The sequence below is a fragment of the Urocitellus parryii genome, chromosome 4, assembly GCF_045843805.1.
Source record: "Urocitellus parryii isolate mUroPar1 chromosome 4, mUroPar1.hap1, whole genome shotgun sequence".
Taxonomy (NCBI): Eukaryota; Metazoa; Chordata; class Mammalia; order Rodentia; family Sciuridae; genus Urocitellus; species Urocitellus parryii.
The window spans coordinates 189,480,157-189,749,609 of NC_135534.1; the positions used below are offsets into that span (position 1 = coordinate 189,480,157).

Genomic DNA, 269,453 nt, shown 5'->3' on the forward strand with positions numbered 1-269,453 from the left:
TCATGCTTTCTCTGTTGAATATATTCCCCTCTCTTAATAATACATGAAAAGGATCCCTTAGGTGAGCCCCTGCACAAGTGACAACTGTAATTAGTATTGGTTGAGATGGAACCTAATCCAAATGAAGTAATGCAGAGTTTACCAATAATTAGCTTTATGATTACACATAATATATAAATGCTTTTATATTTACATACATTTATTTGTTATTCACAGAAACGTTATGAAACATAGTTGTAACTACTATCTTAGCTAAGAGCTGCTGGGGAAATATCTGCCCAGGTTCCCACCTGGGTCCTCTTCTGACATCAGAGTCATTTCCAATCTATTTTTTTGTTTGTTTGTTTTTTGTGCTGTTCTGGTTCATATACCAATCTGAAACACTTGGTTCATGTCAGTTTTCTCAGTTCTTTGTAGCAAAACAGACAGATGATGGCAGAGGTGTCCAGCCCCTGAATCCCCACATTCACTCTCCAGGTAAAGATTTCAGCTGTTTCTACAGCTCTGGCTATCCCCATTTATATCTGGCACCAAACATAATAAATTTCAAAGTGAATTCTACTCCAACATAAAATTCAACTCCAATCTAATAAAACCCTAGTACAAAATTCAACTTCATGATACTGAAATTGCTAGGGAATGATTGTGGCAGTTGGATTGGGAAGATCAGGGTATCTAAAGAGAAAATAGTTACTTTAAGGATAAATGCTTCCTTGTCAGCTCTCTTATTATTCCAAAACTATCATTCAGGGCTTATTTCCATCCCCTACTATCAAACATCTGTTGAGAACAACATCTGGCATTAAATTTGTCCCCTTACTCCATCTCCAGAATTTTGCTGTGATTATTTCAACTCTCTTTCCATGTGGGCTATGCCTCTGTGAACACACAACAGAAGTTTTAGAGCTAAGGGAATGGACACAGGGTTAAACAATCCAAAACTCAACATCCAATACTAAAGCTTAAGCCTTTCATATTTTGAAATTTATCAAGTTGTACGTTTCTCCATTCAAAACCTTCCTCCCTTCTCTGCTCTACAGTGGGTGGCAGGCAACTGAGAAAGCACAATGGAGGTAGAAAGAATGAAAGCAAGAGTAAAACAAGAAAGGATAAAGAGAGAACAAATTCTATTTATTTATTTATTTATTTATTTACTTATTTATTTATTTATTTATTTATGGAATGAGAGCTTTTTGCCAGAAACAAAGTAGGTCATCTCATAACCATTATCAGAATTTCTTGGGGCTCTATTATAACTGCAGATTATTGGGGAACCATCCTAGAGCTACTAAATCAGAATATCTGGCACTAGGGCTCCAAATCTGCATTTTAAACAAGCAATATTTTTATACAAATGAAAGATTTAAAACAGTTAATTTAAATATTATCTTGGTGATATTTTATATTTATAAAGCAAATATATCTCACTTCCCTGGTTTATTTTTCTCATAATTTTCACAGTAGTTCTTGCTTCTCATTAAAGTGATTATTTTAAGCTAACAAATGTATTAATTTACCAAACGACTGCTATAAATACAAAAGGTACAAAATTCCAGGAATCCTTGTCCTGTGAAGTCAATTATTCTATGAAGAAAAAATACAAACATGAATGAAAAAGACCTGATTCATATATGAGAGGAATAGTGTTATAGAAACACATACAGTTTGCACAAATATGCTTAGAAAAAGATGAACAGCAGCCAGGAGTGGAGGCACACACCTGTAATCCCAGCAGCTCAGGAGACTGAAGCAAGAGGATCACGAGTTCAAAGCCAGCCTCAGAAACTTAATGAGGCACTAAGCAACTCAGTGAGACCCTGTCTCTAAATAAAATACAAAAAAGGGCCGGGGATATGGCTTAGTGGTTGAGTGCTCCTGGGTTCAATCCCCAGAACCAAAAAAAAATCAAGAAAAAGGTGAACAGAAGGCATCAATGACTGCCTTGCTCAGGAAGATAGGGAGTTTTAATCAGGAGTTTTGAATAACAAAGGTAGTTAGGGAGCTACTACCATGTAGATCTGATCAAGAAGTCAGAAGGATATTGTCCTCTCAGTGCTGCAGCTGTGTGATGCTAAGCCTTTTAATTTTTCTTTGATGTTTTTCTCACTTTCATAATCAACACCAATCTTTATTGTTCATTCTTTTGAAAGGATTCAAGCATCGAAAATATACAAGTTTCTTCAGCACTAACATTCACTGGCTCCACATTTATCCAAGTTTCTTTCCAGAGCAAACATTTGATAGCTCAAACTTCACAGCCATGAAATACCAGATAGGAAATATTCATAAATGCAAATTGGAACCTCCTCTAGTCCGTTAGCAATTCCTTTGTGTACATATACTCCGCAGGAAATCATAAAGCTAAGGTTCAAGGCAGAGCTCTAAGTAATTGTATGTGTCTAGAATTTCTCCAGTGAATTCTGCCAGGGGCATATCCTTGGTAAAACAAAGGCATCCAATCCAAAAAGTTCATGTTTGATGTGATAATATCTTGCCCAGCAATTTTTTCATAGCATCTTTTACTTCCTTGTTTCTTAAGCTATAAATTATGGGGTTTAACATAGGAGTAAGCACTCCATAAAGCAATGAGATGATTTTGTCTATTTCTTGTGAGTTTGATGAAGAAGGTCTTAGGTACATGGATAGGGCAGCCCCATAATATAAGATCACCACAGTCAAATGTGCACCACAAGTAGAAAACGTTTTGTGTCTCCCCTCTGCTGAGCTGATTCTCAGAATAGTAGAGAGGATGAAGACATACGAGATGCAAATTAAGAGCATTGGAATGGGCAGGAGGAGAATGCTGACCACCAGCATGATCATGTCCATGAGCAGTGAACTTGTGCAAGCTAACTTGAGCACTGCCAGGATTTCACAAGTGAAGTGGTCAATAAGATTCCCACAGAGGGGTGTCTGCAGGGCAAAAGTGGTTTCCAACAGGGCAGTCAGACAGCCCGTCCCCCAGGAAATGGTGGCCAACTGCACACAGACCTGCCTGTTCATGATGATGGGGTATCTCAGCGGGTTGCAAATGGCCACATAACGGTCATAAGCCATCACAACCAGAAGCACACACTCTGTGGAGCCCATGGCAAGGGACAGATACATTTGTACAGCACACCCTGAAAAGATAATGGTTTTTCGGGATGACAGCAAGTTCACCAGCAACATAGGAATAGATGCAGATGTGTAACAAATATCCATGAAAGAGAGATTTCCAAGGAACAAGTACATAGGGGTTTGAAGCTGTGAATCCAGGATAGTGATTAAAATAAGAATGCTATTACCCACGAGGGTAATCAGATACATTACAAGGCTGAAGATGAAGAGAACAATCTCTAACCTTGGGTATTGGGAAAATCCTTCCAGGAAAAAAAAGCTCCAAATGGTGAAATTTTCTCCTTGCATTTCCTTTCTTTCACCTGTAGTTATTCTAGTATAATTCTCTTCCTTTCATCTGAGGACATAAAGAAATTAATAAAGTATAATGTTTATTTATGAAAGCACTCTCAAACTTATTTTCACTATTTCAAACACAATGTTCACAAGAAGTCACAGAATAGCATATGTATTAATCAAGGGGGGAAGCAGGTTTGATATACATAAAAGTTGATTTTTCCACAATAAAACTTAGAAAACAATGAATCTGAAAACAAGAATAAATTTAATATTTTAATTTCAGCTCATAATCCTATCCTTAGCACAGTAGGCTTTCAATAAAGACTTAAAAGTGATGAGAAAAAATATAAATGGACATTGAATAAATTATTGAGTACAAGTTAGAAAAGTAAGCCAGATAAGTGAAGGAAAGAAAGCTCATAATGTACAATAAAAACCAATAATGACCTTCCCTGGAATAAGAAAATGAATGTTAAAATAAATAAATTACTGGATTTTAAACCAACACCTACATAGTTCTGGGTCTAAACGAATTCTGTCCAGCTGAGAACTTGGGAGATCTGTATACTGTTTCAGAAAGGATGATGCTGCTTAATACATTGTGATTATATCTAAGAGACAGTTTATAAATCACATTAAAATAGCCCACCTCGGGCTGGGGTTGTGGCTCAGAGATAAGAGCACTCGCCTACTATGCGTGAGGCACTGGGCTTGATCCTCAGCACCACATAAAAATAAAATAAAGATATTGTATCCATCTATAACTAAAAAATCAATATTAAAAAAATAGCCCACCCATTTAAACACTAATATCCATATATAGTTTATTCATTATTGACACCATATCCTCGTAATTGTGTAAAATCAATAATGCATTTCTTTCAAAATTATTGACTGCCACCATCACTAAAAATATCAAAGAAATTATCTAGAAATTATACCCAGGTAATACCCTTATTATTCACCAAGACCCATGAATATCCAGCAAATGCAGAAAACATACTCCCTTAGAAAAATTAGCATTCTTGGAAAATAGGATTTAAGCTCCCATAGTTTAATTAAGACACTTCAGGGGTTTGTGGGTTTTTTTACGTGTCATTTTACAAACAAAAAATTATTAAAAACTTACCTTGCTTTGCACATATATTGCTTGTTATCAACATCATACTGTTTCCTTCTCTGCTGATTCTCTCCATTCTATTTTCAAATACATGTTCTTAAAAACAACCTCCATGGTCACAATAGCCAAGCCCACTGCCATCCTCTTTTTGCTCTTTCATAGATGAGTCAGTCCCTCAATCATATGGTTTATGTTACAATATTTCAATCTTCACTTTATCACCACTGGCATTCTTTCCTTATTTCTCAATTTCATTCTTCTCCCAGTTCTCCATGTTTAAAATGTTGGCATAAATACAAACATTGTGACAATCTTATTTTACTACTTCACTTAAAATACTGCTTTGATATACTTTATAAAGTTAGCTGTGTACAAGGAAGAATGAATGCATCCATGTTAAAAAATGTTATTGTGTAAAATCAGTAATGCATTTCTTTCAAAATTATTGACTATCACCATCACTAAAAATATCAAAGGGTAGCAACTGAAATACTACATAAATTTAAATCATTTGTTTTTGGGGAATACACGTTGTCCCTGAACAATTTAAAGTTCAGCAGCTGTAATATATAGAGATTTGAAGCTTCAGATCCTTCAGGGATAATGTCTTAAAAATCCAATTATATAAAACTTTTAGAGAGTCAGACAAAAAGCAAACCACACTTCTACCTAAATATGTGCAAGAAACTCCTAAAAAGCAGGTTTTCTGGGCTAGGGGTGTGGCTCAGAAGTAGAGCACTCGCCTAGCATGCATGAGGCACCGGGTTTGATCCTCAGCACCACATGAAGTAAAATAAAGACATTGTATCCACCCATAACTAAAAAATAAATATTAAAAAAGAGCAGGTTTTCTATTCTCCCTTTCCCCCAATCACTAGTTATATCAAGATTTTTTTTTTAATGATTACAGTATAGAATACCTAACTGAAATACAGGGGGAAATGTCCCTGTAATTCTAAGATATAAGATTTTCCATTTATGAAATTACTTCTTAGTTTTCAGAAATTAAAAATGTTTATTCTTTTAAGCTACAAATAAATCACTTAATGTCTCAACAAGTGATCAAAAATTTTATTCAAAAGACCCAACAATGTACTGCCTTCAAGAGACTCATCTTATAGGAAAAGACGTCCACAGACTGAAGCTGAAAGGTTGGGAAAATACATACCACTCACACGAAATGTGGAAACAAGCAGGGGTTTCCATCCTCATATCAGATAAAGTAGACTTCAAGCCAAAGTTAATCAAAAGGGATAAAGAAAGACATTTCATACTGCTTAAGGGAACCATACATCAACAAGACATAACAATTATAAATATATATGCCCCAAACAATGGAACATCTACGTTCATCAAACTCTTCTCAAGTTCAAGAGTCAAATAGATCACGACACAATAATTCTGGGTGACTTTAACACACCTCTTTCACCACTGGATAGATCTTCCAAACAAAAGCTAAACAAAGAAACTATAGAACTCAATAATACAATCAGTAACTTAGACTTAACAGACATCCTTACATCCATCAATGAGTGAATACACTTTCTTCTCAGGAGCACACGGATCCTTCTCTAAAATAGACCATTTATGCCCTTCAATAGATGAATGGATAAAAAAAAATGTGGCATTTATACATAATGGAGTACTACTCAGCACTAAAAAATGACAAAATCATGGCATTTGCAGGGAAATGGATGGCACTAGAGCAGATTATGCTAAGTGAAGTTAGCCAATCCCTAAAAAACAAATGCCAAATGTCATCTTTGATATAAGGAGAGCAACTAAGAACAGAGCAGGGAAGAAGAGCATGAGAAGAAGATCACCATTAAACAGGAATGAGAGGGGGGAGGGAAAGGGAGAGAGAAGGGAAATTGCATGGTAAAGGAAGGAGACCCTCATTGTTATACAAAATTACATATAAGAGGAAGTGAGGGGAAAAGGGAAAAAAAAAACAAGAGAGAGAAGTGAATTACAGTAGATGGGGTAGAGAGAGAAGATGGGAGGGGAAGGGAGAGGAGGGGAGGGGGGATAGTAGAGGATAGGAAAGGCAGCAGAATACAACATACACTAGTAAGGCAGTATGTAAAAAAGTGGATGTATAACCAATGTGAATCTGCAATATGTATACAGGGTAAAAATGGAAGTTCATAATCCGCGTGAATCAAATGTATGAAATATGATACGTCAAGAGCTTTGTAATGTTTTGAACAACTAATAATAAAAAATTTTTTAATAAATAAATAAAATAGACCATTTATTATTCCACGAAGCAACTCTTAGCAAATACATAAAAGTAAATATACCACCCTGCATTCTATCAAATCATAATGGAATGAAATTAGAAATCAATGATGAAATAAAAAATAAAAGCTACTCCAACACCTGGAGACTAAATAGTACGCTATTGAGTGAACAATGGGTTGCAAAAGACATCAAAGAGGAGATTAAAAAATTCTTAGAGGTAAATGAAAACACTGATACAACATCAAAATCTCTGGGACACTATGAAGGCAGTATTAAGAGGAAAGTTCATTACATGGAGTTCATTCCTCAAAAGAAGAAAAAGTCAACAAATAAATGACCTAACATTACATCTCAACACCCCAGAAAAAGAAGAACAAATCAACACCAAAAGAAGTAGAACACAGGAAATAATTAAAATCAGAACTGAAACCAATTAAATTGAAATAAAAGGAACAATTTTTAAAAATGACAAAACAAAAAGTTGGTTCTCTGAAAAAATAAGTAAAATTGATAAACCCTTAGCTATGCTAACAAAGAGAGGGAGAACAAAAACTCAAATTACTAACATCCATGATGAAAAAGGAAATATCACGATGGACACTACAGAAATACAGAAGATAATTAGAAATTATTTTGAAAATCTGTACTCCAATAAAATAGAAAATACCAAAGGCATCAACAAATTTCTAGAGACATGATTTGCCCAAACTGAATCAATGATATACACAAGTTAAACAGATCAATTTCAAGCAATGAAATAGAAGATACCATCAGAAGCCTATCAATCAAGAAAAGCCCAGGATTGGATGGACACACAGCTGAGTTCTAAAAGAACTTCAAAGAAGAACTAATACTAATACTCCTCAAATTATTTCATGAAATAGAAAAATGAGGGGACACTCCTAAACTCATTCTATGAAGCCAATATCACCCTGATTCCAAAACCAGACAAAGACACATCAAAGAAAGAAAACTTCAGAGCAATATCTCTAATGACCATAGATGTAAAAATTATCAATAAAATTCTGGCAAATCAAATTAAAAAACATATCTAAAAGATAGTGCACCCCACCATCAAGTGGGGTTCATCCCAGGGATGCAAGGTTGGTTCAACATATGGAAATCAATAAATGTAATTTATCACATCAATAGACTTAAAGATAACAATCATATGATCATCTCAATAGATGCAGGAAAAAGCACTGACAGAATACAGAACCATTTCATGTTCAAAACACTAGAAAAATTAAACAGGAACATATCTCAACATTGTAAAAGCTATCTATGCTAAGCCCCAGGCCAATGTCATTTTAAAGGGAGAAGAATTGAAAGCATTCCCTCTAAAAACTAGAACAAGACAGGGATGCCCTCTTTCACAACTTCTACTTAACATAGTCCTTGAAACTCCAGCCAGAAGAATTAGACAGATGAAAGAAATTAAAGGGATATAGATAGGAAAAGAAGGACTTAAACGATCACAATTTGCTGATGACATGATTCTCTACCTAGAGGATCCAAAAAATTCCACGAGAAAACTTCTAGAACTAATAAATTAAACCAGCAAAGTAACAAGATATAAAATCATCACCCATAATTCAAAGGCATTTTGGTACATCAGTGACAAATTCTCTGAAAGATAAACTAGGAAAACTAACCCATTTACAATAGACTCAGGAAAAAATAAATACTTGGGAACCAACCTAACAAAAGAAGTGAAAGACTTCTACAATGAAAACTACAGAACAATCAAGAAAGAAATTAGACCTTAGAAGATGGAAAGATCTCCCTTGTTCTTGGATAGGCAGAATTAATATTGTCAAAATGGCCTTAATACCAAAAGTACTATACAGATTTAATGCAATTCCAACCAAAATCCCAATGACATTCCTCATAGAAATAGAAAAAGCAATCATGAAATTCATTTGGAAAAATAAGAGACCTAGAATAGCCAAAGCAATCCTTAGCAAGAAGACTGAAGCAGGTGGCATCACTACACCAGAACTTAAACTGTACTGCAGAGCTATAGTAACAAAAACAGCATGGTACTAACACCAAAACAGACTTATAGATCAATGGTGTAGAATAGAGGACATAGAGACAAACCCACATAAATACAATTATCTTGTATTAGACAAAGGCGCCAAAAACATATTGGAGAAAAGATAGCCTCTTAAACAAATGGTGCTGGGAAAACTGGAAATCGCTATGCAGCAAAATAAAATTAAGCCCCTATCTCTCACCATACACAAAACTCAACTCAAAGTGGATCAAGGATCTGGGAATTAAACCAGAGACCCCGCACCTAATAGAAGAATAAGTAGGCCTTAATCTCCATCATGTCGGATTAGACCCCAACTTTCTTAATAAGATTCCTAAAGTGCAAGAAATAAAATCAGGAATCAATAAATGGGATGGATTCAAACTAAAAAGCTTCTTTCAGCAATTGAAACAATCAGTAAGGTCAATAGAGAGCCTACTAATTGGGAACAAATTCTTACCACATACATGTCAGAGCACTAATCTCTAGGATATATAAAGCACTCAAAAACCTTAACACCAAAAAATAAATAAATAAATAAACTAATCAATAAATGGGCCAAGGAACTGAACAAACACTTCTCAGAAGAGGATATACAATCAATTAAAAAACATGAAAAAAATGTTCAACATCTCTAGCAATTAGAGAAATGCAAATCAAAACTACTCTAAGATTCCATCTCATTCCAGTCAGAATGGCAGCTATTAAGAATACAAACAACAAAAAGTGTTGGTGAGGATGTGGGGGAAAAGGCACTCTCGTACATTGCTGGTGGGACTGCAAATCGGTTCAGCCAATCTGGAAATCAGTATGAAGATTCCTTGGAAAACTTGAAATGGAACCACCATTTGACCCAGTTATCCCACTCAATTTATACCCACAGGACTTAAAAACAGCATACTACATTGGTGCAGCCACATCAATATTTATAGCAGCTCAATTCACAATAGCTAAATTATGGAACCAACCTAGATGCCCATCAGTAGAATGGATAAAGAAAATGTGGTATATCTACACAATGGAATATTACTCAGCATTAAAAGAGAATAAAATCATGGCATTTGCAGGTAAATGGATGGAGTTGGAGAATATAATGTTAAGTGAAGTAAGCCAATCCCAAAAACCCAAATGTGGAATGTTTTTCTTTGATATGAGGATGCTGATCTATAATGGGGATGTTGGGGAGAGCATGGGAGGAATGGAGGAACTTTAGCTAGGGCAAAGGGGAGGGAGTGGAAGGGTGGGGACATGGAGGTAGGGAAAACGTTGGAATGAGATGTACATCATTACCCTAAGTAAATGTACGAAACGGTGTGAAAATACTTTGTGTACAATGATAAATGAAAATTGTGCTCTATATATGTACTATGAAGTGAAATGCATTCTGCCGTCACATATAACAAATTATAATAAATAATTTTTTAAAAAATTTATTCAATATACAGATATTGAGAGGACTATAAGGCAATGAAACCTCAGAGGCAATGGGTACATGTAAAACCCAGATCTCAGTTTCTCAATACTATTCCCAACTAGAAGGAATTATATTTCCTCAGAAAAATAGCTGATACAAGAACTGGAGCAGGACAAGATTAACTTAGAGCATTTTATCCTACTGGAAAGCAAGAGGTATGCAAAAACTGACAGGAATATATAAAAAAGTCACAGATGCCCCCGCGATAACGCTTCCATTGCCAAATCTGGAGCAGATTATTTTGAGCATCAAAATAAAAATAAAACAATGGCTTATATTTCACAAATATAGAGTTCAATGTGATATAAAAATGAATAAGAATGGACAGCTGTTAGCCACAGGATACCAAAAATACACAAGAACGTTAATCAGAAAATAATCACAATTAAAGGTTATTATAGCAATAGATTATCATAGGTAAACAGTTGTAGATATCATAGTCATTTTAAGTCAAAGTTAGATGAAGAACAGAATATTTACAAAAATTATCTAATAATTTCAAAGATAAAATGATGACTTTACAGTGTACAGTGGGGAGACCTGGAAGATAATCACTTTAACATCTCCAGTATTGGTACAAGTTGATTCCATGTGCCTTCTGTCATGATATGCACTTCATTTCTATGGTATTCCTATCAAAAATAAATCACCTGACTACTCATGAGTGAAAACAAGATAAACCTAAGTTTAGGGATATTCTGTAAAATAACCCAACTATACTTTTCAAAAAATAACAAGATGGGAGGAAAAATTTAAAAGACCAAGGAGAAGTTCCAGAGTAAATGACATTAGAGAGACATGACAACTAAAGCCAATGAATGACCCAGCATCAACCAGATTGGTAGACCAGAGAAAATGAACTAAGGAGAAAATAATTAGCTATTAGTGGGATAATAGACAAAATTTAAATATGGTCATCAGATTACATATTGATACTGCATCAGTGTTGTATTTCTTGATCTTGATAACTGGACGGTGGGTTTGTAAAGGAATATCCTTGTGCATAGAAAATATATATTGAAGTATTTAGTGTTAGTATTACTTCCCCCATCTTAACCCTCAGATAATTCATTAAAAATGTTTTAAGTTCACTCTAGTTATGGTTAGGGAGGTGTACTTATTACCTACCACATTCTTTTTGCAAGTCATTCAGTTCCCATATTTTCTGTGTCCTTATGACAGTTCATTTACTGGATTACTGAGGGTACATGGATGCTCCATATAGAGGACCACTGGGAAAACATGGTTATAACACATGAAGCAGCATTTTTTTTCCTTCATAAGAGAAAAAGTAACAACCACCAGATTAAATGATATAGGAATTTAAAAGTTTTAAACTAAGCGGTGGAATGATATTTTAGGGATAATGGACCACAGTGGCCCACAAGATGACCTTGAAATAGATTTGATTGTAAAACACAGGAAACCTCAGAGTTAATGGTTCCATATTTTAATAATATCAATCTTTATTTTCCTAAAGCTTTGTGGTCACATCTCATTCACCACTAGACAACAAGGCTATCAGAATTTAACAAGAACTAACAATAAGACAAAAATTTGAAAGAATCAACAAAAAATTCCTGGAACTTCAGGATGCAAGGTTAATACACAGTCAATTGCTCTCCTATATATCAGCAATTGAAGTGTAATTTGAAATTAAAAACAATACCATTTACATTAACATCCCCCAAATAAAATATTTAGGCATAAATGTAACAATATATTTCACACACACACACACACACACACACACACATATATACAAATTATATGAGGAAAAACTACAAAATCTGATGAACAAAATCAAATAAATGAATAAATGGTGACCTATTCCATGTTCTTAGATGATGGGAAAACAGTCTGTCAAGTTATCAGTTCCCAACTTGATCTGTAGATTTGAAACAATCTCAATTAAAGGCCCAGGAAAAAGGGGCTGGGGTTGTGGCTCAGCAGTAGAACACTCGCCCAGCACATGTGAGGTGCTGGGTTCAATCCTTAGCACCACCTAAAAAATAAATATAATAAAGGCATTGTGTCCAACTACAACTAAAAAAAAAAAAACACACACTTTAAAAAAAAAGGTCCAGGAAGTTATTTTGTGAATAGCAACAAACATTCTGAAATTCATTCGCAGAACACCATAGCCATTTTGGAAGATAGTTTGGCAGTTTTTTTACAAAACTAAATATACTAAAAAATTAAAAAACAAAAAAAGCTAAATATATTCTTACCATACAATCTTTTCATGGCTCTGTAGCTTGTCTCTTTTCTGAGCACTGAATAATGTTCCATTGTATTGCTGTAGTACTCTCTATCATTTACCTACCAAAGAACATCTTGGTTGTTTTTAAGTTTGGGCAATTACTAAAAAAGTTGCCATAAACATCTATGTGCAGATTTTATATGTACATTAATTTTCAATTCATTTGGGTAAATACCTATAAGTGTGCTCACTCATATGGTAAGGACGTGTTAGTTTTACATGTTTTTGTAACCAAATATTCCCAAATTCTACTTCCTATATAGTGGAATAACTTCCCAGGAGACCAATCTATGTATAACAATTATAAACACTCAAAAAAAAAATTCTCTTAAGGCTCTGGAGAGTCCACAAAGCCAAACAATTCTGTAGAGTCAACATGGAAGGGGCCAGCATAGGGTGTTTCCTGGTGCTAGGGCTTTCTACTAAGAATGAGACACACAGGCAAAGCAAGGCACAGAACAGCAGAAGTTCCCATGGAGAACCACCATCCTTTGGGCCTGAGGAAGGCAGAGCAAAGGACAAAGTGGGAGGAAAATTCTGGAAAGAAAAGAGGCTGAGAAGTGTTTGTGTGTGGAAAATGTACAAGTCTCTGGCTGAATTCTGAAACACCATGTTCAGATGGCAAACAGCTCAGCTAAGAAAAAGCACCTAAATGGAGATCTGAGCTATCATCCAAAAGTGTGACAGTTTTTAGTTCAAGTTTAACCATATTTATTGTCTGCTAAAAGAAAAGTAACTTGGCCAGGCACAGTGGCCCACACCTGTAATTTCAGGGACTCTGAAGACTGAAGCAAGAGGTCAAAAGTTCAAGGTCAGCCTCAGCAAGTTAGTGAGGCCCTCAGCAACTTAGCAAGAACCTGTCTCAAAAATAAAAAGGGTTGTGGATGTGGCTCTGTGGCTAATTACCCCTGGGTTCTATCCCCAGCCCCAAAAAGAGAAAAGAAAATTAACTCTTTGGAGGAATAGAGTCCAGAGTCCCCACAACATAACATTCTAAATGTCTAGGATTCAATCCCCAAATATTAGATATCTAAAGGAACAGTGTGGCTGGGGAGAGGCAGAGTCAATCAAAAAAGATCAAACCCAAGATGACCCAGATAAGTAAATATCAGACAAGAACTTACATTGTTTTTTTTTTAAATAAGCCTAGAAATTATATATATATATATATATATATATATATATATATATATATATATGACTAAATAGAAATTTTAAAACTGAAAAATAACAATATCTGCAATTTTTGTTAAATGACTGAGATTTGCAGAATAACAAGTGATCTAACCATCCTAATTGGAGTTTCATAAAGATAGGAGGGAAGAGAAAGGGACAGAAAAGAATATTTGAGTAGAAATGCACCAAAAAAAAAAAATCCAAAACCTGGTAAAATGCATAACTAAAAACAAACAAAAAAACAACAATAACAAAAAGCTAAGCAAAACTTAAAATAGAACAAGTACAACTCGGCCCATCATATGATCAAAGTGATGAAATTCAAAACTAGAAGAAATCATGAAAGCAAACAGGAAAATTACATACTGCATTCAGGGAAGCAATCTGAATGGCCACCAATACCACCCTGGAAACCCTGAGCGCTAAAAAGTGGGCTCTTTGCAGTACTGAAATAAAACACAATTTTAAGAAAAATATTGTTTCAATTAATATTCAGAAAATATTTTGTACTTTAAGATTGCTCTGAAATCAAAAGTAGCATAATAAAATTACATATCTAAACATAAATAAGCAAAATTGGTTTTAAATTGCTCTTTTCAGAGAAATATCCAAACAAAAATGGTGATCTTATTGCTTTTTCACTGCCCTTCACATTTTTTAATGAAGGCTCAATCAATGTGCAAGAGACGTGATTTTAAAAGGTAGAAAAACTTTCCATTCTATATTTGTTTGAAAGGCTTGGTAATCTACAAGCTTTGTAAAATGACTTCCCACATTAAAAACTATATTATAAGAAATCAACTTGGAGCCTGCTTAAAAGAAATAAGAAAAGCATGAGGGAACAGTTTTCACTATAGGATGTGCCTGTCCTCCTGACATTTTATGTCCATAGTCATGTATATTCACTTTGGTCAAAAGAAGAACTGCCTGTCATTTCTATATGTTCATGAAATTTTTATCCGAAAATCAATTCTTCTAATGACAAATTTCCTTCCAAGTACCTGACAGTAGTTGTTGAGGGTGTCTTGGTTGTTTTTGCTTTGCCTTGGAGCCCCCAGACACTTCAGTCAGCAATTTCTACTTTCTAGAGTTAGCTCAGAATGTGGCAGGCAATAAAGCCTTAAAAAAAAAAAAAAAAAAAAAAAGTATAGCTAGTCAATGCCTTGACAGATAAACTATTTTCCTAGAGAAATGGTAAAAAATTAATGCAGTACTTCAAAAGAACAAGCTATGCAGCTTTTATTTACCATTTAATGTCTTCTTAGCATGGGACAGATTTTCCTTTCAAAGAAGGCTTATTACATGCTTTGCTAGCCAAGTACATATTGCGGAGGATTCTGTGAAGACGTCGCATACAAAATACAAAAATCTGTCACATATACATCCATTTAACAACAGCTTATACATTACAGTGAGTGCCAATATCAAAATAATTCCCTGGACTTAACAAGCAGCATGAATATATTGTGGCACTAGAACCAAGATACATCCCACAAAGGACCCGTGTTCAGAAGTGCAACTGTTAGTAGAGCAGACAACTGAGACCGTATCTTTGTTTCTTTTTTCTTTTTCATAATACATAAGTGAAAAAAGGGCAACATAACAGGAATTTGGTGGAAGTCTTGTGCACGGAGATTTGTCACAGGAAGACCCTCTGGGAACTATAAATTGAATATAAACATTCAAATTGCTCTTTATCACCCAAAATACAACTGTATACCACTTTCATGGTTATTTCCAGTTGCCACAGTTCAGGAATCTCCCCTCTCACATATCAATAAATTTGTGAAGCTATAGATAATGCACTAATGTCAGGAATAAGGAATTCAGTAAGAGAGCCTACAAACTGGTTGTTTGTATGACAAGAAGCTCTGAGCTTATAGGGAGAAAAATAATCAAAATCCATTCCAGATAGCTTTAAATAATGAAGACTGATGAAAGAGGTGTGCATGGGAACTTTAGCTATTTGTTCATCATCATCAACATTCTGCACTTACAGACTCTCAGTTATTGACCTGTTTAAATAAATGTGTGTACACCAAACATAAGCTGCACTGTGAGAAAATAATTTATCATGAGTAGATGTGTAAATGGTTTGGCTGGTCAAGATGAAGGCATTAAGTATATAAATTAGAAATGTGCTTAGAAAGCTAAAAGAAATGTAACTCAAAAGCACTGAGTTTTGGCAGACAGAGTGGGGGTGAGGTGATATCAGCACCATTCTCAGCACCAAGGGAAATTCCCAATATTAAATAACCAAAAAGCTTTAAAAGCACAAAATTTGATGAGGTTTCAACACCTGCCCATTTGCACAGATCTTGCCCTTTTTATATTATTACTTTCTGAACATCCCTGACCTGCACTACCCTCTTGACAAGGAAGCATATCCTCCATACTGTAAATGAAAGTCAGAGGGCATTTAGTGGAGGGGAAATGCTGATCTGGAAAATACCAAGTCCTGTGAGTCACAGCTTTCTGAAGAACATCCAAGCAAGTTATTCTCAAATGGAAGTCTACAAGAGGTTCTGTAAAATTCACAACTACATTTCAGTATCAGCAAAGAGTAATAAACACTGAAAATTTTTATTTGTAAATCCTTTTCCTAATCAGAAGTAATCCCAAACATAACACATTCAGATAAATTTAGGTACTATCCATGGCAGTGTTTTTCAAACTATGAGTAGTAACCCAGTTGAGTAAGGAAATGAATTTAGTGGGTCTGAAGAATTTACAACAGAGAGAGAGAAATCAAAGTGTGTCACACATAGTGACTATGTATTATTTCACAAAAGATTTATTTCAGTTAAAGATTTTATATTCAGACATAGTTACACACACACACACACACACTCACACACACACACACTCTGTTCTGGATCATGAAGTAGAAGTTATTTTTATTATGAGTCACAACCAAAACAGTATGAAATGCACAGTGGTCAATGGAGACAACCAATACTAATAAATATAGAGTTTCCACCAAAAATAATAAACATGGAGATTCCTGGTGTTGATGCAATAAGAGAACAGTATTGCATGTAAATCAATCTTGTGCCGTGGAATCCAAGGCAAGCTAAAGGGTCCTTAGCTAACCATAAACATGTAGGTTAAAATTACCCTATACTCTTAAGCAAGGGTGTGAGCAGCAGAAGGAAAGAAATTCTGTCTACAATTATCTACTTGGAGTGATATGCTATTTTAAGAAAATGCATTAAAAAGAGGTAATTTCATGATGGTTAATTAATAGGCTCTCCTTCTACCCTACAAAGTCAGACTATTAGCATAAAAATGAGTAAAAAATTTTAAGTTGTCATTACAATTTTGAGATTACAAATGGTCTAAATCAAGGCAGTCTGCGATTTTTTGTTTTGGGTTTTGCAAAATACGCAACCACAGATACAGACAGAGGAACAATCTTGTCTTCTACTTTAATCTGCCTGTAAAAGGACTTTGATTAGAATCACATGGAGCCCAAACTTGTGCTCTCAACCTGTAAAGATGCTAACCAATCACTTTCTAAAAATTTAACTGTTGAACACATGAAATGTTGAGCTTTTGACTTTGAAGAACCCAATGATAAAGAGTCAATCAAGGACTGTTGTCAGCCACCCTCAATGTACTTCATCTTTGGAATTTCTGGGGTAGGCCATGGTTAGCAATGATTTTGGCGTCCGGCTGTAAAAGAGTGTAGTGGGCAGGATGTTTAACACCTGATCTGCCCTTGGCACAGGGCTCAGAAAGTAATTTATATCACCTCCAATCCTATTTCCTCAGGTATAAAAGAAGAGGTTAAAGTGATTTATAGGAAACCATCCTGAAATAACTTTAGCTTGGATAGCTAAGATTTTTGTCCAGCTTGCTCTGCAACTCTCTATAATTCCTTTTATAATAGCTTTAATTCTTTTAACAACTATTTCTGCCCATCTCATTTACAATCAATCACCTCGCAAACACCCAAGGTTCCTTTAAGCTCAGCCCACGTTAAAAAAAAAAAAAAAAAAAAAGAGTCAAGTTAAAATAAAGCTAATAAGGAACAAAATTTAAGGCTTTTTTTTTTTTTTTATTTCAGCCAAGGAATGATGCATGCTACAGATTAATCTTTACTCTTCCCCACTTGGTTTTTTAAAGAATACCACCATTTCAACCCCCAATAAACATGGCACTTGTTTCTTCCCCTTCTCATTTATTCCAGATTTTCAAGTGTTTTCTTAAGTAATGATGCTTTCTCCTGCAGTTCAGGTCTGCTATCTGTCTCCATAGTGGCTAAAGACTCAATCAGGAGCACTCTGCATTCAGATGTCAAACTTTCCCACTGTTTAGATTCTGTATGGAAAAAGAAAAAAGAGAAAGAAACCAAAGAACTCTTACAGAACAAGCAAGAAAAAAAAAAAAAAACTGAAACTCTTTTCTTCCACATATCCTATACCCAAAATAAATAGAAAGCAAGCCCTTGAAGTACATAATAATCATAGGTTCAATGGGTAGCTCAAAACCCAAGTACTGAGAGTAGCCTGACAGCTACTCAGAGTGTCTCACCCCTCTTTCCCAGTAGCATTGAAGCAAAGTGAAAGGAACTATACCACAACAAAGTGGGAAGAAGGAAGCACTGAGGAAGGCAGAGTGTCAAGATACACTCAGTGGAAAAAAATCCCTAATTGCAAAGTTGGCTTAAGCAGAAACTTTATGACTCATTTCTTTAAAGAAAGTTAACAGAACTATATACATTCTGAAATTGTAGAAAATAAGAAAGTATACCAAGTCTTAAATTGTATTTTTAAGGTTCTGCCACTTTCTAGCAATGTGGCATCAAGCAAGTTATTAATAACCATTTAGCCTCACTTTCCTCATCTAGAATATATTAGCACCTTTCTGGCAAACTGAGAATTCAGTAATCTAAGTGTCTAGCTCTTTTATTTCAACAAGGAAAAAAGGGACTTTGTGATGTTTACCATTAACTGCTAAGCAAAGATAGAAAAACAAACAGCAAATCCACAAGGCTGTGGAGAAAACTGTTCCATCTTCTGCATTCTTAACCATGGGGTAAAAACAATAAAAAATAGAAGAAAAACAAAACAGGCTTCCTTTTGAAATCAGCAACAAAAACAAAACTGGAGAAAATGCTGGTCATTTTTTTTTCCTACCACTGATGCAATAGACCATTAGAAGAAACTTGCTTCTGAATAAAGTTTTTTAAAAAGAAAGAAAATGAGGAAAAAGAAATATGACTTTTAAAAAAGTGCTATTATCAAATCTGATGACTCAAGTGGGTAAGTGTAAAATGTTTTCAATCTTCTTTCCAGTGGTGTCACTCTGCTTATTTATATGTATTCACTGAAGTCTACTATGCCATTGTCAAACACTTCTGTAATTAACCAAGATTAAATCAGAATTAATGATGGAAACAGAAACTTTATTACTCTGGGATAAATACAACTTAATAATACATGAGAAGTATATAGAAGTATCAAACCCTTAAATTTAATAATTTTAGCTTTGTATATTCTACTTGATATGCACATATATTAATTTGTATTTTAGAGTATAAGCAAAAACAAAACAAAACATTTCTAAATTATATGCCATAAAGGGTCTTGGTTTCCTGGTCCTCCAACCAGAACTATCAAAAACTCACCTTCAAGTTTTTTAAGCAGTAATTCTATCACAGATAAAGCTTCTGTTCTCACAGATGAGTAGGTCTTATTTTCTAAGAAGAAAATCACACAGTTCATATGTATGCCTTAAAGACAGAACTTCTAAGATTATAGTCACTGAAAGATGTTCAGAACTTGTAACCCCATAGAAAGCTACAACTTTTGTTGTTATTGTTTGCTTTTTTTTTTTCTAAGTGAGCTTCCCCTTGCTAATTACTATCAAATACTTGAAATGTGCTACATATCCACATTCCTCACTTTGGGGAACAGAGGGGACTATCAGCCAAATATACCAATCACTACAACATGGGAATAAAGAACTCATTTTAGAAGTGGGAAATCAAAAGACACTATCTCAAATATAGCATCTTCACATCATAGCTAAGAAAGGTCTTCAGGTTTCCACGATCCTCCTCCTTTTACCAAGGAACATTATACAACCCTATGTTTAGACCAACTCAGGGACACCTGAAACCCTACAAAGACAAAGTAAAGTTGTTAGCTGTCAATTCATTAACCATAATAGCATGCTAACTCCAAGAGGTGCAACTAAATTATGCCTTGTTGGTATCTACTCTTAGATATGGCATCTAGTTCACAGTGAAATTATATACCAAAAAATTAATACAAAACCAAGCCCAAGGTAGGGAAAGAAGTGCTACAAAAAATGATGGTGGGGCTGGGGATGTGGCTCAAGTGGTAGCGTGCTCGCCTAGCATGCGTAGGGCACTGGGTTCGATTCTCAGCACCACATAAAAACAAAATAAAAATGTTGTGTCCACCTGAAACTAAAAAATAAATATTTAAAAAAAAAAAAGATGGTGACTTGCCAAGAGGATGTAAGAGGTCAGCTTGAAGGGGCTTCCATTGGAGAAATGGGACAATTTAAGTAATAAATTACTTAAGAAAAATAATTAACTCTAACTCATTGGGAGGTGGGGGGATTGAAGGAATCCATAAATCAATACCAGTCAATAAACAGACAGATAGGGAGAAGAAAAAATTTTCTTACAAAAGAATACTGGCTACCAAATGGCAAATGTGGAAAGTGCTCGAGTTGAAAAATCATAAAAAATTGGTTCAAGGAAGAATTATGAATTCATGCCATATAGAGAAGACATTTTGAAGAGGAGAAATTTGCACAGTCTTAATAATGTCTTCTCAAAGACTGCTTGCTAGATGCAGTTTTAAAGGAGATAATTTAAATGGTCTTAAAAGTTATGTTCCCACAGGCTGCTAATTAGACAGAAGAGAAAAAAATAGAAAGTATACAGTACCGAGAATCACTAATACCTTGGCAAGGTAATCAAAATCAGTGTCACAAATGGATGTAAACACACTGTGTGCCTCTTGATGTGAGGAAAAACAGTATGACCTATGTAATATCCCAACTGGAAATTCATAAGCCAGATCTAATCATGAGGAAACATCAAAGAACAAATTACAAACATTCCATTTTTCAAAAAGAGGAGTGAGAACCAGGTGTGGTGGGACACAACTACCTTCAGCAGCTTGGGAGGCTGAGGCAGGAGAATCCCTAGTTCAAAGCCAGCCTCAGAAATTTTGAAGACCCTGTCTCAAAATAAAACATAAAAATGGGCTGGGGGTTGCAGCTTAGTGGTTAAGTGCCCCTTGGTTCAATCCCTGGTAACAGAATGGGGGTGCGTATGTGGTTATTCTTCAAAACTGTCAAAGGCTGAAGAAGTATTCCAGATTAAAAGAGACTAAAAATGTATAACAACTAAAGCAGTAAATTATCCTTGACTGAATTCTTTAATGAAAACAATTCTGAGGAAATCCTATAAATAAAATTACTGAAAAAAAGACAGAATATGAATGGTAAAAATTTGATAACACTACATCTGTGTCATTATCTAAGTTTAATAACTATACTATTGTTACATAAAAGAATGCACAGTGAAAATGTAAAAATAAAGAGATGTGATATAAGCAATAATATACCTTCAAATGTTTCAGAAAAAGGACCAAATATGTACAAAGCCAAAAGATAAAGGCAATAGGACAAAATGAGCAAAAGTGGACACCGTAAGTGAACTACTTGTTGCAATTGTTCTGTAAGTTTAAAATCATTTCCAAGTTTAAAAAAAAATTAAATACTTGCCACAAAGGTCTAATCTAGGTGCTAAAATTCTACTATAATTCTAGATTAAAATATCCAGTTTAGGGGGATATATGGAGTATAATAAGTAGGACAGTTCGGCCGTTGTTCCAGAAATTTAGTTCCCACAACAAGATAGGGAATATTGAAAGATCAGTTCCTTAGCTTTAAAATCAGCATTTCTTATCAATTTTGGGTTACTACACTCACCTAAAGAATAAGTGATAGATTTACAAGTTTCCTGGAGAATTTCAGCCAAAGCTGCAGGATCTGCATGTTCTTTTTCCAAAAGCATTAACCTACACAAATCAGAAAGCAAGACACAAATGCTACTAAGAAACATTTTCAAACCTTCCTGGCACAACAATTTCTACCTGCATGTTATAATTTGTACTACATCACTTCAGCTACTAGTTTGAAAATTTGTAACAATTCTATTGATTATATACAGAATGCTAGTGGGGGGAGGGATATAAAGCAAATTACCCCTGAAAAAAAGCATTCATTGACTGAAGAACTCCCAGCTGCACTTTCCATGTGCTGAGTTTTAGCCGTTCACACATCATTTTGCACAGCTCCTGACGATAACAACCTGAGAAAAATAAAATGTAGGACAGAGCAGAAGAAAGTGTGAAGGAGTGACAGAACAAATGAGGAACAGACAGAAAGAGAAGGGGACAGTGAAAGAGGGTAGAGAGACAAGAAGAATAAAGCAGAGGAGGGAAACAATAAATGCCTTTAATTAAAGTCATGAAATCACCACCACCACCCAAAAAACAAAACCTTCAGCATGACTTTGTGTTCAATTTTCAAACAATTTCCTTAATCAAGACCTCTCTTCTCCCAACAAAATTATATCTATTTCCATAAATGTTTGCTTTCAAGGCATATCATCCTCTACAGAACTAAGGCAGCATTTTAACCATATTTCCTTTCCCTTTAAACTCCCTAAATAACACTAATAAAGAAAGCTAAGTTCTGGAGCCCTCCACACTCTTATAAGCTTCTGCAACCTATATGTTTACCAAGAATCAAGTGCTTGGTCACAAACCTGCTGTCCCAATTGCTACTGTTGTTGTAATTACATAATTAATGTTACACTACCTGATGAATCAGGGGTATAACACTCAGCAAAGGAGTCATTTTTTTAAATGCTATAGGATTTAGTAGGACTCAAAGAAATGTAAAAATAAGGGAGGGTGGTAAAAATCTAGAATTCTGCACTACGTTTGCTTCTTAATTGTAATTTTCTTCTCTATTTTTAAAGAAACAAAAGGTAGGCTGGGGATGTGGCTCAGTGGTAGAGTGCTCGCCTCACACATGCGAAACCCTGGGTGTGATCCTCAGCACCACATACAAAAAAATAAAAATAAACAAGTGAAATAAAGGTGTTGTGACCCACTACAACTAAAAAGTAAATATCTTTTTTAAAAAAAGAAATTACAGGCAGAAATTACAGGTGACACATTCTGAGTAAGATATGTGAAACTTCAATGTGTAACAGTTAAACTCTATAGGAATGGCCTTGGCTCTCTGGTCAAACAAATGTACATTTCTACTTCTAAGTTAAAATGAACTGTTTTGTTTTTATGTCATCTTTTTTATGTAATTCCCTACTTTTTTAGCTTCAGGCAAAAGTTAATAGTCCGAATGGTGAAAAATAAGTGGACTTCCACTAAAATCCATACACTGCACCAAGAGATAATACCACTCACAAATCTGTACAGTGTCTTTTGGGAAATTCTTCTGATACATCACAAGTATATTTTATACAAAATATACAAATAGAAGTCCACACAAAGCACAAAACCCTTAAGTCTGATTTTAGATAAACAAATCATGAATAATCCACAATACATTTCATAATACTCAAGAATATTGAGATATCCAGAGGGACACAGTATGGAACCCAGAACAAGCAAACTTAAAAGAGTGGCATCAGCCCACATTGAAGGACCTGTCAAAGGACTTAAAACTAACTGCACTCTGATTCAACAATCCTTTAAAAGTACCTGTCCAATTATGAAAAATCTCTCAGTCATGAGTTTCTCAGTGAAACATTTGTCACTTGCTTAGTGAAGATATGGCAGCAAGGCCATTAATTTTGAGACAAAGAGATACTAATAAATTTTTCTGGATTCCTCAGAATAGAGATCATCAAATAACAGAATAATTCCTATAATCAAGCCAACCACATAAAAATCATCATGGTTGTTATGAACTGTGTCCACCAAAATTCTTATGTTGATGCCCTAACTACCTCCAGCCTTAGAACACAACTGAATCAGCAAACAGTTTTTAAAAGGGTCATACTAGTGGGCCCTATTCCAATATGGCTTGAGAGAACAAGAGGAGATTAGGATACAGTGTACAGAGGGAAGTCCACATGAAGACCCAGGAAGAAGACATCCTGATACAAGCCAAAAAGAAAGGCCTCAAAAGAAATCATCCCTGCTGACACCTTGATTTTAAATTTTTACCCTCCAGTTTTGTGAGAAAATAAATTTCTACTGTTTCAGCTCTCTAGCTTGTGAAACTTTCTTACAGTAGCTCTAATAAAGCAATATAATCATCATGAGGTTATTTGATGATAATGTAATAAAATTTATATTAGATAATTCTCACTATTATCTAATTATTCAATCAGGCTCTATAATAATTATTAATTTGCCATACAGAAAATCTATGCTCTTGTAACCTCAGGTTATAGCACTTCTTCAAATGCAGGTTCTGGTGCTTACGTTGGGTCTCCTCATTCCGAGGCCAGGCTTTGCCCAGGCTCTCAAAGGCACCCAGCAAAGACTCCAGCTGCAGTTCTCTTTCCTTCTCATTCTCATCTTCTGTTTTGGTCATCCGGACCCCCATGCTTTCAAGTGAGTTCTAGGATATATCAAAGAACAGAAAAGCAAAATTTATTATTTCATTTTTAAAGTTAGAGAAACACTATCAAAGCAATTAAATAAATTACCAAAGTAGAAGACACTGACCAAGAATTAAATGCTAAATTCTCTACCAATAGTTTACCTATTTATAATGAAAATTTTTAACAGAAATAATATTTCTCTAATCTGGGAAGTACTTTAAATAAAAAGTGGGGAAAACACAATATATGTTATGTTTTGCGTACAACCTTAAAAAGACCTGCATTAGAATTAGAATTAACAATGGAAGAAACTTGGTAATGATATAAGCCCAAATTCTTTCTTAATAAACCAGGAATAGACCAGAAGTAACTGGTACAGCTAACTGGTGATATAATCAATTGAAAACAAAAGTCTCCAAATCCATATACTACTGTTATATATGTAACGGAAATTATTTAAACAGTCTTATTACGGAAACAAAATGAATACAAATTGGCAAAATAAGAAACAAGAAAAGCTATTTAAAATATTTCATGCTTCAAATAAGTAAACTATATTCCTCTTTCTTTTTAGTATCCAACCTCTAAAAAAATGTACTTCATTTTCCAAATGAAACCAGTCTTTATTTTATTTATTTATTTATTTTATTTATTTATTTTTATGTGGTGCTGAGGACTGAATCGAGTGCCTCATACGTACTGGGTAAGTGTTCTACCACTGAGTACCACCCCATCCCCAAATCAGTCTTCTTTTACTAGAATTACCCAGTATATTGCAGAGGCATGACACATGGGCTTATATTTCACTCTAGTGAAATATAAAGAACCAGAATCCCTGAAGACTTCCTGCCTATCATATGAAAGACAAACTTTAATAAAACATGCAATCAGGAAACAGAAATATATTTTTTAGCTTTTTTTCTTTTAAGTACAGACCAGACCTAAGAGAACATAGGTAACTGTCATTACCTTCTTGATGAGAGGTATGACAATGTCAGAAAACTCCTGGAATCTGTCTTCTTTGGTGGCCTTCAAAACATCAGCTGCACAGCTGATTGCTACGATTTTGTATTTAAGATTTTCTCTGCAACACTCCTTCAGAACAGCTTGAAGAATTTCATTTGTGCTGGGTTGATTGGGCACAGATTTTTCCAACTCTGCACTATAGGATCCACAAAAAAGCATCAAAACAGTTAACAAAGGTTACAACTTTCAGGTTCAGTTTAAGAAATGACATCTTAATAGAACATTTACCTGCAAGCTGTCACCACACAGGCAATGGCTTTCAATAGTTCTTCCTAAGGAAATGCAAGATGAGGGAATAACTATTAAGCCCACAAATGTCACACTCTCTATACCATGATGACAATTACCTCAGGAATACTGGATAATTATGACAACAAAAATTAACAACATTCATCTTATCTTCAATGTGCTTTGTTGTTATAGGCACATACACCAAGTTTTACTCCAAACCATGAATGCAGGATAATGATCTTAATCTCCATTTCATAAAGGCCTGAGAACATATTTGCCCAAGATCACACAGCAAAAGTATCAACCACAGAATCACGATTACAACTGATACCCAGTATAATACTATTCCCACAATACTGCCTTGGCCACTACTGACCTTTATAAAATAAAGGAGACCATTACATATTGCCACAGTCTCATGTTCTCCACTGAATACTCACTGTATGTCCCTTGTGTAAAAAAGAACAAACAGTTTCTAATCACAGACCTCACATGAGCAACTACAGCCCCAGGATTAGAAGCAGCTTGCCTTGGTACTCAACTTTACACAAGCCCAATCCTGACTTGTTTATGGGATCAACAGTTACAAATTGATGACACTTGATTTAAGAGATAACTTGGATAATCAAATATGCAAGATCTATTAATCTCTGCATTCAAGGACATGAGGGTCACACTTTGAGATGAATAGCATATAGTTAAAACCAGGTGAAGTTTACCCAAAGCCTCCTACTAAGAAATCAGCTTCACAAAAACAATACACTTAAAGTCACACAAAACCAGACTCTTATTTTTATAGAAAATGAAATATTAAGTCATAGTTTTTTTAGGATACTTTAAATTTAACTAGGAATGTTTTCTTTACCTTTCCTGCCCATGTTCTTCCAGCCAGGCCTTGCAACAATGCACTCAGTATCATTCCCAGATATGGAGGTACTAGAGAGCTGGTCTGTTTTGCAATTGATGCCATGGCAATGGCACCCTGGGCTTTCATCTTCCAAGACTGAGACTGCAATGCCTTCTGGGTAATGGTAATCAATTCCTGCAGGTACAATCGGATGCCTCCAAAGGACCCTGGGTTTAAAATGCAGTTAAAATACTTCTTAAGTGACAGGAAATATTAACTAATTTCTCTTCTTTTTAAGTCTGAAGAAAGTCAGTGGCCATCAGTCTAAAGCAATGATTGTCAAACTGTTAAAGCACACCACTCTCAAAGGAAGGAACAGAGGGTGGTGTGGCTTATTTTTATAAGAGTAAGGACTACATGAACTTGGATATGTTTCCAGGAAGATGTAGTGCAATTGATCCATCATACATTAATATGTGTCAGAGTGAAAAAACACCTCTGAGAAACACTACTCCAAAATAATACTGAGCGACATAAAAATCACCCTTACACTTTATTTTATTTTATTTTTTTTTTAACTTTGGTACCAGGAATTGAATCTAGGGGCATTCGACCACTGAGCCATATCTCCAGCCCTTTTTTGTATTTTATTTAGAGACAGGGGCTCATTGAGTTGTTTAGGGTCTTGCTAAATTGCTGAGGCTGGCTTTGAACTCACAATCCTCCTTCCTCAGCTTCCTGAGCTGCTGAGATTACAGGCATGCACCAACCATTATACTCTTGACTAAAATAAGTAGAGCCCTACTTTGCTTGGGCAGTTTGTATTCTCACATGGGCAGCACAAGTCAAAGAGAAAAGCTCCAAATGCCAACGTTGTGTACTTAGAAATTTGGATTGACTAAAATTGAGATACATATTGTTAAAGTTCTAGGAAAGAAATTATAGAGGAGTTTATGAATAAACAATGTCAGTAAAGAGAATTCCAGTTATAGTTTATAGAAAGCAGGTTTAATTTAAAAGCAGTGTACTAACCAGGTACATTTTCCTGCCACACTTCAGTCCATAAATTACATTCTTCTTTTTCAGATTTCTCTTCATCAGCAATTTCATGCATGCCTAGAAATGCCAAGGGCAAAACTTCTTTGGCATGGTTCTTTAATACATCAGGGCTGTATCGTCCAATCGCATGAATAGTCAAAGCACAAGAAATCTTATAGATGGGTTCTGAAGAGAAGAAGAAACCAAAATTTTATAATACTTATTGGTTTTCAGGATAACTAATCTAAATATACTATTGCTCAATTTGTACCACAGCAAAACAAACAAGTAAAATGAATTAGAAATGTTTCTAACAAAATACATTATGTCAGAGAAAAATTCACTGTTACTTTACATGTATTACTTTATTATGTTACCGTCTAAATTAAAATTGACATGAAACAGAAGGTACCTTCTTTCTCCATGTACCAGCCACTGAGCTTTTGCAGCAGTTTTTCAGTGCTGCTATCTCGTGAGGTCTAAAAAAAGAAACCATTCTAGTCATTTCTCTATAATTATCAAAGAGTTTTATTTAACTAAATCAGAAATTCAACTCACCCGAACTAAATGGCCCATGGCAAATGCACAAGATTTCTGAATTACACTATTTCGATCTGTCAGGCCACTAAGCAAAGCACTCATAAGTTTACCTACCAGAAATAAAAGAAAAAATCTGATACTTGGTTAATCAAATGGTCTATTCTATTCCAAGACAAAAATAAATAAATAACCTTATAATTAATAGCTGGTTTACTCCATAATAGTTTAGATCTCTTGAATGTTATATTTGTACTGTTTTGCCTTCTGTCTCCTGATAGTAAATTAAAAGTTAACCAGTGTCTAGAATATTGTGGGGAAAGTTGCAAAAATGAGAGATGGAGACATAAAAGTTCATGAGATCCACATCTTACCTAGAAGCCAGTATAAGAAGAAAAATGCTGATATAAAATTAGTTCTGTATGATAAACAAGTCCTACAGAATGACAAGATACTCTTACCTCCTTATACCACTAAGAAACAACAATCAAACACTCCTAGGACAGTAAAAACTTGCTAAACACTGCAATCATGGAGACAAAGGGATTTGGTGAGTAGGAAAAGAGCACACAGCATATTAAACATGTCTAAATATTTTTCCATTTAAAACTTTGTCTCATAAGATATAAAACCGTGCAAAAATTTCCACAAACATGGTAAAACAAACTCACCTGAGTAAGGTGTTAGGTCCTGTGGACACTGAGTTGTTAAAGACACGATGACACTGGCACAGCCTCCCTTTAGGGTTACAAAAAAAGCAAAGGCCTAAGTGTGATGATCACATTGTTTAGTCTATCAAACAATATGGTTTTGGTACCAAAGATTTAAATATATGAAACACATGAAGCCTAATAGACCCTCCAGAATTCAGTCTAGAAAAAGGAAAACTTATTTTGAACTAGTAATGAAGAGATATTTGTTTTTTGAAGACCTCCAACAAGATCAGTGGCCTTGGGCACTGTGAATTAAAAAAAAAAAAATGATACAATCTTGTAGGAAAACAACACAAGCAATCACTTACCCACTCTTGTGCTAGCATTTCCTTTTCTAAAAATTTAACCAAAGGAAATAGTTTTCAATGTATCCAAAGATACTCATCACAGCGCTTTAGTATTTTTTTTAAAACCTAAAATCAATCAATGTTCCTCATTGGATTAAAATAAACAGTTTTATCTCCATACAATAGAGTATTATATGATCATTACTGAAGATACATGCACAGAAAATACTCGGTTTAAACAATTTTCTCTGTGCATTAAAATTATAAACAATTTTTTAAACTTTTTTCTGATTTATAAATGTTAAAAATTTTAAATAAATACCAATTTTGCCTTGAGAAAAAAACTGAGTCATTTGTTTCAAAAAGGAGGTGGGGATTTTGGTTGAAATAGTGAGACACTACAGGTTCATCATTTGTAATGGCATGCCTACCCCAACCCCTCCCACCCCGGTGCATATTATGGAATGGGAAAGACTATGCCAGCATGGAGCAGGGAATATATGGGAACCCTGTATGTTCTGCTTAATTTTATTGTGAAACTAAACTGCCCTATTTTTAAAAAGTAAAAGAAAAAGCCTACCAAAAAAGTAGGGGATTATCCTTGTATAATCTTGAAAAGAGGACATTTTTCCACCCAAAACCTGCAGACCCCTCTACGAAATATTCTTATACCCTAAAACAATCACTTCCTGACAAATGGATGTGCGTCACCATTAAGTGATAATAAAGGAGAACCAAGAGCATGTACCCAGGGAACACAAATGAATCCACCAAAAAGAAGACATTAGTTCTTACATCAGGCACATGTTATATTTCCAAATCAATTTGCTGAGGGCCACTGCCAAGTAGGAATGACGCATCGAAATTTCCTTGCTAGTGTACCCCATGTTGCTTAGAGGAAGGACTCGTGGAAATGGACTTGCCTTGGACATTCGCTGTGACATTGCATGTATGTTTGAGAAAGGTGACCCTGCTCAAGGACCAGGGTGGATCCAGGTTTAGGGTGTATCCTTCAGGTTTTAGGAAGTATCCCGCTCCTTGGGTTTAGGGCGTTCCAGGTTTAGGACAATTTGGGTTTAGGGTGTTCCCGGTTTAGGACAATCTGGGTTTAGGTCAGTTCCAGGTTTAAGGTTATTCCTGCTGGGAATAGGGCGTATCCTGCTGCCTGAGTTATCGTTGAGTTCTAGTGGGATTCAAAAAGTTTTTGGGATTCAAAGCCTGGTGGAGTACATGATTTTGGGGGCAGAACTTGGATTTCCCCAGAACCTGTGTGTAGAGGGCCGGTGTGAGTTCGGGAATAAAGAATTACTATTTGAATCTACAAGGTGTGAGTGGCTCGTGATCTTGTGCCCAGCCAGACTGCGGCACAATTACAAGTTTTAAGATATTCGTGTAACCATAGAAACAAAATGTTCAATGTATAATAATATTAGGTTATATAGAGATGTGAATTTCAAACATGATGGTTATTATATTTTTCTATATAAAAACTAATGAAGATGTATACTTCCTCTTGTGAAAAATACATTTACTTACCTTAGTTCCAAGACCTACACCACTTCTGATCAGTTCACATAATCTAGGAACTAGCTCACCCAGCACCGACACATCAAGATATTGCAGGCACTTTTGGAAAAGAATAAATATGAAGGCAAACCTTAGCAAATAATTAAAGTCAATACTACATCTTAAATTAAAAACTGCTCGGGTCAAATATGTACCCACTGGATTTGATATGAATTGGAAAAATCACTGGTTTGATTTTGCTCTGATTTCAATATTTAAACCACCATTGCACTACAAACAGAAAAAATATCTACCAGCAGTTCAACATTAAAAACAGAACAAAACAAAAACAATGAAAAACATCAATTTATTAAAGGAGAAAATAAAGATAACCCAGAACAAAAGACCTCTCTGGACCTACTTTCTCTTTATTAATTCATGTTTAATGTAAAAAGTCCTATGTTAAAACTGACCTCTTTGTGGGCATACCCTCCCATCCCTAGTAAGTCAGTTTCTTAGACAAATTCCTCTCTAGTTCAGTATACCATATTTTTTAAAATGCATCCACATATTCTATTATTAATGAACATACACATATGGTGCTTGCTAACTACTCCAATTTCTTGAAGCTTTACATTCCCTCAGTAAACCAACTAAGACATAATATCCTTAGACTAAATTTTGGTATTATTCCCCCTGTAGGCACTAAAAATTTCTATTCTCCTTGTCCAGCAGCTCTGTGATCTGCTTAGTAAACCAATTTCCAGTAGCTCACAAGCTCTTAGTTAAGCATTACAGGGAATTCTTGGGTAGAGATGACTCTATCGAAACTCAAGGAGCTTTAAAACTCAGAACCGCAAAATGCCAAGAAGCTCTGAGCCAAAAATTCCTTCCTATGACTTAAACAACATACATAACTGTTCAGTTCCCTTCAACTACCTTCTGTGCTGCCTACTTCATTAAATACCTATAAGCTGATAATTTCTTGGTCCTTCCCAAAGACAACTCTTGGGGTGGGATGGGGGGGGGTGGATTCTAAATCTTTTTAAAATAGGTAGATAGATCCAGATTATATTATCTCTTAATAGGTTATTCTCCCTTGTATCATAAATTTGGACTACTTAGTTCTAGTTTTAGGAAAACATTTACTTAATTTAGTAACAGAATAAGAAAATAAGAATATTTTTAAAACCCTCAAATGTATACATTTTTAATATATCATTCAAAATTTTAAAATATAAAATATTAAAAAAAAACTAGGACTGGGGTTATGGCTCAGTGGTAGAGCGCATGCCTAGCACGTGTGAGACCCTGGGTTCGATCCTCAGCACCATAAATAAATAAATAGATAGATAGATAGATAGACAGATAATAAATAAATGTGTTGTGTCCAATTACAACTAAAACATAAATTAAAAAAGAAAAAGAAACAACTAGAGACACAATAGCTAACTGATCTATCCCTTCAATTCATTTCATTTAATACAGGGTGAATACTTTGAAGAAATTACACTTGAAGAGAAGAAAACTAACTTTCTCATCATATTTAGACACTTACCATGTTGATTGTTTCCATCATGGGAGATGATTTGGCAGCACTGAGTCGAGCACTATCCATAGCAGCCTGAAGAACACAAATTTAAGTCCCTCAGGACATTCAATTAATTAGGAATAAGCCACACGGACACCAATAAAAGGGTTGTACTTCTGAACTAAAGAGCTTTTTAAAAATAATTGGTAATAAAGCCAAGCATAAGTCTAATTTCTATTGACCCTCACTCAACACTTTAGCTGTAACATCTCATTAAAGGTGAGAAACCCAGACAAGTAAGAAATTAACTGCAGTTAGAAATTAACACAAGCGGGCTGGGGATGTGGCTCAAGTGGTAACGCGCTTGCCTGGCATGCGCGGGGCGCTGGGTTCCATCCTCAGCACCACATAAAATAAAATAAAGATGTTGTGTCGCCGAAAACTGAAAAATAAATGTTAAAAGTTCTCTCTCTCTCTAAAAAAAAAAAAAAACACACAAGCCACCTAGCTTTTTGAGACTCAGGTTCTCCATTCACTAAATAAAGTAACAGACTAAATTTCTACTAAACGTTTTCAAAAGTTGTGTCTAAGTGATAAAAAATATATATATTATATTTACTTCTTTTAACATTATGATGAACTTCATAACTGCAATGGTATTTTGGTCTAAACTATGCTGCAAAAGAGGTTATTACTATTCAGACAAAAATAAATGAGAAATGCAAAGCAAAGAGAAGTGATTTGCCTAGGGTTGCAAAGTTTGAATCAGAATTTATACTCCTAATTTTCAAAACATTCTATGGGAATATAGAAAGGGTAAGTCTATTGCTAAAAGAAGCAAGAATGATGAATGGACAAGACAGAGCAGTAAAAGAGGCAAAGGGGAAAAAAATAAGTTGGTAGAACAGTTTAGAGAAATTAAAAGTCAAATGGTAAAATGAAAGAAAACTGACATTGCATATGACAGCACCATAATGGTACTAATAAACAAAGATTAAATGTAAAATAAACCAACCAAGTAGCTAAATAGGCATGGAATGGAAACACATCACAGAAGAAATGGTTAATACAAAATAGAAAGATAATGGGCAGCATTTGTTTTTGTTTTTGTTTTTGTTTTTAAAAAGTACAAAACAGTACAATGAGATTCTTGCTTATCAGACTGATGTTGTTCAATGTTGGCAAAGGCTCAGATAAAAAGTAACATGCATAACTTGTGATGGTGCAAAACCTCTCCCACAAAAATTCAAACTCACCTCACTGTAAAATACTATGCATGCATTAAAAGGAATGAAAAAAATCTATATATAGACATTATGTATTATTCTGTTTTTAAAAAATGAGTTGTAAAACAATATACATAGTCTGATTCTCTATTTTTAAAAATGATAATCTTTAAATTATCTGTGGTTTGGTTGCCCATGACAAAAAAGAATTTGAAAGAGATTGATCAAATTATATTATGGGGGCTGGGGCTCCGCGGTAGCACACTTGCCTGGCATGTGTGAGGGACTGGGTTCATTTCTCAGCACTGCATATAAATAAATTAAATTAAATAAATAAATAAAAGTATAGCAGCAACTAAAAAATATTTTAAAACAGTTATATTATGTGCATGTATGAATATGGCACAATGAATACCACTATATAACTATAATGCATAAATAAAAAACAAAAAGTTTTTAAATAAAATAAAGAATTTGAAAAAAGGCACAGGAAACACTTAATAGTGGAGACTCCTAGGGGATTACTTGCTAGGCTTATGTGTTGTTTTAATTTTGCTCCACAGAATATGTTTAATCTACAATTTTAACAAATGACTCTGATCAAAGGTAAGGCAATCCCAGCATATGTGAACAACAGAACAATCTTCAACTACAACAAAGTCTTTCTTCACTTGTAGCACAGGGGATGGTCCATAGAAGAACTCTGAAGGTAGAAACCCAACCCATAAAATAACAAGCATAAAAAAAAAAAAAAAAAACTGTATTAAATTTATATTAATGCATTTTTTAAGATGAAGGTGTCAGTTTTTATTAGATACATAATGTACATGAGCCAGACTCGCCATCCCCTCAAGAAAATAATAAAACACTGCATGTGCATATGGTCACAGGAACTGAGTGGTAATGTGATGAAAATATCATGAAGTCATGAAGTCTATCTAAAGACATTGGAAGTATTACTGAGACCCTCAGTACCTTAATAGGGCTTTTCCTTCATAATACTTACCAATAGACTTGTGCTACAAACTCACCTTTTCTTGGTCTGTAGCCCGAAGGCTCAAATAATTGAGAACTTGGGGCTCCAATACACTTAAGGATTCCAGCAGAGCAGGGATGAGTTTTGGTGCATGTGGTTTCAACATGGCTCCTGCACTTTTGCTGATCTTCACAAGGGTGTTAATGCTGTAAGACACACAGAATACAACTCTTGAGTAATTTTACCAAAAGTAATAACCCTACAGATCTAATCATGAGGATGTTCTGCAGTTCACTGCATTTAGGTATATACTTACATGGTTACAGAGCATGGTCCTGGCAATTATTTTTTTTATTTTGGCAGTGGGGAGGGTGCTGGGGATTGAACCCAGGACCTTCATCCCTTGGCACTTTCTTTTTAATTTCTTATTACAGAAACTTTCAAATACATATGAAAAGAAAGAGGATCATAAATGAAATTCCTTGTATTCCTCCCTTGTCCAACAGTTAGCAATAATTGGCCAATTCTGTTTCATTTATAACTCTTTCATATATTCGGGCACAATTTTTCTCCAGCCACTGTATTATTTCAAAGCATATCCTATAATTAAACTTCAGTATGTATCTCTAATAATCAAGACTTTTTACCATAATCATAATGCCATTTTCACACTTTCAAAATATTAATAACTAGGCTGGGGGTGTGGCTCAAGCGGTAGCGCACTCGCCTGGGTTCGATCCTCAGCACCACATACAAATAAAATACAGATTTGTGTCCACTGAAAACTAAAAAAAATAAATAAATATTAAAAAATATATATTAATAACTGGATGAGGATGTAGCTCAGTAGTAGATTGCTTGTCTAATATGTATGAGGCCCAGGGTCCAATCCCTAGTACCAGAAGAAGTGTGTGTGTGTAAACAACTTTTTCTTATCATCTCACATTCAAATTTCCCTGATTATTTCACAAATATATTTAAAAGTTGATTTATTGAAATAGGAATCCAGAATTCATCCATTATAATTGACTGCATTCCTTCAATCTTTTTGAAGAATTCCCTCCTTCCTCCTTTTCTTAATTTGTCCTCACTAATTATATTCCATTTGTATCATTTAACATGTTTCTCTGTACAGATCTACAGGTTAAATTGAGTTCAGGTTCAATTATTGGGGGGGGGGGACTATAGTAATCTTTCATAGGATGCATTATTAAGTGGCCTACCTATAAAATTTTGTGGGATGCACATAATGTCTTTTTATGGTTTTAACAGTGATCAGTGGATTCAGGTTTGATTAGCTTGAACCATCACAAAATTCCCTATTAGCTTTCCACCTAGTGGATACAGAAGCCACTAAAGATCACTGTAAAGATTATTTTACTGAGAACAGAAAAATAGTAGCATTACTAAGTGTTATAACCAACTGGCAAGCTCTTGAGGACCTGAATATTTAGAAAATGTGTACTGGCTGGGGCCAGCAACAACAAAATAACACAACTTAGAATGCAAGCCAAAAACAAGGTCCCCTGAGAATGTTACCCTGAAAATATTTGACTCACAATTTTTCTTAAATGTTTGAGTTACCTCAATAGATTCTTCTCAATCTATTTCTTTATATTTTCAAGACATTCACAGAAACAATTCCTACTGAATGGCTAGGAAATAAGTAAGGAATCAATTCATTCACTTATTCAATTGATCCATACCTCAGGGCTCGAACTTCTGTCACAGGACTCATCATTCCTTTGTCCAGAAGGCAAGGCAGAAGGACAGCAATGGTTCTCTGGCCAGCTGCTCCTTTGGCAGGGTCACACATTTTCACACAAACCTCACATACAAAGAGTACGGACATTAGTGAAACTGACCTCTAAGCCAATAAAGCATTCATATGACAAAATGATTTTCATTTCACTCTTAGTAAAAGAATAAATAAGTCTACACTCTCACATTATATGGAGAGACAGAGGAATGAGTACTGGTATTGAGTCTTAGGTCCACCAATAACTAAGTCAGAAAATTTAGCAAGCCATTTTACTCTCTAAATTTGTGAAATGGGGAACAAAAGAGTCGAAAATAAAATGAGAAAATGAATTTAAAAAACACTTCAAAGAAGGTTTAAAGTACCATCATCACCATGGAATTAATAATTTTCAGTGATAGGATAATATGCCAATAAGGAGCACAAATCTGAAATGTGAAACACCTGGATTTAAGATCCAGTTTTACCACTGCAAAGTTTATGCAATCTGATGTAAAAGTCCCTGATAAATCACAAAATCAATTTCAAGTGGCAGACTATTTAGTTTCAAAAAGCTTTCCAAAATCATAAATACGAAAGATGATAAAAGACAGATGTTGCTTGATCTAAGACAGCAATGTGTTCTTCAGGGTGCAAGTCACACCTTATGTAAAGGCCTACAGATGCTCACCATTTAGAGATCAAAGGGATGTTGTTTAAGATATTAGTACTCTTATGTACTGCTTTCTCATCCATTATAAAAACAGTGAACTAAAAAGTGAAGCCAATTACCCAGTAACTAAATGAGATCTCATGTGACAAAAAATAAAGTATTGTCAAAGTCATACAAAACCCTGCCCTATTCCATCCCCACAGGGATATGAGAGTTCTCACCTTGCTCAGAGTTTTCAGAGCTAATTCAGCTGCTTTTCGTACAGACTCCTAAAAAAAGGAAAAGTTGGCATCAGACAACTTAGAGAATTCATTCTTAAGTACCCTACAATACACAATTAACTGCCTCAAACCCTACAGAGATTAGTAAAAAGTCTCTACTTTCAATATCATTAAAATATACATACATCTCACAAACACACACACACACACACACGATTCTACTACACTCAACAAGGAACATATGCCATATTACTATTTTTAAAAATTGGGTACGACCTATTTTGACCTTACAAAAAAATTAGTCATTAAGTCTAATAATTCAGAAATTAAATGTATCATAAAAATAAATACATAAAGATCTTTGTGAGGATTCTAAAAGATTAAAAAATTTCTAATGAATAAGGCAAAAAGACAAGCCTGAAGTGCCTAAATATATCAAAGTATCCAAAATTTAGATTAGCCCAATGCTATAGTCTGGATACTGAGTGATCCCCAAAGGTCTATTTATCAAAGACATGGTCCCTAGGATGGTACTATTAGGAGGTGGTAAAACCTTGGAGAGGTGGGGCCTAATCAGAGGTCCTTTGGTCATAGGGGGTATGCCCTTGAAGGAGACTGTAAGACTTTGGTCTCTTGATCCTTCTCTTTGCTTCCTTGCTACGAAGTGAATAGTTTTACTTTACCACATGCTACTGTTCCTATGTGCTGCCTCAGCACAGACCCAAAACAATGGGGTTCATCAATCACAAATTGGAATCTCCAAAACTGTGAGCTACAATAAACCTCTTCTACTTGTAAATTATCTTGGGCATTTGTTATAGTGATATGAAGGTGACTAAGATGCCCAAGAAAAATTCAGAGAAACTTTTCATTAATCACTTTATTTGGGAATGACTAACCCAATTTACGAAACTGACCGAAGTAGAATTATTATGAATTATTTCAAAACAATTATTTGTCCCTAATCTAAAAGCATGAGTGATCTCTATTGAAAAAGTTAGTCACCATTTTTCTTTTTGTAAGTCAATTCAATTTAGATCTAAAGATATCACCCTTACAACTTCAGAGACAAATGAAGGCTAAAATTATGATAAGAAACTGTGGGGTTTTTTTAAAAACTGAATATGGAATTTCAAAATATATAACATTTTTACAATTCCATATTAAGCTATTCAACAAATAAATGCAGATTTATTTCTATAATACCTTGATATCATCTTGTACTCTAAAAAGTGTTTCCCAAATTTCTGGAAGTTTATCAATGATGTCATCTAGGGGTCTTCCTCTCAATAAATCATTCAAAGCTAAACAGCTGAAAACAAGAACAAAAACAAAAAATTGATTGCAAATTTGATCAAAAGGGCTGGTGTTTGGGCTCAGTGGTAGAGTGCTTGCCTCACATGTGTGAGGCACTGTGTTCGATTCTCAGCACCACATATAAATAAAGGAATAAAACAAAGGTCCACCAACAACTAAAACAAAAAATTAATTTGATCAAGAAAACTCAATATGTTACTATGAAACATTCATATAGATTCCAGATCATGACTATCCTTTCTTAGTACCTCAAATATATCACATATATTTGGCCTTTACAATCATCAAACATTTGTTTCCCATAACTATTAAGACACTGCCTTTGATACAATATGCCATGTTTTACTCACCAGTGTGCCCTCAGCGCCTAATACGTTGTCAAGCACATAGCAAATACTGAATGAATATAAAATGCATAGATAAATACATGCTACCATACAAAGTCATCAAAGTATATCAGATTACCTTCTTTAATTTCTTCTTTTTCCCCCCCAGGGCCAAGGACCAAACACAAGGTCTTGTGCATGCTAGGCAAGCACACTGCCATTGAGCTAAATCCCCAATCCCTTCTTTAATTTAATATTTATATAAACTAACATAGGAAAACTATTGATAAGAATTTAAAATAAACTAAAGAAAAATAACTACATAAGCAAACCAGAAATAAGCTTTCAAGTAGTTTTATTTTATTCCTTCTTCACAAAGTAAAAAACTTGGAAATTAAAAGGAAAAAATTTCATTTGTATTTGACTATTCTTATATTTCAAAAATGATACCTGGATTCTCGAACTCGCCACATATTGCTAGTAAGATTCTTAACCAAATCTTGAAGAATTTCCTTCAAATACTTATCCACCTAATGAATGCAAAAAGATAATGTTAAAAATATAAAATCCATCAACAATCAAATTATTCACTTCTCAACCATACTGGCACATTTTCTATATTAAACAGCCTACATGTCTCCCCAGGCATCTCGGCCTACACATCTCTCCCCACTTTGGTTGCTGTAAGCTATCAGAGTGATCATTCTGAAATGCAAAGCTGAAAGTCCAATCACCTGGGCATGCATACAAAGCTTCTGTGACTCATTTAGCTTCAAAAGTATCTGTTCTCTCTTATCTCCATTCCTTGGCACATACTTCCTTTACCTATAAACTCCTATTCATCCCTCAAACTCCAATTAGCCACCAGTCAGAAAAGACTGTCCTAAGGACTCTCCTCTGTGAACCCATGGCAACTTCTTAAAATGCATCATATCAGACCATCCAGTAAATGCACTACTCCACTACACTGAGGACCTCAAGAGCAGGGATGACATCTCATCTCTGTATCTCCAGTACCTTGCATAGCATCTGTTTCATGAAGAAGTACTGTGATCGTTCATGATGAAAGATGAATTTCATCTTTTAAGCCTCTGTTCTGATATACATTTAACAACTTTGTAATAATGACAAATTGACAGTAGAGTCGGGGTTTATGCCAATAAATCCAAAGACTCCTATAACTTGTAGCTTTTCCACTTTTAATCTTGTAGGTAGAAGAGTTATGTTATGCTCACTTATACATCAGAAAACAAGAGAGAGAGATAAATAACTCATTAACATTGAACAAATGATAGCTTCCTCTATCTAACATAGGTAATCTCATCACAATTGAAGCTTCACTTTTCACCCACTCAAAAATGATGATCACATCTCAAGATCCTAGGCCTATGGCCTGAATTCAGACCTACAAGGCCCCTGGCCTATTAGGTTTTGGCTGACCCAGAGGTACCACATACTCTCTTAGAGCAAATGAAACTCACTGAGCCTTCAAAGCTGCACCCTCAAGTACCTTCCGCTATGAACAGGAATACATTCGACCTAGTATCAGATGGAAGAGGAAAGGGCCACATCATGTGCAGGCACTTACATAAAGCATTGTAGGGATCATGGTATTTATACAAAGTGAATTGCAAAGCCATGATGCAATCTGCCTTTTTTTAAAAAAAATCACCTGCTACTAAGCTGATCATTAAAAAAGGAAGGTAAAGAAAAAGAGGAGGATAATGGTGACCTAGTCATCAGGATAGAATTAGGGAAAGAAGATGAGTGGAGTCAAGGAAGACTTTGAAAGCATCATCAACAGAAATTGCTACTGAATTCATTTGGGAAATAGGGGTAAGATACAGACAAAAATCAAGAATGATACCAAGTTTCCTGGTTTGGATAAGTATATAAACAGTGAGGAGAATATAAGAAGGTGGTTATATTTTTTTTTTCAGTCCTGTTCTGAATAAGTTAATGATACTGAAACAAGAGCCAAGTGAAGGTCTCAAGCAGGCAATCAGAAACACATATCTGGAGCACAGGCCACATCTGGGCCAGTACAGGACTGGAAACCATCACAATAAAGATAACTTTGATAAGCCATGGAATGGTATAGAGAAAGCTGAGAAAATAAGAGGTGGTACTCAGGCATATCCTGAAAAATTCTAATATCTAATTGTACAAACAACCAGTTGATAAAAAATCATGAGAGAAAAACAATACATGGTAATTGCTTGTTTCCCTGTCTGTCTCCCCAGGAAAGGGAACTCCTTGAAGGTCACACTATAACTCATTCTCCACAGCATCAACATACAATATTCCATTTTTTTGAATACACTACCATTTCCTTAACCATCCTCCAGCAGACACTTAGGTTTCTTCTATTTTTGAGATTTTAATAACTGCTGTTGTAAGCACCTTTGATATTGTGAAAGAAGGAAGAAAGCAATAATTGAAAGAAAGCTTATTTATTAAAACAAATAAGTAGTTAGGTAGAAAGTAGAAAGAAATATGGGTACTTTGGGACCTCAGACAAGCTTCAGCATTTTCCTAACACATGAGAGTTCACAAATACTTGCCATTGATTTATCAGTGACCAATGCATTCCAAATACTTGTCATGGCCTGTCGAATGCCAAGGTTGGGATCAAACTGATAACGATAAAGACGAGGAACTAGTTGAGGCAGAAAAGGAGCCAGCTGTTCTCCGGCTCTTGTAGCAATTACATTAAAACCAAAAGCAGCACCCTAAAAGTAATAAGACAAAGTGGCTCAGACATACCTATTGCAGTTAAAATATTAGCATTAAATATATGGGAATAATAAAATCTCCCTCCCAAACTTAATCCTAAAGAGAGCCTGATTTATTGGGTCTTCCTTACCAATCAGTAATAGTAGCCATGTGGTAGTAAGGCTCTCAGACACAGATTTTACAAAGTCAATCAACTGCTACTGACTGCCAACATAACATGCTTGGTTTTAGAAGTAAAAAAGAAAAACTGCCCAGTGATAGCAACTTACCTTCCGTGAGTTCCACATTGCATGATGGTTGGCCAGATTCATAAATTTATACACCAGATCTGGCTGACTAAGATCACTTGCCAGAGAACAAAGCTCCTTGTAAGTAGAAAGGCCCTGGCTTAGAAACAAACAAACCAAAGGAAGTATTCGATAATACATTTCTCTACCTCTGGTCTAATATAAACTACATCAATATTACTAGGCTACATTAAAATTACACTTCCACTCAATTTCTCATACTGAATTATCTCATCACCATGGAAAAAAAAAGTTGGTTGAGAATACAAAAAGTCACCTACTTCAATTATCAACAATTCCTAAGCCCCTCTATATTGCTGCTGGTAAATAACCTAAATGTACCCACAACTCCCAGGTGGAGCTCTAACCGTCTTAGGGGGCAACTCAATAACTCCTCATTATATGGTACATAAATCTCTCTTATAATCATACATCATTTAAAGACATTTGTTTCCCATAAGTCTTTTTAAAGTTAGACCACTCTAATCCTGATTCTTTGTGGAGTCTTTCCTCTAAACCAATAATATTTGCTCAAATAGCTGATCATATTGTGTTATCTTGTGAAAAGTGAGCAATTTTTTAAAAAACTCAGAAGAGGTCTATCTGGAGAGCAAGTAGAATAAGAACAACTTTGGGAGCTCAGGACATAGCTCAGTGGTAGAGCACTTGCCTAGCAATTGCAAGGCCCTGCGTTCAATCTTTAGCACTATAAAAATCACAATTTTTGACGTGAAAACGGTGAGCTACAGGAGAACATAGGACAGAATTAACAGCCTGCAGCTTTTGCCTGTCAAAGAGACCACAGCAAGGCAAACTGACAAGCTACACCCATTTACTCAACAATTCTTAGAGCAAAAGTAAAAATATAATCACAGTGGAACAGTGATAAAATAAAGAAGGTAAAGCTCAAGGAATTAATTGAAATGCTAAACTGATGAACTCTAAAATATCAGGTTGCCCCACTAAAGGTGTACTAGAAGCCAAGCTATGCTGCCATGTCCTCACTCAGGACTGAACTACCTGAGAGCTGAAAGCACTTGGTTTAGTCAGTCTCCCAAACTGCCCTCAGAGCCCCAGGTCAAGGTCTCCCACTGAGCAACCCACCACCAATAGCTAGTCACTGAAGAGGTATAAAGGCCTAAAGAGGGAACATAAGGGTGTAGGCTTTGTGTCTCAAAGCAGGAAAAATGAAGGGCCATCCCATTCCAGCAGAAAGCTCCTCTGACTTTCAGTATCCACTGCAGTAATGAAAGCAATTCAGACCTTTCCACTGCTGTTGGCCTTATCCTGCTTGCTTGTTCCCACTAAGGAACTCCCCAATGAACCTCCAGCATACAAATCTCCATCTCAGAGTCTATTGCCAGCAAATCTAATATAAAAGAGTAGGCTTTCCCTTACAAATTTTCTTTTTTCCACCAACAAACAACATTTCTGTAAGAGGATAGAAACTTCCTCACTGCTAGGTTTACCAAACTGGAAAGAAAGGGATGGAAGGGAAGAAAGGGAAGGGAAAAAAGGGAAGGAAAGGGAAGGGAGGGAGGAGGGAAGAAGGAAAAAAATTAATTCTACACTAAATCATCAATGGATATGGCATACTTACCCATCCGGTGTTTTGCCAAGGGTTCCCCCTTGAAACACAACCGTCTCTCCAGAAACTTCATGTTTAGCTCTACACCAAAATAAGAATTTAAATCAGTCTCAAACTTTCCATACCAGCATTCAACTAAAGACATGTTTCATTTGCAAACTGGCAAAATTGAACTTCCTATCAAGTGCCTACTATACGCAAGATGCAAAAGTCAACTACTCTTTTCCATTAAGCTGAGGATGTTGTAAAACCAAATTTAAAATGAACAAATTAACATATGTAAGTGACAGCCCATACAAAGTTACACTGAATTAAACGTGGTCACACATTTAAAAGCAACTTTGCCACAAGAAAAGCAACATAAAGGACAAACAATAGTAAGACTGACTTCCTCCTATATACCTCACAGATCAGACTACAAATGATGTACACACTTCTTCACATCTTAATTTTCATTTAGCCATCAGTAATTACAATATTTTTCTAATCCAATGCTTTAATTGTGCTGGGACCATTCAAACTTCAAAGTCTGACTAACTGGCATATTTCTAAAGTAAACAGTGTATAATGAGATAATTTTTATTTCATAGCATATTCTCTCTGTAAGTACACACACTTGCTATGTTCAAATGTGAAATGTTCAAGCTCACCATACCTTTTGCCAGTCATAAGTGTTTCAACAAGCAGAGACACCAATTCCTGTTGATCTTGTTCACTGCCTAGTTCATAAACCAACCCAAGGCCTTTGGAGGCAACATCTTGGCTAAGTTCTACCAAAAAAAAAAAAAAAAAAAGGATAAAATTATAATATTCTTAAAAATTCTGACTACTTGAATTTAAAATAGAATACTATTCAGCATTAAAAGAGAATAAAATATGGCATTTGCAGGTAAACAGATGAAGTTGGAGAATATCACGATAAATGAAGTAAGCCAATCCCCCAAAAACCAAAAGCCAAATGTTCTCTCTGATAAGTGAATGTTGATCCAAAATGTGGCGAGGGGGCATGGGAAGAATGAAGGAACTTTGGATTGGGCAAAGGGAGGGAGTGGAGGGCAGCGGGCATGTGGGTAGGAAAGATGGTGGAATGAGAAGGACATCAATACCCTAGGTACATGTATGATTGCACAAATGGTGTGACTCTATATAGTGTACAACTCAAGAGTTGAAAAGTTGTGTTCCATCTATGTACAATGAAACAAAATGCATTCTGCTGTCATGTGGAACAAATAAAAAGTTTTTTAAAAAAGTTGCCCTTTTGAAGTAAAGCATCTAATAAGAAGAGAATAAAATGCTTCCAATTTTTAAAAAAAAATGGTATCGAGCACAAATGCCAGTAATCCTAGCTATTCGGGAGGCTAATGCAGGAGGATGGCAAGTTTGAGACCAGCATAGGCAACTAAGAAAGACTCCATCTGAAAATGAAAAACAAAAAAGAACTGGGGATGTGCTGGAGTGCTCAGCAGTAGAGGACCTCCCTAGCATGTGCAGGGCCCTGGGTTTGGTCCTCAGCACCACATAAAGGTATTGTGTCTAACTATAAATAAATAGAACTGGAGATGTAGTTCAGTGGTAAAATACCTCTAGGTTCAATCCCCAGAACAAAAACTTAAAAATCCAAAAATAAAGATAAGATAGAAAGGGCCTGAGGAGGGCTGGGGATGTGGCTCAAGGGGTACCGCGCTCGCCTGGCATGCGAGCGGCCCAGGTTCGATCCTCAGCACCACATACAAACAAAGATGTTGTGTTCACCGAAAATTTAAAAAAAAATAAATATTAAAAAAAAATTTTTTAAAAAAGGGCCTGAGGATATAGTTCAGTGAGAGAACACCACAAAAAAAAAAAAAAAAAAAAAAATGGCAGGGGAGTGGGTCAAAGTGTTTAATTAAAAAAAAAAATAAACACAGAATCAATCAGCCCATTTTGCTGAAAATCTCAGTGGACATGGCACATGAGTCACTGTAATGAGAATTACATCACAGAAAATCCAACTCACAAATCAAGACAGTATAGATAGACCTATTACCACAGGGTACATAGTAACAAAATATCATTGTAAGTTGTACACAAAAGAGATTTTAAAAAGCCTCACAGAACACCTACATTCAATTTTTAAACTGAAAGGTCAATACAAGATTGTATGGATTGTATGATTTTAAAAGTTATAAAACAAATCAACTATTATTTACATAATGCATTACCTCTCCTAGCCTCAATCAGAGAGGAAAGATAATAAGAAATAGAAGAAAATACTTAGTACAGGTACTAATATTAAAGAAAGCCACAGCTCCATTTTTAAGTACAAAGCTGAAGAACATGTTCTAAAAACATGTTTAAAAGTTGCGTTATCTTGAATTCAAAACAGAATATTACTCAGCATTAAAAGAGAATAAAATTATGGCATTTGCAGGTAAATAGATGAAGCTGGAGAAAATTATGCTAAGTGAAGTAAGTGATTTTTAAAAATGAAATAAGGATTTTAATTTCCTGTACCCTAATCAGAAATTCAGGGTTTTTTTCTTAGCCATTAATATAATTATTACCCTTAAAACTAAGAATTTAATTTTATTTTGTTTTTGAGCTATGTAAAATAGTTCAAAAAGTTCTTTTATGTTCATTAATCCAAACTTTTTGAAATATAAAGTACAAGTTTAATGAAGTTTAAAAATAAAATATTTACTGACAACCTACCATCATTTTCTGACAGAACTGAAACAAATGCACTCTGAATTTCTTTAAGATGAGACTGAAAGAAGAAAAAAGGCATTAGAACACTGTAACTCTACCTCTTTGGGAGAGTTAAAAACTTGGTCTTAAGAATACAAGAACCCTGACGATCAAGGTAGTCACAAACCCTGCTGCACCCTCATCTTCATAGATGTACAAATTACCCAAAGTTGTGCCACTCACAGGTAGTCTAATACTGAGCCTCTCCCATCTTTAATACTTCTGACCTTATACCTTCAAGTATCATCTTCCAATCAGTATCTACCAACCACCATCCTTCCTTAATGCACAGCTTATTTTTAAAAATCCCTGCTATTACCCTCACCTTCATACACTTTCCTTCTGACCTTTCCTTCTTAAATACTGTGGTTTCCAACAGAGCTGGGAGCAAGGCTTACCTTCACTTCCTTATGGGTACTAAGCTTCCTCACAAGGGAAAGGAGCCAGATACAGGCTGCTTGCCTCACATGTGGGTTGGGGCTGATGATGTGTTTATTTAAAATCACATCCAACACCCAGGGGACTACATCATTCACTTTGGCGCCTAAGAAAAAACAAAGGAAGTTAATGATTAAAAAAACTAAATATAGTTTCCTGAGAAAATTCAATTGAAACCAATAATTACTCAATATAATGACTTCATAATCAATTAAAATTCAAATGACCGAAAGTGTAATTTCTGAAGAAATCAATAATTATTCACTTTAAAACCTAAGATAATCTTAAATAACCTTTCAAAGAAATTCAGATAACTTTAATTCCCTAGAATGAAAAATTATCCCACCCTCTCCAGTCTCAGAAATTTTACTTTTTCTACTAGATCTTTCTTAACTTCCATTTAAAAACAAATAAGCGAAACTCTTTTGACTTCACTTTACTTCTCCAGCTACCATGCATTTATCTCTTTTCCTTCACTTCTTCTGGGCTTCTCAACATCAACACTGCTAACATTTCTGGCTGGGTAATTCTTTGTTGTGGCGATCTGTCCTGTGCACTGTAGGATACCTTGCCTCTACCCATTAGAGATTAGTAGCACCCATCTTCCCCAGTACCCAGACATTACCAAAATCTCACTCCTCTTGTTAAGAAATCACTGCTTTACATCAAACCATTCTACATCACCCCAGATACATGCATGACCGCATATATGGTGTAACTCTACATCACATACTACCAGAGAAATGAAAAGCTGTGCTCCGTTTGTGTACAATAAACCAAAATACATTCCATTATCACATATAACCAATTAGAACAAATTTTTAAAAAGAAAAAACACATTCAAAACAGTTCCATACTCATGATCAAACTTTTCCTTCCTCTTAATTATTATTAAACCTACTCCAAATCAGCCATTTACCTTTTCTTTGCCAAAGAAATTACTCATAAAAGTCACAAATTATCTTCCTGCTGCTTGCTAAGTCCAATAATCACTTTTCAATTTTCATCTTTTCTTTTTCCATTTTCATCTTAATTAACCTATCAGCAGTATAGAGACAACTGATTCCCTTACTAACCTGCAACTTCTCACCCCATTTCACCGTCTCTCACTGACCACATTAAACTAGTTCTGAGAGTCGTATGAAATCCCTTCTTTTACTTTCCCATAACTACAATGTAGCCAGCTACTATAGTTCTATCTGGGCACTACAATCACCAAGTAAGCAGCCCGTACTAGAGTCCCACAGCATGCCAAGGACTAGGCCCTAACTTGCTTCTCAAATGCTCTTCTTTCCATTCACAGCAAGATTACTGACTGTAACAAAAAATACAGATATTGGGGCAAGTAGCATTTGGCTGAGAATAACAGAATATTCATGACCAAATTTCAGGGTAACATATTCATAGGCACCACTTCTCCACAATATGTTATATTTTCCTTTCCCTGAAAACATAAAGACAAGGGAACTAAATGTTGATTTAGTGAACAATTTGAGATTCTTCTGCATGAATAGAAAGCCAAGCAGGATCCAATCTTCCAAAAAGTTTGAGACAACATATGGAAGTTCAAAAGTATAAAAATCAACATAGAAACCTCTCTATTATTCTTTTCCTTAAGTCACTATGTGAAAATCCATGGACTTACAAAATATGCCTCTTACGGCAAAGCCACTGTTCAGTATGAACCCTCAGTTCTGTCAGACCTCTGATATCACCTCTCACATGCAACCTAGGAATTTCCACTTCACATTTGATTACCTCCTTGTTAACAATGGTCGCTTCCTTGAGTAACTTCTTTCTCTTTTACAAATTTCTCATTGCTTTATCTCATGTGCATTCAAAGATAAACCTCAGAGAAGTGCCTTTAATTCAGCTTCTGTCAATCCACAGTTGTCCTAACTATAATGCAAGTTAAAAGTGTTTTTCTATTTCCCTTAAATTTCTTTATGGTAGCTAATACAATAATAGGTAACAAAGTAATGCAGTGTGTTAAGTGCAATACCTAAATTAATGTCTCATAACAATATTAATTCACAACAGAATAATTACCATGAGAACATTATATTTTAATTTCCAACTAAGAAAATAAAATCTAAACACTTTGTTTTAAGTATTAAAATAGAAATTCTGGTTCAAATATTGAAATAGATTTTCAATTTCAAATTCAAGACAAACCACAGATATTTTAAATCTTAAATCTATAATATATAGTCAGAAACCATACAATGCCCCCCACCCCTAATGTGCAATCACTAAGAGTCAGTGCACCTTTAGGGCTAGCAAGACACTGAAGCTTTATTATGTAACAAAGAATTTAAGGGATACATCACTTGGAAACTGCTACATCTCAAACTCTGAAACTGGCTAAATACACTAATCCTAACGAAAATAGCAGAAGTTTGAAGGAATTCACTGATAACTCCCTGTCCTGTTTGCCAAAGGCCTTTTAGAAGTTCTCACTGATTTCATGTTTACTTTTCTTCTATCAACTATTTTCCTTAATTGAACATTAGTACAGCATGTATAAGTACAAGAAACTGAGTTCATAATTTATTTGGTTCCAGTGTGATATAGAAAACATAAATCAATTAGTTGAATATTTGGTACCAGAAGGAGGAATATATTCTTCTTCAGTCACTAGCCAGGCATCTCGGGCAGCCACAGAACTAGTTCCTATTGCAGCACTGGTAATGGCTTCACCAATAGTGAACTGAAGTTCTATCTGCTTGGCCTGCAAAGAGGGAAGCAAAAGCCATGAATGAAAGAGAATATGTGCATCTATTGTTATAAAAAAAGCTGCTTAATCCTTTGTTTCTCTGCATGCTTTGTTTTCACTCTTTTGCCAGGCTTAACTCAGTGATTATAAAGCAAGGTAGAATGAGGGGTGGAGAATGACTTGAAGACCTTTTTCCAGGTCCATGCTACACTCCTCACCTTCAGCAAAAAATGACTAAGCAGTGATTTTTTAATCTTTGTATGCAGGATATAGTTCACATAGGAGGACAAGGTGTCCTGTCCACTGGCTTTGAAGCCACACTGACTTCAATACAACTTATAGTTATCTCACCAGCTACATACCCTTTATCTAAACTTTCCTGAGCTTCAACATAATACTATTACTTACCTCATCAGGCCATAAGGACTATATGAGGTTACTGTACATAAAGTTTCTATTATACAGTATGCCTGACTACAGTAATTATACAATAAATAGTAGCTATTATAATTAACAAGTAATTATTTAAACTTATTAACTCTTCATACTCTTAATATCAAATAATTCAAAAAAAATGATGAAACCAAGTGTAAAATGTTCAAATTTAGCAAATCTAGATAAAAGATACAGAAGTCCTTCACACTATTCTTATAACTTCAGTGTTAAGTCTGAAATTGCTTCAAATGTAAAGCATTAAAAATTCTCCTAGTATGTATTCCATTGTTTAAAAATCTGATTTAGAAATTTTAACATGCTTCACAAGTATGAGTCACTGATACAACATGGAGTTGGACCTGTCTTGGTTCCCTCTGGCACTGTTCTGTTTACTGTGACTTGGAAGAAGTCTAAGAAAAAGAGAAATAAGAAGGGAAAGAAGAACAGACAGCCTATGAGGGGCATGAGCATAGTGATTCCACAAAGAATACAAACAACATCCCTAGGCTAGCCATTCCTAGGCTTCATCAACAAAAAGCTCTAGTAGTGATGAGACATCAAGTGTTACACACCACAAGCTTCCTAGTTGAAGGGAAATGAATTTAAAGGCTTTTGCCCTGCAGCTTTGCTGGCCAAAAGCTTCTCTTGGCAACTTCAAACTAAGAAAAGGTATTTCAACACAGGATCTTTACTAGGGATTTATTTTATGTGCTATTGTTACATATTTTCAATTGTGAATGATACAGTTGGCATCGAAAACAAAAAGTCCCATAACTACATTTATGAATGATACAAGATCCTGCCTTTAGTTTGAACATTCCAGAAATAAAGAGAGGGTTAATAGATTAAAATAAAGCAAGCATGTGGGAGTTTACTATATAATGATATTACTTTTGTTTAAAATCTTCCACAATGAAAAGTTAAAATACACAAAAAAAATTTCAAACTTTATCCTGGTTGATTATCAAGATATTCTGCCTCTGATTTATGCTTTTTCGTTCATTCTTTAATTTCCCCACGCTTCTAGTTTTTCATATATTTTGTATTTCTAAACTCTTAAAATAATGGCATCAAATGAAAGACATCCAAAGAAGCTTTCATTTGTTCAAACAAAACTAGAACAGATTTTATAGGGGAAAAGATGAAAAATCAGACATCATCAGTTTCTCTCCAAGTGGCTACAATGTCTCTGGCATCCAGAAAGAACCTGATACAGATAAAATTCACTTTAAAAATACTGTATGGGCCAGGCACAGCAGTAGTCTGTAACCCCAGCTACTCCGGAGGCTGACGCAAGAGGATCCCAAATTCAAGTCCAGATGGGGTAGATTATTGAGATCCTGTCTCAAAATAAAAACTATTAAAAAGGCTGGGGGTGTGCCTCAGAGATACCCTAGGTTCAATCCCCAGTGCAGGAAACAAAACAACCCAAAAGCCTGAATTTTAATACTGGCTTTCACATTCAGCTGCCTTAGTCCCTAAACTCAAGCCTGCTCTCTCCTGCCTCAAATTCTCCAAGGGCCAGGAGCAAGCCCCCTTCCAAAAAGCCTCCCCAATCCTCCTGACAAAATTATACTCTCCTTTGTGATTCACATAATTACTTGTTTTACCACTATTTATGAGGTTCTACCAATATTATCACATGGCTAGGTCCTTGTGTTATAACAAAGTACAAAACAGACTCTTCCTTCAGTCTAGTATGCAATTAGAAGCTGTGATAAATGAATGCTATGAAGAAAAAGAATGGGAGTCATGATCACACAAATAACTAAAGAATCTACTCTAGCTTGAAGGGTCAGGAAAGGCTTTTCAAGGAGCATAACAATAACTTGAGAAGGAAAATGAATACAGCACTTTCAAAAATTAGAGCAAAGAGGGCCAAAGAGGCCAGTATACAAAAATGTGAATGAATGTCAAGAACCAGTGCTAGATTACACAGAGGCCAGATCAGACAATGTTCAAATACTTACCACAATGTATTAGTATTCACTATTTAAAGATTCCACTACCCTGGGCATCTAATGGACAGAAACTAAATCACCACACTTGAAAGAAACTGGAATTACGAGCACCCACTTCCCACAGCTAGCTGGCTGACTGAGTAGGTTCCCCCTTCTACCTTTAATGCTCTCTTCTTCACTCAGAAATTATAAGGAAAGGCCTTTCCCATGTAAATGATTTAGTTAGAACTATACCTGCAAAGTGATGAGCCTAAAGCTAGCAGCCAAAAGTCAGTGTGAGGTAAATAAATGAATAAAGTTTAATTAAAAGTCACACGCACACACACAGACAAAATCTCATAGCATGCAAAATTTCAACTAAAATATGCCTTTTGTTTGACTAATAATCAGAGAGTAATATAAATACCTCCACGGAATCCATCAGACCTTGCAAGAGGAGTTTCTGATGAGGAAAATCCCCATCCCCAACTGGAAAATAGCCCAATGTTTGAATTGCTCGTTCTTTCATCTGGAAGAAAACAGAATTTTTCTTTTAGACAAAGTATACAACAGCTTTATCCCAGAACAGTGTTTCCAAGATGAAATGACAGGAAGAGCAGTCTGTCAAACTAACATACCCATGCCTACATTTTTCTAAAAGCATACAATTTTACAGTTATCTCTGTAAGACAGTAAAGGCAGAAAGACATAAAACTGAGTCCATAGTAGATCCATAGCTCTGTTAGAGGAAGAAAGCCTTTAAACCATCAGGGTTAGAAATATGGGTTCTGGGACACAGACGAAATCACATCTCAACCATTTCTTTCAGTAGCCTTTATAGGTAGGTATGTGACCTCTCTGTGGGTCTCATTCATATTATCTCATGAACTACTATGCCTACTGCACTGAACTTTTTGGAGGATTCAGTTTTAATGCATGGTAAGTGTGTCGCACATTCCCTGGCACATCACAGGGCTCAAAAATAGCTGGTAATGATTGGTTAATAATAGCTAATAAAAACTATATTGTATTATCTCAGAAAGTTTTAAACAGAAGCTAGACCAGAAGTAAGATTATCATTGTTAAACCTGGGGTAAACTAACTTTTCTCCTCATAAAATCATCTTTAAAACTGATATATTTTGATCACAAATAAGTCTATGAAAATTCTACCCAAATCTAAAAACCTACAAATGTCCTCTTTCTTCAGATTATTCACACTGCTTACTAATGACCAGGCTTCTTTTTATTTTAATATTTTTATTAGTTATTGATGGGCATTTATTTATTTGTTTGTTTATATGTGGTGCTGAGAATCAAACTCAGGGCCTCACACATGCTAGGCAAGTGCTCGGCCACTGAGCCACAACCCCAGCCCCAAGACCAGGCTTCTTAAAACCAAATTATAGAAGGTAAAGACTTAGATCTGTTATAAAAGTACAAAATCATAAAATTAACAACATTTTATTATCTACCTCATACATAGCCAAAGATTTCCATATGAATTTAATATTTTATTGAATTTTAACAGTTAAGGGCCTAAAATGGACTAACAGGGAGGGTCAAGTGATGCACATACTACATTCGTACACAAACCACCTCTAACTTACAAGCATATTAACTTCATTAACTTTATCATTCTTTGAGCAAATCCTTCCCTCAGCTACAATGTCATGTATCTCAGTATAATTTAATTTTATTCACTTAGCTATCTTTAAATGGAAGAATTCCAGAAGGGAAGGAAAATAGAAAGAGACTTGCCTTATTTGTTTCTTTACTGGAAGGAATTCTATTTAGTAAACTTTCTATAAGATGTAATTTGGTAAAGCCAGATCCCTCGTTGCGGATTGGGAGTGGACCATTTCTGCCAATTTCACCCAAAGCTGTACAGGCAGCAATAGACAGGAGGGGTGATGTACTATCCAAAAACGAGCCTGTAAGCACATTTGAAAAAACAGAAAACAGAATAGTACTTATCTTTGTGATCCAAAACAATCAGCAATGTATTAAAGATTTTTTTTGAAAGATAGCAAAATCCACAATATCTTCTAATTGATCATTTGTAAACATTTACTTGGTAATGGTAAGTGGGTATACCAAATTTTTTGAATGTTTAAATTTTTTCCCATAAAAGAACCACCCCTGTCATATGTAGGGAAGCTGTGCCTTTAAATTATAATACTATACAAAGAAATTAAAAAGCTTTATTAAAATTTAACTTAATTCAAAAATAGCAACAGTCAAGTCAGCACAGACGTTAATGACCTATTGTTTCTGTAGCGCTCTGAATGAGCTCCTCTTGCTCAGGCAGCAAATCCTCATTTGTCTCCAGGTCTTGCTGCTCTGCCATTCTCATCTTCTTTTTAGCCAAGTATCTTCCCACTGTGAATCCCAAGGCAAGCAAGGATCCATGCTGTATCTCAGGGCTCTACATTTAACAACACAATAGCATATGTCTGTCTCTTTCTCACACATGAAAGAATATACTAAAATAACTGTATTTATTACAATCATGTCTCTGATAGAACTACTGTTTATGACCAAAAAGTAAAATGATCACTTGGATCCACTAGTTATCAATGAATCAAACTAAGGAACAAGAGAAACCTTGAGTTTCTAACAGAGAATGCTGAGAAGTTAAACTGAGTGTTGATTCACTTCAAGTTTTAGATAACACTAATTTCACACACACTCCAACTCTGGGTACAGTGACGGCCTTAACATGCTTCTATAGTATTCATGCTTTCTTCTGGCTTCCACCACTTGTGTAGTTGCAATATCATAATTTTCAAGAATAACTTCTCCCTATTACCAACAAAACACAATAAGCAGATCTTATTTCTAATTGTTAAAACCTCTAAGCATAAGGTAGTAAAGAAACTTTTTGAAAGCAATTTGGTTTTTCATAAGCACAGTGGTAAGTGACAGGAAAAGTAGAAGAAAAAGGAGCTAACATTTCTGAGTACCAGGGAGCACTAAGGATTCTCATGTATTTAGCCACCGTCTTCATGACAACTGAAACCATGCTTTTCAGACATAGCACTCAAATCTATTTACTGAACTGACTGTATCAATATATTATCTATCTCACTTAACGTTTACAATCATAAAAACAAGGAATTTTTAAGTTTATTTTACAGATGGGAACATAGAAACTAAAAGAAGGTTAGATACTTTAATAAAATCCTACCACCTGCCATAAAAAAATGAAGACAAAACTGAAAACATACATGATTGTCTTTTGTAGTCTTTATAAGTTGTTCTATCATTGATTTCAACTCATTTCCCGATACAGTTGATACAACCACAGAATAAAACAATGCTGCCAATTCACGCATTTCTTCTTTACTGCTATTCATCAAACTCTGAGAAGTATAGAAAAATAGGTACATGATATATAATCATCTTCCTCCTGACAACATCAGACATTTAAACTAAAAAGAATAAATGATATATTTTAATGTTCAATCTCACGGTATCCAGGAAAATAATAATAAGCTATTATTTTAAAACAAAATGAAAATTAAACATATACCAAAACCTTAGGCACATTTTCATCAAAGATACAAAAGTTCAAAACATGGGCTAGTATTGTGGCTCAGTGGTAAAGTGCTCGCCTATTGCATGCGGGACCCTGGGTCGATCCTCAGTACCACATAAAAATAAAATGGAGATATTGTGTCCAATTACAACTAGAAAATAAATATTTTTTTTAAAAAAGTTCAAAACAGGTAAATAAACACACAGATGATCTAAAACAGAAGTCATCAAATGTTTTCTGTAAAGGACTAAATGGGCTTTGTGGGTCACATGGTCACTGTTGCAAATACTCCATTCTGTCACTGCAATGCAAAAGCTGCCACAGAAAACAAATAAATAGGAACATTATGGACAACACAGTTCACTCATAATGAAATGTTATTTGTCCTTTGACTTTTTTTCAAACTTTAAAGTATAAAAATCATTCTTAGCTTGCAGATCTTTAAAAAACACAGGAGACAGGCCATAATCACCCATGGACCATAGTTCAATGATCCCTTATCTAAAAGATCAAAATTCAAAAACTACAGGGTCATTTTTGAAACCAGAAAATCTTCACAAAGAATAAAAAACCTTTTTAAATTATAATCAGTCTCATGAGACCAAATTTTCCAGAGAAATGCAAATTTCACATTTCTTGGTACACTACATTCATATTTTCACACTTAAAAGATATAATCTATATATTTCTACCAAATTCAAGCTATATTTTTCAAAATGCATTTCATAACACATAAGGTATATTAAACTAGATGAAGCATACTTGTACTTTTTAAAAAACTTATCATTATTTGCCTGAAATTTAAATTTAACTGAGCATTCTTACACTTTTAATTGCTAAACCTGGTAATCCTTTTGTTGATATGATTATAGGATAAGAACACTCTAATATATGGCTGGAAGGAGCTAAATTGCTATCACCCACATTAAGGGTGTGGCATTACCTATTAAAATTACAAAAACATGTGTCCTCTGACCCAGCAAATCTACCTCTGGAGAATCCAAAAAACATACTTCTTTATATGCAAAATGGTATAAAGGCAGCAGAATGAAGGACTCTAAATCATCATCAGTAAGGATTCAGAATAAATCATACAATTAAAAATGATGAGGCTATTAAAATAAAGAGATGCTCTCTCCAGTTATAGAGGAACAGCTCCAAGTTTTACTATTAAGGGAACACATAAAACCATTTGAGTAATATACCACCTTTTGTGTAAAATAAAGGGAAAAAAAATAAAAATACATTTTGGGTATGTAAATGCATAAGTAAATTATGTATACAAAAATAAGTGATGTCCCATGTCTGACTACCAGAGGCAAGAGAGGAAATGGGGCGGAGGGCTGTTAAGCAGGCTGTTATATATTTTTAATTTAAACTACACAAATTCATTCCTTATTTAAAAAGACAAAAAAAAAAAAAACCTTTCAAAAAGAAAAAGAATTATTTTTTAACTGATATGACTCTCAAATTCATTTCCCATCCTCACTCAGATTGGTTGATGAGATATACTTACTACATGATTTCTATTAATTGATTCATAACGGGTAATTTTCAAAATGAACTAAAAGCAGAAAAGGTCAGAATAACACTAGTAGAAAGAAGAAGAAATCATGAGATAAAAGTCTAAAATATCCAGACTCAAAGAGAAGTATATATGCACAGGACATACCTTTATCCATTCTGTTTTGTCTACAAACTTGGTAGCCAATTTTTCTGGATACACTGACACAGCTTCCAACAGACAGTACATGACCGGCAAACCTATAGAAGAATTCAGAACCCTTTTAACTTTTGAGAAAAGAAATGAATATGGAGGGATCACCATATGTCTCTGAAGTGTGAGGTTATTGCTCAAATATAAATTCCCTCAGTCTATAAAAACAAAAAAAAAATGTATAACCTAAATGTAGTACATTATTCAATGCAGCAAATTTACAGGTTAGCTATTTATCAAAAAGGGATGCCCTGCTCTTCACATAAACTCCCATAACTCTACTGTTAGCATTTCTTTCTGAAAAGAAAACTGTATCAAAGATAAATCAGGTAAGTTTAGAATAAAAGCACAGACAAATGCCTTGTTACGTAAGTGAAGAGGGAGAATAATTTTGCTATAAATTCTTAACTGAGTTTAAAATTGGATTTTTGCTTAAGTGCTTTAACATCTTTCTTTGGCATAACCACTGCCTACCTCCAACACCTGCTAACAGCTGCTGAAGCAGGCCAATGTAGATCTGAACGGGGTTGGTTTCTCCACTTTTATTAGATGATGATGAGGCTGTCACCTGGCTGCTTGACATTAAAGTCCGTATGTAGCGTCCAATGGCTGGAGCATGATCTTGCATATCAGCCAAACTCTGAGAGGTAGGCACCACCCCTGCACTGTGAGCCAAACACATGCGCAAGTACAGGACTATCTAAAACCAGAAAGAGAGGAATCCAGATAAACTGGATGTGACAGAGTATTCTTCAGAGTGACAATTTCCAGTTTTGAATCCTCTACCCTGTTTCATAAAGCTTTCTCAACCCTTATAGAAGCCAAAAACATAAATGATATTTACTAAATTACTATAATAGAATAAAATTTATATATCAAGCTTTTACAAATTCAAGAGGTATTTCTTTAATGGAATTAAAATGAAAGCCGAGCTCAGTAATGCATGCCTGTAATCCCAGCATCTCCGAAGGATGAGGCAAGAGGATCATGAGTTCAAAGCCAGCCTCAGCAAAAGTAAGGTGCTATTATGCAACTCAGTGAGATCCTGTCTCTAAATAAAATACAAAAATGTGGCTGGGGATGTAGATGTTGCTCAGTGTTCAAGTGCCACTAAATTCAATCCCAGGAAGCCATGGGGGGCAGGGAGTAAACTCAATTTTTTTGTTGGGGGGGGGGTGCTGGGGATTGAACCCAGGGCTTTGGATATGCTAAAATATATGCTCTACCTCTGAGCTACACTCCCACCCCTCTTTTCACTAGACTCTAAACAAGATTACTTTTTATAATTTAATTAGTACAAATCAATAATCTGAAACACAGAATTTCCCTTAATAGATATTATAAATTAATCCTCTTCACCCTTTAAACCTAGAAAACCCTAACAATCTCAACAATATCTCAGCTTTAAAACTCAAAATTTTACTTGCCACACAGCCCAATAGTAAGCAATGCAGAACATCCAGTTCTTTCACAGAAATAATCTCCCGATGGGCTAGAGACATGGCTTTGTAGTAGAGCACCTGCCTGACGTGTTCGAGGCCCAGGCTTCAATCCCCAGCATCAAAGAAAACAAAAGTAAATAAAATAAACCTGAGATAACCATAAATTAAAACAATACCAATTACCTAATAATGTTTTTTCAGAATTATTGTTTTGTTTTGTTTTAAATAAATTTCCTGATAAAGAACAATAATGCTACAATATCACAGATACCATTTTGGGAGTGAAGCTACCTTTTAGAATCTATAAAGGAAGCCAAACAGAAGTATATCAAAGTCCTACCTCTCCAAATGCTGCTGGATTAAATGGAAGGACAGTAGTCCCGGTCATGTATTTGACTGGAGTTTTCATTCGATGGGAAGCCTAATAAAAATAAACACAAAACAAACAATTATGGAAGAATGGAGCACATGTGACTTTCCTCAATTCAAAATAACATTTCTAGCCACCTTACTGTCCAAAGTTTGCAACTTTTCAGAGTCAAAACCTTTCCTATTAATCCAGCTGACTGTGTATGTACCTCACATCCCTAAATGGCAGATATGATGCCTTTTCCCCATACATTTTACTGGCATATTTAAAAATAAACCTACTTCAGATATCTACTGACACAGTCACCCAAAGTCAATGAATGCCAGTTATATTCATTAAGATGGATGTAGGAGAAAAACAGAAGCATAGGGCATCTTCAGGATACAAATATGACTGTTAAGAAAAACAGAATAATACTGATCTCCAATTCCCTCAAGGTGCCCACCTAGCAAAAAGTGAGGACCACCAGTTGAGGTAAAAAACAGTTAGGTATCCTCCAACATACTCAAAGAAACACTGATATAAAAAGTGGGATAGTCAGGGGTATGGATTCTTACTGGCAATATTCAGATCTACCAGCAGAAAACACCCTGCAAAAGCGGAGATTTGCATAATCAGATGGATAATCGTGGTGAGAAACACCTGAACTGCTTCCTGAGGATTCCTAAATAGTGCTATTAACAATAAAAAGGAGGGCTGGGGTTGTGGCTCAGTGGTAGAGTGCTTGCCTAGCACATTCAAGGCCCTGGGTTCAATCCTCAGCACCACATAAAAATAAATAAAAGAAAGGTATTGTGTCCAACAACAACTAAAAAATAAATATCAAAAATATTTTTAAAAATATATAAAAGAGTGCCAGGCACAGTGAGGAATGTCTATAATCACAGCTACGCAGGAGGCTAAAACAGGAGGAACAAAAGTTCAAGGCCAGTCTAGGCAACTTAGATATATCCTATCTCAAAATAAAAGGGCTGGGGATGTAGCTTAATTCCCAGCACCACTATCATTCAATCAATAAATGAAATTAAAAGGAGGGACTAGGGAGCTGGGGATGTGGCTTAAGTGCTAACGCGCTCGCCTGGCATGCACGGGGCGCTGGGTTCAATCCTCAGCACCACATAGAAATAAAATAAAGATGTTGTGTCCACCGAAAACTAAAAAATAAATATCAAAAAAATTCTTAAAAAAAAAAGAGGGGCTGGGGGTGCAGTTCAGTGATGGCGCACTTATCTAGCATGCACAAGCCTTTGGACTTATCCCCTGCACTGCAAAAAATAAAAGTAAAAAGGAAATATATTTTTAAGCATCAAGGGAAAAAAATGTAAACATAGTTAAAAATGTTGACAATCATGAAAGGAATTAAAAGTCATTTTCTTTAGGTAAAACAGATCAATTAAATTTAAGAATTATATTTTTCTCCTCACTTTGTATCTCCCTCCTACATTGTAAATATTAATACTGCTAAAAACTACTATAGTTGACCGTGGTGGTTACATTTTTCACTTAAAAAAATTTTTTTTTTAAATTTTCATCCATTACATGTCTCAAGCTAATTACCTGCAGCCTAGCACCATACCTTTTCTTGGATATAATATACCATTTCTGGGAAAGAAGGCATCTGCTTAGAAGCACCTTCTTTTTTGTTTCTACCAGGAAGACATCTTAATACTCGTTGTGCTTCTCCATGAACTTCTTCTCGTCTTTCAAAAAGACAAATAAGAATAAAAATAAATTGCATCAACCAGAAAGTAAACAGGAATTTTATCTGGCAGCTAGAATTCTGAGCAAATGTATTAAATATATTCTTGGCTATGTAAACAAAGAGACAATAAAATGTAAGAAGTTAAGTTTTTGGAAATTTCATGAAATTTGGAGAATCATCTGGTTTGTATCTTTGATTTTTAACTCACAGAAATAAATAAGATAGGTTTTGCAATCCATTATGTAAGCATCTATGTGTGTGCTTTATTCTTATTAGAGGTAAATCATAAACGACAACATGTTAAAATTCAGTGATTGTCCAATGTTCTTTATGCTCCCCTAAGTTTTACACTTCTGTGCAGTCCAGCTATAATTCTGTATAATGATAACTGATAAGTGACAATATTTAAAAATGTAAAACCCAACCAATTTCAGACCACCCTACTAGACTATGACCTCAGCAACAGTTTTATTCAGATAACACAGAAAGGTCATTTTAAGTCTATAACCAACTCTAAGTTGAGTGTAGTTTTCCTAACAATACCTTACAAAGGAAAAAAAAGAAAGACTTAATAAATAAAGCCTCAAGTTGCCAGAAGATTTTCATTTGACTGGAACAATTTTAACTAAAGAAAGAAAACTGTAGAATTACTTATGCTTTGGTTTTGTAAATAAAAGTTATTTTCAACCCTTATAGATAAGGTTAACATTGTATATAAATAGTGACTTTAACATGATTTACTTACTACCTCAGTTCCCAGGCCCTGGAACCCTCTGGCCTCTAGCTAAGAAACTATAGTAGAAAAGTGAGAAACAGTAGACCACCAGAACCAAGGTTAACAATCCTAAACCACTTTAGCCAAATTAAATGCAAATGAGTGAGAAACAGCCACCCAGAAATCAAAGTCAGAATCTGTCAATTCCTATAATAGGTAAGCTATCAAACAAAAAAAAAATCAGAGCAATTTATAGGGAAAGGGCATCAAGGACATACCAGATATTCTGTTCAGCCAACCAGAATAATCAAATAATGAAAACTGTTATCAAGGAATTTCCCATTTTTAAAAAATAGAACATAAATGTTTTATTGGAAAGGGTATTCAAATAATCAAAGGATGCAAAATTTTATTTAAAATCACTCATCAGCAAAAATGACTTTTCGTTACAAGAATCTCATTTAAGACACAAAAATTTTAAGTACTGCATGTAATAATAGTTTAGTATTATAAAATATATTGGGAGTGCTTCATGAATTTCAAAATGTCACAGACAATAAAAACATAATAGATTTGAAAAGAGTTGTTTTTTGGCTCAGGGGTCAAGTGCCCTGAGTTCAATTTCCGGTACCAAAAAAAAAAAAAAGAAAAAAGAGTTGTTTTAATACACACACACACACACACACACACACACACATACCCTATTTCATATGCATATGGTTTTTAAAGGCATGTCCCAATTTCAGAAACATTTAAACAAACGAAAAATATATCATATTCTCTAGAAATATAATCACTATAATTCATTAATACAAAACCCAGTATACATACCTCATTTTAAAACATTTAGGATATTAGATACAAAATACTTCATCAATATATCAAAATATGTATATCAAACTATCGCTGGCATTAACCCTTTTTTCTCTTTTTATAGAGCCTGATTTTAGACATATAATTATATTATATATAGTTTAATTTGCTTTATCTGAATCTGACAATTTTCATAAGTGTTTTCTATGTTATCTATCATTTATTACAGATATACATGTAATCTATATACAGTATACAGATATACATATAATCTATACGTGTAATTCTATTTACTGAATTATAGAATTCAATATTGTAAGTATATAGGTATATGACTACAGGTCATATCAATTACAGAATTTAATATCTATAAATACACAATATATAACTATAGGTCATATCAAGGGCCATACTTTTAACTGTTTAATAAACTGTTTCTAAATTTCATAGGCCAAAATATTAAACAACACAAATTTTGGTAATTTTCAAATACATTTAAAATGAACACAAATTCAAATTAACACCTTTTGAAACTTACGGATCTCCTGCAGCTAGTAGAAGCAAGTATCTGGAAGGTATATGATCTGAGGGAAACACTGTGCTGGCAAATTTCACAGCCACTTGTCGAACTTGAACTTCAGGCTATTGGACACATAAAAACACAGAGACACCCACCCACCAACCAAAAAAAACAAAAGAATTAAATTATCAGCATCTCATTCTAGTTATGATAAATCATGTTAATTATAAACAATTCAAAATTTAAATAGACATTTCAATAATTATGTGTCTAAATCAATAAAATCAAAACAAATTATTTGTTCAAGCTCTCTTTTTGGGGGTGAGGTCAGGGGTTGCCCAGAATGAAGCCAGAGCCTCACCCATACTAAGTACAACCTCTACCAACCCTGTTCAATATCTTTATGTTTTTTAAAAGTCTTTGGAACAGTAGCATTACCTAAAGAGTACTTTTAGGAGATAATGTCATCTGCCATGTAATGCAGAAGAGATCCACAAAAACAATAACTAGAGAATCTACTCTGTACTTGCACATATTCAGCCCAAATCTTGGAACCAGGGTCATTGTGACAGTTTCCAGGCAATATCTCTACCTCCCTAACTCAAATGAAATTCAGGTGTTTTGTAAAAAATATCAACAGAAATTACTGGGAATCCCTAAAAATTTGAAGCAAATACCTGAAACATTCCAAATTAGCTCTAAATTTAACACTGACACCAGAGCAAAGATTCAATTACATGAATATATTAACTTAGATTAATAATTTATGAATATAAAGTTCAACCAGAAAAGCAGTTTCAGCACCTGCTGATCCTAAAGCTTTACCCTCATCTATCGTCCCCTAAGATCTTTCTGTAGCCACGAAGGTAAGTGAGATAAAGTAGATATTAATCAACACATACTTCCCATCCATTCTGCTATTCTTGCTAGTTAAGTGATTCTTGAGCTAAACTTAAGAGCAATGATATTAAAGACTAGTCTAAATTGTATGATTTAGCCTAGAGTTTGGATGCTTTAAATGCAGCCTTTAGAAATTAACTTGAGCTTAGTAATACCACTACATGATTTGATCTGCATGAACCAAACCATCATCTACAAGCATGATACAAGTATACTTGTATACTTGTTTTGAGATTCTACTCCAATAAGTTTCCACATAAGCCTAAAAATCACTGTCTGTGATATATGACCATGAACCATGTGAATTGGACGCCAGAAGTATTTGACAGTGGTACTCTATATGGTAAGATTTCTGAACATACATAAGGGCAAAATTTAATCCTATCGTGTTTCAACAGAAAACAGATACCTTTGGAATCTTCAGAATTCCCTCATCAAGAATGTGTTAAATTATGTCAAACTCAATTCAGTAGGAAGCATTTTATATTAATCTCAGCAATAATTTTTGGCAATATTCCCTTTTCCAATGTCTCCTTTCTATTGGTACAAATGGAGGACAAAGAACTCACTAAAGCAGATATATAATATTTAATTTTATACTGTGTATTCACATTATACTTATGTGTATGTATAGCTATAGATACTCCAAATTTTCCTATGAACTCCCACTTTTGGTTGCAGGGGGAGGTGGGGTACCAGGGATTGAACTCAGGAGCATTCGGCCACTGAGCCACATCCCCAGCCCAATTTTGTATTTCATTTAGAGACAGGGTCTCACTGAGTTGCTTAGCACCTCACTTTTGCTGAGGCTGGCTTTGAACTCGCATCCTCTTGCCTCAGCTTCCCAAGCCACTGGGATTACAGGCGTGCAGCACTGTACCTGGTTTGAACACCCACTTTGGCCAGAAAAAAATAGGACTAGAAGGAAGAACATGGATGGTGGTACTGGATTACTTCCTGATGACTACTTTTGACATAAGCATCTTGTTTTTCTTTCCTTCTGCTTTTCTCTCAAATACAACATGATCTTGCTCATATGTGAAATCTAAAAAAGCTGATCTCATAGAAGTTGAAAGTAAAGTAGCAGTTACCAGACAGGCAAAGTAGAGGACATAGAGGATGGGGAAAGGTTGGTCTACAGGTGCTAAGTTACAGTTAGAAGAAATAAGCTCTGGTGTTCTATTGCATAGTAGGGTGATTATAGATCATGATAACTTACTATATATTTCAGAAAAGCTAGAAGAAAGGATTTTTAATTTTTTACCACAAAGAAAAGATAGATGTTTGAAAAGACAGAAATGCTTACCCTGATTCGAATATCACAATATATACATGTATTGAAACGTGACATATCCCATAAATAAATATGTATAATTTTTGTATCCACTTAAAAACAAGTTTTTTTAATGTAAAATGTGTATGCTACCAGCCACTGTCATTCACAAAGTTGGACCTACCTTTATTAAGTAAGAAGCCACAAGTGCCTCCATCAGAGTTCGCTGTGCTCCTTCCAAAGAACTATATGCCCCAACCATCATAGATAATGCTTCTTGTATGGCAAGCCGTGTCTCAGGCTCTTCCTGTAAGGATGATAAAAACAGTGTTTCCCTCCCTTTTGACTTCCAAGTGTGCATCTAAGCAGAAAGTATAAACTTACCATCTGTTTCCCTACCTTACATAGAGCTTCAAAAAGCTGCTGCACAAGAGCTATATCCTTAGTGAATAAATGGGGCATTCGACTGTAAGAAAATATAACGATATCATTATGATCATAATTTCATGAGATGAAAGAGAAAATGAAACTACACACAAATTTTCCTAAACTCATATTTTCATCTCTGAACACAGTGTCAGCATAATTAGATTATTTCCCCCAAGAACCCAATATTTTTACAAGTAAATATTTAATTCTTCAACTATCTAATCCAAGCAACCCTTGATTAATATGTATTTTTTTCTAGATAGTCCCTCTATAAATTCCATGCATTCAGTTAACATTTCTGATTTTAACATGAAAAAAAGAGGTAAGACAAAATTGTATTTTAAACTAAAGGTTAAGGTCGTGCCAACAGACAAGGGACAAGGTTTGTGAAAACCCTGTGCTGCATAAGTGGATCTGGGGTTGTTTTTGTCTGAACCCCAAAGCTCAATATCAATTCTACAGCAGCAGATATAGAGTCTATGCATGGAGCCAAACCATCATATGGTACCACGCAGGACACTTGATCTTTATGTCCTTCCTTTGAAATATAGGGAAGGAAAATAAAACCAGGAGGAATTGAATGAAGAATCATACAGAAAAGAAAATAAATCTATCTTTGAAAACAGGGCTATTTAGAATAACAATATAGGGCTGGGGATGTGGCTCAAGCAGTAGCCACTCGCCTGGCATCCTCAGCACCACATACAAATAAATATTAAAAATTCTCTCTCTCTTTGAAAAAAAAAAGAAGAAGAACAATATAAACACAAAAAAAAAGAATCACTAGACAAAAATGACCATAGGGATTTTAGAATTTAGTGGTTAGTAGCAATAAGAACACTTAAGGTCAATCAAAAGTCTGTAAGGGACAAAAATTCTAACCCATTATCATGCAATTCAGTTCAAAATCCCATTGGAAGAATACATTTTTATGGTAATACATCTTCAAATGTAAATTTAAATGTCTTACATTTTCTTTCTTCTACAAAAGGAAGAGTTTTCTAAACAACTAATGGCCATTAAAATACATTTCCTTTCAGAATCACAACAAATTTATTCAGCATTAATTATTAAATGCCAGTTTTTTCTCAGTTTACCAACAGGATATTTCCCACTGAAAAAGAGTTTACTCACCTGGAGAGTTTTCCAACAGCTGAATATGCCATTGACAGTAGTTTAGGGTCCTTAAAATTAAAAAAAAAAAAAAAAAAGAAAGAAAGAAAAGAAAGAAAGAAAGAAAGAAAAGGAAAAGAAAAAAGAAAAGAAAAAACAGACAAAACAAAGTAAACAGCAAAACCTTTTCGCTGCAATTACATGCATTATTTTACTTCTTGCTAAATCTAGATCTCACTCTAACTACATGATAATAGCATCTGAACAACAACAAAAAAGGTTCAAACCCAGCATCCATCACAGTATAAAAAGGAAAAACAAAAAAACAGCAACGAAAACAAACAAATGACAATTTGAAAAAAAGAAAAAAGAAAAGAAAACCCTTTCCTTCCCAACCTATTCCAAAAGGAAAATGCAGTGATCATCTATAGAAGGTTTCTCTTAGCTGGTGCTAAGTGCAGGATATTTTCAACACCATGCATCCTGCAAACACCAAAATCCATCTTCAACACACTAGGAAAACAGCTTAACTTATTAGAACATTCATCACTAATATCACTAATATAAGTAAGATCCTCCCTCTCTCACCAGATTGCAGTAAGCTATAGTGTGATTTTCTAAAAATCTGCACTACAATGAAGAGCTTCCTCTTATATCTTCTACCATAGAAAATTAAGAGGGTCAGAGTCATCAAGTAAATTGGTGAAGTTCCCTCCTGAAAATTCAGACACAATTTTATGAAAACCAGCAGTCTGACTGATTACTCTAAATAGTAACAAATTTCTGCAAGGTGAAATTTATACATTTAACCTAGGATTCACCCTTCCACATCTGAAGAGCCACTCAAGAATACATATGTCAAGAAGGCTTGCAGATGTCACCTGGAAGTAGGAGGACTAGACTCTCATGGTTTATCTGGACTCTCTAAACTATTTTGAAATATATAGTTCTCTCCGAAAGCCCCAAAGCATTTTTATTTCTACCAACCACTTCAAAGCATCCGATTATCTACCCATAAATTAATGTAAAGTTTCCTTAGGCCTTAAAAACCATACAGGGATTTTTCAGTAGGAGAAAAAGCTAGAAGTCAGGCACAGCTGCATGACAAGTGAACAGTTTTCCATCAATAATATTTGTTAATATTCCTTCACTGTGCTGAACAATTTATGTGTTGACTCATTTTATCTTTACAATAATTCAGTGGGGTAATACTATTATTTGAATTTTTCTCATAAAGGACAGTGGTCCTAAGAATTTAAGTAATTCACTAAAGAACAAAACTAAAATTCAATTCTAATTTTCAACAGCAAGATCTTGATCTCACTCTACTACTGCAAACATGCATTCATATTTAGGTAAGACTGAAGAAATACAGGCTAACTAGAGTTCTTGAAACCTTACCTTTTTTTTTTTTTAGCAAATTCTCCTGAAATAGTGGAGATGGTAAGAGAAACAGAGAAATATAGTAGGAAAAACAAGATTCAAAAATCTGTAATCCGAGGTATCCTCATCCCACTTAGCTTAAGGAATCAAAAATTTACTGAATGCATGTTTTGATAGAATTTCAAATCAATAAACTCTCAGCCCCTAAAAATTAACTCTTTCCTAGTAAAAGTAGAAAAGCCAAATACTTCCATATGGAAATAAATCATAAAATTAACTTAAACTAACCCTTTTCATTTTTGCATGGTACACAGAAGCAGCATAAAATGAATTTAATTTAAAAATATCTTATTTAAAGAAGTGGTATGAACCCTCAAGACTTGTATCAATTTTAGCACTTATTTCTTTAAAAAAATAAAAAGCAGAAAATGGCAATAGTTTCTGAAATTTCACTACTTCAAGTAAAAAAGAAACAATGAATAATAGATAGCAAATCTTAACTCTATAAACAAACTAGAAAGATTTACCATAGAAAATCCTTTATAATATAAAATGTAAAATTTCAAAGTTAAGGCACTTACTTCTTTATATTCATTGATTAGTTTAGTGAGGCCATTCAAAAGCATTGGACCTAACGGCTTAATCTTGATTTCTGGACAGCTTTTGAAAAAACACACATACACAAAGAGAGATATGAATTGCATATCTTTTCAGATGATTACTTAAAATAATTAGAGACAAGTGAAATAAATAAAATTATCTATTAAAATCTGAAAATTCTTAAACAAATTATTTCTTTCTAGTTAAGATGGGTTTTTTAAAAAAGTACACTTAAGTCATTTGATCATTCCAGCAGTTAAAAACTTTACAATTAAAATAGTTCAAGCCAGGCATAGCGACACATGCCTGTAATCCCAGCATCTCAGGAGTCTGAGGCAGGAAGATTGTGAGTTCAAAGCCAGCCCCAGCAACTTAGCAAGGCCCTAAGATTCTAAATAAAATTAAAAAGGGCTGGGGATGTGGCTCAGTCGTTAAGCGTCCCTGAGTTCAATCCCAGGTCCCAGATAGATAGATAGATAGATAGATAGATAGATAGATAGATAGATAGATTGATCAAAGAACTTACGTTATACAAATGTGATGTACAAATTGCAGGGATAATGTTCTTAATTTTGAATTTGTATTTGTACCAAAAAGTCCATCATATACCACCTATGTAAAAGGGACAAAGTCAAGGACATCAATTAAAAAAAATAAAAATTTACTATTTTCAAACAGTCAGGATGCACTATTAGACATTTTATATGTCTTGTTCTTCAATATTAATGCAGTTCTTAACTTAATATAAACACTATACTATTAGCTGACCAACTTAGCCAATTAGAAGTTCTTTTAATAGCTTGTGATGAAACAAAGAGAGACTTGAGGTTGATCTCAGAAGTCTGCAAAACATGTAGGCTACCATTAAGAAACAATTCTGAGTTCGCACTGCAGAAGTTACCACTCCCACCATTCCACACAACACAGGGAACACTAGCAGACAAGATCATTTGGGGAGAATTAGGTTTCTTAATTACATCTAGTCATTCAAAACAAATTATAATAAAACTTCACAGAAAACATTTCATAAGTGTTTGGTCAGGAAATAGGTGTCTAAAATGCCAAAGGAAAAAGAAACAAAGAGAGAAAGAGAAAAAGAAAGAAAGATAAATAGATAGATGAGTCCTGAGTGGCATCCAACAAGTTCCAATACTAAACACCAACACAAAAGATATGTAAACCCCTCAAATTCTGTTATGGTTTAGATATAAGGTATATCCAAAAGCTCATACTTGAGACAATTCAACAGGTTCAGAGAAATGATTGGGTTGCAAGAGTCTTAATCCAATCAGTGAATCAATCCCCTGATACCGATTAACTGAGTGATAATCGAAGGCAGGGAGGCTGTGGCTGGAGGAGGTAGGCAGTGGGGCGGTGTGGCTTTAGTTAAGTGGAGTCTCTCTCTCTCTCTCTCTATCATTCCTCTCTCTCTCTCTCTCTCTGCTTTCTTATCATCATGTGAGCTGCTTCTCTCTTCCACACTTCTGCCATGATTTTGTTCAGCCTCATCTTGAGCCCCAAGGAAAAGACTGCTCTCTATGGATTAAGACCTCCGAAACCCAAAATAAATTTTTGCTCCTCTACAATTGTTCTCATAGGGTCTTTTAGTTGCAAAAGCAAAAAAGCTGGCTAAAACAAATTCATACTTTTTGTAGGAAAGATTATTCTTACACATAAAATACCCCTGTTCCTAAAACTACCAATGCCCACCTTATTTAACAATAAGTGGGCTCCAGGGCTAGGATGTAGCTCAGTAGCAAAGTGACTGCCTTGCATTCGCAAAGCCCTGGGTTTGACCCCTACTTCCAAAATGATGATGATGATGATGATGGCGGCAGCGGCTACAGATCTGCACTGAGTATCTGGGTTTATAAATTACTAGGTACCTACAGTTTGGGTTTTTTTTTTTTTTTTTTTTTTAAGCAAGCACTGCTATCAAGGCACTCAGTCTTATTGAGGAGTTAAGACTACACCAAAAATGATACAGAGGGCTGGGGTTGTGGCTCAGTGGTAGAGCACTCACCTTGCACATGCGAGACCCTGGGTTCAATCCTCAGCATCACATATAAATAAGTGGAAAAAAAGGTATTGTGTCTAACTACAACTAAAAAATTACTATTTTTTTTAAATGATAAGAGATTTTGAACATTTTTTCATATATTTGTTGATCGAATGTATATCTTCTTCAGAAGTGTCTGTTCAGCTCCTTAGCCTGTTGAGAGCCACAGCCAAAGCGGGCCCCAGCCAACTTCCAGCTGATTGGCTCACGGCAGCCCCAGCAAACTTCCAGCTGCCAGCTGATAGGCTCCTCTGCGGTGATGCTCATTGGGCTGTTTCCCCGACCTTTCAGACCATGGAACTGCTCATTGGGGGACTCTTTTGGCTCCGCCTACACGACCCAGCCAATCGGCCTCGGGAGGAGTGGGGGGATTGAGAGGCTCACCAGAAGCCGGTGGTGGCAGTTGGGCTCTGAGTGTGGTGCAGTGTGGTGTGTTCTAAAAATAAAGTTCGTATCTACTTGACAAGTGGCTCGTGAACTGTGCCCAGCCAGACTGCTGCATTAGCCCGTTTATTGATTGGGTTAGTTTGTTACTTGGTATTAAGTTTTTTAAGTTCTTTATATATCCTGGAAATTAGTGCTCTGATGTGAGTGTGGCAAACATTTGCTCCCAAAATATAGGCTCTCTCTTCAACTCATTGTTTGTTTCTTTTGCTGAGAAGAAGCTTTTTAGTTTGAATCTATCCCATTTATTAATTCTTGATTTTATTTCTTGCACTTTAAGACTCTCGTTAAGCAAGTTGGGTCCTAATCCTATGTGATGAAGATTTGGGCTTACTTTTTTCTCTATTAGGCGCAGGCTCTCTGATCTAATTCCTAGGTCCATGATCCATTTTGAATTGAGTTTTGCACATGGTGAGAGATAGGAGTTTAGTTTCATTTTGTTGCATACAGATTTTATACATTCAATCAACAAATACATGAAAAAATGTTCAACATCTCTATTAGTTAGAGAAATGCAAATCAAAACCACTCTAAGATTTCATCTCACGCCAGTCAGAATGGCAGTTATCAAGAATACAGACAACAATAAATGTTAGCAAGGATGTGAAGAAAAAGGCACATTCACTGCTGGTGGGACTGCAAATTGGTGTAACGAATCTGGAAAGCAGTATGGAGATTCCTTAGAAAACTTGGAATGGAACCATCGTTTAACCCAGCTATCCCACTCCTTGGTCTATACCCAAAGGATTCAAAATCAGCATACTACAGTAACATAGCCACATCAATGTTTATAGCAGCTCAATTCACAACAGCTAAACTGTGGAAGCAACCTAGATGCCATTCAATAGATGAATGGATAAAGAAAATGTGGTATACATGCACAAAGGAATAAAATCATGGCATGTGGAGATAAATGAATGGTGGTGGAGAATATCATGCGAAGCAAAGTAAGCCAATCCCAAAAACCAAAGGCCAAATGTCTCTGATAAATGGATTTTGATCCATAATAAGGGAGTGTGTGGGGAAAATAAAGGAACTTTGATGGGGCAAAGGGGAGGAAGGGGTGGGGAAGGGGTACAGGGGTAAGAAAGATGGTGGAATGAGATGGACATCATTACCCTAGGTGCACATATGACTGCACACATAATGAGACACTACATAGAAATGTAAAGTTGTACAGCAATTGTGTACAATTAATCAAAATGCATTCTACCGTCATACATACCTAATTTAAAAAAAAAAAAAAAACTGGGACATTCCAGAAACTACTGCTCTATGTTTGAAATTTAGCACCAACTCTTATGAAATAAAGGTCTCTCTTTTATACACACACACAAAAAAAAAAAAAAAAAATGAAAGAAGACAAATATAACCAGAGATACAAAAATTTTTAAGAACAATCTGATAATGTCATGTTATATAGATAATAAAAGCAAAGGAGTTAATTAGAACATTAACGTTCTGCGGGGAAAAAATAAAATTTAAATTGCACACAAGTAAAGAATTGTGGTTGGTGCTGTCATGTGTTCAAAATCAACATGAGGTAACACATGCCTACTTAAAAGTGTATCAGGAAAGAGGAGATTCCTCTGAATGTCATCTTGGAGGATTCTCTGATTAGAAATGAAAATATAAGAAAATGGAGAACATTAATGAGCAGCAAACAATGATTTTTGTCTGTGGAATGCTTGATGTTAGCTATACTTATTTTCAAAACATATAAAAATAAGTAGAAATAAAGTATAAACTTATACAAAGATGATATTTTGTCCCAAAATCCTAGCAGCTTACACTGTAATATATTGTTACTGCAACCACATTTTCTGAACCAAAATTATCAAGGCACTGCCTGGGAAATAGTGCTTGGAAACTGCAATCTAAGAAGTTCTGTGGCAATTTTATGGTTATGAAGACACAGAAGAGTATATCTGAAATTAGCAAATATTAAAGTACCTTCTGCTAGGCATAAGTCTGTGCCCACTATGCATAGAAAGGATAGCTTGGAATTAAATGGAAGGAGAGGCAGACAGGAGGTGGCACACTTGAACAAACACTGAAATATGAGTAGATGTTTACCAGGCTAAAAGGGCAAAGGCAGCCTCTATGCCAGGCAGAGGAAGCATCCTGAGTGGAAACAGAGCCATGAAAACAGCAGATTTAAGGAGCTAGCATCTTTTATTAGAGCATAAGGTGCAAGGCAAAGGGTGGCAAGATATGAGACCAGAAGAGAAATAACTTCTAACCTTTCACCATTTACTGAGAACTTAATAACTGAATGAGTATTAGCCTCTGTGTTCTAAACTTTCTAGATATTATTCCATCAGTCCTCACAACACTGCTCTGAGGTAGGTATTATTACAAATTAAAATGTGTTGGGAAAACTGGATATCCACGTGCAAAAGAATGAAGCCAGACGCTTTCTTAACATCGCATACAAAAACCAAATGCATCAAAGATGTAACTGTAAGACCTAAAACTACAAAACTCAGAAGAAAATACAAAACTTCACAGCAATGATGTTCTGAATATGACATCAAAGGCAGGCAAGAACAACAAAAATAACAAACTGAACTTCACAAAAATTTAAACTTACATGCATCCAAAGAAAATACCAAAAGAAAAAAAAAGGGCAACTCACAGAATGGATAAAAATAATTCCAAATAATATATCAGATATGGGATTAATATCCAGAGTTATTAAAAGAACTCCAAAAGTGAACAACAACAACAAAAAAAAAACTTCAAAAATAGACTTGGGAGGCTGAGGTAGAAAAATAAGTTGAGCACAGGGATGAGGACAATTTTGGCAACATAACAAGACCTTGTCTCAAAATCAAAAGAAAAGGAAAAATGACAAAAGAAGAAAAGACAAGACACACACACACACACACACAGAGAACCAAAAAGTACATGAAAACTACAAAGAAATACCATCTCATACACATATGAAGGATACTATCCAAAAACTAGAATATAAGTGTTGAAGAGCATATGAAGAAATTGAAACCCTTGTGTACTGAAGGTGGAAATGTAAAATGGTACAGCCAATGTGGAAAATAGTATGGCAATTCCTCAAAAAATGAAAACTACCATATAATCCAGCAACACCATTTCTGGGTGTACAGGCAAAACAATTTGAAACAAGGTTACAAAGAGATATTTATACATTCATGTTCATGGCAGCATAATTCATGAAAGTTAAAATATGGAGGCAACCCAAGTGTCCATTGACAAGTAAATGGGATATTCAGCCTCAACAAGGAAGATTTTTTGTGTGTGTGGTACTGGGGACTGAACCCAGGGCCTGGGTCTTGTATATGCAAGGCAAGCACTCTACCAACTGAGCTATATCCCCAGCCCTACAAGAAAGGAATTCTTGATACATGTTACAATATGGATTAACCTTAAGGACATTATACTAGTAAAATAAGCTAATCACGAAAAGACAAATACTGTATGATTTCACTTAAAAAAGGTACCTAGAGCAATCAATTCATAGACACAAAAAGCGGAACGGTAGTTGCCAGAGGCTACAGGGCAATTGGAATGAGGGGTTACTATTTAATGAGCAGAGTTTCTGTATTGTAAGATGACGAATTATAGAGATGGGCAGTGATGATTATACAACATTACAAATGTATTTAATATCACTGAACTATATACTTAAAATGATCAAGATGGTAAAATTTGTGTGTATTTTATCACAATTAAAAAATTTTTTAAAAAAGCAAATAATTAGAATAGAAAAAATATAACACAAACTATCTCCAATGTTGAGTTGGTCATGATTTGAATAAAAGGCAAGGTCTTTTTTTTAATTATTTTTTTTTTTAAGAGAGAGTGAGAGAGGAGGGGGGGGGAGAATTTTCAATATTTATTTTTTAGTTTTTGGCAGACACAACTTCTTTGTTTGTGTGTGGTACTGAGGATCGAACCCGGGCCGCACGCATGCCAGGCGAGCGCGCTACCGCTTGAGCCACATCCCCAGCCCAAGGTCTTTTTTTTTTAATTTATTTTTTTAGTTATGGGTGGACACAATATCTTTATTTTATTTTTATGTGGTGCTGAGGATCGAACCTAGTGCCTCACGCATGGTAGGTGAGTGCTCCACCTCTGAGCCACAACCCCAGCCCCAAAGCAAGGTCTTTTGTAAATGAACCTGCAAACTTCACCAAAAAGGATTTCAAATTGCAAAGATAACTCTGGTGATAACAGAAAAAACTGACTGACTATGAACCAAACTAAAGTGAAGAGGATAGAAGAATTCTGCAATAACCAAAAAAAGAAGAGTCTGTATTCATTTTAGCATTAGGTATAGAGGAAAGATGAAAACATTAGGAAGACAAAATCAGGAGGAATTGGCCATTGCCTTCATGTAGGCTTCAGGTAAGGATGATAAAGTTCATTCACTTTACTGACTTGAATTTCTGATGGTACCATTTTTGGAGAAAACACACACACACACAGAGACACCCACACACACACTGTTTGAAGAGGAATGTCACCATACATTTAAGGTGAATGGAAACCATATGTAGAATATATACTTTGAAGTTTTTAAAAAATCATTTCTATAGCTAAGTTTAAGATAGGAAAAAAAGATAGAGTCTCATTAATCTTTTCTATATATCAACGTACCTCTTGAATATCCCTTAACAGAGTTCTTTCTCTAATTAAAAAGACCTGAGGACATTTTGCTCTGAAAGAAATAAATTACCTGAATGTTAGCTGGGAAAGTTTCAGCAGCTTGTCTAGAGCGAAGGAGATGAGGGACAATCTTTAACTTGACTCTAGTACTAACTGGGTCCCTTTTCAGCTCTGGCTTCAGAACTGCTCCCTGAAAGAAGTATGTATGATTATAAGTCAGCATTTCAAAATCATTTATCATCTTATACTCTTGAAAATTACTAACGACTCAAAAAAAACTGTTATTTCCATCAGTATAACCTGTCAGCATGGTATTATATATTAAAACTGAAAATTTTTTAAAATGTTTATTTACTCAGAAACATTAATGAACTCATTATATATTTTCTTAAAAAACTTTTTTATGAAAAATAGCTATTTTATCAAAAACACTACACCAAAGGAGTAGCACTGTTTACACTTTTTGCAAACATCTTCAACAGCCATTTTACTAGAAGAGAAATGGATTCTTATGTATTCTTCTGCACTTAGTCTGCTGTGATAGGTTATTTTAGTTGAAGTAATGTAATAAGATCCAGCTTGTATGAATATATAATGAGAAATGTGGGGATTATTTTAACCTCTTCAGGTAATTATGGATATTTTTTGACACTGTACCAAAACTTGATAAATAAAAGTTAGCTCTAGGGGTAGGATTGTGGCTCAGTGGTAGAGTGCTCACCTCGCACATGTGAGGCACTGGGTTTGATCCTCAGCACAACATAAAAATAAATAAATTAAATAAGGATTTTGTGTACATCTACAACTAAAATATATATATATTTTTTTAAGTTAGCTTTAATTTGGAGCTCAAGCCAAATCAGTGAGCTTTTACATATCAGAAATTACATGGTCTATCTTGCACTTTGAATAACTCCCTTACATCTGTATATTTTTCTAACAGCACTGGTTATCTGGAATATACTGGCTCACTGAGTTAAGCTAATGTTTCATCATATGACACACACTCTCAAAAAATCAGGTGTTCATATACCACCAATTTCATCAGGAAAAAGCCCCAAGTATTGATAAGCTAAGTCATTGTGGTGAGTTCAAGTTTCCCATAATTCTAATTTTTCCTTGAAAGCTCAATTTTTATCATTCCCCAAAAATCATTTGCCTTCCTTGAAGGGACTTCATTTTTTTTTCCTTTTAGAGGAAATATCTGCCAAATACCTATCTCAATAACTATAGAAGCAAAACAATTTCTACTGCTTCATCAGGATATTCTTAAGTAAAACTGAGTTTTATTCTCTCTCTCCTTTCCTTTTTTTTAACCATCAGTGTTTACCAATAAAGATCAGAATGGCTGCCAGTGTTGTTTGGTTACATGGTATTCCTTTGATTTGTGGGAGGATCCCAGCACATACATCCATCATTTGTATCATCACATACAAAAAAAATATAGCAAACGATCTCTTGTCTTTGAAAACCCCTAAAAGTCCCTGTGACCCCAAAAGTCCATGGTACACTCTGAGAACAAGTAATCTAATCTTCCTACATAAGGAACATGATGCCCAGAGAAGTTCTATGATGAGCTACTTTACCCAACATATCACATGCAGCCATTCAGGGCTGGAACTCAGGGGTCTCAATTCATAGTTCTGCTGCACCACATTCAATTTAATCTAAATAGAGCTAACATGATTTTTAAAACAACTAGCTATGGTTTAAAAAGCAAGAAAGTAAAACCGAGTGTGGTGGTGCACACCTGAATTCCCAGCAACTCGGAGTCTGAGGCAGGAGGATCGCGAATTCAAAGCCAGCCTCAGCAAAAGCAAGGTGCTAAGCAACTCAGTGAGACCCTGTCTCTAAATAAAATACAAAATAGGGCTGGGAATGTGGCTCAGTGGTCGAAGTAAGAAAGCAAACAAATCAACCTTGTATGTCTAGGTTTGGATTTGCAACACTTTTAAACGTGGTATAAACTTATGTCATTAAGCTAAAATCTTACCTTAAAACTGCAGAAGAACCCATCTTTTGTTCTAGATTCTAGGCCAGGGGTGAGCAAGCTACAGCACATAAGCCAAATCTGGCACATCATTTATTTTGATAATTGCCTATGACTCAAGAATCACTTTTATGTTTTAAATAGTTTTTTTAAAAAAGCATAAAGTTTTATAATACATGAATACTATATGATATTCAAATGTCAGTATCCAAGTGTTTTATTGGAACACAACCATGCTCATTCAGTTACATGTATCAGACTGCTTCTTTCATGTTACAAGAGGTAAGTAGCCTTATGTAAGGTCTGCAAAGTAACAGAAAAAGTTTGCTGATCCCTAAACTAGACAATGCATCACGATTATTGATGTGCCTACATTAAAAACACCAGATGGAGCTGGGGCTGGGGCTCAGTGGTAGAGTGTTCACCTAGCATGTGTGAGGCACTGGGTCCGATCCTCAGCACCACATAAAAATAAACAAACAAAATAAAAATAAAAAATAAACAAAATAAAGGTGTCCATCTACAACTAAAAAATATATATTTAAAAAAAAAAAAAACACCAGATCTTAAACTAAGTTACTAGGAGATTTCACCTAGACTAGGATGGCTTAAACTAGTATTTAATATAGATTTAGCTTAAACCAAAGTAACTAGAAGAAAACACACAAATATATACAGTTCATGTCAACAAAATGCTTTTTATGTTGATGGGAGAATAAATCAATCAACCTACCTCTTTTGTCTTCAGTGGTATATCTCCAAGGTATACCTTGTACATTTTATTAATGATGGCAGGATTATTCCAGTCAATTAAGCTATGGAAGGTTTTGATATAAGGTATTAAAATTATTTTTCTTCCCATTTCAATAATTTTTTAAAAACTATAACCCCAACACTTGTTACCAAAGGAAAATGTTACAAACATACAAATAAAATGACAATCAACACTGTAGAAGAGAGGAAATGGAGAGACTCTCTTATCAAAGATAGCTTAGAAGAAAATATAGATCACTTATCCCACCTTCATTCAACAGATTATTGCATTTAATAGCCCAATCTGGTACCAAACAAGAAGAGTAGACTGTATTCCTATAGATTACCTCTTAAAAGTCAATGTCATAGAGCAGCTCAACCTAGAAGGCTATGCACTACACTTGTTCAAAAAGCCCTGGGACAAGGAAAAAATTCTTTTCTGTTTAACTACAGAAAAGAATCAAAAAATCAAAAGTGAAAAAAAAAAATTTCCCATTGAAGTCACACCCTGGGAGGCTTGTAAGCCACCGTATTTCTCTAATATTGCATCATTTGATTCCCAGCACTCCTTTCTTCCTTACCTATCAGTACACATTTGCAGCTTCAGCACCTAACTCTACAGAGCAATCATGTTGCCATTTGTCATGAAGACTTATTCCTACCTGTGCTCCACAAAAACATGAATTATGATATATGAAGATTACCACCACCACCCCCATTCCACAGCAGACTTCACCCAATCATTTAAAAAAATCTAGCAATAGTGCAAATCTTCCTCTCACTTGCCTGGGTCAAGTTTTACCACACCATCTTCTCTCCACCTTCTCACATTGGTTTTGCTTTCAAGTATGCCTTATTTGTGCAAACACAATTTATTATGCTGCTTCAACTACTTTTCTGATCCACCTCTTATTTCACAATTTATCAATCTGCCTCTTCTCAGCTATTCACAATCTACTATTAGCAAAGATGTTCTACAATTCTAGCTTAGGCATGATTCACCTACATCTTTTCTCAGCTAACTGCAACTAATTAATCCTTGAGCCCCACCATTATTTCCCTTCTATAATATTTCAGATTTAAACATTTTTTTACAAAACAAAGAAACACTTGGTAATAGTTAACCAATGAGGATAATTTTCACAATTCCTTTTATTCTGTCTTGATTTTATTTCTTATACCAAAAATTTCCTACAAGTCTAGTTACTTTTTGTATCTGCTCCTGTGTAAATTAGGATCTATTCAGCAACTCTTTTCATGAACATTATTTTCAATGTATAGCCATAATATACATGTTCTTTATTAAAAATAACCAACTGTTAAACCAGAAAACAGAAAAAAAAAATCACTTCTTGCATCTACATATGTCTTAAAATTCCTTTTGATCTTAACCTAGCTAAAAGTCCTATTTCATGATGACATTCCTAACCTACTCCAGCTTAAACTGTCTCTCTAAACAGCTTTCTTTTTTGTCTTACTCAGAATTCTGCTCTTCAATAAACTTTACTTAGTAGTATACTTCATAATATCCTAAATTGAATACTGCATTCCTTAACATCTTAAAAGAACAAATATGTGTAAAATTTTTAGAAATTTGGTCCTTTCAGTTTTGAAAAGTTTAGTTACCTTTGCTTGCTTTTCAATTCGAGGTCTGCCGCTGTTGCCACACTGTGACGTGTGTCACTAGAAGCAACCACCAGGTGGAGAACAGCTTCGAGTTCAGGCACCTGTTCAGCTTCTATGAATTTCACAATGCCCAATTTGCACTGTAAATAAATGAAGGGAAGAAGAAATCGTGGTCAGGGAAACAAATTACACCTACTAAAAACAATGTTTAACTATCAGTGTGGTCACAAACCAAGGATTAATAGTAACAATAGTAGGAGCTCCTATTTAGGTTTATAATGTGCCAGGGACTGTACTAAATCATATATATTCATGATTTCATTTAACCCTCACAATCTGAGATAGATGCTACTCTATATACTTTTCAGGTAAGAAAACTGAGGCAAGACAAAAGAGATCAAGACACACAGTAATGAAAGCAAGATTCAAATCAAAGTCTATTTGACTACAAAACTATTATGATACACAGCTTCACTTGAGGTTTTGCAGCCTCCCTAGAAAGATGAAGCTTTAAAGTCCACTTCTGGGGCCTCCAGGTAAGAGGGTAGTACATTAAGAATAAAGTGCTCCATGAATTTTTATAATAGTTCAAAGAGTACTAAACAACTCACATTCTATAGAATTCCACTCTACTGTTAACATACAAATTTTGTCCTCTATATTTTTAGATACTAAAAACCCAGACAGTATTCAATCAAATTGAATGACTGAAATGAAACACAGACTAAAGAAAGGAACTGCTTAGAACAACATGCAATGTGAAGGAGCTATGAATTTCACTACAAAATAACTCCAGGATTAAAATGCATGAAAAGTAAAACTTCATCTTCATTTTTTTTTTTTAAGATGGACGGCATGCCTTTATTTTATTCATTTATCTTTATGTGGTGCTGAAGGTCGAATCCAGTGCCTCACATGCGCTAGGCAAGCACTCTGCCACTAAGCCATATCCCTTCATTTTTAAAAAAAAAAATTACATAATAGCTCGTATATAAATGATTGGGATTGGTAAATTTACACTTATTAAACAAGAAAAGCTACATTTAAAATGATGTAAAAAAAAATCATAAAATGGTGCCTTCACTCCTCTACTAAACACAACTTACTTATAACAAGAGCTAAAAAAGACTCATTTTACATAAGTCATTAAAAAAACAACTATGAAAGTTGAGTACACAAAAATATAAATAAAAACGTGTTTAAGAAAACTGAAAATGACACAGATGTACATGAATGGGAGACCAGTTAAAAAATATTACATGTAATTACATTCTACAGAAATATTCAAAAGGATGGACTTTTTTTAACCTGAACACCATAAAATGATAAAAGAAAACTATAAATATTATGTGAATGGTGAGTAAACATGTATTGTGTAAAACTATTTACATACAAACACAGAGAACAAGCTGTAGATGAATGACAAACTAGGGTGGCAAGATTTCAGATAATTTTTAACTTCCCTTTATACATTTTTTTTTCCTTTTTGCTATGGAAAAAGCAAATCCGGAGGATTAAAAAAAGGGAAGAAGGACCCAGAGTCCTATGCATGCTAGGTATTCCACCACTGAGCAACATCCCAAACCTATATGATTTTTTACTCATTAGACCTCTAACTTTAAAATTACAAAAATAATAGCTGGTAGGTTGCAGGAGGGGATTGTTTTGTTATGATACTTGGAATTGAACCCAGGGGCACTTTACCACTTAGCTACATCCATACCCCTTTTCAGTTTTTATTTTGAGACAGTGTCTTGCTAAATTGTTGAGGCTGGCCTTGAACTTGAGATCCTCCTGCCTCAACTTCCTGGGTCTCTGGGGTTATAGGCCCATGCCACTGCACCCAGCTTAAAAGCTGTTTTATTTAGGAAAAACAAAAGGTATTTAAAAATTAGAAGAAAATATTAAAACTATTTCAACAGTAGGATGTGATACTGACAAAATGCATTTACAAAAGCTCTTTTAATTCTTAATGACCAGCATTAAGATTACAAGTGAACATTAAAAACTACTCTCCAGAATTTGTAGTTGTAACGCCTAGACATAGATTCGAAGCCTAGTAACAGAAGTGAGACCTTAGTGAATCTCAAAAACTTATTGCCTTTTAGAATTGGAAATAATAATTTCTATAACTCATTGGGTTGCTGTGAGGATTAAATGAGATAATGTATTCAAAGTAGTATAGTGCCTGTCACAGATCATACTAGTAAAGTGTAGCTTCTGTTACTATTTACCTTACATCGGGGTTTAAGGATACAAAAAAAAAAAACAAAGAAAAAAAAAGAGAGATGTGTATAAAACATAAAGTAAATCTAATCAATTATAATCCTCACTGAATGAAACATTCTATGAATTTGCTAGTTTCAAGAACGCCCCACTTGCCTCTTTTTCCCTCTCCTGGGAACACTGTTTTGATAAATGGTCACTTACATTCCCAAAAAGAAAAGGATCAAATCATTGAGACTGCCATGGAGAAATAAAGGAAGGATTAGAAGACTAACCCATGTTGCTTGAATTCCAAAATAATTACATACTGATCTCATCTGTTCTTCCCTGAGGTGCCTGATGACACAGACACAGTGAGGCACCTTCTCTGTAGAGCACCAGTCATTTTTAAAAGCTGCTCAGAGAACATCTGTGTCCTGTTTAAATCCAGAATAAAATTCTTAATGCCAATTTTTAAATTCCCAGGAAGAAATATAAAAGGGAGTCATGCTTTTCCCCCACATTGTCACTTGTGAAGCACAGGAGTTCCTCACTTTACACAAAATGTACATCCTAAAAAACTGAATAAGATAAGATAAACTGCACTTTAACTGCACCAAAGGAGCTAGATAATTATTAAGCCTATAATTATAAACTAAAGTGACAGAAATTAAGTATACTCAATTTATAAATAGGCTGTGCTTGATTCTTGAAATATGTGAACAATGTAAGAAAAATTTAAAAGCATTTCCCACTCCTCCCTTTCCCAGGCTTTAACAAATAACTGACATGATGAAAAGAACACATTACACAATTGCTCCTTTCAAACATATTTCATTAGAGAGCCTGAATATCCTGGAATTATGTCACACATGCTTCCATGAACTTCATAGGGGCAAGTGTACAAGGTCAAGTCCCATGATGAGCAGTGTGTGATACCTGCTCCAACTGTTCAGGTGTCCATGGGTTATCACCAATAACTCGTTTAGCTGCATAAAAGCTCATTCCTGGGGGAGGCTGTGGAATTCCAGAACCTCCCCCACTGTTTGAAGAAGAACCCTGTGCTGAAGATGAATTTTGGCGACTCTGGGATTCATTTAACACATATCTGGAAAGGAAATAAAACTTTAATGCTCTATAAAAACACATGCATTTGTGTGTGTATATATATATATATACATCTATCCACATATATGACATTCAATCATATACTGTCCTCCCATGTTTCTAGAAGAATAAACATCTGAAATAAAAATTTATCATAATTTTATTGGTATCTAAGAAAAGGTATCTACATTTTCAGCAAATTAACAAGGAGTACTTCATTCAACCTGGTTATAAATTAACTACAGCAGTTATCAACTATAAAAATATTTTGCTCACTCTTAATCTATTATTGTTCTGTGAGTCACTATGGATTCAAGCCTTTTGAGATTTTAGTTGACAAATAGAGACACAGGTTTCTTGATGGTGGGCAGAGGCCAAATAGAGAATAATTTTACACACACATTTCTCATTTCTGCTAAGTTGTAAATTCACCTTTCAATTCTCCCTGAATGATTTATATACCTACAAAAAACTCCAAACCCCAACTATATAATCACCTAAGACCCCAAAAGCAAAAAAAAAAAAAAAAAAGAAAGCAGGTGGTTCAAGGAGGAAAAATCATAAAAAAATTATACTTGTCCATTATATGTTTAAAGCATTTTACATGTTAATATTAATTTATCATCCTATTTCTTTCTAGCTTATAAAGAGTAGAAATAAATTCTGATAAATTCATTTTGATCCAATTAAACGAGTATTCCTCAAGTACAACATAAAATTTTGGTATAAATATTAATTCAAGTCCTTCAACTCTAAATTACTTCACATTACTTATAGGACATATTCACTTCAATTCCTAAATTCATCTACTTTTTAAATCTACTAGGGAATCACTTTAGTATTTTATATATATGAGGCAAGTTCTCATCAGTAAGAAAATGTGAGGAATCACTAGCTTTGGTAAATCATGTTCCTAACTTATATTTGGATTTCAAGGTTTATATACCAAAGCCATCATCATCTGTCAATTCTGGATGCCTCCTTATTGAACAAATACAAAAGGAGGCTTTCGTTTATTTCTAGGTCCTAGCAAGACTTGTGGCATTAAGTAAATCAATCAGTAAGTACTGAACATATAACACTCTGCAAATCATCAAATTCTAAGCACAAGCCTGAGGAATAGAAAAAGGGACAAGACTGAGTCCCTGCCATATAGAACAAGACAAGACAATGACAACACAACATGTGGAAGAGCATTTATCATATATATCATCATTTATTTATCATATATATATATATATCATTTATCATATATATCATCAGACACAAAGAAACCACAGAGAAATGATATGACAGACATTGAGAGAATAAACATGGAGTGTTTGAAGACCCAGAAAAATCAAGCTAACAAAGTAAAGGAGCAAAAGAAGACAAAATTGAAGAGGAAAGGAATCAGACAGGCTGAACTCTCATCTCTGGATTGAGGGACCCATGATATGCAGCCATGCCAAGCTTACCACATATAATACTTGTGATGAGGTAAGAATCATGATAGCAATTAGGGGACTGCAAATCAAAACTACATGAAATTTCATCTAACTCCAGTCAAAGTGACAATTATCAAGACTACAAGTAATAATAAATCCTGGCAAGAAAGTGTAGAAAAAGATTCATTCGTGCACACTGGTGGGACTGCAAATTAGTGCAACCACTCAGGAAGGCAGTATGGAAAGTCCTCAAAAAACTCAGAACGGAAACTATGCGATTCAGTATACATACAAAGGATTTAAAATCATCATACTACATTGACATAGCCACATCAATGTTCACAGCAGCACAATTCACAACAGTCAAGCTATTAGAAACAATCTAGGTGCCTTTCAACAGATAAATGGAAAAAAAAAAGTGATACACACACACAAACACACACACACAGGGGAGTATTAACCATAAAGAAAATATGACATTTGCTAGGAAATGACCAGAACTGGAAGACTAGCATGCTAAGTGAAATAAGCCAGTCCCAAAAAGCCAAAGGTTGAATATTTTCTATGATATGTGTAAGGTATCAGAGAATAAGGGAGGGGGAGAGTGAGAGAATCTCTCATCAACAGAGGAAAAATCAGTAAATGAAGGCAACTGAGGAGGAAGAAAAAGAGAAGAACAGTAGAATGAATCTGACAAAAATTTCATATGTACATACATGAATACAGCACAATGAAACCAACATCAAGTATATCCAAGATACTAATTAAAAAAAAATGTGTGTGTTTGTGTGTGTGTGTGTGTGTGTGTGTGTATTAATAAATTGTGGAAAGATCAGTAGAGGGCGATGAGCAAGGGGGAAGGAGGGCAAGGGTAAAGGCTGGGGACTGAATTAGAGCAAATTTTATTCCATGCTTTTGTGATTATGTCAAAATGTATCCTAATGTAATATGTAACTAAAAAGAATCAATTTAAAAATTAATTTTAAAAGAATTCACAATTTCTACAAGCCAGAGAGGCAAGGAGCAATACTTAAAAATTGTTTCTGGCAGCAGAACAAAATAGACAAGCTAGCAACAGCCCACAACCTGACACCAGGTCAGGATCAAAAGTCAGGTTAAAAAAAAAAAAAAAAAAATCTTAAATACAAAAGAGCTTCCATTCTACTAAATACTAAAAATATAATAACAACACAAAGTGGTCATACAGGTAGGTAGTTACTGTTATGGGGAAACAAAACTAATGCACTTCTATCTGCTTCTATCTGCTTCTATCTTCTAACTTCTATCAGTGTAGAGAGGTTTTAAGAAGAGTGGCTGACAAGAAAGAAATTGTGACAAGAAATGAAAAAAGCCAAAACAAAATGATAGCAGTGAAAATGGTTCTACAATATTAAGGAGGAAGGAGGTATTATGGAACTAATACTGTAGCAAGAAGGAAAAGAAAAGATGAAGATGATTTATAATTCTATATTAAAATGGCTAGAAAAATCATCATAGCACCAAAGTAACATAAAAAGTAGAAAGATTTTTATGGGGAAAATGCAATTTTAGCTTGAAAAGATTGAATCTGAAATCACAACAGCAGCTCAACATTTATAAGGCCAATAACTAGTGGAGTTAGAGTTTATAAAAGGCTGGGACAAGAGCAAAAAAAAAGCTGATATGTATCAATTTACAAGTAAGATCTGGATCACTTAAAACAGCACTTAATTTCCACATGTTAAATGGAATCAAGAACGGGCTGCTTAGTTGCTTAGTTTCATTATTATTTTTTAACTCACCCATAAGGCATCAGAAGGACATCTAGCATGAAGTCCAAAAGCAGCTGCACAGTCTTTGGTTTCTCAGCAAGATTAAACGGAGAAGCTGATTTTGATGATTCAACAGGGTATTTCATGTGAAAAAGGGTTGGTATTAAAAGATGCATTAAGCTGAAAAAACAATTATATTTATTGCAACTACTTAAAAAATAAGGTTGTAATACAAGCAAATAACAGATGAAACAAAAATCACATGACAGAAATTGGTGGTTGCAGCTAGAGTCACTCATTTTCAACATACTAATGTATAAAGTCCTAATCTAGGAACTGGCCTTGATTTCTTTCTTACTGAAAACTCAGTACACTGAGTGGTAACTGGCATTTCGCCAATTTGGCTCAGCGCTAAAGCATGTGGAAAGAATGTACATAAAGTAATTGTAATGTTAATACATGAAATTAGGGGGCTGGGGATGTGGCTCAAGTGGTAGCGCGCTCGCCTTGTATGCGTGCGGCCCGGGTTCGATCCTCAGCACCACATACCAACAAAGATGTTGTGTCCGCCGAGAACTAAAAAATAAATATTAAAAATTCTCTCTCTCTCTCTCTCTCTCTCCTCTCTCTCTCTCTCCTCTCTCTCTAAAAAAAAAAAAATACATGAAAATATCAGAACAGAATTTACATTAAATCTTAGATAAAGCTTAATTACAACACATTCTTTCAATAAAGTTTTTATTGAAATATTGAATATGCTCATAAATTATTCCTGGGTTCAATTTCCAACACTGTAAAAAATATGACAACAAATAAATAAATGTGAACTGAAAATTGTTATTGTTGCAGTGGTGGGGACTGAATCCAGGACTCTGTGCATGCCAGGCAAGCACTCTACCACTGAGCCATGACTCCAGCCCCCTCCTTTCTTTTTTTGGTACCAGGAATTTAACCCAGTGGGGGCTTAACCATTGAGCCACAGACTTATTCCTTTTTATTTTTTATTTTGAGACAGGGTCTCGCTAAGTTGCATTAGGGCCCTGCTAAATTGCTGAGGCTGGCCTTGAACTTGTGATCCTCCTGCCTCAGCCTTCCAAGTCGCTAGGATTACAAGCATGCACCACTGTGCCTGGCAAGATAAAAATGTTTTGATGAGAAGGATTTTTAACTCTAATTTTTACCATCACATAAAATTTAACTGCTTAAAAACAACTGACAAAAATATATTAGTCCTGCACATTTTTTCAATGTTCACATTAAGAAATTTTATAATAGTAAAACAATAACTGTAAGGTACCACAGAGAATGCAACTATACGTCAGCTGAAAGAGCTCAAGCTTGCCATTTGCCAAGTGAAACCAAATACGAACCTATATTTAAAAAGCTGTTATTAATTCTTATAGGTGGGAAATAAGATAACTGAGGAAATCATACCTATCCTGCTGTGGCTGAGGCTTCCCCTCCATGGCAGTAAGAAGCGTAGGGGCCAATTCACATTGCTTTTCCACTGGTAGGCGAGGATAGCCCATCTTCACATAAATTATAGTAAAATTCTAATGCAAGAAGAGAAAAGCAAGTGAGAGTGAAGACAATATGATTTCAACAAAAACACATGCTGAAAGAGAGTTATGGGTTTTACCAAAAAAAAAAAAAAAAACCCCACAAACTTTAATCATCCTTTCTTCACATTTATTAAAGCTTGACCAACTACTATACCTGAGGAGAAATTTCAGTCCAATGTATTCAAACTGCTCACCTTAAGGTGGGCTTCATGTGAGGAAGATGACTTAATCTAAGCCACTCATGCATGTAATTACTTATCACTAAGAAGAAAAACTACAATCATTTAACCTAACTAAACCTACATACACACATTAGCATCAGATCTCCCAGTTTGTTGCATCAATTCTTATAAGCTAGGAGAACATGTGTTAACAAATCCCAGGCTATAATTCCCAAATGGTCAATTTCTACAATGTTAGGATACTACAGCACTCCATGGTTCCTCACTCCAATAACTCCACAATGGATGATCAACCAGGGGAAGAGGAGGGCAGTAGGCATGTTTTTATCTCTACAATCCATGCAAAAGCCATATTTGAAGCAAATTCCTAGATACATATCTATATTTACACATAAAGATTTGCTTTTATAAAGGTTCTTCATTAAAATGAACAAGCTTTAAATACCTTCTTATTTGACAGGTTTATTGACACAGTGTTTCCATTTGCTTAAAGAAAGGGACATATGTAATGGAATGATATGTCCACAACAGGCACAGGCAAGATGTCTAGACCATTAAGTGGCTCCGAAAGTTTTGCAACTCCTGATGTCAGATTAAGATTCAATAGATTCTGCCTCAAAGCTAGGAACTAAGAGGACCAGGAAAAGAGAACCATTGTCTTCATGTAGCATCAACATTTTTTATATTTCATTTTCATGAAGACAACAGTTTAATAGGAATATTTCTCACTAGCCTCAGATTTATTCCAATTTTGAAAAGCATACCTTTCTGAATTACACATAAAAGAAACACTGATTTTTTTTTTATTCAAATCTTTATGTCTTCTTGCCATTTCACTCTTTTCTCTTCTTCTATTATCATGTCTATACTACATAACCCTTCTCTCTATTCAGACTTGTCTCATATAGCCTCTTAAGAATCAAATCACAGGCTGGGATTGTACCTCAGTAGTAGAGAGCTTGCCTAGCAGGCGTGAGGCACTGGGTTCGATCCTCAGCACCACATAAGATAAATAAATAAAATAAATGTCTATCAACAATTAAAAAAATTTTTTAATCAAATCATTCATTTTTAATTTTTTAAACATTTTTAGTTATAAATGGACATAATACCTTTATTTTGTTTATTTCTTATGTGGTGCTGAGGATCAAATCCAGTGCCTCACACATGATAAGCAAGTGCTCTACTATAGAGCCACAACCCCAGCCCCACGTTTATTTTTAATTGATATACAAAAAGAAAAATTGCAGCTACGAATGGAGTACCATGATGTTTAAATAATGTATACACTGTATAATGTTTATGTCAGATTAAATATATCTATGTCCTCAAACATTTACTATTTCTTTATAGTGAAACCTTCAAAATCCTCTCTTCTACCCTTTTCAAATGCACAGTACATTACTGATGTCAACAGGCATGCTACGTGCAACAAGCACAACAGAACTTCTTCTGCTCCAACTGAAATTTTTTTTTAAAGCGAGAGAGAGAGAGAAGAGAGAGAAAATTTTTTAATATTTATTTTTTAGTTTTCGGCAGACACATCTTTTGTTTGTATGTGGTGCTGAGGATCGAACCCGGGCCACACGCATGCCAGGCGATCGTGCTACCGCATGAGCCACATCCCCAGCCCTCCAACTGAAATTTTGTACCCAGTGATCCATCACTTCCCCTTCCCTCTTCCCCACCTACTCTCCCAGCCTCTAGTAACCACTATTCTACCCTCAATAAAATCAACTTTTTTAGATTCTATATGTGAAATCATTCTTTTATGTATCAATATACCTGACAAGTCATTTCACCAACAATTCTTTGCCCCAAGCAAATGGTCATTACCTTGTTCCTGCCATTTCTTTTAAAGCAGTATTTCCTTTGGATCAGCACTCAGTGTGTCATTTAAAGAAAAATATCCCATATTTTACTTAGAAGTGGCCTACAGTAAAATTCTAAGCTTGCCAATATACTGGTGACATATGATAAATATTATGAAAGAAAACTCCAAACAGCACTCACTGTGACAAAGGAAACTGCAGCAGGGTCCTGGTATTGAACCAGTAGTGTCTCCACTGGGAGCTGTATTTTGGGGCGGCTTTTTATACGCTTATTCAGATGGACCAGCAGTTCCATTACCTAAAATAGAGACAGAGGAACTGAAGTTATTGATCATATCTTAAAAACAAATACATTTCTCAGATATTATTTTAGTAAACAGTAGCTACTTTGTTCTTTTAAGGGATATTAACTTGACATCCCAGAAAGGGAGTCAAGACAACAGTTTTGCAACATGCCTTGATATTACAAAAAGAGAAATTTAAGATCCATATTGTACTGGTCTGCCTGATCAAGGAGCACTTCAGGGAGGAAGTGATAGGAAAACTGAGTCCTAAAGATTAGAAGAATCCCAAGCAGACAATCAGTTACAAGAAGGTACAGAAGATGAAAAGAACATGGCACACCACATCTGACTGAGGCAAGAGTGGTAAGAATTCATAAGAGCAGGATCTGGATTACAGAGGGAGTCTGACAAAATACTAAAGCATTTTTACTATATTTTGATTATCAACTAACACAACATTTTAAGTAAGAAATAATAAGTTTCTTCTCTTTTACATGGAGAAGAGAGCAGAAATAAGATTTGACACATCAATAATTCCTGTGGGTGGAAAGAAAGGTATAGAGACACTGATGACAATTGGCCTTGGATCTCAGTTGAATGAAGGGATTATGTGCTAAGTGAGGTAAAACACTGGGCACTGAGAAATAATATATTTTTTTAAAGCCTCACCAAAGACTCAAGTTTAAGATAACTATTCTGGAAGGCCAGGTCCACACTATTCTCTATCATTTCTGAAATTTGTGCCCTATTCTCAAAGCAAGCATGAATGAAAACTGTAGGATGTTCACAAGTGACAACAAAAGTTCAAAGAAATCTAGAGCAATAATAAAGCAAGTAAATATATATAAAAATAAAAACAAATCTATAATCAATGCTTATTAAAAGAATGATAAAAATCATATTAGCTAACATTTATCAAGTTGTTTTTCTAATGCATTCTGCACTTGTGCATAGTACTATATAGTCCTTTAAGATCCATGATTCTCACAACAACCAATGAAGTGGTATTATCATTCCTATCTTAGAGATGAAGCTTCAGGGAAGTAAATTTACTTGTACAAGGATACTAAACCAGGGAGTGGCACAATCAAGATATGATTCCAGGGTCCAATTTTCAAACACTGATATTTGAGCACGAGTTAAGCTACAGTATAAGACATGATGATAACATACAGGAACTTTGAAACTTGATTGCTATTCACACTTCATCCAAACTTACCACCTGATTACAAGAGAAATCAGGAGGGATAAGGCTAAAGGAAAACTCCCTCTTCTAACCTTCTAATTTAGACTGATTCCTAAAAGGACTCTGTGGAAAATTATTACTGATGGTGACAATCATGTCCATAATTACACTTTCTTTTTTATGATAAACTTATTTGGAATTTTAAATAGATTAATTACTTAATTTTCTTCTAGCAATATTATCACTTTAAATATTGATGAATTTCCTAAATTTGCTTATACATTGTCTGGAATCATCTATAAAACTCAGAAAAATTGAGAAACCAGCTGAACTAATTCTTTACCTGTCCAAATAGAGAACAGTTAAACTCTGTCAGTAAACTTACATAATTGCTAGGTCTAGGGTATACAGTGTTTTGACCTTATTTAATCATTTTTCCTTATTATTCATTCAGTTTGATGGTTAATATAAACTTAATTGAATTATATACCTAAAATACAAAATAAACACATCTATATAAACACCAGCCCTGTAACTCTTTACTCCTCCAAGTCACTAGGTCCTCCTCCTTAAGGTATCACTTCCCTGAATTCTAAAATCACTTTCAATTTTGCAAAAATGGAATTTATTATGGTTTGGATATAAGATGTCTCCTCAAAAGCTCCTGTTAATGCAGGAATACTTAGAGGTGAAATGATCAGATTGTGAGAGCTATAACCTAATCAGTTCATGCTAATTTGAGTGGACTAACTAGGTGGTTAATGTAGGCTGGTGGATATGGCTAGAGGAGATGGGATACTGGGGCAAGTCCCGGAAAGGTTCATCTTCCCTAAGGCCCCTTCCCCACTCCCCTCTCTCTGCTTCCTGACTCCCTCATGAGCTGAGCAGCTTTCCTCTGCTGGGCCTTTCCACCATGATCAGCTGTTTCACCTTGGACCCAGAGGAAAGGAGACAACTATTTATGGACTGGCACTCCAAGTAAACCTCCCCTCCTTTAAGTTGTTCTTTTCAAGTATTTGTCACAGCAAAAGATGAGTGAAACAAAATCACTGTAAGATGAACTTCTTGTCTGGATTTTTTTTTCTCTTTACATTATATTTGGGAGTCATCCACGTTGTTGCTCATAATAGTTCACTTTCATTGCTCTAATATGAAAATACTACTATTTATAGTTTCCTCTATTGTAAAAATTCAATTATTTCCAGGTTTAGGCTATTGTGAATAATGCTGATATGAACATTCCCAGACGCATACTTTTGATGCATATATATACATATTTTTGTTGTATATAAACACAAAAAAACCTTTAGTCATGGAGTATGCACATGCTCAGCTTCAGTACACATTTCCAAAGTTTTCCAAAGTGAATTCACTATTTCATACTCCTACCAATAGTATATGAGAGTTCCAGTTGTTCCACATCCTTGCCAACAATGGGTATGATCAGGCTTTAATTTTTAGCTATTCTGATATGTGTGAATATACAAAGCTAACTGTACAGTAGAATTCTAAAATGTTTCTTTAATAGGAAATGTACACTAATACTATATTAATAGAAAGAGAAAACTTTTATTTCTATTTTACCCAATTTATCCACAAATTACCAGTTACCTTGCATAATATCCTGGTTAAGTCTAACATGCAAAATGAAATTAATACTATAGACCTAAAATTTCACAACTGAAAAGTCAATAAAGTACAGTAAAATTAATTCTACTTTCATCAATTAAAAGACATTATGTTCAGTATCTATATCCTTTGTTTATTAATAACGATATAATAATAAGCACACAGGCTGGGGTTGCAGCTCAGTGGTAAAGCACTTGCCTTACACGCATGAGGCATTGGGTTTGATCCTCAACACTACATAAAATAAATAAATAAAGATATTGGGTCCATCTACAACTAAAAAAATTTTTTCATAATAATAATAATAAGCACACCAAATATTACACTGGTTCTGTAATTTATAAGAGGTATTATTATCAGTACATGACTGCACATACTCTAAAAATCTGACCAAATAGTTACACTTGAAAATAAGAACAGGAGGGGCTGGGGATGTGGCTCAAGCAGTAGCGCGCTTGCCTGGCATGCGTGCGGCCCGGGTTCGATCCTCAGCACCACGTACAAACAGAGATGTTGTGTCCATCGAAAAAAAAAAGAAAAAACTAAAATAATAAATATTCTCTCTCTCTCTCTCTCTCTCTCTCTCTCTCTCTCTCTCTCTCTCCCCCCCTCCCTCCCTCCCCTCTCCCTCCCCCTCCCCCTCTCCTCTCTCTTTAAAAAAAAAAAAAAAGAAAAAAGAAAATAAAAAAAAAAAAGAAAATAAGAACAGGAAAATATGCATCAAGATACTACCATCAGGCTGGGGCTGTAGCCCAATTGTAAAGCATTTGCCTCCCATGTGTGAAGCACAGGGTTTGACCCTGACACCACATAAAAATAAAGATAGTGTATGTTCATCTACAACTAAAAGTATATTTTAAAAAAAAAGAGAGACTACCATCTACAATCAAAACAATGTGCAAGAATAATTATATTACTGCTTTTACAGTCATTCTTTTATCCTCTACTTACATCATTCATTGGCCTTTTATGTACTGAATTTTCATACATAAGCTAAAGAATAAACATGTTTAACCATTGCATAGAAGCATTATCTGGCAGAAACCAGTTTAATTCTGAAATTATCTCATATTTATAAAGTTCATTGTTAGTCATGTGCCAAGGCAAATTACTTATCCTCTCTAAGTCAGTTTTTTAATCTATAAAACAGGAATAATAAGAATGCCTAAACTATATAACTTATTTTGTTAAAACAAACTGAGATAATAGCTACATAAACATCCACAAGTTTAAGCTATAAATATTAATTTCAGGTTCATTTTTTCCCATTTGTAGAACTCCGGTGATAATATTTCACAGGCTATTGTGAAGATTAAAGGAAAATATGTCAGAGTCTAGCATCATGCATGAAATATAACAGGTACTTCAGCTATTAGATTGCACTTCCCTTATTCCAGAAGTTTTCTTTTTTTTTTTTTTTAAGTATTTTTTAGTTGTTGATGGACCTTTATTGATTTGTGTGTGGTGCTGAGGATTGAACCCAGTGCCTCACACATGCTAGGCAAGAGCTCTACCACTGAGCCACAACCCCAGCCCCAGAAGTTTTCAAACTTACTTAACAGCAAGCCCTTCTTCTAACAAAAAAAAAAAAAACCATACAATAGACTATAATTACTAATAAAGATGTTAAACTTTTGCATCAAAATTTATCAAGCCAATGGTGGAATGAGATGGACATCATTGCACTAGGTACATGTACGACTGCACATATGGTACAACTCTACATCGTGTACTGAGAAATGAACAGTTGTGTTCCATTTGTGTACAATGAATCAAAATGCATTCTGCTATCATGTATAACTAATTAAAACAAATTTTTTAAAATTCATCAAGCCAAAATTATCAAAACTAGGGGCTGGGGTTGTGGCTCAGTGGTAGAGCGCTTGCCTAGCATGTGTGAGGCACTGGGTTCGATTCTCAGCACCACATAAAAAAATAAATAAAGGGCCACCAACAACTAATTAAAAAAAATTATCAAAACTAAGAGGAAAATCAGAAAACCAGTTTAGCAGCAATAGGAAGTTATAATTCAGTAACTACTAATTTACAACCAGTCTCCAAGACAGGTTCTCAAGCATAAAAGCACAATGTTACTGATGAGAAGCCTTAGGACATTCTGAGCTCCATATTCCACAAACTGGAATATTCTTTTTGACTTATGAAGAATGCTTCTTATGAACATTAGAATACACTTCAAACTGGGAGCATAGCTCTGTGATGCAGCCCATGCTTAGCCTGTATTAAGGTCCTGGGTTTTATCCCCAGCACTTAGGTGAAAAACAAAAATTTAAAAGACCATAACTCGGGGCTAGGGATGTGACTCAAGCAGTAGTGCGCTTGCCTGGCATGCGTGCAGCCCGGGTTCGATCCTCAGCACCACATACAAACAAAGATGTTGTGTCCGCTGAAAACTAAAAAAGTAAAATAAAATAAAATATTTATAAAAAAATAAAAAAAAAATAAAAGACCGTAACTTTTTGCACACTAGGCTCCAGACCATACACTAAAAACTAAATTTTACATCCAATGTTTAAAAATTTAAAACAATGCTCTTGAGGGAAAGGAGAGGTACTAGGCAATGAAATTGACCAAATTATGTAATATGCATGTACAAATGAATCCCACTATTATGTATAATTACAGTGCACCAAATTTTTAACTTTAAAAAATAAAACAATGTTCTTATAAATTAATCATTAAGTCAAAACAAAATAACCAAATACTGCACATCAATATAATTACAGCGATCAAAGATAAATTCACAAGCTGAGGTAGTTGTTGGTTTTGAGTTTTTTAAAAAATATTTTATAATTCATGAAAAAAATATTTGGTGGCCAGCCTTACAGGTTACAGCCCCGGGTTCATATTCTGATTCAATCACTCATTATCTGACCTTAAGTGGTCTATTATCATTTCAAACCAGAGCTTCATCTGTAAAATGTATAAAATACCAACCTCACAAAGTCCTTAGCACTTTTCCTGACACATAATCATCACTATATTATTATATAATCTCATATGAGAAAACAAATAATTTGAATAAAAATTAAAAATATACTTAAAAAGGGAGAAAATCAACCTAAATGCTGCGTTTCTTTTTAAAAATAACCATAAGATTAAAACTTTGATAATATTAATCAATAAAATTGGAAATAAGAATGGAATTTCTCCACTTGGAAGAAAGTTAATAGGATAAACAGTACTATAGAAATGAATGATACACAATCTCAAACTTAAATAGATGCATTAGAGATGGATGATTTTCCATAAAAAGACACGATATAATAAAAAAAAATCCTAAGTAAATGATTTTAAAACTACTGAAAATACTTGGCCTGGACTAATGCAAAAGTTCCCTGCTTAGTAACTCTTCTGGACTCCACTCTTAGTCTCCGCTCCAAGTCTTCCTTCAACATCCAGGGTGACTGCATCACTACCATTAACACCCTTTCAAATCAGGGCTTCCTAGAATCCTGGTTCCCTCTATTGCTCTTCCTCACGTCCACCAGGGGCACCACTGTGGCCTTCCTTAATTCCATAAAGGTATCACACTAGTTTTGAACCCCTGCATGGGGCATATCTGTCTTTAATGGTCCTCCCATCTCTCAGCCTGGCTAATTTCTACACACCAAAAGGCCACCCCTCCATTCCACACTCATTCTAAATCATGTCCCCAAATACATTCTTTTATTAAATCCTTATTTTTCCATCTTAGCATGTATTACTAACTGATTTTTTTGCTAGTGGTCTCCCCAACTAGGGGTTTCTTTCACACACCAACATACCCCTTACACCTGACATGAAGACGACTGACACTCAGTAAAAGAGACTGAAAAAACTAAGTAAACAGACATCAAGTTGGGTCTTTAGACCTTGCTATCCTGAGGGTAGGAAAGTCATAGAAGGATTTTAAATAGGTAAGTGATATGACAAAATAAATACCCCTCTATCTCAGCGAAGAATATGATTAATAGAAGGCATGTCAAATATGTAACAAGAATATCCATTCTTTCCTGCAGACATAATAGACATTCTTAATGATACTCTTTCCCCACAGAACCTAAATCATGCCTCAGAATCCTCAGGAAAGAACTCCAAGAAGTCACTGCCAACCACTTAAAATGTCCTAAGGGATGAAACCTAATGATAATTCAAAGACTGGAAGGCCTATTATAAATATAGCAGAATAATCCTAATGAAATATTATATAAATCAAAAGGGGAAAATGTTCGTTATAGAAGTTGGTTTTAAAATATTGCTGTCAGTTATCTAGCTTTTTGAAATAGTATTTTCATAATCTTAAACTGGAACTACATAATAATTTTTGCTTTTAAAATTTTTTTATTTGCTTACCTTTAATTAAGGTTATATTCTCTGTCATCCAAATGATTAGAATATTTTTGTCCCCTTTCACACTAGAATTAAGGGCATGAATATCAGACCATGCCTCTTTACCGACCAGAAAAATTATCAATTAAATTACCTACCACAATTGTACAGCTGGTGCTAACCACAGTTGTGCTAAGCACACAAATTACTTTTGAATCATGAAAGCTGGTTCTAAACTTACTTTCCATTTTGAAAAGCCATTAGGATCACAAACCTGGATTTCAACAAAGGGCATGGAAAACTCACTTCATAATACATGATCATTTATTCACTATTTAATTCCCCCAACTGTTCCAACATGCTTACCTTTTTCCGTACTCCTTCTTGGGTACTGGACAATTTGAGCAAAACAGGAGGAAGAAATTTAGATATAATATTCTGTAATTGTTCATCTGTTTCAGCATGGCCAAGTCGTAAAAAGACCCGTTCAAGCTGATCTATAATATAAAAAGAAAAAAAAGAGAACTTGGCAAATCAAATACAACCAAGACTATTTTTATACTTTAATCCTTTTTTCTGTACTGTGGAACCTTTGGTCAGAAATTAATCAAAGCTTGGCTTGTATACAGATGATTATGACACAGCTACAAAACAACACTAAAAGGATCTATCAGCTAACTGTGCTCTTACAACTGTCCCGTTCATTTATCTCCAGAAAGGAGAAAAACAAAGCTAGGAATAACCAAATTCTCTTCTGCACACAGATATTCAGTCTTTCTAAAGGACCTGGATACTAGAAAGGATACAGGATTTTTGAAGGAATCTTCTAGACCTGGCTAGCCAAGCAAGGCAGGAAAACTTTAATCAGATGTCAGGGACAACAGATCTTTGGTAAAACCATCTTACTGATTAAATTTCTCCAAAGATAGAATTAGTGCCCATTACTGTGTTAGGGTTACTAAACTAGAAAGTGAGAAAAGGTTTTCCTCAAAAAAACCACTGTGAGAAACATGTCAGGTGAGACCATGGGGATGTGCTTAGTAAACCCCAGACTGTGATAAACTTCAGAGCAAGTAACCCTGTTTCTTCAAACCAGTGTACCACAGAGGTGGGGGGAAGATGGGGGTGAGTGGAACCTATATAAATGACTAGATATTTGACTGTAAGAAATAACAATAAAACTTATAGGTTTTCCTAACATGCTTGAGGGCCTAGGTTAATTCCTCAGCACTGAAAGCATGGAGGGGTGGGGATTAGGTACTATAATGGTATTGTGGTTATGTTAGTTTTTTTAAAAGCTTCTTATAAAAATCCTCAATAGTAATTGGGGTACCTTCTAGGGGGCTGGAAATGTTCTATATCTTGATCTGATATTTTTATAATTTAAAAATTATAATTATGAAAAGTGGTCAAGTTCTATGTTTACATATTTTCTACTGTATCTACTATAGACTATATTTAGCTGTACACAGTGGTGCACATCTATAGTTCCATATACAGAGACAGCCATCTCAAAAAAAAAAAAGAAGTGTGTAAAGAAATTCTATTTTCCAGAGATAAAAACAGATGAAATATTTACAGATGAACTAATACAGTGACTGGAATTTACTTCAAATAATGGCGGGGGTCGTCGATGGAGAGAGGTGTCATGTAAATAAAAGCAAAACTAACCACTCATTGATAATTGTTCAATTGTTCAAGATAGATTTTTCATAATTTTCTAAAGGAAAAGAGAGGAGGGGAAAAGAGAGAGAAGAAGAAAAGAGGAAGAAGAGGAAAGGAGGGAAAGAAGGGAGGGAGGAATGGAGGGAGGGAAGGAGGGAGGAATTGGGTACTGAAAAGGCAATCACCAATAACATCCCAGTAACAACAAGCAATTCCAGCATCACCTTGTTTTTAAACACCATTTTGCAATAAAAAGAACCAGAATTCTTAGGGGTAATGAATGATTCTAAGACTTGGGACAAGGAAAAAAAAAAAAAAAAAAGATGAGCCCAAAGTATCTTGTAGGGTCAGAAATGACATAAAACATGGACACAGGAACCAACTTCTAAAAGCTCCTAATGGCCAAAGTTGGATCAACAGGAGGAATAAAATAAGTAAAACAGTATTGGATTAAAAGCCAAAGTAGAAATTTGCATAGTTCCATACTGATATAAACAAGTGATTAAATATTAAATAAATTAGGGGAAAAAAATCTTATAGAAGAATTCAAAATAATTCATGTGGCTACTTCTCCCCATGGAAGGTAAAACTTAACTCTACCTCTTCTTTTCCCATGGAGAATACAATATTTAGTCACTACTTCTATAGAACAGAAATGGGAAAATGTTAACTTCACAGTGGAAAAACCTGAAAAATACTATCTGAACTGAGTGAAGAGGGTTAACACCATCAGTGACATCAGATGGACACCATATATACATAATATAATGTGTGACAAGAAAGGAACTTCATCTCTCCAGTATTCATTCTAAAAACCCATAATCCCAGTCTAATCTTGAGTAAAACAGAAAACTCCAAATTAGGAGACATTCTATAGGATACTCAGCCAGTATTCCTCCAGACTTTTAAGATCATGCAAAACAAGAAAAGACTAAGAAACTGTTCCAAGTCAGAGAAAACTGAAGACGTGATAACTGAATGGTGCCTAGAATAGGATCCTGGGGGGGAAAAAAAAAAAAAAGAGGACATTAATGGGAAAACCATTGAAATCCAAACAAAGTCTCAAGTTTAAGAAATTACAATAAAGGAATAAAAGCACAAGAAAGAAAAGGAAGAAAGGCAGGTAGACTCTGAGATTATCAAACCAAATAATTCTATTTGATAAATTGCAGATAAACAGTACCTGCCTTAGGGCTTTACAGTTCTTAGGCAGTGGAAACTGACAACAGATTTGAGCTACATGAATTACAGAATTGTTTTTTGGACAAAGACAGAATGCTAAATTCTTTATAACAAACTGACATACAGAATCTGTACCAAAGTTTAAAAAAAAAAATAGGAAGATCTAGTTCCCTTCATTTCTCATACAGTTGTTTTGGTACTTCCAATGTATCCCCAGTCCAGTACCTAACACTTGCTACTCTCCCTCACAAGAAAGTTAAATATAACATCCTAACTGCAATAAAATTATTTGTGATTGAGCTGTGACAATGGGAAGAAAGGACACCAAACATCAAGTGGAGGTCCTCCTGAAATAGGCTGAGTACACATGAGAAGAGTTAAAGCTTTCCACCACCTATGAGGAGGATCAATATAAGTTAGATCATCACTAGAGACACATCTGTACTTTAAATAAAATACTCAAGGGCCAAGGACACTGCTCAGTGGTATAGCGCTTGGCCTAGCATGCTCAGGCCCTGGGTTCAATTTCGAATATTGGAAGGAATAGGAGAAAACATAATCAATCATGTCCAAACATGAAAAGGAAGAAATCTCAAAATAGCAATCATACCCAACTATTAAATTTTCAATCTATCAAAGTTAGCAAAATGAAGAACATAGGCTTAGTGCTAGTATGGTCCCAGAATCCTGTTTCAGAGGCTTAAAAGGAACATGAATCCTGAACTCCTTTAGCTTCAGCTTTTAATATAGCCTCATGGGGGAGGGGGGGGGTCAGGGAGGGGGGATGTTAGGCCTATGGTTTTAATATATTCCCTAAAGTTTACATATTGGAAACTTGACACCCAATGCAATAGTGTTGGGAGATGAGGTCTCTAAAGAAGTAATTCAGTCTTGAGGACTCTGCCCTCAAGAAGAGATTAATGTTGTTATCTCACTAGTAGTAATTTATCCCAAGAACAAGTCATAAAAGCAGTCCCTCTCTCTTAACAATCTTGATCTCATGTGCTCTTCCCCTTTCATCCTTCCACTGTGGGATGATGCAGCACAAAGATCCTTACCAGCTACAGGACCCTCAACCTTGGACTTCCCAGCTTTCAGAACCGTAAGAAAATTTATTTTCATTATAAATTACCCAGTCTTAGGCATTCTGTTACATCAATAAAACAACAAAGACAGACCTCAAAAGGACTCTATTCAGAAACAAGAAAGGGATGGAACCAAAAGTTCTGAAGATACAAAGAAAATATAAAACTCACATCCATCTTCCTTAAGGGCTCAGTTTTTAGTTGTAGGAACAGATATTATCCAGTTCATTACAAAAGGAACTGAGATATGACAACACTTCAGAGACAGGAGAAAATTTCACCTTATCCACACTTCTGCTATTATTTATTTGTCTACTTAAACTTGTATTAATTTTTTTTTAATATTTATTTTTTAGTTTTAGGTTGACATAATATCTTTATTCTTTATTTATGTGGTGCTGAGGATCAAACCCAATGCCTTATGCATACTAGGTGAGCACTCTATCACTGAGCCACAACCCCAGCCCCAAACTCATATTAATTTTCACTTAGGAAAAAATTAGAGACATTACTATGTCCTCAAATAATGACTGTTAAATGTGGGAATATATGAACTATTATTTTTTCCTATTCCCATCCTAACATCATACTAACCTCAAAACTGGAATGTGACACATACTATTTCATAGTTTGCCTTTTTCTCTTTTAATTAAGAAAATCCTTTATCTGAGACCTTTAGAACAATATATCTCATAACATTTCAGATTTTTAGAAAGATATTTAGTACACATGATGTACATAATACATTTTATTCTATATACAATATAGTTCAAATCAACCTTTAGTCTAAGGAATGAGAAAAACTCAACTAGCCCTCTACTTGTGTTATTACAAACTTTACAGTACTACAAACAACACTCCAAAGAGCATCTTTATCCATATATTATCTGTCTGGTTATATGGGCTTCTACAAGCTAAAATCCTAGAAATGGAACTGCTGGATCAAAGAATAGGAGTGTCAAAAGGTTAACAGGTTATAGAAAAATGTCCTTCACAAAAGCTGAGATAATTATGTCACCAACAGTACACTTTCCCTATACCTTTACAAAGATTATAATTTATCAATCTTAGCTGAATATGACAGATGGTAAAAGATCACACTGGTTTTGCTTTTTTTTTTTTTTTTTTTTTTTACTAAGGTAAGGTATCTTTTCAAGTATTCAGAGTCACTTGAAATGACTTCTTTAACAAATTACTCATTATTCCTTTTAGTTGTTGATTTGTTTTTGTTTTGTAGTACTAGGGATCAAATCCAGAGAGCCTCAAGCATTCTATCTCTGAGTTACATATCCAGTCCTTTAGTTGTTGATTTATATAAGCCTTTAAATATTAGCAAAAACAAAAAACTCCCCCCTTTCTCCCACATGTTACAAGCGCTCTTTCATAGTTTCCGACTCTAAAGCACTTTTTTTTCTTTTCTATATCTAAGTTTTTTAAGTACAGTTAAATGTACCATTCCTTCACTCCATGGCTTCTGAGATCCTCATAGTGTTTAGAATAGTTTTTCCACTTCAAATTTATTTTTAAAAAAAATACACAATAAAGAAAAAAATTAACATAGCAGGCTTGAGATTGCTACCTACAAAAAGGCCTGCTTGCCAAAGCTAGCCTTTGGCTGACATCTGGAAAGTTGGATTTCAGGAGGGCTCTCAGCATTCTCAGAAGGTAAAAGTGGCTCGCCGTGCCTAAACTGTTTGTACAAACAACATGTTTTATGCTGAACAATAGTTTTTCTTCTGGAAGAAATTCTGGTATATTTTAGGCTAAAGGCACCAACATGACTCAATCCAAATACAAACCTTGGTATATTATATATATGTAGTATATATGATATAATTCAAATGAAACTTCTTTAATGAGTATTGCTGGTAGACAAATGGAGTCTTCCAAACTTCAATCTAAAAATCCTTGCCTAGAGGCTGAGGTTGTGGCTCAGAGGCAGACCATTCACTTAGCACTTGCACTAGGCCTTGGGTTCAATCCTCAGCACCAATAAATAAATAAATAAATAGATAGATAGATAAATAAATAAATAAATAAATGAATAAAGGTGTTGTGACCACTATAACTAAAAAATAAAATAAAATAAATAGATACATAGATTAGATAGATAGATAGATACATAGATAGATAGATGATAGATAGATAGATAGATAGATAGATAGATAGATAGATAGATGAGCCTTGCCTGCACCAAGCAAACGTCTACTATGACCCTGCTTTCCACAGAGCAGTTATACTAAGCATAATGCGCCTTGCACAGGGAGTTCTGTTTGTCTCATTCAGACAACCTTTATGAAAACATAGTAAAATATACAAATTCAAAGGTCAAAAAACAACATTAGAGAAAGCTCAATACTATGAATAAGGAGCCAACAAGACAAATAACCAAGTGCAATTCAAGCTTCCTCTTCCTCTTTGTCTCTGCTCATCTAAATTCTCTGTTCCTTCAAGGCCCAGCACTCTCCTTTCACTGTGAAGTGCTAACTGCCCTATCTAGGTCACTCTTTCATTCACTGAAGTATATACTGAAACCTTACTGTATGCCAGAGATTGGAGGTCAAGGGTATAAAGAGTGAAGAAGAAAGAAGTAATGATATTGTCCAGTTTAAAGCACATGTACATAGAAAGTGATAGAAGGCCTAGGACAGATTGCTCCAGAACAACAGCAGCATTTAAGAACAGAGGGAGAAGAGTCTGAACAGAGGAATGATGGATACCACTCCTCAGTACTTATCCAAAAGAACTACATATGGCATATTTTAAAGGTGTTTATCCGAAAGAATTATAGTCAGCATATTTTAAAGATAATGCATACCCACAATAATTGCAACACAATTCACAATAGTCTCACAACAGCCAAGTTACAAAATCAGACTAAGAATCTGTTAACAATGAAGAGATATAGAAATGTGGCATATATACACAATGAATAATTATTCAGCTATGAAGAACAATAAAATTATGTCATTTGCAGGAAAATAGATGAAACTTGAAATCATCACCTTAAGTGAAATAAGTCAGATGCAGAAGAACAATTATTTTCTCTCATATGTGGAAGTTAGAAAAAAAAAGATGATAAAATTAAATAATTTCTTTAAATTTTTTTTAAAAAGAGAGATCATCATAAATATAGAAGAGACACCACTGTTAGGAAGGAATCAAGGGAAAGTAAGGGGAAGTACTGAGGAGTGAAATTAATCATATTGTGTGTTATGGTTTAGATATGAGATGTCCCCCAAAAGCTGTTAATGCAGGAATATTGAAAGGCAAAATGATTGGATTATGAGTCCAATAATCTAATCAGCCCATCCTAGTTTGAGTGGACTGAGTGTAACCACAGAGAGGTGGGGCATGACTAAAGAATGCAGGTCCCTGGGGGATGCTCTTCCCTGTGACCATTCCCCTGCCTCCTTCTCCCTGCTTCCTGAACCCCACCATGAGCTGAGCAGCTTGTCAGCAGGACCCTTCCCCACTGATGCGCTGCCTCACCTTAGACCCAGAGCAATGGACTTAGTCATCTACGGACAGAGACCTTTGAAACCATGGCAGTTCCACTGAAGGGGTGGGAGCAAAAGTAGACTGTACAATGTGGAGGAATGGGTGGAAAATTTTAAAAAATGTGGGGGACATGGTGGCAAAATTTAACTTATGAAAAAATGAGGGAAGAAATGGTTATTCTTTATTGTATCAGAGATCTGAGCAAGTTTAAATGGCAACAGGGTAGGGGGGAAGCCACTGTAAAGAGGAAAACTGAAGAGGGGAGAAAATCACTAGACTGGGACCCTGAGAATAAGGAAAGAATTAGGATCAAGCACAAGGTTTGAAGAACTACCTTAGGTAGGAGGAAGACCATCTCACCATTATAATAGGAAGGAATAAGGAGAACCGTTGTTATTTAATAAACTCAGTGTTTAATTAACTGGTGTTATTCAATAAACTTATACATTTCATCGAAGTACCAGAAGAATTTCTTTCTGATGGCTTCTCCTGCTGCTGTAAACTAGAAGGCAATATCTTCTGCTGAGATTTGGAGGGCAGAGGGAAGTCAGAGGTGTGACAAAAGTAGAAGGGTTTGCAATAGGGTGAAGAAAAGAAAGCCAGGTATGGTGGTGCATGCCTATAATCCCAGCAGCTTTGCAGGCCATGGTAGGAGGATCGTGAGTTCAAAGCCAGCCTCAGGAACTTAAGTAGGCCCTGAGTAACTCAGCAAGACCCTGTCTCTAAATAAAATATAAAAAAGGTCTGGGGATGTAGCTCCATGGTTAAGCACCCCTAGGTTCAATCCCCAGTACAAAAAGAGAGAGAGAGAAGAGAAGAAAACCTCTGGCAAAATACAACTACCACATGAAGAAAGTGTGAAGGACACAATTGAGGTTAGTGAATATCAATTTACTGCAGCACTAGTCAACACAAACAAATCAGGAAAAGCCTACCCTTTCTTCCCCCTACCCACAACATTTAACACAAGTGTCTACTGAATTAAAAATTCAAACATTTAAAGGTTTTCCAAATAGTCATTTCAAATGTAACTTATGAAAATAACCTTTATTTCATATCAACCACTTAAAAAAAAACTTGTCAAAAAAGTATGTAGATTTTGTGCATACACATACATAATTAAAAACACATTAAAATTTTTTTTAATTTTTTTTTAATTTTGTGGGGTTTTTTTGTAGTTACAGATGGACAGAATGTCTTTATTTTATTCGTTTATTTTCATGTGGTGCTTAGGATCGAACCCAGGGCCTCACGCCTGCTAGGCAAGCACTCTACCGCTGAGCTACAGCCCCAGGCCACACATTAAAATTTTTTAAATGTCGCCTTTCCATATATTATGGAAGCAGTTTTAAATGGACAAGTATTTATAAACTATATAATTATTACTAATATAATATTGTGAAAGCCCAACTAATGACTCTGTCAGATACATTACTTATTGGTTTTATTAAACTAAACCTAAGATTAACTACCTCATCTACAAAGAATAACACAAGACTGTTTCACAAGGAGACTGTGAAGATGAATTATACATGCGAAACATTACATAATACTATGTATAACTATCATACTATATGTGTAATTTTTACATTATCATGTAATAAACAATCTGGGTGACTCTGTCCCTGAACCTGAAAGATAATGCTAAACTAACCCTGTACAATTTCCCCAGTGACTGGAATGCCTTTGTTACTCAACCATGGGACCCTCTACCCTACCTGATGACTGATGCTGAGATAACTCATGAGGTGGGAGGTGTCCAGATAATTTATACTAACATATAATTCAAAATGGGGTTTGATCTCCTGGATTACCCCAGAAAAACTAGCCATATGATTAGAGGATTGCAGCTTTATTAACTCAGGTGGTAGTGGGGGGCTGACGGTTGCTGGAAATTGCATCACATGACCAATGACTCAATCAATAATGTCTGGTCAATTAAAAACCCTGGACACCAAAAATCATGACCTTCCCTGATCAGCAATACTCTTGTTTGGGACAGGATAAAGATGTTCATATTGTCACACATTAATGTGCTGGGAAAGTTACATGGAACAAAAGCTTCCTATCTGGAATCCTCCCAGACCTTGCCCTACCTATCTCTCCTTTAGGCTGGCTTTAACTCATAATCTTTTACTTTAACAGTGTAATCATAGCCATAGGGCTTTCCTGAATTCTAGTCACTCTAGCAAATTAATGAACCTGAGGAAGTCCCTGGTGACCTCTAAGTTTATAGCCAGCTGGTCAGAAGTGAAGGTGGCCCTGGGATCACCTGAACTTGTAGGACGTATTTGCTGTGGGCATCTTGTGGAGGACTAAGATGCTTAATCTTGTCTTAATCTGCTACATGACTACTTTGAGTAGTTGTATATCAACAAAATGTTTTATATAATGTATACATATTATATGTGGTTATTATACACTATTCCTTGAATTTTACTTCTTTTTTAAGTAAAGCTAACTACTAGTACAAAACTTAAAACTTAGAAGTCTACCAAATATTTCAGAACACATTCTATCAGCTAGAAGCAAAACATGAATGATTAGTAGAATCTCACTGGCAATAGGAATACTATGCTGGGTATGTTAATATCCCCATTTGCTGCCCATAAAGGAAAAGTGAACCAGGCCAGACAGCTAAAATCCCATGTGACACAAGAGCTCATGGGATAGAAACATAACTTTGTACAAAGTCAAAATTACATGACTTATTGCTTCCAAAGACAGACAGCAATGATACAACTTGCAATTATAAACCTTGCCTTAAAAATCAGATGGGTCCGGGCTGGAGCTGGGGCTCAGAGGTAGAGCACTCCCCTAGCATGCGTGAGGTCCTGGGTTCGAGCCTGAGTACCACATAAAAATAAGTAAATAAAATAAGGGTGTCGTCAATGGAGTACTACGCAGCACTAAAAAAATGACAAAATCATGGAATTTGCAGGGAAATGGATGGCATTAAAGCAGATTATGCTAAGTGAAGCTAGCCAATCCCTAAAAAAACAAATGCCAAATGTCTTCTTTGATATAATGAGTGCAACCAAGAACAGAGCAGGGAGGAAGAGCAGGAGGAAAAGATTAACATTAAACAAAGACGAGTGGGGGGAGAGAAAGGGAGAGAGAAGGGAAAACATATGGAAATGGTAGGAGACTCTCAATGTTACACAAAATTACATAGAAGAGGATGTGAGGGGAAAAGGGGGGGAAACAAGGGAGAGAATTGAACAACAGCAGATGAGGTAGAGAGGGATGATGGGTGGGGAGGGGAGGGGGGGATAGTAGGGGATAGGAAAGGTAGCAGAATACAACAGTCACTTATATGCCATTAGGTAAAAATGTGAGTGTGTAACCGATGTGGTTCTGCAATCTTTGTAATGTTTTGAATAACCAATAAAAAAAAAGAGAGACAGAAAACGCAAATGTGCATGGGAATTCATATTTATTCTTGAAGTTTTTATAAGCCTAAAATCATGTCAAAATAAAAATATCTTAAATACATATAAAAAATAAGGGTGTTGTGTCCAACTACAGCTAAAAAATAAATATTAAAAAAAATCAGATGAGTCATTTTAAATTACCACAAATATTATATGCATTATCTAAAAATTTACCTAGAAAGAAAAATATCTGGACCTCATGAATTCACTGGTGAAAATTCCATTATTTAGTGTAGGGGGAATCACCTCCCTCTGTTGTTTTAAGAGGCCAGAATAACCCTAGCACCAAATAAGAGTATTCCAAGAAAGTAAATATATTACATTTCACATGAACATAGAGGTAAATAAAATATCATCGAAGTCAATAAATATATAAAGTAGTTAATCAAATACAGTGATATATAAAAAAGATAATATCATCCTGCCAAAAATGGGAATGACCCCAAGAATGCAAAGTTGGCTTAATGTGTAAAACCAATGTAATTAACCACATTAACAAAATGAAGATAAACCATCATGTAATTATCAACATATACAGTAAGGGCATTTACACTGAATACATGGGAATAAACTATTCGTGTTGAACAGGCTAGGAAGAAAAGAGAACGTCCTTAATCTGATAAAGAATTTTTACAAAAACTTATAGCAACCATACTTAGTGGCAAAGTAACAAACACCTTTCCCTTGAGTTTAAAAACAAGAATGAAACCATGGCTGTGCCAGTGAAGAGGTAGGGGCAAAAGTAGACTACAATGTGGAAGAATGGGTGGAAAATTAAAAAGGATGTGGGAGATTAAACCATTTACTTTCTATTAACTATTAACAATTCTATTCAGATTTGTCTTGAAAATTTTATTCAGAGCAGTACGAAAAATAAGATGTTATTAAGGTTGAAAAGGAAGAAATATATTCATTATTTGTAGATGATACATACATTAAAAATACATATGAATTACTAGACTAAAAATACACAAAATCAATTCCTTTTTCTCTATGCCAGCAACAAATCATTAAAAATAAAATTTGAAAACACCTATTTCAATGATATCAAAACAAATTAAATATCTAGAAATTAATCTAGGGAAAGATGTGCAAGCCTTTACACAGAAAACTACTAAAATACACAGCTGTGAGACATTAAGAAAAACTTTTTAAAAAGTTTATACCATATTCATGGATCAGAAACTCAGTATGAGTTAAGGACTCCTAAGATTTTTTACAAAAATCTGAAATCTGAAACACTATACAATCCAAAACTTTTTTTGAGCATTGACCTGATGTTACAAGCAGAAAATTCCACACTGGACCTAACATGACTAATCACAGCAAAACACAGGTGCACAAAACATTATATAAAATTACCCTCAGGCTATTGTATATATTATAGTTTGGACATGAGGTATCCCCCAAAAAACTAAGTATGTTAAGCGGGAATGTTAAGAGGTGAAATTATGGGCTGGGGATGTGGCTCTAGCGGTAAGGGTGCTGGGCGCTGGGTTCGATCACATAAAAATAATAAAAAAAATAAAGATGTTGTGTCCACCGAAAACTAAAAAATAAATATTAAAAAATTCTCTCTCTTCTCTCTCTTTTAAAAAAAAAAAAGAGGTGAAATTATTGGATTATGAGAACTGTAACCAAGTTGTCCATCCTAGTTTGAATGGACTGACTGGGTGGTAACTGTAGGCCAGTGGGGCATGGCTGGAGGAGGAGGTCACTGAGGACTGCCCTGAAAGGATTCATCTTCCCTATGGCCCGTTTTTCTCTTTCTTTCTCCCTTACTCTCTCTTCTTCCTGGTAGCCATAAAGTGAGCAGCTTTCCTCACCTGGACCCTTAGCCCATGATGCTCTACCTCACCTTGGGCCCACAGCAATAAATGCAATCATCTATGGATTGAGACCTCTAAAACAGTGAGTCCTAAATGAACTTTTCCTCCTCTAAGTTGTTCTGATTATATTTTGATTAGAGCAACAAAAAGCTAATACAAAACTGGTACTGAGAGTGAGGTCACTGCTGCAACTAGCCTGATCATGAGATTCACAAGCCTTTAGAGCTGGTATGGAAGAGGAATTTGAAAAAATTCAAATCTGGAGATTGCAGGCTAGAAAAGCCTTAAAAGTTTATAGCTTACTGGGCAATCTGGTAGGAGCTCAGAAGAACAGACTGCCAAAAGGAATGCAGACTGTGCTCAGGAGGTTTCAAAGTGAAATGAGGACTCTACTGGGAACTGGACTAGAGAGGCCACTTGTGTTATATTCTGGAAAAGAACTTGTCTACATTTTGCCCATGTCCTGAATCTGTGTGAGGCTACATTTAAAGGTGTAAGACTAATTAATCTGGCAGAGGAAATTCAAGGTAGCACAACAGTCAGTCAGTAGCATGGATATTGCTACCAGTTTTTAGCCAGGTTACTGAGAGTATCCAGAGCAAAAGCAGAGCTGAAGGATTTTAAAAACTTGCAGTTTGACCAGAAAAGTGCATGTAAACACATGACCAAGGAAGACCGATTGTGAATGAGATTATAGTCACTAAAGAGAATACTTTGCACAAGACAACAGGAAAAATGGTCTGAAGACATCCCAGGAATTTGCAAGACCACACCCATGCAGGCTCAAGGATATAAAAGGGGAAATTCCTTTGAGGAGAGATCATGGGGGTGTCCTGCTTCCACAGGGGGGCCTGAGAAAAAGTTTCACAAGGCTCAATCGCCCAGGCACCCAGAGACCTCTATAGCCATGACTCCAGGGAGCCCAACCAGTGCATAAGCTGACAGAAAACCCTGGCATCATCTACATAGTGCTGGCTCTGCAGAAACGCAGGATTCAAATTAAGGGATCGTGGAAGCTTCAAAGAAAGGCCTGCAAAACCAAATGAAGTGTAGCAGGGCCAAAATCCCTGTGGGCTGCCCCTGAATGTGTGATGTATGAAGCTGTAAAGGTAGAGCCAAAGCTGAAATGGAGACCCCATGAATTAAAAAAGATGCCAGTAACATGGACTGTCTGCCAAGAAAAATTAATGGCTACAGAGAGAGCCAGGTGAAAAGATAGTCCATCTAAACTGCAACCAGGAAAGCTAACAGGGTGAGTCCCTTGTATCACAGCCATGTGTTCTAGATGCTGTACCAGGAATTACAAGTGAAGTTGTAGAACCCGTTTGTCAGGTTGGATTTTGGTCTTGTTTTGGCACCATCCTTTCTTTCCTCTCCTTCAGCTTCCTGGCTGCCATGAAGTGAGCAGCTTTCCTCCTGAGCATCCTTCAGCAGCGATATTCTGCCTTATCTTGGGCCCAGAGCAACAGACTCACCCATCTACGACGCACTGAGACCTCTGAAATCATGAGTCCCAAATAAATTTTTCCTCCTCCAAGTTGTTCTGGTCAGGTATTTTGGTCACAGCAATGAAAAGCTGACATATATGAATGAAATGACATATATGAATGAAAAGCTATACAGTTATATGAGGTACACAAAAGACATAAATGAATTTTGTGGTTAAGACTTGGGTCCCATCCCCAATTTACCTCATTATATATGTGCAAATATTATAAAATAAGAAGCCCAAAATAATTCTGGTATCAACAATTTTCGATATAGGTTACTGAACTTGTGTTGGAAAGATGTCAGTTTTCCCCAAACTGACCTACGGACTATACAATAACAATCCAATAGACACTCTCAGGAATAAGGCAAAACTGATTCTACAATTTATGCAAATGGCCAAAATTTGCCATGATGATCTTAAAGGAAAAAAAAAGGTAAAAGAAAATGTGCCAAAATTTGCCAAGATGATCCTAAAAGGAAAAACAGTTTAGATGGCCAGATTTCAAGACTCACTAAAAGCTACAATAATTAAAAGTATGGCATAGTGCAATAGCAAACAAACAAGTTAAACAAAATAAAAATTCTTAAAAGATAAATACAGGTTGTCTGATTTATAAGAGAACTGCCATTGCAATGCAGTAAGTAAGTGATGGTCTTTTCAATAAGTGGTTGCAGATCAACTGTATTGCAAAATGGGGAAATAAAACTTAATCCCTGTCATCAGATGTAAAAGAAAATCAAATCCTGATGGATCATAAATCTAAATATGAGTGGCTAGGGGTGTAGGTCACTGGTAGAACATGTACTTAGCATGCACAGGCACTTTGTCCAATCCCCAGCAGCAAAAAATAAATAAATATCTAAATGTAAAAAGTGAAACAATGAAATCCCTAGAAGGGAAAAAAAGAAAAAAGAGAATATTATTATTACCATTGGAAAAGAGATCTAAAACCAAAAAGCTAGCTGGTAAATAAGTCTGGGGAATATAAATTACAAAACCCCAGTCTCTCACAGTACAGTTTATAAATGTGTATTTGGAACAGCCCTGAAGAAAACTACCATAATCTGATGAAGCATTTCTGTATAAAACCTATACCAAATATATGCATGCAAAACTGGAACAAAACAAAAATGTATACTACCAGCACTTCTAAGTAAACTGAACTAAAGGGTTCAAGAAAATAAAACATGAAAAAAAAAGGTCATATTAAAAACAATTTCATAGATTATAGGAGACGGGGAACAGAAAATAAAGTTATCATGTTCCATGTAAGATCAAAATACAGAAATCACAGACTGGGGCTGGGGCACAGTGGTAGAGCACTTGCCTGGCCCATGTGAGGCACTAGGTTCAATCCTCAGCACCATATTAAAATAAAATAAAGGTATTGTGTCCACCTACAATTAAAAAAAATACATATTTAAAGAAAAATACAGAAATCAACTGAGATTCATCAGAACAAAGGATCAGAAAGGAGTTTTTTAAATGAGTGATTTCACTATGTTCACATTAATACAAAACCAGTGTAACTCCATATCTCGTACAACCACAAAAATAGGAAGTTATACCCCCTGTATGTATATCAAAATACATCCCACTGTAATGTATAACTAAAAAGAACAAATTAAAAAAATGTTTAAATGAGTGATTTAAGCCAGGCATGGTGGTGCATGTATATAATCACAGCATCTCAGGAGACTGATGTAGAAGGACTGCAAGTTTGAAGCTAGCCTTGGCAATTTAGCAAAACCCTGTATCAAAATAAAAATTAAAAAGAATGTATAAAAATAAAAAAGAATGAAGCTCAGCAGTAAAACACCCCTGGATTCAATCATAGCACTACAAAATTAAATAAATTTAAATATTTAAAAATAAAATTTAGTAATTTAGCCAGATGTAATTCAAACTATAATCCCAGCTACTTGGAAGGTTGAGGCAGGAGGACAGCCAAAGGAATGTAGCTCAGAGACTGAGTGCTTGCCTAGCATGTGCAAGGCCCTGAGACCCATCACCAGTATTGCAAAAAAAAAAAAAAAAGGAGAAGGAGAAAAAGGAGGAGGAAGTGGAGGAGTATGGTGTTAATTTACAACAACAACACAACAATAAAAACTGTAGAGTATCTAGAAATAAATTAATAAAATATATCAAAGTCCTTTATAGAGAAAATTATAATCTAAACTGTAACTCATAAGAGAAGACCAGAATAAATAGAGAATAATAATATCCATGAATTTCTGTATCAGACAGAATAGGTTGGATCATTTTGTGATAATAATGCCAAAATCCACACGGCTTAAAGAAACAATATTAGTTGCTGACACTATTCATCAACCATAGGTAAAAGAACGGTTCTGCTAAGTAGTCAGCTGACAGAACCAATCCCATCTCCAACACTGCTGGCTGGTGCCATATTCCCAATCTCTCTGCCCAAATCACTGGTTAAACTAATCACATGCCCCAGCTCCATTCCAACCAAAAGGCCTCCAGGCACAAATTTTATTTTGCACCTAGAAGAGAAAACCAAAAATATCTGGTAAATAGCATTAATACTGACAAATAAAATCAATATTGCAAAGTGAGCAGCTCCCCCGCAAACACACTCTATAGACAACAGAGTTCATGAAACCTAAAGAACTGATTATAAAATTCATGTGGAATATGAATGGAACATGGGGCTATTAAAGAGCCAAGAATAACTGATAATTTTTAACAAAAGTAAATGGCCTGACTAGATTTCAAGACTTATTAAAACTATACTAATTAAGACTGTGCAACAAGACTCAGTAGTGCACACCTGTGATCCCAACTACTCAGAGACTGAGGCAAGAAGATCACAAGTTTGAGGCCAGCCTGGGCAACAGCAAGAACCTATCTTAAAAAAAAAAAAAAAGAAAAGAGAAGAAAAAAAAGCTGAAAGGGTTAGGGATGCTACACAGTGGTAGGACACTTGCCTAGCATGAATGAAGCCCTTAAATTTGCCCTGGGATACAATATTAAGACTGTGCTGATGAAAATACAGAAATGGACAAACCTATAGGCTAAAATAGAGAACATGGAAAGAGAACTAGAAATGCATGAAACTTGAGACTGGCAAAAATTACATGAAGAATCAGAGCAAAGGGGCTAGGGGGTGTAGCTCAGTGGTAGAGCACATACTTATTAGCATGCAGGAGGACTTAGGTTCAAACCCCAGCAACATCTAAAACAAACAAACAAAAATTAGAGAAAAAAGAGACCATTCAATGACATGGAAAAAAATACCAAATACCCAAAAAAATCACTTGCAAGTAAATTAAGGACATGGGTATAAAGACTTTAAAGCTTTTCCAAGAAAAGTGAAAAGGGAAAATTAAAACTCAACACACACACAAACTCAAGCACAAAGCATGAAACAGGAATATATTAAGATTAAAAATATAAAAGACTACACAAAGCAAAAGAATAAGCATTTTATCTACAATGTCTTTTTTTAATATTTATTTTTTAGCTGGACACAATATCTTTATTTTATTTATTTATTTTTATGTGGTGCTGAGGATCAAACCCAGGGCCTCACACAAGCACTCTGCCACTGAGCCACAACCCCAGACCTCTACAATGTCTTTTAACTAAGAAATTGAATATAGAGAACTACAACTGAAGAAAAATAATGCAATTTTCTAAGTGGACAAAAAAATACAAATAGGCAATTCAGAGAAGAGACCCAAATATCAAATAATATGCAAAAGGATGTTCCATGCCACTAGTCACATATACGCAATTTTTTTTGGGGGGGTGGTACAGGGATTGAACCCAGAGGCACTTAACCACTGAGCCACATCCCCAGCCCACTTTATTGTGTATGTTGGTATGTTGGAACAGGATCTCAGTGAGTTGCTTAGGGCCTTGTTAAGTTGCTGAGGCTGGCTTCAAACTTGCCATCCTCCTGTCTCTCAGCCTGTCTGGTCTCTGGAATTACAGGTGTGTACCACCATACCCAGCCTATGCACAATTAATACAATAGTGACCTACTATTTTGCATGCCTGACAACAAAAAAATAAAGTTTCCAAATTTAACAGTATCAACTGTTGATAAAGACTTGAAATAAACCAAGAGGAATTCTGGTTTTCCCAAAGGTAGGGGAATACATACTGATATGATCACTTCTCTAATAAAGTCATCTTCAGTAAAGTTGGAGAGACACATGCACTTCAACTTTGCAGGTCTACTAATCAATAGCCCATCTACAAACTATTGAGTAAAGAGTTCTTTAGTTCTTCTTCCTTCAGAAACTCTTACTATGATAAGAAATGTTAAATTTACAGTAATACTTATATTCTGATGAAAGTTCCTTAATCTCAAGAAATATTTCCTCAGACCATACTTTGTGTAGCACTGTTCTGGAAAATAATTTTTTCCTAAAAAGAGATAAAGTTAGGACACACGAATGAAACCGTTCATAGCCACAAGGTTAGTAAAAGCAAAAATACGAAAACAATCTAAACATCAGTCAACTGAAGAACAAATAAAGAAACCGTGGTTGGGGCTGGGGATGTGGCTCAAGCGGTAGCGCGCTCGCCTGGCATGCGTGCGGCCCGGGTTCGATCCTCAGCACCACATACAAACAAAGATGTTGTGTCCGCCAAGAACTAAAAAATAAATATTAAAAAATTCTCTCTCTCTCTCTCTCTCTCTCTCTCTCAAGAAACTGTGGCACTGTCATACAACAGTGGAAATAAACAGGAGTTTCATTTCACATGGGCCAATTGGACTATTTCTGAAAAATATAAGATAAAACAAAGCAAGTTGCAGAAAAATGTGTACATTTTTAGTTAAACGACATGTAGATTTTTATGCTTATTCTTTTGCTTTATAGTCTTTTATATTTTTAATTTTAATATATTCCTGTTTTATGCTTTGTGCTTGAGTTTGTGTATGGGTTGAGTTTTAATTTTCCCTTTTCACTTTTCTTGGAAAAGCTTTAAGTATGACTTCAAGCTTTTAATCTGACTTCTTGGCCTTTTGTCTAAGATCAAGTGAAGAAAGATATGTACAATATGGACCCACTTATGCAAAGTTTCTAAATTTTACATATATGGCATATGATATAAACATCACAGGATGACAACCTCTAAGTGGAAGGGAAAAAAAGAAAAAAGGAGAAGTAAAATGAGATGGCAAGAAGTAGTACAGGAAGTCTGAACTCTCTTTAATGTTATTTTTTAAAATGAAAGAAAATTACTTTCACTGCAAGGAAAAATTAAAGATCTGAAGCTAATTTAAAAAAAATTGTAAAGACTTGACAATAATAGGTCAAGTCTTACATCTGTCAATAATAAGTCCTCAGAAAGGGCTGCAATAACAACTCAAGGACTCAGTAGCAGAGAGCATTTGCCTAACATGATCAGTGTATGGGCTCAATCGATAAGCACTACAAAAAAAAAAACAGTCTTCATAAGATTGTTCCTTATTATTTCTCTTCTTACTTTAAATATTTCATTATTTTTAAAAGAACACATATACATCTATTGTGATTTGGATATGAAATGTACCCAAAAAGCTCCTGTGTTAATGCAGGAACATTTAGAGATAAACTGATTGGACTGTTAGAACTGTAACCTAATCAGTCCATCCTAATTTGAATGGACTGAGTGGTAACAATAAACAGGTGGGGTGTGGCTGGAGGAAGTAGATCACTGGGGGCTTGCCCTGGAAGGGCCATCTTTCTTGTAGCCCCTTCCCCCTCACTCTGCTTCAGTGGCTGCCATGAGTGGAGCAGCACTCTTCTATTACACCCTTCCACCGTGTCCTGCCTCATCTTGGGCCCAGAGCAATGAGCCTAGCTGACCATGGACTAAATTCTGGAATCTGGGCCAAAATAAACTTTTCCTCCTCTAAATTGTTCTTTTTTTTTTAGAGAGAGAGAGAGAGAATTTTAATATTAATTTTTTAGTTCTCGGCGGACACAACATCTTTGTTTGTATGTGGTGCTGAGGATCGAACCTGGGCCACACACATGCCAGGCGAGCGCGCTACCGCTTGAGCCACATCCCCAACCCTCTAAATTGTTCTTGTCAGGTATTTTTCTCCTTACATTTTCATGTACTCTTCAAATATTCTTCAGCAAAAATACATTTATTTTTTTATTTGAAAAAAAAATACACAAATTGTTTTTAAAGAGGGGCTGGTGATGCGTGTGGCATGCGTGTGGCCCGGGTTCGATCCTCAGCACCACATACCAACAAAGATGTTGTGTCTGCCAAAAACTAAAAAATAAATATTAAAAAAAAAAGAAAGTCACATATTTTTTTTAAAAAAATGTTTTTAAAGAATTCATGTTTCAAGTATAAGAAAAAAATGCTTTAATTCCAAAATATTCAAACTTGAAAGAAACCTTGCAGTATATAGATGAACAAAAACAGGAACATTTGATCTCAAAGGAAAATATTAAAACCCTGAGAATCTTAAATCACAGAAAAAAAAAATTTCCAGTTTAGCTCATGTCAACTATTATATTTATCAGGGAAAAAACTGTTAAGAATGTAAATATATTCATTTACTTTCCTTTAAATAATTCTCTAATTCATATTATTCATCTGTCTTTAGTTTCTTTAAAGAAGGAGTCCAACAACACAGGAGGCTGAAGCAGGAAGATCGCAAGTTCAAAGCCAGCCTCTATAACTTAGTGAGGCCCTAACCAACTTAGCAAGACTCTGCCTTACAACAAAAACTTTTAAAAAGGGCTGAAAATGCGTCTCTGTGGTTAAGCGCCCCTGGGTTCAACTCTGCATAGCAAAAAAAAAAGACAAAGAAGGAATCTTCTCTCCTCCTACCTCTAAGATAGAAATCATCAGTATAAGTTTAAGGATTTGGGGCTGGGTTCAATCCCTAGTACCACCAAAAAAAGAAAACTTAAAGACTTCGGTCCCGGGTTGGGGATGTGGCTCATGCACTCGCCTTGTATGCGTGCGACCCGGGTTCGATCCTCAGCACCACATACAAACAAAGATGTTGTGTCCGCTGAGAAGTAAAAAATAAATATTAAAAATTCTCTCTCTCTCTCTCTCTCTCTCCTCTCTCACTCTCTCTTTAAAAAAAAAAAAAAAAGACTTCGGTCCCCTGCTACACACCTTTAGCCACCAGTATTTCTGAAAACGTTAAATTATTCATGAGAAATAAAAACTACCCACACAAATCACTCATTTTTCAGAACTCTCCAAAACATACAACTCTTGACTTCTGAGTTAAAGAGGAAAAGCTATTTTCCTACTGGACTTGAATTACAATTACTGCTTTTTCACTTACATCATTATTCCGTGTGTGTGTGTGTGTGTGTGTGTGTGTGTGTGTGTGTGTATGGAAAAAGCAACAAATCAATTTGCTTAGATGTTACCACCTTCTCAGGAAAACCTGAATATCAAAAACATTCCTTAGAAAGTAAGCAAAAAAAAAAACTGTCAAAAGGAACAGAGAAAGGACTATCCCTGATCACCTCTGTGTGGTGGAATTTCAGAGGATTCTTTTCCATTTGTTTAATTCCAGGTCATTACTAACTTACTTCAAAAGTATGTGTTACTTTATGTAAACTAGAAAGAGAAAATGGTTATTTTGGGGGTTGAAAGGTTTCACAGTTTTTATACTATTTGTATAAATTTTATACAAATAGTATCACTTTTTCTTCATATAAAAGAAAATTTCAAAATTTATGTAAGGACCTAGGAATGTGGCTTACTGGTATATCACTTGCCTAGCATGTGTGAGGCCCAGGCTCAATCCCTGGCAAAAAAATAAAAACTACAATAAATAAGGATAGAGTCTCAGTGTAAGCTGAAATTGACAGGAAAGGTGAAAATACCTAGACCATTGCCCATTACATCATAAATTAACTAATAACCTAAAACTACAGGATATTTTTTAAATGATCTGTACAGTAACCATAGAATTATACTAGACATAACAGAATATTTCACAAAGAAGTATCTTCCTAATACTATTTACCTTCTTCTGATTCGTTCATTTGAATCAAATGGCCTTTTATGCAAAAAAAAAAAAAAATTTCTTTTAGATGCTGGGGATCAAACCCAGGGCCTTGTGCATGCCAGGTCACATGGCCTTTTGAATCTCAGAAAAACTTGGTGTGGTACAGATACTGTGTGCATTTATAAAGGGAAAAATGAGTTTCATGATCTCACTTGTCAAAGGTCACCAAACTAATAAGACACAGAACCAGAAGTTGAAACCAAAGAAATCTTTATCCTCCAACTACACACTAGAACCCAATACTGTTCTCTAAAATACTATCTACTGAAGCAGGTAATATCAGCTCTAGTTTACATTCGGGGAAATAAAGCCTAGAAAAAAATATTCAACATTTCAAAGCTAGTAAGTGGCAGTCCACCTACAAACCCAAACCTCCTTCTAATATACTAAATTTACAGCACAGCCTAAGAGAGAAGATAGAGAAGATACTAAATCTAATTAGACTTTGAACCCTGACCACAGCCAATGTGTGAGGGGTGGATCACTAATGAAATTCATCTTTTCTTCAAGCATTCAGAATTGGGACCAGAAATGCCAAGCTTCCTCTGAGTGGATCTGTAAAAGCAAGCTAGAAGATGGGCATCTGCAGCCTACCCCATGAAGCAAAAAAAAAAAAAAAAAAAAAACAGAGAAAGCTAATCTGAAGAAAGAATAACATGGAAGCCCAGAGAGAAGCTAGAAGAAAATCTGAATAGCTTCTAGTCCCTAGTTCCAAAGACCTCTGGAAGGCCCCTCTTGGTTCCATAAGACTTTCTGATTCCTTGTAAGTGCCCATTTTTTGCTTAAGCCAGTTTCAACTGCATTCAAATATAAAAGGAAGGTCTTCACCAAGAAAACAAAGATATATTTCCATGAGAGACCACTTAAAAAAAAATAATAAGCAGCTCCCTTATGCCTAGGATGAATATCAGATCAGAGAGAGAGTCCATCCCAAGCATCCCTAGCTCCAAGGAACCTTCTCAACTATGCCTCTAAACACTCTCAAAAAAACAATCCAAATCCTAAGAGCTTCATAAGTATGCCATAAATTCTCCCAGCCCAATTATTTTGACCAAGCAAGTCACTCAAAAGGAAATATTCTCCCAACTGCTCCAGATCATCCCTCCATTACCACACATCCAAATCTGTCCAGCTTGAGGTACAGCTTAAATACCACATGCTACACACACACACACACACACACACACACACACACCCCTCCCATCCTGACCCTGAAGACTTCCACAACCCTTTTCAATACCTCTTCTAGCAATTACCTTTTGCTGTATAATATGTAAATGTCCAATCTTCCCTTCTCTAGACTATTTGAGGTGTGATTTGAATTTGACTCTGACTGCCTACTCATTTGTTTCCATGTTTCCTCCAGCTCAAGCTGAGAAACTGTGACTTAATTTCTTTTATCCCAGCACTTAACTCAGTTTCTTGCAGAGAACAGTTGCTGATAACTGCTGAATGTTTAAAGTATTAACTCCTCCTGCACTACAAAGGCTATTTAGAAGTCTGTAGTCTAACATCTGTAGTACAAGAAAGGAGGGAACTGCTGGTAATTTTTAAATTAGAATCACTTGGAAAAGGGACTGTATCTTATATTTTTTTTAAGAGAGAGACAGAGAGAATTTTTTTTAATATTTATTTTTCAGTTATTGGTGGACACAACATCTTTATTCTATTTGTATGTGGTGCTGAGGATCGAACCTAGCGCCCCGCACAACCCAGGCAAGCGTGCTACGGCTTGAGCCACATCTCCAGCCCGGGACTATATCTTTTTAATAGTATGACAAGTGTTTAGAAGTTGTAAAAATTTAAAAAGTGAGATTCCTGAAGATCTGATTATGTGGCAGAATGGTTCTACTCCAAATCAGCAGGAGTGCAACAGTTACTACAGAGAGGAAAAAAAAAAAAAAAAAGAAAAAGAGGGCTGGAGATGTAGCTCAGTAGAAGAGCACCTGCCTGGTATGAGCAGCTCTGGGTTTGATCTGAAGGAAAGAAAAAAGGAGAGAAAAGAAAGGAAAAGGGTGAAAAGGAGAAGAGAAGAGAGGTTAAGGAAGAGGGGAGGGGGGGGAAACTAGTTAAACCATAGAAGATCAAGTGCTTCTAAAACAATGCCTCTCCCTATGACTTCATCACATCTTCAAGAGTGTACTCTTAGAATGCTTGGGTTAGCTGCATTTCCAGAAATGGGAGTCCAAACGTTAAATATGGGAACTGAATTATATGAAAACTGGAAGTGACAGGCTGGGGATCAAGAAAGAGAATGAGCAACTCTGAACTTTGATGATCCCTGTAATTAGGAGTTTGAGACTAAAACTATGAAGAATAAGAGAGCTCTGCCTCTGCATCTAGACTTTATGGATAATTCTCAATGTTTTCTAGTAGATAATTCTGAGTTATAAATCTAACCAGATACTAGCCCTTAAAGTTCACTTCATCTTTTGATTTCTAAATGTCATTTCAAATCACTAAATATCACTCTAATACTTGACAAAATCCAAATGAAGCCAGCAAGATGCTTCTTTAGAAATTAATGGCTATCCAAGCACGGTGATACACACCTGTAATCCCAGTGACTCAGAAGGCTGAGGCAGGAAGATCACAAGTTTGAGGCCAACCTCGGCATCTCAGTGAGGCCCTACTTCACTGGGGATGTAAATCTGTGTACACTATTTCTGGGTTCAATCTCGGAAGGAAGGAAGAAAGGAAAGAAGGGAGGAAGGCAGGGAGGGAAGGGGTGGGAAGACTAGAAATATGAAATCTGAGCTCTAATCCTATGATTTTAAGTACAGGCTTGCTTCTACCTCTATCCTATATTTTAAGGAACTCAATTAAATGCAAATGTCCTTAAAAGGAGAATGTTAAGTTATCCAGCATTAACCACCAATATAATGTGTTGCAAGTGGGGAGAAGATTCATTCCTGGAAAGAGACAATCCATCCAAGTTCCTATGGGAGTTGCCTCCCTGAAGCCAGGGCAACCCAATGGGTAGCAAGAAAACCTTCACAGATAATTAAGTCCTAGACAGAAGGTCTCTGCTAATGCAGTCTGTGCCAGTAACCCTGAAACCCTTCTCTCAGAAATTAAGGTAATCAGATCATCTTCCTGTCCCCTAGTCTGCACCATCACAAGGCAAAGGCAGATGTTCCTATCAGGACACCCCTGCATCCAGATACACTTGTGTTTAGGCCCTTTAAGCAGGAAAACGAAAAGAGAAGTCTTGCTTTCCCTAACAGAAGTCCTAGCCTGTGAATGATCAACAAGGCTACCCCTCCCCCTGCTAGCACCAAGCCTCCATCCTGTTTCTACCCTCACCCACTCTACTCCCCTCATACACACACTGAGGAAGAGAAGGAAGTCCTAGGGGTAGCTTGGCAAGGTTGGGCTGGGTGATAAAACAAGTAATCCACATCCTAAATGTCATGAATAAGTGCCAGACTTCTAACACACCCTTTGAGGTCCACAAATTCTCATCTCCAAGGAGGCCCTCTCCCCCAGAGCCAGGAGGTGGCAAATACACAAATTAGAAATCAGATGTAATCAGGTGATGAGCAAAAGGATTACTTTAGCTTATGAAAGCCAGTTTGTGGGAAGCAATGTATTCTACATAAGAGTAGGATAGTAAAAATCTACCCAAAGCAGTTTAATTACTTTAAATGCTCATTTGGATGGTAAACTGTAGAATGTTCCTGATTTCTGTACTATTTAAATCCCAGCATTTGTGGTATGACCTGCTTGTCTTCAGTATATCATAAAGGCCTTAAAACATCTCTCACAGGCCCAAAAGCTGTAATAGCTCAAGGATCTAGAAAGGAATAAACAACACTCTCATTGCTCTTCTGAACAATTTCTTCCAAACCCTCCAATTTTCCATTTCTCAAATAACAGAAAAAAGTCAAATTTTATTCTGAAGTTGAACTCTGATTATAAAATATATCATCCCTCAAAACTCTACATAAATGAATTAAGACACCACAAACCATAATTAACATTATACCTACCAAAAAGTAGTAGAATATACTAAGGGAAAAGTAGCTAAAACTCTAAGAATTAAATTAGAGGATAGCAACAAAAAGCACTTTTGGATTGAAGTTTCAAAATCCCAAGAAGTCACTTGATATTGAATCCTAATATCAGAGAATTACAATCAGAATTTTCAGGGTTTCAAAGGACATTCTATACCATCCAAGAGTAAAAGTCACACCATATTCTTAAACTAACTCAGAGTGAAGAAGAACTAAATGGCTTTTTTTTTAATCACAGTGCACTTTGAAAATAGCAGAATCAGGAATATCCAATTACCATGATAATGCTTCCTTCAATACCTCTTTTCATAAATAAAACAATTAACTCCATGTTCCTAGAGCATGTGAAATCTTTTGTGTGGCAGATAATGTTATTTGTAAACTAGCACCCATTATCTTTCCCCTGTGCACACTGCTAAGCACCATCTTCAAATTTTACGTTTTTCTTCTTTCTTGCTCTTTTTTTAAAGTTTATCATCAGAGAGAATAGAGGCTTCAGGCATATACAAACTAATATGAGCTTCACTGATTCTCTCAGGATAGCCAGAAAATAGGGCAAGGAAAAAAACCTAAGATCTTGGGGGGAAAATGCCACCTGATAATCGATGCATTTTTAAATGCTGCTACAAAAAAATGCACACATCCTCAGGAACTAATTCTACTAACCTCTACAATCAATGTGATACATGGTTTATCCAATCTTGACAAAAATCCTCTGGATCACCAATGGTATGTTCATCCACTCGTACATACGCAATTGTATAAAGAATCTATTATTTAGAACACCAAAAAAAAATACAATTAAAAGATTTATACGCATAGCTATCATTTTTTTTAAATAAGCACTTTTCATTTTTTGCTAAAATCTTTAATGCCCTGTTTTGCAAATTCAGAATGAAAAGTAAAAAATAATGTGATTACCAAGTTTGGGAAAGAATAAAGAATATGTCCATAAGCAGAATTTACTGAGAAAATGCTAATGCTTAAAAAAATACAATGATAATTATTCACTGAAGACTAAAAAAAACTCCAATACCAATACAACATATTTTATCATATGTGTGTATATATCATAAACATATTAAAACCTTACATTAAAATTTTAAAAGTGTTAGTATGTACACATTATTAGGACATTACAACTGAAAACATAAATGATTAATAGTCATAATCTTAGTAACCTATAACTCACCACCGAGCACTCCTTCCTCATCTCCTTCCCTAGCTTTTCTCACCCTAAATGTATATGGCCCACAAACAGCTGTTCTCTGATCGATTCATCCACTCCTATGATTCCATCATCATTTCCACACTCTCCCAAGCCTCAGAACCAAGTTCCCACACGTCTGCAATCTATGGACCAAATACTATGCCAAGTTCTTATCATGAATTCTCTCTTCCCATTCTTATAATACGGTGTGACTGGTTTTCTTTTTATCCCATTTTACAGATGAGAAAACCAAAGCCCAGAAATTAGCAATTATGTGTTCAAGGACACGTTAACCAAAAAAATAGCAGAGCCGGAATTCAAAACCAGCTCTGACTCCGATTCCAGAGGCTTTAGTCTCAAACAGTCTCCCTAAACAACTCAACACGAGTGCCGCAATATTTCATTTATTCAACAAATATTTGTTGAACACAAATCTGTTCTCACTTTTATTTCCAATTCCCTAAATCTGCATAAAAGTTATACTTTCCTCTATTCTTCCATTGTACAGTCTCTTAATTTAGACTCCTGGATTCATCTCTAACTCATTCCTCTCTGTAATAACCTCATCTACTCTGGCCCATAGTAAATTTCTTTTCTTTGGCCACTGCCATGTCCTCCTAATCAGTCCTGTGGCTCTTGGTCTCTGAATCCTTATGATCAGTGTTACCCCACTGGCAGCTGTTAACCTTATAAAGCAAATCTACACATTTTATACCCCTACTTATGGGCCTTTGATAGTTCTCTACTGTCTGCGGAACAAAGTCTAAACTTGTTGTGTTAGAATTCATACAACACCTTAGTCCCAAACTATCTTCCCCAGCATCATCTGCTATTGCCCCCCCCACCAAAAATATTAAAAGTAATTTATAGAGAGCTTAATTGTTTACACTAATCCTAATAACACTATGTGTGTTTCTTGTTATCCCAATTTTATGAGAAAGAAACTGAGACCCAGGAAGGTAAGGTAATTTGCTCAAGATCCCAAATCAAAAAAGCAGCATGGGCCTCATCTCAGACTTTGATGTTTATCTACTTTCTTACTTCTTCTCATAGTGGTAATATCCCCATTCCCTTCCTATCAGACTTACTTAGCTTTTTCTGAAAACACACAATCCTTTCCCACCTCCATGTCTCAGTTCAAGCCATTGTTGCTTTACCCTGGAATGTTATAAGCATTCCTTGAAGTTTCCAAGGATCTATGTTGGGCATTTTTTTATATCATGCTTCATATTAGCTATTTATGCTGACATAGAAATGTCTCTAACATAAGCCCTCTGAGACAGGATCATAAATTATTTACTCAATTTTAAAAGTCTGCTTACTAAATTGGAAAATGTGCAGGTAAAAAAATGCTACAAAAGATGGCAAGCTTGAGGGCAGAGAGATGGCCAGGGCTTAAAAGAAAGATCAGCAACTGGATCAAACCATCTGAGCACATTGGCAGTGTCTACAATTTTAACATCTACTGAACAAGGTCAGAGTCCCGTTGCCAACAATTCTTATTGCCACTGACCTTTTTTAAATACCACAGTTTACTAAAAGCATAATTCAAAATAGAACAAGGTAGAAGTGAAAAAAAATGGAATGAAAATTGATTAAAAGATAAAAATACCATTTTCATTTTCCATCTTAACCTACTGTTTGGTTAAGTAAACAAAATGTAAAGGTGCCTTTCCACACAGATCAGCTCAGTAGCATGTATGGCTATCATTAAAGGGATCATCTCTTTGGAGCTTTTTGAGTAGGCCCACAGAATCACATTCAGCTACACACACAGTTCCTAAATCTCATCCTCTAAAAGAGTCACTGGGATTCCTGGCATTGGTAGAGGCTCTCTCAGAAGATATTTAACATGTTGATTATCTGACCAATTTGTGAGACTCAAGTTTCCCCTGGCTATGTCAAATGGTCAAATTTAACAATATATGCTTTAAGATTACAGGCTGTTGCTCTTTCATGAGTTGTCTTTATCCCAACAAAGATCAGATTATAAGGATACCTTATAATTATAAAGCCCAGAATATGAAACCAGTAAGCAGCTAGGTGAAAAGTCTCAAATACTTCCTTCATTCTGTCAGGAACCTCTGACCAGTGCTGAAATGTAACTATAATGTCAACTTTTCCATGAACTGACAGAGGAATACACTAGAAGAAAAACTAGCCACCTGCCCTGCATGAATTTTATTTGATTTGCAAATATGACTCCAAAACTAAAGAAAATTATAGAAAGATCTTTTTTTTGGGGGGGGGGGGGGGTAACCAGGGATTGAACTCGGGGGCACTCAACCACTGAGCCACATCCCCAACCCTACTTTGTATTTTTATTTAGAGACAAGGTCTCAATGAGTTGCTTAGCACCTCGCTGTTGCTGAGGCCAGCTTTGAACTTGAGATCCTCCTATCTCAGCCTCCCGAGCCACTGGGATTACAGGCATGTGCCACCATACCAGGCCAGATAGATCTTAAGTAAGTTACAAACTAGATCTCAGAACTACCTTTAACAGTCTGAACTAATTATTCTCTTTTTGGCATATTTTATCCAAAAATTTAGTATGTTCTGTTCAACAAACATCAAAACACTGCCATATTTTATATAAGAGATTCCTTCTAGATAGCAGCAAGTCATTAAAAAAAAAATCTATCCAGATCTTGTTATAAACTGTATATTCTTCCTTGCAGAAAGATTAATATAATGGTAGAGCACAATTAACATTAATTTTGGAATGACAGAATTTAAGTGACAGAGTTCACTTGAATTCAAAGACAGAGTTCAAGTCCTGACAGTATAATGAGGAAAGCTCCATCACCGAGTCAATAACAGAATTAGGGTTGTTATGAGGGTTCAATCAGTAAATAGGTACAAAGCAATCAGAATACATGGTAAACCCTCAAGAAAAAATAGTTATACTATTTTCTATCGTAATTATCTGATTTAAAGTGAACATTACATGGGATTTGCAACAAGGTCATAAATTCTAACAAGACTCAACCCAGGATTATCCTGCCTACCTACCTTTTGGCAACTTTTATTTGTTCAATGATACTACCAAAAAATTTTAATACAACTAAATTAATTAGAAAAACCCAATAATCAATTCCTCTTCTCAGAAGCTCCACAAAATATGGTGGCAGATATAACTGAAAGGAGCTGTGGACAGAGAAAAAAAAAAAAAGTATGGTGGCAGATACAACTGAAAGGAGCTAATGCCACTGAATTGTATACCTAGAAATGACAAATTTTATATTAGATGCATTTTTCCAAAATTTAAAAAAAAAAGTAAAAGCAAAAAAAAAATTTAATGAAAAAACTGGAACAAAAATGGACAGATCTAATAGAGCTGGTCAACTGTCAAAAGTAGAATCTAGATGGTAGGTATATGAATATTCACTTTCAATTTTTCTCTTTGAAGAGTTTCACAATAAAATATTACATGAAGAAAACAATGCTGGCACCCAAAGGTTTGCTTCTATTATCATCTACTAGTCAGAAATAATAGCAACTTGAGTGCAGTGGCATACACCTGTTGTCTCAGCACTTAAGAGGTTGAGGTGGGGGATCATTTGAGCCCAGGATTTGAAGACTAGCCTGGGAACACATCAATGTCCCACCTCAAAAATAAATAAATAAAAATAATAGCAGATATTCAGATAATTGCCTCCTTTTCTGGGGAATTTTAAGAAGCACCTTTTATCAGCCATATCCCCTTTTATTATAGCCATCCTGAAAATAAAAACACTTGAAATTTCTTAATCAGTGTGTGTATGTGTGTGTATATGTGTGTGTATCTACATATTTACATACACACACGTATATATGGCCCCAAGTTAGTTAGTCCAAGATACCAATTGCCAAGTATTTAATCTCTCCTGAAGAAATGCAGAAACCAAGTCAAAAGAGATTTCTGTGCCCAATTATTGACCAAACAAAATAGTGGAAAGGCTAGAATTTCAGTACTAGGGAATCAACCCAGGGCTTCCCACATGCTAAACCAAGCACTCTACCAAGAGATACATCCCAACCCTTTTTTTTTCTTCTTTTTTCCCCCCTTTAATTTGAAACAGGTTCTTACAAAATTGCTCTAGATGGCCTTGATCTCACAAGTGTCTGGAATTACAGGCAAATTTGAGACTAAAAGCAAGTTATACCACACCAGGCCAAAGGCTAGAACTAGATTATCTGTTCCTAACTTTTTCATTAGATGCTAAAGCCATTAAATCCCTTAATCAGAAGTACTACCAGCATCTTGATAGGTACCCAATATATGGGAGCATACTGAGAATATACTGAATTTATGCTGAATAAATACCTCTGAAACTTTAAAATGATATCCAATTCTTCCTCTCATTTTGTTTCCGATTCCTACTGGTAATTGAGATTTTAACATATTTCATGCTCACAACAAGAACAGCATGTGGTACCCCAATTTTTTTTTTAATCAGACCACCTCACATCCATTATGATGGTTTTACTGAGAATACAGAAAATAACAAATATTGGCCAGGATGTGAAGAAATTGGAATCCTTATGCAGTACTAAGGGGATTGTAAAATGTTGTAGTCACTATGAAAAACAGTATGACAAGGCTTGGGGATGTAGCTCAGAGTCAAGAGGTTGCCTAGCATGACAATGCCCTGGATTCAATCCCCAGCACCTCAAAAAGGAAAAGAAAACAAAACAAAACAAAAACAAACCAGTATGGTGACAATTCCACTTCTGGGCATATTCCAGGAAGAACTGAAAGCTAGGTCTCAAAGAGATATTTGTACACCCATGTTCACAGCAGCATTATTCATAATAGCTAAAATTTGGAAACAACCCCCAAATGTTCCTAGAGATGAGTGGATAAGAAAATGTGGTGTATACATATAAGGGAATATTATTCAACCTTAAAAAGGCAATTTGGACACATGCTACAAAGTGGATGAATCTTGAAAAAAAAATCACAAAGACAAATACTATATGATACCATTTAGATGAGGTAATTAGAGTAGTCAAAGAAAGACAAAATAGGATGGTGGTTGCCAGAGGTTAGGGGAAGAAGGGAATGGGGAGGTGCTGTTTAATGAGTACAGAATTCAGTTTTGCAAATGCAAAGAGTCCTGAAGATGGATGGTGGTGATGGTTGCACAACATGAATGCACTTAATACCACTGAACTGTACACTTAAAAAATGGTTAAGATGTTAAATTTTGTTTTATGTATTTTACCACAATAAAAATAAAATCAGAGAAGAGAACTGATCTCCTCAGAAAGCCTGGCGATGCTCCCTAGGGACTGATTTCACATGCAAACAACTCCTGTGGCTATTAAACCATGTCAAGGGCTGGGGATGTGGCTCAAGCGGTAGCGCGCTCGCCTGGCATGCGTGCAGCCCGGGTTCGATCCTCAGCACCACATACAAACAAAGATGTTGAGTTTGCCGAAAACTAAAAAATAAATATTAAAAAAAAAAATCTCTCTCTCTCTCTCTCTCTCTCTCTCTCTCTCTCTCTCTCTCTCTCTCTCTAAAAAAAAAAAAAAAACTAAAAATAAATAAATTTAAAAAAAAAAAAAAAAACCATGTCAACCTCTAACCATCTCATGAGACCTTGTCTCCTCACACTCTCCACCTGTCCAGAGCCACACCAAGTGTTAATTTCAGCTCAAAAAACCAACAGTACTCCTGTTCCACCAGTTTTGTGTTAAAGCAGCAAGGAACTTAATCTCTGTAAACCTGCCTCCTCTTTAAAACAAGAATAATTCCCACCTACCTGCCTCACAAAGTTGTTATGAGGGTAAAAGTGAGATCATGTATATAAAAGTAGCTTTAAACTGCCAAGCACCAAAGAAACACAAATTAAGTTTATAACTACCTTCATATGGAAATCCAGAAGGAGCTTTTAACAACATAAGCTTCACAAATACCAGCTTGCAACACCTCACCCATGCTTCCATTTAAAACCCACATCATCTCCAAATGACACCTTTGTTTTTGTTATAAACTGAAGGGCAGCATGGGAAGGGGGGCAAATAACCTAAAGCATTTTAACTAACCGACCACCAAAAACGCAATCAAAAATTACCCTACTTGTCCTATGAAAGTTGAATATTTATGACCAGCATAGGCCTGCAACACCCAGGGACTACACTTCCCACAAAGCACTGAGGCGAACCGGGGCAGCAGACGGGCGACCTGGGATTCAGGGTGACCACCCCTCTCCGAAAGCAAGGACCAAGGTCCCCTGGAAAACTGCAACGCTTAGGGTCGAGTATGCTCTGGTTCTCCTTTATGACAGCGCTGTCACACCGTGGTTTCTCCTGTGACTAGCAGAGCGACCCTCTAGGCCCTTCTGCCCTCCCGGCTCCTACTAAGGGTCACCGCCTCTCCGTGACCTTTCGACTGATTTCTAGTGTGTCACAGAAAGGCACCTTCTCCCCCTCCTGGAAGCTCCATTTCCAGAACTCGCCGAACAGTCAAGACCGGGGAGGAGGAGAGGCATGGCAGGGTCAGACTGGACCGTCCGGCGCTGCCCATCACCCCGGGGCTCCGGCCGCCTGCCACCCCGGGCACCGCGGGCAGGGGGCCGGGCTCCCCCAACAAGCGGGCCGGGGCGGATCTCGGGCAGGGGTGGCTCCGCCCGGGGCTCTGGTTTCAATTTCGCAACGTGACGGTGCAAACCTGAGGCCTACAAACGCCGGCGGCGGCGTCCCGCGCCCCGCCCGCCCGCCAGGCCCGAGCGCCCCAGCCCCCCGCACGCCACCGCCGGCGTCCGCCTGCACGGCCCGGCCCGGCGCCCCGCGAGCGCGCCCCAGCCCTCTGGCAGGGTTCCGGCCGCCGCCCCCCGGCCTGCGCCGCGCTGGTTCGGGCTCGCAGCCGCAGGCTCGACCGTGGCACTTACTCAGCTCATCCTGGGAGGCGGAGGCGGCGGCCGCAGCCATGTTGCGCCGGGGAGGGATTGAGGGAGGAGCGGAAGGGGGAGGGAGCGGACGGGCGGCGCGGGGGGCTCGCGGCTCCCGGTGCGGCAGGGGCCAAGAGCCGCCTGCGGTCACTCGCGCCGGCCGCGCTGCGCCCACGAGGCCCGCCCGCCGCCGCCGTCTGCGTCCTCCGCGCTGCGAGCGTCGCTCTCGCCGCCCCCCGCGAGCTTGCGATTCGGGCGCTCCCGCAGCTTCGCCCTTCAGCGGAGCCGCCGCCGCCACCTCCGCCTGTGCGGCCGACTCCCCGCGCGGCGGCTCTGCGGCTCGGCGCCGCGCTCGCCCGACTCACGCCGGTTTTATATTTAGAAAGAGCTGAGCCATCCTCCCAGCGGCCCCCCCGCTGGGCCCCTCGCGCGCCCGCCCGCCCTCGCTCGCTCGCTCGCGGCTCGTCCAGCCCACCTGCCGCCGCCCGCCCCGCCGGCGCTCCCCACGCGGACCCGGCACGCGGCGGGCGGCCGGGCCTAGCCGCTCCGCCATCGCGGAACAGCCTACCGCGGCCCCAGCACTGGCCGGACGCGTGGGCCTCTGACCTGAGTCCGAGCCGGTCTCCATGCCTGGGGTAGTGCGGAGGGCGCCTCAAGGAGGTGGCGGCCAAGGAGCGCGGTGTCCCTCTGGCCGGGCCCGTGAAGCCGCGCGCTTCGGTCGGTGAGGAGCTGAGCCGGGCTGCCCCTGCCGGGGGAGATCCTCGAGGCGGGGCCGAAGCTCGGGTTTTAAAGGTCTGTTGCTGTCACGTTGGCGGGGCCCGACCTGAAGAAACACGCCTGTCCAGAGGAAGAGACGTGGACTCGGGAAAGTAGAGCCGGGTTCGGAGTCGGCGGGAGGAAGCCCCGCCCTGCGCCTCCCGCCGAACTTCTCAGGCCCGGCGCTGACTCAGGCCCGGGCGAGCCCCGGCGCCGCGAACGGCCCGCGCAGGCCGCAGGGAGGTGTAGGTTGCAGATGCCCTTAGGGACCAGGGCTGCGGAATGAAGGAAATTCGCTAAGTTACGTGTTCCGGAGGAACTGTATACGCTTATAGGAGCCATTAAATTTTTGTTTATACGTTCTTGGCAACCTGAATGACTTATTTTTGATATCGATTAACTTTTTTCCTTCAGTTTGTCCATGAGGTCATGCACAATGGAAAATGTAATCCCATGCACTTGCAAAATGGAATTCGAATTCAGGGATTGCATAATTGCTGTACTTAAGTGATGGGTACTGTCATAACAAATTAGGTCCAAGATCAGATACTGGGGTTTTTTTGTTGTTGTTTTTTAATAAGAGTAAGAAATCAAGATCCTAAATGAATTGGAATAGCATTTACTCCTAAAATGGAAATCTCCAAATCCCTGAAAAATGTCTTGAAAATTGAATATGTCATTCCAGATGTAACAAAGTGCAAGATACTTACACAACGCTAAAGATATACTCATTTCCTGTGTTGTTTTTATGGCAAAAATTTACATTATCTTTGTAAACAATACAAAGATTAGGAATATCATAAAATTAAAAATGAAAAGAGTCCTTCATCCCAGCCCCACCATCACCGAAGATAAATTTATGAAAAATAGTTAAGTGAGTATCCTACAAGAACTTGTTCATGCACACATTATGTGCAGCCCTGTTTACAACTTTGGAGGTGCTGGGGATTGAATGTGCACATGAGGCAAGCACTCTACCAACTGAGCTATATCCCCAGCCCCCTATTTACAACTTTGATGGGGCCTGGATTCCATATCAGTTTTCCCCATATCCCATAAACATTTTCACCGTTAATTTTAAAACTACAATACTGAACTCTGCGCGTCCATCCAACCCTATAATCCCAGTGACTCAGGAGACTGAGGGAGGAGAACTGCAAGTTTAAGGTCAACCTCAGCAATGTAGCAAGAGCCTAAGCAATTTGGTGAGTCCCTGTCACAATTTTTTTAAAAAGGATTGGGAATGTGGCTCAATGAAAAATTCCCTTTTTTAATGCTTCTGATCACTACTGTTTAAAGCTCTAAAGTTTCTTAGAGTTGCTTCTCACTTCAAACTTATTATATCTTAGTTTTCCCATTAAATAGCTTCATAGTCATATGAAGTGTTTTGGCACTGAATAACAGCTTTAAGATACCGTCTATCTAGAATTCAACTTTCAAAAACAGACAAGGGCTGGGGGCAGCTCAATGGAAGAGCTTGTGCCTAACACGCCTGAGGTGCTGGCTTTGATCCCCAACACCAAGGAAAAAAAGCAAAAACAGATGAGAAATCGGGGTGAGAGGCAAATGGGGACCAGAAAAGAGGCCACTGAGAAACTGAAATAAGATATCTTGAAGTCTTATTTAGTTAGGTCTTGCCAGATACAGTGGTGCACATCTGTAATCCCAGTGACTCTGAAGGCTGAGGCAGGAGAATGGTAAGTTCAAGGCCAGCCTCAGCAACTTAGACAGCCCCTGTTTCAAAATAATAAGTAAAAAGGCCTATGGATGTGATTCTGTGGTTGAGGGCCCCGGTAGTAAAAAAGAAAATAATAAAGTCAGTTGGATGCAATGGTGCACCCCTCTACTCCAGATGCTGAAGGGAGAGGATCACAAGTTCAAGGTCAACATGGACAAGTTAGGCCCTTTCTCAAAATTTTTAGAATGTCAAGGGACTGGGCATATAGTTCAGGGCAGAGCACTCACCTAGTATATGCAAGATCCTGGGTTCAAACTAGCAAGAAAGAAGGAAGGAAGAAAAGAAAGAAGTAAAATTATATCTTATTATATCAGCATCAAAAAACCAAGCCAAACAGCCACATGCCTGATGCTTGTAGTCCCTGCTACTCAGAAGGTGGAGGTAGAAGGATTTTTTGAACCCAGGAGGTCCAGGTCAGCATGGATGACATACAGGACCCTGTCTCTTAAAAAAAAAAAAATTAAAAAGTATGCTGAGTTAGATCCCCAGCACTACAAAAAAGAAAATATGGAGTATATTTTAACAAGCTTTTCATCTACAGTGGTTAAAAATAAGCAATTTTAGCTGCCTAAAAGGATCAATCTTCAACTTTCTAGAAAATTAAATTATCCCAATTGACCGAATTATCCATTCCCAAAGAGTTCCAGACCAGCCAAAATTCCATATAAATAAGTCTCATATGTTATTTGTTTTGGTTACTGAAAAAGCCAGAGACTAGGTCCAACTTGCCCACGTAGTTCACACTTAGGATCTTCATCTCTGTTCTTTACAGTCAGTTTTTTTTTTTTTTTTTTTTTTTTTTGAGGTGCTAGGAATTGAACCCAGGGTATTGTGCATGCAAGGCAAGCACTCTACCAACTGAGCTATATCCCCAGTCCCCTCAGTTATTTATTAAAGACATATTTCACTATACATAAAACCCCAGCACACCTCAAGACACTTCGATTTTTAAAATCACACTCAGAAACATCTATTTATGGTCTCTAACCATGATAGAAAATCCTTGTATTGTTTGACTCTAATTCCTGTGAATTTTGACTATATTTTATTTTTTTTTTAAAGAGAGAGTGAGAGAGGAGAGAGAGAGAGGGAGAATTTTTAATATTTATTTATTTTTTTTAGTTCTTGGCGAACACAGCATCTTTGTTGGTATGTGGTGCTGAGGATTGAACCCGGGCCGCACGCATGCCAGGCCAGTGCGCTACCGCTTGAGCCACATCCCCAGCCCAATATATTTTATTTTTTTTAATACCTTTATTTTCTTTATTTGGTGCTGAGGATCGAACCCAGCACCTCGAACACGCTAGGCAAGCGCTCTCTACAGCTGAGCCACAACCCCAGCCCCTTGACTATATTTTAGATCCGCATCATCTTCAGTGTTTTTCTTCTTTTCTTCTTTTTGTTTTCTGGTCCATGTGTCCTCTCCTAAGTATTACTTGTTCCAATTTTCATCTCAACTCCAGAGATGGCATTGAATTCTTTCCAGAGCACTTTCAAGTACTTTGCAATATGTTTCTTTCAGACATTGCCAATCAATTCCCAATCTTGGGCAAAATTCAGTTTATTTTTCCTCTCAAATATCATTGGAAAAGAGGCAGAAAGCTGACCTGGTCCAATATAAAATGAAATCATGCATGTTAGAAAATGAAATAGTATAGTCTTCCCTCTTTCAAAGATTTATCCCTATACCTGAATATCCTTTCTCCTCTGATTTCCTTTAGACAGTGACTTCAAAATTTCTTGTTCACCTGATTCCAAGAGTTTTGATAAATAATACAACCTATTCTTGCATTTATAGATTGGCATTTAAAATTTTCCTCATGACTTGAAAATTTTTGACAACAAATTCTATTCTAAATATTATCTTTTTACAATCAAGGTTCTTTTAGCTGGGTGAGATAGCACATGCCTGTAATCCCAGTGATGCTGGAGACTAAAGCAGCAGGATTTCAAGTTCAAAGCCAGCCTCAGCAAAAGTGAGGTGCTGAGCAACTAAGTGAGACCCTGTCTCTAAATAAAATACAAAACAAGGCTGGGGATGTGGCCAGGTGGTACCAAAAAAAAAAAAAAAAAAGAAAAGAAAAGAAAGAAAGAAAGAAAAAGAAAACCTTGACAAATTAGCAAAACCCTATGTCCAAAAATAAAAAAAACCTTGGAATATAGCTCAGCAGTAAAATGCCCCTGGGTTTAATACCCAGCACTGCAAAACTAATTATTAAAAAAATAAATAAATGAAGGCCCTTTTGTCACTTTTAAAAATGTTATCTTACATGTAGTAATTTTAAAATAAGATATTCTTTTGGGCTGGGGATGTAGCACAGAGGTAGAGCACTTGCCTAACATGATCAAAGCCCTGGGTTTGATCCCTGACATTCAAAAAAAAGAAAAGAAAGAAAGAAAAAGAAAAAGATTGACTTGACACCCACCATCATCTCTAAAAAAAAAAAAAACATGAACAAGTACTTAATGGTCAGAAATTTTACATAATTGAATTTTCTCTTTGAACTTGTATTTCAATTTGACTTCCCCTAATTTGTACTAACGCAATGTAATTGTTGATATTGTTATTGTTTGGGTTGGGTTGAGTTGGGTTGGATTTGTTGTCTTAGTGCTGAGGATCAATCCCAAGGTTCACACATGCTGAACATATGCTGTACCACTGAACTACACCCATAGCCCTAAAGCAAAATAGTTTTAACCTTAAAAGTTTTATTGTTCAATTTCTTATCACTTTATCCATGAAAAGCATATGTATAAATTAAAATATTTAAAAATGTTTCCATAACCATTTAAAAAATTATTTTGGATTGAGTAATCATAATTAATAGTATATAATTTGTCAAAATATATATATATGTATATATATGTATATATATACATATATGTATATATATATGTATATATATATTACAGCAATCCTTTTTTAGGCTTCAATCTATTACAGACTAACGTCTTTTATGTTACAAATTTTAAGAGTTATTAAACATAAATTTTTACTGGCCCTCAGCATGGTCATGTACCTATTAATCCTAGTGTTATGCTCGAATTCGGGACCCCCAAAAGACCACCAGAGACCAAGATCAATGTAAGCAGCAAAGAGGTGTTTATTGCAAGCTAGCTTGGTCCTCTGCTGCAACTGGTGACTCTGAGAGGGCCACCCCCCCAGCCCAGGGTTTGCAGTAGTTTTATACACTCTTTGGGGAAGGCAGGGACTTCACATACATCATAGAATCTCTTAGCAAATCACCACACACCTCGGGAAAATCAAACAACTCTAAAACGTGATTAGCACATTCACTGGCGGGAACAAGTTGGGCAGGGGTGATTGGTTACTACCAGAGGGGGATTCCTTTGAACTGATTGGTTTAGGCCACAAGGGTTGTACAAGCTGAACTACCTGGTTTCCCAACATGTTATCAACCACCATAAACTACTGGAAGGGTCATCTGGCATCCCAGGTATTTTCCCTGTCTCATGCTGATTGGTGGCTGCTGGGGAGTTGCTATGGGTCCTCACCTAGCCTGACTGAATCAGGGACACCTGGCGCAGCAAATCTCTCCTGATATTTGTAGATAAACAACTCAGCAGGGTGGGTATATGCCTAGGAGTGCTCTGGGGGTCTTTCCAAGGACAAGGATCATGCCCCCTTCCTTGGACAGGCTTTGCTCTGAGGTAGAGGCTGGTTTCTCACTAGCTAGTAAGAAGGCTGAGGTAGGAGGATCACAAGTTCAAGACCAGCCTGAGGCCCTATTTCAAAATAAAAAATAGGAAGGGCTAGAGATGTAGCTCAGTGATAGAGTTCCTTTAAATTCAATCCCCAGTTCTACAAACAAACAAAACAAAAAATATGTTCGCAATGCACCTCTTAATGAAAAAGAGAGCCACACACAAAAAAGGTGGCAAGTCATAGTCATTCCTTATTACCTAAACTGGTATTTTAAATCATAGCAAATCATACCCCTTTGATGGTAGTCTTGGAATTTTCACTGTAGGGGCAATGAAACATAGTTAGAGGAGAAATGACTGGGAGATATTGCTTAATTTGGAAAGGTAAAGGAAGACCATTGTGAAATAGGACACATTATTGTTAAAGGTGATCTTAGGCAAATTAATTTGAAGAAAGGCTATGAATAAACTAGACATTGTTTGTCCTAATATTTTCCATGCCCACAGATCCTAAGAAAACCTTCATATATTCCCAGGAAATTCTGTACAATTCAGAATTGAGTATCTTCCATTCTTGTTCTTCTGATTCTGTTCTGTCCCATTCTCTCCTTAAAAAAAATAACCTACCTAATTCTTTTGCATTCATTCTCCTAGTCATGCCACACCTTTATTTTTTCTTCAATCCACTGGACCTCCTGAAAGTAATCACCTGCAGATCAACCCACTGCAAACTCTGGTGGACACTTACTAATTACCACTATACTTTAGATTTGAAATGTTCTTCAAAGGCTCATGTGTTAAGGGCTCCCCTACCCACCTAAACTATTAGGAAGTGGCAGAACCTTTATGATGTGGGCCCTAGTGGGTAATCTTCAAGTCACTGGGAGCATGCCCTGAAGAGAATAGTGGGAATCCATCCCTTTTCTCTCCCCTTCCCTTCCATGAAGTAAGCAGATAGCTCTACCACATACTCCCCACTATGATATGTTGCCTCACCGCAGGGCCAACCAATCATGGACTGAAATCTCTGAAACTGTGAACCAAAAGTAAACCTTTCCTCTTTTCAAGTTTATGCAACCTAAGGTATTTGTTACAGTAATGAAAAACTTACTAACATAATTACCTTCCCTGCTTTCTCTTTCTCTACCACTTCTTTCAAATAAGTATTTCCTGGAGCTGGGGGGATATTTAGCTAGTGGTAGAATGTGAAGGAATGAGACCCCAGGTTCAATCCCTAGCCCCAAAGAAAAGAAAAATGTTTATGTCTTTGGATTTCAAGCACAAATTCCTCTACTTATTCTTTCTTTGCAATCTTTAACCCCCCCCCACTCTTTGATTACTAAATGATTTAAACTTCTTTCTCCAGTTAACTCTCCTGGACATCTTTATTTAGATGTTCTATTTGTACTTCATACTCAATTTGTTCCCAACTGAACTTTTTTTTTTCCAAGTCTGTTTCCTGTATCCCTCAGATTGTGTAAAATCAGCATCAAGTGGATCAAGCCAGAGATCTGGGAGTAGCATATAATTCCATCTGCTCCTTCACCTTTAATCCCTGTCCACAGATAGTCACTGAGTACTATCAAGGTTTCTCTGGTTCCAACCACAAAAACCAGTTCACATAAGATTTGCAGAAGATTAATGGAGCACTTCACAGAAACAAAGGAAAACTAAACAACTAAGTTTCTTGAAGAGCTAGGCAGCCCTCAGGTCTCCACCTAAGAACTTGCAAGACCAATCTTCAGAGAACTAGGAGCAGGTAATTCAGCAGCAGCCTTGCACTTCCATATGCAATGGAATAAAATATAACTTCCAATTTTTAATTCAGCCCTGGTTAAAATTAAACCATAGCTTCTAAGGATATTGAAGGAGAATTCCATAAGCTCATTGGTATAAATCTTTATGCATTCAAGGGACTCTGCTGCTCCCCACTTTCCTCAAGGACAAAAGAAAGAAATGAGAAAACTTCCATTCTGATGACTATAGAAGCACAATGAAAAAGAGATTGTTTCAAAGGTCTGCTTGCTGTAGCTTCTTTAATGCTTAATAAGGAGCAAAAGAGAACAGTGTTAAGTAGTTGGCCTTTCTCATTCATGCTATGATGAATTCAGCAGGCTTCACTGGTATACATTGTGTGAGTTCTTTTGTCAGAATAAGAGTATTTAACTGATAATTCTCATCCCTGTTAATACCAGTTCACCTGATACAATTGATTTCTTCAAAAGAGTCAGGATTGGGGGCTGGGGATGTGGCTCAAGTGGTAGAGTGCTTGCCTGGCATGCGTGAGGCCCGGGTTCGATCCTCAGCACCACATACAAATAAAGATGTCATATCCGCCAAAAACAAATATTAACATTCTCTCTAAAAAAAAAAAAAAAATCACTAGTTTACAACAATGAACTTAAAAAAAAAAAAAAAAGAGTCAGGATTGAAGGCAGAGTTGACTGATCTAGTTTGGATCTCATGTCCACCCTGTGAAGTAGAGTTGGAACTATTAACACAAGAAGGGGAATGAGAAAGTTGAACAATTAGGCAAACCATAACAAGCCACGTCTCACTAGTCTAAACAGCAAATATTCATTCTGCATAATATGTCACTTCTTCCCTACATCTTGCCATAGTCCACCTTCTTTAAGACATCTGTTGGTTTAAAAAAAAGTTCTCAGTCCCCCTTGCATTCTGGCTTCTGCCTTTTTTTTTTTAACTTCACCCTAATGAGGATCACTACTATTTCTCTCTCTCTTTTTTTTTTTTAAGAGAGAGAGAGAATTTTTTTTTAATATTTATTTTTAGTTCTCGGCGGACACAACATCTTTGTTGGTATGTGGTGCTGAGGATCGAACCCGGGCCGCACGCATGCCAGGCGAGCGCGCTACCGCTTGAGCCACATCCCCAGCCCACACTATTATTTCTCTAAAAGTTTGCCAGTGATTGCTCCTATTAAATTTAATGATTTTTAAAGAGAGCTTAGTCTTGCTGACATCTTTCAAACATGAAATATTCTATTTTTAATGTTGATTTTATTTCTTATTAGTGCATTATAATTATCTATAATAGTGGGATTCAGTGTTACATATTTGTACATACACATTGTGGGAGGCCAACCTTATGGGTGACTGAGTTACACTCCCCAGCTGGAAGTCACAGAAATGGGTGTGTCTTGCTACAGCCCCATGGGTGAAGCTATGCTCACCTGTTCCTTTGTAATATAACCCCTTGCCCTGTTTAGGATAGAATCTTCCATGGAAGTGCCTTGTGTGTGTCCCCTCCTCTTACTGTGCCCTTGAGTGTGGCCTACCCAGGTGTCAGTCAACCTGCTGACAGTGGACATCATGAAGACAGACTCAGCCCCCTGAAACCTGACCCCTTGCCTCATTTGAATAGCTTCCCTCAATAAAAGGGGTCAGTGGGTGTGCCCTCTCTCTCTCTCTCTCTCTCTCTCTCTCTCTCTCTCTCTCTCTCTCTCTGCAGACCCTTAAGGTCAGAGGAGCCGTCACAGCAACCCCAAAGAAAAAGGTATTTGTGTCTCTTGTGTGGTTATTTCGTGCAGCCCAGTTAGCCCAGTTTAACTAGAGTGACCCCTGAGCCTTTTAGTCGAGAGAACAGAAACCCGGCAATACATAATATAACAATATGATTCCATCAATTTCATTTCCCAGTATACCTCCCTTATTTCTTATCACTCCATTCTTTCGTCATCCTTAACTTATTTGCCTCCTATTTCGGTAAAAATATCCTGGAATTGTACAGTTCCTCCAGGATGCCAATTGTCTTAGTTTGTTTGGGCCTCTGTAACAGAATGCCATAGACTGGGTGGCTTATGAACAATGGAAACTTATTTCTCACAGTTCTAGAACACAGGAAGTCTAAAATCAAGACATGACAGATTTAGTGTCTAGCAGGAGGCTGCTTCCTGGTTCATCAAGAGCAAACTTCTCACCATGTCCTCACGTGGTAGGAGGGCTGAGGGGGTGCTTCAGAGTTTCTTTTCTAAGGCCTTTTGCTAGGTTAAAAATGTATCCCTGAAATTCATGTCTTGGAACTTAAACCCCAAATTCATGTTGATATTTGGAGGTAGTGCCTTGGGATGTACTATAGATATGGTTTGAGTATATCCCTCAAGGGTTCGTACGCTAAAATTCAATCCACTGTGAGGTATTAAGAAAGTAGAAACTTGGGCTAGGGTTGTGGCTCAGTGGTAGAGCCCTTGCCTCACATGTGTGATGCACCAAGTTCAATTCTCAGCACCACATATAAGTAAATGAATAAAATAAAGGTCCATCAACAACTGAAAACATTCTTAAGAAGAAGAAGAAGAAGAAGAAGAAGAAGAAGAAGAAGAAGAAGAAGAAGAAGAAGAAGAAGAAGAAGAAGGAGGAAGAGGAGGAGGAGCCAGAGGAGGGAAGAGGAGGAGGAAGAAGAGGAGGAAACTTAATCAGAGCACAGTGTTTGGAAGTGGGGCCTTTTCCCAGACATGCTGAAGCTTGCCTATAATTCAAGCTACTTGGGAGGATGAGGCAAGAAGATTGAAAGTTCAAGGACAGCCTCAGGAACTTAGCAAGATCCTGTTTCAAAATAAAAAAATAAAAAGAGTTAGTTATGTAGGTCAGTGGTACAATCCCCAGCACCAAAAATAAATAAATAAATGGGGCCTTTGGGAGATGATTAGGATTGGATAAGGTCATCAGGGTAGAACCCCCATGTTTGAAAACTGGTAGCTAAGTAAGAAGAAAGGAGAGAGAGAGTGAGAAAGATCCTCTCTCTCTCTCTCTCTCTCTCTCTCTCTCTCACACACACACACACACACACACACACACACACACATACACACACACACACACTCCTTGTCTCTTGCCATGTGATGCCCTATTCTCCTTGGGACTCTGCCAGCAAAAAGGCTGTCACCAGATACAGCTCTGTGACCCTGAACCAAAACAAATCTCTCGTCTTTGTAAGTTTTCCAGCCTCAGGTATTTTTGTTTTAGTAACAGAAAATGGACTAATACAGGAGACAATTAGAATTAGATGAGATCATGAAAATGGAGCCTCCATAATAATTGTAGTGCCTACATAAGAGGAAGAAGAAAGCTAGCACACTTGCTCCGTCTTTCCATGCAGTACCCTCTGCCATTTTATGATGCAGCAAGAAGACCTTCACTAGATGGGGAAGAGATGTTAGCACCATGCCCTTGGACATCCCAGCCTCTGGAACAATGAGTCAAATAAACCTCTATTCTTCATAAATTACCCAATATTAGGTATTTTGTTATAACAACAGAAAGCAGATTATAACAAGCACGAATCACAGTCATGATGGCAGAAACTTGTGACCTAACCACTTACCAAAGGCCCTACTACCACATACCGTTATATTGGTGAAAGCATTTCAATGTATTAATTGTGGGAAAACACGATCATTCAATCCATAGCGAATATGTGCAAGAAATATTTCTTTTCAGAAGAACAAATAGGTTGAAAAAACAGTTACTTTCAACTCTTCTTTCCACAATAAGAAACATAGTTGATATTTGGGGAAGTTGGTTGCTACCTTGAGAAATATATCAATTAGGACTTTAGTAATATTTTTTTAAAAATCAAGACAACTTAAACAAATGGATTTTGCTGGCTCATCAGACTCCATAGTCCAACAGTAAAGCTGATTCAGAGATTTTTTTCATCTCTGATTTTCTAAGCTTTGCCCTTCATCATGTGTTCTATTTGTCACCTGGCTGTGGCAAAAATGACAGCAGCAGTTCTAGATGCCATATCATCATACCACCTGTGCAGATGAAGCAAGTCTCTTTTTTTTTTTTTGTTACTTCTCTCATGAAAGAGAAGCTTCTGTTCTATAAGCCCCAAGAAAATGCCCTGTGTCATTAACCTCAATTAAGTCATGTGTTCTTCCCACAGTGAACACACTCCCTATGCTGACTGGTTTAAGATCACTGGCAGCAGAACTGGGGAATCAGCTCTCTGTGCTACACATAGAGGAGGGGTGGATACTATGGTCTGAATGCTCATGCCCCCCCCCCATTCATATGTCGAATACTAATCACCAATATTAGCAGATGGGGCTTTTGAGAGGTGATTGGACCATGAAGACAGAACCCTCATGAGTGGGGTTAGTGCTCTTATAAAAGAACCCCAGAGCACTAGAGCCCTTTCCACTACATAAGAACAGAGCAAGGTCCTCATCTATGAGAAAGGTGGACCTTCATCAACCCCAAATCTACCATCACCTCCATCTTGTATTTCCCCACCTCCATAACTGTGAAGAACAGATTTCTTTGGTTTAGAAGCTACTCAATCCATTTTGTTATAGCAGCCCAAAGGCACTGAGAGGATCCATGAACCACAGTCAGGATGCTACTGCCATAAAGGAGGAAGAACGGATGCTGCCTAGCCAATACCACAGGCAGCCGCCAAAACACCATCTTAACCTTCATCCACATCCATGTCTGTAAGCCCTGGCTGTGCTACAGCTACCACTGCTTGTCGCCAATTAAAATATGGATGTGATTCTAAAATGTAAGGTGAGTATGGGGGTCTGTTTTATCATGTAAATCAAGGTTGGTCTTTATGAGACAGCGTGAACATTGACTTACAAGATTAGGCTTTGTATTAATCCTCTTTACCAGGATTTCAATAGTGGTCCAAATACCTCTAAGCTGGGTGACCTTGGGAAAGTTACTCAACTTCTCTGTGTCTTGATTTCCTCATCTTATAAAACATAGGTAGTGGGGCTGGGGCTGGGGCTCAGTGGTAGAGTGCTTGTCTTGCATGGGTGAGACACTAAGTGTGTTTCTGGAGATTAAACCCAGGGTCTCTTAAATACTAGGTAAGCATTCTACCACTGAGCTACATCTCCATCCCTGGCCATTTTCCAAAGAGAATTAGACATTATTGGGTCACCTACCTCCTTCAACTCTGCTTCCTAGAGAACCTAGTACCACCAAGTTCTATGTTTCTGGGGTTTTCTTTCTTGCCTCTGCTAATATAAAAATCAGTCTTATGGGACCTGGTAAGTCCTTTACCTCTCATCTATCATCCTCATTACCCACAAAATCCCCTTGCTATCATTCCCTCTTCAGTTCTCATGTCTTGTTGAGTCTATGCTTTTAAAATCCCTGTACTAAGTCCCTGACATGGTGGTGCACATTGCGATCCCCATGACTTGGCAGACTGAGGCAAGAAGATCATAAGTTCAAGGCCAATCTGGGCAATTTAATGAGACCCTGTCTCAGTATAAAGCAAATAAAATTAAAAGGACTGGGGATGTAGCTCAGTGGTGTAGTGATAGTATGACTACCTGTCACAGGGCACAGCGGTACTACCAGTAACCACAGGTTCTCTGAATGCTGAGGTGAGAGAATTGTGAGTTCAAGGATATCCTGAGCAACATAGCAAGACCCTGCCTCAAAAAAAGGGAAGAAGAAGAACAACAACAACAAAAAAAAAAACCTTACTGTATTTAGTGGATTTTATTTATTTATTTATTTATTTATTTATTTATTTATTTATTTATTTATTTATTTATTGTTTTCGGTGGACACAACATCTTTGTTTGTATGTGGTGCTGAGGATCGAACCCAGGCCACATGCATGCCAGGCGAGCGCGCTACCACTTGAGCCACATCCCCACCCCTATTTAGTGGATTTTAAAGAGAAGGAAAAAAAGAAAAAGTTTTCTGTTACTGTAACAAATACCTGAGATAATCAACTTATAAAGAGGAAATGTTTATTTTAGCTCACTGTTTTGGTCACTTGACCCAATGTTTTGGCAATACATGTGATGGGAATGTATAGTGGAGGAAGATTTTCACCTGAAGGTGGGTGGGAAGCAAAGAGAAAGGAAGGGGCTGGAGTTCCAATATCCACTTCAAGGACATTCCCCCAGTGATCTGACTTCCCAACTAGGTCCTTCCTCTGAAATAGTGATAGATGCTGAGACCATGCCCTTGACAAATGGGTCTTTGGAGGACATTCAAGATTTGAACTATAACCATGTTATCTTCAATCCTCCATCTTTCCTCTTTATGTCATTATTTATAATTTCCATCTTTATGCCCAAGTTTTCGATCATAAATGCTAAACAAGAGGCAACCTGACCTGGCTACTAAAGCCAGAATAATAGGTAGTTAGTGTAGCTAGGTAAATCAGGTCTAATATTGAGTAGGATAAATAAAATGGAGACAGAGAAACCAGCCTCTACCTCAGAGCAAAGCCTGTCCAAGGAAGGGGGTGTGACCCTTGTCCTTGGAAAGACCCCCAGAGCACTCCTAGGCATATACCCACCCTGCTGAGTTGTTTATCTACAAATACCAGGAGAGATCTGCTGCGCCAGGTGTCCCAGATTCAGTCAGGCTAGGTGAGGACCCATAGCAACCCCCCAGCAGCCACCAATCAGCATGAGACAGGGAAATACCTGGGATGCTAGATGACCCTCCCAGTAGTTTATGGTGGTTGATAACATGTTGGGAAACCAGGTAGTTCAGCTTGTACAACCCTTGTGGCCTAAACCAATCAGTTCAAAGGAATCCCCCTCTGGTAGTAACCAATCACCCCTGCCCAACTTGTTCCCGCCAGTGAATGTGCTAATCATGTTTTAGAGTTGTTTGATTTTCCCGCCGTGTGTGATGATTTGCTAAGAGATGCTAAGATGTATGTGAAGTTCCTGTCTTCTCCAAAGAGTGTATAAAACTGCTGCAAACCCTGGGCTCAGGGGGCCTCTCAGCATCACCAGTTGCTGTGTGTGTGCAGAGGATGGAACTAGCTCGCAATAAACACCTCTTTGCTGCTTACATTGATCTTGGTCTCTGGTGGTCTTTTGAGGGTCCCAAATTCGAGAGCATAACAAGACCATTATCTAGATTGGAGTCCAGGAAACCAGAGCAGCCCTTGGAGACATTGAAATGTTAATGTCCCAAAGGCCAGGTACCCATCCTAAGGAATTCTTAATGAAGCAGCAAACAGGGAGGTGCTAATCAAACCAGGCCCTTCCTGCCCAGGTTACTCCCGCAGCCCACCTATCCCACCTCAGGCCTTCCCATCTGCGTTCCATCACTGCAGGATAAAGGGAACAAAGGACAGGAGTGTGGGAGGACCGAAAGAAGACCTTAGCTATAAAAAAGGGAGGACCTGCCCTGCCAGCCCTTCCACAGTTTCCACCTTTCTGGTCCCCTTCCTCCTCCCTTCCTCCTCCAGGCGAAGTCTTTTCTGCTGTCCTTTAGTAAAGCGTCCACTCTCCACTCTCCACTGGCCTCGGTGCTTCTCTGTGTTATACTTACTTTTGCCTCTTCTTAATAGTCTGCTGTTTGTTCTAAGGGCTCCTGATAAAAAGAGACTGGGAGGTAAGTGTTGGGGGTTTATATATCTTAAACATTGCCAATCTACATGAAAATACCCAGGATGGTTAGGAAAGAATTCTTAGTTGGAGATATGTTCCCCTCTTAATTTTGAAGATACTGTTTAGTTTTTTTTCTACCTTTGAGTCCACTGACATGTCATTCTAAGATATTTTTCTTTGTATTTCTCATCTTCTTTGTCTCCTCCGTCTCACCTTAGGATATCCTCTACCCCATTATGCTTAGTTTCATTTATATTGCTAGGCACTCAATGCATCGAACAATTTCTGGAAAGTGTTCTCAAATTTTTACAAATAATTTTTTTTAACTTTTTTTTTTTTTTTTTTTTTTTTTTTTTTTAGTATCAGGGATTGAACTCAAGGGCAATCGACCACTGAGCCACATCCCTAGCCTTATTTAGTATTTTATTTAGAGACAGGGTCTCACTGAGTTGCTTAGTGCTTTGCCTTTGCTGAGGCTGGCTTTGAACTTTGAGATCCGCCTATTTCAGACTCTGGAGCCACTGGGTTTACAAGCGTGCAACACTGCGCCCACTTCTTTTACTATTTTTTAAACTGCTATTAAACAGTTGATGGACCTCCTAGATTAAGTATTTAATATTTTTATCTTTCTTTTTTTTTTTTAAATATTTATTTATTTATTTATTTTGGTTTTTGGCGGACACAACATCTTTGTTGGTATGTGGTGCTGAGGATTGAACCCGGGCCTAACACATGCCAGGGGAGCACGCTACCGCTTGAGCCACATCCCCAGCCCCTTATCTTTCATTTTAAGTCCTCACGTATTTGTCTTCTAGTCTCTTTCAAAAAGATCAACCAACTTAATTGTTTTTCAACCCCGTCAGTGTGTTCAAATTCCTGCAATTGGCCAGGCATGGTAGAGTATACCTATCATACCAGATACGTAGGAGATTGGGACAGGAGAATTACAAGTTTGAGGCAAGCCTAGGCAATCTAGTATGAGTCTGTCTCAAAATAAAATTTAAAAGGGCTGGCATTGTCCAGATGTGGTGGTTCACATCTGTAATCCCAGAAACTTGGGAGGCTAAATCTGGAGGGTTCTGTGTTTGAGGCCAGTCCCAGCTGATTAGTGAGGCCCTAAGCAACTCAGCAAGACCCTATCTCAAAACATAAAAAGGTCTGGGAAGGGGTCTGGGGCTGGGGTTCAGTGGTAAAGCGCTTGCCTAGCATGTGCAAGGCGCTGGGTTGGATCCTCAGTACTACATAAAAAATAAATAAAAAAAATAAAGGTATTATGTCCAACTACAACTAAAAAATTAAATTAAATTAAAAAATGGCTGGAAAGGTGGCTCAATAGTAAGGCCCCTCTGGAGATTCCATCCCCAGTTCCAAAAAAAAGCCTGGAGTTAGGCAGGGTGGTAGTGCATGCCTGTGCCTGTAATCTCAACTACTCAGGAGGATTTGTGGTGGAGCACACCTATAATCCTAGCAGCTCGGGAAGCTGAGGCAGGAGGATCAAAGCCAGCCTCAGCAAAAGCAAGGCAGCAAGCAACTCAGTGACATCCTGTCTCTAAATGAAATACAAAATAGGGCTGGGAATGTGGCTCAGTGGTCGAGTCTGATTTTCCTATTTATTTCATTGGGAGACTTACAGTTTGAGTACTTCAAACTGAGTACTTCTAGGTACTTTTCTTTTTCTTGGATCAGTCTGTTTTTCAGAGAAAAACTTGCTTGAGTATAAGCATGGCAACCAGGACTCAAGAGCTCAGAGGCAATGGGAGCCTGGGTGTGTCATTATTATTTGTTAATTCCTTCTTTCCAATGAATTTCTTTATTCTAGTCCTTAGTTATGCTAGGATGTCCAGAGACTGTGTACCATTTTGAGGAAAGGATTTGGACTCTAATTAGGAATTATTTGTAATTCACCTATGTTACCTCTGCCTTTAGAGATAACGTATGCTAAATGGATAAAAGAATTCATGAGTTCATAATGATATAGGGTGTAAAAGGGGACTCAAGTCAAGGTTTCTTCTCTCTCTCTCTCTCTCTCTCTCAACAGAAGATTGTCAAACAGGGGCTGGAGTTGTGGCTCAGTGGACAGAGCTGCTTGCCTAGCATGCATGAGGCACTGAGTTCGATCCTGGGTACCACAAAAAAATATGCAAATAAAATAAAGGTATTGTGTCCATCTACAACTAAAAAAAAAAAAAAGAAGACTGCCAGATAATACATTTAGAAGGAATGGTAGAAATTGAACAATTACTATTTTGAAAATTTCAAATTGGTTCAAAGAAAGAAACCAAAGACTACTACAACTGGGTGAAACATAACTGAGAAATAGGATATTCAAATAGCCTCAAAATATCACCTCCAGATTATTTATTATTTATAAAGGGGCAAGACATTACCTTAGCCAAATGACTAATTTAGTATCTATCATATGGGATAAGCTGATATTATATGTCTTCTGATGTGATACCATGGGAAGTATATAACACCATCTGGGTAGTGCAAAATATCTAACCTGAATCTAATCATAAGGAGACAATCAGGCAAATCAATTTACAGGACATTCCACAAGACAATTAGGTTGACTCTTTAAAATGTCAGTGTCAGCTGGGCACAGTGGTACACACCTGTCATCCCAGCTACTTGGGAGGCTGGGGCAGGAGGATCACAAGTTTGAGGACAACCTTCTTAACTTAGCAAGACCCTGTCTCAAAATATAAAAAGAGCTGATGTAGATCAATGGTAGAACACTCCTGAGTCTAATCCCCATACTGCTAAATGAACAAATTAATGAGGAATAAATAAGTAAAATGTCAGTGTCATAAAAGTTAAAAAAAAAAATTGTTGAGCTGAGGTTGTGGCTCAGAGTAGAGTGTTCTTCTAGCACTTGGGAGACCCTGGTTTGATTCTCAGCACCTCATAAAACTAAATAAATAAATAATACAAAGATATTGTGTCCAACTACAACTAGAAGATAAAATATTTAAAAAAATAAGTAAAAGTTGTCTATTGGGGGATGTTAGGTGCGACAACCAAACCTTTGACTGAATATTGGCTCAGCAGAGGATGGTGAAAAAACCTCTGTAAAGACCTTTTTGGGAAAACTGAAGAAATTTAAATGAGGTTATAATGTATAGTAATATTATATCCATTTAAAATGTCATAGTTGTGATAATGACAATTTCATTATGTAGGAAAAAGAACTTCCCAGACAATACAAGCTGAAATGCTTAGGGGGTAAATATAATTGCGTCAACAACTTACTTTTAACTGATTCAAACAAAACAAAAACAAGATGTATGAATGCATGTGTAAGAGAGACCAAATGTTAAAAAATGTTATAAACTGGCAAAATCGGGTGTAGGATATTTGAGTATTCCTTGTACTATTCTTTTTACTCTTCTGCAGGATCGGAATTTTCAAAATCACGAACATTTTATTTCAAAAATCAAAAGTTTGTTTACCAACACACTCAACACTTGCAATTAGAAGACTTACTTCCAAGGAATTATCATGAAATCATGTAATTCCTAATGGGTCAGCTTTCTGTCGCTGTGACAAAACTGAGCAAGGATCTTCGACGTGGAAAGGTTTATTTATGTTCATGGTTTCCGAGGTTTCAGTCCATGGCCACTGGGACCTGTGGCCTTTGGACCTGTGGTAAGGCAGGACATCATGGTGGGGAGCATACACCAAAGAAGGCTGCTCCCCTCCTAGAGGCTGGGAAGCTAAAGACAGAGGATGGGGCGGGCGTCCCAATACCTCCTTCAGGGGCACAGCCAGCGACCTAAGTTCCTCCTAGGAGGCACCACTTCCTAAAGTTTCTGCCACTTCTGAACATTGCCACAGGCTGGTGATCAAGCTTTTAGTAGGTAACCTCTGGGCTATTTAAAATCCAAACCATCAAAAGTAGGTTCCATTTGTTTCCCTCTGTATCTATTGATTTGGTTAGGTGACCAATCCATATTGATAAGTAGCCATTAAAAATAGTCAATGAGGTAGAGTCCTGGACATAATTAAGTCACAAAAAGGTAAACTTATAGGGAAATCCATATGGCATTTGTTTACCCTATTACCTCAATTTAATACATAAGTAGACTTCAGTAGCACAGCAATGCATCAAGGTTATAGATATAAAAATATTTTGGAGATGCTTTATTTCTGAGGAATCCGAAAAATCTGTGTCTGCTGACATAAACAAAAGAATAATATGTAATAATCATTATTATGATCATTATAAAGCATTTATTACTATAATAAACATATCATAATAAAACATTTAGTGTTTATTATCATAATAAATAATAATATTTATTATTTTCCCCTTTAACCTACTTACTTTCAAAAAGTGGTGGAGGTGCCTTAGAATAAGAACAGGGATAAAAAGAGAGAGAGAGATTGATTATCAGTAAAGGCAAAAGCCAAGTTATAAAGTAATTGGAACACACCCAGCTGAGGTCAAGCAAAGGTGGACATTTCTAAGCCAGCAAGGACATCAGTTATGACTAGGTAAGGTCAACCCCCTTAGAAAATCACGTGACTTCATTGAAGCCTGCCCTGTGTCTTGACCTCACATGATTAGGGCTCAACCAGAAGCCTTTAGGGGAAGACTTGCATCTAACTGGAGCACAGGAACTGATTTCCTAGACCATGTGGCAGCCAAGGACACTCTTGGAAAGCAGGGGCAGCAAGAGCTCCCAGCAATGTTTCCTGGGAGTCCAGGGCCTCAAAGAATTCATTCCAAAGCCAACCCAGAGAGAGGCACTGGACCTCTGCCCAGATCAGCTTTGGAACTGGGTGGGACTAATATCTATGCAAGCAATACTATTTTTCTTCTCTTTCTCCTTCTCTTTTTTTGTGGTGCTGGGGATGGAATTCAGGGCCTTGCACAAGCTAGTTCTAGACAAGTGCTCTCCCACTGAGCTATACCCCCATGCCCAACAACACTACTGCTATTACCTCCCAGAGGAATGTGTCGGGGAACTCAAATTGAATTTGCCCCAGGCTAAGAACTACCTTTCTCTCATCATCCTCAGGACTCTGACCTCACAAAAGGAGCTGTGATATTTCTATTTAGGTACTATACACTCCATGCTTGTGTGCATTCCTTCCAGGCCATGACAACCTCTTACAACTGCCCTCGAAAATAAGGTCCCAGGAACCTGTTTAGTAATTCCAAACTCCCCAACAAGCTCACAGTGTCATAGAACCTGCTGTTGTTAAACTAAATTCTGCCTGAGGTTATTCGCTTACCTAGAGTCCCTACCTAAGTAATCACAACCCACCTTGGTCCATAAACAAGCCAACATCCTAACTAAGAAGTAGACTTTTGTACCATACTGCTGAGTCTCAGCCAATCACAGCAGTAAAGAGCTAGCCCATCACAGGTTGCCACCTGATCAGATCATGCCCAGAGAAGATAAATGCAGAGCGATCCCCATGAAGCATGAAGCTGTTTCTGTAACTCACTTCCATTTCTGGACCATAAATACTGCTCCCACATTGTGGAGTTCTTTGAACTTCTTGTTCTGAGTGCTGCCCAATTCACAAATTGTTCTTTGCTCAAATAAATTCTGTTAATTTGCCTATCGTTTTTCTTTGAACACTGCCCTCACTTCCTTCCTTGTCCGATAATGTTTTTCCCTAGGCAGCCCTCCCCAGTATAAACTGCTGAATCAAGTCTCTGCTTCTCACTGATATTCCCCTCAGCTGAATTCTTCCTTTGCATCCTAAGTCCTGAGCATCTTGGATGTCCATATCCGCCTGGAGCCATCCCATACTTTGGATTCTCTTTTCCTTGAAAGTTTCTTCTACACGCCTCTTAAATTTCACTCCATTGGGGCTGGGGATGTGGCTCAAGCTGTAGCGCGCTCGCCTGGCATGCGTGCGGCCCAGGTTCGATCCTCAGCACCACATACCAACAAAGATGTTGTGTCCGCCGAGAACTAAAAAATAAATATAAAAAAAAAAATTTCACTCCATTGCTGTGATCTGCTCCTAATGGTTCACCCTAGAGTTGGCCTCCACCTTCCCACCTTTTACCCTACCCATCAACCTGCCATTCTAACTTCTACTTAGTTATTCCAATAATTTATTATTATTCTAAAGTCAGGTTCATTGAGGTACAAAATTCTTAAGCTCTAACTAGGTTTAATTGATGCACAATAAACTGCATGATTAAAGAGTTCAATCTGATGAGTTTCCACGTGTGTGTACACCCAGGAAACCATCACACAAAAATATAATGAACGTATCTGTCATCTCCAAAACTTTCTTCCTTCTGTACCCTCATGTCTCCTCTCTTCACAGGAAATCACTGGTCTGCTTTTTGTCACTGTAGGTTAGTTTCTATTTTCTCAGAATAAATTTTTGATACTTTTTGTTTTTGTTGCTGCTGGGGGTTGAACCCAGGTCTTCATGCACACTAAACATGCACTCTAACACTGATTGACACCCACAGCCTATATTTTCTCAAATGTTTAATAAATGGAATAATACCCTGTGCCTTTTTTTTCCCAATTTTTATTTTAGTTATAGTTAGGCACAATACCTTTATTTTATTCATTTATTTTTACGTGGCGCTGAGGATAGAACCCAGTGCCTTGCACGTGCTAGGTGAACCCTCTACCGCTGAGCCACAACCCCAGCCCCAACACCCTGTGAATTTTTGTTTTGTCTTATTTTGTTTTTGGTACCAGGGTTTGAACCCAGGAGCCTTTAACCACTGAGGAACATCCCCAGCCCTTTTTATGTTTTAATTTGAGACAGGTCTCACTAAGTTGCTTAGGTCCTCACTAAGTTCCTGAGGCTGGCTTTGAACTCGTGAGCCTCCTACCTCAGTCTCCCAAGCCACTGGGATTATACGTATGCACCACCACACCTAGCCATATAACATATTTTTAAATTTAAAAAAAATATATATTTTGAGATGGAGGTCGCACTGTGTTTCCCAGTCTTGCTTTGAACTCCTGGGATCTAGAGATCTTCCTGCCTTAGTCTCTCAAGTAGCTGGGAGTACAGGCACCTGCTCCAATACTCATCATTTTTTACTGCCTTTACTGGAATCTAAAATTCTGCTACTTGCTACTCAACCAAATCTTGGAAGATAGAGGTTGGTGAGAGAAAAACAGATTTATTTAAAGTTCTGATACAAATTGTGGATGATTTTTCTGTCTCAAATCTCATCTTTGGGGGGCCCAGGGTCTTCTTTTATAAGACAGGTATTCTAAGACAAAAAGGCAAGAAATATGCATATGTAGATTTAGCAATGGCTGTGCTAGCCAGAAAATATACTTTAAAAATATATTTTTACTTGTAGATGGATACAATATCTTTATTTTATATATATATATATATTGCTGAGGATTGAACCCAGTGCCTCACATGTGGTAGGCAAGTGCTCTACCTCTGAGCTACAACCTCATCCCCAGAAAATATATTATGATTCCAGTTTTTCAACACTCGCTGGCACCTGCCCAGGCTTTGGGGCCATTCCCTCAGTTTACATTCTCAGTAGGAGGACACTCATTTGCAGAAATACAATTTTTTAAGGACATTGGGGAGATTCGGGCTTTTAATTTCACAGGAGCTCTGTCACACTTTGAGATTTTTGCCCATGTTGTGGCATGCATTAATGGGGCATTCCTTTCCTTTGCTGAGTAGTGTTCCTTTTGGATGTGTCACTATCGTTTAGGCATTTCCCAGTTTCTAGACTTCAGAGATAGTTCCAGGCTTTAAATGTTACAAATAATGCTGTGAATAGTTATATACAAGTCTATGTGTGAAAATATGTGGATTTGTTTTCTATCGCTCTAATAAAATACCTAGGTACTTAAAAGAGATTTGTTTGAATCACAATTCTGGATGTTGAAATTCTAAGATCCGACAGTGTCATCTGTTCAGCCTCTAATGAAGTTCGCTGGGCTGTGTCACAACGTGGTGGAGAAACAGAAAGGGAAATGACAACTTTCAGATGGGGCCACATGTGTGGGATGGGGCTTCACTTTCTAATGACCCACAATCTTGGGAATTAACTCATTCCATGAGACCAGCATTCTTTCTTCTGACAGCAGTGCCTGCAGTGACCTAATCCCCACCCTCCACTAGCCACTGCCTCCCACCCTGCCTCATGCCTCACTGGGGACCAAGCTTCTAGCACTTGAACCTTTGAGGGATGAACTACATTGAAACCATAGCAATATGCTTTCATTCCCATTGAGGTATACTTCACCTGTGATCACATTCATAGTGTACAATTCTATTTGACAAATGTGTGCAGCATGCAATGTGACAGGTAAATATAATCATACAACCACCACTACAATCAAACTGTAAAGTATCTCCATTACCCAGAAAGAGTTCCCTCAAGCACTTCCCTCTCCCAGTCAGTGACTCCTATAGAAACATTTCTGTCTCTATATCTCTGTCTTTTTAGAATGTCATAATAATGGAATCATATGGGAAGCACCTTTTTGTGGCTGGCTTCTCTCACTTAGCATTCTGCTTTTGAGATTCAGTCCCTGTCACATCCACAGCCCAGTTGTGCCAGGGCATTGGGATAGGTTGCCAAGAGACCAAAGAAAATTCCTGGAGTTGGCTTATGAGAAATTAAACTTCACTGAGAAATGCTTATGGAGAAGGTCCAGTGGCAATAGGCTGAACAGAGAGCACCTCCATCCTGCACGAGGCTTTGCCACGCAGTGCCTCCTGACATTGACATAGCATTTTGGCCAGCGGCAGCCAGCTGGATGAATGGCATGTATCCTTTCCACAGTGCCTTCCGTTCTCTGTCACTTGTCATAGAGAGGTGGTTTTTTTGTGTTTTTTATTTTTTTTTTTATATTAGGCTGCAGAAGTAGTGACATCATCAGCATTAGCTTTCTTTTTTTTTAATATTTATTTTTTAGTTATCGGCGACACAACATCTTTGTTTTGTATGTGGTGCTGGGGATCAAACCCGGGTCGCACACATGCCAGGCGAGTGCGCTACCACTTGAGCCACATCCCCAGCGCCAGCATTAGCTTTCTTAGTTTGCTTGTATGACCAGCATCCCAAGGAACAATCATCCCTGCAAACATGCAAGAAAGTAGCTTTCTATAAATAACACTAACTTGCCCTAGTTCCAGGCATGCATAAGAGAAATCCAGTGTCCTTCATGTTAATATGTATCTGGACATTCACTGTTCCCTTAAATTGGTTAGGTTGTTTTTCTCCTCCTCCTCCTCCTCCTCCTCCTCCTCCTCCTCCTCCTCCTCCTCCTCTCTTTCTTTGTGTGTATTGAAGATTGTATCAATCTTTGTGAGATTGAATCCACAGATGCTCTACCAGAGCTACATCCCTAGTCCTTTTTAATTTTTTTTTTTTTGAAACAGGATCTTGCTAAATTGCTAAAGCTGGTCTCTAACTTGTTATTCTCCTGCCTCAACCTCCCAAGTAATTGTGATCACAAGCATGTGCCACTGCACTAGGCTTGGCTAGGTTTTTGGGAACAAAAAGGGGACATTCAGGGACATGGTGTCTTACTGTCTCCCCCTTTTATTTTATTTTATTTTATTTTTTAAATATTTATATTTTTTAAATATTTATTTTTTAGTTTTAGGTGAACACAATATCTTTATTTTTTTTTTTTAGAGAGAGTGAGAGAGGAGAGAGAGAGAGAGAGAGAGAGAATTTTTAATATTTATTTTTTAGTTCTTGGTGGACACAACATCTTTGTTGGTATGTGGTGCTGAGGATCAAACCCGGGCCCGGGCCGCACGCATGCCAGGCGAGCGCGCTACCGCTTGAGCCACATCCCCAGCCCTGTCTCCCCCTTTTAGAAGAAGATAATACAGCCAGGTATGGTGTTTTGCACACCTGTAATCCCAGCAACTTGGGAGGGTGAGGCAGGAGGATCGCAAATTCAAAGCCAGCCTCAACAATTTAATGAGGCCCTAAGAAACTCAGTAAGCCCCCTGTCTCAAAATAAAAAATAAAAGGGCTGGGGATATGGCTCAATGTTAAGAGCTCCTGTGTTTAACCCCTGGTACCAAAACAAAAACAAAAAACCCCACACAAGACAGCTATATATAGTTTTTCATTGTATGAATGTAAGACAATTTGTTCCCAGTGCTAACATTTGGAATATTTTTAGTTTTTGCAATTATTAATAAAATAGACACAAATATTTCATGTGGTCTTTTTGTGGGTGTTTATATATATCATGAATAAATTATACTAGGAGTGGGACTGCTGGGTCATACAGTAAGTATATGTTTAACTTTGTAACCACATTGGTTATTAACTTTTAACTTCTCTTATCCTTTGATCTCTCTACTCTCTTCTTTTATATTAGCTACACTTAATTCATCTTCCTTATTAAAACTGGATTTCAACAGTCATTATTTTAAACACATTTTGCTCATGTCTCAAATGTCGATTGTCCTCCTGTCAAATTCATCCTACAAAACCCCAACTCCTGGCTCAATACAAAAATCCTCCTCTCCTTGCCTATTTTGGAACTACTTTGTATATATTGAGGAAAAACCAATCAATGCATAAGTAGATGTGACATACATTGGTGGCATTTAACCTCAAATGGGCCCTTAACAGAGTGGAAAAAACTTTTTTTTTTTTTTTTAATCAGTTCACATTGCCCCAGAAGCTATCTCAAATGTAATCTACTCTTATCAAGCTTCATCACCCACCCTTATTTCCTTGCTGCGGAAATCTCTGTAGCTGATCTTTCAGACAGTATCGGTTTCATTTCTTCTTGCATCTAGACCCTTCCTTGTCTCTTTTCTTCTGTGACAATGAACAGAGGACCTTGCCTCTGACTTTTCGAGGCCAATCCCTCTAATTGTGCTTCCTCCTAGTGTCTCAGAGTCTTTACAAAAGTTCCTTTGTTCCATATTCTCACCTCTTTTCTCTCTGGAGGATTCTTACAATCCCTTCCTAGCTGCCTTGCTATTTTTCTTCTTTCTTTCTGGTTGCATAACACCCCCTGTGGCTCTCTGCACAGCTGTGCAGGAGGACTTTTTGTTTTTTCTTTTCCAAAGATGGTCAGCTCTCCCAGAGAGGAACTCATGGCCTCTAATTGGCTCCAAGATACTTGCAGTTGCAGCTAAGCCAGGCAAGTGAGGAAGAACTTGGTGCCCTTAAAGCAGCCCAGGACGTTATTCCTCAGAAGACTCCAGAAGCCCAAGATCCCAAGGAGATATCTCAAAAGCTGCCTGAGATGGGAGGAGCCAGGGATCCAATCAGGAGTGCCTCTCTTTCATTTGCATTATTTCTATTAGACAGACTTTAGCATTTAAACAAGAATGGCACGCTGACATTTACAACTCCTACCCTGGACTCTTGAGTGGAGTCCTAGCCTGCTCTCTTCCCTTTAGAAATGGGGGAAGATGTGCTCTCTTCTGCTAAAAGCAGAAGCACAGAGTTGGTCAGCTGTCAATTTACCACTTTGGCAAAATCTCTTCCCTGTATTTTTATTTATTTGTTTATTTTTTTTGCAAAATAGGAGGTGGGGAATATGGTAAGGACCTGTCTGATCAGTTTCTTTAAAGCACAGTGATTCTAGAAGGAAGGCAGGAAATTCTCCTTCACACACACTAATATGCATATGTATTTTCTTTCCACCTGGAGGAACAGATTCTGAGCTAAGGGCCATGAAAACAGGAAACTAATATAAATAACAGGTCATAGGAGAACACTACGCGGAAACAAAAAATGACTGATTTACAACAACATTCAAAAATATTGAAAAAACAGGGCTGGAATTGTGGCTCAGTGGCAGAGTGTTTGCCTCCTACCTGTGAGGCACTGGGTTCGATCCTCAGCACCACTTAAAAATAAACAAACAAAATAAAGATATTGTGTCCATGTATAACTAAAAAAGATATTTTTAAAAAACTGAAAAAAACAGGCATCATGTTGAATGTAAGAAACTGTATGCACAGACTATACACTGACTCTAGTTGTAATTAGATTCAAGGGTATAAAAAAATTATACCACTGTTACAAGTCAGAATAGTTGTACCCTATTTTAGGTGACTAAAAGGGAAGATAAGTAGGAATTCTGGGATGCTGCTCATACATGGATGTATCCAGTTTTAGACATAAGGCTGAACCACCTCCACTGAATTCTCCCTCCCTTTCTCTCTCTTTGTAGTGCCAGGGATCAAACCCAGGGCTTCACACATGCTAGGCAAGTACGCTGCCACTTAACCATGCCCCAGCCCACCACCACTGCATTCTATTGACTCAGGTAGTTATAAAGGTCAACCTAGTTTCAAGGGGAAGGAAATTGATACCTCCTCTCAAAAAAGGATATCAACATTACATTGTAGGAATACTCTATGGGGTAGGAGATATAAATTGGTGTGGCCATTTTTTTTTTTTTTTTGTATCACTGATTGAACCCAGGGACACTTAACCACTAAGTCACATCCCCAGCACTTCTAATTTTTTTTTTTTTTTTTTGAGACAGTGTCTCACTAAGTTGGTTAGGGCCTCCTTAAGTTGCTGAGGCTGGCTTTGAACTTGCAATCTTCCTGCCTCAGCCTGCTGAGCTGCTGGAATTATAGGCATGTGCCACTGCACCTGTCTTGGTGTGGCTGTCTTTACAAAATGTAATCTACCACATAATGTATTATTTTTTAGCTTTTCCTTGTTCCTATTCATGAATGGTTACGATAAATCTCCAAATTCTAATATTAATATTTTTTGATACTGGGGATTGAACTCATTAACCACTGAGCCATATCTCCATCCCTTTTCAAAATATTTTATTTTGAAACAGGGGCTCACTAAGTTGAGGAGGCTGGCTTTGAACTTGCAATCCTCCTGTTTCAGCCTCCCAATCCACTGGGATTACAGGCATGAGCAGCTCTAACAACTACTATCTCTTGATAATACTATGACAATGATAATGTCTTCCATTATCATTTAAACTATCTTTATATCATATCACCATTGCCTACTTGGTTTATTGCAATAATCTAACAAAATCAGTGGTTTTTTTTAAACCTTTAATGTTATATCTTTCCAATTATTCTTCATACTAAAGCTAGAACAGTTAAAAAACTAAACACACAGCCTACACAATTATCTCTAAGTATGCTAATCCTGGATTGAAGATTCCACCAGACTGCTTATAAGGCAAGCAATTGATTTGCAGTTTTCTCTTTCTTTTCTGATGCACAATCCATCATTCTTTACCATGACAGTTGCTTTTAAACAGAAGTTATAGTTTGGCTACCAGTTCTCCAAAGATGTCATTCCAGGTAATTTGTTCCTGTGTGGAATGTCATTTAGGTAATGGAATATTTCCACAAGTTACAATGTTTCTCAGAGTGTGGCCAGAGGATCACCTGCAACAGATTGGAGGGCAGAGGGCTGGAGGGTTCCAAAAAGCTGTTTTCAAGTAAAGAACACCTTGAGATTCTAAGATACACTAACATTTGAGAACCATTAGTTCAAGTGTCTGTAACTTTCCCAGTTAAAACAGTTACCATTTCATCTGATGGTCTTTAACTTCTGACATTCCACCTTCAGCCACCCCTGGGGAAGATAATAACCATTCACACTTGGGATAGGGATAGCCACTGCTCCTGCTGCTGCTTCTTCTTTTTAACATTCCTTTTAACACATTTTATTGTTTCTCACAAATTAGGGAAAATATTTGTTTATCAGTAATAGAAAAATCCTTACTTTACAAAACAAGTGAAAAAGCACCAAAGAATTTGGCAACAACTCTGATGAATTCCAGTGTTAGTAATTTACAGTTCTTTTAAACTACATTGTAATTTAGTATTGAAAGCTTTCATAAAGAATACTAAATCCAGTAACTCCTGAAATGACCCATAAGAAGCTTTGACAGTACTCCTTTAATTCTTCCTCTGTTCATACTTATATACTGATTTATTTCACAAATCTTCTCTTACAACTAAATGGACTGAGAGTAAATATATACTACTATCTTTTTTGAAATACTAGGCATAGGGCACAAAAAAAGCTTTGAGTGTTGACTTCCCCAAAAATTGTTAGCTGAAGCTAATATAATCCACTTAAGTCAATAAGCTGTGATAAGCTGGGTGCAATTAACCTTTAAATAATGTAACCCTTTGAAGATTTTAATTACTCTTATTTGCTAGAACAAAGTGGGATTATTTTGGATGTCATGGTAAAGTGCTTGTTAAAGGGAAAAAAGCCTACATTTAACTTTACTTTAGTGGTATAATCAGTAATTGTCCTGATATCTAGGCTTCATAGCTTGTAACCAAAAACAAATTAAAGGCATAATTTCAGCATTCTATAGTTGCTTTGAATTTGAGAATAGCCGGGCATGGTGGCATACACCTGTAATTCCCAGTGGCTTGGGAAGCTGAGGCAGGGGAATCGAAGGTTCAAAGCCAGCCTTAGCAAAAGCGAGTCTCTAAGCAACTCAGTGAGACTCTGTCTCTAAATAAAATACAAAATAAGGCTGGTCATGTGTCAGTGGTCAAGTGCCCCTGAGTTCAATCCCTGGTACCAAAAATAAATAAATAAATAAACAAACTTCTTTGAAAAATAAAGAAGTTTTGAAACTTTTAGAAGTACATAAACTTTTTTCAGACCTTTAAGTCAGTTATTATACCAAACTGTGAGCAAATAGCATGTGAGTTACTTAAAAGTGTTAAGATAATCCCAAAGTACTCAAAGGTATCTTGGTAATTTAGAAGAGATATTCATCCCACCTGAGTTTAAACTCAAACATAAATCTAGTAAAGAGGGTGTGGTGGTTCAACTAAATTAAAGAATCTTTGATTTCTTTTTGTGATAAAAAAAGTGATAAGAGAAATTTTATGTGAAAGTGAAGCCAGATTTAAAGATACGTAGTTAGTGTAGTTAGATAAAATGGAGACCATTATCAAGAATGGAGTCCAGGAAACCAGAGCAGCACCTGGGGAAAAGAACCCATCTTAAGGAACTGTTAATGAAGTAGCTCCCAGCAAACAGGGAGGTGCTAATCAAAAACCACCCCAGGCCCTTCCTGCCCAGGTTACTCCTTCAGCCCACTATCTCCCACCTTTTGGCCTTCCCACCTGGATTCTATCACCGCAGGATAAAGGGAGACAAAGGACATGAATATGGGAAGACTAAAAGAAGACCTTAGCTATAAAAAATGGAAAACCTCGCCCTTCCACAGATTCCGCCTTTTGGGTCCCCTTCTTCCTCTGGGGAGAAGTCTTTTCTGCTGTCCTTTAATAAAGCCTTCTATTTTCCACTCTACACTTGCCTCGGCGTGCTTCTTTGGTGTTATACTTCAGCATTTAGGGAAGCAAGGACTCATCACCGGTAAACAGCAGTAACAAAAGTTTTAGCCATCAAAAAGTACTGCTACCTACTCATGCACAAAACTGCCTCCAAAGAGTTATCCAAGATCCCTTGCATAAAAAAAAAAAAAAAAAAGGAGTAAAATGGAAGATAGCACAATCTTGTCAAATTGGACAAATGAAGTATGACTTTTCATGTGGCTCTACAGAATGTCTATATATTCAATTTTCCCCATCAGTGTTCCTGTTTCAGAAGGGAGTCTTGCTCCTGCTGGTTTTTATTAAACTGGTGTGAATGACAAAGTCAGATGCTTCTATTGTGGCCTGACACTGGATAATTGGAAACAAAGAGACAATCCTATTGAAGAGTGTAAACAGCTATATTCTAGCTATAGCTTTATTCAGAATCTGGTTTCAGCTAGTCTGCAATCCACCTCTAAGAATACCTCTCCAATGAGAAACAGTTTTGAACATTCATTATCTCCTAGTTTGGAACATAGTGGCTCATTCCATGATTCTTATTCCAGCCTTTCACCAAATCCTCTAAATTCTAGAGCTGTTGAAGACTTCTCTCCTTTGATGACTAACCCCTACAGTTACCCAATGAGTACTGAAGAAGCCAGATTTCTTACTTATAATGCGTGGCTGTCAACATTTTTGTTGCCATTGGAATTGGTGAGAGCTGGCTTTTACTGCATAGGACTTGGAGATAGGGTAGCCTGCTTTGCCTGTGGTGGGAAGCTAAGTAACTGGGAACCAAAGGATGATGCTATGTCAGAACACAGGAGATATTTTCCCAAGTGTCCATTTTTGGAAAATTCTCTAGAAATGCTGAGGTTTAGTATTTCAAGTCAGCATGCAGACACACGCAGCTTGAATGAGAACGTTTATGTGCTCATGATCTAGTGTTCCAGTTCAGCCTGAGCAGCTTGCAAGTGCTGGTTTTTGTTAATCGGATCACAATGATGATGTCAAATTCTTTTGTTGTGATGGTGGCTTGACATGCTGGGAATGGAGATAATCCATGGGGACACAGAGCTCACCAACTGTTAACTCTTCTACATTTGCTAAATATTATCTATACTTTGTTTCTACTTCCTGCAGTTTCGTGTTGTCTTTCTTCCTAACTCTGCATATCTCTTTATTATACCTGGTCAACTGATGGTATTTTCTCCATAAACTTAGCCATAAAATTTCCACAGCACACACTTTCTACATTTCATTTAAGAATTTAAATAAACTGATCTTCATTTAAGAATAATTCAGATAGGGTATCAGTCATGTTGTAATTTATAGATGAATCAATTTATCAAAAGACAGCTTTTTGTTATCATGACTGCCTAACAATACATTACCAATAGAATTACTGTCTACACAGAATGTACCAGAATTTACTACCTTTCTTTCTGAAAACTCAATATTTTAAAATATGGTTCAGACACAAAATCAAACTCCATGAAATTCAAATTTTATCCCTTTATAAAGCTTTGTACTCTCCATAATGAGATTCACATCTGCAGGGGGAAAAATGAGTAGGGGGGAACTCTTGAGGGCTGTACACCACAGTACTGGGGCTGAAAGCACCTCAGCAGGGCAGCTGCTAGGAGGCCTCCTCAGGCCAGGGAAGCAAAAGCATCTCAATGAACCAGAGTCCGGTTGCAACCAGTCATCCTCTTCTTGACTGAAGGGCAACCCTATTTCCTCCATCACTTTGCTGTCTGTGAGATAAACACAGTAGCTCATTTAGTTGAGCCTGCTCTGATGGTTTAAAGTGTGCCTTGAAGATTTGCTCTGCTCCCTCAATCTGGAATACTTTCTTTCCCAACTCTGTCCCTCCAAGAATCATCTAGTTATGAGAACCCTCCAAGCAATCCTTCTGAAATTTGTTCATGCAAATGCCCAGCCATCTATTCAACAAATGATTTATTGAGTACCTACTATGTGCCAAGTTCTGTTCCAGGCCCGGAAATAAAACATGGAACAAACCAGATAAAAATCCTTATCCTTGTGGAATTAATATTCTGGTGTAGAAATTAGACAATAAGTAATTAAGAAGAAAATCATGGTATGTTAGAAGGGGAAACAGGAGTGGGGCGGAACTCCAATTTCACTAACTGCAGTGGTGGCAGAGCTCACTGAGATGAGTGGGTAGAAGTTGGAGGGCGGGCCATGTGGCTACGTGTGCCCAGCAGACCAGAGTGATAGGGAGGAAGTCATCATGTCTGGAGCAGGAAAGTGGAGGAAGTGGTCAAACAGGTTATGAGTGGCCAGATTCCCTCAGGCCTTGTAGTGAAATGGGAAGCCTTTGCAGTGGTTTAAGCAAAGGAGGAACATCATTCGTTTGATGTTTTTGAAACATCTGCCTGACCCTGGTGAGGACAGAATGGACAAGAACTGTCAAATCAATAAACTATCACAACAATAATCCAGGCAAGGCAGGATGGTGTTTTGTTTTGGATCAATGATGGCAGGTGTAGAAGTCAGATTAACATTTAATTTAGTTTACCGATGTATCAAGTGCATCGGTGATACACTTCTGCAGTATTTTTTTTTCTTTTTTTTTCACATTGGATCTCAGGGAATGGTGGTTACCAAGGAAGGTGAGGGAAGATTTGAGGTTGCCAAGGAGACAGAGCCGCATAGATTTGAAAACCTGAGAGGGTTCTAGGCCTCCAAGCCTCTGGCGCAGCAATAATTCTGCAGCTAAGCCCCCCACCCGCTGCCCACTAACCATGCGCAACAGGGCAGGTGGGAGCCTATGGAAGGAGCAGGACTTTTGCAAAGTGGAACAGACGCACTCCGGGAGTCGTAGTTCAGAACCGCTGCGCAGGCGCAGTGGCTTCCGCGGGCTTGCGCGCGCAGCCGCTGCGGGGACGAGCTTCTGGAAGCTCATTGCGGTGGCGTTGGAGCTGGCTGCGGATGCTGGTGCAGGTACTGGTTGTCCTGGATCCCTAGTTCGGGAGCTGCGACGAGTCGCGGGCTCCGAGCGCGCACCTGGGGGCAGGGTGGGGACTGAGAGCAGCCAGCGGACCTGGCTGTGCGCTGCGGCTGCTGCTCCTGCCGCGGGAGTCGGTCGCTGCCCTGCAGGACAGAGCCACCCGCTTCTCTCCATCCCTCTCTGCGCCCAGGGGTTCGAAACTTATGCAGTCGTGTATTTTGGGCGGGATAATTCTTTGGGGGTGTGTGTCCGTTTTGCCAGCATCCCTGGCTTTATCCCCTAGATACCAGTTAAAGCATCCTTCCTCTCGGGTCCAGATCACTAAAAATGTTTTCAGGTGTTGCCAAATGACCCTTTTGGGGCAAAATCGTCTCTCCCTTTCTTCCCCCTGGTTGAGAATCTTTGCCTGCGTCACATTTTCACTGAGCCTCTATTGTAACTCCAGGGAGACGGAGTCGAGAATGTGTAAGTCCCAGGTGCCCTGCAGGGCGCCAGTGGTAGATAAGTGGGCGTCTAGTGTTTAGCAAAGGAATAAGTGACATTATGCGTGCTGCGTTCGGTGCTCGGAGATGAGTACAGTATTGGGTACGCAAGATTATTATTTGTATAATAATTGCAGTAAGAGACGCCCATCTTCTCCGTTGCCCCGCAGTGGTTCATCTTAGGTTGTGTTGTTCTTTCCTGAACCCTTGGGAGAGTGGGTCCCCCGCCTGACCAGTCCTCACAATGCTCATTCCCAGCTCACTGTAGATGCTCAGTCACTTGTAGAATGAATGAATGCATGCCATACAGCAGGCTGTGTGCATTTGGGGATCACAGAGAGTTTCACACAAGAGGTGACAGGAGGTGAAAGGAGTCAGTTTTTAAAGAAAGAATTAGTTTGATAGGAGCCTTGAAGGAGGCAGCAGTCCAAGGAGAGGGAATAGCCATCGTGCAAAGAATAGGAGAGTATAGACTGGGGTATGGGGGGATATTTCTTTATGGCTGCACTGTCAATCTGCTAGCTAGAGCTTGAGAGATGAGGTCAGCCAGGCATGTTTCTTGATGGTTGTGCACACCCATCTGCATTGAAATTATATCTGAAACAGCTGGCCAGTGCATTGAACTTTATCTGAAACAGCTGGCCAGTAAGGAAGTACAAACAGGGGAGTGACAGGATCAACTTTTGTGTGTTAGAAAAAATCCCTTGAGACTAGATTGAAGAAACCTGTTCTTAGGCAGTTTCAGTGCAATAGAATGGAAAGGGTCTTAGCAAATAAAGTTGCCAGAACTTGGCTATTAATGGATGTGAAGAGTAAGGCGGAAGAGAGAGTTGGTAGTCAAATATGAGATCAGACTTCTGAGTTGGGCAACTGGTGGGAAATGTATGGCTGTCTACTGGGAGATGGCAGAAGTAGTTAAGTAGATTTGTGACATCATCCCCTTGGAATAGGGAGCCTTTTCTGATAAATTTTGTTTATGAGGAGTATTATGAAGTCTGAATTTGCTGCTTCCTGGGAGGAAATCTTTAATTATCCTTAAGTAACTCCTGAGCATTTGACCTATAAAGGAAATTGTCCTTTTAATAGAATACTTGGGCAGGGTTGTTCTAGGCCTCTGAGGTTATATGTATGACTATATGTATTTGAACCAAACCAATGTGTTCAGGATTAACAACAATTTATTTCATTTTTTTCCATGTCTTATGTTTCTTCTTGGCAGTTTCTGCAAGACTGTAAACTGGATCCCTGGAGTCCTTGATGTTTTGCTGCGTATAGTGCCTGTTGGTGGACTGTGCTGATACTTCAATAGTCTAAAGGGACCGGATTCCTACTTGTGATTCACAGTGCAAGCTGTAGTCACCCTGAACAAGATGACAGCCATCTCCCCAGATCCTGTGACGGTGGCCTCAAGTGAACACAACAAAGTCCCAGGAGCAGAAACTCCTGAGGACCAAAAAGCTATCTCAAAAGGAAACACAGCTGACCCAGAGTCTTTCAGACAGAAATTCAGGTGGTTTTGTTACTCAGAAGAGGCTGGACCCAGGAAATCCCTGACTCAACTCTGGGAGCTCTGCCTTCAGTGGCTCAGACCTGACATTCACACAAAAGAACAGATTTTAGAGCTCTTAGTATTTGAGCAGTTTCTGGCCGTTTTGCCTGGGGAGATCAGGATTTGGGTAAAGTCACAACATCCTGAGAGTAGTGAGGAGACGGTGGCCCTGATAGAAGATTTGACCCAAACACTTGAAGAGAAGGATGGTGAGATACTTGAAGAAAAGGAAGGTGAGATTTATAGATGGAGGAAGAAAGTGGGGGGATTTCAAGTTATGAAAGTAAACTCCTCAAAGGAAGCAAAAAGAATTAGAACCATGTAATCAAAGATGAGAGATTAACATCAGGAAACTTTTGTACCTTAGAGAATGTGGGCAATCAATTCTTCCTGCAGTGTCCTCCCCTTAGAAGCCCTAATTTTGGAAAAACACTATGTTGCAATAACAGACAAATCAGAGAGAAGTCAGGAAACCCCCATTTTGAACACATCAGTTGTCCGTGTAACAACAGATTAAGTCTATGGTGGTAAACATTGTTTCCTTATGTATTCTAGAACTCATGGTGGAATAAATTCTGTCTCTGTAGCATGGCACTTCTCCAAATTAGGGCTTCTGTGTAGAGGCTTCTGGAAACAAAAAATTGACTGTTGGCATCCTGTGAGGAAGAACAATTTTCTTAAATTACAACCCTCTTTTGATTTTGATTACATAATTCTAATTCTTAATTTTTTTCTAGTTGTCTAGTTGGTAAAGCTGCCAGAAAAAATCTTTTCACAAGAAATGTGATTTGAAAAAAATACTTCAAATGTGAAAAAGGCACCTGAAGTCAATTTCAGACATTTAGTTCCTGTGAGTTTAGTTTCCTCATTTCAGTCTGCAGGAATCTGCTGGGTTTCCCAAAGATGGAGTCAGTTCTTGGGACCAGCTGATGCCTTCCCTCAGTAAACAAACAGTTTTGGGTGACCCTGGAGCCATGCCTTGTGCTCAGACTAGAAAGTAAACACATTAATAAGAAAAAAGGAAAATGCCCTTTACCTTAATACATCTTTTAATTTAAAACTATTCAAAGACTCATTATTGTGTAAATTAAATATTTTGAAGCTGAGGGTTTGTGCAACAAAGGAAACCAGTTTTGGGGAAATTAGGAATTGAAAGGATTTGGGGTTAGATAGGGAAGAAAGCCTGGGTTCTTATGGGGTACTGTAAGAACCTGTCTCTCACTAATCTTTGTTTAAAGAATGGGAAAAATTTCATGCCTTTTTTCCTGAAAAAATTGAAACCAAGAGTAATATTTTGAGATATATTTATGAGTTTTCATCCACAGTCCCTGGCTCACAGTTCCTATAACCTTGTCATTTCCTAAGTGACTGGCACAGTAAGTATCTTTTGTTAAAGTATTTATCCTTTTCTCCTGGATTCCTGAAACTTGTTCCCCAAACAACTGCAGAGCTCCCAAGGTAAAATGCAGTCTTTTTGTTATTTATAACAAGCACCTTTCCGTCACATCTGAGTTTGTCAAGGAAGTGATTTTTGGAAAGTCCCTGATTAGCCATCACCCTGGGAGGCTGGTTGCCATGGGAACCAACTTGTTCTGGAGGGGGAGGGTTGGAACTTGGGGCATCCTGGAGAGTTGCTGAAGATTGAGCCATTCTGCCTGCAACTGGTGATTTTATCATGCTGGTATGATGTAGCCACCTGAAAAACCCAAAAGGACTGGGTTGTAAGCCTCTAGCAAGCTGAATATGTGGGCATTCCTAGGGGGTGGTACACCTGAAGAGGGCATAGAAATTTGGGCACATCCAGGCCTTTGGTTCCTTTTAGAGACTATGAGCCTTTTCTTAGTGCTTTATCCTAAGCAGCTCTTCTCTCTGGCTGTTCATTTATATCCTTTGTAATATCGTAAGTAGTAAACAGGTAAAAATAAAAGTATTTCCCTGAGTCCTGTGAGCCATTCTAACAAGGAGGTGATTGTGGGAAATCTGATTTATAACTATTGGTCAGAACTTCCAGAGGCTAAAGCTAGCCTCTGAAATGGGGGACAGTGTTGTGGGACTGAGTCCTCAACCTGTGGAATCTGGTGCTCTCTCTGGATAGATGGTGTCAGATTGAATTGGATTAAAGGACACTGAGCTAATGTCCACTGGTGTATGCACAGCAGAATTGTGTGGTTTGTGTGGGGGACCCTCCTCTCAGACACACACATCTGGGATCACAGAGGAGTCTGGGTTGTATGTAGGAGAAACAGACTTGTGTCCCCCCCATCATCCCCCCACCCTAGGGAATACAAAAAAAAATGTTTAGTTGGAAGAATCCACTAGAAAGACCAGGTGTTTTTCCCCCTTCTTAGATCCAGTTGCTCAAGATTCTGCTCTTTGCCAAGAGGAAAACTCAGAAGAAGATACAATGGTTGCAGTTCTTTCAAATACTGAATCATGTGTAAGTTTCCTTTCCCTGGTTTTCATTCTTAAGTGAATACTGAACTGGACTCTTTAGTGATAAAGATAATTCATGCCAGAAAACAAACAAACAAACAAACAAGGAACTTAAAGTTTATTTTTTTATTTTTTAAGAAATAGAGAACAGGAGAGAGGATTTTTTTTTTTTTTTTTTTTTTTTTTTTTTTTTTAGAGAGAGAGAGAGAATTTTTTAATATTTATTTTTTAGTTCTTGGCGGACACAACATCTTTGTTTGTATGTGGTGCTGAGGATCGAACCCCGGCCGCACGCATGCCAGGTGAGCGCACTACCGCTTGAGCCACATCCCCAGCCCCTTAAAGTTTATTTTTCACATTTTATTTGAGTTCACAGATTGTGTTACAAGTTGGACTAAACAAAAACATTTGGGGCTGGGATTATGGCTCAGTGGTAGAGCGCTCACCCAGCATGTGCAAGACCCTGAGCCACATGAAAATAAATAAATACATAATTTTAAAAAGGTATTGTGTCTACTATAACTAAAAAATAAATATTTCAAAACAAAAACAAAAAATTTACTAACATTCAACAGTTAATCCTGTAGAAAATTAGTCAGGTGGAAATAGAGCTGTATTTCCTTTATTTGATCAAGAGGATCTCCAGCTGAGTAGTGTTGGAATCTTCATAATATCAATAAAAGATAAGGAATTGCTGCTGAGTGCAGTAGTACATCCTCTAATCTCAGCTACTCATGAAGCTGAGACAGGAGGATCACAAATTCAAGGTTAGCCTTGACAACTTATCAAGATGCTGTCTCAAAAACTAATTCTCAAAAACTAATTCAGGAGTCTTAAGGTAGGAGGATTACAAGTTCAAAACCAACCTTAGCAACTTAGGGAGATCTTGTCTCAAAATTAAAAAAAAAAAAAAAAAAAAAAAAGGTTGGGGATGTTGCTTAGCATGCACAAAACACTGGATTCAGTCCCCATTACCAAAAAGAAAAGACATCACTGCCATTAACCACTGTTTTCTGAACACTCTAGCCAATGCAGCAAGCATTGGTATTAAAGAGGCAAATGTGTATTCGCAGACATTGTCTATTTTCAAAACTTCAACAAAACAACTGAAAAAGTACTGAATCTTGTCGTAATATCTGGGAAAATAGTTGGTTACAAATCAATAAGTTTCCTATAAAGCAGTAATCACCAGTTAGAGGAAAAAAATACCTATTTTTTTTTTTTTTTTTTAGTACTGAGTATTGAACCCAGAGGGGCTTAACCACTGAGCCACATCCCCAGTCCTTTTTATTTTAAAACAGTCTTGCTAAGTTGCTTAGGGCCTTGCTAAGTTACTGAGGCTGGCTTTGAACTTGTGATCTTCATGCCTCAGTCTTCTTGTGCTCTTCATGCCTCAGACCACCATACTGGGTGGTGGGGGATTTTATTCACAAGAATGAATTAACAGTGCTGTATCAGGCCAGTGATTACTCCAAAAACTATGTCTTTTTTCCAATTCCTGCAACTTGTGAATGTTTCTTCCTTTGGAGGAAGATCTTTGCAGGTGTGATTAAATTAAGGGTTTTAAAATGTCTATCCTTGATTATATGAGTAGGCTCTGAATGCGTTGTAAGTTCCCCCAATAGAGTTTAAGAGAGATTGAGTGTACTAGGAAGAGATGATGATATAAAGAGGGAGGTGATTTCAATGGATAGTGCCACAAGCCAAGGAATGCTGACATCACCAAAAGCTAGAAGAAACAAGGAACAAGTTCTCCCCCAGATCCTCTCAAGAGAGTGCAGTTCTACCAACACAGTGAGCTCTGATTTCTGGCTCCAGCTTTGTGAGAGAATACATTTCTGTTGTTCAAAGCAACCAAAGCCATGGTAATTGGTTACATGGTATTACATCAGCAGGAAGCTAATGCAATAATAGGCAGACACTCTGTTATACTGCCTCTCAAAAAGTCATGCAGAGGATGCTACAGAAAGTGAATTTAAAGAGTCAGTCTACTTGTTTATAAATGTGGAGCTATTACAAGTGCGAGTACAGATTAAATACAGATTCTGTAAGAGGATATAGAAAATAGTTACTGCATATAACTGGAAGTTAAAATTTGGAATACAATTGCTAATGATATTATTATGTATTTAATTCCTACCTGTAGTTAGCTTATATTAATTCTGCATATTTGGGGTTTGGTAATGTAAATCATACCCTTCACTCATAGTTTTCCTTTTACTCGTAGGAATCAATATGTTAGAATTAACTTGACCAATAGAGAATTCTTATACAGCATTGACAAAGACTGGATGGGAGAGGCAAGGGTTATGCAATACCCTGTTCTTTGTCACTTGTATTAGTCACATAATAGCTACTCCATAGTTACTTTGAAATTTTTAAAAACTTGAATACTGTCAAAGTCATTTATTTATATGCTAACCACTTCTCTGAATCCTTAGGGTCTGGCTGGAAATAATACAATGCAAAATGACTATGTTTGGTGTTTTAGGAAACCATTACATTCAAGGATGTGACTGTGAATTTTTCCAGAGGAGAATGGAAGAAGCTGGAGCCCTCTCAGAAGGAGCTATATAAGGAAGTGCTACTGGAGAACTTAAGGAACCTAGAATTTCTGGGTAATGACATCCTCTTTATGATCTAGCATCTAAGCTGGGTATCTTTTTGTCCCCTGTTTTAGAAAGATAAATACTGTACTCATGTAAATATTTTAACTTTGTTTTGACTGAGCTCTCAGGGATTAAATGATTAATCCTAAAAATGGATCAGAAAACTGTACTTTTCTGCAAAATTACCTCCAAAAGGTCTTTGCTTCATTAAGTTGGAAGCGTGCAGCATCATTTTGTTATCAGTGCTCTCCCTTCCTTCATTTTCTCCTTGAATTCTAATATTGATGTCTATTTCATTTCATCTTTCCTAGAGAACCAGAGGCTTAAGTTTGAATGTTGGGACATCTTTGTTGTATGCATGAGCAGTCACTTACCATTCTTTTCTCTATGAGCAGGCTCTTCAGTTTCCCAGTTAGATGTGATTTCCCAGCTAAAGTGGATTGAATTGCCAAGGGTGCTGGCCAAAGAAATCTCAAAAGACTCCAGACCTGGTGAGTTGGTGAAAGGTAGGTAAGAACCTTGAATGCAGTTGCTCACCAAGTCAGTTGGGAAGAGCCTTTGTAATGTTGGGCAGCCTGTATGCTAAAACATAAGGATGTGGAAGAGAGCCCTGCCCCTTTTGGAATGTTCTTTTTAGTTTGAGAGACTGTTGGTTTTGGTCCTTTGAGAGGTAGATGCCAAGAATGATTTGGAACGCAAGAGATTTATTTTGGAAAATTCCAGTGAAAACAAATGGGAAGGGAGCTGGAAGAAGCCAGAGAGCTATTACAGCATGATGTAAGTTTAACCTCTATGAATGAGGCGGGGAAGGGGGAAAGATTGGGGAGGAAGAATCTTGAACTGAAGAGTGGTTGTGAGAAAGTTTAGGGAAGGCCAAAGAGGAGTCCTATGTCTCACAGAAATGGGCCTAACTATCCATTGTTGGGGAATAGCCTGTGGGCAAGTGGTCTTGCTGTGAGTACAGTGGTGGGTCATGGTATCGGTAAGGACTGTAAGATAGTCTCCTCACAGGAAGAGCTCTGAGAGGCATATCTTTATAATACTGAAAAGATGTGATCTGGAGTGTAGCTTACCAATAGAGTACTTGCCTAGCATGTTCAAGGCCTTGGATTTGATCCCCAGCACTGCAAAAAAAGAAAAAAAAAAGTGTTAGTAATGTGATAAATCCTATAATAATGGCTCATACAAGGAGCTATGTGAATTTAGATAGTTCTGGACCTACAGAGGCTTGTCTAGTGACTTTTGAGGTTTTTTTTTTTGCTACCTGGGCTCAAACCCAGGGATGCTTAATCATTGAGCCACATCCCTGGCCCTTTTTATTTTTTATTTTGAGACAGGGTTTCACTAAGTTGCTTAGGGCCTCACTAAGTTGCTGAGGCTGACCTTGTGCTTGTGATCCCAGGTCACAGGGATTACAATTAGTCATTGACTTTATGATGGTACAGAAATTATACACACTCAGTAGCAACCCTACTTCATATTCTAAATTTCTCTTTTCCCTGACTAGCAATATTTGGTTTAGTACTCTTGCAACACTGGGCAGCTATAGTGAGCTTTAGCTTTCCGTCAGCCAAGGAGTCATGCAGGGAAACAACTGATGGTTCAGTGCGTACTGCTGAGCTGTGATGTTCAGTAGGTCAGTTGTATGAAGTGCATGTTCACCTTATGATATTTTCAGCTTATAATGGGACATAACCCTATTTTAAGTCAAGGAGCATTAGTCTAAAGGATCAAGGACTTAGCATTTGAAGTTGAGTCTTGAAGGAGACATAGGAATTCATCCTGTAGACAATGTTCAAGGGAAAAAAATGTACATATACATGTTAAACATATAGTTACACGTAGGTCTTTAAAAATTTTTTTTAGTTGTGGATGGACACAATACCTTTATTTTATTTATTTTTATGTGGTGTTGAGGATCAAACCCAGTGCCTCACACATGTCAGGCAAGTGCTCTACCACTGAGCCACAACTCCAGTGCTAGGTTTTTATTTGGGAAACATTCATGTTACCACTGGTTGTGTTTAAGCGATTAGCTCTTTTTCCTTTATCATTCCCTGTATCTTCCTAAAATTTACTAATTTTTCATTAAAAAAATGTTTAAAAATCATACATATCAATACTTTCACTTATTTTAAGAAAACCAGTAATCCTTTTTTAGAAAAATTTTTTTTGTAGTTGTGGATGGACAGCATACCTTTATTTTATTTGTTTATTTTTATGTGGTGCTGAGGATTGAACCCAGTGCCTCACACATGCAAGGCAAACACTCTGCCACTGAGCTATAGCCCCAACCCCCCCAAACAGTAATCTTTCTCATACTATTTCATCTCCTAGACCATAAACTTTTTTTTTTTGGTACTGGGGATTGAACTCAGGGCACTTGACCACTGAGCCAAATCCCCAGCCCTATTGTGCATTTTATTTAGAGACAGCGTCTCACTGAGTTGCTTAGCCCCTTGCTTTTGCTGAGGCTGGCTTTCAATTCATGATCTTCCTGCCTCAGCCTCCTGAGCTACTGGGATTATAGGTGGGCCCCACCATGCCCTGCTTAGACCATATACATTTTTTTTTTCTCTCTCTCTCTTTTTTTTTTTTTTAGAGAGAGAGGGGGAGAGAGAGAGAGAGAGAGAGAGAGAATTTTTAATATTTATGTTTTAGTTCTCGGCAGACACAACATCTTTGTTGGTATGTGGTGCTGAGGATCGAACCCGGCCACACGCATGCCAGGCGAGCGCGCTACCACTTAAGCCACATCCCCACCCGCGACCATATACATTTAATTTTATTTTATTAGTATGAGGGGTTGAATCTGGGAGCTCTGTACCACTGACCTACCCTTCCAGCCCTTTTTAAAATTTTTGTTTTGAGACAGGATCTCATCAGGTTGTCAAGGCTTTAACTTGCAATCCTCCTACCTCAGCCCTCTAGCTCTTGAGATTGCAGGTGTGCGCCACTAAGCCCAACTTCTAGGTAGTAGGAAGTTTTAAGGCCAAAAGAATAGGATTGAAAGTGCTGTAGTGTATGAGGGACAGGAAATGGATGCCTGATGAGAGCATCCTAAAGTTGATAAGGCCAAGTTGCTGTAACCTTTAAAGAGTCTAGCATATGTGATACTGCTTATCTGTGATGTGATCAACATTTTCTATAAAATTAGTGCTGTTTGTCTGCTTTGAGGAGTCTACGGTTTAGGGATCAAAAGCATGAATCTTGATGTCAGACTGAAATTTTTGGCTTTACCACTTATAATATATGTGACCTTCGGCAAGCTGCTTATGCTTTATGTAACCAGTTGTCACACTCATGAAATGGGGATATGAGTAGGACCTACTTCAATGGGGGGGTTGTGAAGATTAAGTAAAGTAATACAGATAAAGTGTTCAGCATGGCACCTGGTACTTAGTAAGTAGGCAACAAATGTTTGTGTTATCATTGTTTGAAAAGAGAGAAGTTTGGATGTAGGGAGGATAGGTTTAAGCCTGTTAGAAAAATTCAAAATAAGGGTAAGAACTTGCATCTCTAACTATGTCACACCACCTTTTCATCTTCCTCAGTATTTGTCCTAACCCTTGTTTTCATCTTGCTTTGCTGAATTGCCTTTCTGCTTCCTGTTTTATAAACCTCCATTTGAGAATTATCCATGCCAGATTCCTTATCATTACTGTCTATGTTCCTATTTTAGTCCCAAATACAGTAGCTTTCTTTATTGCAAACAGAAATATTCTATTGTGATCTCTTTTAGAGAGTGAGCCTAGGGGTGAGTTGGAGCCGTCTGTTCAAAAGCACGATGTGCTTATTGAAGGATTGACTTCAGAGGAAATAATAGAAAGATGCTTCAAGGATGATGGTTGTGGCTTGACTGCAGAATTAAGGAAGCGTTATGGCAGATCTGATGAGGGTCATGGCAAACGACATTCAAAAGGAACACATAAGAAAGCTCATCAGCGAGGCAGTAAAGGTGAAGACTTTGACTCAGAAAGGAGCCCTGGTGCAAAGCACTTCAAACGAACTTCTGACTTGATGAAACATGTGAGAGCCTACTTAAGGAAGAAGTCGCGGAGGTATAATGAATCCAAGAAACCCTTCAGTTTTCATTCCGATCTTGTTCTGAACCGTAAAGAACATTCTTCAGAGAAGTCACAGAAAGGTGGAGAAGGTGGGAAGAGCCTAAGTCATTCTTCATCTCTTAGTGAACATCACAAACGTCAGAAAACGTATTTGGGAGATAAGGCCAAGTGCAGTAAATGTGGGGTGTCCTTTGCCAAAAGCTTATCCCGTACTGAGAGAGAAAAGATGATGTGTGAAAAATGTCAGAAGAAGTTACAACAAGATACAACCTTAAATAAAGATGAGGGACCTGAGACCGGGAAAAAAACTCATAAATGTAGCAAATGTGGGAAAACCTTTAGCTGTAATGCCTCACTCACCAAACACAGAAAGCACGCTGGAGAGAAATCCTTTATGTGTAGTGAATGTGAAGAAGTTTTCGGTGATAGTTCATCGCTCAAACGACATCGCAATAGAGAAAAGCCCTTCAAGTGTGATGATTGTGGAAAATGTTTCAGCCTGAGCACTCACCTCATTAAACATCAGCGAATTCATACTGGAGAAAAACCTTTCATATGTAAAGACTGTGGGAGACCCTTTAGTGAGAGTTCTTCTCTTGCTCAACATCAGCGAACTCATACTGGAGAAAAACCCTATAAATGTGACGATTGTGGGAAATCCTTCAGTCATAGCTCTTCCCTTTCCAAACATCAGAGAATTCACACTGGAGAGAAACCCTATACATGTGAAGACTGTGGAAAATCCTTTAGACAGAATTCTTGCCTTACTCGACATCAGAGAATTCACACTGGAGAGAAGCCGTATTTGTGTAAGGATTGTGGAATGACTTTTAGCCATTTTACATCTGTCATTTATCATCAAAGACTTCATTCAGGAGAAAAACCCTACAAATGTACCGAGTGTGAGAAAGCCTTTCCTACTCATTCCCTCCTCAGTCGTCATCTGAGAATTCATACTGGTGTGAAACCTTACAAATGTAGCGAATGTGAGAAAACCTTCAGTCAGAGTTCATCTCTTAATGAACATTACAGAGTTCACACTGGAGAGAAACCCTACGAATGTGACTTTTGTGGAGCAACCTTTAGTCGGAGTTCAGTCCTCGTAGAACACGTAAAAATTCATACTGGCAATAGAGAATATGAATGCAACAAATGTGATAAAATATTTAAAAGTAATTCAAGTCTTATCAGACATCGGTTATTTCACTCTGCAGAGTAATTCTGGGAATATAGTAAGGCAGGAGAAATTCAGTCCAAAATGTCCCCTTATCATCTCCTTACATATACACCTGGAATTTAAATTACCATAACATTTATGAGTAACAGCAACTTGAATGGGTTGGCAGCTAAGAAGAATGTGCATCTTCATTCATTCCTCTTACCAAGAATGTCAACTGCTGGTTGGTAAAGTTATGTGGAAAGAGAAGAAGGTATGTGATGTGAAATGCTTCTAAAAAGCCAAAATTATATTTGAAAAGTTCTTTCCTTTAGTGTATTTCTCTTTCTTTGGCTCTTCTTTCACTGCCACGTAGCATTATGGAAAGAGAACTTGACTGGATTCAGATTACTTGGGTATGTCCCCATTTGCCAACCAACTCACCATATAACCTTGCACAAATAACTTGACCCTTCTGAAGTTTAGTTTCTTTGCACATAGAATGAGGGGATGGGGCTATTGATTTCTAAGTTTCATTTTGTATCTATGATATTCTCTAATGCTATGGAAATCATTTAAACATTTTTCGTCCATTAGAATGTTTTCATTTGCTTAGTAGAAAACTGTGTTGCAGGATACTGGACGTATGGTAATGTGATATACTTTTTGAATACTTGATTCAGGAATCCCTAGAATGTGATAAATAGGAACAGATCAGGGAAGCTCAAATAAGTTTGCCTTCAGGGAATGTTCTAATCATACAAATCATCACAATCTTTTTTTCTTTTGAGTACTGGCTAAGGGGGTTGAGAATATAAGAATTTGCACCTGAGCCAATTGAGCCATGCATCATAGGAAGATAGATTGAGGGTGATAGAAAAGACACATGCTGAAAATAGCTATTCTGGATGGATTTTTTTTTTAATTTTTTTGCAAAATAGAAGTGTATATTTTTTAAAAACTTTGTAGCAAGCACAGCTTCCTGTAATTACAGTGTAAGCATTCTGTATAGCAAAGGTCACAATCAGATTGGGTCAGAGTGGGCCCTTAGACATGTTTTTAGTGTGTGTGTGTGTGTGTGTGTGTGTGTGTATATACTTATCACTATTTTAAAATTAGGGAATTCCATGTTAATACTATCATACTGCGCCCTTATTTCTGTGGAACACTCAGCTGGTTCTGAGTAGCAGCTGCCACCTTGAGATGGATCACATACTCTCGTTTATCAAGTTATTTCATGTATATAACCTGACTTTTCCTCTGTAGGAATTTGATATTTTGATCCCGTACCATCTGGAAAATACATAGACTGAAACCCCATTGATAGCTAGTATGATTCAGGAAAAGAATGTAGAATTGATAAGAATAATTGCTCGGTTATATTTTCTGTTGTATGTGAGAGTAGACCTTGAAGGAATGGAATATACGGGTATGGATGGATATTCTTTAAAAATTTCATTGAGGAGTCTGAATAATAATTTCTAACTGAAAAAGGAACTAGAGATCCTGAGTGTGTTAGGCTTGGGTGTCAGGTCACTGGGTTCTAGAGAATCCCCACGACTGAAGAGTGGTACAGAAATGAGTTCCTAAGGTTGAAATTTGAAGCAGCTCCTGTAAAAAGAGAACTTGAACCATAAAACTCCGCGCTTGTGGAAATAAAGAGATCCTTAATGCTGATGCGAGACTCAGGAACGTTTGCTGTAATATGTTTGGTTTGAAATGCTACCTCTGGATGTAGGGTTTTCGGTTTCTTCTGGTGCCTCCTTCATCCCCCCACCCTCAAAGCCTGCAGTTCAGAGTCTGCTGTGTGACAGCTTGATCTGCACAGTTACCGCTGAATGGACCAACTAGACGCACTCTAGCCATGGAAGGAATGTCACCTAAGGATCATCCACATTGGTGTAAGTTTTTTTTTTTTTTTTTTTTTTTTTTTATCCTCATAAGATATAATTTATGGGAAGAATTAAGAGGAATATGTAAAACTCTTAAAGTTGTTTTAGGGTGTTTCATGGTTAGACCCACCCAATTTACATAAGAGGATGTTTTATCCTGGTGTCAGTTGGGAATCTAGAGCACAAACTTTGTTTTTCAACTTTTTAAGGTATAAATTATATAATAATAATAATAATAATAAAAAGCAAAACCACACACACAGTTTAAGTGTGCAGTTCAGAGAGTTTTAGTAAATTTACTGAGCTGTGCAGCCATTGCCATAACCCGCTTTTAGAACATCACCTTAATCAGATCCCTTAGATTTTTTTCCATCTCCCCTTCCTACCCCTACTCCCAGGCAGCACTGGTCGATCTACCTTCTGTCTGTGGAGTTTCCTTTTCTGGATTTCTTTGTGGTTTTAATTTGCCTTTGCCTGATGACTGATTATGTTGATTTATCTTTCATGTGCTCTTTAGCCATTCATATAAGTCTTCTTTGGTAAAACGCCTACTCAATCTCTTTAAAAATTGAGTTGTTGTTAATTGAGTTACAATAGATCCTTTACCTGGATACAAGTTCTTTGTACAGTACAGCTTTGTAAATATTGGGTAGCTACTGAGGGAAACCATAGACCCTACTGTACAATATTTATCAGTAACTAAGTATGTGTAATTGCCTGAATGACGTTCAGTCTGGCCCATCACCCATGTACTTAAATCCATCATTGGAATAATCAGATCAAGAGCTTTTCAACTGCTCACTCCTCATAGAATTGATTTTATTAAGCTTTATTTAGAATTTTTGTTCTTGTTTACATTGATGAGTGTTAAAGTTAGCCCTGTGACAGATTTTATTTTACAGTGAAGCTCGCACTTTTAAAAATATTTCCCAGTAATGAGTTTCTTTTGAAGAAATTTCTTTTAAGTCACAGGACAAGACAAGATTTCTTTGTATGAATTCTTTTTCTTTCTGGGGATAGAGCCCAGGGACTCATGCACGGTGAACAGACACTACCACTGAGCCACATCCCCACCCTTGAATTCACTCTTATTTTACCTATTTTAGAATTCTTCCTTAATGTAATGAAATATACATAATGTAAAATTAGCTGTTGGGGTCCTTTTTGTGTTGTGTAATTTAGTAGCATTAATTACATTAACATGTTCGTAAAATCATCACTGTTTATCTCCAGTTCTTTTCCATCATCCCAAACTGAAATTCTGTACTCATTAAACCATGACTCATCATTTCCCCTCCATGCTCATTGTGACCACTATTCTAATTTGTCTACATATTTGAATTTTAAACACTTCACATAACTGAGCTCATATAACATCTGTTCTTTTGTGTCTGTCTTATTTCACTTTGCATAATATTTGGTAAACATTCCTTTTGTTTCAAGGAAATGTTGAATTGGATTTTCTAGTCAGGAAATCTTTATAAAATTCTTTTATAAATCATCCAGATAACAGTGATAAAGAACCCAAGATCATGTATTGTTTTATGCTTTTTTGGTTCCATAACTAGCAGTGAGTATTCCATAGCATTTGTACATATGCATATGTCCTGAAGAATTTTAGTGACTGTATCCATATCTCATCTTGGAATCTGCTTCAGAAAACTGAACAAGAATATCTTCAATATGAATTGTACACTGGAATAAAGCAACGAGAGATTATTTTGCTTTTAAATTCTGATGTATCTGGTCTTTGACTTAGCATAGCTAGAATTCCATCTTCACAGTACAAATTAATCTCTTGTTGAAATTCCTTGACTGATGGAAATTGATCAAAAATATCTGTCATGAATTTGAGATTTTAGGCAATGAATTGACATTCCTTTGTAAATTTGGATGTTCTCTGAAAACAGAATATACCCAAAGTTTTCCTTGAGCAGTGTCTTATATCACACAATTCCTCTGAAACTAAAACTTGAAAATTTTCAAATTTTGAACCAATTGATCTTTGATATTATTAGAAACATATGCCTATATAGTCTGTTAGCAAAATATAATTTGCTCATGTATATTCTATGAGCAAAATTGTTAAATGATACAATCGAAAATTTCAGGGTTTTTTTTTTTTCCTATCAGGGTTTTTTTGTGTGTGTGTGTTTTTAAGAGGTCTTAAAATTTTCTAAATGAATTGTCATACATAAAATAATCTCTTCTTTTTTTTGTGGCAGTGCTGGAGTTAAATGTAGGGCCTTGTGCATGCTAGACAAGTGCTCTGCCACTGAGCTACACCTCCAGCCTGACTCTTTTTATCTTTCAATCTAACTTTCTTTTTTTGTGTGTGGTCATGTAAGAATTAAGCTGTTTTAATAGCGCGCTGTGTTTACAAACAGTCTGCTAAAATTTTTAAAAATTGTTTTGTTAGAAATTTAATTCTCGTTTCTTATGACTAATTTTGTGAATTATTTTTTGACTAATTTGTTAAAAAAATTAGTAATTCTTAATGATTGTCTTCAGTGTTACCTTTTATGTTATCTTCAACACTTGAATTCAACAGTCTTTTCTTTTCATTTTGCTGTAAATTGCAATCGGTGTTGATCTTTGAATATGCACTATACTCTCCTAGTCCCGTTTTTGCTGGTTGTAGTACTAGCTTCTGTATCTGCACTGAATTTTGCCTCAATGATATGCCTTGTTTAAAATTTAAATATTTTCCATATATTTTTGCCTAGAAAATAATTATAATAGCAAATGTCTCACTTTAATGATTATGATTTACGTGCAAAACACTGTAACTTGTGCTGTCTGCATAGGTATATTCTAACTTGTGCTACCTGCATAAAATATCCAAGTAAACCCACCATAATATTCCATCCGTGCATAGAAAAAAGTCATCTGAACTGAATTAGTCTGTTGATACTGACTAGATTGGTGATATGTTTGTATGTAACACTAAAAATAATGCACGTTCTATACAAGTGTTAGAAGACCAGTGTCCTATGCGATGCAGTGGTTAAAGTGAATTATAGTTCTGTCAAGACAATAAAGTTGTGTTTAATGAAAAAATATTTCCCTGTGCTTCTGTTTTGAATTCTGTTTTGGTACTGGGGATCAAACCTAGAGGCACTTAGCCACTGAGCTACATTCCCAACCCTTTTTATTTTTTGAGATGGGTCCTTGCTAAGTTGCTGAGGCTGACTCTTTTTTTGGGGTGGGGAGTGTACCAGGGATTGAACTCAGAGGCATTCAACTACTGAGCCACATCCCCAGCCCCTTGTTTTTTGTTGTTGTTGTTGTTGTTTGTTTGTTTTTGCTTTGTTTTGTTTTGTATTTTATTTAGAGACCGTGTCTTAGTAAGTTGCTTAGCACCTCACTGTTGCTGAGGCTGGCTTTGAACTTGTAGTCCTCCTGTCTTAGCCTCTTGCTGTTTTAAAGCTTTTGGTATGTGCCACTAATTGCAGTCTTAATTTTTAATGATCTCAAGTGGCCACCATATTGAACTGTACAGAATTAAAGAAAGCAGTGCTAGTTACAGGTAAGCTAGTTCCAACAAATGCTAGTTACAACAAATCACACAAGCTTAACGCAATAAAAGTTTATTTTCCAGGTTTTGTTGCTTTCTGACATTTTGTAGCCATGCCGTTTAGGACATATGACTTCCAAGGTCCCAGAGGCAAGGAAGGGGAGAATTGGTACATGGTACAGTGTGTTTAAGCACTGGCCTAAAAAGAGCTTAGATCCATGGGTCACCACTGGGTTCCAAGGGCACTGCAGAGAACTCCCTGGAGCTTCTCAGAATATTTTAATGTTTAGTGATAGCACATCTCTTACTGATAGAGACAACATCAACTACTACTACTGTGTTGTTGGAACTAACCAGCAGTTGGAATTGGTAGGTATTTCTTTTGGCCTAGGGCATTGTGGAAAAAAAATTATATGACCTCAAGGATAATGTAACCAAGAAGTTTGGGAACATTGGAGTCAGAAATAATTTATATTCTCCTCTTTTGGCCAGAAATCAGTCACATGGAAGGAAGGAAGGCTGGGAAATAGTCTTAACGTGAGCACATGGATTATTTCTACCCCAGTCTCTTAATTATCATTCCTTTTCATTCTTCCCACATGCAGTACATACTTCCTCAAGGAGACAATCCAAAGTCAGATGAGATCAGTGTTTCCAATTCAGAGTCCAAAGTCTGAATTAGAAGCTTTTTAGTTTCATTCACCTAGGTTTTGCTGTTGAGACCCTAATTGTCAGTGCCTGCTAATTTTTCTTGAAGTAATATAATTTCTTCAGCAGGATGTATATTTTGTGTAGAGAAATGTCTTCTAATCAGCCCAGGGCATGTAAGCCTGGCTACCATTATTCTGGAGCAGGCAGAAGCAAGCTGTGTGGCAGGATGGGATAGAGGCTTCCATTTCATCTCTTTCTAGTCTTCTATCTCATTTATACCCTTCTGCAGACCTGGGGTCTCCCAGTTAATAGCTTTTCTAGTTCTGTTTGGTGAAATATAATACTTTCTTGTGGGAGGATTATCACCTGACCAAATAAGGTAGGAGGCTCAAACTCCTCTTTCTGTGATTTTTAAGTGCTTTTAGCCTCTGATTTCTTTCCCATTTCAAGAGAACCTGATGTCTCCACATCCTAAATCCTCAGATTTCATCAGTAACACATTAGAAGACAGGACCCCTATTTTGGAGCTCAAATTTCCCATGATTTGTCTAGTGGGAATTTGAATTTTTTTTGACATGACCTCCTCATTCCTTGAATATTTCCTTACTTTCTGGTTTAAGCAGTTCGTCTTGGTGATTTTTTTTTTAAACACTGGGGATTGACCCCAGGGCCTTGAGCATGCTAGGCGAGTGCCTCACACTGAGCCTCACCCCACCCATCTTGTATCTTCCCTCCCCCAGCCCTAGAATAAGCCACTTCTCCAAGGAGCTTTAGTTCTGTTTTGTAGAGATATGGTATGTAAAAGCCATATTCTGAGATTTTGGTGTTCGCATCACTATTGGGATGTCACTATTAAAACCACTTAGTGGACAGAATTAAGGAATATATGTATGTATACCTACGTACATTTGTATGCAGTATGTATATAGTAACAACCATAATTTGTCTCATGCATTGAGACTCATGAGTTCACACTAATACTTCCAATTCTTTCCATGTTTGTAACCCTTTTCTGGCATAAACTGGCTTACGTTGCATTTCCTTCCTTGATCAAACCTTCTACATGTTGGTCTTGTATCACCAACCTTCCACTTCTCATGTAAATACTCCTTCTTTTTTTTTTTTTTTTTAAATATTTATTTATTTATTAGTTATTGGCGGACACAACATCTTTGTTGGTATGTGGTGCTGAGGATCGAACCCGGGCCGCACGCATGCCAGGCGAGCGCGCTACCGCTTGAGCCACATCCCCAGCCCGTAAATACTCCTTCCTTCCACTCAAGCTCTGACATCCTGCACCTGGTCACCACTCTTGCTTCCCCTTGAGGATGTTCTTCTTTCCCTCTGCTCCACCAGCCCCTGGTGAGCCCATTGCCACCCAGAAGCTCCTCTTGGGCTCTGACCCCCATACCAGGCTATCCCATGCATAAGCAACTCTTTAATCTACTTGGGATCCAACTGCCTGTCACTCACTCCCACGTGGATACTGTCCTCACCTCATTTGGAATCATATGCCCCATGCCAGGCCACCCCTCCACATCAGCATCCTGCTTATTCTGCCTGAACTCTTACAGCCCTTGTGATGCAGTTGCCAGGCATGATATTCTCCTTGCTCTGCCTGCACTCCACACACCAGGCAGCCCTCCTGTGCAAATGCTCTCCTCACCTGCTCAAACCCTTGAGACCATTCATGGGGCCATGACACTGAAGTCTACAACACACCACCCAATACTTCCCATCCCCTTTCTGCTCCCTGGTGTATACACATACACAACACTGAGCTTTGACTGTCCATGTCAGGAAGCCAGGCTCCGTGCATGAGCTCACCCTGCTCTGGGTCATGGAGTTCCCCTACTCCAAACCCTAAGAGGCAGTAGCCTTGTTCAGTCCCACTGATAACTTTAGGATTGAACAGACTGGTAAAAGAAGGACACAGAAAAAAGCAGGGACTTTTATTTTTTAATTGTATTTGTGAGTAAATTTGTAAGGTTCAGAGTTCAAAAAGTACCAAATGTTATCATTCCAAAGATTTCTCTTATCCCTCTATTTTCCATACTCAGTTTTCTTTGAAAACAGACCATTATTGGTAGTTTATTATATCCATCCAGTTTTTATACACAGTTTTTGCCTCATTCTTTGTACAATTTTATTTAACTTAAGGATGACAGAATTGATCAACAAATTGACATCTTTCTGATATTGAATCTTCCTGTCCAGAAGCACGTTACTTTTTCCATATATTCAAATCATTTGTGCTCCTCAGAATTTTAAAAGCCATTTTCCATATAAATCTTGCAAAAAAGTTTTAAAGGTCTATAAGTATTCCTAGGTGCTATCTTTTTTGCACCTGTTGTGAATGAAGAGATTTGCTTTTCTTGGTTCATATGAGACTTTTGTTATAATCAATAGGGTTAGAGATCTTATTACTTCAGGTTCACCATTTTCTGGAAGGAGGTAACTATCCTCAATTTAAAAACAAAGAATCGGAAGTTCAAGGCCACAGAGGGAGTAAACTTTTAGACTCTGCTTTGGTTTGGATGAGTGCCCCCTAAGGCCCATGTGTTAAAAGCTTTATCATGACTGGCACTATTAGGAGTGGATTCTTTAAGAGAGGGGACTTAGTGGGAGGACATTAGGTCACTGGGAGTATGCCTTTGAAGAGGATATTGGGTCTTGGCTCCTTTCTGTCCTTTTCTTTGTTTCCTGTCTGCCATGAGATGAGCAGCTTCTCCCACCCGTTTCCCTGATGATGTACTGCCTCACCAATTGGGCCCAAAGCAGTGGGGCCCATAGACCATGGACTGAAACCTCCAAAACAGTGAACCAAAATAAACCTTTCCTTCTTTTAAGGTGATTATTCAGGCATTTGGTCACAGTAATGGAAAGCTAACACACCAACTTCAAAGTCATAATTTTTTGGCTATAACGCAGGAGAAGCAGTAGTAGGTAGTAGGTTGGTGATTGGCTGTTCTTAACTATGAAAATTTCATTCTCTATCACTAATTGTAAATCATTTAAATGCATTTTATTAGGTAGGTCAAAGTGATTAGTTATTCTTAAGGCTAATTTTTAGACAATTAAGATAATTTAGATAATTAGTGCTAATTTTTACTGAATGGTGAAAAACTAATCATTTAAATTGTCCAGTGGTGGCTCCTGTGTCATTTTTCTCTCATGCTTTCACTATGGTTTTCCCCAAATTCTCTCCTTTCAGCAATCCCATAAATGCAGATGGCATGTTGTCGAATCCTTCAATAAGGTGTTCATGATACTGGATTTTACCCTGTATGAAAACAACAAATGTAACATGTTGGTTTCTGAAGCAAATGATACTCTCATTCTCACACAAGAACTTTATCAAGTATATCATGGGGACCTGGAAGAAATGAAATGGAGGCCCTGTTTTCTGTGAACTTAAAGTCAATTTGGGAGCAAGATCCACTTACCTGGTATGCACAAGAGGTGACAAAGTACACAAAGAAGCATTTAGAAATCAGGGTCATCAGTGTAACAACAGGAGCAATGTCACAGGCAATATTAAGCATTCTCTATGTAGATTGTTTAGAAAAGTTTAATAACGTCATGATCTCAGGAGAGGAGGAAGTAGATGAAGACAGGAGCACCCTTGTCAGGTCATACTGTCTTAGTCACCTCCAGTGGCCAGAGGATGCAGATTCATCACCTTTGTTTGGCCCTTGCTGAGGGGAGGCCTATTCAGGAAATGTAAACACCATTGCAGTCCAATCATTTGTCTCCTCTTTAAGACCAGGCTCATTCAGTTTGTGCTTAACATTATTTAGTGAAGGGTTTTTTTTTCATTTCTTCTTCTATTACAAGGCACATAGTCTACTAAGTGGAACTAATTTATATTTTCAAGATTTTTTTAGAAAGGGATCTTAGGTAGAGGTCTGAGTGACCTGAACCATTTCCCCCCTAATGTATTATACTGATGGCTAAGCACCTTTGTGAATTTATGGACAAAATTATTTGCTTGACGTCACTAAGAAAGTAAGGAAGCTGGAATTTTTTGATTGGTTCTTTTTAGTTATACATAACATTCATTTTGACATAATTATAAGAGCATGGAATAGAATTTGTTCTAATTCAGTCCCCAGTACCTTCCCTTTCCCTACCCTCCTCCCTCCCCATTTCCTTCCCTCTACTCTTTGTGTTCTCTTCTGGTTAATTTCCATTCCCATGGGCAGCTAGGGTTCTGATTTTTACCACTTAATGTTCATGTAAAGGAGATAACACAGTGTTTCTTGTCTGGATTTTATAATAGATTCAATCAAGTTATTGCATGTCCGTTCTTTTTATGAAAGGACAGTATCACGTTGTATGTATTTTCTACAATTTGATTTATCTATTCTTCTGTTGATAGCCATTTCTAGTCTTCATCCTTTTTCATTATAGCTGCTATTTTCATTTTTGCCACCCCCAATAAGATCATTTTCAAAGGTGGCTTATTCATTCTAATGTTCTATAGCATATTATGATTCACTACAATTAATTGTATATTTCAAAATAGCTACCAGAAAAGATTTTGAATGTTCCAATCAAAGAAATGATAAATGTTTGATGTACTGGATATCCCAGTTACCCTGATATAATCATTATATACTGCATATATGTATTGAAATACTAGACTATACCTCCTAAATGTGTAAAATTATATGTCAATTAAAGTTTTTTTTTAATTTAATTTAAAAATTGCCTCATCCACAGGGTACCATTTAGAAAAGATACAAAGGAGAGGAGAAAATTAAGCAAGCAGTTATGGAGGATGGGGGAGGAGTTGGGAGAGCGAGCAAGGGGGCGAACACTAAGAAATGAAACTAGAGAGGCATCAGGAGCCAACTGTGTACAGCCTTGTAGGTTATTACAAGCACTTTGGATTTACTCTAAGCGAAAGGGGGAACTTTGCAGGGTTTTGAGCATAAGAATCACAATCTGATTTATGCTTTAAAAGATTACTCTAGCTGCTGTGTTGAGAATTACCGATAGGGATGCAAAAGTGGGAGATCAGCTAGGGGCTGTTTCAAACATCCAGGTTAGACAGGGTGGTAGTCTGCACCAGGGTGGTAGCGGAGGACGTGGAAGAAGTAGTCAAATTCTGCACATCTTTTGAAGACTAGGCCACCAGAATCTACTGACAGATTATAGATATGGGTATGAGAGAAAGAAAGAAATCAAAGATGATTTCAAGGTTTTAGGATGGAGCAACCAGGAAGGTAGAAGTGCCATAGTCTGAATGTGGAGCAGGTCTAGTAGGAAAGATTAAAACTTCGTTTTTGACATGGTAACTTGGAGATGTTACTAGGCATTCAGGTACAGCAGTTGAGCAGCTGGATATACCAGTTTGGACTTCACAGGAGAAATCAGGATGGAGATAGAAATTTGGGGACTGTCAACATACTGTCCGTATTTAAAACCACAAGCCTGGATGAGCTAACTAAGGGATAGACAGAGTGTGGGTAAGAGGGAAAGAGACCCAGTGACCATGCCCTGGACATTAATTATTATTAATATTATTAATCTAGAAAGTAGGAGCTAGAAGAGAAATCTGAGGAAGACTAATCAGTGGGGGAAAAATCAGAGATAAGAGAAGCCAGGAAAGAAAGCACATCAATGAGAGAGATCACTGTCAAATCTTGGCCATTGCCAAGCAATGCTAAGAATCGGCCGCTGGATCTCCCCGGAGTGAGGGACATCAACGACCTTGATGAAAGTAATTTTGGTGGAATTGTGACCAAGCAAAAGCCTGATATGTGGGTTCAAGTGACAATGGAAAGAAAGGAGATGTCTGCATGAGGGTAGACAACACTTGCAGGTAAGGTATTTTGTTATCAAAGGGGGAAACAGTGACATGAACCTGTATTTGCAGGAGAAATAAAATTTAAAGAGGGTTGTTTCATATTCCGTTTCAGGATGGGAAAAGCAAGGTTTGTATTTGAAAAACAATGATCCAAAAGACAGGAAGTAACAAGTAGTGCCACAGAAAAAGGGACCAATTGCTAGATGGATGGTCTTGAGTGGCAAAAAGCCAATGGAATCTAGCGTACAATGGAAGTGGGTGGCTCTGGATTCCTTTACCTCAGAGGTCCATGTCATCAAGTCTTTCAGAGCCTTCTGGCGGACATCTCCTTGCCAGCGGGTGACGATGAACCCTTCCATGCGGAGTTGTTGATAGATAACAGCTTCTGGGGGTGGGCCTGAAAGAGGAGGGCACATTTAAGCAATAGGGTCTACATGTTGCTCTCCAGGGTGGGAACACAAGCCATCAAAGTCACTTGTCACTGTTTCCCCTTCATTCTCTCTGCCCCTCTCTGATACATGGGGCTGCTGACGATCAACATGTCTTCTGTAGTAGGTAGAACAATGGCCCCAGAGACTCCCATATCCAAAACCCCAGAACCTGTGAATATATTACTTTATGTGGCAAAAAGGATTTTGTAGGTGTGATTACATTAAGAATCTTGAGATCCGGAGACTATTCTAGATCATACCACCGTCTCAATAAAAATCACACGTATTCTTGTGAGGGAAAGAGAGACCCAAGAAAATTGGTCAGGAAAAAATAAATGATGATGGAAACAGGGATATGAGATAGAGGTAGAGATAGAGAGAGAGGGAGAGAAGGAGGGAAATATAGTTTGGAACTGTAGATCTGGAGTGTTTCAAAAGTGTGTTTCTTTTGTAAGGGGTGTTGGACCCAGGGGCACTTAACCACTAGGCTACATCTCTACTCCTTTTTATTTTGAGACAGGGTTTCTCTGAGTTGCTTAGGGTCTCGTTAAGTTGCTGAGACTGGTCTCTAACTTGTAATGCTCCTGCCTCAGCCTTCTAGGTCACTGGGATTACAGACGTGCACACCCCACATGGCAAGTATTTGTATTTCTAACAAATTCCCGGGAGCTAGTGAAGCTGCTGGTCCTGGGTCCACGCTTTGAGAACCATTAGCCTAGAAAGAGCACAAAGTCCTCCTACAGCCTGTAAAGAATGAACCGTTCTTCTGTAAGAGAGAAAGGATTGTTTTGGTTGCTTGGTTCATTTTCCCAGGAATCCTGTTTCCAGAAATTGAGAGAATGATACCTGAGCAAAGTCTTACAAATTCTAAGAAGTCAGAGGAAGATGCCTAGGGAATATCAGAACCAGAAAACAAGAGACAAGTGGTAGAATCTTTCCTCAACACCCTAGATAGTTGGTGTCACGCAAGCCTAAGGTCCCTACTCACTACTTTGAGAAAAGTAGCATCAGCAGAAAAATGGAGCTTTGTTTTGAATCAACAGAAACTGATGCATGATGAGCAATACTTCCACATGCTAGATTGGATGAAAACCAGAAAGAATTGAATTAGAGGCAGAAAGAATGCGTCTGCAGATGATCCACATCAACCATATTTCTTTTTGAGTTAAACATTGGAACCTGTATTTCTTTCTTTCTTTCTTTTTTAGTTATAAATGAATACAATACCTTTATTTTTATTTATTTATTTTTATGTGTTGCTGAGGATTGAACCCAGTACCTCACATGAGCCAGACAAGTGTGCTACCACTGAGTTACAAACCCCAGCCCCAGAAACCTGAATTTCTATTTTGTTGTTGTTGTTGTAGTCGTAGATGGACAGAATGTCTTTATTTACTTTCATGTGGTGCTAAGATTGAACCCAGTGCCTCACACATTGCTAGGCTAGTGCTCTATCAATGAGCTGTAGCCCCAGTTCCTATATTTTTAATCTTGGAAATACTGTTGCTGGCCTAGTCCATCCTGATGGGAACTAGTTTATTTTTTGAGATTAAAAAAAAAAGCAAATGTGGGGGCTGGGGATGTGGCTCAAGCAGTAGCGCGCTCGCCTGGCATGCATGCAACCCGGGTTCGAACCTCAGCACCACATACAAACAAAGATGTTGTGTCCACCAAAAACTAAAAAATAAAATTAAAAAAAAGCAAATGTGGCAGTAAGGTTTGGTGGAAATAATTACTTGGCCCTGAGCTATTCTACTAATGGAATATGTTGGAATTTCTACAGATCCAAGGCAAGGGAGAATCCCAACTGGTTAAAATAGAATGGACAAAGTCAGCTAACATCTCCCAGATCTACCTGAGTAGTTGAACTTCCAAAGACTAATTGCTAAAAAGAGCAGGTCAAGGGGCTGGGATTGTGGCTTATCGGTAGAGTGTTTGCCTAGGTATTGTGTCCAACTACAACTAAAAAATAATTTTTTTTAGGGCTGGGGATGTGGCTCAAGCGGTAGCGCACTCGCCTGGCATGCGTGCAGCCTGGGTTCGATCCCCAGCACCACATACCAACAAAGATGTTGTGTCCACTGAAAACTAAAATAAATAAAAAATATTAAAAAAAAATAATAATTTTTTTTTAAAAAAAGACCAGTTCAAGTTACTTAAACCTAATTAGATGTGTCTAAGCAAAAGCATCGTAGAACTCTGCTCAGTTAGCAGGCAGATGATTTCTCACGATTCTAGCTCATCGATTAGAAAAATAAAGGTGAAAAAAAAGTTCCTAACAATAAAGTTGCCAAGTGAATCTGGAATTTCCTTCTTAGAGAAGCTAGTTTCTCTTATTTTTTTACAGCCCAAGAGAGAATCTGTAAGTTGCCCCTTCCACTCTCAGCCACCCTCTTCATGCAGTTGTGTTGTTAATTAGTGAGACTTCATTCCCATTAGTGAAGCCCATCATAGAATGAGTGAACCATTTATGGTTGCCTAGAACTTGATTGTAGTCTAGAAGACTCATTTTTATTCGTAGCAGAAAGGATTTTGTTGCTTGCTATATGAGGAGCTCAGAAGTCTGTTTTATGTCTGCTGCTAATAGGATTTAATTATGTTTTATTATGTTTTTAATTATCTGTTTTATGTCTGCTGCTAATTGTCTTGGCCATTCATCTTCCCATCTGAGATATGAGGCCTATACAAGACCTTTCATAGGACTGGGAAAGATGGATACAGTTTTCTGTTGATACTGCTGTTGAACCTTTGTGAGTGTGGCGGGGGAGGGAAGACCAGTACAAGACAGTGGAGAATGGGGGATGCCGGGCACAGCAGGGCAGTGGAGAAACAAAACACACAATGGAGCATTGCTAGGGAAATGCAACTGTCAGACTGGTCAGGCCAACTGTCTTGCTACTGGGAAGCACTGCCTGAGACTATAGGACCGATAGCCTACCCTTCCCTTGAGCAGTGTCAAGTCACCCTCCACCACCGCACACCTAGTCACCTAATACCACGGAGAGCCAAAGTGTTCTAAGTCAAATCATGGCTGTCTTTTTACAAATCGGCAGAAAGTGATAGGTAAAAAACTAGAACTTGTTATAAGTGTTTCTTCTGCGCTCTTGGATCCTGTTATTTTACTTTCTTTCTTTTTTTAAAAAAATATTTATTTTTTAGTTGTAGTTGGACACAATACCTTTATTTTTATTTAGTTATTTTTATGTGGTGCTGAGGATAGAACCCAGGCACTCAAACGTGCGAGGCTAGTGTTCTACCGCTGAGCCACAACCCCAGCCCCCCCCCCACCCCTGCTGTTAATTTTTCATATTGAAATCTAATATAAGTCAGGTGTGGTGGTGCACACCTGTAAAATCAGCTGCTTAGAAGGCAGAGGTAGGAGGATTTAAAGTCTGAGGCCAGCTGTGAGAACTTAGCAAGACCCTGTCTCAAAATAAAAAATAAAAAACAAGCTGAGGGAGAAATAAAGGGGCTGGGGTGTATCTCACTGGTAAAGTGTCCTTGGTTTCAAGTGCTACAAAATAAATAAGTAAATCTAAGCTGATTTAGCAGAAAATATATGAAATCCTATATTTTATTTTAATAAATGCTATGTTCTTAAATTTCATCCATAATATCAGGAAGTCATTCTCACATTTTGATGACCTTCCCATATCTATGAAGCCTCCCCAAGCTTCCTAGCCTGTGATCACCGCATGAACTCATTACCTGGGGGAGGCAGACCAGTCCGGTTGTATGTGGAGATGGCCCCACAGATGGCAATTCTTCCAAAAGTCTTCATCTGGGGTATGACAACGTTTGAAAACTCTCCACCTACCTAAACAGATAGGAGAAACAAAGCACACCTTAAATAATCTAAGCATTAGAATTAGGAGAAATCATTAAGTCACAATTGCTATTTCATATTGTTTTAGCAGAAACAAAGTGCATTAAATTATCACAACAGTGAAGAAAATTGCAATTGAAAAAGACATTAGAAATGGACATTTCTATTTGACTCTAGAAATATACCTTATAATAAAATGAATTTTAATGTATTAAATATTGGGATTCCCTCATCAGTCCAATAGTCTTATTGCTCTACAATCTGAAAGTATGGAAAAATACTCAAAAGACACAGGAAGAACAAAGTTGAAGATTCACACTTTCTGATTTCAAAACTTACTGCAAAGCTAAATTAATCAAGATGGCTTGAAAAAAAGGAAATAAAGATCAGTGGGACTGAAATTGGAAGTACCAAAAATAAACCCTGCATTTATGATGAATTGATTTCCTATACAAATGCCAAAACAATTCAGTGGAGGTCAAAAGAATCCTTTTTCCCCCCTTCTTTAGGAAAGGAATGAAATTGAACCTCTTTCTTATACCATGCACAAACTAACTTAAAAAACCGACCTGAATGTAAGAACTCAAACTATGGGATTCATAGAAGAAAACACAGGAATAAATCTTGATGACCCCGAGTAAGGCAAAACCTTCTTAGACATGACACCAAAAGCTCAAACAACAACAACAACAACAACAACAAAAATTTTAAATTAGACTTCATCAAGATGTCAACCTTTTGTGCTTTAAAGGATACTATCTAGACCATGAAGATAACTCACAGAATGGGGAAAAATATTTGCAAACTACATGCAGTTGATCCTCATTATCAGTGGATTCCATATTTATGAAGTGCACTATGTCCTAAAATTTGTAACTTTCAAAATCAAAACTCAGAGCTTTCCCTGGTCATTTGCAGTCATGCACAGAGCAGGGAAAAAGACACAGATGTCCCTGGTAGATGCTGAACCAGGAAGGTTCAACTCTTGCATAGAGATTCAAGGAAGGGGGCATAGCAGTGTAGTTCAAGAAGCTCTCGGGGGAGCTGGGTAGGGTATGAATGCCAGCTTTGGGAATAATAGGTGCAGCAGCCAAGGCAAGTTACTTAACACTTCTGAACCTCTTTTTCTCTTTTGTAAAGAAAATAGAAGCTGGGGCTGGGGTTGTGTTTCAGTGGTAGAGCACTTGCCTAGCACGTGTGAGGCACTAGGTTCGATTTCAGCACCATATATAAATAAATGAATAAAATAAAGGTCCATCAACAACTAAGACATATTTTTAAAAAAAGAAAAAGAAAAGAAAACAGAAGCTACTAGGGAGAGGCATCTTTAAAATTTAACTTATGTGAGAAATTTAATTTAATTTATGCGAGAAATGTACATATAGGTACGTATTTCTTCTAAGAGCAATGGTTTGATGTTCCTGTGATCAGCTGAATCTGATAAGAGATTTATAACCAGATACATAAAGAACTCCTATAACCCTTGAAATAATCCACTGATTGGACAGGCAAAGTATTTGAACACACATTTCTCCAAAGAAGATACACAAATGTAGAGGAAAAGATCTTCAATATCATTAGCCATAGAGGAAATGTAAATCGGAACACAATGAAATATCACTTCAAACACAGATGGTTATAATAAGATAATGGACCAGTTTTGGTAAAGGTATAGAGAAAATGTAGCTCTCACAGATTGCTGGTGGGGAAATGGAAGATAGTGTAGCCACTTTGTGAAATAGTCTGGCAATCTCTCAAAATGTTCATCATGAAGCTAGCATGTGACCTAGCAGTTCTACTCATAGGTGAATACCCCAGAAAAATGAAAACATGTTCACACTAAAACATGTCCATAAATGTTCACAGCAATCTCATACATGTTAGCCAAAAACTATAAACAAATCATATGTGTATTGATTGATGAATGTGGTAGATCCATATAGTGAAATATTATTCAGCCATAAAAGGAAAGAGTTATTAATAAATGCTACAATATAAATGAAACTTGAAAATATTTTGCTAAGTGAAAGAAGCCAGTCCCAAAAGATCACTTTCTAAGGGGAAACAAAGGGGTGACAGCTGGTGAGTGTTTCTTATCTAAAACTGTAATGACGGTTGTATTTTGTGACTGTATTAAAAATGGCTGAATTCTATAATTTTTTTGTGTGTGTAGTGGTGGGGCTTGAACGGGGGACCTCACATATGCTGGGCAAGTGCTCCACCACTGAGCAACATGCCAAGCCTAGAATTTTATATTTTAAATGAATGAATTATATTTGAATTATTGAATTATATCTCAATAAAGCTATTTTTAAAAGAGGCACAGGTACTTTCTTCATACAGTCTATATAGAAACTGGTATATTCCTTTATATAATGCCTTATTAATAAATTAAATATTAAATCAGTTTACACTTACATTATCAAAATAGCAATCATAACCATCAGGAGACGCTTTTTTCAATGTTTCTTCCAAAGACTTTACTGTCTTGTAGTTAAAGGCAACATCAAATCCAACCTTTTTAAGATAGGCAATCTTTTCATCAGACCCTGCTGCTCCAACGACTTTGCAGCCCTAAATGGAGAGAAAAAATAAGAGCCATTCATGAGCCAGAAGCATGGACCAACTCCACGTGCCTGGTCTAGCATGGTCAAGTTCCCCAAGAACACACCTCCTACATGAGGAATACCATGATGGAACAACAGACCTCATGAGTGAAACTGGAACGAGCCCACAACCCCACTTCAGCTTGCCTTCTGTTCACTTGGTTTGAAGTTTGTTTCAAACTGCTTCTTTTTTTCTTAAATTTTTAAAAATTTATATATAACAGCAGAATGCATTACAACTCTTATTACACATATAGAGCTCAATTTTTCATACCTCTGGTTGTATACATAGTATATTCACACCAATTCGTATCCTCATATATGTACTTTGGATAATAATGATCATCACATTCAACCATCATTAATTACCCCACGCACCCTCCCTTTTGGTTCCACCCCTTTACCCTATCTAGAGTTGGTGTATTCCTCCTATGCTCCCCCTCCCTATCCCACTATGAATCAGCTTCCTTATATCAAAGAAAACATTTGGCATTTGATTTTTGGGATTGGCTAACTCCACTTAGCATTATCTTCTCTAACCTGCAAATGCCATGATTTTATTCTCTTTTGTTGCTGAGTAATAGTCGTGTGTGTGTGTGTGTGTGTGTGTGTGTGTGTGTGTGTGTGTATGGCACATTTGTTTTATCCATTCATCTACTGAAGGGCATCTAGGTTGGTTCCACAAATTAGCTATTGTGAATTGTGCTGCTAAAAACATTGATGTGGCTGTGTCCCTGTAGTATGCTGTTTTTAAGTCCTTTGGGTATAGTCCTAGGATAGCTGGGTCAAATGGTGGTTCCATTCCCAATTTTCTAAGAAATCTCCATACTGCTTTCCATATTGGCTGCACCAATTTGCAGTCCCACCAGCAATGTAGGAGTGTGCCTTTTCCCCACATCCTCACCAACAATTATTGTTGTTTGTATGCATAATAGCTGCCATTCTGACTGAGTGAGATGAAATCTTAGAGTGGTTTTGATTTGCATTTCTCTAATTGCTTGTGATGATGAACATTTTTAATGTGTTTGTTGATTGATTGTACATCATCTTCTGAGAAGTGTCTGTTCATGTCCTTGGCCCATTTATTGATTGGGTTATTTGTTTTTTCATATCAGCAAATTTTTTGCTACCTGTATTTGCTCTCTTATTTCATTGTTGGAGCTTGTATTTGCTCATTTAGGTCATTATTTAATTCACAGATCATTTTAATTATGAACCTTCTGAACTTCTCCAACATTTCATCAACTTTGCTGTCCATGGGTTCTGTTACTATAGAGTTCTGGTTTGTTTGGGGCATTTTCCTCCCTTGTTTTTTCATATTGTCTATGTGTCTTCTTTTCTTGCAGTGTGGATCTGAGAGTTTCTTCCCTATATTCTTGTAGTACACGTACAGATTGTCTGTACCTCACCTTGATGTTGGGCTTCCAGACCCTGCTGGTGTCCCTCAATAGATACTACTGCATCCTGGATCTGGGACCTGCATAAGTTGGAGTGGGTAGATCTAGGCCACTGTTGTTGACCTTCCATGGTAGTCTGCTGGTCAGAGAAGGCAACCCTGCATAAGAGGCTAGGCTCTGGTGAGTGTCTGCCCCGCCAGGAAAGGGGTGGATCCAGCCTGCTGTGTGCCTGAGCCCTGCAGAGGCTGGTATGAGTGTACCTGGGCTGCTGGGCTTTCAACCTGCTTCTTTAACAACCTATTCATTTGACTTCCTGAGTTCTCCATTTTGAGGCTTCTCTTTCCTTGCAATGATGTGTAAGTTATTTCTTGGGGCAACTTCAACTCTGGCTCATATGATGGGCAGCTCTCTAGGTAGTGCCCCCTTAGTCCTTGATTTGGTCCAAAGTACTGGGCTAGATGCTGCTTCATCATAGACAAAATGGAGAGCATTCCAGAAAGCACTCTCAGAATGAGAGCTATGAGGTAAAGGGGTCATGTCTTTGGGATCTAATCCAAGCAAAATTAGATGTCATAACCAACACATTTTAATAATATAGAATTTTTTAAACTGAATTATTATATATATATATTAGTTATAGAGGGCACAATATCTTTATTTTGTTTACTTATTTTTATGTGGTGCTAAGGATTAATCCCGGGTCTCACACATGCGAGGCGAGTGCTCTACCATTGAGACACAACCCCAGCCCTAATAATATGGAATTTTTAAATTAGATTGTTGCTGGGTGCGATGGTGTACACCTGTAATCCCAGGGGTTTGGGAGGCTAAAGCATGAGGATGTGACTTCGAAGCTAGTCTCAGAAAATTGGTGAGGCTTTAAGCAATTCAGTGAGACCCTGTCTCTAAATAAAACATTTTAAAAAAATAAAGGGCTGGGGATGTGGCTCAGTGGTCAAGCTCCCCTGGATTCAATCCCTGGTTCCACACCCCTCCCCCAAATTTTGTAAATAAAATTAGACTGTTGAAAACAAAATGTAGAATACAGGAGTAGAATATACTACATTAGAAGTTCATAGACATATAGGTTTGGTTTTTGTATAGAAAATATGCATATAGACACTAGCAGAATTTAAATAAAACAGATTTTTTTCCCATTGGTACTGGGAATTGAGCCCAGGGTTACTCTACCACTGAGTTATATCCCCAATCCTTTTCATTTATTTATTTATTTAGTTTTGTACCTCATGCATGTTAGGCAAGCACTCTACCATTGAGCTATATCTCCAGCCCAACATTCCAGTTTTGACAATTTGTATGAGTGTCTTAAATTTACCTGTTAATACACTGAGACTTTTAGATGGGGTAAAAAGATAAAATTACATAAAATGAACAGAAGAGTTGAATATAAATGCATAAGGTTAAATACAAATCCTATCAAACTTCTGGAATAAAAATTCCTTGTATTTTTAATAAAACACCTGAAATTTGAAGTATTGGAAATACTCCTTATTTATTTTGTAAGTCCAACATAAACCAAGTCTGGCTAGACACTCTTCAGTTTGGGGTGGGAGTGGGGAACAACAAAACTTTAAACTCACCTGTAAATACAGATGTGAAAATTCTCTTTAAAATATTATTGAATCAGAGCTGGGGTGTAGCTCAGTGGTAGAACATGTGCTTAGCATGCGCAAGGCCCTAGGTTCAATCCCCCGCACCAAAACCAAAAAATTATCAAGTCAACTCCAAAAGTGTAAATCTATAACATACCATATTAAATAAAACTTATTCTGTAAATACTAGAATGGTTGCATGTTAGAAAATTAATAAAACTCAGTGACTGCAAAATGAATGGGATAAATGCTGAAATGGCATTCATAAAATTCAACCTCTATTCCTATTTAATTACTTACTTCTTTAAATAAATAATTTCTGCCACCTCTAAGGCAGCCTTATATTTGTATTCCAAACCCCCATCAGTACTGAAGACCAGCCCTCATCCTTGGCTGTTGGGTGTAGCCCTGAACCCATCAGCATTCCATTCACCTCAACCCTAGGAACTAGGTCCTGAGTCCTAAATCCCAGCCTTTGACAAAGCTAGATTAACTAAACTAGATCAGCTTGGAATATTTTAACGGTGTGGTAACAAATCCTGACCAGGTCCAATCTGCCTATTGCCCTGTACACCCACCATCAGATTGGATCCCTTGAGCAGAGACCTGCCAGAATAGGAGGCAACATTTCTGTGCCCTGAATGCCTTCCAGGAGTTAGTTCCCAGGACAGAGCCCCACTGCTCTGTGCTCACTGCCCATTTCTTGCTGGTGCAACAGTTTGTAATGGAGCCACATGTGGGCAATGATTCTTGTTTTGGCTGATTTCAAGCTCCTCTTTTTTTACTTTTTTGGGGTACTGGGGATTGAACTCAGGGGCACTTGACCACTGAGCCACATCCCCAGCCCTATTTTGTATTTTACTTAGAGATAGGGTCTTAATGAGTTGCTTAATGCCTTGATTTTCCTGAGGCTGGCTTTGAACTCCTCCTTCTTAGCCTCCTGAGTTTCTGGGATTACCATGCCTAGCTTCAAGCTCCTCTATTGCACAATGCAGTAATGAATAAAGGAGGTTAAGTTGTGGCAAAAGAATGTCTTGTAAAAAAAAATAATTATTGCTTACAAAATCCCACTCAAACTGGAGGCCACTCCTGATTTATACCTGAATTTTATCAAATATCATTCAGTTTATCTTTGCAACATGTTTTCCTCATCTCCCCTACTTTCCAATCTCTAACTTCCAAGCAAGATCCACTGACTTGATTGTAAACTCCTCGAGGCTAGGGAAGATCTCTGTGTTCACACTGCATTCCCAATGTGCTCTGCGGGTTTTGACTAAATGTTGCTGGAGGAAGACACTTACCTTGAGCTTAGCTATCTGCCCCACAACAGAGCCCACTGCTCCTGCCGCTGCATTAACCAACACTGTTTCTCCACCTTTCACACCACAGATGTCAAGCAGGCCAAAGTAGGCAGTTAGGCTAAGGAAAGAAAACAGGATATGTGAGCAGATTTGTTCCTCTTTTATATAAACCTTGAAGGATTTCTTAGTAGCCCAGTGTCATGGGGCCCAGTCAAGTAAGAAATACAGGAAATGACGATTGGTCCACCTTCTTCTCTACTCCCAGATAAGAATTCAGATGATTTGAAATAGGAAGGGAATAGAGAATTGGCTGGGATGGGGCTTCATCACATCCATGTTCAGGTCAAATCTCAGGGATGAAGAAAGACTTAAACTTTGGGGCTCCAAGAATGGAGAACTCATGCCTTGTCTCCATGTAAGTCCTAGGGAGATGGTGAGCTTCACAGAGCAAGCCTCAGTGTTAACAGTGCCTTGGCTGCAGGGTGGACGTTATGCTGTGATAGGCATGAGAGGCTCAGATCAGCATCCTGAGTTTCTGATAGCTCCAGAGAGGTATAGAAGAACTTTGAATTTCCCCATGTGCCCTGAAGTGGTATGTGAGGTTAGCTTGCCAAGAAAGAACCACTGGGCCTACAGAGATGCAGTGTAGACAGTCACGGTGGGGACTGGATAAAGACACTACCATACCCCAGTGGCTTAAAACTTGGAAGGGGGTGGAATGGAAGACATTGAGAGGGAACAGCATAAGACTGACACCGATTAAGATGGAGACGTTGTCCCCATTCTGCCAGCAAGAACTCACCAAATGTTTTCTTTTACTAAACCGGCCCAAATAAGGGCCTGAGAAAGAAATGAAGTTCAGTCATAGATAAATTTTTAAGATGTATTTCTGCACCCTTAAGTTCTGTGCCAAAGATCAATATGTATTATAGTGACAGTTAAGGGACCTGCAAAATTTCAGACAAATTCATCTAAAGCTATTTCTGTGTAAAACAGAACCCACATGTGAGCATTGCTGAGGGCCATTGCCAAGTAGGAATGACGCATCGAAATTTCCTTGCCAGCGTACCCCATGTTAAATGGACTTGCCTTGGAAATTTGCTGTGACATTGCATGTGTGTTTGAGAAAGGTGACCCTGCTCAAGGACGAGGGTGGATCCAGGTTTAGGGTGTATCCTGCAGGTTTTAGGAAGTATCCCGGTTTAGGATAATTTGGATTTAAGGCGTTCCCGGTTTAAGACAATCTGGGTTTAGGGAAGTTCCAGGTTTAAGGTTATTGCTGCTGGGAATAGGGTGTTCCTGCTGCCTGAGTTCCCGTTGAGTTCTCGTGGAATTCAGAAAGTATTTGGGATGTGAATTGTGCAGGAGAACTGGGATTTCCCCAGAACGTGTTTGTGTAGAGGCCGGTGTGAGTTCGGGAATAAAGAATTGCTGTTTGAATCTACAAGGTGTGTGGTGGCTGGTGATCTTGTGCCCAGCCAAGACTGCGGCAGAGCATGACATTGTTTTATTCAGCCTCTGTTTATATTTGGGGTCCATGACAGTTGGGCCCTCTTTTTCTGAGGATTCAAATATAGTCATGAGTTATATAATGATATTTTGGTCAAGGACAGACTGCATGTTCAGGAGTGGTCCATAAAATTATATGACATTGTGATGAGGGCCACAACCAAGTTAAGATGGCGCCTGGCAGTATGCTAGGAGGAGTGGTTTCTGAGCCAACGCCAATGAGCCATTAAGATGGTGAGGATTCCTTAATGACTGACTGCTGTGTCTAGATGATGTCAATTAAGTTAAGCTGTGTGTAATTAGTTGGGTATATGTACCTCTGCTGTCCCACAGAGAAGCGGCTCCTGCTACCTTGGGTGCCTGCTACTTTGAGTTCTCAGTTTCTGCTGAGTTCACTCGCAATAAAGTAGTTCCAGATTCAACCTTCAAGTTGCTTGTCAGCTCTCGGTTATTTAACCCAGTCGGACTACGGCAACATTGTAGCTATTTTAGTTTGTGTAAATATAATCTAGGATGTTCACCTAATGATGAAATCAACTAATGAACTCATGGCACCCAACATCTGTCCTCCCTGAATCCACCTCCTTGGGATTTCTGGTCAGCTTGTATATTGACCTAAGATATACAAGGCCTTTTCCAAACTAATTTCTTTTAAAAATAAAATGGAGATAAGATGGAGACATCAACAAAAAAAGAAATTCTTGGGGAGGTCAAAGGTGAACTTTGGACTAAGGAGGACTTCATAGAAACAGTGGCTTGGAGAATAAATCACAGTTTGTATTTTAAATGTTCTTCAAAGGCCCATGTTTTAGGCTTATTCCCCAGTTGGCAAGCACTGTTAAGATGTGGCAGAGGCTTCAGGAAGTGGGGCCTTGAGAGAGGTCTTTAGGTCATTGGGGATATGCTTTGAAGGGGCCAGTGGAATGCTGGTCTCTTCCTCTTTCTCTATCTGACTAACTGGCCAACAGGAGAATGGTTTTGTTCTACCTTGCACTCCTGCCATTATGTGCTGTCTCCCCACAGGCCCAAAAGCAACTGGCCGATCTATCATGGACTGGGACCTCTAAAATGATGAGCGAAAATCAACCTTTTCTTTTTATAAGTTAGTTATCTTAGGCATTTTGTTATAGTGATAGAAAGCGGACTAACAAATGGAGATAAGATGGAATAGGCAGGTGTAAAGAAATCCTAGGGAGAAAATCAAGGTACACTATGGCTAAGACTGGACAACAACAATCTAGAGAGCAAAACACATGAGGTCTTTCAACTAAATGGAAGGGAATGACACAATAGTTTAGGGGGGGGAGGATATTAAATCTGGAGTGTGGACAGTTGAAATACACTGATTTCAAAATTTAACATCATTTATAATTTTTAGCAATGGTCCAAGCATTCTTAAAAATTGACCTATCTCATTGGAGTGATCCACCATGGCGGGTAGTCTCAACAAATAGGTGGTATGTTGCTAGAGAATGCTTAGAAACAGGCATGATGTAACTTCTCCCCTCAGTCATTGAGAACCACTGGCATAAAGTTGATTGATGGGAGTAAAAGTGCATTCTTTAGAGGCTTAGAAGAGATGAATGGGAGTCAAGATCTCCTAATAGCTTTCAACTAACTTTCTTCCCGGCTGAGTCATGGGAGACTTGCTCCCAAGTTCCCTCAGGTCTACCTTCACCTCTGCTCTCCTCCACCTGACTCACAGCGCAGAGAGAAGGATGGGTGAGATGACAAGGTAGGAGGAAGAGCTGTCACCAGCGGAGAGTGAAGGAAGGGCAGGCAGAAAAAACCAGGATGCAATCTAATTCTGGTTAATGTCCACTAATTGAAGGTGAGAAGTCATTGAGCCGCCTCTAATTTCACAATGTCTTTTGGCACTGGTGACTCCGAGTTCAAATTCTGACTGGAATATGAACTTGGGGTTATGGAAGTTGTTTTTATAATAGACTGACCATTTAGGGGTCTATATTTCTGTTTCATTCTTTAGAAGCTCTTCAAAGAAGGGAATAAGGAGTGGAGAAGGAAGGAAAAAAGAAAAGACCACACCACTTAGAGAAAGGAAAGAAATGAATTTCAGGCTGACAAAGTTTTGGGGACACTAAAGGCAATAATGGCCTTGTTTCTCCAGGGCATAAAAGGAAATTTGAGGTTTCAAAGTTCAGCTGGGAACTGAAGTGTAGACCCAGGAGTCTTCCTGAGAGATATGGCCATCAGCATATTTTAAACCTCTTCCAGGCGGAGTGACTGAACAATACTGTGATTCCTCTCAACTAAGTAAACTTCAGATCCTCTTCTACCCCATCCCTTGTGCTGGCCACTGGTGGGGATCATGTGCCATGTCACTTCTTATGGTGCTTCCTCTCTACCTGGGCGTCTGATTCCCGTCTCCTTTCTTCAGCATCAAGGCTAATTCTAGACCACCTTTTCCTTCTCTTTATTTATTAATTTGTACTTGATGAGTGAAAATTGTATATATATATTATAATGTACAATGGGTTGTTTTGAAAAAAATATGTATATATGAATGGCTCAATCAAGCTAATTAATATACATTACTTCGCATAGTAAGACTATTTTAAATCTACCTTCTTAGCAATTTTCAGGTATACAATATATTGTTAACTATAGGCACCATGTTGTACATCTCTTGAAATTCCTGTCTAACTGAAATTTTATATCTTTTGACAAGCATTTCCCCAGTGCCCTAGCCCTCAGCTCCTGCTAATCACCATTCTCCTCTCTGCTCTGAGTTCAACGTTTTTGATTCTAGGCCTATAATGCTTCATGTCTGTTCTTGTGGGCCAAGTTCTGGACCAACCAATTTGGAAAACCCGAGGGTCAGGCATTCAAACAAATGAAATATACTCATGAAACTCACCCTGGCATACCTACTGTCCCCAGAGCCAAAGACAGTGGAAGTGAATCTGGCCAGTCTGTAGGCAGCTTTTCCAGTCCTTTCCCATCAGAAATGGAGTGCGTTGTCCAGCCCAAATAAGCCTGTACAAGAGTTCCTTTGGGGAATGCTGAGTTTTTACTTTCCACAACTCTGAAAGGTAAAAGCACATCAAGACATGTGACACCTCTTCCCTTTTGTAGGGGCTGGGATGCTGTGACATTAGTGTTGTTAGTGTTCAGGAATGGGCCCGAGGATGACCTCCATGAGTGGTATCCTGTCACCTCTCCAGTTACCCCTAGTCATCATCGAACGGGGTCCCTCAGAGAGAAGTCCATCCTTGCCTCACCTACTTCTCTCCTTTTTAAGCAAGAAGCCTCCTTCCTTGGCTCCAGGTGGCCTGGACAGCAGCCTCTTTTCTTCAGGGCCTGGCCTCTACCTTTTGCCTTCCTTTCTCCTGAATCGCTAACACCTCCCCCTCCACCGCCTTTGCTTCAGCATGTGCGCAGGCTCATTCTGCCACCTCTTAAGCTCCTTCTCATCGTCCCACCTTCCTCCTTCTAGTTGCTTTTGAAGCTAATCCTTCTCACTTCCCATTTTCTTAATAACCTGCCTTCCGCCACCACTGTTCCATGAAGGTCTCAACAACCTCCCGATTCCAAAATCCAGTGGCCATCCTTTAATCACTACCCCATTTTACCTTTGTACTCCATTCAACACTGAGGCTCACCATGAAGGCTTCCCATGGGTTTGCAGGACACTGACTGCTCCTAGCTATTCCTGACTCCCTCTCTGAGCTGCCCCATTTCCGTCTCAGTTCTTTTATTTTTTTTTTCCCACTCTCACTATTCTTTACTAGCTTCCCCCAGATCATAAGATTATATAACACATTTTGTTCTAGAAAACGTAAAAAAGGTAAGATAAAAATATCAGTTATAATCCACAAACACAAAGGTAATTGCTAATATCTTTGTGTATTTTATGGAAATGTTAGTGATATCCTTTAAGATGTATATTATACATATTTACACAACTGAAGTAAATATTTTTTTGGTACCCGGGATTGAACCAAGGCTTTGTTTCTGCTTTTGTTCTTTACTACTGTGCTATATCCCCAGCCCTTTTTATTTCTTGAGACAGGGTCCTACTAATTGCTTAGGGCCTCTCTAAATTTCTAAGGCTGGCCTTGGACTTGCAATCCTCCTGCTTCAGCCTCCCGAGTTGCTGAGATTACAACAGGTGTGTGTCACTGTGCTCATATGAAGTAACGTTTGTAACCAAATTTAACTATCAACACTATATTGGTCTATGTAATTTTTTATTTTCTCCATGTCATTAAGAATCCTTAAAAAACTATAACAAGCAGCAGGCACAGTGGTGTATGCCTGTAATCCCATGACTTGGGAGGCTAAGGAGGATTGCAAAGTTATAGGTCAACCTCAGCAACTTAGGGAGACTCTGTCTCAAAATAAAAAGGGATAAGGGTGTAGCTCAGTGGTAAAGTACTTTTGGGTTTAATCCCCCCCCCAAAATTATAATGAATTTAATTATTCATTATTTTATTCCCAGTATCCTTCCTAATGTAAATTACATTTTAATTAATACTGATAAATATGAATTTACTTTTTCCTTAGACAACATTTCTACAAGTAAAATTACAAGGTCAAAGAGTATGAAAACATCTGTAACTCTTGATGCATATCGACAGCTTTCTTTCTAGAAGGTTGTGCCAACTTCTGGACTGATAATGTATCATCATCCATTAATGGATATTACCCAATGAGTGAAAGTATCATCACATCATCTCCATTACTGAGTATTATGATTTTAAAAGTCTCTGCCAATTCAGTAAACACAATACACATTCATTCTTTGATTATTAGCAAGAAATGTATAAAACCTATGGGAAGCCAGGTGCAGTTCCATGCGCCTGTAATCCCAGGAGGATTGTAAATTTGAGGTCATCCTCAGCAACTTAATGAGGCCCTAAGCAACTTAGTGAGACCTTTTTCAAAAATAAAATAAAATAAAAAGGCAGGGGGATGTGGCTCAGTGGTGAAGTATCTCTGGGTTCAATCCCTGGTACCTACCCCCAAGACTCCCAAAAAAAATCTGTGGGAAAAACCCTGGTAATGGAATATAAGGCAAAATGGATAAATGGAAAAGCATACCCTGTACTTGGAGAGAAAGACTATAAAAATATCAGTTTCTTCTAAATCAATCTACAAGGTCATTGAAATATCAATAAAAATCCAAATAAGATTTGAACAAATAGATTATGCCAATCCACTAGTCATGAAGACACAAACACCTCACTCCTTATGCCAACATACAAAGTAAATGACTAGCAAATTTGAGTGTAAAATTAAACTAAAAATATAGAAGAAAACATGAATAAATATTTTAACCCTTTTGGAGGTAAAAAAGTTTTCTAAGCATAAGATGCAATCAAAAGGCCATAATTGCAAATATTTAAAAATTTTTAATTATGATTGGATACTGTAGAAAGATAAAGAGACCCAAATATTTGCAACACTAATGCCTTTGACATACAAACAAAAACAAAAACAAAAAACTGCAAATCAATAAAACAGAGGAAGAGTCCTAAAAGAAAATAGCAAAGGACATAAATAATTCAGAGAAGAAAACTGATAATTAATTTACAAAATGAAGGTCAACATCACTAGTAATGAAAGAAATACAAACTACACATGAAGTATCAACAAATTCATCTCAGAATGTCAACACCAATGGAAAGGGCTGGGGGTAAATCTCAATGGTGGAGTGCTTGCCTAGCATGCACAAGGTCCTGGGTTCAATTCCCAGTGCAGCACATCAGCCCCAAAGCACAACACAACAAAACCAATATGGAAAAGAATAGGCATATGTGTGGACTGGGATTGTAGCTCAGTGGCAGAACACTTGCATAGCATGTGTGTAGCACTGGGTTCAATCCTTAGCATCACATATAAACAAACAAAATAAAAGCATGCTGTTCATCTACAACTGCAAAAAAAAAAAAAATACTGAAAGAATTTCCTTTAAAAAAAAAAAAAAGGATGGGCATACGTGTAAGGAAAGAGGTTCTTTAAAACTACTGGTTGGTGGGAGTGAATACTCAACCCTCCCCAACCCAGTACTGGGGTTGAACCCAGAACCTTGTGTATGCTAGATAACAGTTCTTCCACTGATCTACATCCCCAGCCCTTTGTATTCTATTTTGAAATAGGGTCTCCCTAAATTGCCTAAATTGGCCTTAGTCTTGCCATTTTCCTGCCTCAGCAACCTCAGAAGCTGGCATTACAAGTGTGCAAGATCATATCCAGGCTCATATTATTTTTTTTTTGTTGGGGGGAGGTGAGTGATTACCAGGGATTGAACCTAGGAGCACTCGGCCGCGGAGCCACATCTCCAGCCCTTTTTGTATTTTATTTAGAGACCAGGGTCTCACTGAGTTGCTTAGGGCCTCACTAAGTTACTGAGGCTGACTTTAAACTGGTGATCCTCCTGTCTCAGCCTCCTGAGCCCCTGGGATTACAGGCCTGCGTCACCGTGCCTGGCCCATACTATCTTTTTGAAGGGCAAATTGTGGTGAACTTTTCAAATAAAAAATATGCATCTTCTTTGAGCTAGAATTTATACCACTGAGAATTTAATGCAAAGCCTTCTTCTCCAAGTGGACAAAGAATACACAGATACATACATGCTCCCTGAAGAATTATTTGTAGTAGAAAAAAAAAACAGTTGTATCAGTAGCAGATTTGTTAAATGTCAGAGTATAATGGAATAATTTGCAACTTTTAATAAAGGTAGATTATATATTTACATACTGTTAACAAAAGATATCTATGACATATTAAATGAGAAAAAAGCAATTTGTTGAATGGCATATATTCCCACTTAAAACTATATAAAACTATGTGCACTAAACAATTTTTGAAATAACAATCCATTAACAACAACTGACTTTACCGTTCAGTTTCAAGATTAAATTTTTGGTTTATTTGAGTTTTTACAATAATCATTAATTGGATGAATACATTTGTTTAAGATAGTAATTAAAAGTAAGGATGGCAGAGTGAGGCAAGATTGACAATTTCACATCTTCCCTCCCTCTTGGTTAGTCAGGAAGTGGGCAGAATCTCCCAAGGGGCTTTTCAAATCAAAAAGTGAGTGAACTACACAGGCTCAAGTAGGAGCAATGAACAGAGACAGGACCCAGCAAGAGGTCAGGAAGAAGTGTATTTCCCAAGCACTGGGACAAATGAAAATAATTACCTGGCCACTTGCTCCCCCATCATTAAATCACCTTCCTTCAATTTTCTGGATGCTATTCTGAAAAAAATAAAATTCCATTCTTAGTTTTAAGAGCATGGGGGGAAAATCGTCTTGAATTTCAAGCCAAATGAACAAACCATTGGGAAAGTATGTACAGAAATAAAACCCAGATACACAAGGGTGGCACAATCAGGTGAAATCGTTAGGGGCAGTTCTGTTCCGTGACCCCTAAGATGTACTCTGGCAGTAGCTTCCTATGACTGGACAGGAGAGTCTTACCACCGTGTTGAATTGGAGGTGAGTTCCTATCAATAACTTTAAAAATATACCTAAAATACTAGCCAAACAAGAAAAGGATGCTAGTTAACATTTTTAAACTGAATTTTAGGGGCTGGGGTTGTGGCTCAATGATAGAGCACTTGCCTAACATGTGTGGGGCCCTGGGTTCGATCCTTAGCACCAAATACAAATAAACAAAGTTAAAAATCCATTGACAACTAAAAAAACCAAAACAAACAAACAAAAAAACACTGCATTTTACACTTCAGATTTGAATCTTTATCAATGAACTCTGAATTTATTTATTTATTTATTTATTTATTTATCTTTTTGGTACTGGAGATTGAACCCAGGAGTGCTTCACCACTGAGCTACATCCCCCACCCTTTTCATTTTTTATTTTGAGATAGGGTTTCACTAAGTTGCTGAAGCCTCACTAAGTTGCTGAGGCAGGCCTCAGATTTGTGATTCTCCTGCCTCAGTCTCCTGAGTTTCTGGGATTATAGGTGTGCACCACCATGTTCAGCATGAAAAAAATATTTAAAAGAAGAATGAATATATTACTTACTTTGGCAAAAATTACTGAGGCATTTATTGCCTGGAAGGCTTTTTATTCCCCCCACCCAAGTTATTTACTAATATATAAATTTAAGTCAATTACAGATTACCTAAATTAAAAGAACACAGGTCAATGGAAGGCAAGAATATCTGGCTTTAGTCTCAGCAATTTCTGGCCATATTATTTACCACAAATGAAATGGGTGAATTGGGGCTTAGCTTCTTTTTTCTTTTCATTTTTTTTTCCCCCAGAAGCAATTCTGGTGAACAATAAAAGGCAAATTGTGCAGAGCAGAGAGAAGATGGTTGTAAAAGAAGGCAACCATGTTAATCCCTCATTATGCTTCTCAGATGAGCATCTGTGAATCCATCATTGATACAATACTGGGAGAAACGCAGAAATGACAGTGTTTTGTATCAAATTAAAAATATGCATCTCCTTTGAGCATTTTAAAAGGTGCATTGCAGTAATTCAGAATAGGGTCCATCACACAGCATAAGAATTTTGAGGAGGAAGATAATACCTCATGTAAGGATCCACGGAGAGGAACAAAGCTTCAAGCAGGACCTCTACAAAATATAAGTATTCCACAGGCAGTTAGAAACTCAAGGCTTGGTGCCTGTGCCATTTTTGGCACTCTAAATAAATGCAGATAATCTTTTTGCTTCAGGGTCCGTTCCCCACCCCCTCCCCTGGGCTGGGGATCAGATTCTGAGCTTTCTACATGCTAGGCAAGTACTCTACCACCGATCTACACCCCAGCCCCTCATCTGTGCTTCCTATAGAAGAGACAAGAAGGGCTCTCATGTTTGGCCCAGCCTAGCTGATGATGATGGTAATGGTGACAGTGACAATGATGATGGTGACGATGTGGTTATTTATCAGCACTCACTCCTTGCTTTACATGGATTATTTCATTTGATATTCTCAACTATTGTTTCCATTTTATTTGAAGTTAAGTAATTTGCCCAGGGCCCCATCTGTAACCACTCAGTCCCATCAGGAATTCTATTTCCAGGGACTGAGAATGTAGGGGAGAGTACTTGTGTAATGCCCTGGGTTTGATCATGCTCACATAGGATTTCATAACCTGTCCTAATTATCATGAAAGAATGTGTATTTTGCTGAAATGACCCTCATTCACATAATTTTCTGGAATTCTGCATCTGAGTCCCAACCATCACGACTTAACTGGGATAAATAACTTTGTCATGCTACTTGACTGCATCCTCTTTTCTCAAAAATGTACCCACTCATAAACGCCCCTTAGGGCCATCTTCTTAATCCATGCTCTGTCATCATCAGGCTCACCAGGACACAGAGGACATTTTCCCCATGGTCCTGTCAGAGCCAGGAAGACCAATGAACCCAAGAATGAGTTTCAATGATCAAAAAAAGCAGAGCATCCTCCATTACGACATAGAGGTTATGTGAGACCTTGAAAGGTCTTCATATGTAAGACTCTGAAAGGCCAGTGTGGCAGACTGCAAAATGGCTATAAATACCTCCTACTCTTTTGTGCGGGCCTTCTGGCCACTCCTCCCATCAGGAAATCTATTTCCAGGGACTGAGAAGGTAGCTTAGTGGTAGAGTACTTGTGTAATGCCCTGGGTTTGATCTCCAGCACTAAATAAAAACATAAAAATGAAAAAGAATTGTATTTCCCCTTGAATATGGTCTTGGGTATCTAACTTGCTTTGACCAATGGGTTATTAGAAACCAAAATACAAATAGAGGCTTGAAAAGCAACTGCATGTTGGAATTTGTCAACTCCAGCTGCTCTAATTCCAGGAGACCACTGAGATAGAGAACAGACTAGCCTACTAGAAAGGCCTCATAGAGGAGACATGAGGCCTGCACCCCAGCAGAAAACCTGCTAACCATCAACATGTGAGTGAGAGGCCAACAGAATCACTCACCTTAACTCAACCCAAACTGCCAACCTTCAGAATTGTGAATTAATCAATAATTGTTACTTCAAGTCCCCAAGGTTTGGGGTAGTTTGTTATGCAGCAAAGGCTAGCCGATACAATTTTGAGATCTCAGGGGTCTGACTTACCTCCATTTTTTAAGGGTGGGAGTTCAGCAGTCTTCAACTCAAAGTCACTATTAGTAGGGCTGCCACTGAAGTGCTTCTTCAGGGTCCACCTCTTAGCAAGAACCATCCTGAAGCTCCTAGAACAAAGTAAACATATGGTCAGCTTCCTTGAAGTGACTGGATTCTTACAGTTCTCTAGTCACACTGCACTGAGGCCAGATAGCACAGCTACACATACTACTTCTCATGTTATCAGGTAACGTCAGCCACTTTTATTTAGTACTTACTGCTTCTGGTGCTGTGCTAAGCACTTTGCATACATGATATCATTTTATCCCCAGAACTTCCCTATAGGATAGGCATTGTTACCATTGCCAATGTACAGGTACTTAAAGAAACCTTCAAAGAAAGGAAAAATATAAACTGACGTGGAACGTTTTCCCAGGCATCACTAGGCTGAATTTCTCCAGGACAGTGACCATCTGCTCCGCGTGAAAATACTTCCAGTTTCTTACCTTCCATGAATTAAATCCTCAGAAAAAGAATCAAACACAAAACCAAATTAATTCACTTCTTTCAGGTGGACAGTGCCATCATCTCAAGGCAGTCCCAGGGACGCCTGCGTGCCACTGGGTGGCGCCGATGTTACGCCCCATTTTCAGGAGCGAATTTTCTTTAGTTTTGGTTCCAATGGGGAAATCAGGATTTGAGTTTAAACTTGCCTCCACCCCAAAACAAGAGATGATTAAGCCTGCTCTGAGCTCTGGAGTCAGGAATTTGGGCACCAAACTGGGCTGCGTCACGTGGGAACCACGCCTTTCCCACCAGTGACAGCTAGACAAGCCTGCAGGATTGGTGATCTTACTCTGTTTCCTGGCCAGGACCCGGGAATGGGGGCACTGTAGCCCGGAGGGGACAGGTCTGCATTACAGAGAGAGCGCTGAGGGCTGTCCAGTCCAAGCCCAGCTCTTCTGTCTTTTTGAACAAAATAATATTATTTGTCAACTAATAATTTTATACATTGATGGGGTACAGCGTGATTTTTTTTTTTTTTTGGTTCTGAAACCTGGGATGCTGTGTTTTGATATGTGTAATACAATGTAGAGTGATTGGATCAAGTTAATTAACATATTCATCACCTTATTTACCTAACATTTTTATGGTGAAACATTTAAAATTTACTTAGTAATTTTGAAATATACACTATTTTTTTTAAAGTTTTGATAGACCTTTATCTATTTATATGTGATGCTGAGAATCGAATCCAGCCTCACATGTCAGGCAAGTGCACTACCGCTGAGCCCCAGCCCCAGCCCTCGAAATATACAATATTCTGACTACAGTCACCTTTTCGTGCAGCCGACCTCAGAACTTACTCTCCTATCTGGCCCTTTGTTATTACCTTTCACTAATAACTCATTCCCGCCCCAAGCCACTCCCAGACTCTGGTAACCAACTTTCTCAATCCTTCTGAGTCTCCCGGGTTTTTGTTTGTTTATTTTTAATTCCAGTTTCTTGCCTTTCTTTACAAAAGGGCAATTGCTGGTGATTCTGAACTCGCCACAAGCCTCGAAAGCGCCCCCTGAAAGAGCCTGGCTGCAGAAGCCAGCGCCCTCGGAGGGAAGGGGGCTGGTGCAGTGCGCGGCGTGCTGCACAGACACCTCGCAGCAGGCTCCGATCCTGCTGCGTCCCGTTCACTCCTTCCCGGGGTTCGCAGTCCAGCAAGTTTCTTGGCGGCCCCTTTCCAGTTCGTACGGCTATGGGGTGCAAAGGAAATGCAGCCAGACTTTGCCCCTTCCTCCAGCACTCGTCCCGAACACCCCAAGAACCTGCCTGGACCTGAGGCATTGGGACCTCCGGGTCCCCAGTTTCCCCTTCAGCGCTTGGAGAGGAAAGGGTAAGCGCAAACCCTCCTCAACAGGCGCGTTTCTGCAGGGAAAAAGAGGGATTGGAGGACCTGGAGGAGGAGAGGGAGAAGTGGGAGAAAAGAGAAAAGAGAATGTGGGATGTCTACTTACAAGATCTCGCAGACTCCACTTGCTGGGGAAGAGAAGGCGCAGCGGAGAGCTGAGTTTAAGGCGGTAGCCAGGAAGGTGCGGCTTCTCCGGGGAGGAGCTATTTCTGGAAGCCTGAGACCTTTGACCGCCAGAGAATCACGGGAGGGAACTCTGGAACTGAGGAATGTGCGTGTGTGTGGTGTGGTGTGTGTGTGTGTGTGTGTGTGTGTGTGTGTGTGTGTGTGCGCGCGCTGGCTTCCAATAATAGCAGCCCCACTGGAGCCTTACTCCCGCGAAAAGATGCCGGGTGAGAGAGACGCCGTGTGCCTGGTGAACACCACCTACTCAGCTTTCAAAAAAAGGGTTACCTCATCTGTGTATCCTTCCCAGACCCTTTCAGAGAGAAGTGAGCTTCTCTGCCTTTGAAGCGCCCCCTGTACACACCCATCACACTACAGCAACTGTAAGCACTTGACTTGGCCTTTCCCTGCCTCTGTGAGGAGAGGCGGTCTAAGGCAGCGGTTGGGCAGAGTCAAGTCGCTGATCTTAAGAGTGCTCTTCTTGGAAGCCTGTGCCAGCTACTTACTAGTGGTGCAGCTTTGAGCACCCATCTGCAAGATGGCAGGGGTTGAGGGAGGTGGGGAATAGTGCTTACCCCCAGAGTAACTTTGAAAATTACATACCTTATAGCTGCGAGGTGTAACTCATTGGTAGGGGGCTTACCTAACATGCATGAGGCCCTGGATTAGATCCCTAAGCGATAAAGGAGGTGGGTGTTAAGAAAATTAAATGACTCGGGAGGTTGAGGTTGGAAGATCACAAGTTCCAGAACAGCTTCACCAACTTAGAGAGACTCTGAACCAGAATAAAAAAATAAAATAAAAAATAAAAAGGCCTGGAGATGCTGCTCAGTGGTAAAGTGCCCCTGGATTCAATCCCCAATACCAAAAAACAAAATAAATACCCCCCAAAATACAAAAGAAAATTAAATGTCTTTGTGAAAGAATAAAATGAGTCAAATATCAAGTGCTTAGATTAGTACAGGAGTGTGGTTAATATTCGGTGATCTCTAGATCCCAGTAACAGTCTTCTGAGTTCTTCATAGAGATAAGTAAGTCCCAGACAACCCACACCATATCCAATTACATACAGTCAAACCCTCACCCAGTCTTTGTCAATTACATGACTGACATGGATTATACATAATATAAAATTAGGATCTTTCTAAAGATGGTACTTTACCCCTTTTTTTCTGATTTAATATCATGGACATCTCTCTAAATAAACAGATATAGATGTAGCTCATTACTTAAATAACTGTCAGGTAATATTCCATAAAAGAGTTCCTTTTAACTGAAGCTCACATCAGGAGTGAGGATGTTGTTTTTACCTTTTGCCAATCCAGTAAGTACAAATTAGTTTATGCCCTGGATTACCTAAACCAATCAAGTGTCCTTGAGTATAGGATTGCTCTTTTCTCCTTACCAGGATTTCAATTAACAAGGCGCTAAATGAAAGATTTAGCGCTCCAAGAGACTGAATTCCCCATTTTTTACGTAAGATAGCAGTAAAAGGTTTTCAGATGTTAGCTGTACAGCTTTGTCAGTTTCACAGTAAAAGGGGTTTGTTGAATGCAAAAGCTTTTCAATAGAAGAGTTGAAAGAAACCTAGGTGTTTTCGAGAGTGTATTTTGGTTTGATAGCGCTGCCGTAACAAAATACCATAGTCTGGGTGGCTTAAACAACAGAAATTTACTTTCTCACGTTTTGGAGGCTGGAGTCCAAGATCAGTGTGTAGGTTTGGTTTCTTTTGAAGTCTCTTTCCTTGGCTTATTGATGGTCACCTTCTCTCTGTGTCCTCTCATGGCCTTTTCTCTGTATTTGTGCATCTCTCGTGTCTCTCTTCTAATGAGGACACAGTTGGATTACAGTCCAACCTACAGACCTCAGTTTAATTTAATCATCCTTTTGAAGGTCCAATTTTAAATATAGTTGTATGGATTAAGACTCACTTATATGAGCTCACTTAACCTTAATTGCCTCTTTAAAACCCTGTCTTCAAATATGGTTGCATTTGAGGTACAGGGTTTGGGACTTTGACATATCAATTTTCTGTGGTGGAAGGAGGGGACACACAATTCAGCCCATAACCCAGTGTATGGTTAAAATATGGTGGGTGCATTCTGTGGGTTACAATACAACAATCAGAAACACTGGTTTGATGTATATAAAGCAACTTGCATGGATCCTAAAAACAAATTCTGCAGTAGAAAAGAAACAGAATGAGGTCTGTTAATTGTAGTGTATGCCCATCTTAAATAAGAACATGTTAAAAAAAAAAAAAGAAAAAGAAAAGGAAAAAAGAAACTACACACACATTAAATATATCACCATAATTGCCGATAGTAAGAAGCGAAGACTAAGGAATAGTGATTTTTTAATAATGCACGTAAATTACAGAGAGGGAAAGAATTCAGCAGACCGGTAACAGTAATGTGCCATAAACTCATTGATGAGTATGAAGAACTCAACCCTCTGCCCCCATGGTCCAAAATCAAATATGTTTGCCCCTAAATCCTGGTACAAAATCAAATATGAACATTGAAGAAACCACAGCACCCCTCCCTCACTTTCTTAGCAGGCTAGACAAAGATTTGGACATGGTAAAGCTCCTTGGACACAAGACAACCTGCCTCCCTCTTTCTCTGACATTTGGCCCAAGTGGTAACATCCAATTGCAACATGTTCTTTCCCATTTGGGGCTTTCTTTATTCTCTAACAAATATTGTGAAGTAACCAAAGTATTTTTTACAAGTTATTTTTTAATTTTTTGTAGTTGTAGATGGACCGAATGCATTTATTTCATTTATTTTTATGTGGTGCTTAGGATTGAACCCAGTGCCTCACACATACTAGGCAAGTGCTCTGCCACTGAGCCCCAGCCCCAGCCCTCCAATGTATGTTTAATTGTGGGAAACCAACCTTACATGTGACTGAGTCACACTCCCTGACTGGGTGCTGAGGTGCTCAGTCACAGAAATGGGTGTGTCTTGCTACAGCCCCATTGGTGAAGCTATGCTCACCTGTTCCTTTGTAATATAATCCCTTGCCCTGTTTAGGATAGAATCTTCCTTGGAAGTGCCTTGTGTGTGTCCCCTCCTCTTACTGTGCCCTTGGGTGTGGCCTACCCAGGTGTCAGTCAACCTGCTGACAGTGGACATCATGAAGATAGACTCAGCCCCCTGAAACCTGACCCCTTGCCTCATTTGAATAGCTTCTCCTCAATAAAAGGGGTCAGCGAGTGTGCTCTCTCTCTCTCTCTCTCTCTCTCTCTCTCTCTGCGGATCCTTAAGGTCAGAGGAGCCATCACAGCAACCCCAAAGAAAAAGGTATTTGTGTCTCTTGTGTGGTTATTTCGTGCAGTCCAGTTAGCCCAGTTTACCTGGAGTGACCCCTGAGCCTTTTAGTCGTGAGAACAGAAACCCTGCGTTTAATAGCAAAGAGCCAGATAGAAAGGTCTGGTGTTTTGTGGATCATGCTGTTTGCCTGTCCACTATTCATTCTCCCTTTTGTCTTTACTACACAATAGCCCACGTTTGTTTAGCACAGCAGTGTGCCCAGTTAAAGAACTCTACTTTCCTGTCTTCTTTGTAGCTGAGGTTGTAGCACAGTTCTAGTAAGACATAAGCAGAAACGTAATAAATAGGGTGAAGCTTCTAGGAAGGTAATTGATTTCCTGATTAAAACAGAAAGGGAGAATTGTACTGCAAACATGCGTCTTTCTACTTTTGTCCTTCTCCCTGCCGTCACCAAGGTGCTGTCTTGGTGGTGGAACAAACTTCTTGTGTCCATGGAGAAGAAAGCCACCCACTGGAGATGACACTAGAGAAAGTAAAAAGTCACCTGGTTCCATGAACAGTTGTGCCAGCCTTGAACTTCCTACTTTGGATTTATTGTTCCAGAAAGAAGAACAAAGTGCTTTTTAAACCATGTGGTTTTGGTTTCTAGAACCATATACTGTCGGTCTGATCCAGAAAAGGAATGGGTGGAACCTGTGCCACCATGTTTTCCTGGTGAGAATTTATCAAGTCCATCTTTCCTCTAGATGAAAGAAGAACTTTCTGGCAATTGATCAAGAAGCCACCTCTGCCTGTGAGGAGAGAATTTTCAAAACTTGCCTGGCACGTAGAAGTGGGTTTTAGGGAAACAACTGCAGACCTCTAGCCCCATGACATTGTTAAACAGGATAGGTGTAAAGATTGTGTTATGTTTCAGACATGTAGTGTCCCCCCGCCCACCAAACTCGTACGAGACAATTAAGAATGATCAAAGGTGGGCTGGGGATGTGGCTCAAGCGGTAGCGCGCTCGTCTGGCATGCGTGTGGCCCGGGTTCGATCCTCAGCACCACATACCAACAAAGATGTTGTGTCCGCCGAGAACTAAAAAATAAAACATTAAAAATTCTCTCTCTCTCTCTCTCTCCCCTCTCTCACTCTCTCTTAAAAAAAAAAAAGAATGATCAAAGGTGAAATGATGAGGTTATGAGAATAGAATGATAACTGAATCTGTGGATTCATTCGATTGGATGGATTAACTGGGTGGTAACTCTAGGCAGGTAGAGTATGTCTAGGGGAAACAGGTCACTAGGGGTGTCACTTTGCGGTTTATATTTTGTCCCTGGTGAGCAGAGCTCTCTCTGTTTCCTGGCTGTCAAGTCCCGAGCAGCTTTCCTCTGCCATACCCTTCTGCCATGATGGCTTGCCTCAGCTTGGGCCCAGAGCTATGCAGCCAGCCAACCATGTTCTGGACCTCTGAAACCAGAGCCAAAATAAACTTTTCCTCTTCTAAGGTGTTCTTATTAAGTCTTTTGGTCGAAGAGACTAACACAGATTTTGACATGGGATATATAGTACTGGCAAGTAGTAAGGCCCTCAAATATCATTTTTTTTCCTCTCCACTTTCACAACTTGTTTTTTTTTTAACATTTAAAAATACACTTATTAAATACCTATTGCGAACAAAACATGTTTCAAGTATATCAGATAATCACAACACTTCTGCTTCTTGATATTGAAAGAACTAATAAAACTGCAGGTGTGAAAAGCCTTTGCAAAGTAAGAATTAGACAAATAAAATGTCAGGAATATGTGCCTGCTTGACATGAAATGGAAGGTATAGATAAGATCTGGCCAAACAGGTCAAACAGGATCTCTCTACCAATCATTTTGACTCATTATGGCAGCTAGTCAACTCATGATGATCAGGCAAAGTCATGGCTGGTATGTACTCATACACAGAGTCACAAGATAGAACAAAGGATCAAGGGAAAAGATTGCCTTTGCTTTGTTCTGAGAAACCTTATATAGGCTTCCTCAAATATGTGTCTACTTAACATGAAATGGAAGGTACAGTTAAGATCTGGCCACACCAGGTCAAACAGGATCTCTCTGCCAATCATTTTGACTCATTGTTGCAGCTAGCCAACTCATGGTGATTAGGCAAAGTCATAGCTGATATACACTTAAACACAGAGTCACAGTATAGAACAAAGGATCAAGGGAAAAGATTGCTTTTGCTTTGCTCTGAGAAACCTTATTCAATTCAGTCTTCTGACCTTAAGCTTCAAAGAACTCTGATCTAGCTCTCTGAGGGAACAATTCACTTAGTAAAATCATGGAAATAATAAAATAATTATTTGCATTAAATGTCTGGTAGGAATTCCTTATGGATTTCTATGACAATGCATTTAAAAACTAGACAAAGTAGGCTCCGTGGTACATGCTTGTAATCCCAGTGAGAGGCTGAGACAGGAGCATTGCAAGTTCAAAGCCAGCCTCAACAACTTAAGAGAGGCCCTAACCAACTTAGTGAGACCCTGTCTCAAAATAAAAGAGGCTGGGGATGTATCTCAGTGGTTAAGGTTAACTTATACAATAAATCACCATGGGTTCATAAATGCAGAGAAAAGAAAAAGATCTTCCTGACAGTTGAATGCCAACTACTGAAGGTAGGTAGAATGACTGAATTAGAATGTCACCATTTTGCAATCATTTTATTAATAATTGATTCAGGCAATTACGGAGGCTGAAATTAATACATAAAAGTTTGATAAGGAACAGGATATTTTCATAGTAGATATTTGCAAGTATCTTATCATAGATTATTAAAGGAGGAAAAGGTCACTGTACAGTGAAAAACCTTGGCAGACAAGTGAGTAAGGCCAATATTGCCAATAATAAGATAAGTAGATATTATCTCTACTTTCTTATATTATGCCTGGAGAAGAACACAACATCAGTTCTGTGATATCCTGATGGAAATGCATAACCTGGGTTGAAACATGAGGAAATAACAGAAATATTTAAATTGAGGGATTTTCTACAAATTAACTAGCTTGTAATATAATCTTTAAAAGTGTCGAGATCATGGAATTCAAAGAAAGACTGAGGAACTATTCTAGATCAAAGGAGGCAAAAGAGACATAGCAGCCAGATGGTGCTGAATGAGATTGCAGAGGGTGAAAGGATAATCATAACAGACGTAATTGAAATAACCGGTGAAATCTAAATATGAACTATACATTAGAGCAGGACTTGACAAACTATGGCCTTCAGGTAAAATCCAACTTATTGCCTATTTTTATATATCCTGCAAGGTAAAATGGGGTTTTACTTTTTAAAAAAAAACTTGTTGTAAAAACCATGAAATTTACCACCTGCACCATGTTTAAGTTTATTGTTTAGTAGTAAGTGGGTTCACATTGTTGTGTAACATCTCTAGAAATTTTTCATCTTACCTTGCGAAACTCTGTACCCACCGGAACAACTCCTACTTTCACCCTCCTCCAGTCCCAGGCAACCACAATTCAACTTTTCTTTCTGAGTCTGATTACTTTAGATACATCATATAAATGGAATCATACAGTATTTGTTCATGACTGGATTCTTTCACTAAGCATAATGTCCTCAAAGTTCATCCACATCATGATATTTGATAGGATTTTGTTCATTTCAGAGGCTATATAATTTTCTATTGTATATATACACTGCATTTTCTATATCTATTTATCCATCCAGGGACATTTTGGTTGGGATTACTGAATGATATGGTAGTTCATCAATTTTAATTTTTTGAGGAATCTCCGTGCTTCTTTTCCACAAGGACTGTACCATTTTACATTTTACCAACAGTGCACAATGGTTCCAGTTCTCCTTGCAAACACTTACTAGTTCCTGACAGTGATTGTGGTAATGGGTCGGAGGTAATACCTCCTTAAAGTTTTGATTTTCATTTACCTAATGATAGTGATCTTGAACATCTTTCAGATGCTTTTTGGTCATTTGTATATTTTCTTTGGAGAAGGGTCTAGTCAACTCCTTTGCCCATTTAAGAAAAAATATTTTTAGTTGTAGTTGGACACAATACCTTTATTTTATTTATTTATTTTTATGTGGTGCTGAGGATCAAACCCAGTGCCTTGCATGTACTAGGCAAGTGCTCTACCACTGAGCCACAACCCTAGCCACTCTTTTGCCCATTTTTAATTAGAATTGGGAAGATACTGGTCACAGGACAGAAAAATCTCATTTAAAAAGAATAAGTTCAAGAGATCTATTTTACATAATGGTGAACATGTTATTAAAAACATGTTATTAAAATTGCTGAGAGTGGGGGGCTGGGGCTCAGTGATCAAGCGCTTGCCTCGCATATGTGAAGCACTGGGTTTGATCCTCAGCACCACATAAAAATAAATAAAGATACTGTGTGTTCATCTACAACTAAATAAATATTTTTTAAAAATTGCTGAGAGTGAATTTTAAGTGTTCTTATCACACACACAAACAAATGTTAAATATATGCATAACTCCATTTCCATCCTCTTAGGTCCAAGAATTAAATTTACATAAACTAGAGTAACAGGAGAGAAGCAGACCAGCTTATTTAATGCAGGTTTTATATGGCATAGGAGTCTCAATATGGAAAGGAAGACCCAAAGAAGCAGAGTCAGTTATATACTGAATTGGACAGAGAACAGTAAATTATGACGAAGCAACTAAATTTCGTGAGCAACTACATTCACAAGGTCCATGGAATTCTCTTGATCTTGACTTTTCATTCTAGAATATAAGGATGTTGTATCTTTCCCATGGGAATTTCATCTGCTCTTAAGAAATACTAGGAAGATGAAAGTGATCATCTTGCATCTACTATCTTTCAATTGCCTTTAATTTAAATAATAAATATGCTAGAATGACATATTCATAGGTAATGTGTGTTAAGTACTTTGATTTAGCCCTTCCTCAATGTATACATAAGTCAAAACAAATGTTGTATTTCATAAATATATATGTATATGTAAGTGTATATATATTACATATTGTTGATTAAAAAAATATATAAAAATATTTTTAAAATATTAAAATAAAAAATATAACCATGTAATGTCATTGTGATTAAGTATTTGCTCAATGAAAGGAAGGTAAACTTAAATTAGGAGCCTCCTTGTAGTTCTAATAAAGTTCAGTTAAAATGTCTTTGAAACAGCCTCTGGCTGGGGATGTGGCTCAAGCGGCAGCGTGCTCACCTGGCATGCGCGCCGCGCTGGGTTCGATCCTCAGCACCACATACAAATAACAAAAAAATGTTGTGTCCACCGAAAACTAAAAATAAATATTAAAAACTCTCTCTCTCTCTAAAAAAAAAAAAAAAAAAGAAAGGAAAGGAAAAAAGAAAAAAAAAAAAGAAACAGCCTCTGACCTGGCAATTTCTTTTTTCTTTTTTTTTTTTTTTTTGTAGTTGTAGGTGGACAGCATGCTTTTATTTTATTTATTTTTGTATGCAGTGCTAAGAGTTGAACTTCACACATGGTAGGCAAGTGCTCTACCACTGAACCACAGCCACAGCCCATGACTTGGCAATTTTCTATGAAAGAAATTCATTTAGGGAATGAATCAGGAATCCAGTTAAGCATTTTTTTTTAACAGTTCACCTTTGCCTTCTCAGTTTGTTTATTTTAAAATGTGAGTATATGAAAATAATATTGAGTTTTCTTATCAAAGACCTTGGAAAGACTAATAGGTATTTGTATATGAGGTAGAAAGGGCAAAAAAACAAACTTGAATTCTGGCCTACCCTTTTACTTGCTGTGTACCTCTGGGTAAAGTCACTAAGAGAAGATGAGAGAATTTGGAACTCCCTATTTTAGAAGAAAAAAGTAAGGGAAGAATGGAGATAATGGGTCTGTGTTACATGCTGGAACGCTTCCCATGATCCCTTAATCACACAAAAATTATAAACAAAATTTCTAAATATTGGGATGAATCGGTTGTTTGTGGGTAAAGGGGCTAAATATATAACAATGTAGAAGGAGACAAGCCCATAAGTCACAGATATTGTGGGTGGACTTTGGAGGATCGGGGAACAAAACAAAAATTAAGTTTAATGCCAGGTTAATCAGAGCAGAAGAGGCTCCCACCACTGACTCTGGATTGTATTTGGGTTTTATTTGCCAAGTGGAGACATGGTTTAGATACTAGTTTGTAGTTATGCTGAACTGGCAAAGGGGAGCCATTCTTCAATTAGGGTCTTTTCACTCTGGTTTTGTGAGTTATGTGGGAGGAGCAAAGGAGAAATTACTGCCAGCAATTACTCAAGAGTCGTTCCCCTTTTCTGAGGGGATTATGTTCCACATCCTTTAGTGGATGCTTGAAACCACAAATAAACCCTATATATACTACTTTTTTTCTTACATGTACACACCTATAATAAAGTTTAGCTTAAAATTAGACACAGCAATAGGGCCGGGGCTATAGCTCAGTGGCAAAGTGCTTGCCTAGCATGCATGAGGCACTGGATCCCATCCTCAGCACCACATAAAAATTAACAAATAAAATAAAGGCAGTCTGTCCATCTACAACTACAAAAAAAATTAGACACAGCAAGAAATGAACAATAATAAGAAATAATAAAAGAACAATTATACAATATAATTGCTTTGGGATCATTACTAAGTAGAATAAAGGTTATTTGAACACAAGCATGATTACACTACAATAATTCATCTTATAACCAAAACAGCTGATGATGGCTAATGGGCATATGGCCTGGATACAATGGGAAAAGGGGTGATTCATGAATTGGGCAGGGTTGAGTCGGTGCCACAAGATTTCATCATGCTACTCAAAACAGTGTGCAATTGAACACTTATGAATGGTTTATTTCTGGAATTTTCCACTTAAAAGTTTTGAGCTGTGGTTGACGGTGGTATCTGAAACACAGAAAAACTATAGATAAGGGTGGGGGTCCTATTGTACCTGGATTTCTGTCTAGAAGATTGAGGGAGTTTCAGAGAGAGTTTTTTAGCAACTCTCAGGGAAGTCCTAATATCTTCATTCAAAATAATTTCAAAATGATATGAGGGGTTGAGAAATTGTAGGAAAAGGATGCTTTGTATGAAAGAGAGTCAAGTATCACAAATAATAGCGAGTGGTTTGTGGTCAAAGGAAAAAACAAGTGCTGGATGTTGGTTATCTGTATATTTCTTTAGCGTGGACTCTTGGCCTCATGGTTGAATTATAGCACAGGGGACACTAACAAAGAAAAAAGTGAAAACTTAAATAAGTGGTATCACTAAACTCTCTGTAATGTACTGAGCAGCCTTGCTACTGTCACGAGCGGTTACTATGACTCATTCTGAGGCACTGTTAGATTCCATCAAATCTATTTTATTGATGCTCATCGAACTTTAGATACACATGCTAAAGTCCTGAGTGTTCACTTGTGACATGTCTTAAGTCCAGGTTTCTGAACTCGATCTGAGCCGGAGGAGTCTGGCACAAGGAGGACAACAGCGATGGAGGTCTTGGTCTCTCTATCCACGTCCTGTTAGTCTCCCCAACCTCCAAAAAGCTGGGTTTTTAAGTCATAGTTCAGTTGTGTTTGCAGCTGATAACTGAGTGAGCTCTGGGGTCTACACCCAGGTGTAGACTCTTATGTCACTAACTTAAATCTATTTAAGTTCTGTGGTTTATCTAAGTTTTGCAGTTTACACTACATCATGGACATAATGCTTACAGTCTTTTATCTAACACGCACACTCATTAATATAATCCACAGTCAATAATCCTATAATATTTTTCTGGTACTTATATCAGCTACTAAGCAGCTTCAACATGGATGGCAGATGGCACTGTCAACTTTGACCATATTAGACACACTGAGATTAATTGACCTAACTACATGTATTAAGAATGTCCAAGATTACTGCCATGTTTGGAGGGCTACTAGAAGGATTCCCAAGATTTAGAATACTGTTTCATATCAAAGATTTATTACAGCAATTTGGTAAGGAGGGAAAAGAATCAGGAAGAGTCTGGAGACACCCATAGGTGAATATCCCTAAGCTCTCTTCCCATGAGGGAGGATGTAGGGGCACCCCTTTCTCCACAGAAAAGTCTTAACTGGGTTTCTCCAGAAATCTCCACCATGGCTGATTTTAGGACTGTCAGCAAAAGAGTCTCTACAAAAGAGTTCAATGTAGATAAACTTCCTATTTTCGTGTTGCCCTGTTTTACTTGGCCACTGGCCGGGAGGAAATTAGCACTCCAGGTGCTGGACACCCATTTACTAGTTTTTCACAAACATGTATCCAGGGCTGGGGATGTGGCTCAAGCAGTAGCGCGCTCACCTGGCATGCGTGCGGCGCGGGTTCGATCCTCAGCACCACATACAAAGATGTTGTGTCTGCCAAAAACTAAAAAATAAATATTAAAAAATTCTCTCTCTCTCTAAAGAAAAAAAAAAAGAACTTTAAACTTTAAAAAAAAAAACAAACATGTATCCAGTGTAGTAATCTGTAGAAATGTGCAAACAAGGACTCTGGCCTTGAGCTGGCTTCACAGAGGTGTCTACATTTCTGATAAGAGAAGTTACAATTGGGCTCCATGGTAACAGCTGGCAGGGGGAGGAAAGAAAGGGGAGAAGAAGCTCTCCCCTTCTCAGGTGCTGTCCTTGAAGGGTTAACTTGCCCAGAACAGTGATAGAAAAAGCTGCTTTTATGTGGGCTGGGGATGTGGCTCAAGCAGTAACTCGATCACCTGGCATGCACGGGGCGCTGGGTTTGATCCTCAGCACCACATAAAAAATAAAATAAAGATGTTGTGTCCACCAAAAACTAAAAAATAAATATTAAAAAATTCTTTCTCTCTCTTAAAAAAAAAAAAAAGAAAAGAAAAAGCTGCTTTTATGTGAACTTCTGCAGACTGTGAACTTCTGAGCCCCTTCCCTTACATGCTGGGTATAAAGTTCTGAAACTACCTGAACTTGGGGTTCAGGGGATTGATTGATTATAGCAAAAGCTGCCCTCTGAACCTGGCTACAGCTGAATAAAACTGTTCCCTGCTATCTTTGGTGCCTTGCCTCATCTGTCTCTACAACAATGACACAGCAAATTCTTCCCTCTGCAATGAGAATGTGTCCCCTCAACAATAAGTACTGAGGAAGAACTTGAACTGCAGGTTAGATGTGTTAGCTCATATTTTGGCTTAGAAAGTCAAGGGGAATGAGAATCAGAATTCGTGGAATTTAGAGGTGGTACTCTTTGGAACAAAGGTCAGAAGCTCTGTCACTGGTGCTTAAATGAAGACATTTCTGAGGAAGGTTTCATCAGGGTAGAAACTGCTGAGGAAGCATGAGTTGAGCCTTTCCCTCCCCAACCATCCATGAATTAACCACACGAAGTACAACATATTCTGGCCCCATCTACTTTGTTGATCTCAGAATATTCAGAAAATGGTAAAAATCACACAGTATGAGTTACAATCATCTCATGTTCCTGTCCTGATGTTTTTCAAGTTTAGTTTTTCTGTAGAGTTTCAGAAAGAGAAAGAGTTATTTTTAGGTTTGGGTTTGAACCAGATGGCTTCCTCATTTTGAGAGCAAAGCGGGTGGGGGCAGGGAGAAAATCCACAAAATTTATCTGTGAAAAGGAACAAATAGGGAAGATAGATATAGGATTGTTTTCGACATGTCCTCTTTCCTGTTATCTAATGCCTCAAAAACTTGAAGTTAATCTTGTAAATTCAACAGGTGTACTTGGATTTTTCTTTTCACATCTTTCAAGAAAGACTAATTCAGTTTCTTTCTTCCTATTATATGGAAAACCAAGAATTTCGTTTTGTGTTCAAAATGATTAAACCATGAGTTCAATTTTGTTCCATTTTCTTTTTATATGTTTCAAACAGGAATACCTAGACTCACAGTCAGAGACCTTTTCTGTCTGGCAAGTGACCTTAAACAGTTTATGTACTGGTTGCTTAAACATAACCAGACAGACCATGGTCAGAGATGATCACAAAGTTTGTGCACAAATTCATTGTCACAAACATTGTCATTGCCTATGACAAAAATAGTTGATAATTGGGAGTGAAAAAAAGTCAGTTTTTCTTGTGATGGTTTAGCTATGAGGTGTCCCCCAAAACTCCTGTATTAACACAGGAATGTGAAATGATTGAATTGTGAGAGCTGTAATCCGTCCCAGTTTGAATGGATTGACAGGGCAGTAGCTGTAGGCAGGCGTGCGTGGTGTGGCTGGAAAAGGTGGGTCTCTGGGGTGTGTCCTGGAAGGGTGTACTTCCCTATGGCCCTCTCCTCCACATTTCCTGATACCAGCCTTGAGCTGAGCTGCTTTCCTCTGCTGGGTCCTTCTTCCATGGTATCCTGCCTCACCTTGGGCCCAGAGCAGTAGAGTCAGTATGGAATGAGACCTTGAAACCATGAGCCCCAAACAAACTTTTTCTCCTTTAAATTGTTCTTATTTGGTATTTTGGTTACAGTGATGCAAAATCTAACTAAAGCATCTTTAACAAGTATCTTCCCCTTATTAATTTTAAGTAGTCTTGGGGTTGCAACATCACTAACTTTACTAAGCAAATATTTACAAAGCACGTTAGTTATAAATAAGAGATAGAGCAGGTATGAATTTAAACTAGACAAGTTTTTTCTTTTCTTGGAGATTCTAGAGATTCTTTGTCATTGATGTTTCTAAAATCCTTAAATAGAAGCGATTCTCATATTGGTAAACCACTGCATTCATAAGTCACACGGGCATGTATGCTGGCACTTCAATCCAACCAAGGCCAAAGTACCCTCAATACCAAGAACTGGTCACATTTGCAGCATCAGTATTTGTAGTAGTATGGTGACAGTGACACCTGCAATAGGCATGGGGGTATGGCTAAGCCTCTTGGTCAATTCCCTCAGAAACACTAGAATGAGGAGAAGAATATGTCAGCGAGTAGACATGCTGGTGACAGAATACCCTACTCGTCACAAAAAATTTCAGGTTGCTAGAGACCCTGTGGAGCAGATGTGAACCATTCAAGAAATGTTATTATTATTATTATTATTTTATGAACCTCATTTGAAACTCTAGGTTGGTGTGGCCTGGATAACATATATACAGCACCAGAATGAATGTCTTTGTGCATACCTCCTTTTCCATGTTTGGAATTTTTTTCTTATGGTAGAAAAGTATTGGGCCAAGAGTATGGGTAATTTCTGGGAATTGAAACAATGCTTGAGCTCCTCAATTACAAGGTATTACAATCACCACATTACTTTGCAAACAGTTATCCCAATTATTAATTTATGCAATTCCAAGGAAAGTGTGAACTGTCCTCTTTTACCCATTTTGCTAAAATTGGCTATTGCAAATTTTACAATCTTTGCTAATTTTGTCAGGTATATCATTTGAGGCTAATATTTGCATTCCTAGGATTACAAGCCAAATTAAGTATCTCCTTTTCTGTCAACTGGTTTGATTTCTTTTTCTGAGAATGCCTATTGAAGATTGTTGTTGGTTTAAAAAAATTTTTTTTAAATTAGCTATACATAAGTATAGAATGCATTATGCACTACATAAGTAGAATGCATTTATGCACTTTGATATATCATACATAGATGGGATATAATTTCTCAATTTTTATAAGTGTACATGTGCAGAATCATATTGGTCATGCAGTCACATATATACATACATTAATAATGTCTGTTTCATTCTACTATCTTTCCTATCCTCACATCCCCTCCCCTTTCCTCTCATCACTTCCCTCTACCTAATCTAAGGTAATGCTATTCTTTCCTAGCATCTCCTGCCTTATTGTGAATTAGCTTCTGCATATTAGAGAAAACATTTGGCCCTCGGTTCTGTGGGACTGGCCTACTTCACCCAACATGATATTGTCAAACTCCAACCATTCACTGGCAAATGGTGTAACCTCACTCCTCTCCAAAGCTGAGAAATACTCCACCGAGCATATACACCATATTTTCTTTATCCATTCATCTATTGAGAAACACCTAGCTTGGTTCCATAACCTAGCTATTGTGAATTGAGCTATAAACATTGATGTGGCTGGGTACTATAGCATGCTGACTTCAAGTCCTTTGGGTATAAACCAAGGAGTGGGATAGCTGGGTCAAATGGTGGTTCCATTCCCAATTTTCTGAGGAATCTCCATATTGCTTTCCATAGTGGTTGCACCAATTTGTAGTCCCACCATCAATGTGTAAGTGTACCTTTTCCCACATCCTCACCAACATTTATTGTTGCCTGTATTCTTTTTTTTTAATATTTTAGTTTTTGGCAGACACAACATCTTTGTTTGTATGTGGTGCTGGGGATCGAACCCGGGCCGCACGCATGCCAGGCCAGCACGCTACTGCTTGAGCCACATCCGAAGCCCCTTGCCTGTATTCTTGATGATTGCCATTCTGACTGGAGTGAGACGAAATCTTGGAGTAGTTTTGACTTGCATTTCTCTAATTGCTAGAGCTGTTGAACACTTTTTCATATATTTGTTGATCAATTGTATTTCTTCTTCTGTGAAGTGTCTGTTCAGTTCTTTAGCCCATTTATTTATTTATTTATTTTTTGGTGTGGGTGTGTGTGTGTGTGTGTGTGTGTGTGTGTGTGTGTGTGTGTGTGTTTTGAGTTCTTTATATATCCTAGAGATGAATACTTTATTGGAGGTGCATGTGGTAAATATTTTCTCCCAGGCTGTAGGCTCTCTCCTCACATTATTGTTTCCTTTGCTGAGAAGAAACTTTTAAATTTGAATCCATCCCATTTATTGACTCTTGATTTTACTTCTTGTGCTTTACGAGTCTTGTTAAGGAAGTCAGATCCTAGCTGAAATGGTGAAGATTTGGGCCTATTTTTTCTTCTATTAGCCGCAGGGTCTCTGTTCTAGTGCCTAAGTCTTTGATCCACTTTTCTATTTCTATGAAGAATGTCATTGGGATTTTAGTAGGAATTGCATTAAATCTGTATAACACTTTTGGTAGTATGACCATTTTGACAATATTAATTCTGCCTATCCAGGAGCATGGGAGATCTTTCCATCTTCTGAGGTTTCTTCAATTTCTTTCATTAGTGTTCTGTAGTTTTCATTACAAAGGTCTTTCACCTCTTTTGTTAGATTGATTCCCGGGTATTTTATTTGTTTTGAGGCTATTGTGAATGGAATAGTTGTCCTAATTTATCCTTTAGTGGATTCATCACTGATATATAGAAATGCATTTGATTTATGAGTGTTGATTTTATAACTGCTACTTTGCTGAATTCATTTATTAGTTCTATAAGTTTTCTGGTGGAATTTTTTGGATCTTCTAGGTATAGAATCATTCATCAGTAAATAGTGATAGTTTGAGTTTTTCTTTACCTATTTGTATCCCTTTAATTTCTTTCTTTTGTCTAATTGCTCTGGCTAGAGTTTCAAGGATGATGTTGAATAGAAGTGGTGAAAGAGGATTGTTCCAGTTTTTAGAGGGAATGCTTTCAATTTTTCTCCATTTAGAATGATGCTGGCCTTGGGTTTATCATATATAGCTTTTACAATGTTGAGGTATGTTCCTATTATCCCTAGTTTTTCTAGTGTTTCAAACATGAAGGTATGCTGTATTTTGACAAATGCTTTTTCTGCATCTATTGAGATGATCATATGATTCTTGTTTTTAAGTCTGTTAATATGATGGATTACATTTATTGATTTCTGTATGTTGAACCAACCCTGCTTCCCTGGGACGAATCCCACTTGATCCTGGTGCATTATATTTTAAATATGTTTTTGTATGTGATTTGCCAGAATTTTATTTATTTATTCATCAGGGATATTGGTCTGAATTTTTCTTTCCTTGATGTGTCTTTGTCTAGTTTTGTATCAGATGATATTTGCCTCATAGAATGAGTTTGGAGGTGTTTCTTCCTTTTCTATTTCATGGAATACTTTGAGGAGTATTGGTGTTAATTCTTCTTTGAAAGTCTTTTAGAATTTGGCTGAGGATCCATCTGGTCCTGGGCTTTTCTTGGTTGGTAGGCTTTTGATTGCATTTTCTATTTAATTACTTGAAATTGATCTGTTTAAATCATGTATGACCTCCTCATTCAGTTTGGGTGGGTCATATGTCTCTAGAAATTTGTTGATTTCTTTGATATCTTCTATTTCATCAGAGTATAAATTTTCAGAAGAGTTTCTAATTATCTTCTATATTTTAGATATGTCCCTTGTGACATTTCCTTCTTCATCTTGTATTTTAGAAATTTGAGTTTTCTCTATTTTTCTCCTCATTAGGATGGCCAAGGGTTTATCTATTTAATTTATTTCCTGTCTTCAACTGATTTTGGTGTTGTTCTTCTTTTTCTAGGGCTTTGAGATATAGTGTTAGGCCATTTATTTGTTGACTTTTCTTCTTCTTTTTTTTTTTTTTTGGTGGTGCTGGGGATTGAACCCAGGGCCTTGTGCATGCAAGGCAAACACTCTACCAACTGAGCTACATCCCCAGCCCCTTTTTCTTCTTTTAATAAATGCACCCAATTCAACCAACCTTTATCTTAGTACTGCCTTCATAGTGTCCCAGAGATTTTGATATGTTGTATCAGTGTTCTCATTTACCTCTAATTTTTTCTATTTCATCTACTATCCATTCATCATTCAATTGTGTATTATTTGGTCTCCATTTGTTTACAGTAGCTTCTATTTTTTATTTTATCATTGATTTCTAATTTCATTCCATTGTAGTCTGATAGAATGCAGGGTATTATCTCTGTTTTTCTGTACTTATTAAAAACTGCTTTGTTTTAGAGAAGGAGCTGTGTGCTGCTGAGAAGAAAGTATATTTGCTCATTGATGGATGAAATATTCTCTCTATATATGTTTAGTCTGAATTATTGATTGTATTGTCCAGTTCTATAGTTTCCTTATTTAGTCTTTGTTTGGAAGAGCTGTCCAGTAGTGAGGGAGGTGTGCCAAAATCACGATAGAGTATTATTGTATCATGGTCTATCTGACTCTTGAAATTGAGATGGGTTTGTTTGATATACATGTTGCTCCATTGCTGGGGGCATAAATATTTATAATTATTATGTCCTGCTTATGTATACTTCCCTTGAGAAGGATGAAATGTCCTTCTTTGTCTCTTCTGATTAACTTTGGTTTGAAGTCTACTTTTTCTGAAATGAGAATGGAAACTTGTGCTTGATTATGCAATCCCCATGAGTGATAAGTTTTTTCCCATCCTTTCACCTTCAGCCTGTGGATGTCTCTGCCCATTAGATGAGTGACTTGAAGACAGCCTATCGTTGGTTCCCGCTCTTTAATCCGACCCGCCAGTCTGTGTCCTCCAACAAGCCCAGGCCACCAACATTCAAGATTACCACTGAGACATGATCTGCACTCCCCGCCATCTTGATCCCCTCCCTGGTTCTTGATCCCTCCCAGTCCCTCACCTGGTTGAATGTCCCCCCAGTGTAGATCCTCCCTTTGCTGGCCTTCACCTCTTTTTTTCACTTCATCTTCATGGAATATTTTGTTGAGAATGTTCTGTAGTGTAGGCTCTCCAGTTGTGAATTCCTTTAATTTTTGTTTATCATGGAATGTTTCATCCTTAAATCTGAAACTTAATTTTGATGGATATAAAATTCTAGGTTGGCATTCATTTTCTTTCAGGGACCAAAATATACTGCCCCAGGACCTCCTAGTTTTGAGGATCTGGGTTGAGAAATCAATCGAGATCCGAACTGGCTTCCCCTTATACATAATTTGATTTTTTTCTCTCACAGCCTTCAAGATTTTATCTCTATTCTGTGTGTCAGTCATTCTCATTATAATGTTTCTTGGTGGGGGTCTGCTGCAACTTTGTACATTTGGGGGTCCTGTTAGCCTCTTGTAATTGATTTTCCATTCCATTCTCTAGGTTTGGGAAATTCTCTGCTACCATATTATTGAAAAGATGGTGCACTCCCTTGGCCTGTATCTCTACTCCTCCATCCACTCCAACAACTCCCAAATTTGATCCCTTCATGCCATCCAACAATTCCTGGATGTTCTTCCCATGGTTTTCCACCATCCTCTCTGCATGTTCAATCCCACTTTCAAAATTACAAATCCTGTGTTCATTGTCTGAGGCTCTGTCCTCTAAGTGGTCCAAATTTATAATTTGGTCCACTGATTCCTTCATTTCAAGGATTTCTGCTTGTTTTTTTTTTTACTGATCTTTCTTTATTGAAGTGGTCTTTCACTTCCCGTATTCCCTCCTTGACCTCATTCTCTACACCATCCTTTATTTTATATATCCATCTAACCACATACAATCTGAACTTCTTCTAAGACACCTTCTCTACTGTGTTTTCAGAGGCTTCCATTGTTGAAGCATCTTGGTTTGTTTTGGGCGCTTCACTCCCCCATTCTTTCACGCTGTTTGTGTGTTTTGCCTCACAGAAATATGGATCCAAGGCAGTACAAATTCTAATCTGTAGACCCACAGCGTCCCCAAAGGTTTCCAGCACCTCACCTTCACTGGTGAGACCAAAATCAACAGTACCCAGTGTACACAATATACAGCCCTAAAACCAATAGCTCCCACCAAGTTGTCCACTGCTTTCTCGCACTAAACCAAAATGACAAGTTCAATAACTATCTATAGTACAAACAGAATACCTGTCAAAAAGATTTACAATCTCAAATGGTGGATGAGAGAACAAAGGTAGTGCAGTATACAATATTCATGAGGGAGGAAGAGAGAAGCCAGAAGTAAAAATTCTCAGAAGAGTGGAAGAGGAGCTGATAGAGACCGGCTGTTGGTTGGAGAAAAATTAGAAAGAAAATCCAAGAAAATAGACAAGAGAGAGGAAGAGTACGAACAAAGAGATACAAAATTAAAGACATAAGAATACAACAAAAATGCAAAATACCATTCATATATTATTGTCCTCCACACAGATGCACAAAAACCACCCTGTTCCAAATATGCTAGAGAGATCAGTGAATCGAAAAATAAAATAAATCTTGTTGGAAAGTCAAACTGTCTCTGTTAGTGTTCAACAGTTTCTCATCCCTGTCACTGACATTGCTCTGTACCAAACCCACATCAGCCCTCATAAACCCAGTCTCTATCCCACAGATCTGGGTTCCAGATACCCCAGGCCGGGCCATGCTGCAGTCTCAAGATCTCAATGCTGCTCCTACTTGCAGAGAGACACACTCATGTGAAGGAGCAACTCCGAGATGCAGCAGCAAGGTAAGGGCCACCAGCACTTGCAGCAGAAAGACCCCAGGCTCCTCCAAACCTGTAGACACCCCCACACTGGACCTGCAGGTCCCAGCTGGAGTCCCTAGACAGAGGCTTCTATGCTGGCACCCAGGCCCCAGGCCCTGGCTGGTGTCCTAAAAGAGTGCAGCCATGTACAACCAAACCGGAGTCTCTCCTGAACCAAGCCTCCAAGCCCCTGTAGCAGAGGTAGTGGAGGTGGTTGTTGGCAGTAGGCTGCATGTCAGCAGCAGCTGCAACTGCAGCTGTGGGGGCAGCGTCACCAGCAGTGTCCGTTGCAGGTGCATCTGGGATAGCAGTTTTGTTTTCTTCTTCCGCAGCAGCACCCAGAAAGAAGACCTTCAGGCCATTCCAATCTGGCAGCGGGGGAATAAGAGGCATCAGCAATGGCGGCAGCGATGTAGGCAGCAGTCAATTCAGATTGTTGTTTTTAAATTTTAAATAGTGTCTTTAAACTTTTTAAATAATTTGTATGATTTTTATATAAAGTACTAATCCTTTATCATATTTTTCTCTATCTACCTCCAATTAGTTATTTGTTCTTTAATATTGTGGATTTTAATACATACTCTTAAGTTTCGTGTAATCAATTTTGAAAAATTTTACCATTTCTCAACTTACAAATCCTTCTCTGTATCAAAATTTTTCTTAAGGGTTCACATCTCTTTTTAAATGTTGACTTTCATTTTGTTTCAGTGGGATACAGTGATTCACACTCAGGCAGAAGCCAGCCGCTGCTTTGGTATCATGCTAATTAGTAAATGCTCATCTCCCTATGCTTCCCATGTAAGATCTTACCATATTTCAAAAATGACTGTTTGCCTAATTTCATACTCATTTGGACAAAATGTAAATAGGTGTCAGCCTGCACATTAGAGATCTTTCTTTGAAAATCCTTTTTTTCTCCCTTAAAAAGAGTCAACTGTGAGGCTGTAGCTCAGTGGTAGAGTGTTTGCATAGCACATGTGAGGCACTGGGTTCGATTCTCAGCACCATTTATAAATGAATAAATAAAATAAAGGTCCATTGACAACTAAAAGAATATTAAAAAAAAAAATAAGGAGTCAACTGCAAGGGTTTGACTTGATCCTGATAGGAACAGTGCAGAGGAGTGGTTATTGGAACTGTTTTTTAGCATTCCTCTTTTGTTTACGCATCCAATCCTATAGATTTATTTTCTCTTAAAAAGATGCTTTTTTAATATTTATTTTTTAGTTGGATACAATAGTTTTATTTTTTAAATTTTCATGTGGTGCTGAGGATTGAACCCAGGGTCTCGAACATGCTAGGCAAGCACTCTACTGATGAGCCACAACTCCAGCCCAAAGATGTTTGGTTTTAAAGTGTTTCTTTCATGAATTCTGAGGAAGGTTAGGGAAAATATATACCATCATGAATTCTGGAATCCAGATATCTGCAACAGACAGTGCAAGAGTGAGTAGTACCCTCTAGTGGACAATGTTGGAACGAGCATGGTCTCTGATGGGACCCTTGGTGAGATTCAAGAAAGGTGAGTGAGTCCTCTCCCAAAATCTCTCCTCATCAGTAATTTTCTTCCCTCTCTAGTGGTCAGTAAGTAAACACTTGGCTTCTTTATCCCTAATGACCTAGCAGGTCCAGGATATAAACCCACTAGGAGTGGGTTGTGTGAGCTGTGTGATTTTTCTGCTTGCCCCAAATTAGAATGCTGGAAGAGTGTGAGAATTGAAAAATGAGTTTCTTTACAGAAGTGACTGAAAGAACTGAACAGTGAAGGGCAGCAGATGCGAGAAAAACTGGAGCTAGTACAGGCAAAATTCCCCCCCCCATTTTTAAAGTGAATTGATTTCAGGAGAGATAAGAGGTATTAATTATTTGTGAACAGTAGACATATATTGAGAAGGCAAAAGAGAAGTTATATTCATACAAGCTTGACCAAGAAATTGGTGAAATTGGCCATAAAATTGGTGAAGTTCCAGCACCATCACCACCTACCTCACACTAGCAGACTTGTGGACTGGCAGTCTACTTGCACTAAGATGAACAAATTTGTATATGGGACCAAAGGGAAGTTTAAGTGCAAAGCTGATTTTGAGATAGCTTTTTAAAAAATATATGTTTTTAAATATATGTGCATTGAAACACTTCTCCACTTTGAAGTGTTTCAATTGTAAAACTTCTTCCAATGTATGTGAATTAATTGTGCCTGTACTTGCAAATTTGCAAATGTGACTATTAATAGAATTCTATTTTGGAATAAGTATTTGTGCTTGACCCATCTCAAATTAACATCAAATGAAATAATTAAGGTTAAGTTTATGTTTATGGAAATCTTGAGTCCACGTTGATACTAGAAAGTTTTATGTATTCCATATGAGTTTCTAACACTGTTTATCACAATTTACTAATGCCTGCACTGACCAATCCCAATTACTAGAATCCTAATATAGCTGTGATCAAGTTGCTAATCACAAGTTATTATTGTTATATAGTCCCATGCAATATTTGGGACATGTTTATACTAAATTAATTGCTGTTAATCTGAAATTAAAATTTAATGGTGCATTCTGTGTTTTTTCTTGTAACCCTTTCCCCAGGATACGTTTGGCAAGATCTAGAGATATTTTGATTGTCATGACTGGGGTGGTGGTACTACTTACTGACATCTAGTGTCGAGAGGCCAGGGATGATGCTGAACATCTTACACTAACTAGGACAGCCCTCCCAAGGCGAAGAATTATTTGATCCAAAATGTCAATAATGGGAAGAGAACTAGAAGGTAATGGGGTTCCTGGTAGGCAGCGCCCAGGATTTTCTAAGTTCATCTTTTATTTTGGAAAGGGGTTAGAGAAAAAAGGTGTCCGGAACTGGAGACCTGGCTTTAAAAGCAATGCACATTTCTTCTTCGTCCTCGTTCTCTTCCTCCTTCTCTTTCCTCCATGTACATTTCTTCTTCTCTCTTCTTCTTTTTTAAAAAATTTTTTCCAATTTTTAAAAAATTGGTGCACTATTTTGGGATTTGTTGTACATACTCGTACATGCACACATTATAACAATATAAGTTGGCTAGTATATCACTCACGTATCTTCTTGACGCTAAGGCGATGCAAAGAACCCTAGCCCCTACTGCAGCTTATGAATCGTGAAGTGGAAAAGGTTGCACGCGAGGGCTGCTGAGCTTCGTGGACTGCAGAGCGCTCTGCACCCACTAGCTAAGTGCGCCTGGGACACAGAGACCTCATCCAGGTTCGGCCGAGATCAGGCCCTCAGCCCGCAGAGGCTAGGAAGGGCGTTGGGTAACAGGCCGGAAGCGGCTGGCGGCTGAGGCGTCCTCTCCCCTAGCAACCGGTCGTGAAGGAAGTGGAGGCAGCAGCCGCAGGGTGTGCGCCTGCGCGGAGGCACCGCCTACAGACACGTCAGGGCGTCGGAGCCGGGCGCGTCGCGGAGTGCGGGAGCAGCTGGCGTGGCGGAGCCGCGAGCGAGGCCGGGATGGCAGCGCCGCAAGCTCGGCGCTGGGGAGCCGGGGCTGCCGGCCGGCGCCGGTTGGTGCTGCTGTCGCCCCTGCTGCTGGTGCCGCTTCTGGCGCGGCCCGCGGAGGCCCTGGTGGAGGGGCTCTACTGCGGCACGCGGGACTGCTACGCCGTGCTGGGCGTGAGCCGCTCGGCCAGCAAGGCGGAGATCGCGCGGGCCTACCGCCAGCTGGCCCGGCGCTACCACCCGGACCGCTACCGGCCAGAGCCCGGCGACGAGGGCCGGAGCCCGCGGAGCGCCGAGGAGGCTTTCCTGCTGGTGGCGACCGCCTACGAGACTCTCAAGGTGAGGCCTGTGAGGACCGGCCGCGGGGAGCCGGTGGTCTGGCCCTTCCGCCCTCGTGGCGGGGTCCTATGTGACCCCCGGCATCGGGAGCGGCCGCCACCTCGACCTTTAGGAGGCTCACATTTGCCACGTGGCCCTGTGAAAGTCAGCTTGGCCCACTGACCAGGGTGGGAAATGGGAAACTCCTCCGGCCCTGGGGAGGATAACCGGCCCCCTCCTCTTTATAAACAGTCCTTGTTATGGACAGCACTGCTGGGCATTTTATCATTTCATGAAAACATGCTGATAATATGCTGCTCAGAAAGCAGCATATTGACACCGATCATGCCAACTTGATATGACAAAGCGACACTGCTCATGCCAATTTGATATGACAGAAGGTTGGTTTCTAGGGATGGTATTAATGATGACACTTAGTTTAGGTTTAAGGAACTAAAAGAAAGACAATGAACAATCTGTCAGAGGCCAGATATTTGACTCTTGGCTCTGATACCCCCCCCCTTCGTGACCTTGGATAGCTATTTCTTCATACCACAAAAAAGGCCAGGCATGATAACTCCTCACAGAGTTATGATGGGGATTTATTGACAAGCGCGAGAAATCCCCCAGGTAGGACCCCCAAATAGATGCTTAATGACTTGGGCTACAAGACTGAGAATTTCTAGCAAGAAATATTTTTCGTATGTGTTTTTATTTGACAAAGGTTTTCTTGTGTACTATGGGAATGAGGGTGGGGGAGATTTACCCTGACACCATTTTTTTTTCTGTTACTGCAAAGATCAGACCATATGAGAAATCACCAAGAATAAATCACATTTGATGGAGCTATTACTGCTTCAAGGGCCCATCGTGCTAATTCAACAGCAATTAAAGACTGTCTTCAGTGTCCCTCCTTTAGTCTGCTTTTTTGGTGAGCGAGTACTGGGGATTGAACAAAGAGTCTCTCCTGTGCTAGCCAAACACTATGTGAATGAGCTACATCTTCACCCCTTTTTAAAAAATTTTATTTTGAGGCAGGGTCTGGCTAAATTGCCTAGTCTGTCCTCAAACTTGCTATCCTCCTTCCTTAGCCTCCCATGTAGCTGGTATTACTGGTGTGCTCAGCCATGTCTAGCTTACAGTCTGCTTTTAATGACTATTTTGACTGGATATACTATAATGTAACCATGGATCATTTCTCCAAATTAGGTTTATGGAGTTGAAAATACTGAGAGTTAGAAACTCTGTACAGTACAGTTTGGGTAATTAGGAATTAAAAAAAAAAAGTGTTCTTGGTTCACTAAATTCTCGATAGCCTTGGTTTGTAACTTTTATTGGCAATTAACAGGAGTAGGTGAAGAGTTAGGAAAGTGCTTAGGTCAGAGGGCATAGGTGCCCATTATTTAGGGTAAAAAGTGATTGATGACAGACTTCAGAAAAGAAAGGAAGTCTTTCCACTGGGGTAACCCAACATGTTGAAGCGTCATCCTGTTTTTATAGAGGAAAGATGTTAGTGCAGACAGCCAGCCGCTGGTGAAGCTCCAAAGCTCTGAGTGCATGGGGAGCTCTGGACAGATGGAGAATTTCCAAAAGAGAGGGCAACTGTTGTCTTCTGGGTTTTGAGGGGTTGGAGATGGGTAAGTTTGGCTTGAGAATGGTGAGCATATTGGTAAGAACATTGAAAACAAGTGCCATGGTTAGGGAGGAGAAATTTGTACCAGGAGGTCCCCCAGGACTCTTAATATTCTTGCCATTTTCTTAAAAAGCCAGTTTCAGAGGACTGATCTGGTGAATCTATGTGGTTGCTTTTATAGGGGAAGAAACCTCTAAAGTGTTAACTAATAAAAATCTAGATAAAATAATTTGTCCACTCAATAACAAGAAATGTTTAGGCAGTTAAAACTAGTATTTCTGGAGGAAAACACTTCTGGACTCTGACAGGATGTTTGTAGTAGTTATAAACCCTTCCAACAAAAATGAAGTTGTACTGCTGGAGGAGAGAAGCCTGGAGATGTTCTGTGGCTCCCCAACTGTGGCACCACCCCCTCCACACACACACTTTCTTATTGCAAGAAGATAGAAATTATTTGTGAAAGAAAGGGAGTGTCTTGAGTAGTTTGGACCTTTGAAAGTCAGACCCAGCATAACTGATAAAACTCCTGTTTAGAATTTGTAAAGATGAACATAGATTCAGCTTGGAGTCCCTCCCAAGATCTGTTTTCCTCATTGCAGATGAGGAGATAAGGAAAAGGACTTTGCTGTGTATGGGAGAAGCTATTGAAAACAAACAGGGTGGCCTGATTTAATTTCTGTCATAATGGAGAATTGTGAAAAAGTTGCCAGAGAATATCATTTCTGGGTCATGCAAAGATTTAATAAATTCGGGTCATCCAATTTGGAGGACCTCAGGTTTTAAGTTATCCCGTTGACGCTCGGGTGATGCAATCACTATTTTGCTTGAAATGGTCTCCTCAAGCTGGCAAAAGGGTTTGTGAGGGATAGGAGTTCCTGATGACTTTTGCTAGGAGCAGGTTAGGGAGAATAGTGGGAGAAATTGAGCTCTACTGGCTCCAGAATAAAAATGGCATTTATAAGCCTGTCTCTGTTGATAATAAATGCTATCACTAAAATGGCAACTGTTTATATAAGGCGTTGGTGGATTTATGACTCTGAACTTGTTTTGGTCAAATAAAAGCTCTTTTGAGAAAGAGACTTTTTCTCCCAGTACTAGAGATTGAACCCAGGGATGTTGTACCACTGAGACATAGCCCCCTTTTATTTATTTATTTTTTTTTTTTGAGACTGAGTCTTCTTAAGTTGCTGGGGCTGGTTCAAAATTGAGGTCCTCCTGCTTCAGTACCTGAGTTGCTGGCATTATAGGCATGCACCACTGTGCCTGGCTCTAGAGATTTTTTTAGATGGTGGTTATTGAATAATAAATATATACTAACATGATTTAAGTGTAGTTGCTAAGACAAGAAAATATGACACTCAAGTTATTACTGTATCAGCAATCAAAGATTGGGCTCATGCAGGGAGAGGTTGGGGAAAATCTGAAAAAGAAAAATAAGTAATAATGGAAAGATGCTTTTGCCCAGTCATGCTTCATTCCCATTCCAAATAATTTACAATTCCAGATCTCAGCAAGATTTCAGACCATAATGATTTCATACACTGTTGTGTAAGTTAAGACAGTGCAATAGTACTTAGCATGTTTGACTATCAGGGTTCAGGGAATTCATGGACTTTGGAAGTTAAGTAAACTCTCACAGTGTCAACATTGAATCTTACCAGGTGGAGCACTCTAGTCCTGCTTACTGCTTTCTTGTTCTTTTGCCACTATAGCACTTATCACACTGCACCATGAATATTGAGTAGCCCTTCTCCTCTCTGCTAAACCTGGCCTCCTTGTTTTCTGTGTGTATATCCATAGAGTCTAGCACAGTGTCTGGCACATCAGATAATGAATATTATTCATTTAAACACATCTGGAAGCAGATTCAAATAGAATGGAAATTGAAAGTGAATTTTGGGCATTTGATATTGTTATGTGCAATCTATTTTGCAGTTCCACCCACATTAATTGTAATGTTAAAGAGCGGCATAGATGTTATGAATGAAAAATTTCCTGTATGAGAGAAAAATTGCATTTCTTCTTTTAATGCTCTGGGTGGTTTTTCAGTGAGAACTATAATCATTTTATAAAAAATCTTTTTTTTTTTTTTTTTGGAGGGGGGTTACTGGGGATTGAACTTAGGGGCACTTGACCACTAAGCCATATTCCTAGCCCTATTTTGTGTTTTATTTAGAGACAGGGTTGTTTAGCACCTCACTAAATTGCTGTGGCTGACTTTGAACTAGTTATCCTCCTGCCTCAGCCTCCCCAGCCCCTGGGATTACAGACAGGTGAGTGCCCCCACTCCCGGCCTTAAAAATCATTTTTGAATGTAGTTAAAAATTGGATGAAATGGATGAAACATGAAAAATTGCATAAAAATTAGCAGATGCAGGAATAGCTAGAAAGGATACCTAGAAAAAACTGATAGGAAATGGGAAAGTAGAAGAAATTGGATAGTAGTTTGCAAGATCACAAGAGGAGAACACAGAATAATTCTTGGGAGTATTGCTGGCATGAAGGTTATCTGTAAGTTGAAAGGATATGCAGAGCACCTTGTACTCCAGCCTTGAATTTGAAAGGAGGGAGATTTCACAAGGGCACTTCAGTTTCTTTTTATCAATCTAATGTGGCAGTGCTTTAACCCTTAAGAAGAATTTGGCAAAAAGGGGATTCTGAACTCCCTCCCCTGCTGTGTTATTGTTATACCTTAGTTCATTCTTTTACTCAACCCTTTTCTCTAACCAGCACTGACATGGGTGCTGAGGAGGAGACCATAACAATGGATAGAAAAAGTGCAGTTCCTGACTTTAAGCTTTTAACCCACTTTGTCCCATTGCTCCATATGTGAAACACCTAAAAAGACCTATATTGAGCAATAAATATACCACTTATGGTAACTTTGAAATACTATTAAATTATTTGTTATGTTTGCAGAATTGAAAACTTGGGATTTAATGGGTTAACCCCCTTAACAGAGGCAGATATACTTATTGTTTGGTTATTATTTATTTAAATTATATAATAAAAGTATGTGCAGATTATATTGTGCCATGGAGAGGAAGCAATTATTTATTCTTAGGGGGTTAGAGAACAATGTACTCTTAGAGCTGGATGAATCTAGAAAAAAGTTACCAAGATTGAAGGTTACCAAGATTTAAGGGACTTGAGCATGTGAGAATTTTGGTATCCATGGTGGTCTTAGGACCAGTCCCCCGAAAATAACAAGAATGGCTATATTCATGAAAATATTATAATATGTAAATTCTAGTATAGTTTTGACGCTGGTAAACAACTAGATTGAGAAAGTTTACAGAGTATAGACTGCAGATAGTTTTTATTTTACATGTTTACTCCGATTGGGCATGACTATCTGGAACACTTGAGACCTTTCTGGGTTTAGCAGGAAGGAGTAATACATTTGATAGTGATTTCTCCCATGGCCCAGAATGCTGTGGTAGCATGTGTAACATTTACATTCAGCTGTGAAACCATAAGCGTTGTTTATTTTTTTAATGATTCCTTAATTTCAGCTGTTATGTCCTACTTATGGCTGAGGTTGATTATGTATCAGATGTGTTGAATTCTGGTGTTGACTACCTGACATCTGATGTCATCTGCAACTAATCAACCAATCACATCAACTTGAAAACTACTGAACTGAGTAGTTGGCATTTTAATTTAGCTTATATAGATTTACCATGGGTAAATGGAACATTTCGAGATAACACAAGTGCATAACTTTATAGACTTCTTTTCATGCTTCTGCTGTTTCTAGGTTGGAAGCCTGTGAACTTCGTGGGAAACAGTTTTAGGAGATTGGAGCGTAGTTTGAGATCAGATATGATTGACCCATAATTTCTTTTCAGGAATTTGAATTTTATGTTTTGAGTAGTTACCAGAGGTTTTAAAGTGATGAAATGACACAATCTTAAGTTTGTTACAGAAAGAAAACTCTGAGAGCAATGTAGAGAATGGGCTGGGGAGAGCAAGAAGGTATTCTTGACTGAACTCATTTCTGTATTCTTCCTTTGGAATCTCATCTTTCCTCTTTTATAACTTGAGAATCTCTTAGTTGATTCATTTCTTACTCCATTCACTTAATTTTGTTTCTTGTAAAGCTACAGGTGCATTTTTTTTCTTTCTTTACTATTCATTGTATTTACTTCATCTCTCTTTTATTTAAGCTATCAGACTAACATGTGTACCAGCACACATACTGGAACTATTCTTTTAACAAGTGGAAAATGGCACTCTGATTATCAGATCTGATGGCTGCTCTTCATTTCTTCTTCTTGCTGGAACTCTTTGTGGCATTTAGTGTTGTTTACAATTAAGTTCAAGGTGTCCTGTCTTGACTTTCTTGATGTAATTTACTATTATTTTTATTTTGTGATGCTGCAGATTGAATCCAGGGCTTTGCCCATGCTAGGCAAACACTCTACCTGAGAATTACATTCTCAGCTCTCTTTTCAGTCTTTAAAGTCTTTTTTCTGCCTGATCCATAAACATTGCTTTTCCTTGGAGTTCTGTCCTCTGTATATTTTCTATTTTCTAAGCTTTTCCTGACAAAACTCTACATCTTTGACTTCAGTCACTGCTCTTAAGCTGACCACTTTAAAACCTGCATGCTCTCCAGACTCATGTTTCCAGCTGCCTCTTATCTGTAGCACAGTTATCATATGTCTGAAATCAATCAATCATCAATCAATAAATGTAAACTTTTAAATTTATTTTTAGTTGTAGATGTGCACAATATCTTTGCTTTATTTTTATTTATTTTTATGTGGTGCTGACGATCGAACCCAGTGCCTTACACATGCCAGGCAGGCACTTTAGCACTGAGCTACAATGCCAGCCCCATGTTAAATGTAAACTTTAAAAGAGGTTATAATCATGACTCTCATACAAAAACAAAATGAATAAATAGCAGAGATTTTTTTAACTCATTAATTAATGAGGAAACCTGTAAGGTATTAAAACTAGTTCAAAAAAAAAAGTGTTCCACATTTGTAGTCATAGGGAATTTTGGAATACCTGTAAAACTGACTAATAACTACAAGGCAGTAATCAGCTGCATTCTACTGGACAGAGTTTGCCTTCCTGAGAACAGGAGTTATTTGCATTATTTCCAGTTTTCTATAAGTTACTTCTTAATAGAATTAAAGTAGGTTAATCATAGACAGACAAAGATAATCTTTGGAGGCTCCAGAGATTGAAAGGGTATCTAGTCAGTTTTCACTCCCCCAATTCAAAATTTCCCCTCACATCTTCTCTACACTTGCTGTCCTCTTCCTCCATTGTTTATCTTAGCCAGTAACATGATCCATATGGTAATTGTAGTTGGAAATTTCAGTATCATGCTCAACATTTCCTTTGAGTCTTTTGTGTGCCCCTTTAATCATCAAGTCTTATTTATTCTACTTCTTAACTATTAAAAACCATTTCTCAAACCAGAGATTTGAAAAATTATGCTCTATATGTGTAATATGAATTGTAATGCATTCTGTTGTCATAACAAATTAAAATTTTAAAAAAATATTTCTCTCTTATTCCACTTTTTTTTTTAGAGAGAGAGAGAATTTTTTTTGAGGATTTGTGAAATATTTTTATTAAGTTTGACCTATGTTTACTTCTTTTTAAAATATTTTTTTATTAGTTGCTCAAAACATTTCAGTGATCTTTTACATTTGATTCAGTTGGGGTACGTAATCTTATTTTTCCACGTGTACAGATTGCAGGATCACATTGGTTATACAGCCGCGTTTATACATAGGCCCATACTAGTGTCTATTGTATTCTGCTCCCCTCCCCTCCCCTCCTCTCCCCTCCCCTCCCCTCCTCTCCCCTCCCCCTCCCCTCCCCTCCCCTCTTTCTACCCAATCTACTGTGACACATTTCTTTTAATTTTTTTTTAGTTTTCGGTGGATACAACATCTCTATTTTTATTTTTATATGGTGCTGAGGATCGAACCCAGCGCCCTGCGCATGCCAGGTGAGTGCGCTACCACTTGAGCCACATCCCCAGCCCTCCCTTATTCCACTTTTAATAATGATACTGGAATTGTCTTTCAAGAGTACATCCTTCTAGTCAATCCATTTGTTCTCATACTTTCAAACATTTCATTTTTGAATATCACAAATGACAACACCCTAACTCTGGCATACATATAAAATCCTCTTTGGTAAGAACCATACTTACCTTTCTAGATAAGTGTACTAGTCTTTTCTGGATTTCCTTAGTGCTCAAGCTTCACTGAATACTTATGTTCCTTGATGCTCCAACACTTGGTGTTCCCTTTGCTTGTAACAAGTTTCATATCTTACTTGATTTAGGATCTAGCTCTCCTCTCATCTCTTCTGTCAGTCCCATTGTCCCAGGCAGTTGGTTGGTCCTTTATTCCATAGCAAATCAAATTATTGCTTGCTAGATTCTTCTTCTAGATGGGTAGGTTCTTAAGGCCAAGACCTTGTCTTTGTGTTTTTGTTTGTTTTTAACACAAGGCTGATAACTTGTGTCATTATTTGCTGAATTGAAGTGACAAAGGTTTTTGAAAGTTCAGGTGACCAAGTAGATGGTGATATTATCGGAAACAGGGAAACAAATTTGATTTTTGAGCATGTTAAATTGTAGGTATTTATATTGTGTTTAGAAAATATTCAGGACATAGTTGAAAGGAAGCAGGAAAATCAGATGCTCACTAGAATATTGGTAATGATCCAAATCATGGCAGTCATTGAGAATGAGAAGATAGTTGCTCTAGTGACTGTTGGCTAGGGAACAAGAAAGTAAATGAAACTGATAGTTAATTTTCTTCCTCTTCAGTAGGATGTAATGGCTTAAAAAAAATTCAACATAGATTATATTTCCTAAATATCGTGTGTGTGTTTGTGAAAGAGAGTGAGATTCTTTTAAAATTAATATATATTTTTAAGAGCTCGTAAAATGATTGTTTTTATATATTATTGATTCCTAGCATTTACCATCCCCACATGATTTCAACACTCTGTATAATAGAAAATTTTGATGTAAAACTGGCTGCAATAATTATATTATTGCAACTTATATTTATTGAGATCAAGCTACTCATTTCTTGGAAGGGCAGGAACATCTTGTTTTGCCTCTGGGGAAGGGATGATTGTTTTCATAAGAAAAGGAAGGATTCAGTGCTTTCTTTGCTTGTGGGTTTCCTCTTGTTCACTTTTGATCTAGATATTGGTGGTTATGTTCCAGTCCTCCTGCATATGCCCAAGAGGATTGGGAGTGGATGGACACCAGCAGAAGCACCATTTATTCCTGTAGAGATTAGAAACAAGGAGTTTATTACCCTGCTTATCAAGGCTCAGGACAGAGAGGAGGAAGATACAAGTATAAAGTTTTTGGTTTTGGAAAGAAGTTGGAATCTCCTGACTCTGGGACCTTAAGATCCACAAAATTGCTGAAAGAAAAAGTACTACCTTATTGAAAGGTAAGATATTAAACTATTTTAAGGTTTAAGCTATTTTAGGCACATTAGCAAATTTTTGTAAACAGTGAATCAAGCAGTCATTTCTGCCAAGCAAAAGTTTTTGTGACATAATTACCCATCCAGCCTTGCTGGTGAGATGGAGAGAAACCTGTGTGGCTGGAGAGATGTATATAGTGAAGGGGAACCTTTATAACATTTCACTCATTTTTGAAATGACAGTTACTGAATGCCAGGCACTGTGGTAGGTCTTAGATATACAGAGATTAATGAGTTACCCTATCTACTTCCTAGAAATTTTTATTCAAAGAACAGAAAAAACTGATGCTTACAATGTGATAAGTGCTATGATAAATAGATACTAAGTATAATGAGAGTGGTCCATGGGTTAGCGGGTAGCTTAGTGGTAGAGTGCTTGCCTAGCATGTGTAAGGCCCTGGGTTTGACTTCCAACACTGCAAAAAGGAAAAAAAAAGAGGGGATGTGTGGAAGGGGGAGGCCCTACTCTGTCTGAGGCATGTCCTAAATGATTAACAGGAACTCATGAAGTTGAAAGAAAGGATGGGCTTCAAGTTAGAGAGATTTATATGTTCCAAGACATAGGTCTGAGAAAGGAAGCTGTACTGGAAGAACATGCAAAATGCCAGAAATTGCTATCTGAATGTTTGCTGTGGGTAGAAGAAGGGGAGAATGATAAGAGATGTTTGCTAGGAGGTAAATTGGGGCCAATTGTGGAGGACTTCTTACATACAAAGGAAGTTTTAAACTATAACTGGTGGGAAGCATTGGAGATAAATAACAAAAAATGTGGGACTACCTTAGCTCTAAGATGGGTTGGAGAAAAAACTGTGGTGTTATAGTAAGACGCCTTAGCTCTCTAATTGGGTCCCAAAAAGAAAGATGTTCTTATTATCTTTTTTTTTCTTTTCTTTCTTCTATTCCTGGTATTCTTGTGTTTTAAATTTTGTAGGTTACTAAAGAATAGAATTTTGACTTAGGCTATTGAGATCTACTAACTTTTACCAATTTGTGTCAACTTGGAATACCTTCTAAATTGAATGCATACCTCAGATTAAAGATCGTTTTCATTTTGGAGAGAAAACTTTAAGTGAAAATTAAATAAGTTTGAATAAATGCTATGACAAAGAGGTGGCCAACTTTCTAGTTTCTTAATCATGACCAAAACAGGCTCATAAATTTATTTTCTTCCTACCTGAAGTAAAAAACTATTCTAAGAGAAGTCAGACTTGATCATGAAAACCTTTATAGCAATTAGGTAGCTTGAGAACTGTGGGGCCCTGAATAGACCCCACAGACTCTGGTTGCAGTAGAAAGCTAGTCACAAGGTATAGATTTTGGAGTTGCTGGTCTGGAGCATTAGTTAACCTTCCTGTAGGAGGAGCTCGGGGCTTGGTAAAGTCACAAATCTGAAAACAGTGAGAAGACGGTGACCATGGGGGACAATCTGGGTGAAATGCTTGAAGAGGGATGGCATCTGCATACTATGGAATGTGACCTTCATGAAGAGAACAAAGAAGGGAGGACAGCCACAGGACACATGCCTTCCACTACTGGGTTTCAGTGACACTTGAAGTCCTTGCTGTGTGTATAATGGAGTAAGCCACCCAAGCCGGGTAAATGGCTTTGTGTAGACAGGGCTGCTGGAAACTCAGGAATTCTATCTCAAGTCTGGTGTTAAGTTTCAAAGTACATGTGATATAGTTGAAGCAAGAAGAATCATGCTTGAAGTAAAACATTTCAAAAGGCATCTGCTGGAATTGAAAGGCTGAATTGAAAATCAAGAATTTCAAGCAGGGCATTTCTATAAAGTTAGCCTAAAAAAGCAAAAACTGAAGGGAGAATGGAAAAATTCTGAAAGGACACTTTAAAGTACTCAAAAATGAGACACAACAAGACATGTGGGCTTTAGCTTTTAGGACTGTGTGACCTCTGTGGATTGGCTCTTTGAATTTGGCGGCACACGCCTGTAATCCCAGTTATTCAGGAGGCTGAGGCAGGAGGATTGCAAGTTCAAAGCCAGTCTCAACAACTTAGTGAGACCTTAAGCAACTCAGCAAGACCCTGTCTCAAATAAAAAATACAAAGGGCCGGGAATGTGGCTCAGTGGTAAAGTGCCCCTGGGTTCCATCCCTTTTACTCAAATAAATTATTTTTTTCAGAGCTGGTTGATACAAATTCAAATCTCAAGTGTAAAATGAAATTTAAAAATTTTAACTAGCATTCCTTTTTGTCTGGGTAGTATTTTAGGTGTATTTTAAAGTTGTCAGCAGGAATTTACCTCCAGAGAATCTGCCTGAAGTGACAAGGCACTAGATTAATTTGAAATGCCTTCAGCTCAGAACATGCAGCTTTATTAATGATGAATAGTTTAATTAACAAGAAAATCTTCTAACTAAAAAAAGATTTTTGCTTTTGTAATGGTTTCTAGAATTCTACTCATGTATAGAGCTTAAAGAACTCATTTTGGTCTTAGTCCTTTGGCATTTTTCTTTTAAATGGGACAAGTTGAAAAACAGGTTTCTTGTGGGATACAAAGCAAATTGTAACCTACTTTAGTAGCTCCTTAACTTGGGTAGCTCAGTAAACACTGGCATTTATCTCTGTTAGAAATAGGTTAGAATTAGATATTTTAGGAAATGTTTTATTTGTGAATATTCAGGACAGCTTTTCAGAATGCCATAGTTAGTTCAGTGAGTTTGTGAACTGGGCTGTGACAATGTATTATAATAGTAAAGCACTACATATTTGTAACATGTTTATGTACCATATTTGTAACATGTTTATGTATGTCATTTGATATTTAAAACAATCATGTAAAAATATTAGGGCAGGCAGTATTATCTCCTTTTACAAATGAAGAATGAGGCTCACAGAGGCTTAATATTTTACCCAGGTTCACAAAGCTAAACTTTGACCCTTATACTACATTGATGTCTCAGTGTTTTTTGTTTTTTTTTTAAAGAGAGAGAATTTTTTTTAATATTTATTTTTCAGTCTTTCGGCAGACACAACATCCCTGTTTGTATGTGGTGCTGAGGATCAAACCCTGGTCGAACCCGGGCCACACGCATGCCAGGCGAGCGCGCCACCGCTTGAGCCACATCCCCAGCCCTCTCAATGTTTTTTGAGATAAGCATAGTTTTGTAGACCCAGATTGGCTTCATCCATTTTTTGATCTTAATCCTTGCTGTCAACATAAGACTTTCTATATAAGGCTGGAATGTGAATATGAATATATGTAAGAGATAAACATTTTTTCTATCAATGGTAGTTGAGTAGGTGTCAATATTCTCTTACATTATAGGAACATGGTGCTTATTAGCACCACAGCATTAGCTAAAAAGTCATGGTTAATTGTTGTTAAAGTGTGTGTATGTTTTCCAGGAAGACTAATAATAAAAATTTGGAATATTTTTATATTACAATTATTTTATAACTAATATGAAAGTTCTGGAAACAAATTTATGCATTGGGAAGTTTTTTTTTATTTTGACAATTTTAACTTTTGTTTGGAATAATCTTTCATAATTATAAACTTCTAGGTTTGACTTAAATTATAAACTTAGACCATTTAATGAAATGTCCCATGCAATTGGAAATCTTGTCATTTTTGCAGGATGAAGAAACACGAAAAGATTATGACTATATGCTGGATCATCCAGAAGAATACTACAGCCATTACTACCATTACTACAGCAGACGCTTAACCCCCAAAGTGGACGTTAGGATAGTGATTTTGGTCAGTGTGTGTGCTATTTCAGTGTTTCAGGTGTGTATCTGTGGATGTCTTTCAATGTGGGTGTACATTGCCTACTCTTTTAAAAACAGCTCAAGTACCTTTTTGTAATATTTGACTTCTAGTTGAGATTAAAATTTTTGAGATTAAGTTTTGAGTCCAGAAAACCTACCATCCATTTGTTCTAGCAACCAACAGTGTTAGAATCTTTGTCAGTGGGAAAACTAAGTAACTGATGATAAATGTAGTTATGTAACTATAAAACCCCCACAGAATGCAAATCTTTTCTCATGTATTTGCCACATAACAGCTACATTATATCATTTGCCTCTCTAGTACTATTCAGTGATTTCCCATGAATTTGGGAGAAATAAGAGCTTCTAATTATGGCATAGCAAGTCCTGGCTCCCATCCACCAATGCCAGTAGAACTCACCATTGTAATAGTTAGAAATGTCCTGCATCGTTCCACATGCCCCCCTACAGGTGCTTCTGCTCAGGTTGAAAACCACTGATAGATTAAAATAGGTATAGTAACTTTTTATGTTGCTTTAAAATATCACAAAAATTTAACTGAGCCTATAGCAAGTTTTCCTTGTTGTTATTGTTACACTAACTGCTGGGAGCCACGGCAAAAGTATTATGATACATGGCACCTTTGGTTTAGGTGACTGCCAGCTAGCCATTGAGATGATATGATTATGTTAAGATTTACATTCATATGGAAATTGGACTCCTGCTGTTCACCGGGACTCATGTTAAGGGACTCCCGGAGAGTTCCCATTGGTTGGGGAAGGATAGTAGGAGGGAATTTCCGGGGGAGGTGGGGGGGGCCACTGGGGGCCCCGGTTCTGGTGAGGACACACACGTGTGTCCACCTGCTTGTTAGCAGGGCGCACACGGGGACTGGCGGCTTTTTTAAAAATAAAGCTTTGTTCCTGCTTGAGCGGCTTGTGTTTCTGTGCCCAGCCGGGTTGCGGCACTAACCACACCTGCAGTGTGCTCCTGGAAATGGAAAAGAACAGTGAGAGGACTAGAATAGAGCATTTTACTAGTTTGAAAATGACTTCTTCAGATTAATTCCCAGAAATGATTCTCAACTGCAATTCACGTAGTAAGAGAATTCCGTTACTCTTTGGTCAAGGGAAGAGGGGGCAGGAATATCCAGGAAAAGTGCTAATTTTATTAAAATTGTGAAAGAAAAAACCCAAACAAAAATTAGAATTCCCTGTTGAAGATATATTTTAAATATATCATCTTCCCCCACTCCTTTCGAGGGGGAAAACAAGGATAATTTTACTTTTTTGTTTTAGACATTGTAATACCCTACTGGTTTTTCTTTGCTATTTCTAATAGATTATTTGTATACTCTTTCAGAATATTAATAGTATCACTGATGTATGCATTTAGTAAAATGGAAACTTTGAAATGTATAGAGGTACTGAGGAACAAGCCTTTTTCTGACAATAAAACCCTTTGTGGTAGAATTTATTCACGAAATTAAATGTTTTCCTGTCCAAATACATGGAGTTAATATGTATTTGAATCTTTCAGTTCAGAATTGAATAAGCATCACTCTGATATATGTAGATGGTGTAGGAAAGGGATAAAAATGAACCTAGTTGCCTGTGTCTGCTACATTCCAGAAATTTTAGAAACTAATTTTTTACCATCTAGTTTTGGCCATTTAACTTTTCCTCTAGTAGGTGGTTGCAGTTAAAGAGAAAGAAGGGGCAGGGAATGTAATTGAGGGGTAGACAGCTTGCCTAGCATGCACAAGGCCCTAGGTTTAAACTTCAGTACTGCAAAAATACAAGAGAGAAAGCACATGCATGTCCACTGATGATGTAAGATCTTTGAGATCCCTGATTTTAATCAGAATGGAATTTTTGGATGATGGTATTCACCAAGACTCTCTACTATTGCTTTAGTATAGATGAATTTTATTAATAAAAGTGACTTATTTTTCTTTGTTAAATATCTTAGTTTTTCAGCTGGTGGAATAGCTACAATAAGGCAATTAGCTACCTCGCCACAGTGCCCAAGTACCGTATCCAAGCAACTGAGATTGCAAAGCAGCAGGGACTTCTCAAGAAAGCCAAAGAAAAAGGCAGAAATAAAAAGTCCAAAGAGGAAATTCGTGACGAGGAGGAGAACATCATAAAGAACATTATAAAAAGTAAAATAGATATAAAGGGAGGGTACCAGAAACCCCAAATACGTGATCTTCTCCTGTTTCAAATTATCTTAGCTCCTTTTCACTTGTGCTCATATATAGCCTGGTATTGCCGGTGGATTTATAATTTTAACATCAAAGGCAAAGAATATGGGGAGGAAGAGAGACTGTATATCATACGTAAATCTATGAAGATGTCAAAGTCTCAGTTTGATAGTCTAGAAGATCATCAGAAAGAAACCTTTCTTAAACGGGAGCTCTGGATAAAGGAGAACTATGAGGTGAGTAGTGACACTACTGTGGGTTTAGTGTCGCCCCCTCACTAAGTCTGGGTTATGGATACGGTGGGATACAGAAGTGTATGAAATCCAAGAGTTGAATAATGAAAAGGTTATTTTATTAGTAAAAGTGTGACTGTAATTGGGCAGTGGGTTTTTAGCCTGTAATTTGCCTTTTTATAAGGTAAATTTCAAATTCAGCTAACACTGAGAAAAGGTCAGATTTGTTGTGTTAATCTGTAGAGTAATGATGTGTGTGTTCACAGGGGTGTTAAACAACTTTCTGTTAATTGCACTAAAATTTGGTCCTTTCCAAGTTTTCTTCTACCACGTGGCCTGCGCAGTGGTTTCATTAATGAGGTTCTAGGCATAAAGTTAGTTAGAAGAGATCGAAATAAAAACACAAGACTCAATTACCTTATTTCTATTGCTAGGTCCGAGACGGCTCCCCTCTCTGGTTTGCTCCTCTAAACTGCAGGACAGCAGGGATTACTCAGGGCTAGCAGGAGAGAGAGAGAGCCTGCACGCCGGGGACCAGCCTTTTATTGGGGAACAAGAGATTCAGGGGAGAATTCCATCCAATGAAGGTTGAGGGGGGGCTGCACTCCAAGGTCAGGGTCAGTGATTGGGTCCCCTGGGTCAGTGGTCAGGCACACCCCCACACGGATGGGCTCTCTCATCAGGAAAGGGTCTTGGAAAGCTTCGACTTTTGCCAAAGTGCCTCAGGCCCTTAACAGGAGGCACCTGATCACGTGTGAGAATGGCTTCCCACATTTTCTTTGACAGAGATTTAAAAAAAAAGCAAAACAGAGAATAAGAGATGGAAATTTTGTTGAAATACTCTTTGAAAATTATTGACCCCAGAACCTTCTGCATAGTAACTAATCTATGTATGGAAAATTTTATTTTACTTTATTTTTGGTTCCAGGAATTGAGCCCAGGGGCCCTTAACCTCTGAGCCACATCCCCAGCCCTTTTTTTTCTTCTTTTTTTTTTTTTTTTTAAAGAGAGAGTGAGAGAGGAGAGAGAGAGAGAGAGAGAGAGAGAGAGAGAGAGAGAGAGAGAGAGAGAATTTTTTTAATATTTATTTTTTAGTTCTCGGCAGACACAACATCTTTGTTGGTATGTGGTGCTGAGGATCGAACCCGGGCCGCACGCATGCCAGGCGAGCGCGCTACCGCTTGAGCCACATCTCCAGCCCCCCCCAGCCCTTTTTTATACCTTATTTAGAGACAGGGTCTCGCTGAGTTTTTTAGGGCCTTGCTGAGTTGCTGAGGCTGGCTCCAAACTCGAAATCCTCCTGCCTCAGCCTTCTGAGCCACTGGGATTACAGATGTGCTTGTCTTATTTTACTTTTAAGTTGACTTACTGTAATGTCATTAAACTTCATTCATTTTATTAAATGTTTTTTATTCTGTACTTCTCAGTTACAAAAGTTACTTTGAAGTCATCACCTTCTTCCCCATGGTGCAAAGGGACAAGCAGTTCTTGTTACTATAATTGTCCTCAAATTTTAAGTTCTGAAATACAGTTAATTCATTAATATGTTAAATGTCAAATAGAACACACTGAAACTATCAAGAAATTTGAGAGATATTAGGTTTTTTTTTTTTTTTTTTTTTAGTTTCAAAACTATGTGAGGTCCTAAGTATATTTTATTGAAAGTAAAGTTTTGGTCTAAATTATATGTAACCATTTACTTGAAGTTTCCAGATAGACATCTGGAAACAAGTAAATATATTCAGCCTGTTTACAAATAAATGGAAGGTTAAGATACTATTTAGGGGGCTGGGGTTGTGGCTCAGTGGTAGAGTGCTTGTCTAGCATGTGTGAGGTGCTGGGTTCAATTCTCAGCACTGCATATAAATAAGTAAATAAAATAAAGGTCCATGAATAACTAATAAAAATATTTTTTTTTAAAAGATACTATTTAGCTCTCAAACTATTTGAAAAGTTTTCTCTTTTAGACATAATACTGCCTTTCTTAGATTGCTGTACAGAGCTGAATTATCTTGTTATTATGTCAGGTTATTTTAGTCATTGCTTCCTAAAATATGGAAATAGTATTTATTTCTAAAATTTGATGTAGCTATGAAACTGGATATGGCAACTTGTCTATTTAGTTTCAATTAGCATCCATTTGTTCTTAACCTATATGGCTTATCTAGTTTTTGGAGACTTCAATAATTTTTTTTTAAACTAGTGATTATCTTTGAAGATAAAAGTAGGTATAAGTTTAGTTTTGAGCAGATATATATTTAAAGACAATTTGTTCCTTAGTTAAGGTCAACAAATCTGAAAATCATCAGTTAAATTTACAACATACCATGTTAAAAATTATTGATGCTTTAATATTGGAACATTAGTTGTAGAGAGTAAATGTTAAGCCATTTAAACTCAGCTCATGTATGATTTCAATATGGAAAAGAAATGCATTTCTAAGTTGTAGAATTCAGTGACAAAAAAAGAAGTAGTTGTTCTTGTACAGTTTGTTCTTTTTTTTATTTAACACTGACTGTTGTAATACTTAATTGCTTAGCATTTGTAGATGAATGGTCTTCAGAAATCAAATCAGTCAATATATTCTTTGGAATCGTTTACCTAAGTTATATTTGAAAAGTATAAAAATGCAATAAAGCTAATGGCAAATGTTTCTCTTTGCATTGTAAAGTCAGTTAGTGTTATTTATACTTATAGGTTTACAAACAAGAACAAGAGGAAGAATTGAAGAAAAAATTGGCAAATGACCCAAGATGGAAGAGATACAGGAGATGGATGAAGAATGAAGGGCCTGGGCGGTTAACTTTTGTAGATGACTGAAGATTGATGGAATGCTACTGTGCCAAACCTTAATTGTGATATTATTTTCGTAACTATTTCAGAAATGTATCAACTGCTCCTCAACAGTGACTCAAATTCCTTCAGCATTTGATTAAACAGAATAATGTAGAAATTTCAACTTTTCCTTAAAACTTTATACATAAGACATGATTGTTCAATTTTTATAATCTATTTGTGGATTTTGTTAAAAGATTTGACATGGAAATTTATTAGTTGCCATTTAAAATTTTTATATGTTTAGTTAAAAGATTTGACATGAAAATTTATTAGATACCTGTGAAAGATTTTTGTGTTAAGTGTTTATTCTTTAAGAGTGCTTCCTTATTCTTTGTCATAGTGCCACATTTTTCTGCTTTCATGGCCTCTATATTTTCACTGAACATAAAAAAATTAATTATATTGTAATATAATTATATCATTTAATTATATTACTGTGTCTTTATGGACACAAATGTCTTCAGCAGAATGACTCAATTGTCATATTGTCTTCATTATAGTCATTATAGGATTGAGATGTGTTCAGAATAATCTCTCTAGGAGAGTCTTCCAGAATGTCTTTATGATCTCCACTCCACCCCAGTCGTAATAGTACTCTTAATAAGATCGGAAACTCTCCAAGAGAGTGGGTCTGCCTCATGTCCTTGTAGGATGATCTTTATTATAGTCTCATTGTAGGACTACAGTTACTCAAACATTTCTTCAGAAGAGGATCTTGTACGAAGATCTTTTGTACCACAACATTGTTTGCTCGCTCACTTTCTTTCTTTTCAATTAAAACAAAATGGCTGGACAAATAGCGCTAAAAAGTTGTTCATAGTTTATGAAGCCCTTGAGCAGTGAGAAATCCATTGTACATGAGTGTTTACATGCATTTAAACTAGAAAGAAGATAAGCATGGCTGTATACTGTTTTCTCAACTACTGAAATATAAATGTTTTTTAATGTGAAAGCTAAAGTAAATGACACATAATTTTACTGAATCAAGCATGATACTATACCAGAGTATCAATACATATTTACAATAGTGAACCAATATTCCTGTTGAAGGATTTATGCCATTGCTTCATATTAATAAAATGGTTGCAATATATCATGTTTGTTCATATGACATTTAAAAGATTTATTCACTGGTTTTGTATTATATAATTTTTAAAATATTAGTGTAGCATAGGAGACTTAAAATTCCATAATTAGAACCTGCCTAATTCACATAGGACTAAAGTAGATAGATTATCTGTGATCAAGAAATGTTATGAGTATTTAAGTTAAAAAGGCTACATAATTAGTTGAAGATATCTTAAATTTTTTTTAATATTTATTTTTTAGTTGAACACAATACCTTTATTTTGTTTATTTATTTTTATGTGGTGTTGAGGATTGAACCCAGGGCCTCGCTCTACCGCTGAGCCACAGCCCAGCCCGAAGATGTCTTAATTTTTAAAGGATTTGGGATGTCTTCAGAAATTGTGTATGAAATGGATCATATGGTCTCAGATCACTGTCATACGGATTTCTAATTAGAGGTTCCTCTTTTAATAAGAGCAAGGTAGAATAGAGTAACTCTGACTTTGTAATCAAATACACTAAGGTTGTCTATGGGGCCATTTTTCTGACCTCTGAATCTCCTTTTCTTTAGTATGAGGATCCTAACTATTTCACACAATTCTTGTGAGAATACTCTGGCATATATTAAGTGCTCAGTAAATGTGTGTTCCCTTGCCTTCATAGTGAGCAGGAAAGAGGAAGTCTCATTTGTTAAAATTCATGGTAAGGAGAGTGTTCTAGTACAAACTTGTTTCTTTTTTCTTTTAATAAGTATTAGAATTTCTTACCTTGAGCAGATCACAGAGCTAGAGTGAAAAAGTGAAGTCCTTAGCGTGGGAATTGGCTATTTTAAAAGCAGCTGCCTGCCCTAGTTGACTCTGGGGTGCTACATGAAGCAGCTGACAACAGAGGAGAGGAAGGAGAACTTTCAGAGATGATGACAGTGAATCGCCCTGCCATAGTCTAAGTTCTGTATTTGGTGAAGGGACACTTGAGAAAATGAGCAGCAGAACAGTTGCTCAAGAAGATGTGGTAGCTGTAAGTTCCACCACCTCCCAAAGACCAAAATGCCTGTGGACATCTGTAGATTCTTTCAGCTCCTGATTCATTCATTCAATCTAAGGCTCTAAAAGTACAATAGGTAAAGGAAGTGAAATTTTTAAATTGTTTTGTTTTGAGGGAACAGGGCCTCAGTATGCCACCCAGACTGGCCCTGGACTCATGGGCTGAAGCCTCCTGAGTAGCTGGCACTACAGATGTGTGCCACTGCGCCCAGCTGAATATAGTCCATTATTATTACTTTAGGAAGCTACAGAAGGTATACATTATTGCAATTTTAGGATAATATTGGCAGAAGGAAGTACCTTCCCACTGTATCATTTTTATGGAGAAGAATGATTCATAAACCTTTTCTGGAAAAATAAGTCACTATGAAGAGTGGAGAACCGCAGATCAGAGCAGAAACAAATGAAGCACTTGTCTTTATAAGGGCATTGACATTTCTAAAAAATACTGACATTCTTGGAAACTGGGGATTTTAAAGTTTTTAGCTTAATCAAGGGAAAAAAAAGTAACATTTTAAAAAATACTGGGGATCTGTGCATTTTAACTGTAGAGAGAAGGAACGTCCCCATGCCTCACCTCTGTTCAGAGTTCTGGAAGTCATTGTACATGTGGGAAGGGCCCCTCATCCTCCAGGTGGGTGGTGACTTCTCTTGAAAGTTAAGATGGAAATTCTTGTCCCCACTCCCATTTTCTGTGATAATAGATCGGTGACTTCACGTTCCTTGGAGGGTGTTACTTTCTTCCTCTCTAAAGTCAGAGATGTGCTGCACTATCTGACTGTTCCTCTCAGCTCAGAAGTTCCATGATGGAAAAGTCATGGATGGGAAGCAATTTTGGTAAAGTAAAAAACATCACACAGATGGCCAGTCCTCCTCAAGTATGAGTGGCACTTGGCCTACTGGTCCATGGATCAGTCTAGGGGCTGTGTGCCAAAACCAGGCAATTTCACATCCAAGCATTCCTCTTGAAGAGTAGCACAAAGGAACACTGAGGTGGGCAAGGGCAGTAGGTGTGTGTGGGTATGAAGCAGAGAGATGGGCCACACCCCCAGATTTTTTGCTACCTCACGGCTGACACAAGTATACTGTGTGTCCCTCTCGGCAGATCCAAAACCTTCATGTGTAATTATTTTAAGATAATCTTATAATTCAGCTGTCATTACTGTGCAGACATCTCTCATTAACATCTTGACTACTGAGCATTTTTAACAGCCTAGAGGACATGTTTAACCAAAGGGGCTTAGTTTCTCCTAAACCAAACTGCACATTATTGGCATCAGTTCTGGCCTACTCCACTTCAGAACCCTTGTCCCCCTTTCCTTTGCATTTCATAACCACCTGGATGGAGTCTTTTGATGTGTCTCTCCACCTTCCTACCCTCGCAGCCCTAGCCAGGGCTGTTCTTCCCACTGAAAAGACAAAACTTGTCTTTTTGATTGTTTTTAAGTTTCCCATGACTCTCATTCTTAGCAGCTTTGTGAGGAGCCTTTCATTCCTCCAGTCTATATCTTTGTGCTGAGTTCTTTGCCAATGCCATGTTTTTAAAATACATTCTATTCTGTCCCATTCATCAGTCTAGTAATGCTTCCATCTCTACTGGAATGTTTTTTTGAGGCAAAGAAACTTGCCAAGAGAGAAGGCTTTCAAATGTGCAAATATGCTCCTGTTACTAGGTAGTATCACTCCTAATTTTATCACTCCAAAGATCATGGATAAAATTGGAAAACAAAACAAGAGCAACAATAGACCATGAATACATAGCTCACAAAATGTATAAAAGAAGTGTTCAGTCTTATTAGTGAAGGTATTTAAAAAGTTCTGATGTATTTTTTTCACCTATTAGATTGGTTAAGAATTACAGTGTGGAGTTATTCAATACGATGGCACAGAAATAGGCAGTCTCATCATCTTCTAGTGGAAAAATTAGTTTTTATCACCTTCAAGAAGATAAAGTAGCAAAGTTTTAAGTATTTTCTTTGACCCATTAGTTCTTCCAGGAGTGCATCCTAAGGAAATATCTGAACAGAGATATATGTTTATGGTGATGGTGTTAAATAATAGGGCAGTAATAAACTGTTATCCAATTGTACAATGGAATATTATGCAGTCATTAAAAGTAGCTGTAGTTTTTTTCTTCTCTCTATCCTTTCCCCTCTTCTGACATCAACAACCTGATTTTCCTTTGGGAAACCCCTCTTCCCCCATCTTGGTCCATGTGTTTGAGTTCCTAAGAGAAACACCCTGTGATGAAAATTTCCACATTGAAAGTTTATTGGAGAGTGCCTTAAAACCAACACTTGGCAGAGGGTTCAGAAAGTGAGGGTTGGGCAGAAGGAGGAGTTGGCCTGTGCTTCATGAAGACTTGAGATGATCCCTTTAGGTGCTCCAGAGCTGGGATGATCTATCAGTGTAACTTGAGGCCAATAGATAGGATATCTAGCTATAGCAGATGGCAAATTATGAGATTCTTGCTTGAGCCCCTGTGCACACCTGCAAAGGCTTCCACAGGATTCTCACCTAGGAGTGGATCTTGGAGTTGCAGGGAAATCACATCTTCTACTCTAGACTGTAGTGCCCTGGTTGGTTTCAAAAGTGCTTACTGATGACATATATTTATACACATATATATGTATGCATTACACATAAGTATATGTGTATACATATATATTTATAGTTATGTTTTTCTTTCCTATATAAAAATGCATATATATATATGTGTGTGTGTGTGTGTATATATATGTATGTATATATAGATATCTTCCTTCCATCAACCAATGGAAGAGGGTTAACACTGGAAGTGTTGTGACCTTGGCCTAGGTGTTCTCTGGCCTACATGTTTTCTGCAGTTCACAGATCAGAATCATCTACTGCCACCACTTCCAGCCTCTGGAGGAATGAGTGCCTCAGTCCTGAAACAGGAACTGGGGTGGTGTACCTTGGCCCACTACATGTAAGGCTAACTCAGATATTCATCCTGCTCTTGGCCCAGGCAGCAAATCTGACCATTCCAACAAATCCCTCCCTTCAAGTAGTAACTGGTTCAGGGTTTGAGCCCATCACTCACTACCAGCCAGTGAGATCCACTGTGAGGACTTTTGCTGAAACCAGTAGGAAGAGGTATATTTGCTACTGCGCTCCTTAGGCTTGGCTAATGAAAGCATGAAGCTTGCCTTCACAGCACTGAGAGCCTATCTACCACTGAAGAAAATAAAGCCAAGGCTCAGAGAAAGCAAAGCCAAGAGATGGAGAAGAGTCCGAAGCTATTGTTTAGGTAATTAAATCCACCAGTTTAAAGTCCATGGACTTTTCAATTATAGAAGCCAAAATATTACATTTTGCATTACTCAATTTGTGGGTTCTGACAAATGTAATTAATGGTATACAAGAATAATGATATTCATAATACATTAGGTGAAAAAAACCCTCCAAATTTACATATAGTAATGATCCCAGTCTTAGAACGTGCACATGAAAGAAAATGCAGGAAAACAGAAACTGGTCATAAGTAAATGGCGAGGGAAGTTAATCTAACTTTATTCAATATGTTTCACGAAGACAGCGGGGGCTGAGATAGTTTTACCCTACTTCCTTGACCCTTAGACCGACTGGTAGGTTTTCCATGAGGCAGGAACAGGTTTATAGGTTAGCCTGTTACTATTTCATGAAATCCTGCAAATTGTCGTCCACTTCCCTCGGGAGAGTCTTCTCATGGCCCCTTATTTCTCCAATTCATTTCACACCTTGGCTGCAGACGCGGGGAATCAGCTCACCAGGAACATTTGCCCCTTGAGGAGTGCACACCCCACTCGACTCTCGCTCCCTCTAGGAGCCCTAGCTTCGCTGCGGAGATGGGCGCTGCTCTGCGCGCCCTGCCAAGGGCCTCCGGTCCCAGCCCAGGTACCAGGCACAGACGAGACGCAGGTGCCACGTAGGTTTTCATTGCAGGAGGGGTTCAGAGCACCGCCAGCCAGCCGGCACTGCTAAATGCTCCTCGCCTGCGGCTGCGGGACCCCGAGCTGTAGAAGCCGGGCGGCGGGGCGGGCGCAGCTGCTTCCCCGCCCCGGGGCGGCGCCTGACTGGGGCCGGCGGCTCAGCCCAGCCTGGCTCAGCCGCCCTCGGAGCCAGTGCCGCCGCCGCCATGTCTTCCGGGGCCAGCGTGAGCGCCCTGCAGCGCCTGGTGGAGCAGCTCAAGCTGGAGGCCAGCGTGGAGAGGATCAAGGTGCGGCCCGTCCAGAGGCGCGCTCCCCTCGGCGCCCGGAGACCCGGGCTCCAGTCTCCACCCGAGGGGCGTGAGAGGGGGCGGCCTGAGGCCGCGGCGGAAATGGCTGCTGACCCGGGCCCAGGCGCGAGCAGGGCGGGCGCTGGGGGCTGCGGAGGGCTCGGGAGACGCGGGGCTGCGGGCCTGGAGTGCGCGCAGGGTCCTGCAGGACCCAGCGACCTGGGGAAGAGGCCGGGTCCGTGGCGGCCCCGCGACACGGGCTTGGCCCCGCGGGCGTGGCACGGCTCTGGGGTTCCCCGTGGGCGCTTCCAGTCTGGAAGGCTAGCCCTGGTCCGCGCAGCGTGGATAGCGACTTGGCGGGGACCCACGATGCGGGCGACACGTTGGCGGCCTGGACTCGGCTGGGGAAGGAAGATGGAGTCTGGCGATGGGGAGGCGCGGAATGGATAGGACCTAGTGATGCTTGGATAGGATGAGAGCGAGAGGGAGGAGAAAGGGTCTCAGGTTTCTACTGCGGTGACGGGATGGATGGATGGAGCTGCCGTAGCTGAGGTAGAGAGGAGGGGGAAGGAGTTTGGAAGAAACGAGTTCCGTTTTGGATAAGCGGACTTTGCGGGGATATCCAAGAGGTGTTCAGCTGTGGACTGAAGCTCAGCGCAAGGCTGAAAGAGGTCATTAAAATGTGTAGGAGTGAGAAGAGCACTTTGCATGAAGAGCAGTGACCAGGGCGTGTGACCAAGGTCCAAACAGACAATTGAGGAAGAAGCAAGAGAAAGCAAAAAAGGGATTTTCAAACCTGTGGCACTAGTTACTTGTGCAATGTTTCATTGGCTAAGAAGCGTTGTGTGTTTGGCAACCTTCTTCGTTAGACCTATGGATGTGTTTGAACCAGCACTATTTTGATAGACTCAGTTCCCTGCACCTGGACATGGGCTATTCCAGGGAATAGAGTGATTGTAGTGGGGATGATAATAAACATTAGTATATAAAATGATTTCAGATAATAACTCTACTTGAAAATAAATCTGAGCTTGGTCCAACCATATGGTTCCACTTATCTTGGCTGGACTCTCTCATGTATCTGCAATCAGATGGAGACTTGGCCACTGTCTGCATGAACTTGGGTGGCCTTATTCACTTGTCCTGAGGTGGGCCGGTGGGGCCACCTGGTGGTTCTCTTCCCCAAGACTTCTAACAGGGCTAGCTAGGTTGGGCCCATTCAGGATGATGGTGGTCTCAGGGGCTTCAACTGTGGCAAAAGTGGTAGCTGCAAATATTCTTAAGGAGTTGATTTGGAACTTGCCAATTATTTCTGTTACATGCTGTTGGTCAAAGCAAGTCATAAGCCCAGCCCAGATTTAAGGGTAAATAGATTCTTCCTGATTGTGGAAGGAGCTGTAAATTATTGTGAGCATATTTGCTGTTTGCTACAAATGTATTACTAATTGTTTGCACTACTCTAAGTGCTTTACTTAACCATCACATCAACCTAAGGGAAGTGGGTTACTCTTGCTAAATATATTTCACAAATGAGAAAATTGGTACTGAGAAATTAAGTAACTTACCCAAGATCACATGTGTAGTGATACAGCTGAATTTGAGCCCAGATGTCTGGTTCTAGAGATTGAATTCTTAACCAATAACGTATATTTCCCCTAAAAGTCTGGTGGACAATTGAGGAGGAAGCAAGAGAAAGCAAGAAAGGGATTTTCAAACATGTGGCATTAGTACTTGTGCAATGTTTTGTTGGTTAAGAACGTCCGTTGTGTGTTTGGCAACCTTCTTCATTAGACCTATGAATATGTTTGAACCAGCACTATTTTGATAGCCTCAGTAGAGACTCACTTTTCTGGAGTAGACTGGGTAAGAGTCCAGCTTTGCAAACAATAAAATAATTTGCTCTCATGGCAAACTTGAATATATCATATATATGCTTTACATAATGAAAATTCATACAAGGAACACTAGAGAACTATTTCTTTGCCAATTCAGTCTCTGTAGAATTAGGGGCTGGAGTTGTGGCTCAGTGGTAGAGTGCTCGCCTAGCATGCACGAGGCACTGGGTTCGATCCTCAGCACCACATAAATGTAAAATAAAGATATTGTGTCCACTTAAAACAAAAATAAATATTTTTTAAAAAAAGAATAGAATTAGATTTCTAAATGAACCTTCAGCTACAGCTTTTTCTTACCTTTGCTGGATAAGCAACTAAGTAAAAAATATCCTAAATTAAAGTTTATAGAAATTGTGACCTTTCCTCTTTGGAATTGGGTTATTGGAATCAGCGAAAAAGACACTTGGAGATTGCAAAAAGCTTGACCTTTATCAGCTTTGGTGATCATATTCAGGATATCAGATGACATTGGACCGCGTCTGGCTGTGAGCAGTGCATCATGTTGCTGTGCCTTGGTTTCAGGTCTCTCAGGCTGCGGCAGAGCTTCAGCAGTACTGCATGCAGAATGCCTGTAAGGATGCTCTGCTGGTTGGAGTTCCAGCCGGAAGCAACCCCTTTCGAGAGCCCAGATCCTGCATTTTACTTTGAAGACTTGTAAGTAATGATACACCATGCCATCTTGGGGCTACGACATTATCACAAGGCTTCCCAAAGGATTTGGGCAACTGGGGTTTGAATATCTACTATTCTTGGGGGAATTAACATAAAAGACCAGGAGAATGTTCAACTTTCCATGAAGAGTGACTCTAGTTTGTAGACTAGAGTGACTCTGCCTGTAGACTCTATCTAATTAAGACAAACTCAATTCTCTCTTTGGCACTAACTCATGAGATGCCAGTATCCTTATATAATCAAGTTCTTTAAATGAGTTGACTAGTAGTGATTTCTTGACCTTAATCCCCACCCTCTGTCCTTACATCATCCCCAGAGTTGTGATTGCTACTTTATAGACTTACAATTCTTGGAACTAAGGACTCCTCAGATGGAGAGACTTGTTCCTACCATGAGCTATGATCTCTTTCCTGAAAACTCTCATATCTTTGTGTTTTAATGGAAGGAAGAAATATAGTTACTGGGGTAAAGTGTGAATAGGGTTAAGAGAGCTTTAAAAATCAAGAGTGAAATGAAAACATCTCTCTGGTAGCATATTAGAAATTTCATGAGTTTGAATTCTTTGTATTGAGGTCTTATTCACATTTTCATTATTATTATTTTCTTTTAAATATTTTTTAGATGTTAATGGATTTTTTACTTTATTTATTTATATGTGGTGCTAAGGATCGAACCCAGGGCCTCACACATGCCAGGCAAGCACTCTACCACTAAACCGCGACTCCAGCTCCTTCATTATTATTTTTTAAGAGGAAAAGGACCTAGATTTAGTCTTTTTGGGCTAACATATTTCAAATGATATGTTCTACATGATGTTTATACTGTAAGTAATGATCTTAAGTTCTTTTTTGTAAATTTGTAAAAGGAATTGTTCACATGTAAAAGAAGGAAGTAGGGGCTGGGGTGGTAGAGCACTTGCCTAGCATATGTGAGGCACTAGGTTTGATCCTCAGCAACACATATAAATAAAATAAATAAATAAAGTTATTGTGTCCATCTATAACTGAAAAAATATACATATATATAAAAGAAGGAAGTAATTCTATTATCAGGTATCCTTGTACCTCTTAATGGAAAATATATATATTCAGGACATTAAAAATAGTTGTCTTGTGTTAGCATAGTAGTTTTCTTTTGACAAAGTACTTGTATAGCTATTATTCATCCAGTGATGTGGTTAGGATGTTGATTGTGTTTACCTGTTACTTTCTACTTTGTGAATACTAAATTGCCCTATGAAATGATAAATAGTTATAAATAAACCTTACTAAAGTGAAAACCAATCAAACTCTTTTTCTACTAGGGAAGAAGTTTGTTGAGAAATGCCTTCGAGCACAAAGTAATGAATGACTGACTCCAAGTCTCAAGAAAACACTTTTCTTTAGCCAAATGACTGAGGTATTTCAGACCTTTCCAGTGTCCTGATCTTACAGCCAAAATTCTACAGAAATTAATGATTTTCTACTCAAATAAGGAAACTGAGTGAAGAAATAGAATTGTTTTAAGTAATAATGGCTTGGTTCTTCTGAAGAAGTGCTTTGTATTAAGATAAAAACCTTACCACCAAATATACCAAAATACACCTCTTTAATAAGTGAGTTACTGTTGTTGCTATACCTAGAATATCATGTATGTTTTATTAACTGGATGTTTACATTTTAGGAAGGAAAACACTTTTGTTTATTAAAAAAAAAATGGAGTATTTGTAATTTGTTGTTTCTAAGATTTTTATACTATAATAAAATTTGTTCTATCATAAATTTACAATTACTAAATGAAGACAAGAAAGTATAAAATTATGGGGGAAGAATAGACTTTACTAATCGAATGATGCCTTGATTTTTTTCTAAATAAGAAGATTGTTTTATTTAACACAAGAGGTGTTGTTTAGAAAGATTCATGTTATGATATATATTAGGTTGTCCCATTTTATGTATGAAGCAGATTTGATCTCTTTTTAAGTTCCTTTACTTTATAGTTGTGGTTGCACTTTTTAAAAGATACTACATTATTTCATGTCTTTAAAAAAATGTTTAAAGTAGGACCTACATACAGAACATTGCAAATGATTGAAAACAAAGTAATGTGAAAATATTATGACCTAAAAGAATTCTTCATGTCACAAGAGTTTGACTTTGATGATGTGCCTTTGATTTAATTTGGGATACTTTTAGAAGGATACTTAGTGTTTGTAATAATCTTTGAAGATCTTGGAAATAAATTCTGTTTAATTCACCATTTTCTATGACAGCAACATTTGTGTTTGATATTTTTCTTTTTTTTTTTTTTAAAGAGAGAGTGAGAGAGGAGAGAGAGAGAGAGAGAAAGAATTTTTTTTTTTTTAATATTTATTTTTTAGTTCTCGGCGGACACAACATCTTTGTTGGTATGTGGTGCTGAGGATCGAACCCCGGTCGCACGCATACGAGGCGAGCGCGCTACCGCTTGAGCCACATCCCCAGCCCTGATATTTTTCTTTTAGTCATGGATTTCTATTTGCTTGTGAGAATAGTGCTTTAAGTGGGAGGTAAAAATTTTGTAAGTCCTTGTAGAATTTTATAAACATTCTAAAAAGTGTATATGTATATATAAAAAAAACTTTTTTTTTTTTACCAGCATTACTCTTTTTTTAAAATTTCTTATTTGTTTTAATTAGTTATACATGACTGTAGAATGCACTTATATACTTTGATATATCACACATAGATGGGGTATTATTTCTTATTTTTCTGAGTATACATATTGTAGAATCATATTGGTCATACAGTCGTCACATATATACATAAAGTAATAATGTCTGCTTCATTCTACTATCATTCTTTTTTTAGAGAGAGAGAGAGAGAGAGTGAAAGAGAATTTTAATATTTATTTTTTAGTTTTCTCTGCGGACACAACATCTTTGTTTTTGTATGTGGTGTTGAGGATCGAACCCGGGCAACACGCATGCCAGGCGGGCGCACTACCACTTGAGCCACATCCCCAGCCCTCATTCTACTATCATTCTTATCCCCACATCCCCTGCCTTCCCCTCCTTTCACTTCCCTCTACCTAATCTAAGGTAATGCTATTCTTTTTTTTTTTTTTTTGCAATACAATACTTAATATACATATATACCACAATTTTTATATCTCTGTTTGTATATAAAGTATGTTGACACCCAATTCGTGTCTTCATACATGTACTTTGGATAATGATGTCTTATCATATTCCACCATCCTTGCTAATCCCCTGCCCCCTCCTTTTCCCTCCCACCCCTCTGCCTTATCTAGAATTCATCTATTCCTCTCATGCTCCCCCTCCCTACCCCACTATGAGTCAGTCTCCTTATATCAGAGAAAATATTAGGTATTTGTTTTTTTGGGGATTGGCTGACTTCACTTAGCATTATCTTCTCCAATGCCATCCATTTTCCTGCAAATGCTATGGTTTTGTTCTTTTCTAAATATATTCTTTAATTACAGATTAAAAAAAATTTTTTTCATTTGTTCTAATTAGTTATACATGACAGAATGCAGTTTGACACCTCATATATAAAAGGAGTATAACTTCTCATTCTGGTTGTACATGATATAGAGTTAGAAAAATAATTACTAACAACATTTGCTCTTTGAAATAGCTATGTATAAACCAATACATAAATAAGTGGAAATATCTTTGAGAATAGGTAGTGTTACAGTAGTGAAAGTAGAAGCCATTAGATGGGATCTCCCTTAACTTTTAGCCACTAAACTTCCAGATCTGAGGGACCTGAATCCCTTCCATTGCATCATAATTCAGATATCCCTTGGTTCTCTCTCCCCTAGTTTTTCTCTAGATCTTTAAAATTTAATACTATTAATTTCCCTTTCTCTCCTTCATCTTTAACTATTTCATCCTTCCTATCATCATTTTAAAAAGTTCTTCTTTCTGTCTTTAGAGAATAGAAAAATCTCCATCAAAATAAAATTCTCTCTTTGATTTTGCTTTCCCCTTCAGCAAAAACTTGATGCTATATACATCTCACTTATGGACATAGATGAAAATGTCCTAAATATAAATTAATCAAATTAGTAATTTATCAAAAAATATAGCACCTGACAAGGCTAGTTATATAGGGAAATCTATCAATGTAATTCATTTCATGAACAGTATAAAGAAGGGAATTCATGCTAGAAAGTTTTTTGATAAAATTC

The 269,453-nt window shown here is 37.7% G+C and overlaps 6 protein-coding genes and 1 non-coding gene across 15 annotated transcripts; 3 read left to right on the plus strand and 4 right to left on the minus strand.

Annotated features, from left to right (window-relative positions):
• Positions 1-2,469: 2,469 nt before the first annotated feature.
• Or2k2 (olfactory receptor family 2 subfamily K member 2) lies at positions 2,470-3,408 on the minus strand. The gene has a single exon (XM_026391153.2). The coding sequence runs from the start codon at positions 3,406-3,408 to the stop codon at positions 2,470-2,472; it is 939 nt and encodes a 312-aa protein (XP_026246938.2).
• Positions 3,409-14,928: 11,520 nt separating this feature from the next.
• On the minus strand, positions 14,929-132,382 carry Ecpas (Ecm29 proteasome adaptor and scaffold). Of its 5 annotated transcripts, none has more exons than XM_026391117.2 (50): positions 131,856-132,382; positions 123,828-123,931; positions 97,304-97,434; positions 89,691-89,807; positions 87,368-87,486; positions 85,964-86,113; positions 82,588-82,756; positions 79,444-79,583; positions 77,798-77,879; positions 75,145-75,264; positions 68,451-68,536; positions 67,906-67,984; positions 65,963-66,012; positions 64,799-64,865; positions 64,584-64,706; positions 62,245-62,348; positions 60,053-60,176; positions 58,447-58,527; positions 57,139-57,364; positions 56,620-56,711; positions 54,637-54,771; positions 53,672-53,834; positions 53,168-53,340; positions 51,835-51,936; positions 48,924-49,047; positions 46,277-46,422; positions 45,843-45,897; positions 43,807-43,921; positions 43,164-43,232; positions 41,546-41,663; positions 41,105-41,272; positions 38,991-39,070; positions 38,104-38,209; positions 36,898-36,945; positions 35,972-36,093; positions 34,321-34,471; positions 32,091-32,156; positions 30,563-30,652; positions 28,698-28,764; positions 28,048-28,139; positions 27,902-27,968; positions 27,484-27,675; positions 26,470-26,678; positions 25,602-25,645; positions 25,317-25,509; positions 24,226-24,364; positions 21,971-22,076; positions 21,695-21,783; positions 19,347-19,418; positions 14,929-18,037 (listed from the first exon to the last, which is right to left on the minus strand). In XM_026391117.2, exons 2-50 carry the CDS (start codon positions 123,847-123,849, stop codon positions 17,898-17,900), a joined length of 5,523 nt encoding a protein of 1,840 aa, XP_026246902.2. In that variant the 5' UTR covers positions 123,850-123,931; positions 131,856-132,382; the 3' UTR covers positions 14,929-17,897. The 5 variants fall into 5 exon arrangements, with proteins under 5 accessions (XP_026246902.2, XP_026246901.2, XP_026246904.2 ...); XM_026391116.2 differs by lacking the exon at positions 131,856-132,382 and adding an exon at positions 131,250-131,630; XM_026391119.2 differs by lacking the exon at positions 123,828-123,931.
• Positions 132,383-166,797: 34,415 nt separating this feature from the next.
• Znf483 (zinc finger protein 483) lies at positions 166,798-177,337 on the plus strand (the record flags this gene model as incomplete). Its single annotated transcript, XM_026391154.2, has 5 exons — positions 166,798-167,218; positions 169,358-169,446; positions 171,934-172,060; positions 172,447-172,557; positions 175,794-177,337. Coding segments are annotated over 5 exons (2,292 nt in total), but the record flags the coding sequence as incomplete, so codon positions are not given.
• A 7,948-nt stretch (positions 177,338-185,285) lies between these two features.
• Positions 185,286-214,053, minus strand: Ptgr1 (prostaglandin reductase 1). Of its 2 annotated transcripts, XM_026391121.2 has the most exons (10): positions 213,898-214,053; positions 211,901-212,016; positions 210,365-210,410; positions 209,004-209,060; positions 204,711-204,878; positions 200,324-200,441; positions 195,825-195,980; positions 193,289-193,397; positions 189,428-189,546; positions 185,286-186,617 (listed from the first exon to the last, which is right to left on the minus strand). In XM_026391121.2, exons 2-10 carry the CDS (start codon positions 212,004-212,006, stop codon positions 186,507-186,509), a joined length of 990 nt encoding a protein of 329 aa, XP_026246906.2. In that variant the 5' UTR covers positions 212,007-212,016; positions 213,898-214,053; the 3' UTR covers positions 185,286-186,506. The 2 variants fall into 2 exon arrangements, with proteins under 2 accessions (XP_026246906.2, XP_026246907.2); XM_026391122.2 differs by lacking the exons at positions 210,365-210,410; positions 213,898-214,053 and having other exon boundaries at positions 211,901-211,984.
• Positions 214,054-231,642: 17,589 nt separating this feature from the next.
• Positions 231,643-231,715, minus strand: Trnaa-ugc (transfer RNA alanine (anticodon UGC)). The gene has a single exon. It is a non-coding gene; the product is annotated as a tRNA-Ala (tRNA).
• Positions 231,716-237,890: 6,175 nt separating this feature from the next.
• On the plus strand, positions 237,891-257,436 carry Dnajc25 (DnaJ heat shock protein family (Hsp40) member C25). Of its 2 annotated transcripts, XM_026391173.1 has the most exons (5): positions 237,891-238,275; positions 250,973-251,125; positions 253,078-253,270; positions 253,370-253,548; positions 256,243-257,436. In XM_026391173.1, the coding sequence occupies exons 1-5, from the start codon at positions 237,949-237,951 to the stop codon at positions 256,363-256,365; spliced, it is 975 nt and encodes a 324-aa protein (XP_026246958.1). In that variant the 5' UTR covers positions 237,891-237,948; the 3' UTR covers positions 256,366-257,436. The 2 variants fall into 2 exon arrangements, with proteins under 2 accessions (XP_026246958.1, XP_026246957.1); XM_026391172.2 differs by having other exon boundaries at positions 253,078-253,548.
• A 5,152-nt stretch (positions 257,437-262,588) lies between these two features.
• Positions 262,589-267,515, plus strand: Gng10 (G protein subunit gamma 10). Of its 3 annotated transcripts, XR_003300993.2 has the most exons (4): positions 262,589-262,713; positions 265,131-265,262; positions 265,947-266,103; positions 266,584-267,515. XR_003300993.2 is itself a non-coding variant. In XM_026391175.2 (3 exons), exons 1-2 carry the CDS (start codon positions 262,633-262,635, stop codon positions 265,254-265,256), a joined length of 207 nt encoding a protein of 68 aa, XP_026246960.1. In that variant the 5' UTR covers positions 262,589-262,632; the 3' UTR covers positions 265,257-265,262; positions 266,584-267,515. The 3 variants fall into 3 exon arrangements, 2 of the variants coding, with proteins under 2 accessions (XP_026246960.1, XP_077654081.1); XM_026391175.2 differs by lacking the exon at positions 265,947-266,103; XM_077797955.1 differs by lacking the exon at positions 265,947-266,103 and having other exon boundaries at positions 266,589-267,515.
• Positions 267,516-269,453: the final 1,938 nt, after the last annotated feature.

Bases quoted from the DNA above. Each gene is read 5' to 3' on its own strand.
- Or2k2 (XM_026391153.2), bottom strand. From the start codon at position 3,408: ATGCAAGGAGAAAATTTCACCATTTGGAGCTTTTTTTTCCTGGAAGGA.
- Ecpas (XM_026391115.2), bottom strand. From the start codon at position 131,289: ATGGCTGCGGCCGCCGCCTCCGCCTCCCAGGATGAGCTGA. The intron at 67,985-68,450 runs GTAAGTTCTTTG...TTTTTTCAAAAG, and splicing joins GTACATCACATTTGTATAAC to CTGTCCAGAAATCAAGATTA. The intron at 64,707-64,798 runs GTAGGGAAACAG...TCATCCTTACAG, and splicing joins TTTTTGAAGCTCTATGTAAG to GAAGAGCCTGAGACACGGCT.
- Ptgr1 (XM_026391121.2), bottom strand. From the start codon at position 212,006: ATGGTTCTTGCTAAGAGGTGGACCCTGAAGAAGCACTTCAGTGGCAGC. The intron at 210,411-211,900 runs GTAAGTCAGACC...TATATTTTGTAG, and splicing joins CCCACCCTTAAAAAATGGAG to AGGTCCTGCTTGAAGCTTTG. The intron at 209,061-210,364 runs GTATTATCTTCC...TATTTTTTTCAG, and splicing joins TCCGTGGATCCTTACATGAG to AATAGCATCCAGAAAATTGA.
- Dnajc25 (XM_026391172.2), top strand. From the start codon at position 237,949: ATGGCAGCGCCGCAAGCTCGGCGCTGGGGAGCCGGGGCTGCCGGCCGG. The intron at 238,276-250,972 runs GTGAGGCCTGTG...TCATTTTTGCAG, and splicing joins CCGCCTACGAGACTCTCAAG to GATGAAGAAACACGAAAAGA. The intron at 253,549-256,242 runs GTGAGTAGTGAC...TTATACTTATAG, and splicing joins GGATAAAGGAGAACTATGAG to GTTTACAAACAAGAACAAGA.
- Gng10 (XM_026391175.2), top strand. From the start codon at position 262,633: ATGTCTTCCGGGGCCAGCGTGAGCGCCCTGCAGCGCCTGGTGGAGCAG. The intron at 262,714-265,130 runs GTGCGGCCCGTC...CCTTGGTTTCAG, and splicing joins CCAGCGTGGAGAGGATCAAG to GTCTCTCAGGCTGCGGCAGA.